The sequence below is a fragment of the Hemitrygon akajei genome, chromosome 23, assembly GCF_048418815.1.
Source record: "Hemitrygon akajei chromosome 23, sHemAka1.3, whole genome shotgun sequence".
NCBI classification, from domain to species: Eukaryota; Metazoa; Chordata; class Chondrichthyes; order Myliobatiformes; family Dasyatidae; genus Hemitrygon; species Hemitrygon akajei.
In genome coordinates this window covers 55,127,479-55,388,008 of record NC_133146.1, presented here as the reverse complement: position 1 = coordinate 55,388,008, position 260,530 = coordinate 55,127,479, and the positions used below count along the sequence as shown (strand labels likewise).

Sequence of the window (260,530 nt, the reverse complement as noted above, 5' to 3'; positions counted from 1 at the left end):
ACCAGCCCCCAGATTTCTTTGACTACCTATGTGCATTCTGTACGCATCCTTGCTCCAGTACACAGTGACTATTTAATGCTTCTTTGCAGATGCCAATCAAGTTTACTCCTGAGTTCTCAAACATTGTGGACTGCAAACTCATACCTTTTGATAGATGACTGTTTGGTTGCCTGTTGTATATGCCGACTGCTAGATTTGTGTAGTTCTTCTGTTGTGCATTCAAAGCTGGCTGTTGAGTCCAAGTTGTAAGCAACATGGACGTACCCAATATGGATGTGGAAACTTCCGGATCTGGTAGTTGAGCCACTGGTATAGCTTTCCATCTTTGGCTATGGCTGTAGATCCACATAGCAAATGCAGGTTGAGTCTGTGGTGAGGAAGGCAAATACAATGTTAACATTCATTTCAAGAGGACTAGAATATAAAAGCAAGGATGTAAAGCTGAAGCTTTGTAAGGCACTGGTGAAGCCTCACTGTCAGTATTGTGAGCAGTTTCGGGCCCCTTATGTAAGAAAAGTTGTGCTGATATTGGAGAGTGTTCAAAGGAGGTTCATGAAAATGATTCTGGGATTGAAAGGGTTATCATATGAGGAACATTTGATAGTTCTGGGCCTCTACTCACTGGAATTCAAATGAATGAGGGGGGATCCCATTGAAACCTATTGAATATTAAAATGCCCAGGTAGGGTAGATGTGGAGAGGATGGGTCCTATGGTGAGAGGGTCTAAGTCCAGAGGATCCAGTCTCAGAATAGAGGGATGTTCATTTAGAACAGAGATGAGGAGGGATTTCTTTAGCCAGAGAGTGGTGAATCTGTGGAATTCATTGCCACATGCAGCTTTGCAGACCAAAACTCTATGTACAACATATTTAATGCAGAGGTTGATAGATTCTTGATTGGCCATGGCATGAAGGAATATGGGGAGAAGGCAGGAGACTGGGGCTGAGAAAGAAATGGATCTGTCTCAATGGGCCAAGTGGTGTAATTCTGCTCCTATATCTTACGCTCTTTTGGTGGTGTTGGGCAGTGACTAATTCTTCTATTGTAGCATACATAACACTGTTAACTCATTATTAGCGGATCTTCTGATGCTGAACAATGTACTGTTGGGACTCATGGTAACACAAGCTGAATTTTTAAATCTTTTTTTGGGAAATGTTGTTGGTGCTTCTGAGAGCAAAATAACATTCCAACATGGGGTCAGAAGATGATGAAATAGTGTGACTGGAGGGGAAAAGAGTCAGGAGATAGATCAGGGGGCCAATCTGGAAAATCAGCATCAGAGAAGAGAGAAGTAAATGAACCCAGAGAATGGTGTGATTCTGGAGCAAGTTCCACAGAAAAAGGAAAAATAGAACAGTGAGTAACACATACAAAATGCTGGAGGAACTCAGCAAGTCAGGCATCATCTATGAAAAGGAATAAACGCCAATGTTTTGGGCCAAGACCCTCCATCAGCACTAGAAAGGAAGAGCGACGAAGCCTAAATAGGAAGGTTGAGGAGGGGAAGGGGTAAAGCTAGAACGTGATAGGTGAAGATGGGGGAGGGGGAGTGATGAAGAGAGGAGCTGGGAGGTGACAGGTAAAAAAGGTAAAGGGTTGAAGAAGAACCTGATAGAAGAGGAGTGTACGCCATGGGAGAAAATGAAAGAGTGGGGGCAGTGGGGGGCTGATAAGCAGCTGAGGAGGAGAGAAGAGGTAAGAGGGGAGCTAAAGTGGGGAAATAAGAGGGAAGGGGAGGGAGAGAAGCCTTTCTCTGCCACTTACATCAATTCGTTTAAGCAACAATATGATTTGGTTGATATTTTTGTTTCATTCCCTCAGTAAGAATAAATATTTAATTCCTGCTTCTGCTCATACAGGTGAGTAGAATTAATAATGCAGAAAATCTGTTTAGTAATTAATTGTGTGTGTTCATCAAAGAATTGGGAATGCTACACAGTCACAAGCTAGCAATCCATGGCTTCAATAAGATTCTATTTTATTGAGTGCAATTTATGAGTTAACCTTTTCACTGTGTTATAGAAAGGTTTACTTATATTGACTCTGTTTATGTTACATTCAAATATCTGAAATGAATTAGGTAATACATTCTATATACACTCATTTTGACATGGCTTTAAAATCCAGTTGGTGTCAGGAACTCTTTTCCCTAATTGGATCCCCTTCTCTTCCTCTCACCCTCACCCTCTCCCCATAGTACCATCTCAACCATACAATGACATTTAGGAATGCAACCCAGGACCTCCTCAATGAAGTTCAGGCAGGCTTGGAATGCAAGTTGGCATTTGTGGATAAACGTGAGCTAGAGATAGTTCAGCAATGACTGTGAAATTCTGGGACTAAGTTGTAGTTAGATTTGACATCTACTAAGCAGAAGGAGCAACAACCACGGACTCTCTTGTGGGGTCTATGCACCCGCGTAGGTGGGCTGTAGAACAGGTTTGGCAGTTGCGTCCTGAGTATGCATGTTCCAGCTCATTAATGTTTCATTATAGTGGCATATCAAAAGCACAGCAACATTTATGCTTTCTGCTTATCCTCTTCCTTGTCCAGGAAAGGAGACTACCATTTCGACCAATTCTGTCAAGGAGCTGTATTCATTCAGTATTTAGTTACTGTTTTCAGCTGCTCTGTTGGCATTTAACTTTCAGTTCAAGTGTTTAGTTAACAACCCTGTTGTCCTAGCATTTATTGCTTTCCTTTTCCTTTAAATTCTGCAACAGTTCTCATTAAAGTCAGTGAACTCTTGACTCACTTCAGTGTCTTTCTCTCTGCACCTGCACCATATCCAAATGTTTTGACAGAAGGTGTGGATTAATCAGCTACTAAAGTTTTCATTTTGTGGTTTTGTGGATAGTTTGATCCAAATCATATGGGTTATGCCTCATTTTCTTTGTTAAGTCATTTGTTATTTAGAAACTCATCAGCTATGCTCATCTTGGTCAGTGATGCTTCTTAGACAAGCAGTGATCACAAGAGAAATTACAATTGCCATTATTTGTCATCTAAATGACTTTGCCCAGCATGTTTAAGCTGTTACAAGTAGATTGGTGCATTTTAATGACTAGATCAGTGGCAAGTGAAAGTGGCTCATCGTTGTCTGCAAAGTCAAAGTTCAAATGTTATTATTAAAGCATCTATATATAACCCTGAGATTCATTTTCTTGTGGGTATACTCAACTAATCTATAGCATAATAACTACAACAGAATCAATGAATGACTGCCCAACTAGGGGGTTCAACCAGAGTGCGGTAAACAACAAACAGCAAATAAAAAAAGAAACAATAACAAATAAAGAAACAATAAATATCAAGAACACGAGATGAAGATTCCTTGAAAGTGAGTTTATTAGTTGTGGGAACATTTAAGTGATGCAGCAAATGAAGTTGAGTGAAGTTATCCCCTTTGGTTCAAGAGCCTGATGGTTGAGGGGTAATAACTGTTCCTGAACCTGGTGGTGAGAGTCCTGAGGCTCTTGTACCTTCTTCCTGATGGTAGCAGTGAGAAGAGAGCATGTCCTGGGTGGTGGGGGGTTTCTGATGATGGATGCTGCTTTCCTGCGATAGCGTCTCAAGTAGATATGCTCAATGTTTGGGAGGGCTTTATCCTGATTATCTGGGACATATCCATTACTTTTTGTAGGATTTTCTGTCCAAGGGCATTGGTGTTTCCATACCACACTGTGATATACTTTTCTACATATTGTCCATTAAGCATCCATTAAACATCTATTGAAGTTTTTGGAACCATCTTGGAAATCTTGGAACAGATCCAAGATTTGCATTTTCCTTCTTGATTGTTGTAGGCATTTTTGCTCCACTGGGAAGTCCACTTTAGCCAGAGAATTATTGTACACCTGCCTTCAATCTGGCTTTGCTCAGATCATTTGGATTCTTAGCACCTAGGTTTCTGATGTGCTTTTGTAGCTCACGCCAAACTTTTGATTGGATTGTTGCTGAAATTTGCAACCTACTTGAAAAAATGATAAAATGGAAATGCAATACACGGGTTTTAAAAATCAATTTTTGAACTCTACAATTTGATGGGGGTTTAATAGCTTATCTGTAAGAAAAGCCATTTATGTGTAACACACTAAATGCTGGAGGAACTCAGGAGGTTAGGCAGCATCTATGGAAAAGAATAAACAATTGATGCTTTGGGCTGTGACCGTTTTCCAGGTCCAAAGCATCAATTGTTTATTCATTTCCTTAGATGCTGCCTGACCTGGTGAATTCCTCCAGCATTTTGTGTGCTTGTTCCTTTGGATTTCCAGCATCTGTAGAATTTCTTGTGTTTATTTATGTATAAGCAGTACAAAAGGAGGTGTTGTCTTTGCAATGATAATATACTGAGGCTCCATTAATTTACCTAACAGTTCAAATGGTTGCTTAAAGATTCCATGAACATGTTTCTGAAAGAAAGAGGTGATTCTTTCAGAGTTTCAGTCTTCCTCATTAACACATAAAGATGATGGTAGAGTTTCATCTCATTACTTTTAGTTGAATCTTGCTATGCCCGGCATAACTTAACTCAATTGGTTTAGGACAGTACCAGGGGAGTTAATCACACAAGGCTGCTTTTCAATTTTTAAAAATATCTTATTCTATTTATTCTTTTTCTAGTTTTTTTTTAGCCCTTGTATTTAAAAGATTAGACTAGAAAACTAAATTGAGTTTGCTGTTGCAGGATAATTTTGCTGTTTTGGGTAATTGCTAACCCATGCCTGCTGAAGTTGCATTTCACCTACAATTAAATTTACTTCCATCTCATCATTTAATTCAAGTGGCTTAGAATCTCTTTTTTCTAATTTAAACTGTTACATAAGTAATGTTGTTGGTATGTAATTTCTTGAATAGGTTCCTTATTCTCAAAGACCATTGGAATGAGAATGCATCTTACCTTCATGCAGTTTAATGTAAATAGTACAGACTTCATTCTTTTCAGTAAACTTTCTCTTCTGAATAATCAGTATTTACTTTGACAAGTCCTTGCTAGATCATACCAGCCAGACTATCTCTAGAGTCAGCAAATCGCCTTTTCCTGTCTAATTTCATGTGGATCAAGTTAAGATGCTTCTCAGGCTCAATCTTCTTAGAGTTGCAACTTAAATATCCATATTGTCATCTGCTTTACCTCAGGGCCTTTGTCTTTGGTAAGCAATCCTTTCTGTCATTTTTCCTGATTTAGCCTATTGTGAGTTTACTCTCAAGCCCATTTATTTATATCTCTAGCTAATGGCATGTGGACCACTTTGACATGTGCTTTTTTCTCTATCAAGGATTCACTTTGCCATGTGCAATACATAAGGGAAATAACACTGAGCTTATTACTTTAAACGTCTAAAAAAAATTGTCTGATTTATTTCACCATCAGCACTCTGCTCTTTATTAAGACATTGCACTGTACCCCCACTTTACCAGCTGAAAGCAATCAATTTCTATTTCTTTGCACCCACTGAATGTATTCCTTGGTCTTCTTGCATTCAGTGCCTGTTAATCACCATTGACACAAAACCAATACTTTCAAGGGTGACGAGGCTGGGCATGCTGAACTATCTTTTCATTCCAGCTTGTTGTTCTGGTGGACCATCGCTTGGTCATGCAAGGGTGAAAAAAAACTTAATAATATTACAAAAACAGGAAATAAAGGGCACTGGACTCATTTCTGCAATGCTGGTTTTGTGGATGCCTCTCGTGCTGTTTCAGCTCCTAAAAGTGCCCAATGCTCACTCTGAATTCATCTATTTATCATTTTATTCAACTCGTGCTGGGTGCACTTTTAACTCACTATGTATTTTTAGTTTGGGTATCTCACTGCTCTTTAACAGGCTGGTTGCCATCTCAGAATCAGGTTTGTCACCTGCATGTGACGTGAAATTTGTTAACTTAGCAGCAGCAGTTCAATGTAATGCATAATCTAGCAGAGAGAGAAAAAATAAATAAAATAAAACATAATAAGTAAACAAGTAAATCAATTATGCATATTGAATAGATTATTAAAAATGTGCAAGAACAGAAATACTATATATTAAAAAAGTGAGGTAGTGTCCAAAGCTTCAAAGTCCATTTAGGAATCAGATGGCAGGGGGGAAGAAGCTGTTCCTGAATCGCGGAGTGTGTGCCTTCAGGCTTCTGTATCTCCTACCTGATGGTAACAGTGAGAAAAGTGCATGCCCTGGTGTAGGCTAGTACCCAAGATGGAGCTGACTAGATTTACAACCTTCTGCAGCTTCTTTTGGTCCTGAGCAGTAGCCCTTCCATATCAGACAGTGATGTGGCCTGTCAGAATGCTTTCCACGGTACAACTATTCAAGTTTTTGAGCCTATTTGTTGACATGCCAAATTGCTTCAAACTCCTAATAAAGTATAGCCTTGCCTTCTTTATAACTGCATCGATATGTTGGGACCAGGTTAGATTTTCACAGATCTCAACATTCAGGAACTTGAAGCTGCTCACTCTCTCCACTTCTGATCCCTCTATGAGGATCTTGGGTTCGTTTTTAAAATTTCCCACTGCCAATGTTATGTTTTGTAACCTAGAAACATTAAACTAATTCAAATGAAGACACGGGAGTCTGGAATGGGGTTAAACTTTGAGTTTACTTTAAGCGAGGTGTGCATGTAGCACGTAGTAGCGTGATGGTGTGTGCAATTCACTGATTTTTACCGATTGATAACCCATAATTAATTATTTAAAAGCTTTAAAAAGGTTCAAAGGTTCATATTCTTACCAAAGTATGTATGCAGAATTTAACTCGGAGATTCATCTTCTCCTGATAGCCATGAATACAGAAAAACTATGGAAGGCGTTGGAGGACATCAACCACCCTGACCACACTAAAAAGAAATAGAAACTAAACTAACAGATTGCCCTCAGGGAAGGACACCAACAAGAACATCAGACCCCAAGTCCCCAACCCCTCCCTCGCTCTAAAACTAACATATCACTCACCCAGTAAATGGGAACAAGAAAGAAAACACAGAAAAATGAAGGAGACCATGTAAACTACAGTCCACACCAATAATCACGTGTCTCTGAATTTCAAAAACATCCTCTGCTAGTGTCGAGGAAAGCGACAGCTCGAACTCAGTCCTTCCATGGGAAGTGACCGCCGACCCACCAACAAAAATGCTTCATCAACCAATATATATTACTCAAATATTACTGAAATATTAAACACACAACAGTTCCTCCCGGGCCAACATAGTGTAAATTCTCCTGCAATAATCTGGAAATAGAGCTGCATTGGGAATGGGTAACTGGCGGATATACGTGATTGAATCACGACCAAAGGATCCCAGTTGAGTTTCAGAAGTGCTACCTGTCAGCCCAAAAATAATTGCAATCATATTCCACACTGGGGAGAGAATATCACATTTTAGACACATCAGCTAAAGACAGTTTATTGCATGCATAGGTAGAATGTAAAATTTTCTTGCTGCAGCATCACATGCAGAAAGGGTATGAGAGACACACACTTATAAGAAAAAAATGAAATAAAAATAAAAATCTTCACTGTGATTGCATGTATGTGCTATGCCCAGGACAGGTCAATCGATAGGTTAGCTCTCAGGTATTTAAAGCTCCAACACACATCCAGGTTTGGAGGCACAAGAGACTACAGAGATTTGAATCTGTGGCAACGATGCCTCCAGTTTTCTAGGGCAGAATATTCTTGGAGTAATTCTCTTACTTGGACCTAGCAAGGAATGATTTATTAGATTTCACAGACTTCTCCAGTTAAATCTTGACTTCCTGGGCTGTCCATGTAGAGTTTGCGTGATCTACCTGGAACTACATGTCATTTTTCTGGGTGGTCCAGTTTCCTTTCACATACAAATATATATGGATTGGTAGGTTAATCGGCCACTGTTCTTCTATGAACTGTTCATAAGAATGTGGAAGAAATAAAATGAGTTGGGTATTAGGGCGTATTCTGGAGATATGGTATATAGCAAATATTAATTCCTACAGCAGCCAGTCTTCAATCCTGAACATGGATTGTAGATTGAATTTAGAATGCAGCATTGAGCAGTCGTCTTCCTGGAGCTGCAGGTTGGGGTTGATAGCAAACCAGGAAACACCCATTCACTTGAGATGTCTACATATACATGAAAGCAGCAAGAGAAATAATGGTGATTAACATTCAATACAGGGTGTTTGGAGTGTTGGTGTGAAGATTTAGGTGTCTGAAAATTTTATGCAAATTAACACAAAGTATTGAAGTAAACAATATCACTGTAACCATTGAAACTGTATTGGGTTACCATTAATGGTACAAAAATGTGATGTACTTTGAATTTAGGGAGCCTCGTCCTCCGAGAGTGTCTCATATATGATGTCTGCTGCTCCTTTTTTTGTGAATAAAGGCTTCTATATCCATTAGCTTCAGTGTCTCTCTGGTGACCTTGTTCAAGGACACGACAGGTAGGACTAGTGTAGGTGTGGTGTGTTTGATCGTTGGTGCGAACTCAGTGGGCAGAAAAACTTCCTTGTTACCTACAGGAAAGATGTAAATAAGATTGAAAGAGTGCAGAGAAAATTTGCTAGGTTGCTGGGACCTGAGGATCTGAGTTATAGGATAAGGTTGCATAGGTTAGAACTTTATTCGCAAGAATGTAGAAGATTGAGGGGAGATTTGATAGAGGTATACAAAATTATAAGCGGTATAGAGAGGGTAAGTACATGCAAGGTTTTTGCACTGAGGTTGGGTGAGACTAGAACTGGGGGTCATGGGTTAAGGGTGAAAGGTAAAATGTTTAAGGGAAACAAGACGGTGGTGAGAGTGTGGAATGAGCTAGCAGTGCAAGTGATGGATGTGGGTTTTATTTCAACATTTAAGAGAAATTTGGATGGGAGGGGTGTGGAGAACTATAGTCTGGGTGCAGGACGATGGGACTAGTCAGATTAATGAATCAGCATTCACTAGATGAGCTGAAGGGCCTGTTTCTATGCTGTAGTGTTCTATGACTCTGTGCTGTATCTCTATGACTTCGATGCATACATCAATAGGGCACTGTTACTGAACCATGCTTCCTACTCTGGCCTTGGTGCAAATCTTCTTTGGAAGGTACACGCTTGCTTTGAAGGACTGACTGGATTTGTGAATCTGGATTTTGTTGGGTGATGTTTGCTCTCAAAAAGTTCTGCACCCCCTGCCGTGACCTGCAGCCATTCAATGGTGCAGTTTGCATTAATTCGAAGGCAGTTTTCTATGAATCACTGCTACAGCTGATAATTGAGTTTTAGTGTAATATTCAATGGTAGAACTAAAATTTCAACAGAAATAAGACAGCAATTAGTTGCCAGGATTATGTACATTTCAGAAGGGTATTCATCATCAATTAGGTATGGAGAACATGTATAGCAAGTGGAGATTATGTATGTAGGATTTACAAAGTGAACTTTTTCACAACTAATTCTAGAATAATGAACAGGCAATTAAGAACTATATTCAATTCCCCTTTAATATCTATTATATGGATACTGGAGCATTATGCCTCTTAATTTTCAGGAAATAAAGTTATTTGTACTATCTGTAAGCTCTGGAACTTTATATGTGTTAATAAGGGAAGTTAAGTTCTACTCCATCATTAAAATTAGTTATTTTTATCTCTTTGGCATTAACTAATTCTACACGTTTTATCTTCAGCTGACATGTTCACCTGCTTCATATTAGCCTCCACACATGATTATTTTTATCTGGATGGTCTCATTTACTTGATAGGCTGTAAATCTATATATCTATATATAAAGAAAATCGTTCTGAATTGGGAATCAGAAGAAAGGAATTCTGGAAAATTACAATCACAAAGAAAAGTTCTGGAGCTGTGGGCTAACATCAGGTCCTGATGGACTATGCCCTATCTTCTTAAAAGAAGCAGTCAATTGGATAAATAATATTTTGGTAGAATAGATTGAAAGAAATGTAAATGGATTGTTATTCCACTGGTCCATCCACAACATCTTCCTCTCACTTGGTGACACCTTAATCCACCCATCCATCTGCAACCATCTTTCCCTATCCTGTGGCACCATCCCAAGCAAACCGAGGAGATACACACCTGTCCATTCACTTCTTCCCTTCCTACCAGCCAGGAACCCAATCAATCATTCAAGATAAAGCAGTGATTCACATGCACTCCATGTAAGCTAGTCGACTGCTTTTGGTGCTCACCAGGTGGCCTCCTTTACAAAGGAGAAGTCAATCATAGATTGGTTGACCACTTTGCAGTCCCCGGGGGTGATTCTGAACTTCTAGTTGCATGGAATTAATTCTCAATTCCTCTTCTTTTCCACCCTGTCTAACTGCAGCCTCCTCCACTGTCATAATGAGGCCTGCCTGAAGAACATCTTAACTTCTACCTAGGTAGTTTACAACCTTCTTGAATGGACACTGAATTTTCCAACTTCTGACAAGATGAGGAAGGGTCCTTCAGAACTGGAACGTTGACCGGTCTCTCTTTCCACAAACGCTGCTTGAGATGGTTGAATTATTCCAGTATTTCTGTTTTTATAACTGGAATCTAAAGTCCAGTTAACTTAGCAACTCTCATAAAGAATATAATTTATAAAAAAGACATTTTTATAGAGCACTTAGAAGTAGACATAGTAATCACATAAAATCAACATAATTTTGGGAACTGGAAATCATATTCAATTAATATATATTTGAAGAAGTAATATGTAACGTTGAGTAGTAGGGTGGAGATACGTCTCTACCAAAGGAGACGGCCCTTCCATCTGCTAGCCTGCAGGTCACCCTCGGGCAAGGTGTAACACCTGCTTAAGCCCCCAATCAGGGTCAAGTGAAGCCATAGGAGCAGGTGGTGGATGGTCGTATGAGCAGCTGGTGCACTTCACAGGTCCTGGTTATGCAACCACTGATGCCAGGTAGACCATCTCCAAAGAGTATTGATCATGGCTGGGATCACCTGTATTGTAAAGACACTGTCTAGAAGAAGGCAATGGCAAGCTACTCTGTAGAAAAATTTTCCAAGAGCAATCATCGTCATGGAAAGACCATGATTGCCCATGTTATATAACTTGGCACAGAAAGAATGAACAAAAGAATATGTAATGCGTTTAATTGTGGAACCATTGGGTGTACGATATTAAAATTTCAAAAATGTAGCTCCTAAGGTGCTGCATCAAAGGTTATTGTAAAAATAAAAGCTCATTGTATAAGAGATAAAATACTGAAGTGCATAAAAGATTGATTAGCTAGTGGGGAAATAGACTGGGAAAAATTGGGTCTATTTCTGATTGGTAAATTACACTGAGTGAACAGTGTTGGAACCTCAAGTTATTATCTTTTATATAAGTAACTGAACAAAGACATCAAAGGAATAATTGCTAAATTTGTTGATACAGAAATTTGGGAGGAAAGTAACTTATGAAAATGACATAAACAGGTATGTAGGTTAAGAAGTGGGAAAAGATCTGGCAAACGGAATGGAATGTGGCAAAATGTGAAATTGCCCATTTTGCCAGACAAAAATGAGGAAAGAGTGGTGAGACTAAGCTTGTAACTACAAAAGTTTAGAAAAGTGAAAGCAATTTGTAACATAAAAGGTCCTGAGGGGTATTGACATGGTGAGTGTGGAGAGGAAATTTCCTCTTGCAGGAGAGTCTAGAATTAGCAGGGCATTTTTCAATGATCAAGGGCTTGTAATTTAGAACATAGAACATAGAAATTTACAGCATGTTACAGGCCCTTCAGTCCACAATGTTGTGCCACGTAACCTACTCTAGAAACTGCCTAGAATTTCCCTAGCGCATAGCCCTCTATTTTGTGAAGCTCCATGTACCTATCTAAGAGGCTCTTCAAAGACCCTATCGTATCCGCTTCCACCACTGCTGCCAGCAGTGCATTCCACGCACCCACCACTCTCTGTGTGTAAAACCTACCTCTGACATCCCCTTGTACCTATTTCCAAGCATCTTTAAACCATGCCCTCTCACGTTAACTATTTCAGCCCTGGGAAAAAGCCTCTGGCTATCCACACGATCAATGCCCCTCATCATCTTATACGCCTCTATCAGGTCACCTCTCATCCTCTGTCGCTCCAAGGAGAAAAGGCCAAGTCCACTCAACCTATTCTCATAAGGCATGCCCTCCAATCCAGGCAACATCCTTGTAAATTTTCTCTGCACTCTCTCTATGCTATCTACATCCTTCTTGCAGTGAGGTGACCAAACTGAACACGATACTCCAAGTGGGGTCTGACCTCACGACTCTTGAACTCAGTCCCACAGTTGATGAATGCTAACTCCCCAACACTGTCAACCTGCGCAGCAGCTTTGATGTCCTATCAACACAGACCCCAAGATCTCTCTGATCCTCCATACTGCCAAATATCTTACCATTTATATTATATGCTGTCTTCAGATTTGATGACCAAAATTAACCACATCACACTTATCTAGGTTGAAGTCCATCTGCCACTTCTCAGCCCAGTTCTGCATCCTACCAATTTCCTGGCATAACCTCTGACAAACCTCCAGTCTATCCACAACACCCCCAACCTTAGTGTCATCAGCAAACTTACTAACCCACCCTTCTACTTCTTCATCCAGGTCATTTATAAAAATCACAGAGAGGAGGGGTCCCAGAACAGATCCCTGCAAAACACCACTGGTCACCGACCTCCATGCAGAATACGAACCATCTACAACCACCCTTTGTCTCCTGTGGGCATGCCAATTCTGGATTCACAAAAGCAAGATCTTCTTGGATCCCATGCCTCCTTACTTTCTGAAGGAGCCTTGCATGGGGAACCTTATCAAATGCCTTACTGAAATCCATATACACTACATCCACTGTTCTATTTTTGTCCATGTCTTTTGTTACATCATCAAAGAAGTCTCGTAAGGCATGACCTGACCTTGACAAAACTGTGCTGACTATCCCAAATCAAATAATGTCTCTCCAAATGCTCATAAATCCTGCTTCTCAGGATCTTCTCCAACAACTTGCCCACCACTGAAGTCAGAGTCACTGGTCTGTAATTTCCTGGGTTATCTTTACTCCCTTTCTTGAACAAGGGAACAACATTTGCAACCCTCCAATCCTCCAGTACTTCTCCCATCCCTGATAATGACACAAATGTTATCACAAGAGGCTTAGTGATCTCTTCCCTCACTTCCCACAGTAGCCTGGGGAATATCGGTCCCAGTGACTTATCTAACTTAATGCTTTTCAAGAGCTCCAGCACATACTTTTTCATAATGTCTATATGCTCAAGCGTTTCAGTCCACTGTGTCATCCCCACAATTGCCAAGGTCTTTTTCCCTTGTGAATACTAAAGCAAAGTGTTCGTTAAATACCTCCGCTACCTCTTCCGACTCCATGCACACGTTTCCACTATCGCACCTGATTGGTCCTATTCTCACACTGCTCATCCTCTTGCTCTTCACATACTTTGCAGAATGCCTTGGGGTTTTCCTTAATCCTGCCCACCAAGGCCTTCTCATGGTCCCTTCTGTCTCTCCTAATTCCATTCTTAAGCTCCTTCCTAGCAACCTTGTAATTTTCTAGAGCTCTAACAGTACCCAGTTTCTTGAACCTTTAGTAAGCTTTTCTTTTCTTCTTAACTAGATTTTCTACATACTTTGTACACCATAGTTTCTTTAAATCTATCATCCTTTCCCTGCCTCAGTGGAACATACCTATGCAGAACTCCATGCAAGTATTCCCTGAACAGTTGCCACATTTCTGCTATGCAATTCCCTGAGAACATCTGCTCCCAATTTATGCTCCCAAGTTCCTGTCTAATAGCATCATATTCCCCCCACCCCAATTAAATGTTTTCCCAAATTGTCTGCTCTTATCGTTCTCTAGTGCTATGGTGAAGGAGATATGCTTCCCATAGAGATCTGACACCTGACCAGGTTCATTTCCCAAATACCAGATCAAGTACAACCTCTCCTCTAGTTTGCTTATCTACATATTGCATCAGAAAACCTTACAGAACACACCTAACAAACTCCATCCCATCTAAACCACTTGCACTAAGGAGATGCCAATCAATATTAGGAAAGTTAAATTCTCCCACCACAACAACACCATTATTATTTCACCATACCAGAATCTGCCTCCTTATATGCTCCTCGAGATCCCTGTTACTATTGGGGGGGGGGTCTATAAAAATCACCCTCTAGAGCTATTGCCCCTTTCCTGTTTCTGACTTCCACCTACACTGACTCAGTAGACAATCCTTCCATGACTTCCTCCTTTTCTGCAGCCATGACACTATCCTTAATTAACAATAACATGCCCCCACCTCTTTTGCCTCCCTCTCTGTCCTTTTTGAAACATCTAAAGCCTGGCACACTCAGCAGCCATTCCTCCCCTGAGACATCCAAGTCTCTGTGAAGGACACCATCACAGTTGCACATATTGATCCACGCCTTGTTTATGACACTCCTTGCATTAACATAGGCACATCTCAATCCAATAGGCTGAATGCATCTTTGCTCTAACACCTGCCTATCCTTCTTCACAAAGTCTCTACAAGCTGTCAGTACTTGCGCTCCAACCTCCCCATCCTCTGCCTCTTCACTTTGGTTCCCACCCCCCTGCAAATCTAGTTAACCCTCCCCAAAAGCATTATCAAACCTCCCTGCCAGGATATTGGTCCCCCTCAGATTCAAGTGCAACCCGTCCTTTTCGTACAGGTCACACCTGCCCCGGAAGAGGTCCCATGATCCAAAAATCTGAATCCCTGCCCCCTGCTCCAATCCTTCAGGCAGAGGTCGTGGTACATATTGGTACCAATGACATAGGTAGAAAAAGGGCGGAGGTACTGAAAGCAGAATAGGAAGGAAGCTGAAACTCAGGACCTCAATGGTAGTAATCTCAAGATGGCTGCCTGTGTCACGAGACAGTGAGTATAGCAATAGAATGAGGTGGAGGATAACTGCGTGGCCGTTCACCTTCCCAATTCAGGATATCATGGGAGGCAAACTACCATTCTTGTTTCTTTTTTGCGTCCACAGAATCGCCTATCTGTCCCCCTAACTACAGAGTCCCCTATTACCGCTGTCCCCCGCTTCCGCTCCCTACCCTTCTCAGCCGGAGGGCCAGACTCAGTGCCAGAGAAATGGCCACTGTTGCCTCCTCTAAATAGGTTGTTTCCACGCACCCCCCCCCCCCCCCGCACAACAGCACTCAGAATAGAGTACTTATTGCTAAGGGGGACAGCCACAGAGGTGCTCTCTACTACCTGACACCCTCCATTCCCTCTCCTTATCACCCACTTATCTGTCTCCTGTGGCCCTGGGGTGACTACCTGCCTGTAGCTTCAGTCTATCGCTTTCTCAATCTCCATAACAAGCCAAAGGTCATTGAGCTGCAGCTCCAGTTTCCTAACTCGGTCTCTAAGGAGCTGCAGCCCGATGCACCCGGTGCAGATGTGGCCATCAGGGAGGCTGGAAGTCTCCCAGACATCCCACATCTGACACCCAGAACACAAAACTGGCCTTGCAGTCATACTCACTATTCGAATGTGCCAAGCCCCGTGAGATGCTCTTTTCTTAAACTTTTCTCCCCTGAACTGTACAAAGCTCTCTCTCTCTTCGAATCAATTGGTCTGCCATTAATTTAAAACAGAAATAAAATGGCATTTCTTTCGCTTGGAGAGTTGTGAGTCTTCAGAACTTTTTTCTCCAAAATCAGTGAAAGCAGACACTTAATAACACACACAAAATGCTGGAGGAACTCAGCAGGCCAGGCAGCATCTATGGAAATGAATAAACAGTCAACATTTTGGGCTGAGACCTTTCATCAGGACTTCTTTGTGAAAGCAGATACTTTGATTTTTTTCATGAAGTAAGGGAAGGACTCAATATGAGCAAGCACTGAAAGATTACTGAAGATAGATAGGAAGTTTTAAGGTTCTAATTGAATTTGTTATGATGGTATTAAATAGTGCAGCAGGTTTGAGGAGGTGAGAGACCTACTCGTTCTAATTTGTATGCTTGTGCATTTGCTCCTTTTCCTTCAGGACACACTAAAGTGCTTTACACTAAATTAATTATTTTTAATGTGTGGCCTCATTGCAATATAAGAAATGAGACTGCCAATTTCCACACAAGTTTTAGTGATGATAAGTGAGGAATATAGATTAGTCAGTATAATGTGAATGTTTTATATCCGTCTCAGAGAGTGGGCACAGGCTTGGCTTAATGTCTCATTCAAAACATGACACCTCCACCCCTTCAACTGCTCTGGAGATTTTGTACACGTGTTCCTGGACAGGGACTTGAATTCATAGCTGACACCCTGATCAAACACCATTCTCCATAGTTGCTGTACCCACTGGCCTACACAGGCTCAAGATTAAACACAGGTTTTGCTTTAGATTTCTCATCTTTGCTTTCTGGTTCATATCGCTTCCCCTTCTCTATTCCTGTGACCACCTCAATTTCCTCGGGTCTCCAAAAATCTCTTTTCTTCACCAATTCTGGCTTCTTCTACATGTTCAGATTTAACTGCTCCACCCTTTGTAGCCCTGGTTGAGGATTCTTTCACTAAACCTGTGTCTCTCTACTTCCCTCTTCTCCTCAGGACCAGCCTTTAAACCAGGCTAAGCTTGTACTCACATTAAATGACTATGTAAGGATTTTCTTCAACAACATGCCTGAGTTGTGCCTTGGGATACTTTACTAAGTGAAAAATCTGACAGAAATAAAAATTGCTGGTGTTTAATGTTTAATCACATAAATCTGAGTTATGGAGAATACAGTACATGTAATATTATAAGTTCTGCATTCATTTTCTCTAAATCTATTTATTCATAAATGCTTTGGAAAATAAATTTCTCTTTGTCTGATGTAAATCTTTAATGCTCCCAAGAAGGTCTGTACATTTTGTGATATGTTAATTTGACATATCATTTGGATGTCAGCGGGTGTATGGGTTGTCCAGGGAGGGGTAGCACCTCTGGTGAGGGGGTTTGCCCCAATCAATTATCCAGGCTATGCACTCTTCTAACTACTACCATTGGGCAACAGGTACGGGTGCCTTAAGTTCCGTACAACCAGGTTCTTCCTTTATGCCAGTTATGCTGCTGACGTTTAGTGCAGCCGTGAAGTTCCTCCATCTCTGCTGGTGGTACTCTGGGCTTCCTTCACTGTGTCAGTAGCTTCCTCTTGGTTTTCACTCCTGGCAGTCATGCGAGACCTGGGTGGAAACTCAGGAATACCATCGCACTCAGATGTAGAAGGATTCTTCATTGCTGTGTCTGTAACAATTTTCATTTTAACCAGTCAGAGTTGTTCTTCTTTTTTGGAAGTCCATTGGGAACGACGATGATGTCAGTGATGCCTCTGAAGAGAGTGAAGCCCGAACTGGGAAGTGCAGATGCGCCAGCGGGTCGGACACGTTACGGCCATTGAAGGGTCAGGTTGTCTCCCCTTGTGGTCCTGGTGCTTGTGATCAGGTTCCTTGAGCTCTTCAAATGTGCTGGTGCCTTTTTAGACTGCTAGGCACTAGCCGTTGCAGTCTTTGGCCAAGGCCTCCCAACCAGTCACAGGGGTACTGCACGCCTTCAAGGACACTTCCACGCAGTCTTTGCAGCACTTTGTGGGGCCTCCCTGCTTTCTGGTTCCGTGTACCGGCTCAGAAAAGAACGCCACCTTTGGAAGGTGGTTGCCTTCCATCCAGACCTCATGTCCAAACTATCAAAGTTGAGCCTTCATGATCAGTGCCTCTGTGCCAGAACTCTCAGCCCTTTGTAGCACGTCTGTGGTGAGGACTCTGTCTTGCCACGAGATGCCCATGATCTTGCGAAGGCTGCGCAGGTGGAACTGGTCAAGTACCTTGATGTGCCTGTGGTATGGGGTCCATGATTCACAGCCATACAGCAGAGAAGTCAGGCCAACTGCTCTGCAGACTGGCATCTTGGTTTTCAGCCAGATGCTACGTTCTCCCCACATAAGTGTCCATAGCTTGCCAAAGGATGCTCCAGCTTTTGCAAGTCTGTTTGAGACCTCTCGATCTAGACTGCAGGAGGAGGTGAGGCAGCTTCCCAAGTAGGGGAAGGCGTCAACATTGTTGAGTTGTGTGCCTTCAGTCTCAATTCACGGCTCCGCAGGTTTGATATGGGGTGTGGGCTGAAGAAGAACTTCTGTCTTCTGCAGGCTGATGTTAGGCCGAATTTTCTTGCAGCCGCAGAGAGGCAGTCAGCCAGCTCCTGCCGGTCCCTTTCACTGTGCCCTGCAAGAGCGCAGTCAGCTGCAAAGCGGAAGTCTTCCAGCACTTTGGTCTTTACATTGAGGCGTCACGGATCAAAGAAGTGTCCATCAGTCCTATAGTGAATTGTTATTCCTGTCTCTGTCTGTGAGAGAGCAGAGAACAGCATCGTGACAATCAGCAGGGTTGTCAGCTCTCAAACCGAGAGGATCAGTCGACCACTCTTAGTCTGGCCTCGACCTTTTGACCTGTTTGCCAGGGGTGACCCTATCAAGGGCCAAAGTGTTAGGCCCTGACTCCAGCCAACATAACTCTCCAGGTCATTGAAACATGCAAGCCTCCAAACCCAATGAGAAGGTTGTGGTCCTGTTGGAGGATAGAACCAGGTTTAGGAACAGTTTACTACCCTTCAGCATCAGGCTCCTGAATCAGCGTGAAAATTTCACAAACCTCGATGCTGAACCGATTCCACAACCTAGATTCATTTTTATGGTCTGTACACCTCATGTTCTCAGTATTAATTATTTACTTTTTAAATTACTATTTGCACGATTTGTCTTCCTTTGTGCATTGGTTACTTGTCAGTCTTTATGTATAGCTTTTCATTAATTTTATTAAATTTCTTTATTTTTCTGTAAATGCCTGCAAGAAAATGGATCTCTATGTAGTAATAAATTTACATTGAATGATGATAAACAGAGGAAATGTGGGAGCTGCTTCATCAATCCCGTAGAAGTGACGCATGCTTCCTGAAGGAGGAGGACATCTCAGATTTCCTGGAATGAAAGTCCTCATCTTGAGAGCAGATGTGGCAGAGACAGAGAAATCGGGAGAAAGGGATAGCATCTTTACAAGAGACTGTAGAGGGAGAGGTATAGTATTTCCACGGGCATGTCTGCAGATGCTGGAAATCCAAAGCAACACACGCAAAGTGCTGGAGGAACCCTGTAGGTCAGGCACATTTATGGAAGTCAATATTCTGAGCAGAGACCCTTCTTCAGGACTGAAACGGAATTGGAAAAGAGGCCAGAATAAAAAGGTGGGTGGAGGGGAAGAAGGGCTAGTTAGAAGGTGATAGATGAAGACTGGCAGCTGGGAAAGGTAAAGGACTATGGGAGAAGAAAGAATCTGATAGGAGAGGAGAGGGGACCATGGGAGAAATGGAAGAAGGAGGGGAACCAGGGTGAGGCGATAGGCAGGTGAAGAGACGAGGTAAGAGGTCAGAGTGGGAATAGAATAAGAGGGGAGAGGGAGGGAATTTTTTACCAGAAGAAGATATCAATATTCATACTATCAATCTGAAGGCTATCCAGATGGAGTATAAGGTGTTGCTCCTTCACCCTGAGGGAGGCCTCAACTTGGCCCAAGAGGACGCCATGGACCAACATGTTGGAAAGGGAATGGGAACTGGAACTAAGAGGCTTGGCCACCGGCAAGTTTCTCTTTTGGCAAATGGAGTGGAGGTGCTCAATGAACACTGCCAAGATAAGGCCCAAAGCAAGCTAGTTGAACAGCATCTCATACTCTACCTGGATGATCTACAACCCAATGATATGAATATTTAACTTGGCAATTAAAGAAAACACTCTCTTGCACCTCCCCCTCTCCTCATACACCTCCCCATTCACTCACTGCTTCCAATCCTCCTTCAGTCCAAGTATTTTGTTCCCTTTCCCACACTCCCACCATCCACCTTATCAAATTCTGACCCCTTTTAGTTCATTTCGCCCTCTTGATTCTGTGTAATCAACAAAGAGACAGGTATAGCCAGTGCCCTTGAGAGCTCATAGCTACACCTTTCATTTGTAGGATGTGAGATGAGTCAAAAGAAAAGTAGTATGGGAAGATATAAGAAATTTTTCAGCTAGGCAGGCAGCTGTGAGTATTGGTGAAAGAGAATTGATTCAATCTTTGTTGCAAAAAGAAATGGAGGGCAAAGGCATTCCTGATGGGAGATGGATTAATTTCACCATCCAAAGGGAAGGTGAGATGGCGGGAGCCAGGAAATCAGAAGTTGTCAGAATGGTGCAGGGCATGCGAGGTGTCCGGGATGTAGGTGGGAAGGGACTGGACACGGGGATCATAAACACAAGGGATTCTGCAGATGCTGGAAATCCAGAGTAACACACACACACAAAGCTGGAGGAACTCTGGAGATTAGGCAGCTTCTATGGAGAGGAATAAAGAGTCAACGTTTCAGGATGAGACCTTTCATCAGGACTAGGAAGGAAGGGGTGGGGATGAAGCTAGAACCAGAAGGTGGTTGAAGATTCCTTTTTCTGCAGCCCTTCACCTTCCTGCTTTTCACTTCGTCCCACCTCCCTCACGCGCCGACCTTCACCCTCGCCTATGACCTGCCAGCTTGTTCTCCCCTCCCCCCACCTTCTTATTCTGGCTTCTTCCCTCTTCTTTCCCAGTCCTAGTGAAGGGTCTCGGCCTGAAACATCAATTCTTTATTCATCTCTAAGATGCTGCCTGGCTTGGTGAGTTCCTCTAGCATTTTCTATGTGTTCCACTGGACAAGGGGAGACAGGGTAGATACGAAACATGGAGAGATAAGTTCAGTGGAGCACGAGCAGGCAGAAATAATGGACCTGCTAGGGCAACGTAGGCAGCCTACAGAGAGAAAGTCATCTCTCTGACACAGTGGTGTCAAGAATACAACTTCTCCCTCAATGCCGCAAAAACAAAGGAGTTGGTTGTGAACTGCAGGAAGAATGGACACAGGCTAGCCCCTATTGACATCAACGGATCTGGGGTTGAGAGTGTGAACAGCTTCAAGTTCCTCAGAATAAACATCACCAAGGATCTCACGTGGTCTGTACCTACTGGCTGTGTGATGAAAAAAGCACAACAGCACCTCTTTCACCTCAGATGGTTGAAGAAGTTTGGTATGGGCCCCCAAATCCTAAGAACTTTCTATAGGGGCACAATTGAGAGCATCCTGACTGGCTGCATCACTGCCTGGTATGGGAACTGTACTTCCCTCAATCACAGGACTCTGCAGAGAGTGGTGCAGACAGCCCAGCACATCAGTAGTTGTGAACTTCCCGTGATTCAGGACATTTACAAAGACAGGTGTGTGCAAAGGGCCCGAAGGATCATTGGGGACCAGAGTCAACCCAACCACAAACTGTTCCAGCTGCCACCATCTGGGAAATGGTACCACAGCATAAAAGCCAGGACCAACAGGCTCCAGGACAGCTTCTTCCAACAGGCCATCAGACTGCTTAATTCATGCTGAAGCAACTGTATTTCTATGTTATATTGACTATCCTGTTGTACATAATATTTATTATAAATTACTATAAGTTGCACATTGCACATTTAGACAGAGACATAATGTAAAGATTTTTACTCCTCGTGTATATAAAGGGAGTAATTAATAAAGTCAATTCAATTCAATTCAAATTCAATTCAATTCAATCTTGTTTGTGGATCTTGGGTAAGAAAGAAGCAGGCAGTATGAGGTTGGAGCACTAGAAGGCTGTGAAGGGGTGATCTCCTAATGTGATGACATCTGTTATGGTGTAGGACATGTGTCTTGATGCTCATTGGTGTGGTCATAGTCTAGGGTTGATGTGAAGAGGCATCTGAGAGCTGTCATCTAGCAGTGAGGTAGTGTTGATCCACAAGACTACAACTGGACCACCCTTGTCTGCGGATTTGAGGAACAGTCTTGAATTGGGGAAGAATGAATGGAGGGCAGTGAGTTCGGAAGAAGTGAGGTTCAAGTGGGTAAGGGGAGTCCAGCAATTGAGGCAGTTGATGTTGCAATGGCAATTGGACATTCAAAGGTTAAGCGCGAACTGGTCAAGAAAGCTATTTCAGAACAATTTCAATGAAATAGGACCTTGAGTACAAATCAAGTTAATGAACCTGTACTAAAGTTTTGAAATTTATCTCTATATTCCTCACATTATAGCTAATCTGTGGCTGATTTGTTTTTACATTTAGAAAGTTTCCTAAATTTATTCAGTTTATGTCTTTGTCATTCAGATTTGCAAGTGGAACATCAATTCCCTGTTTTTGGAGAGGATTAGCTTTTTAGCCTAATTTGAGTTATCACTGGGAAGAAGTGTCAATATAAAATGCTGTTTAATATGGACCCTGCTACTCTTGATGTCCAAACAATATCGATTGCTTCAACTGTCTGAAATATTGAGTATAAAGGTGCGAAGTACATTCCTAAATAGATTTTTTCCTGCTTTTAATAAAATCCAAAATCCAGTTAAAATTTCATTTAACTTGAGAGTAAGAACTGTAACTTTGATGGCTAGTAAGTACTTAATTGGGCAAATCTCTCTGGATGGGGGTAATTGGCCCTGATGTATATAATTAGTTTTCAGCTAGAAATTGTAATGAGACAAGTCAAAGCCATTTTGATTGAATCAAGTTTGACCTTTACAATTGTAGGGCAAAACCAAAACATATGAATTAAAGAGGCATCAGCAGAGTTGCATTTATTACAGTGGAGAAACATTTGGGTAAAAACTGGACAGCTTCTGTTTAGAAATGTAAGCTCTATGAACCACTTTAAATTGTAGAAGAGAATGACGAGCACAGAAAGATGATTTATTAACCCATTTAAGAATTTTATTCCATCTATCATCAGAAATCTGACAATTTAGGTCATCCTCCCAAGCTTTTTTTATCTTATCTAAAAAGTCTTGTCTAGAATCAATCAACAAGTTATAGATACCGGTAATAGAACCATTAACAAAAGGTTTTAAATTTAAAAGATCGTCCAGTAAATATAGGAAAAGTAGCTAATTGGAAACGTAGAAAATCTCTAATTTGAAGGTATCTGTAAAAATGTGATTTTGGGAGTGCAAATTTATTTGACAATTGGTCAAATGAAGCAAGAGATCATGAGATAAACAGGTCCCAAAAACACTTAATACCTAATTCATCCCAATCTTTAAAGACTTTATCAGTCATGGAAGGGATAAAAAAATAATTAAGGAGAATGGGAGATGATAATGAAAGATTCGCTAAACCAAAAAATTTTCTAAATTGAGACCAGATCCTTAAAGTTTGCTTAACAATTATGTTATCTGTTGTTTTATTTGCTGAAAAAGAAGAGTATGATCCAAGAAGAGAGACAATAGAGGAAATTTGGCGGGAAGTATTTCATACCTTCTCTCAACTTTTTAGGGTCCTATTTGACCCAAATCCCCTTACTGCCTTGTTTGGTATTATTGCAAATGAAGATATAACTTTAAATACTCCTAACCTACAGGTTTTAGTTTTTACCTCTCTTTTAGCAAGAAGAGCAATCTTGCTTAAATGGAAGGAGTCTACCCCTCCTACACATCTTCAATGGCTATGTGATATTATGTCTTATTTAAATTTAGAAAAGATCCGCTGCTCAGTCTTAAATTCGAAACAATCTTTTTATGATATTTGGGGACCTTACCTAAATTACTTTTCCAATTTATAAAGTTTAACAGTGCACAGACCTTTATGTATATTTTTATCTTCTCTTCTTAAGTGAATATGTTTTTTTTCTAATTATCCATTGAAATCCATCAGCTTTTTTCTTTGGTAGTTGGTAGGGGGTTGACTTTTTTTATATATAAAAAAATTTCTAAGAAAAAAAAAGATTGACCTTTACAAAATTTGTAAATTTTGAGATCAGATAGAGGTTTGTAAGATTATGAGAAGCATAGATAGAGTAGACAGGCAGCATCACTTACCCAGTGTCGAAAAGACGAATACCAGAATGTTTTTAAGATGAGAGGGGGTAATTTCAAAGGAGATGTGAGGGGCAAGTTTTTTTGACAGAGTGGTGGATGCCCAGAATGCACTGCCAGGGATGATGGCAGAGACAGATGCACCTGTGATTTCTAAGAGATTTTTAGATGGGCACATGAATGTGAGGGAACTGGAAGGATATGGACATTGTGTAGGCAAAAAGGATTAGCTTAGTTGGCCTTTTGATTACTAATTTAATTGGTTCTGGCACAACATTGTGGGCTGAAGGGCCAGTCACTGTTTTAAGTTCTTGTGAATAGGCTATTCAGCAGAATACAATTCATAAAATATATCACACAGCAGCTTGGTTGGAAGTTGGTTTTAATTTCATAATGCCTTTTCAGTAAAGGGTTTTGCATTTATAAAGAAAACAAATATACACAATTATGTAGCACTTATTTTCAGACCAGAGTAAGCAAACAAGAGAATTTCTAAGCTGTACCTATTTAGTTCACATGTTTTTTAGAAAACACTTGGACTGAGATCATCAGGTTATGTTGGAATGTGCAATAGAAAAGCAGGTTATTATTCTTTTTAATAAAAGAATATTCTTTGAAAACCTCATTGTTCACACATGTTGCCATAATTTGCATTCCACGATGTGTTGGCCTTTATATGTTTATGCAAATAGCTTGCATTTGGAACATTGTGGGCCACAAATTGACATAGTCTCACAACATTTAACTAATTTCTCTCCAGAGTGAAAACTGGCAGACATTTGATTGTTTTACCAAAGTGGTTCTGGGTAAACAACAGTCATCTATAAAACGTACAGACAGATGGGGATCAGCTACATTTGCTTCACAAACACTATCTCATGTAAATTCCATCAGTAAATACTCTGCATCTCTGACAGAGTACGCAGACTGTTATATTACCATAAATTGTACATTGCTTGCAGTGGTGAAGGTGACCTGTATATCCAACGTTGTACAATGCTGATACATTTCAGATCCAAAAACTGTGAACATCAATAAGACACAGTTAAGTCGTGTAAAAATAAACTTTCCCTGCAGATTAACTTTGATTAAGCTGTTCAGATGCAGATACGACACTTCCTACAGTGACCATTACCTTCACGTACGCTGAATAATTTTCCAACAAATAGATAATTAGACTTGTAAAGGGGGTTTCTTCTTTTTTCTTTGTTACTGCGTATGCAATCAAAATGGCTTCTTTGTTTTGTTAAAAGCAGGAATGCTTCTTTGTTGAGAGAGAGTGCTGGAAGCTTGTTTGGGTTAAAATTTACTGATAATGAGAATTGTATTCCTTTGTAAAGCAATTGGGATTAATGTTGTTCTTTCTTCTGAGTCTGTAAGCTATTGTTGGCGGGCTTTTGGGGAGATCGGCGCGAGGGGTTGAGAGAGAGAGGACGCGATGCTGTAAGCTGGGCGAGGAATGGACCCCAAGCGGGGGTCCAAGGCCAGGAGGTACTCCGAGGAGAGGAGATAAAGCTAGATGTGCTTGGTTGACCACTTCGGGTGGTCCTAAGCTGCGAGTCGAGGAGTTCGGAGGGGATCGAATGGTGGCCAGAAGACTTCAGTAATTGAGCTCCAATGGTTGTGTGCGAAGTGGTTTGGACTTTGATAAGTTTGGCGCCTTTTCTTTATTGTTTTTCCTTCATATATACTGTATCGTTATTAATCACTTAGTTATAGTAACCTTTATAAATTGTACTCATTTAATCGCATATGGTGTACTGTCTGCTTTTGGGCGAGGCGGGGACATCACACGGCATCCACACCAGCTGATTACCCAGTTTGGCGGGGCCGAAGGCTGCTCCCCCTAGAAGAGAACGAGCTGAGCAAGCCTGAGGCGACCCAGAGGGTTACAAACAATTCATGTAACTACTTCATGTAAGGTTATTAGAGCCAGGGGGCTAATAGTTGAATCCATTGAAGTTAGATACCCTACTGCTCAATATTGTTTCAATGTTTAAATACAGTGTTCGTGATTAACATTTTGAAATCTAACAGAACAACAGTTTAACACAAAATGGAGTTTCTCTTACAATTTGTTGTAGCTAGGTTCAGCTTATTAATAACATTTATAACATTTATCTTTATATCATTTCCTCCGTGCATTAAGTGTAATGAAATTGGAATTTCTTTCACAACTGGGTTTAGGATTTTACCAAACTGAAAATATTGGTCACCATGGTAGCGTCGTGGTTAGCGCAACACTGTTACAGCTCGGGGGACGTTGGAGTCTGTAGTTCAATTCCAACATCATCTGTAGAGCATCTGTACGCCCTCCTCGTGGAATGCTTGGGTTTTCTCTGGGTGCTCCAGTTTCTTCCCACAGTTCAAAGACATACTGGTTAGTAGGTTAATGGGACACTGTAAATTGTCCTGTAATTTAGGCTAGAGTTAAACTGGGGGTCGTTGGTTGGTGCAGCTTGAAGGGCTGTATGTCAGTAAATAAATAAACAAACAAACAAACAAACAAACAAATAAATAAATATGGAGAAAGCCTCTTTATCACAAAAATGATTTAATAGAAACATAAAACCAAGTGCGGACTGTGTGAGTTTAAAACTAGTCCAGCTCTCTGTTTGGGCTAGCTCTGTTACACAGCATGCTGTGAACTGGAAGATCTGCTGGGGTGATATTGTTTTCCCATTTTTCTCCACTGATTCCGCAAAGTCTTCTCACAAACTTATCAAAGTGACATTTCTATATGTGAAATGTAGGAGTTAATAGGGTAGATAAGGAGTTGGCTGGGATGTCCAGAACCAGGGATCATAGTATCAGACTAAAGGGACAGCTAGTCAGATGGAAATGAGATGAAATTTCCTCCCCAAGAAATGGTGGATTTTTGGAATTCTTTACCCACGAGAGCTGTGCAGCATAGGTCATTGAGCAACATTGAGATAGAGCTTAATATATTTTTAGATAAGAAGGAAATTAAAGGGTATGGAGTCAATGCAGGAAAATGGTGCTGAGGAGGTCAGCCATGATCATTTATTGAATGGCAGACTCCTGATAGTTTATTGTGAGCTTGTTTAAAAAAAAGCAATAGGCCCCTCCATTGGTTGGTGCAGACCGTGGATGTTGTGTCCTAGCAGTCTACATCGCTATTGATAGGCAAGCTAGTAATCAAGCCAGGGTGATATGATATGGAGAGTAACGCACCCTCCCCACTCTCCATGAGCTGATGAATCCAAAGGAACTGATACAGCTTGGCACAAGCGACATTGTAGAGGTTTCCAGTCAGCATTGAACTCATCGTAAGACTGCCTTCGGACTCCAGCTTCTGATTTTTCCCTCGGGGTTAACTACCGAAGCCTTCCCCATGAGTGGGTATAGCTGCAAGGCAACAGAGGTTTGAGATCAGAGTTTTCCTTCTCCTAGATAAGCTGCCAACCATGGCTGACGAATCCCATCTGCCTGGAGTGAATAAATGAAAAGCAATAACTGAACGATAAAATGAGTAAAATTATCTCACTGAGATGTTAAACATTGGAGTGAAAAGATTGATAGCTATTTTGTCCATCTGGGGAGTCCAGCAATGGGATCTGAGGAAACAGCCTGATACTGTGATGATTGTAGTAACTTCTGTGGGAAATCTCAATTCCTGAGGGCTGTGAATGCTCAGTTTCAGTGATTGAAATTAACTAATTTTTGTTGGGGTATTAAAGTGGTTGACGGGGTAAAGCTATGTCTCTACCACAAGAGGTGTAAGGTGCTCCTTCCCTTCACTAGCCTGTAGGTCACCCTTGGAAAAAGTATAGCACATACTTAGCCCCTCCCCCCACCGATCAGAGTCACATGAAGCCATGAGAGTAGGTGGTGGATGGTTGTATGAGCTGCTAGTGAAGATCACAAGTCCTGGGTATGCAACCACTGATGACAGGCAGACAGCGTCTGGAGAGTACTGATAACGGCTGGGGTCACCCATTGTGAAGACACCACCCAGAAGAAAATAATGGCAAACCACTTCTGTAGAAAAGTTTGCCAAGAACAATCATGGTGACGAGACCACTGTTGCCCACATCATATGACACAGCTCATGATGATGATGTCATATGACATGGCACATAATGATGATGATGATTCAAGTATACATTGTCTGGGTGAGAAAACGGGCAAGGTGGAAGATTAGCCACAACCTCACTCATAACTGGAATAAGCTGAAGAAATTTTCTGCTCTGCTTCTTGCTTTAATAGAAAAAGCCATAAATTTAAAATATCTTGAAATGAGTGGATGAGAAATGACGACTAAAAACTGAGTCTGATCAGAGGGATCATCTTGACAAGTGCTTCTCCAAAAAGAAATATCTGTAGTGAAAGCTAAATAAATAACTCATTATAGAGTTCCCTAGAGCTGGCTACAGAACCATGATTTAGGAACTAGGAAACATGAGGGGAAATGATGTGCAAAGATAAATTGTGCTGATGACAGGGGAATATGTGTAAAGTCAATGTGAAATAAAGCCTTTGGGATCTAAATTTCATAAAGCAATGTTTCTAGTATTCAGACAGAATGGTTAACGTTATGACAATGGGTAATATTACTGTGAGAGGTTCTGACAACTACCTAAAAAAAATTAATTTTACTGAGATGCCAGCTACTTGGGTACTTGCATCAAAAATTGCAAATGCCAAAGAGAGGATGTCAATTTTTTACCACCAGAGAAAGTTTGAAATCAAATTTGTTTGAAAGAGGTAGAAGAACACACAAACAAAGCAGGATATTAATGAGATGTTTTCTTAGTTAAGGAGGATTTGGTCAGGAAGAATGAAATTATTGGTTTTAATATTGAACCGTAAGCCGGAGAGATATAATTAAATACATCATAGGCTTCACTAGAGTTAGATAATCTGTAAAAGAGCCAGTAACACGACATTTAGGGATAAAGAGAATGGTATACAGCATACTTCCATGTTTTTAACAATATATGGAGGATTAAAGCTTTATGAATTTTTGCTTCAACTACAATGAAGAAGGACAGATGTACAAATAAAAATCAATAAATATGATGCCAGGCATTAAAGTTCAAAGCTCAAAGTAAATTTATTATCGATGTACATATATGTCATCATATTCAATCCCAAGATTCATTTTCTTGTGGACATACACAGTAAGTAGAAGAAACACAATTCAACAATGAAAGACCACACCTCACAGGACGGATAAACAAACAATGTGCAATAGACAACAAACTGTGCAAATACAAAAGAGAGCAAAAAATAATAAATAAAGAAGCAACAAATATCAAGAACATGAGATGAAGAGTCCTTGAAAGTGAATCTATAGGTTGTGGAAACAATTCAGTGATGGGACAAGTGAAGTTATCCCCTCTGGTTCAAGAGCCTGATGGTTGAGGGGTAATACTATGACTGCTCCTGAACTTTGTGGTGTGGGTCCTGAGGCTCCTGTACCTTCTAGATGACCGCAGTGAGAAGAGAACATTGCCTGGTTGGTGAGGGGGAGGGGCCTTGATGATGAAAGTTGCTTTTCTGTGACGGTGTTCTGTATAGATGTGTTCAGTGGTGGGGAGGGCTTTATCCGTGATGGATTGGGCCATATCCACTAATTCTTGTAGGATTTTTCATTTAAGAGCATTGGTATTTCCATACCAGGCCGTGATGCAGCCCCAGTCAATATACTCTCCACCACACCTCACATCTATAGAAGTTTGTTAAAGTTTCAGATGTCAGGCCAAATCTTTGCAAATTTCTAAGGAAGTAGAGGCACTTAACATGCTAAATCCTCTGAAATGATAACACTGAGGAATTTAAAGTTGCTGACTCTCTCCATCTCTGACTCCCTGATGAGGATTAGCTCATGGACCTCCATTTGTTTCATCCTGAAGTCAATAATCAGCTCCTTGGTCTTGCTGACGTTGAGTGACTGGTTCTTTCTGTGCCACCATTCAGCCAGATTTTCAATCCTGCTCCTATATGCTAATTTGTCACCATTTTTGGTTTGACTTATGACAGTAGTGTCATCAGCAAACTTAAATATGGCATTGGAACTGTGCTTAGCATCATCGCCATAAGAATCAAGCGAGGAAATCGAGGATCCAATTGCGCAAGAAGGTATTGAGGCCAAGGTCTTGAAGTTTATTGACTAGGCACATAAACTCTTAACAGCTTCCAGCTGTGTCCAGGTGTCTGCTGTGGACCTGTTGTGCCAGTAGGTAAACTGGAGCAGATCTAAGTAACTTCTCAGCCAGGAGTTGATATGTTTAATCACCAAACTCTCAAAGCAATTCATCACAGTCGATGTAAGTGCTACTGGTCAACAGTCACTGAGGCAACTTACCATGTTCCATGTCAGCTGTGTCACTTGGTTTCACTTTGTAGGAGGTGATAGCATTCAAACCCTGTCACAGTTGTCAAGCATTCTTTAGTAATTAATTAGTGGTTGAGAATGGCCACTACACAAATGAGATGGTTTTCTGAAGATTGTAGCTGGACCTCTTGTATCTTACTTGGTTGCCAGACCTTAATGCCACTGATCTGACCCTCAGCAAATTGCAGATCTCACGCGTCATCCAGGGCTTTCTGGTTGGGGAAGGCTCTGAATGGTTCTGTGGGGATACACTCATCTACAACTGTTTTTATGAAGCCCTTGACAGTTGTGGTGTATTGGTTCAGATCTGCTGATGAGTCCTTGAACAGAGCAAGACACATATTAGATAAAAGGAGAGTTTAAGGAAATACTTAACTATCAATGAAAAAAAATGAGGAATGAAAGTAGTGCTCACATAAGAGCAATTGACAAGTGGTAGAACAAGCATTTCAAATTCATAATACACATTGAAAACCTGCAACAGCACAATTTAAAAATGAATAAACTATGAATGCAATAAATGACTTATGCAGTGAAGCATTCAAAAATGAATTGGACTTAAAAGTGATCACTTTTACCTGAAGCAGCATCATCTGGATTTTTCCTGGACTAAGACATGTCAGTAAACTGATGGAAGACACGGAGAAGTTTTTATCCTATTTCCTTTAAAAATATGCAGTTTGTTTTTTGTTGGCATTGCTACATGCCCTGTGTACTTGATATGACTCTGAAAATAATTCAAAACTATTTAATGCGCGGCTTTGTTAATATCGAGAAGACAATATCTTCAACACTCATAATTGGTTCACATATACAAGTGTTAACTTTGAGATAACAATGGCATGAAATAGAACAGACAGTTGGGTGTCATGGAGAATGTGATTATTGGACCTATATTTAGTATAAGCTGAATGCATTATTTTTGCTTCAGCAAGCATACAAAACATGTGTTCAAGAGACTTCAAGTGTTATTTTTCAGATTTTTTTACCCAGATAATAGAACTTCCTCTGTTGACACCAAGCACCAATAGGGGTCAACATGATACTTCTTTTCAAGTAGCAGAATTCCCCAAGGATAGAACTTCTTTGATGGTTTAAACATGGACTTTTGTTGCATTTATGAATTTCAACAGCAAGATGAGTTTAAAGAGCTTTATGATGGTGTAGAAAAGAAATTGTGAGTTATATTTACAATCTAGGTTGAATAGTTTTAGCAAAGAAAAGTGAGATCTAATAGGGCTTGATATTAGTCCATAAGACCATAAGATATAGGTGCAGAATTAGGCCTTTTGGCACATTGAGTCTGCTCCATCATTTCATCATGGCTGATCCATTTTTTTTCTCTCAACCCTGATCTCCTGCTTTCTCCCCATTTCTATACATGTCCTGACCAATCAAGAATCTATTAATGCCTGCCTTAAAATACGTAAACACTTGGTTTTCATGGCCTCCTGTGGCAATGAATTCCACAGCTTCACCACTGCCTGACTAAAAGTATGGCCAGCCACATAACCGATGGATCAACCAACCAATTGGCCAAATCTGTATGATGTATCTAACAGCCTCCATTTCTTTAATGAATGATTTTCTGATGTGCCTTCCCTGGTTCTTTCCCAACTAGGGACAATATCTTTGCACTCTTCTCCCCTTCCTTTCCAGTCCTGATGAACGGTCTCAGCCTGAAACATTGACTATGTTGCTTTGATTTCCAGCATCTGTACATTTTCTTGTGTTTGTGATCATTACTCTTTTCTAATTGGGGATACAGACCAGAATTATACGCTCTTAATGCTGTGGCTTCACATTATAATTCCTCAGCTACATTGTTACTTCATCCTGAATGCTAAACACTTACACCAACTTATGTCAATTGTTTGCATGGTGTCACTGGATGAAAGTTCTGGTCATAGCAGAACAGAAAACAGGAGTATCCACCATACCCCTTGAGCCTGCCTTGACTTTAATTCCTCAAACTTGCAAATATTTATCTATTTCCACTTTAAGTATATCTAAATGATTTATGTATGATCTATTTCTACTTCTAATTTAATTATCTAAATGTTCTTAAAAAAATTAAAGATTAGCTTTATTTGTCACATATATATTGAACCATTGAAACATGCAGTGAAATTTGTCTTTTGCATCAATAACCAACAATGCCCAGAACATGTTGGGGGCAGCCCGTAGGGTCACCACACTTCCAGTGCCAACATAGCATGCCCACAACTTACCAACCCTAACTGGTACTGATGAAAAGTCACCCAAAACATTGACTATTTATTCCCATCCATAGATACTGTCCGACCTGCTGAGTTCCTCCACCACATTGTGTGTGTTGCTAACCATTACATCTTCGCAATAAACATATAGCATGGGATATATTACAGGAGAGTACAAATGCTTTGACCCACGATGTTATAATGACCTTTTAACCTACTCTAAAATCAACCTAACCCTTTCCTTCCACATGGACCACCAGATTTCTATCATCTATGTGCCTATCTAAGAGTTTCTTAAATGCCCCAAATGTATCTGCCTCTACCATCAGTTCAGCAGTATGTTCCATGCACTCACAACTCTCTATAAAAAAATTTACCTCACATATCTCCTCTACCCTTTCCTCCATCACCTTAAAATGATATTCTTTTCTTAGTCATTTCCACATGTAGTCTATCCAGGGTTTTATACAGCTGCAACATTATCTCGTGGCTTTTGAACTCAATCCACCGATGAATGAACGCCAACGCAACATATTCCTTAAAAACCCTATCATCATTCATTGGCAACTTTGAGAGGTCTATGGATGTGGACTCCAAGATCCCTCTGTTCCTCCATACTTTTAACAATACTGCCATTATCTCTGGACTTCACCTTCAGGTTCGACCTTCCTAAGTGTATCACTCCACACTTTCCTGGATTAAACTGCATCTGCCACTTCTCAGCCCAGATCTGCATCCTGTAAATTGTAACCTATGTCAACTTTCTACGCTATCCACAACAGCACCAACCTTCACTAACCCATCCCTCCACTTCCTCAACCAAGTCATTTATAAAAGTCACAAAGAGCAGGTGGCCTATAGTAGATCCCTGCGGAATACCAGAAGACACTGACATCCAAGCTTTAACTACAACCACCTTCTGCCTTCTATGGGCAAACCAATTCTGAATCCACACAGCCAAGTTTCCCCGGATCCCATGCCTCCTGAAATTGGGAGTAAACTGGAGGACTGGGAGGAAATCCATGTGGTCACCTGGAGAACGTAAAGCTCTTTACAGACAGTGGTGATTAAACCCTGATTGCTGATCATTGGCACTGTAAGATAATTACCTTTTTCTAGCACCCTGTCCCATCCTACTTTCGATGTTCCTGTTGATAATAATGAATATATTTGCCGGGGGAATTTGGTGCTTTTGCAGCACTGTAAATCAGAAGGACAGATGAATTATTGCTTCACCTGGAAGGAGTATTTTCATCCTGGTGGGGAGTTGAGTTAAAAGGGTAGATGCATTGCCCAGGGTGTATGGGCTGTCAGAGGGGGTAGTGCCTCTGAGGGGGTGGGCACATTGTGCTCCTTGGGAGTAGCACTTCCACCATTGGTTGCCACTTGGCACTCAGCACTCACCTGTGACTTCAAGCAACTGTTTGCTGCTGACAGTGGCCATACCCTGATATGCTGCTTCAAACCAGGCGAGGGTAACCAATGGGTTCTAAACCCGCAGTAAGTTTGGGCTTGACTACCCAAGTTAGCGAAGACAGGGCCCTGCAGACTGCGTGGAGGTAACCACTAGTTTGGTTCAACAGGCAGGAAGGCAGACTCAGCGAGGGTGTGACGAGATACCAAGGACATCATGGTCATCCACTGCATCTGACTCCATCTCAGACTGGTCTCAGACAAGTGAGTGAGGTCAACACAGCAGAACTCTTCCTCATTTTAACTAATTCTTTGTGCCAGTTAACTCTTGTCATCCATCCTTCCCTTGCATCACTCATGGTTATATGAATGCCACAAGAATGGGAGTGGATAATAGCGGTGGATCAGCAAATTCCCCGAAGGAATAGTTCCTGTGAAACACTGACAGGGCAGAGGAGGATGTACCAGGTGGTGGCTCCATGCTGAAGATGCACATATTAATGGAGAATACTGGGGAAATGTGGATTGGACAGGCTGCTTTCTGGTAAAGGATTACTTGGTAAGTGGGAGGTCTTCAAAAGTGAAATTTTGAAAGTACAAAGCTTGTATGTGCCTGTCAGAATAAAAAGTGAAGATAACAAGTGTAGGGAACTTTGGTTTTCAAGAGATATTGAGGTCCTGATTAAGGTAAAAAAAAAAGAGGTCCAGGAAGGTAGGAACAAATAAAATGCTTATGGAGTATAAGAAATGCAGGAGAACACTTAAATAAATCAGGAGAGCTAAAAGAAGGTATCAGACAAGGTGAAGGAGAATCCTAAGTGATTCTACAGATAGGTTAAGAGCAAAAGGATTGCAAGGGACAAAGTTGGTCCTCTGGAAGATCAGAATGGTAATTGATAAAGGTATTCAAAATTTTGAGGCGTATAGATAGGGTAAATGCAAGGGGATTTTTTCAACTGAGGTTAGGTGGGACTACAACCAGAGGTCAAAGTGAAAGTTTAAAGATAACATGAGGAGAAACCTCGTCACTCAGAAGGCCCATAAGACAATAACGGATAGGAGCAGGATTAGCAGGATTAGGAAATTCCTCCTCATCTGCATTCTAAAATGACACCCTTCTTCTCTGAGGCAGTCATGAGAGTGTGGAATGAGCTGTCACCGCAAGTGGTGCATGTGAGCTTGGTTTCAACGCTTAAGTGAAGTACGTGGATAGTAGGGGCATGAATGGTTATGGTCCCAGTTTAATGGTTTTGGCATGGACTAGATGGGCTGAAAGGCCTGTTTCTGTGCTGTACTTTTTCTATGACTCTGCATTCTGGAAAATGTAGAAGTTGGTGGAGGCAGAAGATGAGATCAAGGGGGATCTTACCCTCCCTGGTGGGAGAAAAGGAGATGAGACACAACTGTGCAAAATGTTTCAGATCTCCGCGCTTGCGGTGTTTTTTGCCTTTTAATTATGATTTGGAATGAGTATATTTTGGCTGGTACTTTTTAAAAATATTAAACATATGAGCTGAAGTTTGTGCACTGCGGCTCCCCATTACACTTGCTGGAACCCCCGGCCAGCCCAGCCGGGAGAGGCTCGTCCTGTTCCGGGACACTGGCTTCCTGTTTACATGGCAGCCCGGAAGTCAGCACCTCCGTGAGGGAAAGGGGAAAGCGGGCTGTTCCGCAGGCGGACGAGGATGCTGTTCTCGGTTAATATCAAGCTGTCCGCCAGGACCTTAACGGGAACGCTGAGCGGCCAGAACCGAGGGGCAGCGGACTGGTGAGTAGCGGCGTCGGGGCCTGGGCAGGAGCTCCCGGCCCACGCCGGGGTGACATTCAGCTCAAGGGGGGCAGAGCACCAGCTCCTGTTCCTTAAACTGTCAGCCCTGCCGCCGACCTCTGACAGCACTCCGTTTCTATTGTACAGTACATGTTGGTTATATGTGAGCTGTGTAAAGTAACTGTTACATCCCCCACTCGAATAATCAAACTTATTTCAGCGGCCTGCACTAGCGGGTCTTATACAGAAATTAATTGGAATGCAATTGCTAGATATAGTATAACTGAATTATTTTTACCCAAAAGGGAGAACAGTATGTACAAAAAGAGCTGCTTTAAATCCACCATTATGGATTCCCATTCCCATTAAGCCATTGGTACAGCATAAATCCTTAGCTACAATAGAATACTTTGCAGGAATCTATGTGGACCTTAGAATTTTTATTTGGACAAAGGTAGAGGATTGTGACTTGATGTGTGTGTGTTTGTTTGTTTAATGCTACATGTGCCCCCCTCTCCACTAGCTACCGTGAGCATGTGTACCAACAGACTGGGGTACATCTGACTTCATTCTGGACTGGACTTGTTCAGGGCCTCAGGAAACATATAGGATGGGCATGGAGTCAAGATCGCTGGTAGCTATCATCATTGTTAATACGTGCCGTGTTGTATGACATAGGCGATCATGATTGTTCTGGGTGGGAGTTAAGCAGGTGCTACACCTTGCTGAAGGGTGACCTGCAGGCTAGCGGAGGGAAGGAGCATCTTCCACCTCCTTTGCTGGAGACATATCTCTACACCCCTCCCCACCCATACTGGTAGCCATGCAATTTTTAATGTACAGCAGCCACTGGCTGACCATGTTATGTTTTATAACTCTAGAAACGAATAGAAAGAAAAAAAACAAAAAGCTGGGACAATTGTTTACTTAGTTCTTTTTCTGTAGTGCGGTGCTCACACATGACATGGGGGTGTAATGACATATGCCATTCATATACTTACTACGTTTCACCCATTATGAATTATATAAACAAACAAAGAATGCTTAATAAAACAATATATTTAGAATATTAATCAAATATTACTGAAATTTTTAAATATACACCCAACCACACACTGATAGCCATGCAAACTTCTAATTTAGGGATAACTGCAGGACAGACTGAATACTATCAGCACCAATAACTTTCAAAAGGAAATTTAATGGATTTAAAATATATATGTGTGGGAACAGACCAGGGAGTTAGGTTCAAGTGATATAATTAAAAATATTCTGTATATTCCTTCAGCTCAAAAAACAGCTATTAGCCAATGCTCTCTCCTTTCTAGCTCTTAGCTCATTTTGTATACTTACTACATGTTTCCTTTAATGCACAACTTTAATTTTGCCTACTAGATTATTTGTCAAACACCACGTCAAAAATTCATTGACATAACTACATGACCCTCATAAGCCGTTCTCTTTGCTACATGTGGAATCCTGCAGAGTGCAGTCAGCTGTTTTGCTTCTGAATATTATAAACGTGATAATACTTCAAAAAAATTCTGTTCCTTTGATCATCCTTGCTGCACAGTATGTTGGCAACGATAGCTTATATTGCATCTTGGAACAAGGTGTATTCAATTTTTAAAAAATCTGGAATGAAGTGATGTTATTTATAAAACTTACCAATAATATGTTGGAATGATGTATAAATGCATCTGGTTATAATATCCTCTGGGGGAAAAAGGTTCTGTCCATACCCAGTTTATATTCTGAAATAATTTAGAAAGCTATTCTGCGTTTTTGTTTAAATAGGAAATGGGTGTCATTACAAAGCCAACGTTCAATTCCCATTCTTAATGATCAGAATGAGGTTGAATATCACCATTATATGTCGTGGGATTTGTTAACTTTATGTTTTATGACAGCAGTACAATGAAATACATGGAAAAATATAGAGAAAAAACTGAGTTACATTAAGTATATATATTAAATAGTTAAGTTAAAATAAGCAGTGCAAAAAAAAAACAGAAATAAAGTGGTGAGGTAGTGTTCATGGGTTCAATATCCATTTAGAAATCCGATGGCAGAGGGGAAGAAGCTGTTCCTGAATCATTGAGTGTGTGCCTTCAGGCTTCTGTATATCCTTCCTGAGGGTAACAATGAGAAGAATGCTTGTCCCTTAGAATTCAGTGGTGAGCTATATGTTTGAACCTTGTGGTGAAGGTTCACCCCAAATATCGATTTGTAGTATTTTAGCCATATGATAATGGGTAATGATGATTTATTAAGTCAGTATAGAACTTGTGCAAAGACTATCAAGATTGAGTTGCTCATGGAACTCTGTCATTCTGATTATTTCTGTCTGGTCAAGTTTTCCATATTCTTTACATATAAAATTTCCTTACCTTCATTAAACTTCTCTTATTTCCTACTCTGGTCTGTTTTAATTCACTTCTGGCATATGTTCCTATAAATTTAAGGCATCCAAAAGTCAGCAGTTCCTATCCTAACCTTGGATCAATTCCTGATTCCAACCACTTCTCTGCTTGTGACTGCATTTTGAAATGCTCAGCTCTTTTTCTTTCTCTCCATTGTCACATCTTTTCCTTTCTTTGTAAATTCTGAGCTTTAGCTCTCCATGCTCTGTGCACTCCTCTTGATCATTATTGAATATAATAATGCCATTAAAGACAGTCATGTCCTTGGCAACTAAGGCCTTAAACTCTGAATTTTCAGCCTAAATCCTTCCATCTCTTTCCTGCTTTGAAATGCTCTTTATAGTCTCATTCTTTGACTTAAGCTTTGGTCATTGGCTGTTGCATCTGCTATCTTGTTTAAGTGTGAAATTATGATAATGCTCCTCGAAAGCACCTGAGGATGTTTCATTACATTAAGGTTGCTATAGAAATAGAATCTGTGTCTGCTATTTGCTTTCCTTGTGTTTCTGGTAGATGGAGAACTACTTACTTATACCGCTGGCGTTTAGTTCAGCAATGAAGCACCATCTTTGATGGTGTCTAGGGCTTCCTTCATTATTTCAGTAGCTTCCTCTCAGTTTTCACTACGGTCAGTCATGCAATTCCTGGGTGGAGACTCGGGAATACTGTCACACTCAGATGTAGGAAGGTTCTTCACTGCTATTTCCATAACAGTTTTGTTTTACTAGTCAGGGTTGTTAGCCCTGAGCTGAACCCCCGAACCTGGAGGACTGGTGGACTACTCAGTCTGGCTTCTACCCTTTGAACTGTTTGGCATGGGTGGCCCTACCAAGAGCCAAAGCATAAAGTCCTGACTCCACCCAACATGGCTGTTTCGGTCATTGAGGCATGCAAGCCTCCAAACTACGATGAGGTTGTGGCCCTCTTGGAGGAGGCAGAGAGCAAAGTTTGTCGAAGAAGGCTTGGAAAATTATGTAATCCACTTGTTGATGGTGCAGATTAACCAGAGTCAATGTAAGAGTGGCAGATAAAAGCCATTTTCTTCAAGCCTTGTTTGGTGTACTCATTCGCTCATGGTAATAGTACTTTGGAGCAAAAAGCAAGATGCTAGAGGAACTCAGTGGGTCAGGCTGAGCTGCTGTAGAGGGAAATGGATAGTCGACATTCCAAGCCATGACCCTTCATGTGAACTGATACCTTGTCCTGAGTGGTTTGAACTTCTTTACGTTTTACTTATTGATTGAGGTACAACATGGAATCTGCCCCTTTTGGCCCTTCGAGCTGTGCCACCCAGCATTCCCTGAGGTAATCCTAGACTAATTACAGGACAATTTACAATGACCAATTAATCTAACATAATGTTTTTGGACTGTGGGAGAAAACCGGGACACCTATAAGAAACCCATGAGGTCATGGGGAGAATGTACAAACTTACAGGCAGTGAAGAGAATTGAGTCTGGGTCACCTGTCCCGTAAAGTGTTGAGCTACCCACTGTGCTACTCATGTTGTTTGAGAATGGAGAACAGTATTATTAATCCTGTCTTTACCAGACTACCTGCTGCAGATGCACTATCATGATTATTTAATACTGAAAGAGGGTCTATTAATCAACCACTACTTCGTCTGAGGCAAAGTACTGTTATCACAATGGAAACATTGAAAAGGTGTAACTTAAACTGTGCTGATCAACTAATTTGACAGGTAGATTAAGAATCATAAATGTTTATGTCTTCTACAGATTCCACCTGATTGGGTGCAAAAATGCAGTCATTTTTGCTTTCTGTATAAATCTCATGTTAAGTGTTTCCAAAAATGCCTGCAGTTTAAGTTCCGTTGTCTTATATTTGTCCTTGGAAAGTTTTGCTGTTTTGTGTAATTGATCTTCAATAGTATTGTCAGGAATTACTGAAACTTGGGTGAAAGATGTAGCATGACAAATTTGTTGTAGTGATTACTTGAGAACAAACTAAAAGTCACTGAGAGGCCAAGTGAGGGAGTATCACACTGTGTGATGCACTTCCAACTAACTGAATTCCAGGTCAAAAAAGTATGTTTAATCCTTTATTACAAGCCAACAGTAAAATTATTCAGCTCTTCTGTAACTCATGTAAAACAAAAATGAGCGTGACGAGTGTAATGGATCAAATTCAAACAAAGATGAGCGTAATTGAAACAAAGGACGAGTGGTCAACAAGAAATAAGTGCTCTCTGCTCACTCTACGCCACCAAGCAGGTGAACAGGTGACTACATTCATTTACTTTTACCGCCACCCAAACCCACGTGAAAAATTACCTTAACCTAGTGTGAGGATGTGCAACAAAGATTCAGAGTACGTTTATTGTCAAATTATGTATGTAGTAAACAACCCTGAAATTAGTCTTCCCCACAGACAGTCACGAAACAAAGAACAACCATGGAACCAAGCTGTTCAAAGAAAAACATCAAACATCAACCTTCCCCCACACATTTAAAAAAATCGTGCCAATGGCAACAAAAAAATGAGCGAGAAACACAGAATATAGAACACCAATTCAGTACAGTACAGTTCCGTTCATTATCTGCAGGCCACCTTGATTCAAAAATCATGTGAAAGTAGTAACGAGAAAAAGAGTGGCCAGAGCTAGACCTAGAAATAGAACACATCGTAAAAAACGGAACTGGAGTCCAAATCTATAATCCACGTCAATTAAGCTTTGCTCTGGCCCCATCCGTGGACCACATCGAGGGAGAGAGAGATACAATACAGACAAACAAATAAATGCATGACTCCTATATAATTAGGAAGAGAAATGAGTGCTGCACCAAATTTCATAATACCTTTAGAAAGCCAATGAAAATTAAGCTAAGTTTTGGTACAGAAACAGACAGCTGGCTAACCATGTCACTCCTTTGGTACTTGCCTCATGATAGGGATGCACATGGTATTCCCTCTCATCTCTGTGACTCATAAATCTGTTTTTTTTTAAGAGAAAACTTACCTAGGACAAGCCATTTTTCTCTATCACTTCTCTGCCTTTATACTACTGCCTCCAACACCCCCCAAAATATACTCATGTACCTCCTATATATTATATCGTTTGTTCTTGTTAACCCAAGGCTGGATCTGTATTTTGGCCTTCTGATAAGCTGCTCTATCGATACTCTAATGTGCCATATAGCTAGGTCTTCTAATATACAGAAACAACTGACAACAGATTCTGAGTGGATCACCTTTTTGCACATTTATTATTTACTTGCAAAGAGAGACTGCCTCCAAACATTATGCTAGAGAATAGTTTCCGATCTTGTGTCTCAAAGAAAGCACTTTTATACTTTCTACAGAGAACAGTAATTAGGTTACTTTGTTCCATAATAGCATTCCCCTGTTATCTGCACAGTCTTTAGTTCCTATCATTTATTCTTTAGTCCATTTGCCTGTCCTCTTTTCCTCTGTTGTCAAAAAGACCCCCGCCATAAAACACCCATTGCCTGCCATAAAACACCCATCCCTGTCCTAAAACAGCCATCTTAGTAAAACACACACAGTCTTATAAGCTTCCCATGCAAACTAGCAAAGCACCTTGGGATTTTTAGGTTCCATTTTGTCACATTACATTTTACTAAAGTTACAAATTCATAAAGCCTTCATGGTTGCAGATATATCTCTACAATACTTTATAAAACACAAAAGCATTTTTTATTTAATTTGTAGCTTCAGTTTCCTTTAGCAGTCCACAGAAGAAGATGAGGGGACTGTAGAAAACATTTGTATCTTTTCCTCCTTTATGGGATGTGTTTCTTGTCTGTTTTATTAAAATTTTATGTATCCAGATGCTTTGATGTTTCCAACTCAGAATTGATGTTCATTAATGGTAATTAACCAGGCAAGCTACATAATTAAGCTTGACACTATGCTATATAGAGAGAGAGGACATAATGAACCATTGCCAATGGATGAAAATCTTTATTAAACATTGAGAAATATGTTGCTGTTTGATATTAACTCTGAATCTGATCAGGAATATGGAACATGATTATTGAATATTATAATTAACAGTAATTTATGCAATAGAGTCAATCAAAGCAGAATTTTGGCTTAATTGGGTTAAGTGTTTATCTTAAATTCCCAGCAGATTTTAGCCCTTACAACTGCATGTTTAACTAGCTTTCTCTTGTATCTTGACAATTGAAATTGGAAGTTCTCTTGGACTTAAGAATATTGCTCCTTTTGCTAAAATTGATCCACAAAGCCATAAGATATAGGAGCAAAATTAGAGGCCTTTTGGCCCGTTGAGTCTGCTCTGCCATTTCACCATGGCTGATCCATTTCCCTCTCAGCCCCAATCTTCCGCCTTCTCCCCATATCCCTTCATGCCCTGACCAATCAAGAACCTTATCAACTTTAGCCTTAAATGTACTCAATGACTTGACCTCCACAGCCGCCTGTAGCAACAACTCCCACAGATTCACCACTCTTTGGCTGAAGAAATTCCTCCTCATCTCCTTTCTAACTGGAAGTACCTCTATTCCCCTCTGGTCTTATACTCCCCCACCATAGGAAGCATCCTCTCCATATCCACTCTATCTAGGCCTTTCAACATCTGATAAGTTTCAGAGATCCTTTCCCCTCTCCCCCCATTCTTCTAAATTCCAGTCAGTACAGGCCCAGAGCCATCAAACGCTCCTCATATAAGCCTTTCAATCCCGGAATCATTTTTGTGAAGCTTCTTTGTACCCACTCCTTTGTCAGTAAGACCTTGTTGGAGACCATAACATGACCTTAGAACTAATAAAAGACATTTGGATAAGTACACACATGGGGGGGGGGGGGTATTGGCCAAACATGACTAAATGGGACTAGCTTGGTGGACATCATGGCCAATAGGGACAGGTTAGGTTAAAGAGTCTGTTTTCATGCTGTATTGCTCTATGACTCTATTTATAGTTTATCTTAACTCTTAATTATTAAGCAGAATCTAGTTTGAATCTGGTGGGTACATCTGATGGTTTATTATTTAAATGATAAAGATTATTTATTTATTAAAACTAATGTGCTTTAGTTTAATTGATCAGATATAGATCATGTGAATCAAGTAATTATCCACTTGGCAAATTAGCATGAATATGGTTTAAAGGAAAGGGTGCAGTTGATAATGTAGCTTTAAAGGTGAATGTGAATGTTTGGAACTGTTCTTGTCATAAGGTTATTTGAAATGCTCTCCTCAGTATGGCCAATTCAAAACAAAGGTCAATATACCGTGATATGTTAATAATACGTAATCGAGGCATGTGACTTGCATACTCTAGTTTCTGAATAATTTAATTCTCCGGCATTTTGAAAGATAAAACATTTCCAAATAGCCTATTCAATAATTAAACAGCACAAATGGACTTGTATAAAGTTATGGATTACTGGCACAATGTTAGATAACTACTACCTTTATGATTAATTTTAAAAGAAAAGATACGTATGATTAATTGTAAAAGAAAAGATACGTATTTAATGCAAAGCATTGGAATAATTTTCTTGATTGAATTTAGAACTTTCATTACTGTCAAGTTTTTTTTAAAATGTAGGATCCAAGATGTGAGTATGTATTGAATTGACTTTATTTCTTACATTCTTCACATACATGAGTAGTAAAAATCTTTATATTACTTCTCCATCTAAATGTGCGATGTGGAATGATAGTAATTTATAATAATTTATAACAAATAGAACAGTCAATGTAATGTATCAGCATGAGTTCATCAGTCTAATGGCCTGTTGAAGAAGCTGGCCCGGAGCCTGTTGATCCTGGCTTTTATGCTGCGGTACTGCTTCCCAGATGGTAGCAGCTGGAATAGATTGTGGTTGGGATGGCTTGGGACTCCAATGATCCTACGGGCCCTTTGTACACACTTGTCCTTGTAAATGTCCTGAATCATGGGAAGTTCACAATTACAGATGAGCTGGACTGTCCGCACCACCCTCTGCAGAGTCCTGCGAATAAGGGAAGTACAGTTCCCATACCAGGCAGTGATGCAGCCAGTCGGGATGCTCTCAATTGTGCCCCTGTAGAAAGTCTTTAGGATTTGGGAGCCCATGCCAAGTTTCCTCAACCATTCCGAGGTGAAAGAGGCACTGTTGTGCCTTTTTCACCATGCAGCTGGTGTGTACAGATCACGTGAGGTCCACAATGATGTGGATTCAGAGGAACTTGAAGCTGTTTACCCTCTCAACCCCTGATCCATTGATGTCAATAGGGGTTAGCCCGTCTCTATTCCTCCTGTAATCAACAGCCAGCTCCTTTGTTTTTGTGACATTGAGGGAGAGGTTGTTTTCTTGACACCGTGTCAGAGAGATGTAGGTGTACATCTTCCCTGTAGGCCACCTTGTAATTGTTTGAGTTAAGGCCAATCAATGTAGTGTTGTCGGCAAATTTAATTAGCAGATTGGAGCTGTGAGTGGCGATACAGTCATGGGTATACAGGGAGTAAAGGAGGGAACTCAGTACGCAGCCCTGAGGGGCTCCTGTATTGAGAGTCAGAGGGTGGAGGTGAGGGAGCCCACTCTTACCACCTGCTGGCAGTCTGACAGGAAGTCCAGGATCTGGCTGCACAAGGCAGTGTCAAGGCCGAGGTCTCTGAGCTTCTTGTCAAGCCTGGATGGAACTATGGTGTTAAATGCTGAACTGTAGTCCAAGAGCAACATTCTCACATAAACATTCTTTTTCTCCAGATGTGTAAGGATGGTATGTAGAGCAGTGGCTATTGTGTCATCTGTTGATTGGTTGTGTCGGTAGGCTAGGTGTAGTGCGTCCAGTTTGGGTGGTAGCAAGCTGCAGATGTAATCATTGACTAGCCTCTCAAAGCATTTGTTTATTATTGAGGTGAGTGCGATGGGACACCAGTGGATAATTTGAAGCTGGAGGGCACTCTGCACTGGGAGAGGGAGAGATTATAAATGTCTGTAAATGCACCTGCCAGTTGTGCTGCACACATCCTAAGTACTCGCCCTGGGATGCCGTCCGGTCCCGTAGCCTTATGACTGTCTACTCATTGGAAACTTCAGTATGTTTACATATATAGTTAAATAAAATATGTTTGAGTCTGTGTCTGCCTTGTGTTTAATATTGCAAGTTATTTCAATGGGAATTTTTGACCTTAGTTTTTAGTGAAGCATAATTACAGTAAATTTTATATTTTAGTTTCTGTTGTAAATGATGCACAAACATTAATTATAAGACCATAAAATATATGTCTAGGACATAGATTTATTTTATATTATTGAGCTAGGTTATGCATTTGAAGATATTTAATGCATCTATCAGGGTTGGACCACTTTAAAAACCGTTGTTCACAAATATGCTGAAAATATAAACCGTTACCATTGCCTTGAGTAAAGCAGGATACCTGCAACTTCAATGGCAAAACTGGTGAGATTTAAGTAGGACAAAATAAATTGGAAAAGTTTGCTGAATTAAAGGTGGAGAACACAAGCGGAAGCAGAAAGAAAACTGAGAAGGAAATAAAGACTTGTGACACAAAATAACTGGAAAGGCATTTAAAAATGATAAATTGGGCATTTAATCTTAAATTGATGTATGGCCTGAAGGTCAATAAGCTGAACTCTTGGAAAGAGCCATTGAAGTTGTTCCAGTATCTTGAACTGCAAGAAACCCAATGCATTGTGTGTAGTTGGATTGTCCTTTGCTTTGTAATTTCTTTCTATCTTGAGATCACAGAACTCTTTAATTGGGCAGAGGATTGTACATGTAGGGGTTGGTGGTCAAAAACAGAGAATCTTGGTGTGACAGAGTATGGAAAAGTTGGGCTGAGAGACGATTGTGTACAAGATGGGGGTAGGGAGAAGGTTATGCATGAATGGTGGGGGATGTCATGTGGTTGGGAACAATTGCCCATATGATTCTGGGATGGATAACTTAGATAAGTGATTGATCACATGTCAGGCAGGTGACTCGAAAGTGTGGACATTGGTGTCGGAGATGATGGGTGTTTAAGCAGGTGGCTGGGGACTTTGGCAGCAAAGGCTTTGGTGATGATCAACAGTGATGGAAAGTTACAGACGATGCAGAATAATGAAGCAGCCAGTGTAAAACTGCATTGGTGGTAAAGTAGATAAGAAAATGATACTGTTTTAAAATTAGCAACAGAATCCGGGCAACAACTTTGGTGTGTTTTTATTTAGTTGTCTGTCAATCTCAAGTTTGAAAGAGCTGCCATATTTGCCTATAATTAACAGCACATACAGTGATAGCTTCACAATTAGTTTACTAGGAGCATGTGAACCACCCCGTTTTCTGAAGTTAATAGCTAGCATTTTTGTTTTCCTGCTATTGAGGGCTGGTCATTGATTTCATGAAATGGGGAAGTGCACACACTTCTATTTGGATCAATGGTGCTGTGATAGAGGTGGTTGAGAGCTTCAAGTTCCCAGATGTAGACATCACCAATAGCCTGTCATGGTCCACCCATGTAGATGCCATGACCAAGAAAGTGCACCAGTGTCTCTCCTTCCTCAGGAAGCTAAAGAAATTTGGCATGACCCTATTGACCCTCACCAATTTTTTTAGGTGCACTATAGAAGGCATCTTATTCAGATGAGTCATGACTATCTCGGTCCATGACTGTGAGAAACTGAAGAGATTTGTTGACACAGCTCAGTATGCACCAAAACCCAGCATCCCTTCAGTGCACTCGGTCAACACTCCTCAAGCAGCCAGCATGATCAAAATACTTCCCCACCGTAGGCGTTCTCTTTTCTCTCCACTGCCTTCAAGCAGAAGATATAAACACCTTGAAACTCATATCACCAGGCTCAAGGTCTTGCTTTAAATAAGACTAATAACAAATAACAAATATAACAAATCTCTTTATGAAAAGGTGGACTCTTGACTTCACCATCTGCCTCACTATAGTCTTGCATTGTACTGTCAGCCTGCATTATACTTTCTCCATAACTGTAACATTTTATTCTGCACTGCTATTTTTCCTTGCACTACCTTGATGTTATTATTTGATAAATCAGCATCTTTGGAAATTAATCAACAGTCAATTTTTCGGGCTATGATCCTTCTTCAGGACTAGAAAAGAAGGGAGAGGACTCCAGAATAAAAAGGTGTGTGGTAGGGAAGGAGGATAGTTAGAAGGTGATAGTTGAAGCCAGATGGTTGGAAAGATAAAGTGTTGGAGAGGGATATTCTACTAATATTCTGATTGCATTTTATGTTATTAGGTAAAATATGTTTTTGCATAGCTAGTTAATGCTTGGAAACACTAATGCTGCATATAAATGTTTTAAATACCTAAACTAAATTTAGTTTAAGGAAGATTTAAAAAAGAATAATAGGCTGAATTAAGCTGCGAGACAATTCCAGCTGTCAGCTATTAGGGCCTCAGCAAGACTTGGACTTCTGTGCAATCAGGTGTGACTATCTGAGACAAGCTGGAGATAAAAGGCCACCACAACTAATCTCCCACTCCATTTCTGGACTTGTTGCTGACCCCAAAACAGAGCATTGATGGGATAAGAGAGGGGCTTGAGGCACTTTGCATCTGGCCTTAACTTTCTGTGAGAATGACTGCTTTGTGAAGGGCACTGCCTTTATCTGAGGTTGCCAATACTATGAAAAATGTTTAGTTATTTTATTTAATTTTAACACTTTAATTTTAATTTTAATACTCATTAGTATTAAAGTATTGTTCATTTAGTTTTTTAGGTTTAAAATTTTTTAAACTTTTGTTACATTCACTGAAGAGACTGCAGGCTGAGCCAGCATTTCTACAAACACAAGAAAATGTAAAGCAACACAAACAAAATGTTGGAGGAGCTCAGCAGGTCAGGGGTATTTATAGAAATAAACCAACAGTCGACATTTCAGGCCGTGACCCTTCATCGGGACTGTAAAGGAAGAGGAGAAGTCAATAAGAAGGTGGGGGCAAGGGAAGGAGAAGTACCAGGTGGTAGGTGATAGGTGAAGGTAAGAGTGGAGCAGGGATGAAATAAAGAGCTAGGAAGTTGATTGGTGAAAGAGTTAAAGGGCTAGAAAAGCACACGTCTGATTGGAGAGGACAGAAGATCATAGAAGAACGACACAACAGCTGGGGATGTGGATAGTCTGGAGGGTTGTCAGAGGTTACAGTGAAACAAAGATAGGATGCAGAACTGGGCTGAGTTGGAGTTCAACCCAGATAAGTGTGCAGTGGTTAATTTTGGTAGGCCAAATTTGAAGACAGAATATAATATTAATTGTAAGACTTGGCAGTGTGGAGGATCAGAGAAATCTTGGGGTCCGTGTTCATTGGACACTCAAAGCTGCTCCACAGGTTGACGGTGTTGTTAAGAAGGCGTATGGTGTGTTGGCCTTCATCAACCCTGGGATTAAGTTCAAGAGCCATGAGGTAATGTTACTGCTATATAAGACCTTAGTTCGACCTCACTTGGATTACTGTGTTCAGTTCTGGTCACCTCTCTACAGGAAGGATGTGGATACTATAAAGAGAGTCCAGAGGTGATTTACAAGGATGTTGCCTGAATTGGAGAGCATGCCTTATGAGAAAAGGTTGAGTGAACTTGGCTTTTTCTCCCTGGAGCAATGGAGGATGAGAGGTGACCTGATAGAGGTATATAAGATGATGAAAGGTATTGATCGTATGGATAGCCAGAGGCTTTTTCCCAGGGCTGAAATGGCTAACGTGAAGGGGCATAGTTTTAAGGTGCTTGAAAGTAGATATAGGGGGAATGTCAAAGATAAGTTTTTCACACACAGAGTGATGGGTGCGTGGAATGCACTGCCAGTGACGGTGGTAGAGGCTGATACAATTGGGTCTTTTAAGAGAGATAGGTACATGGGGCTTAGAAAAATAGAGGACTATGCGGTAGGGAAATTCTAGGCAGCATCCAGCGTAGGTTACATGAGCGGCACAACATTGTGGACCAAAGGGCTGGAGTATCTCGCAGTTAAGTGCTGACCATTTTACTGACCACAGGAGATTTCCGTGATCATTTTGGTAAGGGTATACATTTCACCTCAGGCCAATGTCAATCTGGCTTTAGATGAACTGAGCAATGGGATCAACATGCACAAAACAGTGCACCCTAATGCCTTCACCATCGCTTTGGGGGGTTTTTAACCAGGCCAGTCTGAAAAAGCAATTACCATCAATAGATCACTTGCAATACCAGAGGAAACAACAAAACGGACCATTGTTATACCATCATCAAGAATGCCTACCATGCTATTCCACACCCTTACTTCGAGAAGTCTGATCACCTGGCTGTACTTCTACCCCCTGAGACTGAAGACTGCAGCACCAGCAGTAAGGACCAAGAAGGTATGGACAAGGGAAGCACAGGAGCGCCTACAGGGCTGCTTTGAATCGATGGTCTGGACCGTATTCAGGAATTCATCTTCGAATCTGAGTAAGTCTGCTGCAATTGTTACCGACTTCATTAAAACCTGTGTGGGTGAGTGTGTTCCTACAAAGGCTTGCTGTTCATTCCCAAACCAAAAGCCACGGATGAGCCAGGAGTTGTGTCATTGCTGAAGGTTCGATCTTGTGGCATTCAAGGTATGTACCAGAAAAACAGGTATGACTTACGGAGGGCTCTTTCAAGAGTGAAGAGACAATTTCGAAGGAGGTTGGAGGTGACATTGAATACACAAGAACTCTGGCGGGGATTGCAAGACATTGCTTCCCACTAAGTGAAACTCAATAGCATGCATGGCAGTGATGCTTCACTACCAGAAGAACTCAACGCCTTCTATGCCCACTTTGAAAGGGAGAATATAACTGCAGCTATGGAGACCCTTCTGTACCTGATGACCCTGTGATCTTTGTCTCGGAGGCCAGTGTTAGGCTTCTTTAAAGAGGGTGAACCCTTGCAAGGCAGAAGGCCCTGACGGAGTACCTGGTAAGGCTCTGAAAACTTGTGCCAACCAACTGGCAGGAGTATTCAAGGACATTTTCAATCTCTCACTGCTATGGGTTCCCATTTGCTTCAAAAAAGCAACAATTGTACCAGTGCCTAAGAAGAACAATGTGAGTTGCCTTAATGACTATTGCCCAGTAGCACTCACATCTACAGTGAAGAAATGCTTTAAGAGGTTGGTCATGACTTGACTGAACTCCAGCCTCAGCAAGGACCTGGACTCACTGCAATTTTGCCAATTGCCACAATAGGTTAATGGCAGACGCAATCTCAATGGCTGTTCACATGGCCATAAACCACTGGATAATACAATCACCTACCTTTGTGAGGATGCTGTTCATCGACCATAGCTCAGCATTTTATCACCATCGTTCCCACAGTCCTGATTGATAAGTTACAGGACCTCGGCCTCTGTACCTCCCCCTGCAATTGGATCCTTGACTTCCTAACCAGAAGACCACAATCTGTGTGGATTTGCGATGATATCTTCTCCTCACTGACAATCAACACTGGTGCACCTCAGGGGTGTGTGCTTAGCCTGCTGCTCTACTCTCTCTATACCCATGACTGTTTGGCTAGGCATAGCTCAAATACCGTCTATAAATTTGCTGATGATACAACCATTGTTGGTAGAATCTCAGATGGAGACCCAGGAACGAGATATACCAACTAGTGGAGTGGTGTTGCAGCAACAACCTTGCACTCAACATCAGTAGACAAAAGAGCTGATTATGGACTTCAGGAAGGGTATGACAAAGGAACACATACCAATCCTCATACAGGGATCAGAAGTGGAGAGAGTGAGCATTTTTAAATTTTTGGGTGTCAAGATCCCTGAGGATCTAACCTAGTCCCAACATATCGATATAGTTGAAAAGAAGGCAAGACAGTGACAATACTTGGAATTAGGAATTTGAAGAGATTTGGTATGTCAACAAAAACACTCAAAAACTTCCATAGATGTACCATGGAGAGCATTCTGACACGCTGCATCACTGTCTGGTATGGGGGGGGGGTTGGGTGGGGGGGGGGGGTAGCTACTGCACAGGACCGAAAGAAGCTGCAGAGGGTCGTAAATTTAGTTGGCTCCATCTTGGGTACTAGCCTACAAAGTACTCAGGATATCTTCAAGGAGCGGTGTCTCAGAAAGGCAGCATCCATTATTAAGGAGCCCCAGCAGCTAGGGCATGCCCTTTTCTGAACTTTACCATCATGTAGGAGATACAGAAGCCTGAAGGCACACACTCAGTGATTCAGGAACAGCTTCTTCCCCTCTGCCATCTGATTCCTAAATGGACATTGAACCCGTGAACTTTTTTTAATATATATTCCTCTTTTTGTACAATTTTAATCTATTCAATATATATATATATATATACATACATACAAAATGGTAATTAATTAATTTATTTTTCTTTTATATTATGTATCGCATTGAACTACTGCTGTTAAGTTAACAAATTTCACGACACATACCAGTGATAATAAACCTGATGTGCTGTAGCTTTCCAAGTTCGATGTTAAGGGTAGTGGAGGAACCCCCGAGGGAGGTGGTGGGCAGGTTAGGAGATAAGGTGAGAGAGGGAAACAAGAATGGGGAATGGTAGCGAGCAGGGGTTCAATTAACGGAAATCAATTACTGGAATTTCGAGAAAGCAGTGTTCATGGGTGGCCATTGAGAGATCCAGCTTTCAGCGCCGGCATTTTTAATTGCCCCTGCTTGGTTGTCCATGAGAGGGTGGTGGTGGTGAGCTGGCTTTCTGAACCACTGCAGCCCTCAACGTGTGGGTACAGCCACGATGCTGATCGGAGAAAGGCCCGGGAATTTGACCGGGTGATGCTGAAGGGGACGAGGATGTATTTCCAAGTCAGGATGATGGTGGCAACTTCTAGTGCTGGTGTTCCCGTGCTTCTGTGGCCAGTGTCCTTTTAGCCGATAGAAGACTGGACTTGGAAGGTGCAGCGTGAGGAATCTTGACGAATGACTGCACTGATACCTGCAGAAGGTGTGCTGGTGATGGAAGGAATGGATGGGCTGCTTTGCCTTATATGGTGCTGAGCTTCTTGAATGCTGTTGGAGCCACACTCATGTAGGCAAGTGGTTGTGTTTCCCTTCACTCTCCTCACTGGATCCTTGTAGAGGATGGAAAGGTTAGAGGTGACTTACTCGTTGCAGGACTCCTAGATTCTGCACAGCACTTGTAGCCACATCATGTATATGGCTACTGTATGTTGTTTTCTGTTTAATGGTAACCCCCCCCCCCCCCCCCCGGATATTAATAGTCAGGGATTCAGTGATGGCAATGCCATCAACATCCTGGGGGATATGTGTTCCTATCCTTGCAGTTTGTAATTTTATGAGTACCAAATTGAGAACCGTCAGGATTAGTATACATAATGTTTAAAATTCATGGCTACTTTATTAGTTGGATTGTCTCTTGTTGGATATTGAATTTTTTTTATTCAGTAGCTTATGTCATTACAGAGACATCTCAGAATAGTTCAGTGTGCTTTCAGAGTGGTGAATTCTCAAAAGCTTCAAGAGAATTCTGGGTGCGACCTCAGCAGTCCACCCCCCCCCCCCCCCAATTTGCCAATTTGTTTTCCTGTTGTTAAGAGCCCATCCTGTCTTCCAGAGCCGTTCCTGGGTACAGGAGTTACTGCTGCCAGCGGTCGTGGTGGGGGGGTGGGGGCAGCGAGTCCAGCACATTCCAAATCACTGCCCTTAATTAGATGCCCTGTTCTAGAGATTTTCCCTGATGAGATCGTCATAGCATTAGAAAAGAGCAGCACAGAAACAGGCCCTTCGGCCCATCTAATCCACACTGAACCTTTACTTCATTGCTTCCGATAAAATAAATCTTTTCATTAGAAGCACTCTGAATAAATTCGTACAACTTGTTATTTTCAGACCTAATCGCCTGAAAGCAGCAGTTTATTATTTTCTGTTTTTGCACTCTATGTTGCTATAAACCTTTTAGCCCATTGAGACTCTAACATATTTCATAATTCCAGCAATTTTTGTATCATTATATAGGTCAGAAATGATTTGCCCTCAACAGAAGCCAAAGAGGAGTTTTAATGTTCTCTTGTATCAGTGTGAAGACAATTTGTTCTGATCAAAATCAGGCACCTGTATCATAGAGGGATTGGCATTCTTATCCTTGCAGTTTGTAATTCTATGAGCAATGAGTTGAGAAACATAAGGATTACTTTAAGTCAGGGGTTCCCAACCTATTTTATGCCATGGACCAATACCGTTAAGCAAAAGGTTCATAGACTCCAGATTGCGATCCCTGGTTTAAGAAAAGTTTAAAATTCTACAGCAGTCTTGTCTGATGGAAATATAAAATATGAATGGAAGAGCAAGTTGGCTCCGGGTTAAGCCAAGATCCCATTCCTGTGAACTGTTCATAACGTGAATAGTTGTCAAATTGGAAATGCTGCCCTGAACCGAGTTCTCAAGCGTCTGAGGGCAAACCCATTCCACCCATCTCCCAAACCCCTCTACAGTACTGTGCAAATGCTTTAGGCTCATGTAAAACCAATTCTGCAAAGCAAAGATGCTTTCAAAAATAATGAAATGAAATATTTCTAAATAGTAAAAGACTTACTATAAAGAGCAGAAGACAGTAAAAAAGTAATCAGATCAATATTTGGTGTGGCCACCCTTTGCCTTTAAAATTCTCTTGGGTACACTGTTGTGTGGTTTTATAAGAAAATCAGCTGGTACAGTAGGTTGGAGAACTTGCCACAGTTCTGCAGAGTTTGGCTGTCTTGCTTGATTTCTCTCTCCGGGTAATCCCAGATAGCAACTTTCGTGAAATATGCTGGTGAAATTAAACCTGATTCTGATGTTGAGATCAGGGTTCTATGGAAGCCATACCATCTGAAATCATATTAAAAAAATCTAAAATGCCTAAGACTTTTGCACGGTTCTGTATGTATGTATAGATTATACATAATCCGGGTATTCGTAAACTGGTGAGAACCTTTAGAACAAACCTATTTGCACAATGCTGTCAATTATCTTAGAGAGTCACTATTTATGTGTGGAACTTGAACTTGGTATTGCCAGTTTAAGATTCAAATATCCTTTGCCTTGAAAAGAGTTTGTGCCCTGGGTTGATGCAGAAAAGATTGTATAACTCTGGTATTGGAGATGTGCTTTGGACAAAGGAGGATGAGAATAGCTATTGGAGGCATTCAGGGGCATTATGATCACTGAGTAACCCTACATCAACATGTAAGTTACTAGTGATTAAAACTTAGCCAAATCAGCTAGTTAAATACCTTGGCTACAAAGGTCAGTCAGGGACTAGATATTCGCTGCAAATTCTTCAGAACTTTTCTACCTACAAGGCAAAACTCCAGAATGTGATTGTATTATCTTCTACTTGTCTGGTGATTGCAACTGCAGCAATTCTGATGGAGTGTAGTGTTACTCAGCACTATGTAAGCAAAACAGCCAGCTTGATTAGAACTCTGCTACCGTAAATGTTCACACTTAGTATTGGCACACAGTGACTGTACACCATCTGTATAAAGTACTGAATAGTTGCCTATCTATGCAACGTCTACACCATGACCTCCAGCTCCAAGAAGAATGAAGGCGCTATGTATATGGGACCAGCACTGATATGCATCCATAGAGTTGCACATCACCCGAATTTGAAATTACATCACTGTTACTTTATCGTTGCTGGATTTCAAGTCTGGAGATCTACAGTACTGTGCACAAGTCTTAGGCACTTGTATGTAGCTAGGGTTTCTAAGACTATTGCACAATACTGTGATAATTTTATGTATTGCACCGTACTGCTGCAAAAAAAATCATGACATATGTGAGTGATGATAAACCAGATATGGGTCTCTATTGTGGATTGAGAGTAGGAAGGGGCAGGGAGAGGGCAAACATGGTTGGGAAAAGGGGAAGGGAGAGGTAGGGAGTGGGAAGCACCAGAGAGACATTCTGTGATGATCAATAAACCAATTGATTGGAATCAACTGACCTTGCCTGGTGTCTCTGGCCTGGGTGTGTCTGCGCCTGCACCACCCCTTCCCCACCCTTCTTCTGCTGCCTGACCCACACCCCAGCCGTAGTACTCCACCTTCACTCTTTCCAACATCCTCTGCTGCTACCAGATTAACTAACTCACTCTCTATTCCAGACCTGCACAGTGCTGTAAATCTTGAGCAGAATCTTTAATTCTTTAAGAAAATGGTTCATCACTACGCCTACAAGGCCAATTAATGTGATAAGGAACATGCACAAGATAAGATCAAATGTCTTATCAAACCTGCTCCACTATTCAGTGTGATTATGCCTGATCTGATCTTAATTTCAGTTTTACCTTCTCTTTGTTACCCATAAGTGTTGATAATACATTTTGGCCTGACGTTTATTCAGTGATAAACAAGAGAAAATCTACGGATACTGGAAATCCAAGCAATACAAACAAAATGCTGGATGCTGCCTGGCCTGCTAAGTTCTTCCAGCATTTTGTGTGTGTTTATTCAGTGATTTAGCTTCTGTCTGCTTCGTTTAGAGAATCCTAAAGATTCATGACTTCTCAGGGAAGGAATTCCTTAAATGGGTAATGTATAATTTTGAAAAGTAGACTCTAGCTCCAGATTCCCCAACAATGGGAAAACTATCCAGTCAAGTCCCTTTGACATCTTTTGTTTCAAATAGGGTAGATGCTGGTATTTCTAGTGATAGCCCTGTGAACATCAACATAGAGTTTCATTTAAATGATAATACTAAATAGATAACTTGTTTTGAAGCTGTAAAATTTTTAAAAAGAAGAAATAAAAGGGTAGACTATTTTCCAAATGGAGGGAAAACTCAAAAATATGAAGTGCAAAGGGACTTGAGAGTCCTTGTGCGAGATTAAAGATTAAATTGCAGGTTGAGTCGGTAGCAAGAAAGGCAAATGTGATGTTGGCATTCCTTTCAAGAGTACTGGAATATAAAAGCAAGGATGTTGTTTTGAAGCTTTATAAAGCATAGGTGTGGCCTCACTTGGAGTATCGGGTCAGTTTTGGGCCCCTGATCTGTGAAAGGATTTGCTGACATTGGAGAGGGTTCAAAGGAGGTTCACATGAGGACCGTTTGATGGCTCTGGGCCTGTACTCATTGGAATTTGGAAAAATGGGGTTGGGAGGGAGGAGGATGACCTCATTGAAACCTGGTGAATGTTGAAGGACTTCGATAGAGTGGATGTAGAGAGGATGTTTCCCATGGTGGGGGAGTCAATGACCAGAAGACACAGCCTCAGAATAGAGGAATGTCCATTTAGAACAAAGGTGAGGAGGAATTTCTGTAGCCTGAGAGTGGTGACTCTGTGGAATTCAATGCCACAGGTGCCTGTGGAGATCAAGTTATTGGGTATATTTAAGGCAGAGGTTGATAAATTCTTGAGTACTGGCATGAAAGGATAAAGGGAGAAAGCAGGAGACTGTGGCTGAGAGGGAAAATGGATCAGCCGTGATGAAATGGTGGAGCAGAATCGATGGGCCAATGGCCTAATTTTGCTTCGGTATCTTATGCCCTTATGGTATTACTGTTTCCTGTTTTAAAGTTGAATTGCTGAATTTTTCTGTGAAGATTTTATTTAACTTTCCGCCTTTAAGTAGTTAACTGCATTGTCTTCTTCCAGGGGTTGGCAAGGACTAATTGCCCATGGCTGTCATTCACTGATTTTGATCATTGATCCGAACACTTCGCAGATCATTCAGGTTCTGGAACAGCATAGAGCAAATGTTGTGAAGGTAATCCTAATTTGTCACTTCTATAGCACAAATTATATTGCTCAATTTATAATCTCCTGTCATTAAGTAAGCCTATGGCTATTTCTATATGTTTATTTGTTTATCGAGATGCAGCACGGAATAAGTCTTTCGGTTCTTTGAGCTGCTCCGCCCATTTTAATACTATCATAATCATGGGACAATTTTCAATGACCAATTAACCTATCTACTGGTGTGCCTTTGGAGTTTGGGAGGAAACCAGAGCACCCAGAGGAAACCCATGTGGTCATGGGGAGAACGTACAAACTCCTTGCAGGCAGCAGTGGGAATTGAACTCAGATCGCTGGCACAGCAAACCATTGTGCTAACCACTACGCTAAGGTGCTGCCCTTTTTTTCACCTTATTGCCACTTTCTTCCAGTAATCCCGCATCCTTTAATTATTTTATGAACTAAAACTCAATTTGTCTCTTACTTGAGTATACTTAGAGATTGTGCCTCTAACAGTTACTTGATTTCCAAAAATTCCCCACTTTCAGGGAAGCTGACTCCTCATTTTGAGTTTGTGACCCCAGGTTGTATACACATCAGCCGGAGAAAACATCAAATCTGCACCTGTGCTATCAAGCCCCCTAAGAATATCATTCTATCATCAACAGAATTGTCTCTTCTCTTTCACAGATAAAACATGATCAATTAGCAAGGGTAATAGCTAAATTGAAATATTTCATTCCATTTATTAAGTGTATTGATGATACTTGAGAGATACTTCAGCAACAAACTGCTGGCTTTGTTCAGATTAATCCTGTAAATTGAAAATAACACATGTAATTTCTTTATCAGGGGAGGCTTCAGTATAAAATTAAAGTACACTTCTTTAACTATAGCTAACGTTTCCACTTAGCTCTTGAGAAATATGTAAGAAACCATTCAGTTCTTCTAGTTAAAAACTAGTTAAAATTGAAATCCATTTATGGTTTATTGGTGTGTCTAATCCAAGTAATACACGTTGAAAACCCTTTGTCCAAAATTTCAGAATCTGGAAACCTCCGAAATATGAATTTTTTTTTAGCATTGGCATGATGACACAAATGGAAAATTCTACAAGGCGCTGGGAAGGTTCCCAGGAGTTGTACAAGTCTCTGCACACCATTGACATCTCTGAGAAATGAACTCACACGTAATGAAAAATAGAAAAGCACTGTGTAAAGTGAAAAATGAAGATCTTGATTGTGTATTGAAAGAGTGGATTCATCAGCGTCAGAATGAAAATATGCCGCTTAACGGTGTGCTGATCATGAAACAAGCCAAATTCTATCACGACAAACAGAAAATTGAAGATAATTTTATCATGCATATTTAAAAATATTGTATAAAACTACATCTTTCCATCGTAGTTGCTGTCAAACAGGCAGCTGTTTGAAATCGATGACAGATATGAAACCAATCGCAGTGCTGGAACCCCATAATAGATGCAGACGGAGTCAGTCATTCAACTCTGAGAGTCGGTAGAGGACTCAGCTCCATCATGTCAGGCTGTGCTCTGACTGTGGACTGTTCATTTTGTGAGCTTCACGCCAGTTGTTCATAAAAGCTGTACATGTAATTTAAATGGATTTTGTGTTTGGACTTGGGTTTCATCCCCAAGGTGTCTCATTATATAGATGTAAATATTTCAAAAAGCCAAAATCCAAAATACTTCCAGCCCCAGGCATTTTGGATAAGGGATGCTCAACCTGTAGTTGATTTTGGAGAGGTATTTTGCCTCATAATGGATAGAAGGATCAGAACATCTGTTGCTTGGAGAAAAGTAGCAAGCATAATAATTAGGTACCTGACCACAAAGCAACGCTTTGAACCAGGATAAAAGGAATAGCTATTCTGAGCGGCAGAAGGAGGGATACTATAAGGATTGATGGTGGGATCATTGTTTGGAATTATTATATTTTAAAAATTGGAATCAAAACATTATTTTTAAATTGATGGACAAGACTGAATTGTCAGTGATGAAGAAGACTACAACAAAATGCAAGAAGATATTAATAAATCTGCAGAAAGGACATTTTATTGGCAAAGGAATTTGAGCAAACATCAATTTTGCAGGTGCATTTTGGAACACAATAACTCTGTCCTATTTATACAGTAACTCAGTGCTACTTGAAAAACAATTAATTGTTATGAAGAAGCAAAGAACAAAGTAATTTATTTACTAATACTACCTACTTACTGCCCTTTACGCTGCTGGCATTTAGTTCAGCAATGAAGGAACTACATCTCTGTCCTTGGTAACTCAGATGTAGATAGATTCTTCATTGCTGTTATCTTAACTATTTTGTTTTACCAGTCAGGGTTGTAAACTCTGAGCTGAACTCTTAAATCTGGAGGACCAGGGGACCACTCTTAGTCTGTCCTCTGCTTTTTGATCCACCTGACATGGGCGACCCTATCAGGAGCCAAAGCATAAAGCCCTGACTCCAGCCGACATAGCTCTCTGGGTCATTGAGACATGCAAGCCTCCAAACCATGAAAAGGTTGTTATGACACGCACCCATCTGCGCCAGCTTCTGAGGTTTAGACACTCTAACTCCCCAGAGTATGGATAGCTGGCATGGCCTCTTTAAAGATTCAGGATAATCCCATAAATTGGCAATCATGTTTTGGGCACCAAGGATTGAGCATTTAAGGAGCACCTGAATTGAAGTTTGATGCTCAGTTGTAAGCCTATTCATGATTTTGTCTAGTATTTCTATTGTGCTCTGAATTTTGATCCAGTTTGATCATGTCTCGATCCTAGCCTCAGATGCTCCTGCATTTGAGACCAAACCATCCTTGTCAAGGCCTCTCGTCAAGGTACGATTAAGCCAATATGGACTCAGTGGGGTATCGGATCCTTTTGTCAGCTGTGGCCAGACACAGCAAGAAAATTTGAAGACACGATACGAGTGGGTTGACATCTTGAGGTCAAGAAGGTCTAGCCTGAGCCCAGACTCAGTACATCGTTATTCCACTCCCCAACCTCCGACCATGACCAGCCTGTCGCCTGCTCAAGATCCAGATGAACCCATGGAGGTCGGTCGCACTGGACTCTCCGCCGATAAGAGGTCCTAGCGCTGGATTCAAGGTTGCTGCTTTTACTGCAGGGAAACAGGTCACCTGCGGGCCAAATGCCCAAAGTTGCAGTCACCTGGGAAACTGTGAAGTCTGTCTAACACCAGGAGGACTGTGATGGTAGCAGCTACTTTGCCCAACCCCACAGATTCTGCTTTCATGCTGAAGACGGAGTTTACCTGGGATAAGAATCTGAGGCAGGTGAAGGCTTTTGTGGACTTGAGGGCAGTGGGTAATTTTCTGTATATGGGGGAACCGCCATCGGTTGGACATAGCGCTGGGAGAGTTGAGTCAGTCCTTGCCCTCAGCTGTCTTGGATGGTCTCCTGCCAGGTTCAGCAACAGATTGGTGTTGCAGATGAGGATGGGGATCATGTGGAAGACATTAATTTCTACATTATTGACTCTGCACTCATACCCCAGATCCTCGGGTACCCTTGGCTGTCTCAGCATAACCCATCTGTGGACTGGATGGAGGAGAGAATCGTTGCTTGGTCCAGCCATTGTTAGGGGGTTTGTTTTCGACTTGGTGCTCCGATCCATAGACTCTTCTGAGACCAGCAGCCAATGAACGGACACGCTTCTGCTCAGGGTAACCAGCAGCCTTCAGGAAACCCTGTCCTACCTTCAAGGGAAGACAAGCCAGCTACAGCTAAAAGCCTGTGCGAGTCCAGCCAAGGGTGTGCTGGAATGAGATTTCCAGTTCAGGAGCAAACCAAGGAGGTACCCAGGTGGTATGGAACTCTAGCAGCTAAACCAAGGGGCTCCATTTGCCAGGTCCCGTCTGAGGGGAAGGATCTAAGATGGAGATTGTTGGAATCTAGTTCCAGAAGCACAAGGATCATTTGTTGCACCTCACTACCATTGTCTGAGGAGACGGACAATGATTTGGACTGTGATTTGGCTTCTGTTTTCACTAAAGACTGTTGTGGACCTATGGGGGAGACTCTGGGGTCTGTGAAGCACCCCTGCTTCCGATGAGGTCTCCAATGTCATCATTAGAGGAAGATGGAAGTTTCAGGGGTAATTGCAACACCCAAGCCAATAGAAATCCCTTCTAATTACAAGGATTTGGAAGCGGCCTATAGTAAGGGAAAGGCCTCCAGTCTTCCACTGCACTGATCCTATGACTGTGCAATAGATCTACTGCCAACTACGTGTCCTCTGTGGGGTCAATTATACGCGCTCTCAGGCCTGGTGGAAAGTGCTGTGAAGGAGTATATTAAGGAGGCTCTTGCCCTGGGATTCATTTGGGCCTCCACCTCTCCAGCCGGTGTTAGCTTCTTCTTCGTACAGAAGAAGGAAAGGAGTCTATGGCCTTGCATTGTTTATAGAGGACTGAATTGCACAACAGTCAAGAATTATTACCCTCTTCCACTCATGAATACTGCTTTTGAGATTCTCCAAGGGGCAAGAGTAGTCTCGAAGATAGACTTGTGGAGGGCATACAACCTGGTTCACTTAAAGGACGGTGACGAGTGGAAGATGGGTTTCAACACACTGACAGGGCACTCTGAGTACCTAGTCATGCCCTTTTGCCTTGTGAATGTACCAGCAGTTTTTCCAGACTGTTATAAGTGATGTGCTCCAGGATGTTTTCCATAAGTATGCCATAAGATGAGATAAGTATCTCATTTATTTGGATGAGATCCTAATTTTCTCAAAGTTCAGGGAGGAGCACTTCACTCATGTCAGAGATATCCAAAAGAGGCTTCTTGATCATAGACTTTAAGCCAAGCTGAAGAAGTCTGCATTTCACGTAACCACTATTTCTTTTTTGGGCTTCATCATCTCTATTGGCAATCTCATGATGGACCCTAGTAAGACACAGGCAGGTGTAGATTGGCCACCACTATCCAGTGTGAAGCGAGTCCTGGGATTTGCCAACTTTTATTGAAAATTTGTCAGGAACTTCAACTCAGTGGTGGCTCCAAAGATGGCACTAACCAAGTGATCCGTGGGTCACTTTTTTTTGGACTACCGAGGCAGAGGCTGTTTTCGCAGAGCTCAAACAGCAGTTCACAACAGCTTCCATTCTGGTGACACCCCACCTGGATCTTCTCTTCATCGTGGAAGTGGGCGCCTCGGATGTCGGAGTGGGTGCAGTGTTGTCTCAGTGGACACCTTCGGACAATAAACTGCACCCGTTGGCATACTTTTCCAGGCGACTTTCCCTGGCAGAGGTGAATTATGACATTGGGAATAGAGAGCTGCTTGCGGTCAAGTTGGCACTGGGAGGAATGGCATCACTGGCTTGAGTGGGCCAAGAACACTTTTATCGTATGGATGGATCACAAGAACCTGGCTTATATTCAGGAGGCCGAGAGACTGAATTCCAGACAGACCAGGTGGTCCCTTCTCTTTAACCGTTTTAATTTCACCCTGACGTATTGACTGGGATCTAAGAACCAGAAATCAGATGCCTTGTCACCTCAGTTCAATGAACCCGAATGAGAGATGGGCACGCTTTATCTGCAACATGTGACATGGATAAGATGCTGGTTATGCACAATATTTGTTCTCATTACATCAAGTGAAGAAAGCAAAGTGTGAAAAATGTAATGGGACTGCAAATATGAAAACAAATGGTTCTGGAAATATTCAGCAGGTCAGCTATGGAAAGTAAACGGATTTAACATTCTAAGTTTAAAACTGAAAAAGCAACTTCAGTCTTAACTCTAATTAACCCTTTCTTGATTAACCTGAAGGGTTTTTGATCTGAAATGCTAACTCTTGTTTCTCATTCCATAGATACCGTGTGACCTGCTGAGTTTTTCAAGCATTTTCTGTTTAAACTACATGTGCAGTTTATTTTGATTTTCATAACCAGAGTCATTGGTTTAGATTTACAAATTAATAGATTCCTCCTATTAGCCTCTTCCATTTCTATAATCAATCCAACAATCTGTACCCTCTGATGTGGTTCATGAGCTGACAGTTTTGTTATTTGCATATTTTTTCTAACTGCAGTTTAAAATCTTACAGGGTAGGTGTGTTTCTCTAAATGCTCGGTAGGATTTCATCAAGTATTTTCTGTGTTAAAGGTTCAAAGCACATGGCTTTACTTTTTCCTTTTGTAAGATACGGGGTTATGTACTTTGAATCATTGCATCACTTGCCTAACTTGCAAATTGGAAGATAAGAACATAGACCAGTACAGCACAGAAACAGGCCCTTCTACCCACAATGTTGTGTTGAACTAATTAAATTAGTAATCAAATGGCCAATAAATAATCCACTTTTAATTTGGGAGTAGTATTTTTATTTGTTTTTTACTACTTGTGAAAACAATGAGTTTTCTATCTCTAACTCAGTCACCTTTTATGAGGGAGCATAAAGCATTACAGTTACTCTCGCTTAAGAATAACCTTGAATAATGTTTTACAAAAGCTGCTCACTTAAATTTAATTTAATTCTTGTAGATACAATGCCCATTATTTCAAGAGTTTTGTAAGCTTTGTTGGAAGATGCAACTGATTTCCATCAGCACAGGTGCACCACAAGGTTGTGTGCTTAGCCCCCTGCTCTACTAACTTTATACTTTTGACCCTGTGGCCCCAATGCTATATTCAAGTTTGCTGAAGACACCACTGTCATAGGCCAAATCAAAAGTGGTGATGTACCATCATAGGAGGGAGATTGAAAATCTGGCTGAGTGGTGCCATAACAGCAACATCTTACTCAATGTCAGCAAGACCAAGGAGCTGATTGTTGACTTCATGATGACAAAACCAGAGGTCCATGAGCCAGTCCTCGTTGGAGGATCAGAGATGGAGAAAATCAGCAACTTTTAATTCCTCCGTGTTACCATTTTGGAGCACCTGTCCTGTGCCCAGCCCAGCACATAAATACAATTACTAAGAAAGTATAGCAGTGCCTCTATTTTCTTAGAAGTATGTGAAGATTCGGCATGTCATCTAAAACTTTGACAAGCTTCTATAGATGCGAGGTGGATGATATATAGACTGGCTGCATCACAGCCTGGTATGGAAACACCAATGCCCTTGAAGAGAAAATCCTACAAAAAGTAGTGAATTTGGCCCAGTACATCACGAGTAAAACCCTCCCAGCCATTCAGCACATCTACATGAAACACTGCCATAAAAACACAGCATCCACCATCAAAGATCCTCATCAGGCCATGCTTTTTTTCTGTGACCATCAGGTAGAAGGTACAGGTACCTCAGGACTTGCACCACCAGGATCAAGAACAGTTGCTAGCCCTCAGCCATCAGGCTCTTTAACAAAAGGGGATGACTGCACTCATTTTAGGACTCTTATTATATTGTTATTTCAAGCTTGTCATTTATTGCTATTTATCTATATCTGTATTTGTACAGTTTGTTTACAATTTACAGTTACTGTTCTATAGATTGCTAAGTATGCCTGCAGAAGAAGTATCTGAGTGGTGGCATGAATGTCCTCTGATAATAAATTTTACTTTGAACTTCTTGCTGCTGCTATCAAGAAGGTGGTGCAGTGGCCTCAGGACTCATACCACCAGGTTCAGGAACAGTTACTACTCCTCAACCATCAGGCTCTTGAACCAAAGGGATAACTTCACTCAATCTCACTTGCCCCATCATTGAAATGTTCCCACAACCAGTGGACTCACTTCCAAAGACTCGTCATCTCATGTTATTGATATTTATTCCTTATTTTTTTTTTCATTTTGTATTTATGCAGTTTGTGGTCTTTTACACTCTGAATGGCCTTGTTGGACAGTCTTTCATTGCTTCTGTTATGGTTATTATTCTATTATGGATTTATTGATTATATCCGCAAGAAAATGAATCTTAGTGTTGCATATGGTAAGATGTGTGTACTTTGATAATAAATTTACTTTGACTTTGACTTTGTAATTAGCCCTTGATGACATGTATTAAACCATACCCAAGGAATCCTCCCCAGGTTTTTCATAGCCTGGATTTGTATGGCATGCTGTTAGTAAGGTTTACATAAGTGCAAGTACTATGAATGCTTCCTGTATGGAGCTATATTGTATATAGTAAGTGCTTTTTTTTTGTGGTGATATTTTCACCAACTGATTTATATAGACAATATTTGTATGGTATATATTGTTTTAATTTGCTGCCTTGGTTACTTAGTTTGGGAATGATTGATAGCTAAGTATCCAAAACACCATAAGTCACTTACATGCATAACTTCAAAGACCGGGATGCGTCATCACCTTGCTCATGTCTTGTTCTCTTTGCTAGGAAAGAGCTACAGAAACCTGAGGGCACACGCTCAGTGATTCAGATACAGCTTTTTCCCCTCTGAATGGATGATGAACCCATCATCACTATCTCACTTTTTTTATTTCTGTTTTTTTGCATTACTTATTTAATTGAACTATTTAATATATATATTTACTGTAATTCATTTTTTCTATTATTATGTATCGAATTATATTGCTGCCGTGAAGACAACAAATTTCACGACAAATGCCCGTGATATTAAATCTAATTCTGATCAAGTTTTTTGTTTCATCTGGTTTCAACATCTTCTTTAATTTTCACAGGTAAAATGGGCTAGAGAAAATTATCACCATAATATTGGCTCTCCCTATTCTCTGCGCTTGGCATCTGCAGATACCGCAGGAAAGATTATTGTTTGGGATGTAGCTACAGGAGCAGCTCGATGCGAGATTCAGGAATACACCAAACCCATTCAAGGTAATGATTAAATATTGACACTTAATTCTAAGGCACATCTGGGGTATTCTACGATTTGGCAGCACTCTCACTTAAGTCTTGAGTTTTACAGTTTAAGTTCCACTCCAAATGACTGAACACAGATATCTAAGTAAGCTCTTCACCACTGAGGGAGCTGCTAACCTGAGAATATAATGCATAAGTGAAGTTTTGCTACCCTGGTAAATGGGTGACACTATTACAAAAATATCGGGAGAGTCCTGTTCAAAATTTGTTGCTTCATCAATGTCACTAAACTGTCACTATATTTGATTAAATGGCCGTGGCTATTTGTGGAAGCATTGCCTGTTATGTTCCATGCATTATGTTAGACCAGAAGGATTAGACAATTTTACCCTTTACTGTTCTGCTAGAAAGTTTGTGAAGCCTTCAGAATTTTCTTTATTTCTGTCTAGATATGGCCTAAAATGTGATCAGTTCTTCACATGGCCTAAAACTAGTTAAAGAGAACCCAATTAAAGAAATAACACAAAAAAAGTTACTTTTTCATTTACTTATTGAGAAAAGTGATCCAATATTACATGTATTTGTTGGAAAAAATATGTGAACCTTTGCTCAGTAACTCATGTGACCCACTTGTACAGCAATAACTTCAACCAGATATTTTCGGTAACTGTTGATCAGTCCTGCAGATCGGCTTGGAGGAATTTTAGCCCATTTCTCCATACAAAACTGTTTCAGTGCGTCAATATTTCTGGGATACCTTGCATGAACAGTCCCTTTTGGATCACGCCACAGCATCTCAATTGAGTTAAGATCTGGATTCTGACTTGGCCATTTGAAAACCTGAATTTTCTTCTTTTAAAACTATTCTGTTGTTGATTTACTCTTGTGTTTCGGATCATTGTCTGGTTGCATCATCTAACTTCTATTAAGCTATGGGTGATGGACTGTTACCCTGACATTCTCCTGTAAAATGTCGATGCAATTTTGCATTCATTGTTCTCTCAGTGATTGCATGCTGTCCAGGCCCTGAGGTGGCAAAGCAGCCCCAAACCATGATGATCCTTCCACCATGCTTCACAGTTAGGATGAGGTTTTGGTGTTGGTGTGCAGTGCCCTCTTTCCTTCAAACATCGCAATGTGTATTTCTGCCAAGAAGTTCAACTTTTGTCTCATCTGTCCGCAGACTGTTGTCCCAGAAGCATTGTGGAACATCCAGGTGATCTTTCCAAACTTGAGACGTGCTGCAATTTTTGGAGAGCTGTGGTTTCCTCCATGGTGACCTTCCATGAACACCATTCTTGTTCAGTGCTTTTCTTATAGTGGACACATGAACAGAAACTTTAGCAAGTTCTAGAGTTTTCTGCAGATCTTTTGCTGTTACCCTCGAGTTCTTCTTCACCTCCTTCAGTATTGTACGTTGTGCCTGGTGTGATATTTGCAGATTGCCCACTCCTAGGGAGAGTAGCAACAGTACTAAGATTCCTCCATTTGTAGACAGTTTCTCTTACTGTGGACTGATGAACACTCAGGTCTTTAAAAATGATTTTGTAGCCTTTTTCAGCTTCACGCATTCTTCTAAGGTCCTCTGAAAGTTTTCATTGAGGCATGGTGCATATAAACAGATCTTTCTTGAGAAGCGCAGGCTCTTGTCAGTAACCAAACTTTGTGTGTCCTTTTTAAAGGGCAGGGCACCTCTGCAACCTACATCTCCAATCTCAGCTCATTGATTGGAACACCTGACTCCAAATAACTTTTGTAGAAGACATTACTCTAGAGGTTCACATAGTCTTTTGAACCCAGACTGTGATTGTTTAAATAGTATACTCATTAATGACAAGAAGAAGTACAATTATTTGTGTGTTATTAGTTTAGGCAGATTGTGTCTATTATTGTGACTTAGATGAAGATCAGACCACATTTTATGAGTAATTAATGCAGAAAACCAGGTAATTGCGAAGAGTTCACAAACTTTTTCTTGCAACTGTATTTAGGTGATAGATGTACAACGATGTCTTAAGTCCTTCTGAGCAGCAACATCTTTCAGTTGTCCACCAGTTTGAAAAATATATTGCTTTAACTTTCCATCTTGTTCCACCGAAGTTGGATGTCTTTCCATTTTTTCCACGTTATATTCAATCCACTATGAACTCATCTATTCACTTCCATCTATCTAGAACCCATTAACTCTCTCACATTCTCCTCACAGCTTACTCTGCCAACTGGTTTTGTATTACCTCTGCTATTAATCATTTTCTTTATTTGTATATAAAGTTTTCTTTTATTATTGCATAATGATCATTGCATACACCTGTGATTTAGCGACTTGTTTTACCTATGCTGGTTGGCTCTTTTCAAGCTGATTCTATACTTTCTATTCTAAGATCCTTCCTGTTCATTGACAGTTTCCCATTCTTACAATCCACTTGGCCATTCTCATCTAAGAATACCCCTGGACTATTTAGTTCCTTACCATAGTTACTTTGCACCCTTGACTGTGTAATGGTTTCTATATTGTGGCTATTTATTTCTGCATGTCTTATTGATTCATCTACCCTGTAACCCATTTGGGTGGTGGGGTGGAGATACATCTCTACCACAGGAGGTGTAAAGTGTTCACCCTCGAGCAAGGTGTAGCTCCCCCCCCCCCCCCCCCCCGATCAGGGTCACGTGAAGCCACGGGAGCAGGTTGTGGATGGCTGTATGAGCAGCTGATGCATATTACAATTCCTGGTTATGCGACCACTGACGGCAGGCAGACAATCTCTGAAGAGTATTGATAATGACTGTGGTCACCCGTCTTGCAAAAACACTGCCCAGAAGAAGGCAATGGCAAAAATTTGTCAAAAACTGTCATGGTCATTGAGACCATGATCACCCATGACGTGCGACACAGCACATAATGATGATGATAGCCCTGTAACAAAGACTTAGCCAAAATGTGTTTTGGCAGTAACATGCAAAGCATTGAAGGAACTTGGAGCAGGGTCCATCTATGGAAGGAAATGAATGTTTTGGGTCAAGACTTTCCATCGGGACTGGAAAAAGAAGAGAGAGAGTCAGTATAAAAATGTGTGTATGGGGGGAGGAAGGGATGGAGGGCAAGAGATAGATGGATCCAGGTAAGGAGGGGTCATAGGCAAATGAGGGAGGGGGTGAGAGTGGTAGTGATGTCCAAAGCTGAGAGGTGATATGTGGAATTGATAAAGGGTTGAAGATGATGGAATTTCAAAGGAGAGGATGGTGGAGCATGGATTAAAGCTGGGGTTCGCAACCTTTTTTATGAACCAATACCTGTAAGCAAGGGGTCTGTGGGCCCCAGGTTGGGAACCCCTGGATAACAAAGGGGGTGGTTGGAAGAGCAGATGGAGTGGGTCATGAGGAGGTTAACAGATCAGGAGCAAGTTTGGTTGGATAAGGAGTAGAGAGAAAAGAAAAATAGGGAAAAAGAGAGGACAAAAGGTTATTGAGGTTTGGGAATTTGACCTTCATGTCACTGGAGACTTCCCAAGTGGAATATGAGGTGCTGCTCCTCTAATTTGAGTTTAGCTTCAACCTGGCAATGAAGGAGGCTGTGGGAATGGGAAATTGAATTATAATGGCTGACCACTGGGAAATTCCAGCTGGCTTGGTGTGTGGAGTGCTGGTGCTTGATGAGACAATCCCCCAGTATATACCTGGTCTCCCCAAAGACAGCACTGGATGCAATAAGTAACACTGTGGGATTCACCTGTACAAAATTGCCTCACCTGGACGGACGAGATATTTAGCACCCTGATGGCAGTGACAGGAGGTGTAGTGTCAGGTGTGGCAGGACAATGGGGTTGAGAGCGAAATGTATCAGCCATGATGAAATGGCAGAGCAGACTCAACAGTTCGAATAGCCTAATTCTGCTCCTGTGGTCTGAGGGTGTGCCCTTTATAGGGTTTTAAATGTGTGTAGTCTCTCTGGCAAACAGTTATTTTAAATTTTTAAAAAGTTTTAAGTCTGAGCTGTCCAATACAGCAGCATATTACTAAAATCTGTCCTTGTTAATGGCAGAATAATGATAACTATTCTTTCACAAACAAGAGAAGATCTGCAGATGCTGGAAATCTGAGCAACACACACAAAATGCTGGAGGAACTCAGCAGGCCGGGCAGCATCTGGGAAAAGAGTACAGTCGATGTTTTGGGCCAAGGCCTTGTACTCTTTTCCCAGATGCTGCCTGGCCTGCTGAGTTCCTCCAACATTCTGTGTGTGTTATTTTATTCTTTATTATTTTAGTAACTTCTGTACAAATTCAGTTCTGAACCCTATTGGTATTGTTGTATTTCTTCAACAGGCAGATTGTTTTTAATTTTTAATTTCCCAGTAATAACTGGTAATTTTCTAACAGAATGTTCTGCTAATATTTTCTGCAGTGGTGTTGAAAAAGAGAATTTGCATTTTGGCTTGTGAGCTCATGTTTGGGTTATGTACTGGTATACAAACAAATATTTAAAACCAAATCACCTTTAAACATTTTACATATGTACATTTTAAACTACTTCCTTAGAAATTCATTTGGATTACAGAGTACTCATTTCAAGCTATTAGAAATGGTAATAAAAATCTGTGATAACGAAACTATTAGGATGGTTGAACCCGCTCAGGTAATCACCTACTTTGTTTAATCATCGTCAGCTGAGGGGAGTGAAACACACACAAGATGCTGGAGGAATGCAGCAGGTCAGGCACCATCCATGGGAATTAATAAACAGTGGAGGTTTCAAGACGAAACCCTTCTTCAGGACTGAGAAGGAAAGGAGAAGACGCCAGAATGAAATGGTGGGGTGAGGGGAAGGAGGATAGCTAGAGGGTGATAGGTAAAGCCAGGTGGGTTGGAAAGAAAAGGGACTAGAGAAAAAAGAATCTGATAGAAGAGGAGAGTGAACCATGGAAAAAGGGAAGGAGGAGGGGACCTAGGGGAAGGTGATGGGCAGGTGAGAAGAGGTAAGAGGCCAGAGTGGGAAATAGAAGAAAACAGGAAGGAGAGGGAAGTTTTTTCACCAGCAGGAAATGTCATCAGGTTGGAGGCTACTCAGACAGAATATCAGGTGTTGTTCCTCCACCCTGAGAATGGCCTCATCATGGCACAGGAGGAGGCCATGGACTGACAAGCCAGAATGGAATGGGAATTGAAATGTTTGGCTACCGAGAAGTTCCAACTAATGTGGAGTTGAACTAAACCTGAATGGTTGCATGGAAAGTCAAAGAATTTTGCAGCCTTGGATCTGAGATGTTTATACATTACGGTAAAGCTTAAAATTTCCGTTCTCAAGCTAGAGGAACATTGTTTCTGACTATTTGCACTTTGCTATTTTATTAATAGATATGGAATGGCTGCAGAATCAGGATGCCTCTCGGGACCTGCTATTAGCAGTTCATCCACCAAACTACATAGTTCTTTGGAATGCAGACACCGGTACAAAATTATGGAAGAAAAGTTATGCAGAAAACATACTCTCTTTTTCCTTCGATCCCTTTGAGATATCTAATCTAGCATGTAAGTTGATTTAATTTAATCCTTAATGTTATCTGTGCAACAAGCACAGCTCATTTGGCAAGGCAAAATTAAAATTTAGCATGAAGTTAGAATAGATTAACCTGAATTACTGGTTGCAGTGATTTCAGTGAAGCAGCTGTCATTCTGTGTTATCTGCTGTAATTTAGGCATTGACAGTAACTTAGATCTGGAGAATTACATTTTAAACTGAGTGATTACAGAGGGAATCTCTTTCCAGGGAACTCTAAGGATGGCGGGTTTGCTCTTCTCCTTTGAACTGACTTCCATGGTTTTTCTCAGTTTTGTCGCTGTCTGGAGAAGGAAGATCTCAGAGTTGTATGCTGCACACATACTTTGATAATAAATGAATTATGCTGCAAATTTGTTTTACCATAAATCTTGAACATACTTTTAATATTGTTTCCAAGATATACTCCAGATTTTGAGCAATTAAGATGTTTAGAGTAGTGACTTACTGACATTCTTTTGAAAACTTTGCCTTGGGACCAACAGTGATGGGAAAACCTATGAACTGCTTGTATAGAATATAAACACCAAAACTGTTCACAACAAAAGGTCCAACTTTTTGCAGAAGGCCCTAATGCTTATTATGCTAGTGAGAGTGTTATCATTTTATTTTGTATTTGCATAGTCAGGTTATTGAGCAGAGTGCTAATGTTGGCAAGGAGGGTGAGGTTATCCAGAGCCCCTCTTTCCCTGCTAAGAATGAAGTTGACAGGAGCAAACATTTTTAAGAGTTTGGGTCTCAACACCCGCTCTGTATCTCTGGATCACAACTACATGCCATTAAGTTCCCAGTTCCCTAATGGACCCCTGCCAGCATTCTCTCATGGTTACTCTCATTCTTGTGACCAATCCTAGAGCGTCTTGTGATGCTGCAATTAGGGACAATTGTTGAACAATGCGAGCTTCAGAATTTGAAAGTTAATAAGTACTGAATATCTTTGGATCTCAGACGGAACAATCAGAAAACTGTGTTTATTTTGTGCTTCCTTGGTTCACATTTAATGATTCATATGTAAATGGAGAGAAAGTTTTATAAATCTGCATTAGGAACTTTCATTCAGTAATTTACATGGATTTTGGTCATTAGTTTCTGGTTCAGAAATAGTTAAAGCACATAGATCATTTCAAAAGCAATCCTATATGTTAAGGAAATGAGGGTGTTCCCAGAATATGGAAAGGTTTAAGCCCTGGTAGTAGAGCTTCACACTCTTGAATAAATGTATGCAAATACAGTATCATCTTGGCAAAGATCAATTACTGACATTCATGTTCAATCTTTAGCTAGTTTTCACAGTGCAGATGGCAGTTTACATCTGTTTGAAGCAGTAGCCTTAAAACCAAATTGAGGAACCATAAAGGAGCAAAAGAGATAATTTCTGTATTTTATAGACAACTAAATAAGTATAGAAATCAAACTATTAAACTAATTTGCTAAGAGGTGCAAGCACTGTAGTGCAGAGACAGTGTGATGTTCCACCATGATAGAGTGAAGGGCAGAGAGGGAGAACATCACACATTATGTTCTGAAGAGTTTTTTGGCTTTATGTTGATTACAAAAAGAAAGAAAGCAATTGTGACTCTTGTTCTGAGGAATATGGAGGGGAATGTCACAGTGGGGGGGGGGTGGGAATAGTGATCATGGTATTAGAAAGTTTGGTCACAGGGAAGGGTTAGAAAATAGCAACTGGTAGTGAGGTAATTGAAGTCAAGAAATGAAGGAAAGCCAGTATGTGTTTGTCAACGGAATTTGTTGTAACTAGATTGTCTTTGCTGCATTTTGAAGATGGCCAAGGGCAACGTAGTTTATTATATAACGAGAAGAAACCCAGCAACCAACTCTGTACGGCACTGTGCCATAAACAGAATGAGATAAATAAACAGGAGAGAGTTTAATAGAATATAGCAATTGATGGTGTATACAGTATTGTGCAAAAGTGCTAGGCACATATTAAATGCCTATAAAAAGTATTCACACCCCTTGGAAGCTTTCATGTTTTATTGTTTTACAACTTTGAATCACAGTGGATTTAATTTGTTTTTTTGTCAAAAGAAGACTTGTGTGAAAGTGAAACTAGATCTCTACAAAGATCTAAATTAATTACAAATATAAAACACAAAATAATTGATTGCTTAATTAGTCACACCAAATCATCACCGGCGCAGCCAATTGGTTTTAGAAGTCACAAAATTAGTTAAATGGAGATCGCCATGTGCAGTCAAGTTGTTTCAATTGATTGTAGTGAAAATACACCTGTATCTGGAAGGTCCAACTGCTGAAGAGTAAGTATCCTGGCAAAAACTACACCACGAAGACAAAAGAATGCTCTAAGTAACTCTGCCAAAAGGTTATTGAAAAGCACGTCAGGAGATGGATACAAGAAAATTTCCAAGTCACTGAATAGCCCTTAGAGTACAGTTAAATCAATCATCAAGAAACAAAGAATATGGCACAGCTGTAAATCTGTATAGAGCAGGCCATCCTCAAAAACTGAGTGACCATGCAAGAAGGGCACTAGTGAGGCAGACCATCAAGAGACCTATGACAACTCTGGAGGAGTTACAAGCTTCAGTGGCTGAGATGGGAGAAACTGTTTCCCAGATGCTTCACCAGTCGCAGCTTTCTAGGAGAATGGCAAAGAGAAAGCCACTATTGAAAAGAATTCACATGAAGTCTCAGCTAGTGTTTGCTGGAAGGCATATGGGAGACTCTGACGTCAGCTGGAAGAAGATTCTACTGTATGGTCTGATCAAACCAAAATTGAGCTTTTTGGCCATCAGGCTAAACACTGCCAAATACCACACATCATCAAAAACACACCATCCCTACCATGAAGCATGGTGGTGGCTGCATCATGCTGTGGGGATGCTTCACCATAGCAGGCCCTGGAAGGCTTGTGAAGGTAGAGGGTAAAATGAATGCAGCAAAATACAGGGAAATCCTGGAAGAAAACCTGATGCAGTCTGCAAGGGAACTGTAACTTGGGAGAAGGTTTGTTTTCCAGCAAGAAGATGACCTCAAGCTTAAAAACAGCAAAGTTAATGTCCTGGATTGGCCAAGTCAAAGTCTGGACCTCAATCCAATTGAAAATTTGAGGCTGGACTTGAAAAGGGCTGTTCACTCACGATTCCCATGCAATCTTACAGAGCTTGAACATATCTTTAAAGAAGAATGGGGGAAAATTACAGTGTCCAGATATGCAAAGCTGGTAGAGATTATTCCCCACAGACTCAAGGCTGTAATTGCTGCCAAAGGTATATCTACTAAATGCTGACTTGAAGGAGGTGAATACTTAAGCAATGAATTATTTTGTGTTTTATATTTGTAATTAATTCAGATCACTTTGTAGAGATCAGTTTTCACTTTGACATGGAAGAGTCTTTTTCTGTTGATCAGTGTCAAAAAAGCCAAATTAAATCCACTGCGATTCAATGTTGTAAAACAATAAAACATGAAAACTTCCAAGGTACTGTATATAGCTAAAGTGCCTAAGACATTTTTGAAGTACTATATTTGCCAATGTGGAGTGGAGAGCAAGTTTATAAATCTGGTAAGAAGAAGAATGTTGAGAATGGCAAGAGTGGAGGGCCGCGGAAAGGGTGTGGAACAAGTGCCAGAGAACAGTGCCGGGGCGGGGAGAGGTATGGTGCAGAGAAACCAGGCAAGGTCTTTTGATTCCAAACAATTACTTATTGATTACTACAGATTGTCCTTTTGGTGCTTCCCTCTCCCTCCCCTCTCCCTTCCCCTTTTCCCAACCATGATTCCCCTCTCCCTACCCCCTTCCCACTCTCAGTCCACAATAGAGACTCGTATCTGATCAGGTTTGTCATCACTCGCGTATATCATGAAGTTTGTTTTTTGCAGCAGCAACAGCAGTACAGTGCAATGCATAAAATTACCACAGTACTGTGCAAAAGTCTGAGGCGTCTAGCTATATACAGTATATCTGTGCCCAAGACTTGTGCACAGTTCTGTAGATCTCCAGAATTTTGGAGATTATTTGATTACAAAGCATGTTAGTGGAATTGGAAAAGAATGAGAGGAAAAAAAAGTGAAACCAGCGTTGATAGAATGTTAACTAACAGATAGAAAACAGACAGTTACAACAAATGGCTCTTTCTCTGAGGAAGGCATGAGCTAACATCCTTGTGGTTCAGGCCAGGGCCTTTGCTTGTGGGATATACTGTGCATTAACAACTTGGTCTTTAAAGGTTCAGGGCATGATTTAATTTTTTAAATGAAATAAAACTTGAAAATGTAGTACTAGACATTAAGAAAAATAGTAGTAGACTTCAGGTGGACGGTTGTCAGGTTGTTGGAATAGTTGAACACGTGGCTTATGAAATCCAACGCAGAAAGGTATGAAGAGACACATTTTGATAGGAATAATGAATTGAGGTGGTGCAAATATGGAAAGACCTGGGACTGTTTGCAATGTTTGTACACGGGAGATAGTCAAACAAGCAGTTATTAGAAAATGGAGGATCCAGGACAAGAGTGGAATAAAAATAGTGTAAGTTGTGATAATCCTGTTTAAAACAGTTCTGTCTGTGACTTGTGCTACATTTTGGAAAGGCCATTAAGACTTTAACTAGAATACATTAATTAGATTGATTTCTGGAATGAGAGATTACAATTACAGGAATTGATCATTTCTGCCTCCATAACTTTGTTTTTCTCCACATTCACAGTACATTTATTTTTGAACAATTACATTAAATCATTATGTATGATGCAGTGAATTCAAGTCAGTTACTTCATAATAAATTCAGTCGTCATCTCTGCTCTTTTTGCCAATCACCTTAAATATACATTCTCATATTTCAACCATTAGGTTGTTGGAAATAATTTTCTTTTATTTACTATTAGCTCTTCATGATTTTGCTACTGTATTATTTTCCAGTTCTTGAAAGTATATTTGGGAGTTGATGTGGTCGTTTTTCTTTTGCAGATCTCTTAGCAGGTTATTTGCCATTATTTTAGAAAAACATCTTGGGTTCATGGGAGAAAGTCATTGTAAAATATCAGTAAAATATTGTAAAATGTCCAACAATAATCTGGCAGCATTGATGGATTCCAGTTGCCATGATACTGTTTCTCCGTGACTGCAATGCTCTGGTGAAACATTTCACCATGTTCGTTACTGACATGCTGAGATTTGCAGGGAAGAAGTCTAAATGGGAATGCAGAAAATGAATCTTTAGTGACATATTGCACTTCATGGTTTGGTATGCTTTAACTGTTTTTTTGGTCATAAAAAGCAGGATTATATTTTCCATTGTTTCCTATTTCAGTACTGACCAGTGAGGGTATAGTGTTTATCTCGGACTTTTCACCATCCAAACCTCCCAGCAGTTCAGGGAAAAAGGTTTATATATCAAGTCCTTATTCAAGTCCTGCTCATACAAAACCAGCAGCTACTGGTGCCAAGAAAGCTTTAAACAGAGTGAAAATCCTCATCACTAACGAGAAACCAAAGTAAGTTGAGTTTTACGGTAAAAATTTTACATTTTGCAAGCTCTGTTTTCATTTGCTCTTTTGAAGTAATATTTCTTTATTAAAAGTTTCCTACTTGAATAACAAGCATTACCAACATTTTATTTGTCTGTTGTATTACAATTAATAACACTAGACCACAATTTTTTTCGGAAGCATTGCTTCTTTAGAAATTTATCCTTGCTTAAGTAGTTCACTTGAATCTGAATGCATGTATAATTCCAGGTTATTTGTATCACGTAGGAATTTGGAGAAACAAAAAAAAATAATTTTATTGAATGTAATGTACTTAATTGCATAGTGGTGCTGATGCTTTGCAAGAGTTCAACTAATCTAAAAATGCTTTGTTGATTATTTTTATTTGTCTCAGGCTTCTTGCTTAAGTGTCCAACAATAATCAGCCAACATTGCTGTATTCCAGTTGCCCTGATACTCTTTATCCATGACTGCAACGTCCTGGTGAAATCTTTCAACATGATCATCACTGACAGCACCAAGATTGGCAGGGGCAAAGTCTAAATGGGAATGCAGAAAAAGAATCTTTAGTGTCATGTTGCTCTTCATGGTCTTGTCTACGTGAAGCATATTGTCAACTAGCTGCACGTAGTTTGGTACTCTGTAGTTGCCAAGAAAATGTTCAACAACATTCCTTAATGCCTTCCATGTGATTTTCTCCAGTCCTACTAGAAGTTCTTCGAATTGCTTGTAATTGATGACCTGTTTGATTTGTGGACCAATAAAAATGCCTTTCTTAAACTTGGCATCAGTTATTCTGATCCGAAATGAAAAATATAGGTGATTTCAAAGAAATGGTGTGTGATAGGGAAATTTTATGGTGATTTTCATGATCAGCAGCTCAAAATCCATAAGATACACCCATATGTATTCAGGAAGCAAAATCTTTGTATCCAGTGTAATCCTACCATTAAGGATTAAAATAACTTTCTCTGAATAATTCCCCAGTTTTCAGGAATATAGAGCAACAAAGACATTTTTACAGTCATTGATTATTTTAAAATGTATATCTTTGTAGTATTCTGCCAATTGGTAGGAAGTAATTGAATTATATTAACAGTATGTCATGGCTATGTACCTGAATGAGCAAGTTACCCTAGGTGAGCTGCTATTTATTTTGCAAAGGGTTCTTAATGGTGGCTAAACTGTTTGGATCAAGGCATGTACTTTTTAGTGATAGTGATTTCAGAAATTCGAATTGTAGTATACATAAGAAATTCATAGCTCTTTTCATAGATGACCATGCTGCTTAGCTTGCCAATTAATATGGGTCCTAAGCAGCTGAAAAAAAAATAGTAATATTTTGAGAAGTATCACTCTTCTCCACTATTCTGTTCTATTTCGTTTTAAAGCAGAATATTGGGAGGGAGTACAAGGAGTGAATCATACTCCAGTGATACAAGATTCTGCAGATGCTGGAGATCTTCAGCAACTCTCACAAAATGCTGGAGAAACTCAGCAGGTCAGGTAGCATCTATGGAGGGAAATGAACAGTCAACTTTTCAGGCCAAGACCTGATGAAGGGAATCAGCCCAATTTATGCTCTTATATGCCAATTATTACTTCCAATTTATACTCCAATAAATAAGCCAATGTCCGCTTGGCCCTGTTGGCCAGTCTTGAAGTTTTACCTTCAGGATTACTTGACATCCGAGTTTTCTGGCTTGACACATAATATATCGCTGCATTACGAGGTACTTGATTTTATGGAGAAAAATATTTCGGGGAAAATTATTGTTCTGTAGGAAAAAGGTTTTTGGAATTACATTTTTTATTGTTCACCTGGTTTTCAGTGCGGAGTCTGTAACTCTGAATGACTGCCTGCAATTATCTTATCTGCCATCAAAGAGGAACCATATGCTGCTGTTGTACCCCAGAGAAATCCTGATTCTGGATTTGGAGGTGAACCAGACTGTCGGCATTGTGGCAATTGAAAGAACAGGAGCTCCTTTCTTACAGGTAAGTATTCTGCAGAGAGACAGTCTTGTTCTATCATTAACGTATTCAGCATAAATAGGGCGTTTTTAACTGGCGTAAGTGGGGTATTAGTTATTTTGGGAACATTATCATTTAAGTTGGAAATGGCAGTGTTTGGAAATCCAAGGAATGTTCCCCTTAATACAGTTGTACAGTTCACTTTTGCCAATAAAAAATCTGGGCTGCATTGTGAATGTGGTAGTAATCTAGATAATGAAAAAGTGATGAATGATTTAATTTCATTATTTCCATGTAAGGTGGGCTGAAATTTATACTTTCTGGAAAAATCTATATTTATTCACTTAATTTTACTCAGATTGTGAATACTTTTTCACATTTTGCCTGACTTGGAGCTTCCACGTATTTACCAGTAACCGAGCTAGAAGTGGGAATGTGGTTCTTCTGTGGAGATAAAGTAATGGCTTATTATCTGAGTTTTGTATAATTTAGTATGAGAGTGAGGTAAATCAGAAAGCTAAATGTACGATTCAGAGAGTATAGTAAGATGATTACTTTGTCAGACACTTATATCATTACGAAGGAAATAATTTATTTGCTGTTCCAGTCGGATGGATTCCATTTTTAATGTATGGTATTTTTTTTAATGCTGCAAGAAAATTTTATAAGATTTGTAAACACTGGTTTGTGTGGTTGTCCATATAAAGAAAATATGAACCAATATTTTTTGAAGTTTAGAAAATGCAAGGCCATTTCAATGAAATATGTAACATTCTGAAAGGGTTTGCTAAGTTGTTTTTTGGGGCATTGCTTCCTTAGGTTGGAGAACCTCGGAATAGCTTGAGATGATATAAATTGGTAGGTCATAGATAAAATGAAGACTTTTTTTCACCACCAACCCATGGGAATTATTTATCTCCAGAAAGTGGATGCTCAGTAATTGTATGTGTTCAAGTCTTAGGTTCACAAATCAAGAGAGATAGAGAGCTGATGATGAAGTAGTTATAATTGAAACAACAGAGCAGACTCTCTGGCCTTAGACTTCTACTTCAATCTCTTATGTGCTTATTCTCATAATCACCTCTCTGTAGTTATAATCTGAGTAGCTATAATAATTCTACCTTCTGTTGACAGAACAGCAATAGAGATAATGAGAAATACAAGACTCAAGTGAGGTCACTATTTTTAATTTGGTTATTTCTCATCCAGCAAGTTTAAAAAGCAATGTTTTGTTTATCTGTAATATTTTCAGTTTATGCCAGTAATATCTGTGGAAATATAGTTCCAACATTTTCTCATGTCTGAATGCATCATTCTTGAACAAAGTTGTATTTCTTAAGCTTTTTAGTTTCATGCCCTAGGTTATTCCTTGTCGCCAACGAGATGCATTGTTCTGTCTTCACGAAAATGGCTGTATAACATTAAGAATACGTCGACCAAATTCCAGTTCACTGGCGGTGCCTGTTGAAGAACAGGGTGAGTTAGTCTGCTAACCATTGTTGCTAGGTGACAAAATGCAAATTATTTATCATTGAATAAAGTTAACAGCATACATCTTGACTGAGAATTTTGAATGATTTCCAGCCGGGTATTTTAATCCTGGTGTTCAGTGGAAAATTATGAAAAATAAATCTTTTATATTTGTCATTTGTGACTCATTTGGGAGCAATTTTCCATTTGAGGTTTCATGTTCAAGTTCCACTCCACAGATTTACTGAGAAAATGCTGCACTATTAGAATGGAATCACTATGTTAAAGTTCTTCCAATTGACTCTGGTTTGGATTACGGTGATATATTTTCCTGAATATTAATAGGTTTATATCTGCTCAGCATCACAATGCAGTTCTATGAGTTTGCTGTGAACAAATTGGTAACCCTATTTCCTGCATTACAACACTAAGTACAATTAGGTATCTCACTGGCTCTAGAGTGTTTTTGAATGTTCTGAAAGAAATCAGAAAAAAAATTTCTGCAAACATTGTGCTCATTTTTTCAACTAATATTTATATAAAGAAAGCATTTCAGAGTTCAAAGTAAATTTATTATCAAGGTGCATATATGTCACCATATATTCTGAGATATATTCTGAGATTCATTTTCTTGTGGGCATACTCAGTAAATCTATAGAATAATAACTATAACTGAATCAATGAAAGACAGCCCAACTATGGCATTCAACCAGAGTGCAAAAGACAGCAAACTGCAAATTAAAAAAATTAAGAAATAATAATAATTTTAAAAACAACAAATATTAAGAACATGAGATATAGAGTACTTGAAAGTGAGTCCACAGCTGTAGGAACAGTTCATTGATGGGGCTGGTGAAGTTGAGTGAAGTTATCCCCTTTGGTTCAAGAGCCTGATGGTTGAGGGGTAATAACTGCTCCTGAACCTGGTTGTGTGAGTCCTGCACCTTCTTCCTGATGACAGCAGAGAGAAAAGAGCATATCCTAGATGGATGTTTTCATCACAGAGATTTGTCAAAAATCAGAAATTAAATATACAATACAGTCTCTTCATTTTCTCTTCCTGCCAACTGATGGTTATAAAGGACATCTGTCATATTCACTTCCATCTTCTAAATCTTATCTCTTCACTAATTTATATAAAATCTCATTATCTTCTGTTTACTCCCAAATTTGTTCATTATGTTTATCAAAGTGAAGCCCCTAATTTAGTTGCAATGCACTAATAATTGGTTATCTTTTACAGTCTTACTGAATAATTTTGCCATGCATTGTAAAAAAAATATATTTCAGCAACTAATAATAATAGTTGCTATTATTACTAAGAATAATAATTAGAAGAGATGTATTCTCTTTTTTAAAAACACATTTCATTTGAAGAATTTTTTAGAAAGAACTTATGCTGCAATTTTAAGTGTACCCTATTATTCAACAACATACTGCACCATGCATGTTATAGTAAATTCAGTAAAGTCAATTAGTTACCTCTTCCTCTGACAGTGTGTGGTACCCACCTGCTTCAAGCAGGCTTCAGTTACACTGGTGCCCAAGAAAAGTGTGGTAACCTGCCTCAATGACTGTCACCTAGAGGTACTTACATCCACAGTGATGATGTGTTTTGAGAGGCTGTTGTTAAAGCATATCAACTCTTGTCAGATTGGTGACTTGGATCTGCTCTAATTTGCCTACAAAAGCAACAGGCCTACAGCTTGCCATCTCCTTGGCTCTTCACACAACACTGGAACATCTGGACAGCAAACATGCAATACATCAGGATGCTCTTTATCTATTACAGCTCAGCATTTACACGATCATTCCCTCAAAACAAATCAGTAAACTTCAAGACCTTGGCCTAAATACCCATTTGTGCAATTGTATCCTAGATTTCTTGACTTGCAGACCCCTGTCAGTTCAGATTGGCAACAACATCTCCTCCACTGTCTCCATCAGCACAGGAGCACCACAGGAATGTGTGCTTGGCCCCCTGCTCTACTTGCTTAACACCTATGACTGTGTGGCTAAGTACAGCTGCAACACTATATACAGGTTTACTGATGGCACCAGTGTTGTGGGCTGTATCAAAGGTGGTGATGAATCAGCATACAGGAGGGAGATTGAAAATCTGACTGAGTGGTGTAATAACAACAACTTCTCACTCAATTTCAGTAAGACCAAGGAACTGATTGTAGACTTCAGGAGGAGAAACCCGCGGTCCGTGAGCCAGTACTCATCGGAAGACCAGAGGTGGAGAGGACCAGTAACTTTAAATTCCTGGGTATCCCTATTTTAGAGGACCTGTCCTGGACCCATCATATAATTATAATTGCAAAGGAAGAATGACAGCACCTCTACTTCCTCAGGAGTCTGCAGAGATTCAGCATGTCATCAAAAACCTTGGCAAACTTCCACAGATGTGTGGTGGAAATTTTATTGACTGGCTGCATTAGCCTGGTATGCAAACACCGAAGCCTTTGAGCAGAAAGTGCTACAAAAGGTAGTGGATTTGGCCTAGTATATCATGGGTGAAATCCTCCCAATCATTGTGCACATCTACATGAAATGTTGCTGTAGAAAAGCAGCATCCATCATTAGAGATCCTCACCACCCAGGCCATGCTCTTTTCTCACTGCTGCCATCAGGTTGAAGGAGTTGAGAATGGACCATGGGAGAAAGAGGAGGAGGAGGGGCACCAGAGGGAGATGATAGGCAGGTAAGGAGAAGAGAAGAGGTAAGAAGGGAGCTAGAATGGGGAATGGAATAAGAGAGAAGGGAAGAAATTTCTCTATCCCCTCCAATGATTGTTGCTGCCATACGTGGAGGTATGAGTATCCAAGAAGCTTCTGATCTTCTGGGATTTTCATGCACAGCAGCCTCTAGAGTTTAGAGAGAATAGTGTGAACAATAAGATATCCAATAAGTGGCAATTCTGTGGGTGAAAACACCTTGTTAATGAGAGAAGAATGGCCAGACTGGTTCCAGCTGATAGGAAAGTAACAGTAACTCAAATAACCACACGTTATAAGAATGATGTGCAGAGGAACATCTCTGAACAGCACGCCAAACCTTGAAGTGAATGGGCCACAGCAGCAGAAAACCACGGGCATACAGAAATGTTCTCAGTGGCCACTTTATTGGGTACCTTCTTTACCTAATAATGTGGCCACTGAGTGTATATAGTACATCCAGGAAGCAGAGAAGGGTTGCAATGAAAAACATTGAGTGAAGGGAAAACCTAAGGGTGTAGCGGTACATCTTTGAAAGCAGTAGTATCTGTGTTTGGGGCACCGTGGTAGTGTAGCGGTTAGCACAATGATATTACTGCTGAGGGATTTGGAGTTCAATTCTGACATCCCCTGTAAGAAAGTTTGTGCATTCTTACCTTGTGTGCATGGCTTTCCTCTCAATGTTCCAGTTTCCTCCCGTAGTCTAAAGACCTACCAAAAAGTAGGTTTCAATTGATCATGGTAAATAGTTCTGTGATTAGGCTAGGGTTAAATCAGTTAGCTGCTGAGGGGCACAGTTTACTGGGCTGGAAGGGCCTGTACTGCTCTCTAGTTCTATAAATTGTGGTCGCCAAAGTCTGAAAAGGTCATTACTAAGGCAAATGGCATTCCAAGTTATCTGTAGGAGCAATGCAAAAGAAAATAACCCTGAATATCCATGAAATATTGGCATTGCATTATTACTGCAATAATGTTTAGCTTTTTAGTTTCCTTTGAGAAAGATACTAACACCGTAAAAGAGCAGCATGAACATTTCTTTTCAAGGAGAGTTTACCACTATAAAGGTTTGAAAAATTAACATAGAAATTGGCTAGGTCTTAAAAAATTGTTTTAAAAAAAAACAGCTTGATGGTTCTGATAAAGAGGAATGCTCTGTTCCTTGCTTTGCCTTCTATCAAGCGCAGGCAAATCTAACTGTAAGATCAGGCCTAGTAATTATAATCACAAAAAAGTCTGCAGATGCTGGAAATTCAGAGCAATAGGCATAAAATGCTGGTGGAACTCAGCAGGTCAGGCAGCATCCATGGAAATGAATAAACAATTGATGTTTTGGGCTGAGGCCCTTCTTCAGGACTGGAAAGGAAGGGGGAAGATGCCAGAATAAAACTGTAGGGGGAGGGGAAAGAGAATGGCAAGAAGGTGATAGGTGAAGCCTGGTGATACAAAAGGTAATTATAATTATAAACTCTTTTGAGAGGCCGAATGATGAACAATTACTGCTGAAAAAATGATCAGGAATATTTTAATTGGAAAAAATATGAGGAAAATTAAATTAACAACCTAAAAATGGAAAGAGTTTGAGACAATTAATTTCCTGTGATTCTAAAACTTGCATTTGTATATAATTTCACTCATGCTACAAAACATCTCATACTTTAGGTTAGTGGTCAATATTGGTAGCTTGGGTTGAAGTGTTAGATTTTGCTGTGATAACTAAGCTTGGTAATTAGCTCGCAGACATTTCATCACCAGTTGAGGTGATATCCCCAGTGTGCAGTTGTTCATGTTTTTCTCTGGGAGTGCTCACATTTATATAGGCTCCTGTTCACTTGCCTCGGTTCTGATTGGCTACCCCTTCAGTTGACCTTTGAATCCTATTGGTTCGCGTTTCTTTGGCTCTTAGGGGTTCGTAGATGGTCTCTATTTTGATATGGTTGTTTACGGAGTTATCAGAAGAGAGTGACGCTGTTAAAAGTTCTCATGCCTGCTTCATGTTTGCCTACACCAGAGCTGCTGCGGTGTCCAGTTAAAGTGGTGCCCTTCTCGGTCTTCGCATATCAAGATTCGCAACAGTGGATCGTGTCTCCGTGCAGGCAGTTTGTGTTCCCGTAAATGAGTTGAGAGTTTACATCCTGCATGGCTGACATGATCCACCGACATTATTTAATAAGACATTAATTAGTCTCTCAGAGGATTCTTTCAGGCAAAATAACATTTTTTTTCAATGTTTTAGATCCAGATCAGCCTGCTCAAGAACTTGCTTATGACTTGCGTTGTCAGTGTGATGCTATCAGAGTCACTAAGACAGTCCGTCCTTTCAGCATGGTGTGCTGTGCTGTCAATGAAAATTCTGCTGCTTTGATTGTTAGTGATGGCAGAGTGATGTTGTGGGAGTTGAAATCCAACCTCTTGGGACCAAAACCTTATTACAGGTATCTCTGTCTACTCTGTCCTTTTAAAACCCAGTTATGATAATTGACCAATTCAGTGAATTATAATGTTTTGTACAAAGCAGTTTGTCCTCGAGTGACTCTGTTAATGTTTCAGTTATATTCTGTTTCCCTGAAATTTGCCCAAAGCTTTACCTAATTTTCTTCTTTGTTTAATTTCTCATCAAACTGATTGACTAGTTCAGTAGCGACTCATGGTAATTAATGTGTTCCATGCTCTAACTTGTACCATATCAGTTATAGCACTTAGCTTGAAACTCATGACTATAGTGACATCAATTCCACAAGTCTGATAATCAGACAACATTTTGACAGTCAGTCAACTGACTGATTGTCAGAATGTTGTCATTGTGATCAGAAATGAAGGGAATAATGAATGTGTTTTGAAAACTGAACTTTTATATTAGGGAAATTTTTAGAACATTCAGAGACATACAGATCTTTACATTTTTTCTCTCATTATTTTTTCATGCATATATGTAACGCAGAATAAATTAACTTTGTGCTGAAGGTTCCTTTTACTATTCATCATCAACAATGCAATTAATTAAAGTACATCATGAGAAAATCATTAATTATTCTTTTTTTTCTTGAGGTTGTTGATGTGTTAGGTTATTTATGGTTTTGTCTTGAATTTTAATGTGGAACTGCTAATATTCTCATTCTGCTGATTTGTTACCAATGTAAAACATGTCAAAAACTTGTAGAGTTATCTTCTGAGGTGCTAGACCAGTTTTAATTTTACTGGCACAGGAATGCCTGCCTAAAGGGAATGCATAAGTTCAAAGTGTTCATTAGCAGTGAACACTGTGCGGGTGTGCCATGGACTTATGTCTCCTAAGAATTAGTCTGTGCATGCCTAAGTTATTTCATATGAATAGTCATTGCCAATGGAAGTGTGGGCCTACCTCATGAATGTGGACTTAATCTGGTCCAGTGTTACTGAGAAAAGATGCAGGTTATTCTGTCCCAACTCCCATGTTCACATGATACATATTTTGGCAATACAATTAACATAGCCATTGTAATATTTTTGTAATTAATTCTTGATTTAGTTGTTTTATTAAGAAGCCTATTTCCATTACTTACCTCAATTTTTACATCAGCAATGTAGATTGATATTTTTGATTTGTTTTCTTGTTGCCTTATTTATTGCTATTTTCCATTTGTATCAGTTACTCAAGTTCCACAGCTTCTCCTTTGTACTGTCCAGCTTCATTTTGTGGAATCCCTTTGAGCACCCAACAAAAAAAGCTTCCAGACCTCTCGTTGGATAACATGATCGGTAATTTACCATTCCGATTTACTTTGCTTTAACAATGCACAGTACTGTAAAGTTCCATGAATCCACTATCTTCACCATTAGATGTTTCAGGTGCTTTCCTTAGCTCACCATTTATTGTACAGTTGTCTGAAGCTTGAATTCAAAATATATTGCATATGGATAGGATAAGCGTGTAATAGTCCATAATATTTGCCAGTCTGGCATCATTAAAATCCTGAATATGCTAGATTATTGGAATAGATGTTGAATCTATGGTCAAAATTCTTTGAGGATGGAAGGTGTTGGTTTATTTAAGTACTACTGGTGCTGAACTCTTCATTCAGTGATTTATTTTTGTGTTGGGAGGGTAAGAGGAGACCTTAAATCTACAAGGAAATTGAGTGTTTTATAAAACAATTTCTTTCCTTAAATTGGCATAGCTGAAATAATAGTTTCTTCTTTCCACTTCATTTACCCATTGCTACTTTAGAGTCTCTATGCAGAAAGGAAAAAAAATTGGCACAACTCTAACATTCTCACCAAAGACTCAATAATTGTGCATGTGGCTGGTGAGAATGTTTCCCGGGTGGATGCTCTTGGTTGGCATTCTGGGTGCAAAAGGAAGCCAGACTTCAAGTTTGCTTGTAGCCATTTGTAGGAGGACAGTTATATGGTTACAGTTGGGTATTTGCTGACTCCTTCAAGAAATATGAAGGAATGCATACTTTTGGTTCTAGCATTGAAACAAGTACTCTGTGTGATAAAGCAGCTCCCTGCTTTTTAGGTGCATTTTAACAAACTGATCAATAATCTTCAGTCATAAATCTGTATTATCATTTAGTTACCCATGTTTCAATAGAATGGGAACAAACAACATCAATTTATCAAATCTGATAATTTTTCTCAATTTGATTGACTAGTTTAAAAAAAAAGAGGTACAGTGTTGCCCTCAAAATATGGGTATTTATTTTTATTTTAGTAAAGCACAAATAATGAATTATTAGGATTTGAAAAATTTGTCTTTTGCGTTTCTCGTGGACCTTTATTATTAAAGAGCAATTAAGCACTTTGAATCTACCTGGAAACTCCAGTCCAACCTATCTCTTTGAAGGGCCTGGCTATCACTGCAGATTCTCTGGGGAGAAGGAAAAGCTAGCAACATCAATACATGTATTACACTTTCAAAGAGAATCTATGAGGATAGCTAGGCCCATCAGAAGTAAGGTTAAACTGAAGTGGAGTAGGGAGAAGTTATTTTGTTCAGGACAAGCAAAACAAGCCAGTGATGTGGGAAAACAAAACATTTATTGCGAATGCACATTGCAGATATGATCATAGCTGCTGCACTGTAACGTTATATTCTACAGAGTAAGATAGCTTAACAAACTCTTCATTTCTGCTCTCAACAAGCCTTTGAACTGAAAATATGGTACTGAGAAAGTATTACCATTTTCATTGTTTAAAAAAATGGAAAACTACACTTTAAAGTCTGTGTAGAATTTTAAATTTATTTTAAGAAAAGGCAAAGTCTTTGTATACCTGTATAGCAGAGATATTTTTCTGCTAGCAACCATTGCTTTACTTTTTCAGTAATGATTAGATTGCATGATCTGTAAACGTAATGTACAAGAAATGGGCAAGCAAAGCATAAAATCTTTCACCTCCAAAAACTATCATTAAATCTTACATGTACCCTTTTGTTGAACTTTCTTAAAGTAAGTTTTGCAGAAATTGGGAAATTAAAAAAAAAAGAAACTGAAGACAGTGTTCAAAGTGAATTTATTATCAAAGTACATACTGTATATGTTACCATCCCCTTTTCATTTTCTTTCAGGAATTCACACTAAATCCAAGAAACATAATAGAATCAGTGACACTGTAGCTAATCTTGTAATGCTCCTTTAAACATGGCAAATTGTTTTCCATAGATTTAATATGTTTTTGATCACTATTGCTTAGTTTACAACTAAAATGCTGCGTTTAGTTGTACCTGTACTTTCTTAAGATGGGATGCCCTGAGACCAATGCCCGTGAGCCAAATCAGTGTCCATGTTTGTATCGCTGGGACAAATGAGTAGAAATTGTGATTATATACTCTGTGAAAGAGAGAGCTCGCAGCCTTAGGAGAGGTCTACTGAAAAGTTGAATGGTATGCAGTCAATTTAATTATCTAAGTCTACATTTGGATGTATAAGATGATGAGAGACATTGATCATGTGGATAGTCAGAGGCTTTTTCCCAGGGCTAAAATCACTAACATGAGAGGACACAGTTTTAAGGTGCTTGGAATTAGGTACCGAGGGGATGTCAGGGATAGGTTTTTCACACAGAGAGTGGTGGTTGCATGGAATGGGCTGTCGCCAACGGTGGTGGAGGCGGATACAATAGGGTCTTTTAAGAGACTCCTGGATAGATACATGGATCTTAGGAAAATAGAGGGCTATGGGTAACCCTAGGTAATTTCTGGAGTAAGTACATGTTAGGCACAACATTGTGGGCCAAAGGGCCTGTATTGTGCTGTAGATTTTCTATGTATCTGTGTTTTTACATTTCTCCCATTAGCCTTCAGTGTAATAAGATGCATGTAAGTATGATAGACCATGACAAAAAGAAAGCTTCACGTGTATAATATTAAATTTCAGATTCAAATTTATTTATCATATATACATTGAAACATAGAGTGAAATGCGTAATTTGTGTTAACAATCAACACACACAAGTATGTGCTTTAGGTAGCCCACAAAATGGTCAAAGGGAACCTTAAAAATATGGTGAATATGTTCAATGTTCAAAGTACATTTACTGTCAAAGTATTTGTACTGCATATAACCTTGAGTTTCACTTTCTCGCAGGCAGTTACAAAACAAACACAATAGAACCCATTAAAAAAGACCTTCAAACAACCAATCTGCAGAAAAAAAAACAAATTGTTTAAAGTAAGCAAATAACATTGAGAAATGAAGTTCACAAAAATGAGTCCACAGCCACGAAGTCAGTCATCACTGCAGCCAATTCAGGAGCCCATTAGTTGCAGGCCACGGCCTCAGTTCAGCAGAGAGTTGAATAAACCATGCTGAGCAGTGAGCTGGACACCAGCTCGTCTCTCCCCTCCGGTCCCTCCAGCCTGGCCTTTACAATCTGGCCTGGTGCTTAAATTAGCCAAGCCTTGGGTAGTTCCTCACTCTCAGACCCAGGCTATGCCTCCTTGATTTGGCCCATGCACGACATTTCCAATTCGGCCCAGCACTTAAAACCATTTAACCTCAGGTCATTCTTCACGCCTGGGCCCAGGCCTGAGCCCTGCCACCTCATCTCTGTCTCACCTCCACTCACCTTGCCTTGGTTCTGCTGCATCAAGTGGCTCCCATACTGTTCCAGTCATTCCCTGCTCCCAACCCCACCCCATTCATCTGGATTTAGCCCATACACACCATGCTGCAACTGTCTAGAGCTTCAAAACTTCAGTTCACACTGCAAAAATACCAGATCGTATAGGCGCTTCAAAACCTCAACTCCAAAAGGGAAGTTACAGGCTATTGATTGCTGTGACCATATCTGAGGAAACAGTTCAGAGGTTCAAAAGTTCATTTAATATCAAAGTATGTATGCCGTATACAACTCTGAGATTCTTCTTCTCCAGATAGCCAAGAAACAAGGAAAGATCAGGAAAGTCAATTCAGAGAGAAACAGCAAACACCGCCCCCCCCCGCATAAAAAGAACGGAAACACAATCATCATCTCCCCCCAAAATCCCCCTACCTCCAACAAAACGCAACAAGAACATTGACCCCCCTCAAATCCCCCTCTCCCACACAAAAAAATTAGCAAAAATGCAACAAGAACATCAACCCCCAAAACCCCTATAACCGTACAAAAAACAATAAGAAAGAACAGGGAACAACACAGAATTTAAAATAACTGTAAGCCTGAAAAAGTCCATAGTCCAAATCCATAAACAAAACTAATACAGTAATTCATGGTTTTGTTTGTTTTGTTTGCTACCAGCAAGTTGTTATTGTGCCTCACCATCTTAAACTGGAAGTAAGACTATTCTTTCTGGTTATTTGGCCAGTAGAACTAAACAATGTAAATATAGAGTATGAAAAGTAAATTTGAAATGGTCAGCTGATTTTCTATAGCATGCCTTACGGACTGTTTGGTGTTCTATGTGCGCAAGGTTAACCAACCTGTTTTGATGTACCACACAACCTATACTCACAATTTAACTTTCTGACAGGGCAAAGTTTAGCTGTAGATGAAGAGCTGCCAAGGGCTTTGAACCAGCAGGAAGTTCAACTGAAGTTCCTACTGACTGGCTTGTTGTCCGGTCTCCCACAGCCACCATTTGTTATACGAATGTGTCCACCACTCACTACCAAGAACATAAAAAGCTATCAGCCATTGTTGGCTGTGGGTGAGTACTTGATACAAGCTATATGTTTTTAGGAAAGGTACATAAAGGTATATGTTTTAAAAAGGTACAAAAATACAAACTACTGTTTAACTGAGTAACAATTGTGAATTATGTATTTAAGTGAAATGCAGAACAAATTAAACCAGTATCAGTACTACACAATTGTATTAGTTCATGATGGTTCTCAATTGAGGAATTAATCCAGTGTATGCTGCTGTGTTCTTTTGATTGACTGTAAATTGACAAATTCAACGCAGTCACCTAGTGCAGACTTTAAACAATGCTAATGCCGATTGCATCCTCCAAATCTTCATATACATCGTAACATTCAATCATTTTGAATGATGTTATCTTCAAATTCTTCGTAGTACCTAACTTGTTGAAGTAGTGAAATTGTTTCATTTCCCAGGGCTGTTTCTGGCATCTCCAGGCCTGAGTGCTTGAAGCTGCAGTACATAAAATAGTTCTGAATTGTCTTACTGCTTAGTACTTGCCAACTACCTGTGACAAAAAAACATTGCTTTTTGAACACAAACACACGCAAGTGATGTTATTTGAAAACTGTTAAATAACTGATGTTATTTAAAAACTGCTCAACAATAGTCTCCTATCCCAATTAAGTGACATAGTGTCCCAAATAAATGAAAGGAATCCCTCTTTCGCTCGATTTGTTTTTGTTCTTTAAGAGTTGTCTCAAATAAGCACCTGTGCCTATTAACCGATGTCCCAATTAAACAGAATCTACAGTGCTTTTTGCCTTAGCTTTAAAAGCAAAAATCTGAAATTATATTTCAGGTATGGTCAATGAAAACTTCATTCAGAAAATGTGAATTATGAAATGTGATGATTAAGAGTGTTCTCAAAAATGGAAGTTAATAAAAATCTAGTTAAAGTAATGTTTCAATTCAAAATTTGGCAGCTTTTTATACATTGGAGCCCCAGAAGTCACTAATTTAGAATTGAAATTCTCTTTTTTCACCTGCAATTTTTATTTACTGTCTGTGCCTTATCTTTTTTTTTGGAAGAGTATTTACTACTTTTGGATTAGGTTCTGCTAACTTGCTCAAGATAATACTTGCATCAGAATGTGCCAGGATTGATGTGATGTTATTTCACTGACTGACAGCTAAATTGCTGAGCTGTCAGGGAGATTCAGTGGCCAAGTACTTCTGATATTGTCAGGTTGATTTAAATCACAGTTTAGATGACTATGTTGACAAGAAATGACTATTGACTTTCAACGATGTATAAAATTATACGAATAGTCCATATGTTATATCTTTTTTGCCCTGTGTTTTAACAACAGAATTGGTGGGTTTATTACTTCACTGATTAATGGGTAAAAACATGTTTATCAGCTGTTAATCAATGCGTATTCCAGGTACCAGCAACGGATCTGTGTTAATTTATCATCTTACTAGTGGATTGTTATACAAGGAATTAAGCATACATTCCTGTGAAGTCAGGTAAGAATTTCAGTATAGAAATTCCACATGCAAGTTTTCAAATGAAAACCAAGAAATATGTTGCTTGTCAGCGTCATTGTTATAAATGAGCTTTGTTAAATGGAGATATAAAAAGATCAGCATAAAGAATGCAAAATTAATTCCCTATTTTGAAAGGTGACCCGTTTCCTCTCGAGCTTCATCTTTGTTCCACATTATGAGCATTTTTCATAAACATCTGCCTTGTGATGTGCTGTAGTGCAAATTTCAGAGCGTATTGAAATGGCATTAGAGGGATTGTTGCAGCAGCTGTTTTTCAAATTCTCAAACCTGCTGTTGCATATGCAATCATTATTAAAGGAGGACTGAAATTGATGACTTCGATATTTCATAATGAAGAAGATTCCTTTGGTAACTAACTACGCCCATGTGAGTTTGCACTGATATAAACAATCCAAAATCCATTACGCTTTATTGACTGGTTGCTAAGTTAGTAGATTTATGCCTTATAACACAAAACAGGAATGGCCATCGAAGTTGACCTCTACTGAACTACCCAGTTTACTTACTTATTTAGTGATACAGCGCAGAGCAGACCCTTCCAGCCCTTCGACCCACGTCACCGCAGCAACCCCACAAACCCAATTAACCCTAACCTAATTGTGAGATAATTTCCAACCTTCCTGGTGCATCTTTGGACTGTGGAGGGGGAGGGGGGTGAAGGGGAGATCCGGGGAAAGTCCACGCATTCCGCAGGGAGAACGTACAGAGACTCCTTTCGGAAGGGCGCCGAAATTGAACACTGTACTGTGCCGTGAGCGTCGCACTAACCACTGCAAAACCGTGGTGCCAATTGTTGTGCAGTTGTATTAGCATGGTGAGGCAGCAGCTAGAGGATAGGATAAAGGGCAAAATGGAAAATATAAAGGATAATTATTTTGAGGAGTATGCATATGTATTTTTAAGCGTTTTTAAGTCACCTGATTTCCTCTTGACCAAATTATTCAAGTTATTGAAAAGTAGTTTCTTCAGCAGAACAAATTCTCTGCCTTTACTTTGAAATTAAAATCATAGGCAAACACAGTTACTTCTGTTGTGTTAGTGGAAGAACCTAATGGCAAATTGTCAGCTGTGATGATTGAATCCATAGCCTATATGTCAGATTTCTTTTGAGAAATTGCTATAGAAAATGCAGCAAGTTCTATACATTCTCTTTAATGCAAATGATGTTTTAACACTGTATCCTTTTCTATCTAGCAACTAGAATTGTCTTGGTGGCCTAGACCTTTTCTCACTACTCTTGATATCCATGTAAATGTGATAAGCAGTGACAATAAGTTAAGGAACCTTGTGATGTACAATCTTAACGTGGCTAAGAGGAATGTCAAAGATTTGCTAAATATAGATTCAAGTTATTTGGCCGGAAGAACTAAAGGTCATAAATTTCAATAATTATAATTCATGAAAAGTAAATTTTCTATTGGTTGGCCATTTCACTGCTCATGAACATTTTGGGCTCTCTAGCTGCCAGCCTGACCTTTACCCTAAGACCACTTCCTTTGAGGAAGCTGTATATATAGGTGCCATGGTCAGTCAGAGGGTAATTATTGGACATTTTTCTGTGTTAGAAGGTGTTTGGCATATCTTGTTATCTCAATAATTGTTAATTACATATCTTTTCATTTTCATCTAACTCAGGGGTTCCCAAACTTTTTACATGCCATGGAGCCATACGATTAATTGAGGGGTCCTTGGACCCAAGTTGGGAACCCCTGTCCTAAGTGAAAGCTGACAGTTTTGCCCTGGTTAAAACTTTCCATTGTGTTACAGGCAGGCATGTTCTGATTTACTGCAAAAATAATTGTTCTCAACATTGTTGAACTAGTTCAGTTTAAACTTCAATTTTACACTGTTGGTAAATCACAAGAAATTTATACCCGACCTTTGCCGTAAGCCGAGAAATGCAATTTTAGGTAGTAATTATTTGTAATGGAGTTTATAGACTTGTAAAATGAGCTCTGTGAGACCGAACACAGTGATACAGATATTACTACTGAGCAAGTTGTAAAATGGGTGAATGAGCAGCCTTTTTTTGTCACAGCATGCAAAGTGAAATTTTCTGATTGTTGTTACTAAACGCAGTGCTTCATTTGATAATATTCCTGCCAGTTGCTTTGGGACATGACATTAAATATGCCATGTAAATTCAAGACGTTGTTACCTCGAAGTCGGAATAGCCATTTAGAAGGTGGAAAATGGCAGCTTTCTGGCTGAACTTATGACAGTATTTCCAAACTAGTTTAATGACAAGGTCTGAGAGCTAGAATCGTGGCTGTTTTTCACAACTGATTTTTTTTTCTGGACTGTTTAGGGGCATTGAGTGGGCAAGTCTGACCAGCTTTCTTTCTTTTGCCACCTCGACACCGAATAATCTGGGACTAGTGCGGAATGAGCTGCAGCTGGTTGATCTACCAACAGGTCAGGAGGCAGAATATCTACTTTTCTGATTTTAGGCAATTCTGAAATTTGATGATGAATGAATGGTTACATTTAATTTTGTTTAGAGGCACAAGAACCTTGTGCTTATGAGAAAAATAAGAATTTTAAGAAAGTTATAAAATTGTAGCATCTTGATTTTGAAATGCAGTTTACGTGAACTCCTCTTAACTACAATCAGAAAGAGGTATTGTTTGGTATGCCACAGGCATTTAGGGCAGCAATGAAGGTCCATCTTTCCATCTTTGGGATCTTCCTTCATTGTGTCAATAGCTTCCTCTTTGTTTTCACTACTGTCAGTTATGAAAAGCCCGTGTGGAGACCCAGGAATACTGATGTAGAAGGACTCTCCATTGCTGTTTCTGTAACAATTTTGTTTTACCTGTCAGTGTTGTTGGCCCTGAGATGAACTCCTGAACCCTGAGGACTGGTGAAGCACTCTTAGTCTGTCCTCTACTCTTTGACCTGTTTGGCATGAGTGACCCTACCAAAAGCCAAAGCATAAAGCCAACATAGCTCTCCAGGTCATTGAAGCACGCAAGCCCACAAACCCTACGACAAGGCTGTGGTCCTCTTGGTGGAATTGCAATCAAAATTTTGGATTTATTTTGATTGCCTTAGTTTTTAAATTCTCCATCTAGTGAACATAGTAAATTTACTTGTTAGTATGAAGTAATTTGAATGCTTTCTTTTTGGGATTAGAGTTTTGTTTCTGATTAATACAAACCTACATGGCCAATGCATCCAGTCTTTGTTATCTGCTAACCTACTATCCATCTATTTGTCAGTGTGTGCATCACTTGGAATACTGGTAAGTTCCTATAGTACCTGCTGCTGTCTTGGCTGGTGAATCCTGTTTACTAAGAGATGGAGTACATTTGATCTCTTGTTAAATAGTGAAATGTAAATAGTTAATGTCTGTCTAGATCCAGGGTCAAGCCCTGAAACACCAGGGTCTGGATTGTGGGTTGGATGTTCAGTCATAGCTGAGGTTAGGTTGGGAATCCTGGGGATTGAGATCATGAGTGGCTTTGTGGCCACAACTGGGTCTGGAATGCCTGCTGAAAGGGTTGACTGCTGCGTGTTAGTGATGACCACATTGTAATTTTAATCACAAGGTCTGTACTCCTTTCCTCATGAATAATGTAGATTTAATGTAAAATTAATGATCATCTTGCTCCTTGTCAGAATTGATGGTTGCTAAAAAAAAAAGCAAATAAATTACCACTGGACTAAATTTAAGTCCAGTCACATCAGATGTAGCTGTATGTACTCTGAGATTAAATACTCTTGATTCCTTTTTTAAGAGCCATTGGAATTTAAAGTTGCTTATTGCATTTCCATCTTATTGCCTCATTAATTGTGATGCCACTCAAGAAGCTTTCTCTGGCACTTACTCCCTTTTTCTCCATAATCTCACTTGTGCTGCCATTGGCCTGGTTTCTTTGCTACCTCTCCTCCACTTTCCTCCAATCCCTCACCTCTTTCTTAATTGCCCCACCTATTCTTTTTCTTTTCCTTTTCCTACTCTTCTCCCCTTTTCCATCCTGCTCCACTGCACTTAATCTTCTCCTGTCCAGTTCTGTTTATCAACCAGACGTTAGCAGTGGTTGACCTGTGCAGTTTTGGTTCTGTTCTTGCTCTGTTAAATTCCTCGTCATTCTTGTATTTTCACTGAATAATATTTCAAATTTGATTTAGAAGAATAGGAGAGGTGTAGACATGGTAAACAGACAATCTTTTTCCTCTGGGTGGAACTATCAAATGCTAGAAGGCTTAGGTGTGAAATGAGAGGGTAGAAATTTAAAGGAGCTGTACATAGTAAGTTGTTGGAGCTAATTCAGAAAATGTGTAGCATGGGTGGTTGGTCTTTTCTCCGATCTTGGCAATTTACTTGCAAATGTTTCGTCACCATGTGAGGAGACATTGTCAGTGCACCATTGATTGTGGTATGTCCTCCAAATACCTGGCCTTTATATACTTTAAAATCAATTTTTCAATAGACTTTTACTAACACATAGACCATAATCCTTTTTATGAACATGCGGGCAAAATTCCAGACCACATGCACGAAGTTCACCACAGCTATTTAGCAACAAGATTTCCTGCCCACATCACAACTGAGTTTTCAAAATGATGTCCAATCAGCTGATTGAAAAGTGTTTAAAGGACAAGCATTTGGCAGATATACCACTATCAACAGGACACTGACTATGTCTCCTCTCATGGTGACAAAACGTCTGTAAGTAAGGTGCCAAGATTGGAGAACAACTCAACCCAACCACAGTAAGTTATCTTTACACAAAGAGAGCTACAGTTACAAGAAAAAGTTTGTGAACCCTTTGCAATTACCTGGTTTTCTGCATTAATTACTCATGAAATGTGGTCTGATCATCTAAGTTACAATAATAGACAAACATGATCTGTCTAAATTAATAACACAAACAATTGTACTTCTTCTCATCAATACTGGGTACTCCATTTAAACTTTCACAGTCTAGGTTCAAAAATGTATGTGAATCTCTGGGGTAATGCTATTTGGAGTCAGGTGTTCCAATCAATGAGATGAGATTGGAGGTGTGGGTTGTAGAAGTGCCCTGCCTATAAAAAAAAAAGAGACACAAAGTCAGGTCACTGACAGAGCCTGCTCTTCTGAGGAAAGATCTGTTTATGTGCACCATGCCTCGATCAGAACAAATTAACGCAGAAAACCAGGTAATTGCAAAGCATTCACAAACTTCTTGCAACTGTTGGTGCTTGGAATGCACTGGAAGCAAGGTGGTGGACACTGATACAATGGTATAGTTTACGAGATGTTAAGACAGGTGCATAAACAGGTAGGGAATAGAGGAATACAGACCATAATGCATCTGATAATTTGGGATTAGTTAGATTTTCATCATGGTTGTAGGCCCTGTTCCCATGCAGTAAATTTATTATCAAAGTACTGTACGTATATGCCACCATATACAACCCTGAGATTCATTTACTTGTGTGTGAACTCAATAAATGTATAGAATAATAACTATAACAAAATCAGTGAAAGAGCGCCTGTCTTGACCATTCAGCCAGAGTGCAGAAGAAAACAAACTATTATATATTCTCTGTTTTTAACATTTTTTTTCTTAAGTTCTATTCAATTCTAACCATTTTTTTAATCTTGCATATTATTAGCAGAATTTCATTGAAGAATTTCTATTGCAGGAAGAAGCAGAGGTGTATAGTTTCTTTCATTGTTAAGGCCATGCAATAATTTCAGAATGTATATTCCTATTCAGAAGTACAATGTTAAGACTATTTAAAATAATGGTTAAAAATATTTCAAAATCAAAGTGTATACACAACAATTTATGGGAATAAATTCAAGTAAGCAAAATTAAGTAGCTGAACTTGCCAACAGGTTTCGTTCTAAACTACAAGAACAGAAATCACCATCCAGATAGATGGGATGACTGTTGGATCAGTTATTCAGCATATCCTCATTTACATGGGTTCACACAAATTCAGATCTTGCTTCTGAGTAACTGAATGCCAATGGTTTCCTACAGAAAAGCTGATTACACCCAACTCAATGCCCTTTTATGGTAATGTGTGGAATTGCATGTATTTGAGCTATAAAATTAAAGTCCTCAGCACAAAAGTGTTTATGTTTGGGATGCTATTCTAATTGTGCTGTATTTTAAGAATAACGTTAATCTTTTACTAAAATCTTTGTGATGCTATTTCATTACATTACTGTTGATCACTAGAGATGAAGAAATATCAGCAGGCAATTGCTGTATTCACTGGTTTTGATCATATTTTCTGCAAATGATTTTGCTACCCAGGGAGAAGTATTGCATTTAGGGGTGAGAGAAGCAATGATGAACCACCAATAGAAATGATGAAAATATCCCATTTGAAGTAAGTAAGGCTGTGTCACTAAATACATTGTTATTCTCTTAACCATAATCTTAAAAGTTTTCTACCTTCATAGCATTAAAAATTGAACACTCGCACCTTTGCCTTTCTGCCTTTGCTGCGATATTGGTAGAAGAACGTTGATACTTAACCCGGGAAATCTTGTTGAGTGATGCCATTGATAGCTTGAATCTTTGAAAGGACATAACCCAATTTACAGTATTTATATGGAGAATGTAGTCTACCTTCACTTTTGTGCATTTAGTCTGGCTATAAGTACAGTTGTTCATACTTTTAAAAGCTAGGCAGAGTCTTTCTGGGCTTTCTGCTGAGCTTGATATTGTTAGGATTCTTAGGCAATTGGTAAAGGCCAAAAAGAAGACGTTAGCGTTAAGCAGAGTGGCCAAAGTGTGAATGGATAGAGTTAGAGTGGGGAACTGATGCTTTGCTGAGAAGAGGCGGATATCCGCCAGCCTGACGTTTCTGTTTCTTTCTTTATTAGTTAGAGCAGGGAGAATGGATTCCAGTGCGGGAATGCAGGAGATCTGGGCGATCTCCAGTGTCTCTGATTGTTTCATCTGCAAGAGGGGCATCTGGGTACAGCTCCTTATGGACCACAATAGGGATCTGGAGCTGGATAACCCATAGCTCACTCAGGAGAATGAAGAGGTGATAGGTAGGAACTACAATGAGGCAATCACACCTAAGTTTCAGTAAGTATGTAGCTAGGTGACTGGAGAGAGAATGGGAATAAGCAGACGGTGGCCCTGTGGCCGACATGGCTCATGATGATGATGTCCCCGGTGGCCGTTCCCCTCAATAACAAGTGTACTGCTTTGGATACTGCTAGGGGAGGATGACCTACCAGGAGACAGTTACAGTGACCAGGTTTCTGGCATTGAGTCTGGCTCTGTAGCTCAGAGGGAGGCAGGAAAAAGAGGAGAGTGGCAGTGATAGGCGATACAGCAATCAGGAGATTTTGTGGCTGTAGAAAAAGTGTGCCAGATGGTATCTTGCCTTCCAGGTGCCTGGATGTATCTCAGGTCATATCCACAGCTTTCTTAAGGAGGAGAGTGAGCAGCCAGAATTCATGGTACATATTGGTACCAACGACATGCAGTAGATAGATAAAGGCATGAGATCCTGAATTTAGTAGGTTGGAAACTAAAAAGCAGGACCTCCAGGGAAGTAATCTCTGGATTGCTGCCTGTGCCACATGCCAGTAAGGGTATAATAATGAGGGCATGATCGTTCATTGTGTGGCTGAAGGACTGGTGCAAGAACTGGTTTCAAATTTGTGGATGATCGGCATTTCTTTGGGGGAAGGTTTGACCTGTAAAAAACGGGACGGGTTACACCTGAGCTTGAGGGAGACCAATATTCCTTGCGAGCAGGTTTGCTGGAGATATAGGGGAGGGTTGAAAGTAGACTGGCAGGGGAATGGGAATGAGACTGATAGGTTAGAGGATGGAGCAGTTGGTGTAAAGGTAGTTGGAACACGTAGAGAGATTGTGAGGAAGGACCACAGTGGGTAGGGCATAAATGCAATCAGTTGGATGGGTTGAAATGTGTCTTTTTTAATGCAGGAAGTATAAGGGTGATTAGAGCATGCATCAGTAGATGGAAATACTGTAGAACATTACGACCATTACAAAGAGTTGTCTGTCACAAAGGCAGGAAAGTTTGCTGGATGTTCTGGTGTTTAGAGGTTTCAGAAGGGAGATGGCAGGAGGTAAAAGAGGTGAGGAAGTGACGTTGCTAATTGGACATCTTATAACATCTGCATAAGGGGAGGATGTCATAGAAGGATTGTCCATTGAGTCATTATGGGTAGAATTGAAAAACAGGAAGGAAGCAATCACTACTTGTAGTATTCTGTATCCGTGCCACCGATCCTCCCCCAAAGCGTTGATGTGATAGTGAAGAGCAGATCGCAAGGCAGATTTTGGAAAGGTTAAAAAATAACAGGGTTTTTGTCATGGGTGACTTCAACTGTCCTAATATTGATTGGCATCTCCCCAGGGCAAATGGTTTAGATGGGTTGGAATTTGTTAAGTGTGTCCAGAAGGATTTCTGGCATGGTATGTGGACAGGCCAACTAGGATGGAGGAAATGAACCTGGTCAGGTGGCAGATCTCTCAGTGAGTGTGTATTTCAGAGGCAGTGACCACAATTCCCTGACCTTTACCATAGCCTTGTGCAGGGATATAAACAAATAGAATGGGAAAGTATTGAACTGGGGAGGATAAATTAAGATGCTATTAGATAGAAACTTTGGAGCTTAAATTGGAGAGTTATTTGGGGAGCACTTACTTGGGTTCTGGATAGGTTTGTCCCACTGGGGTAGGGAAAGGATAGTAGGGTGAAGTTGACAAGGAAGAAGGAAGGATACTTAAGGTTTTGAAAACAAGGATCAGATGAGGCTTTAGAGAGTAATGAGGTTGCCAGGAAGGAGCTTAAGAATGGACTTAAGAAAGCTGGAAGGGGATGTGAGAAGTCCTTGGCATGTAAGATTAGAAAAAACCTCGAGTTCTTCATGCATGTGAAGAACAGGAGGATGACTAGATAGAGGGTTAGACCAATCAGGGATAAAAGAGGAAACGTAGCTGGAGTCCGGGTTGGTGGGGGGGGGGGGGGGGGGGTGGGGGGGGTGTTTCATGAACACTTTGTTTCAGTATTCGGCAGTGAGTGGAATCGTAATGAATATGAGGTGCATTTGGAGCAGGCTAAAATGCTGGAACATATTGATGTGAAGAAAGAGGATGTGCTGGAACATTTAAAAATTTTTAATAGATAAGCCTATGAGCTGGACAAGATATCCCTCAGGTCTCTACAGGAAGCGAGGGAAGAGATTGCAGCAATAATCTTTGTGTATTCACTGGCTACAGGGGTAGTACATGAAAATTAGAGGGTGGTAAATGCTATTCCTTTGTTCAAGAAAAGTAATAGGGATAATCCTGGGAATTACAGATCAGTGGGTTTTACAGCAGTGGTGAGCAAACTATTGAGAAGATTCTAAGAGACAGGATTTATGAGTGTAGTCTGATTAGGGATAATCAGCATGGCTCTGTAAGGAGCAGATCTTAGTAGTGCAGAAGAGCAGAGGGATCCTGGGGTCTATGTTCCCACTGAAGATAGGCTGGTAGTAGATGGAGCACATTCTGCTTCGAGTGCAGTGATCAGTAATGCTCTGCTGAGTTTTCTTCTGGGATCTCTGTCCTTCGTGACTTTCATAAATGACCTGAATGTGGAGGTGGAAGAGTGAGTTAGAAAGTTTGCAGATGACATTGCTGGTGTTTTGGATAGCATAGAAAGTTGTCAGAGTTTACAGTGGGATATTGATCGGATGTGGAGCTGGACTGAGAAGTGGCACGTGGAGTTCAATCTGGAAAAGAGTGAAATGATACACTTTGGAAGGTCAAACTCGAGGGCAAAGTACAGGGTTTGGAGAAACAGAGGAATCCTGGGGTCTGTGTTCCCACGTCGCCATAGAAGTTGATAGGGTGGTTAAGAAGGTGTATGGTGTGTTGGCATTCATTAATCGGGAGCTTGAGTTCAAGAGCCATGGGGTAATGTTGCAGCTGTATAAAGCTCTGGTTCGACCACAGTTGAAGTATTGTATTCAGTTCTGGTTGCCTCATAATAGGAAGAAATGGAAGTATTAGAGAGGGATGCAAAAGAGATTTGCCAGGCTGCAGTAGACAGGATGTCTTATGAGGAAAGGTTGAGTGAACTAGGGCTTTTCTCTTTGGAGTGAAGGAGGATGAGGGGAGACTTGATAAGAGTGTATAAGATTATAAGAGGCATTGATAGTGTAGACTGCCAAGGGCAGAAATTGCTAGTACAAGAAGGCATAAATTTTAACAGATTGGAGGAAAGTAGGGGTGGGATCAGAGATAGGTTTATTCACAGATAGTGGTGGGTACATGGAATGCACTGCTCGGTGTAGTGGTAGAGGCAGATACCTTAAGGACATTTACGGGACTCTTAGATAGGTACATGGATGAAAGAAAAATGGAGGGCCTCATGTGAGGGAAAGGTTCGACTGTAAAGTAGGTTAAGTGATCAATACAACATTATGGGCTGAAGGGCCTGTGCTGTGCTGTGTTCTAGTTATATAATTATTTTGTACTCAGCTTCAGGTGATGAGACCACAGATTCATACATGTGCTCTCATCTTGGTTAGATAAATATTGAGCAAATGTATAGGTACTTACACTGAAAAATAAAATCTTTTTGCAAATGCCTTTGTGTTGGTATTAGTAAATCAGTTTATATCATGAATGTTGCTGGAAAAAAAATAGAACACATCAGCCCAATCTAAAAGATGATATATTTGTTTTATTTAGGCAGTTCTTAGTTGTGGTGTTCAGAGACAAGCCATTGGAGCTATGGGATATTAGAACATGCACTCTGCTTCGTGAAATGATGAAGAACTTTCCTGCAGTTACAGCACTGGTATGTCCACACATTGACCCCTGCGATTTGAAAGTTTATGTGTGATAGGACCTATTTTTATGCCTGAATTTGTGATATATAAAAGTAACATATTCCCTTTCATGCAGAATTGCTAAGTTAGTTATTATTAATGAAATCACGTGCTTTTATTTAATTAGGAAGATTTAAAAACTGCCCTGAGGATTGACATCTAGGTTTTATTTTTGTGCATTTCAAAAAATATGCTCAAGTTGCTAGGCAACAGCTAAGACTTCAAACATCTTGCATCAAGTTTGTGATCAAATCCAAGTTAACTGATCTCATTATGGGTAGCTGTATGATGCAATAATTAAATTTTTAAACCAGAAAAGGTAAATTCACAGTGGAGTCATATGCTGATTTTCATCTAGCTCCTGGTGAACATATTTAATATTGGCACAGGAATTGCCTGTGGTTTCTTCTGACCCTGCCTGGTGTTCTGCCAATATTGGCGTACTGTATTTCATTTTGTTGGGATTTACTTATTTATTAGGCTGCAGCATAGGATAGACCCTTCCTGACCTTCAAACCATGCCACCCAACCATCCCCTAATTTAATCCTAGCCTAATAATGGGACAATGTATAAAGACCAATTAACCTACCAACCACTATATCTTTGGCCTGTGGGAGGAAACCAGAGCACTCAGAAGAAACCCATGTGCTCATGGGGAGAATATACAAACTCCTTAAAGGCAGCAGCAGGAATTAAATCTGGGTCACTGGTACTGTAAAGCATTGTTCTGGAGTGCAAATGACAACCCACAGCACAAACTCAGAAAGAAAGGATACTTTTTTGGGGGAGTAGGAGGGAAATATAATTGACAGAAGTCAACAAGGAATAAGACGTAAAACTCATGCATGTGGCAATGCTTGGAAATTTGATTTGTGATTTAATTGGTTAATATTTCGTGTCTTTTTTTTTGAAATGTGATCATTATTCTCAGCCTCAGGATTCCAGTGAAAATTCTTTACGAAACATTTATTGTAAATGTGGTGAAAACTGCCTTCTTTGTGTGTAGATTTTCTTCTTTGTATTACTTGACATAATTAATATGTCATCTCATAACCGTGCTGATGATGAAGTGTAGGCAGAAGAAATAGAGTCAATTCCAGCAAAAGAACAGGCTGTACAAGAGAGAGATACATCAAAAGATGGTGTATAGGAAATTATGCTGACCATAAATGAGTGGTATAATTACGACAAACACTTCAAATCAATTTTATAAAAGGGCGACTTGAAAAGCTACTTAAGAGTGCATTTCAAGAATGATAAATTGAATTAATTTAATACAATAAATTGTATAAGGGAAACAATATCCTAAGGAGATTTAGAGTGCTGAACAGTGAGGGCAAAAAACAAGCAAATAATTAAGCCCATATTAAAATTGAAAATTGCAGTTTGAAAAGTAATAAACAGTCAAAACAAATAGTTTTTAAAGTGATAACCAACACTCAAAATAATTGGAAAAATGCCAAAAGCAGTATAAAACATTTGAAAGCAAAAAGAATCAATCCAAATGAAGAAAGTATAGGAAACAACAAGTAATTAAAGTTTAAAATGTATGCTGAAACTGTAAGGATTAATTAGGTGGAAAAAAGCAAAAGGATTTCCTGGAAGTGTCTCCTGAGATATATATGTCATAGTAATGTTACATGATGAAGGTGAGAAGCTGGGAAAAAGGACTTCTCTATTTCTTTTTCTTTGAAAGTAGATTCTGATTCAAATGGGTTGCAAATGTAAAATGCAGGAGCATGAACTTAGAGTTTACAGTGTCAACAGGTTAAGGATTTTCATGTGTGTGGTTTACTGTTGAAATCTTAGTTACTTTACCGATTCTGTTTTCCTTTATACTCTAAGCACTTTGCTAATGTTTTCCTTCAAGAATAAGGGAAATTGGTAGAATTGTTGAAATTTTCCTGTATTAATGAAGTAACTTCACTCCAAAATACCCGTATAATCTCAAGTTTTGTTGCGTGCAGTTTAGATGTTTTCACTGGTGCATTCATAATTAGTAATTATCCACAAAAATGTAGATATATGGATTGTGATTCCTTCCCAAAAAAATCAAAATGTGATTGAAATTGTATTATGTTCCGTGATATTTCTATTTTTACCATAATCTTGTAAGTATGTCTAAATCCAAGGCAGGCCTAGACTGTTACCAACATTAGTTATTACTCAGGAATTCCCTGTAGAGTGAACAGAAGTTAAATCTTGTACAATTATAACCAATGTATATGCTAAGCATGGACTCATAGCTGGAGAGCAGATTTAAGGAATACACAGTCACATTTGAAGCCTGGTAAGCAGTTCAAGTGTAAATAAGGATTCTTCAAATTACAAATGTTTGATTTCCCATTTTATGCCAGTACATGTCCTCAGCTTACAAATCTTATTTTGTCTTATGAAGCCTAGATCTCCATTTTCTGTCTGTAGTAATATACTACCACAACATAGTTCTGCAAATCAAAAAACTTGGTGGTGGTGGAAATCTGAAATGAAAGGTTTGGAAATAATCAAAGTAGGGCAGAATTCTCTGCCAGGGTTTGGGACATCTCAGATCTAGTCCTCAACATTCTTAAGTGGGAAGGAGAGCATCCAGAGGTCATGGTCCATATAGGTAGCAATGACATGGGTAGGAAGAGTGACGAGGTTCTGCAAAGTGAGTTCAGGGAGTTAGGTGCAGGCTCTCCAGGGTTGTGATCTCAGGACTGCTACCTGTGCTACGTATTAGTGAGGTCAAAAATGGAAGATTATACAGTTTAGCACATGAGTATGAGTTGGTGTAGGAGGAATGACACACGTTTTTCGAATCATTGGGCTCTCTTTCAGGGAGGGTAGGACCTGTACAGAAGAGACAGTTTGCACCTGAACTGGAGGGGGTCTAATATGCTGGCAGGAGAGTTTGCTAGTGCTGCAGGGGGATGGGAACCAGAGTGCCAGAATAGATAGTGAACATGTTGTGGAGACAGATGTTGTTAAGACCTCAGACAAAGTCAGCAATCAAATAATTGTGCATGGTGCGACTAATGTCCCAAGCTATATATATTTCAATGCAAGAAGTATTGTAGGAAACACAGATGTGCTCAGGGCATGTATCAACATGTGGAATTATGATATTGTGACCATTTGTGTGACTTGGTTGTAGGAGGGGCAGGACTGGCAGCTCAATATTCTGGAGTTCCATTGTTTTAGGCGTGACAGCAGGAGGAATTAAAGGGGGAGTGGTGGTGTTACTAGTCGGGGAACATATCACGGCGGTGCTCAGTTAGGACAGATTGGTGAACTTGTTTAGTGATGTGTTGTGAGTGGAACTGAGGAATATGAAAAGCATGACCACATTAATGGGGCTTTATTACAGACCACTCAACAGTCCACAGGATTTAAAGGAACAAATTTGTAGACAGATTGCAGAATTTTGCGAGAAACATAAGGTTGTTACAGTAGGTGATTTTAACTTTCCACATATTGACTGCGACTCCCTTATTGTAAAAGGACTAGATGGGATAGAGTTTGTCAAATATGTTCAAGAAAGCTTCCTTAACCGGTATGTAGAAGTCACAACGAGAGTGTACGATACTTGATCTGCTATTAGGGAATGGGACAGGGCAGTTACAGAGGTTTGTGTAGGGGATTACCTTGCATCTAGTGATCATAATGCCAATAGTAAATATGGAAAAAGATAGGTCTGGTCCTTGAGTTGAGATTCTAAATTGGAGTCTAGAGAAGAGTCAAAGCAGCATCCCTACACAGATTACAGAAGAGGAGGCGTTTGCTGTCTTGAGGCAAATTAGGGTGGATAAATCCCAGGGTCTGACAAGGTATTCCTTCGGACCCTGTGGGAGGCAAGTACAGAAATTAAGTTAGAAATTAAATTAAGTCATTCTTAGTAATAGGTGAGGTACTGGAGGATTGGAGGATAGTTGTTGTTTTGTTGTTTAAGAAAGATTTTAAAGAATATCTTAAATGAAGAGAAGGGAAAGTGGAAAGGTTTAGGAAGGAGATTTCTGAGCTTCAGGTCAAAGCAAATAATGCAGGAAAGGGGATGAGGAGAAGAATGAAAATTATTTAAAGGTTGCAGCACTGTACATATCTAGAATCGTTGCCTGTGTGAAGTGAAAAATCAGTGGAATTCAGTCCATGAGACCATAAGACATAGGAACAGAATTAGGCTATTCAGCCCGTCGAGTCTGCTGTGTCATTTCATTATGGCTGATCCTGGATCCCATTCAACCCCGTACACCCGCCCTCTCACCATATCCCTTGATGCCCCAACCAATCAGGAAACCATCAACTTCCGCTTTGAATATACCCACGGACTTGGCCTCCACTGTAGTCTGTGGCAGAATCACCACTCTTTGACTAGAAGAAATTCCTCCTAACTTCTGTTCTAAAAAGGTCACACCTCACTTTTGAGGTTGTGCCCATTCATTCTGGATGCCCCCACCAGAGGAAATACCCTCTCCGCATCCATCCTATATAGTCCTTTCAGCATTCGGTAGGTTTCAATGAGACCCCACGCGTTCTTCTAAATTCCAGTGAGTACAGGCCCAAAGCTGCCAAACGCTCCTCATATGTTAACCCTTCATTCCTGGAATCATCTTTGTGAACCTCTTCTGGACTCTCTCAATATATCCTTTCTGAGATACGGGGCCCAAAACTGTTGACAATACTCCATGTATGCTCTGGCTAATGTCTTATAAACGTTCAGTTTTATCTCCATGTTTTTATATTCTATTCCCCTTAAACTAAATGCCAATGTTGCACTTGCCTTCTTTACCACACACTCAACCTGTGAATTAACCTTCTGTGAAACTTGCATGAGGATTCCTAAGACCCTCTGCACCTTGGTGTTTGAATTTCTCCCCATTTAGAAAATAGTCTGTACTATGGTTCCTTTTACCAAAATGCATTATCATACATTTCCCAACCTGTATTCTGTCAGTGTCCTGTCAAAGGGTCTCAGCCCAAAATGTTGACTGCTCGTTTCAACGGATGCTGCCCGACCTGCTGAGTTCATCCAGCTTTTGTACGTGTTAATTTGACCACAGCAGCTGCAGTGTACTTGGTGTTTTCTGTATTTTATCTGCCACTTTTTTGCCCATCCTAATTTGTCTAAGTCCTGCTGCAAACACATCGCTTCCTCAATGTACAGTCATGTATGTTGCATTTTTCTAATGTTGATTATAATAGTTTGCCTTGAAAATTTGAATGTGCTGTTTTTGAGTATAAAATATTGTTGCATGTGTATCTAATCTTGATTGAAAACAATTTGATAGTGATATTTGAAAAAAGCAACTTTATCAGGCTGTCTTAAATAATGTCATGTACATGTTTTAGAAACAGTGGCTCTATTTGAATTTCTCACAGCTATTGGCACTTAGACATACACAGCTGTGGCCTTATCAGCCAGTCCTTAAATGCACACGTGTACAACATCACCAATGCTCTCCCACTTGACAAAACTTGAGATTGCTTTTCAATTCATCATCAGGAGATTGCCAATGTGGCCACTGCTAGGAGCAGTATTCATTGCACTGTTGACTGGTATTGCAAATGATATAATCTCATGATTTCCAAGGTGAGTTCTCGCCATATAAAACTTCTTCGTGTGCAGCTCATTTCTTCACTTCCATTCACATTCTGCTCAAACCTCTCATAAGATTGCATTTCCGTCTCCCTTACCCTCTCCATTGCCCACACAATTTGTTTCTGCCCCCTTTCTCCTCTCTCTTCCTTGCTATATCACTGCTGCTCTGTCATTAACTTTCTTCCTCCCTTGCCATATTACCCTTCTGCCATCACCATGTCATCCTCCCTGCCCCCACCCTTTCACTCTTTTCTACCTCGCTTCTCCCCAGCAGCTCACACACTTACACTGATACTTCAATATATTGCATCCCAACATTCAGCCACTTGCATGCGTGCTCCAGACTATTTCACACGAACATCAAAGCAGGGTGCATGTCGTCACTCAAGAACTATTCAACTTTCCCTTCAATGTCAGCAAAATTAAAGAGTTGGGTTTTGACTTCAGGAAGTGGGGTGGCACATGCTGCTGTTTACGTTTGCAGTGCTGACGACAAGCAGATTGAGAGAGTCAGGCTCCTAGGAGTAAGCAAAGCCAATAGCCTGACCTGGTCGAGCCACGTACGTGTCACGGCTAAGAAATCTCAGCGGTGCCCCTACTTCCTCAAGAGGCTAAAGAAATTCAGCTTGTCACCTTGAACCTTTACTGATTTTTATATAGGTGCACCATAGAAAGCATCCTATCTGGGTGAAGTACAACTTGATATGCAAGTTTCACTGCCTGAAACCCTTGCAGAGTTGTGGACACAACTTGGTACATTATATTAACCAACCTCCCCTCCTGGAGAGGCTGTAAGTGCCCAGGCCCAGCCTGACTGGGACTGAAGAATCACAGGCATTTCCTATTCTGGAATAATGAATATCAAATGCCTCATGTAACATTGAATAGTTTGTGATTTGAGAAATATATTGGTAGGTGAATATATAAGGTTTCAGATGTGAATGAGGACTTATAGGAATATTCATAAGTTGGTAGCTTCCTATTAAATGCAGCTGGATAAAGTATTGGGTGACAATAACTTGCATGCTTTCTCTGAAACGTTCCCCATAGGAGCTCTCTGTTACCTGTACATGTCATCTACTAGGTGTTGACGAACGGTCATTGGAAACCAGTTTTAATAGTAGCAATGCGCTTGGAAGAGTTTTATTTATTTAGAGCTGATGTGCGGAATAGGTCGTTGAGTTGCATTGCCCAGCAACTCCAAATTTAACTCTAGCCTATTCACGAGACAAGTTACCGATTGAATTTGCGTCATTTGACCAATTAACGTAATAAGTGCAGAAGAGTCGGTGTGAGCAGCGTGCAGTTTCAGTAGCCAGTAGAAAGGTCTGGCAGTAAACACAGATTCAATATCATTGGTTCTTCAATGTCATTTTTAGAGCCTTTACTGTTTGTAAGATCCATTTATGTAGGTAAATAGTGACGGGTGTTTGTCACGGCGATGTGTTGGAAAATCTTGCTGGAGAAGAATTTTGGGCCCTTTCTCTTCCATTACTAGGATGAGTCATGATTCTTGTAAAGAAAATTAGGGAGCTTGAAATACTCACCCAGAATGGCTCCAATTGACACTTCCAGAAAGGTGCTTCCAATTTCCTTACTCCGTGTTAGCGTAAGCTAGATTTATTATTACTGACATTAGTGACTTGACATTTGTTGTTTTGTGACAGCATAGAGTGCAAAGATATAAAATTGCAATAAATTACAGAAATAAATTTAAAAATAGTGCGAAACAAAGTGCTAAACGGTAGTATTCATAGACCATTCAGAAATCAGATGTTGAAAGTAGGAATCTGTTTCTGAGTTATTAAATGTGGGTCTTCAGGCTCCTCTACATCCTGCCTGAGAAGAGGACATGCCTCAGATGGTGAGGATCCTTAGTGATGGATGCCACTTTTTTTTTTTGCAAAAACTTTTTGGGCATTATCTAGATGAATTTCTATATCATTATTTTTAGAAGCTTGTTGGGAAATGATCAGGAAGTGACACACTCTTGAAAGAAATTTGGGGAAAATTGCAGATGATTGATATTTTGAGGTTTTAAGAAAAGACTGGGTAAATGGAAGAAGAAATGCACAAGAGGGAAAGGTGAAGTTGTGTTTTTATCTTGCAGTCTTGATTCCCTCTTCACTGGAAGTTATGTCATCCAGTGCTAGATTTATAAAGATCACCAAAGTGTTCTATTGGTTTTAACTTCTAGCTGTGCTGAGATTGATTTCTTAATTTGTGAATTTTTATTTTTGAGGGGACTAGTTTAATAAACTGCATAGAGGAAAGAAACTGAGGAATATTATTTTAGAGGACTTGGAAACACAAAGGAATTCACTATGCTTCTTTGTCTACAGGAGTGGTCTCCTTCCCACAACTTGAAGAGTTTGCGCAGAAAGCAGCTTGCAGCTCGAGAAGCCATGGCCAGACAAACAGTTGTTTCTGATACCGAAACCAATAACATTGAGTCACCTATGATCAGGTAACCGAGAAAGAGTGGCTGGATACTGCTGATGTTAGTAGATTTAATCTTCTAAGATGGTGAATGCAGATGGTATAGAAGGTAGCAGATGAGGTTGCCAAACCTAAGATGCTTGGGTACACTCTACATTTATGTGTATGAAATTACTATGAATAAACTAGCTTGTGTAATAAAGAAGTTTTTAAGATGATATAGAAATAGCTATGTGGTTGATAGTGAAAACTCTAAACTGCAGAACAAGGTAGATGATTTGGTCATTTGGACCAGAAAAGTTGCCAGAAAAATGGCAAATAGAATTGAACCCAGAGCAGTATAAGGTAGTGCATTTGGAGGGGTGAAACAAATGAATGCACATTAAACTTCAGGGTATTGAGTGGTGTGGAGTAACAAAGGGACTTGGGAGCATTTATCCACACATCATTAAAGGCGGGTCAATAAAGTGGCTTTAAGGTGTGTATATGCTTTTTATTATTGGCCTTGGTACAAAATATAAAAGTGTAAGGGTGCATACACTAGAATTTGAGTATTATGTACAATTCTGATCATCATATTACGGAAAAGATTATTTCACTGCAGAGGATGGGGGGGGGGGGGGGCAGATTTATGAGGTCTTGCAGGGGCTGGAAAATTTTAGCCTAGGGGAAAGGTTGGGTGAAAGAAAGTTGTTTTGTTTGGAATAAAGGTTTGAATGACTATATAAAAATATGAAGGATTTTCAAAGATTCAAAGTGCATTTGCTATCAAAGTATGCCTGCAGTATGCAACCCTGATAGTCATCTTCCACAAAGACAACCACAAAACAAAGAAACACCATGGAACCCTTTCTAGAAAAATGCAAAAAAAAACAGATCGTGCAAACAGCGACAAAAAAATGAGTGAAGATCACAGAATATAAAACACAAAAATCAAAAGAGTTCAGGCGTATTCAGTTCAGCTCAGACTTCATTACCTGCAGGCTGCCCTGATTCAAAATCACATCAAAAAGAGGAGCACCAGAAACACATCATAATGTGAACTACAGAGGCCAATCCACAAACCCCACCGTAAATAGGAAAGGTTCATTTTGCTCGTCCAAGAGAACAAAAATTCAAGATCATGAGTTCAAAATAAATGGTAGAAAGGTTAAAGGGAAAATGAGGACTTTTGTTTATCCACAGAAGAATTTGGAACTTGTTGATTGTGGTAGAAGAAGAAACCATGGCCATGCTTAAAGTATACTACAGACCAAGTATAGGAAAATGGGATTAGGCTGGAGTCCTTTTGTCAGTTGGGACGGAGACAACTGATTGTGCCGCAAATCTTCTATGATTTGTGTTGAATGCAAGATAAGCATTGATTACAAAATTAGGGATAACTCCCATAGTCTCAAAAATAGCCATTTCCAAAAGAGAGCACTTCCATTAGTGAAGTGCAGCACTGGAATGTCAGCATAGATATTTGTGTTCCAGTCTGTAGAGTGGAACTGCACTGATGATCCTATTTCAGTACTTTTCTCTGTTCAATGAGTTCCTTTGCCATTAGTTCTCATCCCACAGTGATCTTTTACTCAGTAAAAAATAAATCCAGAGTCCATTAGGTTTAATTCTGTTTCTAGTTCATCATTTTTACTGCATTCTGCAGCATCAGTGGTGGGTTCATGTTGTCGATTTTTTTCTTGAAAAGTGATTTGACTTTTAAGTCTATTAAAATAGCCATGTATGAATTATTACAAGTATATTGACTGTAAATTCAATAAATCTTTTAATTCTCCAGTTTACTGCAGGAGGCAGAGAGTAAAGCCGAACTTAGTCATAACATCTCTGCACGGGAGCACTTTATATTTACTGACAATGATGGACAGACCTTCCATCTCACTGTGGAAGGGAATATAGTGAAGGATGTAGTCAGAATTCCTCCAGATGTAAGTACCATCGGGCCAAATCTTAATGTGAAATAACAGGCTTATTTTGCAGACTGACTGAAATGCCAATAAATTGTATGATCTAGTAAGTGTCCAACAAATCAAAATTATAATTAACTATCTGTGTAATCAGAGCAGATGCACAATTTAGTTTTTCTCGTAATTGAAAATAGATGAAGGTTGAAAACTATTATTCTTGAAAAACATTTGCGTGAAAGACAAGGAGTGGTTTTGGCAGAATGTTTCTCTCGAGATTGTCAAATAAACTGGTCAGTTGATTAAGCTTGGGTTCAATGAACCAAGCTTCCTTACCTCCTGCTCTCCCCTTCATTGTTGTGTAATAGAAACACATTTGATGTACATTAACTTGTCTGGTACATTAGGCAAAGGACTATCACTTCAGCAGCCGGAATTTAAATCCAGCACAGACTTTACAGATAAGAGTTGTCTCTGCTGTCTGTTTCTGTAAAAGATCATAATATTATCCTGTAGTTGTTCAATGGCTCCATTTAATACAGAGAATATATACGGTATACAACCTGAAATTCTTACTCTTCGCAGACATCCACGAAACAGAAGACAAACCCCAAGAACGAATGACAGAAAAATGTTAGAACCCCAAAGCCCCCTCCTCCCCCCACACTTAAGCAGCAGCAAAGCATCAACCCTCCCTCTCTCCCACTTGTTCCAGTAGAAAACATCAAACCCCCCCCCCCCCCCCCCACCACCCACCATGCAAGCAGTAGTTAAGGTCCCAAAGAGACCATAATCTAGAGTCGAGGAACAAGCACAAACCATAGATACTCTCCCTCACTAACAAGGGAGAGAGATGTATCACCTCCTCCACAGCGAGACGAGAAGCCGACGGCTCGGTTACAGTCTGCAGCATACCTGTATTTTGAGCTTGCCCAACTCGAGAGTCAGCAGGAAACTCTCACCGTTGAGATAGAGAGAGAGTGCAATTGCTGGAGTGTCGAGGCCTCTGACAGCTGCACCTGCTGCCTCGATATTCCTGTCTCCCGTAGTGCTTCAGTCAGTGACACCAGCGAGGAACTGATTCATCCACAAGGTCGCACTCAGAAGGTGCACACCTTCCAGGCCGTTCCTGGAGATATCGAAAACACTTGGCTCTGAGATTGGGAACCCACGGCTGCAGTTTGAGTGCAGCTATAAACCCTGACAGGATCCCAGCCACCTTGAAAAGGAATGAAAATATATTAAAGAGAAGAATTTAAACTGTTTCACAGATGAACTTGAAGAAGTCACCCTCTGGCACCATTCATGGGTTCATGGCAAAAAGTTGATCATGATTGATGCTATATTAGAAATCTCAGCCAAAGAATCAATATCATTGTGCAGAATTAGCTCCAGAATGGAGTTTCTGTTTACAAACTGGATCCAGGGTTTTGCTGTGGGTCTGTAAGGACAAAGTGTAGCAAATGCTGAATGTCTGTAATACCAACACAGTCAAGTAAGCTTCCCAAATCACTTAATTCATAGGGTTGTGGTTTTTGGAAATGTGAAGCTGGGTGGGTTGAATCTAATTGCCCTTTCCAACCAGTTCGATGCACCTGGAGTGCTGTTGACTAATTATTGAGAACACGCGTCAGTGGACAACAAGATAATTGGTGTATGATTTGACAATGGTGAGAGGCTATAATTAGTACATTCTGAAGTTTGGATTAAAATATATGCTGGGGCAGATCTTTTTTTTCCAGTCCAGCAGAAGAAGGTTGATGCTTGAACAAACCGTCTTCTGTCCTGTTCAGAGGAGCTGAGTAATGATAGCTGAAGTGTTTGGGGTAGGAATGAGGTGTTTGCTTAGATGAAATTGGTGCTTTCAGTTTCAGTCTGAGTTTAGATTTTTTTTCACATGCAGCTGGGTTCAAACACAGGCTGCTCGGATTTACAACATTGCTTTGATTTTATAATTTGTTCTCCACCAGATAAATAATGATAAAAACTACCTTCTCTAACAGTGAAGTTCAAATAGGTGAATCTAGTGGCAGCAAAATATAATTGGAAATAGAAGTGAAGGGAACTGCATTTGGCTGAGTTACTATAGAGCCTGTGCTCATGGCACAGACTGTATTATGAAGAATGCTTCAGATTTCTGATTCTCTTGATAATTCTGCATGCATGTTCAGTAAATCATTTTTCTTTGTAAAGGAAGGTAATTTTATTGTATTATTCTGACACACTCAAATAAAATTCAGTAATGATCTTGCTGTAAAATGTGAAAAGCTGGTCTACTAGGATATATTGTAAAGCTTTATTATGATGTTGCTGTGGTTACCAATTGATTTTAAGGTTGATTTGCTTCATTTAATATTAAACTATTTGTTTTTCGTAGAGTATAATTACTTGCAAAGTAACAACAACTTGTGCATATGGAATGCTTAATTCTGTTCTCCAATCTCCAAAAGCACTGCAGGACACTTCACAACATTATTAAGCAAAATTTGGCATCAGAAAGGATGATAGGAACAGCGGTTTAAGGAATGAACTTCCAGAGCTTTAGGAATCAAAGAGACAAATTCAATAATGAAGCAATTTAAAAAAATCAGAGTTCTTGAGCAGCCAGGAATAGAGCACAAGATATTTCTCAGCAGGCACAAGGAAATTGTGATGGTGGCTCATGAGGGAATGAAAATAAGGATGAGAATTGTTAACTCAGAGCCATTATATCTGAGAAGATGCAAAGGAAATTGCTAAATACACCGAGGCAGAATGTGGGCAGCTGAGTTTTGGATGATCTCACGTTTATAGAATGTAGGAGAATCAAGACTAGACAGGGACTAGTTAAGTTCAGAGATGCCAAAGACCTGGATGAAAATTTCAGAGACAGTCAGCTGAAGCAGGGAGGGACCATTTTCAATGCTGTTATAGAGATGAGATAAATATTCAAAAGGAGAAAAATACAGTGTTGAGACTTTGTACGGCACTGGTGAGTCCTTACTTGGAGTATAGTGAGCAAGAAAGGATGTGCTGAAACTGGAGAAGGTTCAAAGGAGGTTCACAAAAATGATCCCAGGATTGAATGGCTTGTCATGTGAAGAACGCTTGATGGCTCTGGACCTGTATTCACTGGAATTCAGAAGAATGAGGGGTGACCTCATTGAAACCTATTGAATGTTGAAAGGCCTTGATAGAGTGGATGTTTCCTATGGTGGGGCAGCCTAAGACCAGAGGACACAGTCTCGGAATAGAAGGGCATCCTTTTAGAATGGAGGTGAGGAGGAATTTCTTTAGCCAGAGAATGGTGAATCAGTGGAACTCATTGTCCCAGGCAGCTGTGGAGACCAAGTCATTGAGTATATTTAAGGCAGAGGTTGATAGCTTCTTAGTTGGTCAAGGCATGCAGGGATACAGGGAGAAGGCAGAAGACTGGGGCTGAGAGGAAAATTCGATCAGCCATGATGAAATGGCAGAGCAGACTCTGGGCCAAATGGCCTAATTCTGCTCCTATATCTTATGGTCTTATTTTCCTAGCTATGATGTGATATCAGGACATGAGATCAACTCAGGGTCTCATTGCCACCAGGGTTCAGAGAGGGAGAGGAAATTCGTGATGGAGCCAGAAGGTCTTCCCACAATTAATTTGAGAATTCTCACCTATTTCAGAAAGCTAATCTGACAAGATAGCAACAAACATGGGAAAGACATTTCCATAAAAGCCACCAAGTATTAAATAAGAAGTGGATATCACCACTAGCCACTAAGATTGAGCAGACCCTGAGAATGACATGAAAATGTTTTGAAACCAACATTGAGTTTTTGAAGGACATTAACAAGGACCAGTTTATAGATCACAATCAGAAAGATTAAAATAAGACTCTCCTTATAATCACACAGGAAGGTGACTTACTGATTCGGAATGGCTGAGCAGAGTGTTAGTTGCGGAGTGCAGAACGTGGAGCCAAATGCTAAAGAGTTGGGATTTTGAAAACATAATTGAAACTGAATTGGGAGAGATTTTTCCTCAGTGACAGTTAATGAAGGAAATAAGGATTGGAAGAAGGTGTGATTGGTAAATTATGCAAGGAGTAAGCAAATATGTTATCACAAAGCAGAACAGTGAAGGAATAAGATCATATGAGTTGGAAGTGATGAGCGACAGAATGTATTACCAAGTGCTGAAGCTTCAGCAATAGTTTTTCAGGATGCTTTTAATAAATTGTGAATATTATTTAGGCATCTCCATGTAGAAGCACAGAAATACTCATGCTGTGTTTTGATGTATAGTCCTTGTATTTGTGTTTAGGGAATGTTTCTTATGTGTTGTGTTGACTATTAATTTTCATTAGTTTCTACACTTTCAGAGTAATATATAACATTTTTAATGTTACAAGGACCCATGTGAATTTATGATAATAGTGCCTTCTTCAGTTTCGGTTGCAATTTGATTTGTAAATTCAGCAATTAATAGGTGTAATTTTATTTAAGTGAGAAAAATGCATTCCTTTTGAATGATAACACAGAAGGTGCTAATGACCTTAATTCTGCCACTCTCCAAATAGAGCTATATAATATAACTATACCTTAAATGCAAGAAACTAGGTTTATTATTACCACTGCTTGTGATTATTGTAGTGATGACTTTAATTTTTATGGTTCGATTCTGTTTATTCTGCTGGATGCCAGTGTGTTTGGGGTGGGGAGTAGGGAAGGGAAGAAACATAATTTCTTCTATTTAACAGTATTCCTTTTAAAGACAAAAAATCTTTAAAGATTAGCTTTATCTACTACATGCAAATTGAAACATACTGTGAAGCCTCATTTGCGACTATGTGCCAGAATAGATGTCGCCATGCTTCCAGCACCAACGTACTATGGCCATAATTTACTAAACCTTAATAATCCATACGTCTTTGGAATGTGGGAGGGAAATGGAGAACCCGGAGGAAACCCATGGAGTCATGGTGGAGAACATACAGACTCCTTATAGACAGTGGAGGGAACTGTACCCTGATCACTGGCTTTTTAAAGCACTCTGCCGGTCATTATGCTACCATTTTCCAGTAATGGGAAACTGCTAAGTAAAATGAAAATAAGCACTAAGTGAATCATAAGATTATGCAATTAGCTTAGTCCCAGAGTTCGGGTTTCTGTGAGTATTGCATTTTTTGAATGTCCAAGTGAATTTGTTGAGAAGTACAAGCATCCTCCGTCAAAGGAAATAAATTAACTTTGAAATTGCTTAAGAGTGAAGATGCAGAGCATGGGCAAGAAGGCCCTGAATGGAAATATAATCTTGCAGAGAATAAAAATTGCTCTCAAAGTATTGCAACGTGTTTTATTGATTGATTTTTATTTAGAGATACAGCATGGAACAGGTCATTCTGGCCCAATGAGCCTGCACTACCAGTTACACCCATGTGACTAATTCACCTCGTAACCAGTACTTCTTTGGAACATGGGGGGAAACGGGAGCACAGTCATGGGAAGAATGTACAAACTCCTTACGTACAGCGACGGAATTGAACCGGATGCACTGGTGCTGTAGTAGCGTTACTATGCTGCCCTGCAAGAATATATGTTGTGCTTGTTGGAAAAAAACTAGCCTTTCAATCTCAAAATATTCTTAAAATACGGTACTGTGCAAAAGTCTTAGACATATACATATAGCTAGGCTGCCCAAGACTTTTGCACAGTACTGTAATAATTTTATGTATTGCACTGTACAGCTGCCTCAAGAAAAATCATGACAAGTGAGTGATGATAAACTGAATCCGATATGGGTCTCTATTGCGGACTGAATGCAGAAGGGGGACAGGGAGAGGAGAATCGTGGTTGGGAAAAGGGGAAGGGAGAGAGGAGAGAGCAGGAAGCACCAGAGAGACATTCTTGTATCGATCATTAAATCAGATGACCTTGTCTAGTGTCTCAGGGATGGGTGTGTCTGCATCCTTGCCACCCCACCCTACCCCCGCCCCAGCACTCCTTCTTTGCAGCACTCCACCCTTGCCATTCCCAATATCCTTCGCTCCTGCTAGTTCAATATGTAGATGTTGTAGAAGGATTAAGCCCATAGTCTTTTGCAGTGATATTCGCTAAAATTATTCAGTATTTTGTAAAAAGTTAAAACTGCATCTGGAGTGTATGAGGTGAATGCTGTTCATAGTCATTCACTCTGTTGAAATAACTCTCAACTTTATTACAGGGAGACATGGGCAGCATTACATGCATTGCATGGAAAGGAGAGATGTTGGTGCTAGGGGATGTTGATGGAAATGTGAACTTCTGGGACTTAAAAGCTAGGCTTTCAAGGTAGGTGAATTTAGAACTTCACTGGTGTGACATTAAATGTGTGTCTGCCCTGAGGCGCTATGATAATTGAGCACCTGCTACAGATGTGATTACCATCAGCGACTCAATAATGCAGGATCACTTGACTTCTTTGTGTTGAGGAGGGGGAGTGAGGTCCATACCACTACATTTCACATCTGTCCACTAAAATTTGTTGATCTTCACAAATCGCTCCTGAAAAAATCCCAAGCTAGACACAATCTGTCTTTGAGCAGTGAGCAGACAAATAGTCACTGGATGATCTACCCCTTGCCCAGTCATAGGTCTAGATCAGGGGTTCCCAGCCTTTTTGATGCAGTGGACCCCTACCATTAACTGAGGGGTCTGTGGACCCCAGGCTGGGAACGCCTGATCCCGATTTGCAGCTTTGCCTTATCATTATCATGTCTTGACCAATTAGAGATGGAGACTTCACTCAGAGCAGTTCAGCTGCTATATGCCCATGCTGACACAGATGTGTAAGTCGTATTGCCACCAGTTATGGGTTATTGCAGAAGTGATGTTGTCTACTTGTGGTTCCCTTGAGGATATTCCTGCATGAACTTGGGGCTTTTTCTGGGGCATACAAGTTAGGTACAGAATGTGGCCAATGGCTCATCAGTAATTTCAGCACCTCATTTTTATCTACCTGTAGTAATCTTTCACTTCCTTGCCTAATGAATATCTGCATACCACTGTCTTAAAAATGTCAACTGCCCTTTGAGGAAAAGAGTTCTAAAGAAGCTGTATTTTTAAGCAGTGATCCCCTAGTACAACATTCTCCCAGAAGGGGAGGCATCCTATCGAACTCCACTCTGTCAAGGCTAACTTTGTTGCTTACAGGAACTCCCCAGTTGATGAATGCTTGACGTAAGTACAGCCCATACATACAAACTGTGTTTAAAGGATTGATGGAATGGATTGGCTGGCTGTTGCATGACTGCAGGAATTTTCTACCTTGTGGGAACTCAGCTCACAGCCACATTTTGACTTGTGAACTGTCTGGGTAACGATCGGTCACAGGAACAGGACAATGCCTTAACCTGGGGAGCACCTGAATTATGGCACAACAGGAGACTATTCAACTAATCTAACCTATGCTGTTTCCCAGCAGAGAAATCCCATCAGTCCCATTTCCTTTCTCTTTTTCCTCTGAAGTCCTACAAATTATTCTTTCTGCCATCTCTACAACTTCCCTATTGCTCTTTGCTTCGCTACTTACCTTTACAGTAAATTACAGTAGCCAGTTCATCTTCCAGCACACCTTTAGGATGTAAGATGAAACCAAAATGATGAAAACTCACCTCGTCATGGAGAGAACAGACAAACTCATGTAGACAAGGTCAGGGTCAAATCCAGATACCCAGAGCTGTAAGACAGCACAATAGTGTTAAAATTTATGAGGATCTTGGATGTTTCAGCAAACATTTCAATCAAGTCTCCTTTCACTCTTCTGAACTCTAATGAATTCAATCCTTGTCTGTGAAATCTCCTCTCAAAAAACAGACTGCTCATTCCAGATACAGTATATTTAGTAAACCTCTGAATTGTATCAGTAACGTAATTCCTGAGAAGGGTAAATCAATACTATACACAATATTCCAAATGTGGTGTCTCTAATGCCTTGCATAATAGAAACATAACCTCTCTGCTTTTCTATTCAGTCCCTGGTGTTAAACTAAAATTGTATTTTATTTCCACATTATTAGTTTGTACCTGCACATTAACCTCGGCAAATTGTGCATCAACACACTTGGACAACATGCTATCAAATTTATACCTGTAAAAGAAAGTAGTTTCAAATTTATTTGTGTCACACATTATTTGCTAGCTCTTTGCCCACTCACTTACCCTTTCTCTAAGTCTTTTGGGCCTCTTTATGTCCCCTTTGCAGCTTACTGTACTAATGATATTAGAACATCTGCACATTTAGCAAACATACCTTTGGTGCTTTAATCTAACATAAGGTGTTAAAGAGTATCTGTGGCTACATCCACACTAGACCAGATAATTTTGAAAACGCCAGTTTCACATAAAAACGATAGGCGTCCACACTATGCGTTTTTAAAAATATCTCTATCCACATTGAAACAGAGATTTCGGCGAATCTCCTCCTCCTGCGCATGTGCAGGGCGCATCTACCGAAAACAAGCAATGTTTGGTGTTGAATCTCGTCGTGAAAGACAGTGCGCATTTGTGTAGTTACAGACTAGAAAAACTTAAATGACGGGCAGCTGTTGGCTCTCGCGCAGGAAGATTTAAAAGTAAAACAAAAACAAATTGCTTAAAAAACAAGTACTGAAGCATATGGAGGCAACCGACAGGGAGTTCAGGGACTGTATGACCCAGCTGACAACGAACATTGAAAACCTGACGAATTCTGTTGCATTAATAAAGCACCTTGTTAAATGTGTAAAACATGTCTGCATCAGTATTACTTTGTATTTCCATACAATGTTACATTAGGCTGTTACACATCTATTGTCAGAGAAGTACTTGCATAAATAGGTAAACCACCTTCATACGAGCAAGGACAGAAAACAGGGCAAAGTGAATATACTTATTTATTCAGTAGGTTATGGGTCAAAGTATTTGGTGAGTACATTTCTAACTCTTCTGGCTTCAGTCTCGTTGCCGTCTGTTTTGAAATTTTTCGGTTGCGTTCAAGGAAACAATGAAATAGCGTGCTGCCATCTGATAGAGTTTTCAGATGTCACCGGTTACCCCGTCCACACTGATCTGTCCGAGCAGCGTTTTCAAAAATACTCACCCTGGAAAGCGTTTCTGAAAAGCTCTGGTTTCGGGGGGGCGAAAACGCAGTTTTAGTGTGGACAGAGGGTAAAAATGAAGAAGAAAAAGCTTCGGTTATGGATTTATCCAGCGTGGTGTGGACGTTAACTGTGACCCACCACTCATCACACCTTGTCAAGCAGTAAATGGCACAATATTGCCATTCACAAACAAGAGAAAATCTGCAGATGCTGGAAATCTGAGCACCACACACAAAATGCTGGAGGAACTCAGCAGGCCATCTATGGAAAAGTGTACAGTCAACGTATCAGACCAAGACACTTCAGCAGGACACATTATTTTCTATTCGGTTTCTGGTTAGCCGACAAATTTTTTTTTTCCAGGCTAAACCATGAATTATTCCTTCTAAAGCATGAACTTTTATCCCTTAATAGCATTTAATGTAGCCCTTTTATAAAAAGCCTTCAGGAAATCTAGGTATGTTAAGGATCGGTTTCCCTTTATCTGGAATACACATAACGACAAATGCGTACTATGGGTGCTCTGTTATGGAAAGTCACCTTTAAGGAGTTCTCGGGTCACTACGCAAAGACTTAATATGGAATAAGTTCAAAGTAAAATTGCCCAGTACATCATAGGCGAAGCCCTCCCAACCATTGAGCACATCTACACAAAATGTTGCAATGGAAAGGCAGCATCCATCATCAAAGATCCTCTCCACCCAGGCCATGTTCTTTCCTCAGTGCTGGCCTCAGGTAGAAGGTGCAATAACCTCTGGACCCACATCACCAAATTCAAGAACAGTTACTACCCCTCAACCATCAGGCTCTTGAACAAAAGGGGGTAACTACACTCATTCTATTTCTGGTGTTCTCATGCTCTTGTTATTTATTGCTATTTTACTTATATTTGCACTTGCACAGTTTGTTGTTCATTGATCCTGTTTACACTTACTCTATAGATTTGCTAAACATGCCCGCAGGAAAAATAATCTCAGGGTTGGATGTGGTGGCATGTATGTACTCTCATAATAAATTTTGCATTAAACTTTGAATAAAATTCACTCATGGAATTTGTGTGGAAAAATAAATAAATCAACATAAAACTTTTCCAACTCTCATTTCTTGGCACATATGCAGGTAATGTAGCTTTGTTATGGAAAATGAAGAGAAAGCTATTTTTCCAAGAATGGACACTGCCCCCTTCCCCCACCCATGTTATGTGAGGGTTTCCTGCACTTCCAAGACCTCCAAAAAATAAGTAAAAAGTGATTTCCCTTTCAAAAAAACACATTGACTTTTCCTAAGTACATTTCTATAACTTCTTTAATAGTATCATCAAACATTTTCTCAAATGACAGAGGATGAGCTAAATGATTTGTAGTTTCCTCCATTTGGTCTCCTTTTTTTGACCAAAGGTATTACATTTGTTATTTTGTAATTATTCTTAAATCTAAGAAATTTTTGAAAATGTTTTTAAAAATGCATCAACTACTTGAATGCATCAGCCACTTGTAAGATTAATTCGTCTGGGCCTGGATACTCGTGTGACCATGTAGAGGGGATCTAGTATCATCTATTTGCCATTCCCTTATCAGATTCATATTCAGATTGGTTTATCAAATGTACATCGAAACATACAGTGAAATACATCGTTTGCATTAACACTAAAACCACCTAAGGGTATACTCGGAGCAGCCCATAAATGTTGCCACACAATCCAGTGCCATGTAGCATGCCCACAGTGCTTAGCAAAACAGCATAAAACATGACAAACACCAACAACGGCGACATAGGTATAGCTCTTCAAATCCCTGTTTGTGCTATTCCGGTGAGAATCTACAAACCGTTGACATCTGTTCAACCAGATAAATGGCTTCCTCGATTTGTTTTAATTGAGCTGATGTAGAAGTTCATTTGTGAAAGTTCTTGTTTTGATTGATCTCTGTGCAGAGGAATTCCTACTCACCGTGGTTGGGTAAAGAAGATTCGTTTTGGTCCTGGGAAAGGAAACATGAAACTTTTAATGATGTTTAACGATGGAGCTGAAGTTTGGGATTCTAAGGAGGTAATGTTAATGTCCAGATTTTTCCCTGCTCCACTTTGAAAGTATTTGTAATGTATCATACAAGTTGCATTCTTGTTTATTACATTTAATGCGCTTTTACTAAATGTTAGATAGATTACTTGAATCTTCCGCAAAGTTCATTTCTCACATGTTAAATATATTTGATCAAAATATAGCCATTGAAATAAATTTAATAAAATGGTTTTCATTTCTTAAAAAAATAACTATTTGTAATTTTATGTTTTAAGGTTCAAATGATAAGTAGCATGAGAACTGGTCGCAATGTCAGCTACAAGGTCCTTGACGTAGATTGGTGCAGTTCTGATAAAGTTGTTCTGGCTTCTGATGATGGCTGCATCCGAGTTTTGGAAATAGCAATGAAATCAGCAAGTTACAGAATAGATGAACAGGAGTTAACAGGTGCGATTACAAGTTTAAGTGTAAAAACATGGTCAGATTGTGTATGTGCATTATAAAGCTTCAATAAAAGCTTACATGTTCTCAGGTTATTTTAACTTCAGATAATTGTATTTGATAGTATTAGTGTTTTTTTTCCAAAGGTAGTGTTATTTTTTATTTTATTTACTGAGATGCAGTGTGGAATATACCCTTCCAGCACTTTAATCCGAACCGCCCAGCAATCCTACACTTTTACAGTGACCAATTAACCTACCAGCCAGTATGTCTTTGGACTGTGGGAGGAAACCAGAGCACCCAGAGGAAACCCATGTGGTCACAGAGAGAACTGCTTACAGGCAGCAGTAGGAATTGTTGGTATTGTAAAGCGTTGTGCTACCATGCTACCCTGCTGCCCAATTCCTGGTTATGTGTCCACCTATGCTAGGCAGGTAGACAATCCCTGAAGAGTATTGATAATGGCTGGGGTCAGCCATATTGTAAAGATGCTGCCCAGAAGAAGGAGATGGCAAACCACTTCTATAGAAAAACTTGCCAGGAACAATCATGGTCAAAGACCACAATCGCCCATGTCATACAACATGACACTTGATGATGATGAATATTGTCATTATGTAAATACCAACTCTCTCTACCTTTCTTATGTATCTGTGGTAATTCCTGGACTTAACAGTTTCCTTTTTACAATGAATGCTCTTACTTGTATCCAGCTGAGTTCTATTTTCTTTTCTCTTTCCCTTCCACTGCCATTCTCATGTTTGGTTTCTTTATTGAGCTGAGTTGTGCTGAGCTGAGTTCAGATTCTGTTCAGATATCATCTTCTCTTCTCCAAAGCTAATACAGATTTGCCTCTTAACCATCTGTAGTGTTTTTAATCTAAAAGTTGGTAGTTACTTTCTTAAGTTGCCTGATAATGTGCCACAGAAATAGTCAAAGATCTGTTTTCCCTCGCCTTAGAACTTAGTAGGACTTCGATAGAAATTGGATTTGAAGTCTTGAAGATTTCTTCCAGTAATGGAATGAATACTTTGTACTGGTCATTTCAACACAGCATTAGTGTAAAAGAGTGTCATTTACAACATCACCCTTTCATGTAAGATAACTACTTGAAGTAAGTGCTGAGTTTAAGTATGCTGGATCAGACAAATAGACTCTCTTTATTGGTATATGCTACTGTGAATTTGAAAATATGATGTTTTGTTAAATTTTTAGAACAATGCACAAAGCCATAAATACATTACTACTTGGCATTCTGTCTCTAAAAAATAGTCATAATTTACATTGAGTGCTCCAGTAGTTTAGGGCTTGCGATGTTTTTATAAATAATGCAAAATTGATCATAGTTATTACAGATAAATAGCCATGCATTTATTTATAGACCTGATGGTGAGATGGTTGGGTGTTAATTCTCATGCAGTTTTACCCACGTACAGCCTGTACTCCACCTTCTGGTGGAATCCTTCCACTGCAGCAAGCTTCTTTCATTTTCTTTACTTCTCAGATAAAGTAGGAGGTAATCACTAATGCTCAAAGAAAAATGTAATCTGAGTTGAAATCTTTTGTTCACCTATCAACAAATAATTCTAGTTGTTGCCCTCTGAGGGACATTTATATGAAGTGTTTTGCAAATTATTTTTGAATTAATTCAAGCTTTTGTTTTAAAATTCCTTATGAAGATGTATGATTTTAGTCTTTTATACACTTGGAATACTTTGGAATATTTGGAATAAATAGCAATGTTCAGTGTTTTCCCTATCATTCACAGTATCTTTTACTTTTTCTTCACTGTATTTATTTTTCTTGCATAGTGATGGGTCCATTAATAAAATGTGGCTGTGAGGTGGATTTCAGATTTCTTTCATCAGCTTCTCTTGATTTTCAGTTCCATCATTCACAAGCACCCAACGGCAATAATGTCATCAACAAAACTGATAGCTAGTGACATTTAAAAATTCTGAAAATCAACAATCTAGGAAATAAAAATCTCTGCTTTTAACTAATATTTTAAGTATGATTTTAATTATAAACAAAGTTCAAAGTAAATTTATCATCAAGGTACACGTATGTCACCCTATACAAACCTACGATTCATTTTACCTGCAGGCTTACTCAGTAAATACAAGAAACATAATAGAATCGATGAAAGACCCTACCCAGCAGGATGGACAGACAATCGATGTGCAAAAGACAACAGACTGTGCAAATACAAAAGAATAATAATAAATAAATATGCAATAAATATTGAGAACATGAAATGAGAAGTCCTGACAGTGAGGTTGTGGGAACATGTCAATGATGGGGACAAGTGAAGTTATCCCCAGTGGTTCAAGAATCTGATGGTTGAGGGGTGGTAACTATTCCCAAACCTGTTGGTGTGGGTCCTGAGGCTCCTGTACCTTCTTTCTGATGGTAACAGCGAGAAGAGGACATAGGCTGGGTAGTAGGGGTCCTTGTTGATGGATGCTGCTTTCCTGTGTCTGCACTAGACTCCATGTAGATGTGCTACATATACAAAAACAAAAATGAAACATTAGCATTGAAGCCAAGATATAATCATTTTACTTCTTTCAATCAAGACCAACTCCTGTTGCTTGGCGTGACAGCATAATTAAAGTCTGAGCATTTAAAAGAATTGCAGCGAATTGCAATGATGCTGCTGATTGACAATAAAGAAGCTTGCATCATGACTGGACTATCTGTATTTTTCTTGTGTAGATCCAATTTGGTGCCCTTATCTCCTCCTTCCAAGATCTTGTTTTGTATTGAAAGCTTTCCTATTGCATCAACCATGGAATGGACAGTACTCACTTGATATTATGCAAATGTAAGTACGCTCTAACCTAACAACGACTCCTGTTGCTTTGTAATTAGTTATGGAACTTAGATGTATAAACAGAAATCAATATTTCGTGAGTGCATATTTTTATTATTCTTCTGGATAATTAGGATAGTCATTTGAATGTTTACTAAGAATGTATTAGCATATTGTTAAAATAATTAGTGCTGAAATTCTACTGTACCTTAATTATATATTGACATATTTGTACATAATTACTTGATGTTTTATTTATTCTGAAGAGCAATATTCTTGAACCAGATGAGCATATCTCTATGCTGATAACTTTTTCCTGTTGTTTTCTACAGCTGTTATTCAGAAAACGAAGAAATAAAATGTCTTATGCAAGAACAATTAAACTCTATATCAAAGTGAGTACATAATTTATAGTTGTATTTCATGTCATGAAATTGAAATGATGTCTTTAACTGTATTTTTGATTAAAGCTTTACAATTGCATGTTAGCATATAAAATATTACCAAATTCGCCTACGTGTTTCTCAGTTAATGCTGTTTATTTTCTTTACAGCGACATCCAGCAGCTTCTTGTAGACCCTGAATTCCAACTGCTACAACGATGTTTGTTGGTGGCAAGGTACCTTAGATTCACCTTGGAATAGCTAAGCCATTGCCTCCTTCAGTCCTGCCCTCCATAGTTAAACCATTAGGCCTGTGGGCATCACGCCTATATGCTCAAAGCCCAGAACGTTGGCTCTGTTACATCTTTGCAAAATCTGCACCCTTCTCTCCCAGGCCCCAGAATATTCATTATCCTTCAGATCACAGTACATTTCTCTCCCTTCTATTTCCTTCCCCATTTTCATTCAGCTTATTTTTGGACTTGAATCAGTGCGCTCCACTGCTCATCTCCTGTCATAGCTCCATATTATATTGTTCTCACCTTTTAATGGAACCTTTTTTCTTTCTGTTTTCTAATTCCAAAGCCACAGAAAGTCCAACTCTTTAAAAATCATTTGAGCCATCATCAATCCCTCCTGCTTTTTACACCTGCTTACTTGAAGCTTTAACTTGCATTGTCAAACTTGAAGCACTTCTGAAGTGCACCTGCCTTCCCTGGCTCTATTTGGGTAGATGTTCATATCATGAAGATGTCTCTTACAAATTACACTTTACATTCTGTTAATAATCTGCATGGACCAGTATTTTCCATATTGACTCAACTTTCTGGTACTTATTAATTTCCATACATTTGGTGTTTGGTATATTTATTTACTTTTCTACCATCTATGCATAATTACTACTTTTTATTTTGTTAAATAACTTAAAGCAAGAAGCTTTATTACAAACAAACTTTTCCCAGTTTTTACCTATCATTTCTTTGAATTGCATTTAAACACTTTTGTGAACTAAATTCATATTTCTATATTTGTTTACATTATTTCCCAAACAATGTGATGCTGACTTTATTCATTCAACCACTTATGTATATTGTAATGTGCTGACTGGTATTGATCAGACCATCTTTTCAACAAAGTTAATGTCTAACTAACCAATTTTGACCTCAACAAGTACAAAATGCTGTTTTGTATGACATTATCATGCAAAATGCAGCATTCTCTGTTTGTTACTCTGAATTTCCAGCATCTGCAGGATCTCTTGTGTTATCATTAGCAAAATAATTCAAAAAAGGCATTGTGTAACATATTTAACATCACGTTTGTGCATTTGAAAGTCATCTTTGAAATGAAAGCCAGTGCTCAGTGGTTCTCTTTAGTTTATGGTTTTAATAATTTTGTGCCCAACTGGCAGTATTAAGATGATCGGCCGGTGTTCTGTTTGTATGGTCTTGGTTGACTGGAATTTACCCTGTCGTCTTGGAGCCATGCTGTGCGATCTGCACAAATTGCCACTGCTAGCAAGCAGAATCTTAGCTTAATGCTTTGTACTAATGCAGCACTCCTGCAGTTTTGGCTCGGATTGAATGCTCAAGTTCTGGAATGGGGATTGTACCTGCTGATACTGCAGGCAGCTCCCAAATGGAGTCAGGGAAATCAGGAGATATATCACCCTGATCTGCAGAAGCTTAATTACGATACACTCCCATCACTGAGAGGCAAATAATTGTGCCTCAGACTAACAAAATTGAGATTAACAAATTTTTCCTTCTCTAGTGGGAATCATCAGTATTCTGTAACATGCAACCCGAAAGTTCTTAAGATGGGGTGGCATGGTAGCATAGTGATTATCACAATGCCTTACAGTACCAGTGACCCCGGTTCAATTCCTACCGCTGACTGTAAAGAATTTGTACATTCTCGTCATGACCACATGAGTTTCCTCCCACAATCTAAAGACGTACTGGTTAATTGTTCTGTGATTAGGCTAGGATTAAATAGCAGGTTGCTGGGTGACACGGCTCTAAGGGCTGGCAGGACTATATCTCAATAAGTAAATAAATCAATCTTGTCTCTTTTCTCATATAACGATTATTATTCTCATGTCATATCTGTATACGCTGGCATGCACCCAACCCTTTGACCCCCATGTACGCACAAGGCCATATATAATATGTCACTCTGATAATATAGTAGAGCCAGTCATTCTCCAGTGGAGTGTTGCTGTGGGTTCAATGTCTGGATTTAATACCTTGTATCCCAGTTTTCCTTTTCCCCACTTCCAAATGCATCTCAAGAATCCTGTGTTCCTCTCATCCCATCCCATCCCTTATCATTTCTTTCCTTGTTCATACCCCAAAGTACTTTGCTATCTGCTACAGTTTGTGAAGCAGACTTGATGGGCTGAATGGCCTAATTCTGGTCCTGTGCCTTATGATCTACTCTTGGTGGTATTCTGTGGTGGTTGTCCGTTGTACCTGATAATTACAGGAAACTTGTGCGGGAGAGTTTTAAAGTCGAAAAGCCGATGCACTGGGACAGTTGTCCTTTCTCGATCTCTGATGTCTGGATCCAGTGGTATGAGTAGCTGGCATCTTCCTTGGTGGCAGTGGATGTCCATGACATCTGTGCGTCATTATGCCCTTCGGCCTTCACAGAGCATTGCAGAACCATTAGATCTCACTGTAGATCTCATTTGCCCAGTCTGCTGGAGCTCTCACTATTGTGTCACTATCCCTATTTCACCATGCTGTGAGGCCCGCCACCTTCCCTCATCTGGTTTAGCCCACCTGTCAAAGCAGTGTACCAATGTGTGGCCACTGGCAGCCACAGGTGAGAGCTGAGTGTCTGGTGGGGACCAAAGGTGAGTGAGCTGCCCAGAATAGGCATGACAAGCCCCTTCACTAGAGTTCTACCCTCCCTGAACATCCCATACGTACAGCCTCTGTGAGTATTGAGCTTTGAATAGTGTGATTTTAGTGCCTAACCACAATGAGGGGGGGGGGGGGGGAAGTAGTTTACATTACAATTACCTTAGTGAAAGGGTGATTTTTATCTTAGGAGATTGTTTTTGTTATTAATGCCTAAGGTATATCTAGTAAAAATATTCTTTGTTTTTACGCCTCCTGTACTCCTGACACTCTCTAAGTCACTCTTCCGGTTTTGTTTGCTTTCGTAGGCTTTTTGGTGATGAGTCAGAACTGCTGTTCTGGACCGTTGCTGCTCATTATTTGTACAGATTCTCAAAGAGAAAAGACGTAGTTACAGAGAATGGTGTTCAGGAGAACCAGGCCAGCCCACTGGATATTTGCTACGATGTCCTGTGCGAAAGTTCCTACTTCCAGGTAACACAAGTTGCAACAGACAAGCTTATGATGCTCGTTCTTCTGTGATCCAGTACCCAGCACATTTCCTATCACGTACTTACACAGAATATAAAACAGTACAGGCCCTACAGCCAACGATATTGTACAAACTTTTTAACCTACTCCAAGGTTAATCAAACCCTTCCCTCCCACATGGAGGGAAGAGAGGGAGTCGGTTGAGTGCCCACACGGTGGCTTTTAAGAGCAGCTTGTGCTTGAGCCTACTCGAGGAAAGGGTGTTAGCTTGGGTGTTGTGTAATAACCCAGATCTTATTAGGGAGCTTAATGTAAAGGAACCCTTAGGAGGCAGTGACCATAATATGATTGAATTCATACTGCAGTTTGAGAGGGAGAAGCACAAGTCACATGTATCAGTATTGCAGTGGAATAAATAGAATTCCAGAGGCATGAGGAGGAGCTTGCCCAGGTGCATTGGAGGAGGATGCTTGCGGGATGACGGCAGAGCAGAGGTGGCTGAACTTTCTGGGAATAGTTCACAAGGCGCAGGATAGATATGTCCCACAGAGGAAGAAGTTCTCAAACGGCAGGGGTAGGCAACTGTGGCTGACAAAGGAAGTTAAGGATGGCATGTATAGGTAGCAAAAGTGAGTGGGAAGTTGGATTATTAGGAAGCTCTTGAAATCCAACAAAAGGCAACTAAAAAAAGGCTATAAAGAAGAAAAAGATGAAATATGAGGGCACAATAGTGAATAATATAAAGTTAACATATGAGGAGCGTTTGGCAGCTTTGGACCTGTACTCAAATGGTCTAATTTTTCTCCTGTGGCTTATAGTCTTATAGCCCTCCTCCCTTCTATCATCCAAGTGCCTAAGTGTCTCTTAAATGTCCCTAATGTATCTGCCTCTACCACCACCCCTGGCAGTGCCTTCCACTTACATACCACTTTCTGTGCAAAACAAAAAGAAATACCTCAAACATCTCTCTTATATTTTCTTCCAAACGTCTTAAAATTGTCTCCCCTTATTTTAGCCATTGCCACCCTGGGAGAAAGGTACTGGCTGCTCACACTATCAATGTCTCTGATCATCTTATACACTTCTATCATGTCACCTTTCATCCACCTTCCAAAGGGAAAAGTCCTAGTTTACTCAACCTTTCCTTTCAAGATGTGCTTGCTAATCCAGCCGGGTAAATCTCCACTGCACCCTCTCTAAAGCTTCTATATCCTTAATATAGTGAGTCAACCAGAACGGAAAACAGTACTCCAGTTGTGGTCTAGCCAGGCTGTTATAGAGCTGCACATCACCTCGCGAGTCTTGATCTCCTGGGGCAGTATGGTAGCATATTTGTTAGCTCAACACTTTACAGTATCAGCAACCCAGGTTCAATTCCCACCACTGCCTGTAACAGAAGGCCATGGAAGAAAGAAAAGAGGGGAGGAGTGAGCCGACGGGCAGGCAAGGAGATATGGCGAGAGACTTTCTGTCTCTTTCTCCATTCAAATTCGCAGCTCTTTACGTCATCCTTCCCCCCAGGTTTCACCTGTCACCTTGTGTTTTTCTTTCTCTCCTCCTCCCACCTTTTAACTCTACTCAGCTTTTTCTCTCCAGTCGTACCGAAGGGTTTCGGTCCAAAACTTTGACTGTACTCTTTCCTAGATGCTGTCTGGCCTGCTGAGTGTGTTTTGTGCGTGTTGCTTGGATTTCCAGTATCTGCAGGTTTTCTCTTGTTTGAGACAAGCAATGTTGTAGAATTTCATGATTAAGTTTAATCAGGAATATTTATATAAATGCCACTGGATGCTTATACTGAAATGAAGTCGAATAAAAATGTCAAAAACAACTTCAGTTTGCATGGTGTCTGACCCCTTCCCCTCTTTTTCTGTCCCCCAATCTGTCCTCTTACCTCTTCTCACGTGCCTATCACCTCCCCCTGGGTGACCCTCCTCCTTCACCTTCTTTTCCCTTTCCCTTCCTCTCTCCTCTCCTATCAGATTTTTTCAACCCCAGCCCTTTACCTTTCCCACCCACCTGGCTTCACCTGTCACCTTCCAGCTAGCTTCCTTCCCCACCCCTCACCTTTTTTATTCTGGCGACTTTCCCCTTCCTTTCCAGTTCTGCAGAATGGTCTTGGCGCAAAATGTCAACTGTTTATTCATTTCCATTGATGCTGCCTGACCTGCTGAGTTCCTCCAGCATTTTGTGTGTCTTGCTCTGGATTTCTAGCATCTGCAGAACCTCTTGTGCTAATGTAACATTTTCATTTATCTAAAGAATAAATTCTTGTTTCCCCGTCCATTTTATTCCTAGAAATCCCAGATTGAGCGAGTTAACCTGCAAGAAGTGAAAAGGACAACGTATGATCACACAAGGAAATGTGCAGATCAGTTACTTTTATTAGGCCAGGTAAGAAATGTACATCCATTCCCATTATTAATGGTGTAATATATTTTGGTAGTCATCTGCTAAGTGCCTAATTTGTATAAAAATATTGAAGCATAACTTATGAGAATTAATTTCGTGAAGAGTTTCAGAGTAAAATGTTAGGTAAGTTCTTGAACAGCATTTTATACAGTACTGGGAGAACCATTTGGTGTTGATATCAGTTATTAGGACACAGGCAATTTTATCGGAGTGATGGATTTGCCTGTGTGCTGGGATATGAAAATGACATACAGGGGACGTTGACTATTGACAAAATGTTTATAATGTTGATGGAACTGAATCAAATTACACTGGTTCTCTGATTAGTGATATTTGGTGTAGTGCTCTTGGTCCTCCTGTCAGGGTCCATTGCTACCCATGGTTTCAAAAATGGAAGATTGCATGCTGCTGTGCCGGTAATCTGTATGCAGGGAACCTGCTGTGAACCCCTGCCAACTGTGACCTTCCCACCGTTAGTGAATCAGCATGTGGCTTGGTGTGGAGGAACTGCCTGAGAGGGCTGATGCTGGGCAGGGAGCCACTCGTTGCTACTAAATTATGGGGTCAAGGCTACCCTGATCAACATAGTAAGTGTGGTCACTGCTGGGGGCTGACAGCACCTACTCTCTCTTGACAGACCACCCAGATCCCATAGTATTTGTCAACATGATGTGATGGAAGATGCTGTTTTCCCCCTCCTTCTGTTTCCCAGTACAGTTCTTCCCAACCCAGGGGTTTCTGTGAGGCAATAAGCTTAACAGTAGGTTATTCTGTATAAAATGCTATGGCTGATTGCTGCCAGTACATCTTGTATGCTAAGCAAGCTATCAGTGTGATGCTTAAAATGTTCAAGCCCTTTATTTGTATTTTTGTTAACAATACCCCGAATAAAATATTTTGCTAGTGGGAAGGGAAGACAGGTAAGAAGAGCATTTCTGTCAGAAAATGAGTTGTGGTTTCAAACTGTATCAAATAAATATAAATTCTAAAACTTCACTCAGCTTCATTCATCTTTTATGGTTTGTTGTGCTAAGATCATGGAGTACTGCAGTGTTGTGTCTTTGCAACTACATATCAATTAAGTAAAGCACGCATGTGGGAGATGGCTTTAACAGCACCATGCATAGCCAACAGATCAATATGCATGCGTAGATGCCAGATCATACGTCGTGCTGAGGAGAGTCATTGCTCTAAAATAAATAGATCCATACATAACATAAGCACTGAAACAGGCTCTTCAGCCCATCCAAGTCCATGCTAACCCAGTTTTCAGCCTAGTCCTATCTACCTGCACCTGAACTGTACACCTCCAGACCCTGCTCATCCATCTGATGTGAAGTTAGCTCCTGGACATATAAAGTCAAAGTCAATTATCATATGCACAAGAACATGTATGCACAGGTGCAATGTAAAACATGGCAAGCATCGCATAAACAGCATTGACAGGGAAAATATAAATTGGGCATAAATTTTGCACAAGAAAAATATCACAGAACAAAAAAGGTCAATTTGATCAGAGTTGTCTTGGTGCTGCTAAACTGTAACAGTGATTAGGATTTTGCCTGTTTGTTCAAGAACTGAAGTTGAAGGGAAGGAAAATCTGGTAATGTGGGACTTCAGACTTTTGCACCTCCAGCATATGATAACTGTGAAAAGATGATATGGCTTGGGTAGTGGGGATGTTAGGTGGATGGGCCTCCTTGAGGTGGTGTCTCCTGTAGATACTGCTGATGTTGGGGAGGGTTAAGTCCATCATGTATTGAGCAGAGTACATTCACCTCTGTAGCTTCTTACGTTCCTGCACATTTAAGTTGTCATAGCAGACCAAGATCCAACCGGTGAAAATACTTTCAACTGTAGAAGTTTGTTACTGTGTTTAGCTGAACCTCCTTAACCCCTAAGAAAGAAAAGAAGCTGGCAAGGTTTTCTTGTGATTGCATCTATATGCTGGATGCAGGACAAGTCATCTGATGTGCTAACACCCAGGAATTTAATGCTGTTGACTCTCTCTCCCAATATAGACTGGTGCATGCTCACCTCCTTCCGTTTCCTGAAGTCAACATTCAGGCTCTTGTTGCATCAATACTTAACCAGCTGTCCTGTATCACTCTGGTAGTGTCATCAGCAGTCTTGAAAATGGCATTGGAGCCATGCTTGGCTACACTGTCAAGTGTACATAGAGATTCAGTCAGGGGGAATAAGCATGCAGCTTTGTGATGTACCTATATTGAATATCTGCGAGGAGGAGATGTTGTTGCCAACCTTCACTGATTGACATATGGGAGATAGCAATATTGGTAAATGTATCTGCTCTTCACAAAATGAAATGTGCTGTTTATATTTGACAGACGGACAGGGCAGTGCAGTTGCTGCTGGAAACCAGTGCAGAAAATCCAAGCTATTACTGTGACTCCTTGAAAGCTTGCCTAGTTACCACCATAACCTCGTCAGGTCCTTCCCAGAGCACGATAAAATTGGTGGCTACCAACATGATAGCAAATGGGAAGCTAGCAGGTAACAATCTAATGGTGAGGTAAATTCAAATATGTGTAATGGCTTTTAAGTTCTGTAAAATGTGCTTTCAGATATATATGATTCTCCTGATTAGCTTTAATGTCATTGGAGGCTTTTAAAGTGGGGAGATGTAAATGAATGCCAGACTTGATTAAAATTTCCACTACTCTAGAGATTTGCTTTTCAAAGTGCTGGCCTGGATGAGTTGCAGGATGATTTTTAAAGAAAGTGCTCCTTTAAATAATAGCAAACTACAGAACGTGTTGTTAATATTGGGTCACATGGGAGAGCCACTTAAAAAAAAGTCTGGAAAAAAATCACTTCCTTGGGCAATGAATCTACTCGTAGATAAGTTGTTTAGAAAAGGAAGGAAAAAAATTCAGGTTTGGAGTCTCTTCCCAGACAATATGATGCATTGCAGCAGGTGAAAATGTTAGGGAAGTCAATGAATCTTGAGCAAATTGATCTTCAAAACCATGTGAAGCATTTGAGGAAAATAATTGAAATCTTAGAAGAGCCGTTAGGATACCAAAAGCTGCTTATACCGGATAACCATATGAATATTAGCAGTATTTTCAGAGGCACCCATTGGACCTAAATGTTTGTCATATTTGGTGCTCTATAAAAGAAGTTATGTTCAATTAAATATTAAAAGCTCAATGCATGATGATCATAATATTCTTCATTTATGCCTTCTGATCTAGACCCCAACGTTTTTAAAAACTATGTATTGTAAGCATTGAAATTACAATGTGCATTTGTATTGACTTAGCAAGCTCGCATTTTGTGTTTTTCTCATCTTCAGCCAGGAAGATGTCTTCTGAAAAAGTATTGTTTTGCTCTGTAATTGCATTCCCTCTGGTGCCATTCTCTGTCAAGCATCAGGCAGAGAGTTATCAAATCCAGCAGCAATTCATAAAATCCATTTGCCATCTGCTACAAATTTGAAACTTTAGTGGCTTTTTTGGTCCCAGTCTTAAAAATGTGCTGTTGTATCACTGGATTTCTCCTTTAGTTTCCGACTTAAATGGGATTCATTGTGAAAAAAATGAGTCAAAGGTAGTACACTAAAAATAACAATGAGGTACAAAGATTCTTAGCAACAAATACGGCAGAGAATTAGCAAAAGAACTGACAAACCAGCAATAACATTAGGCTAAATGTCCTAAATATACAACACAAATGTGTCTTAGTGGGGGATTTGAGAGTGAGAAAATTGTGGATAAACAAATTAAATCGAACTGAAAATCAAACTAACGTGTATAATAATGTTAGTGCCAACAGTATAATCGTGTGGAAAACACTAAAGTGTTTTTTTAATGGAAGAAATGAATCTATTTCTATTTGTACTGATTTCATGATTCAACTTGATGCTTAATGTCCATTTTCACTATTTTGATTTTTTTTGGGGGGGTTTACACTTACAGAGGGTGTACAGCTACTTTGTCTAATAGATAAAGCTGCGGATGCTTGTCGATACCTGCAGACTTATGGAGAATGGAATCGAGCCGCATGGCTTGCCAAAGTAAGTGATTCATAAGCTCAAATGCAAGTGGTAATTGCTATCAATTTGTTTTCTTTTGCTCCTAATCCAATCTTTTTCTGCACCTGTAGTATATCTTCAAGATTCTGTTGTCCTTTAGTTTCAATTATACACAGGAATTGAAGAACTTTCATTGGCTTTACCTCCACAATGTATCTGATTTAATAGTGCCAAAATGGTTGTGTATATTATGTTAGCTAACTATACTGTTATCCCTTTCTGGACTTATCTAGAAGCCTGAGGTTTAAGCCTGTTTCTGGCACAATTATCTAAAGTGGTTGCTACACCAGTCAGTTACTTTGCTGATTGGATGAGCCAATAAGTTCTTTAAATTTAAGGACAATTAAAATAAACCCACATATTTTGGTTGCCACAGGTCCTGAAGTAACTGAACCTCACCTTCATTAAACTCCTCAGAAATCAAGCTGGACAACCTAGAGATTTGAGCTTTATGTTTGTTTCCTTGCCCGTGGATCCTTTATTACATCTGATTTATTCAATGTTTCATACTGACTCTTGCCTCCACCCTCCACATCAATACTAATGACTACGTCTCCGTAAGATGTGACCTGGTTATAATTGTTTATCTAGTCATCCTGCCTCCACCCTCCACTGTTGACCTTTAAGTTATGCAATAGCTCCTAACCTGCACACTTTTTTTGCATAATGTCTTGTACTTCAAGCAGCCCAAATTCTTTTTCAATGTCAACTCTGCATTGGTGAGATAAAGCACAAACTAGGCAGACTTGAGTACCTGTGCTGTTTACAGTAGCCATCCCAGGATCCCAGTTCTATGCCATTTCATCTTCCCTTCCGTTCCCATTCCCACGTGAACCGGGCCTTCTCCACTGCCAGGCAGATTAGAACATTTTATATTCCACCTGAGTAATCTCCAATCCAATGATATGAAAACTTTATTTCTCCATTTCAGGTAACCCCACCTCCTATGTTCCCATCTTTTGCTACTCCCAATTCAATCCCCAGTCCTCTGATTTATGTTCCCTTTCTTTAACCCAACCCCCCCCCCCTCCCCACCCACTCAGCTCCCTGTCACCAATTTTTGTTATTCTTCCTTACTGGATCCATCCACCTCATACCCACACACTTCAGCCACCAGATCACTTCCCACAGCCCATTCTTTCATCTTTCCATTAACTGTTCCCATTATCACCTTTCACACAACAGGTTACAGTACTTGTATATGTTCCCACTCATCCCTCCACTACTTCACCATCATCTCCCTTTCCCAACTGGTCCCATCTACTTCTTTCCCTTGTCTGCTTCCATGACTGTCTTCCAAACCATCCTATGTGGCTCCATTGTCCAGTCATTGTTCAGCCTTTCTTGGTCTACCTATCACCTACCAAGCTCCATGCTCGTCACACCTTATCGTCTACCCACTCTGCAAACTCTGTAGATGCTGCACATTCTCCTGTTTTACCTTGTACTGCCTCAAACACTGAGAATGATTAGATCTCTATGAACAATAATGCAAGACAAGATTTTCACTGTGGCTCCGTACGTATAACAATAATAAATCACTGAGAGATAGTGGAACCTTTTCCAGAAAATCCAAATATAAAAGAGGTCATTACTTTAAAAAGCTTGGTTCTTCTAATTAATGTTTGCAACAGAAAATTATGAAAAGCTCCAATCAAATTCCAGAAATTCTAACTATGATAGTTCATAATTTTGCTTTCTTAAGCATTTCCTTGAGTTTTTTTTGCAAAGAAGAATCACTTGTATTGTGGATGAATGGCTTAAAAGCTTGTGCTCATGTGTATCAGAAAAGTCAGTCCACCCAGTTAATATGACAACCTGCTTTTTCATGTTGAATTTGATGTCTACTATCTAATAAAATGGTTAACTCAGTTTCACCACATTTTTTAATCCATTAGTTATCAAAACCTGACAGACCTAGAAGTGTTGAAAAGTATCAACTTGAACATGTCACATGGAAGGCATACTCAAAACATTGCCTATTTAGCACTAATTGCTTAAGATGTTGTCATGTGAACTTGTCACATTCAGTTTGCTTTCTCTGCTGTTTTATTACATTTTAAAATATGTGGGGTAGGTACTTTCAACTTGTTGAAAGATGTTCAAGTGAAATTGTTTCAAATATTAATATACAGTTGTTTAATGTTAAATTTCAAAAATAGACTTACTCAATAAACACATTTTGGAATTTGTGGCTGTTCTTTCCCCAATGTCGACTACTATGTAGTAAGTAAATAAGCCTTCCTTCTGTGTAGGAATAATTTTAATTTAATCTTGTCTGCCAATTGCACAGAGGGTGGTGGGTATATTGAACAAGCTTCCAGAGGAAGTCATGGAGGTGGTGCAATTATGATATCTAAAATACATTTAGACAGGTACATGGATGGGGAAAGGTTTAGAGGGCCAAATTCAGACAAAAGGAGCTATCACAGAGAAGGCACTTTGAGTGGCATGCAGCATTTGGGTCAAAGGGCCTGCTTGTGTTGTGCTATACAATTCTATGACTCTGAGGTTTCTTCTCTGGGTAAATGATGGCACTTTGAAGTTCCAACATGTCATTCCATGGCCGCCTCTTGTGCCAAGATGAAGCCATCCTCAGGGTGGAAGAGCAACAACTTATATTCTGTCTGGGTAACCTCCAAACTGATGGCATGAATATTGATTTCTCCTTCTGGTAAACAAATCCCCTCCCCACCCTATCAATCCCCCACTCTGGCCTTTTACTACTTCTTACCTGCCTATTACTTCCCCTGGGTCCCCTCCTCCTTCCCTTTCTCCCATAGTCCACTCTCCTCTCCTAACAGATTTTTGCTTCTCCAGCCCTTGACCTTTCCCACCCGGCTGGCATCACCTATCACCTTCTAGCCAGCCTCTTTCCCCTCAGCCCAACTTTTTATTCTGCCATCTTCCCCATTCCTTCTTAGAACTGAGGAGCGGTCTGTTTATTCTTTTCTATTGATGCTACCCGACCCACTGAATTCCTCCAGCGTTTTGTGTGTGTTGCTTTGGATTTCCAGTATCTGCAGACTTTCTCATATTCATGCAAATACCTATTTCTTAAGTGAATGTACTGTCACATCTTTTGCTGTTATTCTGGAAAGATTTAGAAAAAATATTTACTGCCTTCTTAATTTCTCTAATGAAGGTGCGTCTAAACACAGAGGAATGTGCGGAAGTGTTGAAGCGGTGGGTGGATCATCTTTGTTCTCCACAGGTGAATCAAAAGTCCAAAGCCATCCTCGTCCTCCTTTCACTGGGCTGTTTTAGCAAAGTTGCTGAAATGCTTCATAGGTAAGTAATGTGGCTTCCACTCGGGCAGTCTACCCGCATCTATATTCAAATGGATTGTTGGACAAAGTGGCAACTATTGCACCTGAACAAGACAAGTTAATAATCACAGAAAACTAAAAGAAAAAGTATTGAATTCATACTGAAATTTACTTATTAGAAGGTACTTTCTGACACATTTGCTTTTTTTTTTGTTTTCAAATTGTGGTGAGATATGTTCTTGAAAAGGAAAAGATTTGATGGTTGTGTTCAGACCCTTGAAGTGCTTTGAAAGAGTAAATAAGGAAAAAGCTATTTCAAGTGACAGAAGGTTTTCTTTTAGCAGAAAATGGAGATGTGAAGCAAAACACTAGAGACATCTAGCAGAAGCTTCTCTTACGATGAACTGTTATGAGCTGCAGTGTACTGTCTGAACGGGTGATGCAAGAGAACTCTGAGATGACTGTCAGTAGGAGAGAGACAAATACTTAAAGGAAAGTCTTTCTGGGCACCTGGGGATAAGGATGAGATGTAGTCCTAGTTGGCAAACACTTTTTCTAAAAGAGAGATGCTATTGAGGCATTAAATTTGTTCTTTGCATTCTGATTCTGTTTTCAAATGAAATATAACCTAATTGTTAAATGTACCAAACAGTAGCACCTAATCAGTAAGTTAATTAAATGTGAATAACTTATTAAATGGTTCTATGATTTGGAGAGCACCTTTCAGAATATTAAATTTCTAGGTGATATATTATGACAGAGCCAAGTAACTGTGTTCTTGTCATAGAGTACTATAGCACAGAACATCCATTCCATGACAACCTGTTTCTGTGCCTAGGCCCAACAGCCCACACTGTTAGATATGTGGGTTATGATCAAACGAAAAATGGCTGGAGTCACTTAGCATTTTAGTGCAAGGGTGCTTATTAGGTGCATCAAAATCAAACTTCCAAAAATAGGTGAAAATAGTAAAAAGAAAACTGCCAATATTTACAAAAGGATATCTGCCAGAAAGTACAATAATAGTTTCATTACTTTGTCCAGTGAGATCTCCTGGCAGTCCCACAGTCCCGATCTGGCTCTCCCTCTCCCCCTCTCCCCTCCCCTTCTCTCTCCTCCACCCTCTCCTCTCTCTCCTCTCTCTCCCCCTACCCCCACCCCTACCACAACCCCTCCCTCTCTCCCCCACCCCCTCACTCCACCCTACTGAGAACCAAGTCCCTGTGTGTTAGGCACAAGGACATAGCTTATTTAGTTACCCACAAAGTTATCTTAAGACTACACATGAATTAGATTTTGTTGCACCCCACAATGAAGTTACAGCCATATTACAAAATAAACAGAAGTATCTACCTTAAATACAGTATACCATAAGACCATAAAACCATAAGAATTGGGCCATTTGGTCCATTGAGTCTGCTTTGCTATTCAATTATGGCTGATCTTTTTTTCCCTCCTCAGCCCCAATATCCTGCCTCCTCTCCATAATCTTTGATACCATGTCCATTCAAGAGCCTATCAAGCTCTATCTTAAACCCAATGACCTGGTCTTCACAGCTGCCTATGATAATAAATTCGACAGATTCACTACCTTGTGCATAAAGAAATTTTTCTGCATCTCTGTTTTAAATGGGCACCCCTCTATCCTGAGGCTGTGCCCTCTTGCCTTAAACTCCCCTCCAAGGGAAACCTCCTTTCCACATCTACTCTGTCTAGTCCTTTCAACATTCGAAATGTTTTAATGATCCTCCATCATCCTTCTAAATTCCAGCGAGTACTGACCCAGAAAGTTCCTCATCTTTCATTCCCAGAACCATCCTTGTGAACCTCCTCTGAACTCTCTCCAATGCCAGCTCATCTTTTCTTTGATAAAGAGCCCGAAACTGTTTATAGTATCCAAGGGGAGGCCTCACCAGTGCCTTATAAAGCCTCATCATCACACCCCTGCTCTTGTATTCTAGACTTCTTGAAATGAATGCTAACATTACATTTATTTTCCTCACCACCTTCTCTACCTGCAAGTTAACCTTTAGGGTGTTCAGCACAAGGACTCCCAAGTCCCTTTGCATCTCAAATGTTTTGATTTTCTCCCTGTTTAAAAGATTGTTTACACATGTATAAGTGCATGGATGTGCATTTTTCAACATTGTATTTCATTTGCCACTCTCTTACCCGTTCTCCTAATCTGTCTAAACTGATCTGCAGCCTACCTGTTTTTTCAACACTACCTGCCCCTCTACCAATCTTCGTATCATCTGTAAACTTGTCTACAAAGCCATCTATTTCATCATCTGAATCACTTATAATACAGCATAAAAAGAAGCAGTCCCAACACTGGCCCCTGAGGACCACCACTAGAAAAGGATCCTTTTTTCCCCACTCGCTGACAAGCCTGTTGGTCTGGCTCCTACCAATCAGCCAATGTCATAGGCCATTAACTTGCTAAGCAGCCTCATGTGTGTCACCTTGTCAAATGTCTTCTGAAATTCCAAATATACAACATGCACTGCATCCCCTTTATCTATCCTATGTTTAATCTCCTCAAAGAATTCCAACAGATTCGTCAGGCAAGATTTTCCCTTTAGGAAACCATGCTGACTTTGTCTTATCTTGTCCTGTGTCACTAAGTACTCCATAACCTGATCCTTAACAATTGACTCTAACATCTTCCCAATCACTGAGGTCAGGCTAAATGGTCTATAATTTCCTTTCTGTTACCTTTCTCCTTTCTTAAAGAGTGGAGTGACATTTTCCAGTCCTCTGGCACCATGTCAGAAATCAATGATTTTTAACCATATAACCATATAACAATCACAGCACGGAAACAGGCCATTCTGGCCCTCCTAGTCCGTGCCGAACTCTTAATCTCACCTAGTCCCACCTACCTGCACTCAGCCCATAACCCTCCACTCCTTTCCTGTCCATATACCTATCCAATTTTACCTTAAATGACACAACTGAACTGGCCCCTACTACTTCTACAGGAAGCTCATTCCACACAGCTATCACTCTCTGAGTAAAGAAATACCCCCTCGTGTTTCCCTTAAACTTTTGCCCCCTAACTCTCAAATCATGTCCTCTCATTTGAATCTCCCCTACTCTCAATGGAAACAGCCTATTCACGTCAACTCTATCTATCCCTCTCAAAATTATAAATACCTCGATCAAATCCCCCCTCAACCTTCTACGCTCCAATGAATAGAGACCTAACTTGTTCAACCTTTCTCTGTAAATTAAGTGCTGAAACCCAGGTAACATCCTAGTAAATCGTCTCTGCACTCTCTCTAATTTATTGATATCTTTCCTATAATTCAGTGACCAGAACTGTACACAATACTCCAAATTCTGCCTTACCAATGCCTTGTACAATTTTAACATTACATCCCAACTTCTGTACTCAATGCTCTGATTTATAAAGGCCAGCATTCCAAAAGTCTTCTTCACCACCCTATCTACATGAGACTCCACCTTCAGGGAACTATGCACTGTTATTCCTAGATCTCTAGATCATTTGAATTCCTAGATTCCTAGATCATTTGAATGATCATTACTAGTGCCTCCACAATCTCTACAGCTACCTCGTTCAGAACCATGGGTGCAGTTATCTGGCCTGTGAGACTTAAGTACCTTCAGGTCTTTCAGCTTTTTGAGCACCTTCTCCCTTGTCATAGCAACTGCACTCACTTATCTTCCCTCACACCCTTCAACATCTGGCACACTGCTATTCTCTTCCACAGTGAAGACGGATGCAAAATACTCATTTAGTTCATCTGTCATCTCCTTGTCCCCCGTTATTATTTTTCCAGTCTTTCTTTCTACTGGTCCTATATCCACTCTCAACTCTCTTTTATTTTTTCCATACTTGAAAAAGCTTTTTCTATTCACTTTGATATTGTTTGCTAGCTTGCTTTCATATTTCATTTTTCCCTCCTAATGATTCTTTTAGTTGCTCTCTGTAGGGTTTTAAAAATTTTCCATTCCTCTGTCTTCCCACAAATGTTTGCTTTGTTGTACGCCTACTCTTTTGCTTTTACATTAGTTGGACTTCCCTTGTCAGCCGCGGTTGTACTATTTTGCTATTTGAGTATTTCTTTGTTTTGGGAATACATTTATCCTGCACCTTCCTCATCTTTCCCAGAAACTCGCACCATTGCTGCTCTGCTGTCATCCCTGCCAGCATATCCTTCGAGTTTACTTTGGCCAACTCCTTTCTCTTAACCATTGTAATTTCCTTTACTCCACTGAAATACTGTTGTGTCACACTTTACATTCTCCCTCTCCAATTTCATGTTGAATTCAATCATATTGTGATCACTGCCTCCTAAGTGTTCTTTTATCTTGAGCTCATTATGTAGCACCTAATCCTGTATAGCTGATCCCCTAGTAGGCTCAACAGCAAACTCCTCTGAAAAGCCATCTCGTAGGTATTCAATAAACTCACTCTCTTTAGATCCATTTCCAAACTGATCTTCCCAATCGACCTGCATGTTGAAATCTCCCATGATTATTTCCTTTTGTAATCTGTGGTCCACATCCCAGCTACTGTTCGAAGGCCTGTATATAACTGCCATCAGAGTCCTTTTACTCTTACAGTTTCTTAACTCAACCCACAAGGATTCAGCACCTTCTGATTCTATGTCACATCTTTCTACTGATTTGATGCCATTCTTTACCAGCAGAGCCAAGCCACCGCCTCTCCCAGCCTTACTATCCCTCAGATACGATGTGTAACCTTGGACATTCAGCTCCCAACTACAACCATCCTTCAGCCACGATTCAGTGATGGCTACAGCATCATACCTGACAATCTATAATAGAGCAACAAGGTCATCCACCCTATCTCTTATTCTCCATGCCTTGAAATATAACACTTTGAGTGCTGCATTTGCTAGCCTTTTTGATTCTGCAACTCTAATGCATAGTTACTCACCCAGCTGGTGTCAATTTTGTCCTATCATCTGCCTGCCCTTCCTGACCGCAAGTTATCTTTGCTTTTTTACCATCCATCCTATCCTGAGTCCCTTCACTCCGGTTCCCACCCCCCTAGCTCTAACAAACCTGCCTGACAGAATATTGGTCCCTCTTGGGTTCAGGTGCAACACGTCACTTTTGAACAGGTCATACCTCCCCAGAAGAGATATCAATGATGCAAGAATCTGAAGCCCTGCCCGCTGCACCAGCTTTTCAGCCACACGTTAATCTGCCAAACCATCCCTCACTGGTGTGTGACACAGGCAGCAATCCAGAAATTACTACCCTGGAAGTCCTGCTTCTCAGCTTTCTACCTAGCTCTCTAAATTCTCTTTTCAGGCCCTTTTTGCTTTTCCTTCCTGGCTGCTCTCCCACCCTCTCCAAAATGTTGTGGTCACATTCCGAGATGTCCCTGACCCTGGCACCTGGGAGGCAACATACCATTCAAGTGTCCCGTTCACGTCCACAGAAACTCCTGCCTGTTCCCCTGGCTATTGAATCCCCTATCACTACCACTCCCCTCTTCTCCCTCTTTCCCTTCTACACCAAGGGAAGTAGAACGTTGCCCTTTGGACATGCCTTTTCTATTTCCTGTTGTAATCTGTGGTCCACATCCCAGCTACTGCTGGGAGGCCTGTATATAACTGCCATCAGAGTCCTTTTACCCTTGCAGTTTCTTAATTCAACCTACAAGGATTCAACATCTTCTGATTCTAGGTCACATCTTTCTAGTGTCAGTAACCTGGTCTCCATGGCATTCCCCTGGGGGGTCAACCCCCCACAACAGTATCCAAAACTGTATACTTATTATTGAGGGGAATGGCCACAGGGGTGCTCTGTGCTAACTACCTATTCATGTTTCCATTCCTCTCAACAGTCACCCAACTACTCGCCTCCTGCAACTTTGGGGTGCCTACTTCCCTGTTACTCTGATCAAATATCTCTTCACTCTCCTGTACAAGCTGAAGGTCATCCAGCTGCTGCTCCATATCCCCAACACGGTCTTCAAGGAGCTGTAGCCAGATGCATTTCATGCAGATGTAGTTCCCTGGGAGATCCTAGGTCTCCCAGGACTCCAACATCGGTCATGAAGAACACACACAACAGCCATTTACTTCATCAGGTACAATAAGAGAAAAAAAAAGGAACCTTAACAGAAACTTCCCCAGAGGCAATGCCGCTTTCGAGCTAAAGCCTCCTTTGGGACAGTGTCTGACTCTCCTTACTTCCAACAATGGCCCCCTGCTTGGCCCTTCTGCACTTTTAAACAAGCATCGTCGACCTGCGAGAAATGTCATTGCTGTGGCCTACTCCTGCTGCTGACTGGGCCGTCGTAAACAACATATACACATTTACACGTACCCATTACTAAAGAAATGGAGTATTCTGCCGTGTATGGCAGGAAAGGCACCAGAAAACCAACCCAAGCATGGTAACTGGGTTTATGACCATTGTGAGATTATGTCGGGGAAGACATTGAAGGCAGCACAACAACAGCAGAGTGACAAGGCAATGTTTATGTGTGTGCATGAAAGCGCGTGTGTAAGGAGTGTGTTTACTGAGCACTCTCTGTCACACACGCCCAGACCATAGCATCCCCATACCTCTCTCATCCTTGTACTGCCCAAGCTTCTCCTAAGTGTTGTAGTTGAGCCCACATTCTGGTCTTCTGCAGGTAGCTCATTTCACACTCACACCATCCCCTCTGGTTCCCCTTAAATACCTCACCTTTCACTCTAAACTTATGACCTCTAGTTGTAGTTTCACCCCAACTTCGAGAAAAAGCCTGCATGTATCTATCCTCAATTTTATATACCTTTAAAAGATCTCACCTCATTTTCTTACACTCCAGAGAATGAAGTCCTAACCTATTCAACTTTTCCCTATGACTTTTCCCTTTCAAAGGTAAGTCAAAGATGATGTGTGTTCAGTGACGATCAGTATTCTTTTGTAAGTAATCTTTGTGGAAGGTGCTCCTGAGGCAACAAGAATATCCCAGCTGTTCTTTCACTTGACTAGCAAAGATTGAGCATAAGATGGAAAGCAATGGCAGGAACGCTTATGGTGAAAATGTTAGAACCAGAATGATGTGTAAATGAGCAGATGTTATAAAAGCTAGAGCTGGGAACAGAAAACTTATGCATGAGGAAAGTAATTGGGAACAGATTGTCCACACGATTACAAAAATGTCCTTAAGCTGTTGAAAGTGAAGGAGTTTTGCAGACTGAGATCCAACAGCTAGATGTTTGGAATTGCTGGCAAACTCTAATTTTCTAAGCTCCTGAAGAATTTGCACACTATTATGACATTTATTTGTTATTTCTTATGGGCTAAAGTATATTTTCTTTTTAAATTTCAGCATGCGTTATTTTGACAGAGCTGCAATATTCTTGGAGGCTTGTCTCAAATATGAAGTTCTTGAAATGAATGAAAATACAGATATCCTTCTCATGAAAGTGATAAAATTGTAAATATCTGAGAAACTGTTTCATGTTTGATCGCTGGAGTTTTCCCTCCAATTCTTTGTAGTTTACTGTAAAATCAGAAGTTGAGGCAGACTGTTTTCTTTCAGTTATACGCCGAGAGAATGTAAGCCCTGTGAAGCACGGGTGTTCACCTGTTCCTTAAATTAGTCCAAGGATTTTGGCCCAGAACATGTTTCCATGTGTTCATTATTCTGTACAAACAAACTTCATGACATGAATTTATCATCAGTTTCCTTGCTTTTAAATTGAAAACAAAAGCCCAGACCTCCTGTTTAAGCATTGGCAGTTCCAGTCGGAATGGCCATTTATTACCTATGTAACTGACCAGTAAGTCAGACTCCAGAATTAAGGAGGAAGACCTGAGCATTTGCATTGTTAATCTTCTGCTTTAAACTCTTAGAATCTGGTGGGAGAACATAACTTTCCACAAATTTTCCAGCAACTACTGTTAGTGGACAGAGCCTCCAGTCTGTTCCAGGTGCTGGTTACTGAATGTTAGGAAGGCCTATTGACCTTGTTTGGATGAAGTGGCTGAAGAAAGAAGCACATGTTAGTTTAATTGTGCTTTTAATTTAAATACGAATGTCAAATCCATTCAAAGGCATTCAATTTGCCTAGCAACTTTGACGGCAATAAGCTTGGTGGAAGGGTTAGGGGGCCCACTTCAGGTAAGAGAGTAGCAACCAGTGAATATTTGTAAGGGTGTAGATAGGATTCTAGGTACAGAAGATATGAAGATTGGGGCACCATGGTAGTGTGGTGGTTAGTGCAATGCTATTACAGCTGAGGATGTTCCAGAGTTCAAGTTCAGTTCTGGCACCATCTGTAAGGAGTTTTTAACATTTTCCCCATGTAACCAGTTACTTGTATTTCTTCCCACAGTCCAAAGATGTATCAGGTAATAGTTTAGTTGGACATTGTAAATTATCCTGTGATTAAACTAGGCTTAAATTGGGGGTTGTTGGTGGTGTGGCTCAAAGGGATGAAAAGGAAAATTCCATACTCTAAATTAAATAAACAAGACAGGAGACTCCTCACCCCTCACCCCTCTAATTTTACAATGGACCAGTAATACGACAGCAAACCAGTATTTCTTACTCTGTAATGAAAGGCCTGTTTGAACTTGAGAGATGATAATAAGCTTATTGCAGCAGCTGATACTGGGATTCCCTTTCTAAATATTTACCCCTTCTAACTATGAGGTAACTCCTGTGTTGTAGTTGCGACTTTTCAAGTTGTGAGTTTGCCAATGATCTTATGAGAAATTACGTTCCATAACTAACCAGTTTACTCCCTGGCTGAATTATTGACTTGTTGACTTCCCTTGGGGAGAGAGAAATCCATTTGGCCTGACTGCAGTGTTTTTGGGAGAGAACAGTCCTGCACTGAAAGCAGACAGAAGTGTCTTACCTTCAAACCCTGTCTGTCCTGACTGTTGGAGCGTTAGCTTAGTTGTCCCACTTTCAAGGTAAAATCCCACTGTGCAGCCAACGGAAACTGCAGTTTCCTTTGAACCCTGCTGCCAAACAACACTTCAGTTCTCTTCCCCTTTCCTGTCTGATAACTGTGTCAGCTGACTGAGGCAATGTTAATAAATATTGATCATTTGAAATGAGGAAATTGAAGCTTTCAAGCTTTCCAGCACCTGCCTTCTCCTTTGAACCAAGCCAAGCCCATACCATATGTAGTAGATAACTTATGATGTCAACAGATCATTCAAAACCTCTGTTTTACCACATTATAGTAAAAGTTAGCTCTTTGAATATTCATGCACCCTAGTGGCCAGATTTAATAACACTGTGTTGTTTCATAGCTGCTTCTCACAGCTTGCATTTGAGACTTGCTAAAGTTTGTTCCCACACACCCCACCCCAATCACCCCAAACATCACAGAAACAGTACCAGATTTTGAGCTAATTCCTGGACTATGTCACGACTTTACAGTCTTCCAGCCCCATTAATTTGGATTCAGTCAGCTGCTCTTTCCATAAGGTGAATGTGGAGTGAGCAGGAATATAGTATAGAGATAGAAAATCAGCCATGATTGTATCAAATGGTGGAGCAGCCCCAAAGGGCGAATGGCTTCCTGCTCCTATTTTTCCATGGTCTGTACATATTTATTCATGAAAAGATTGATATGCCTATATCCAGTACATAGATGAGTTAGAAACGTAGAGCATATTCTTAGTAGACATGTAGATGTGAAGTAAGTGTAAATTCTGAGCTTACAAAATGCTTGATTTATTTCTACTAGTACACCCAAGGATTTTGCCAGTTGATTTGTCTTTATGTGCTAACTAAACTTTAACAGCAAAACTGTCTCCCGCATATTTAGGTTTTAACACATTTGTTTAGTTTATATTAAAATTGAATTTGAGTTGGTGTAATTTTGTTTGAAACCTCTTGTCAAAGTTAAAACTCAGTTAGTGCCAAGTGTAACATAAAGCTCACATTTTAATTGAGTTTGTGCTGATAAAAATTCCCTTTTTATGTTATCATACTGGCAATTATCGAACCAGTCACTCTGACCAGTCTAGAGGTACCATTGTTGAAGTCCTCTACAAATATCAGGAAGAAGATCCAGGAGCCTCAGGGCTCACAACACCAACTTCAACAACAGTTATTACCCCTCAACCATCAGACTCCTGAACCAGTGGGGGTAGTTTCACTCAACTTCACTTGCCCCATCATTGAAATGTTCCCACAACCTATGGAGTCATTTTCAAGGACTCATCTTGTGTACTTGGTATTTAATGCTTATTTATTTATTATTATTATTATTTCTTTTTATATTTGCACAGTTGGTTTTTGCAGGCTGTGTGAACGCCCAAGTTGGTGCCATCTTTCATTGATTCTATTATGGTTATTATTCTATTATGGATTTTTTCAGTTTGCCCACAAAAATACATCTCAGGGTTGCATATGGTGACATATATGTAGTCTGTTTCTGTCCCGGTTGAGGGTGAAAACCAAGGTTCATGAAGTATTCATCAGGGACGTGTTGTTTGCAGACGACATGGCACTGGCAACACACTCTGAAGAGCAACTGCAACGCCTCATGGACAGCTTCTCAAGAGCCTGCCAGGACTTCAGCTTGACCATCAGTCTGAAGACCAACATGTTGGGCCAAGGTGTTGAGCACCTCCCTGCCATTACCATCAACCACTACAAGCTGGAGGTAGTTCACGAGTTTACATACCTTGGCTCCACCATCACAGACAATCTCTCCCTAGACCCTGAGATCAACAGACGCATCAGATGAGCAGCCTCAACCTTCGCCAGGCTGCCAAAGAGAGTCTGGGAGAACACCAAGATTGCAGTCTACAGGGCCTGCGTCCTCAACACACTGCTTTACGGCAGCGAGACCTGGAGCCTCTACTCCAGACAAGAGCGGCATCTCAACGCCTTCCACCTTCACATCCTGGACATCAATTGGACTGACCGAGTCACCAGCAATGAGATCCTGGCCCGCGCCCAGATAGCCAGCCTCTTCATCCTGCTCCAGCAACGCCATCTCTGCTAGCTGGGCCACATACACCACATGTCAGACGGGAGGATCCCGAAAGACCTGCTGTATGGGGAACTGGCCTCAGCAAGAGAGCACAAGGGTGGCCCAATCTTCATTTCAAAGATTTCTGCAAGAGAGACATGAAGTCACTGAACATGAACATCGAGAGGTGGGAGGACATTGCAAGCGATTGCCCTCGCTTGTGGCTGGAACTGTGCAGAGGTCTAAGAAGAGGAGAAGAGAAGCTGAGGCTTGCTGCTGAAGAAAAGCGCACTTGCCGAGAAACAGCACCAAGACAACACCGGAGGACAGCGCCTTCAAGTGCAGTTGCTGAAGCCGAGACTGTCACTCCCGTGTGGGCCTCTACAGCCACACTGCTCTACCAACACAGACTGAAGCAAGACTCTCCAGGTGCAGATCCATGGTCTCGCGAGACTAACGGATGCCTCAATAAAATTACTTGAACTTTGAAATATAATGGGCTCACAGCCACAGGAAGTAGATAATCAATTATCTGGATGAAAGTTACCTTAAAATTATGTCTTCTATCTGAACTAATTCACACTCAAGTTTCAAGCTGATTTGAGCCTCTCACAGTATCCCTTAGTTTATATTCTGACAAGAGAATTTACAAAAAGCAATGATTCCAAGCATTTTTATATATAGTATAAGACATAGAAGTACATTTATTAAAATATCTTTCCAAAAGGAATGGCTATGCAGAAGCTGCCAAGTTTTGGCCTGATGTAATTTGTATTCCTGCCTGGGGGCATTCTTGCTGTTCAACCATTTTCTCACGGCTGCTGGGCTAGTAGAATCTGTGAAGCACTGCTGAGCCTTGGGTTTACAGTTTTCCTTGACACCAGAGCATATGTTATAAATCTGCAGATATTTGATTGTGCGGTGTTGAGGAAGTTGAATATTTTTTCATTAATATTAGTTGGGTATTATGTTGAGGGGGTGTGATAGCAGCATTTTATGTTTTTATTATCAAAGTTTACAAGGATTGATTGATGAGGCCCATGGCTGCGAACTCATTTTGGGGTACATTGAGGTTCATGTTGCATGTAGTTCTGGATTCTGGTTACTCTTTTTTTTCTGTTTTTGCGTGGTTTGATCGGAGTGATCAAAGACTGGCTGTGCGGCTTGCAGTTGGCTAGGGGTGTGGTGCTGAACTGAACTAAACTGAATACTCCTGGACTCCTAGTTTGATGTTTGCTATTCTATGTGTTGTTCACTTGCTACTTGTCATTTGCGCAATTTGTTCTTTTTCTCGTGCGTTGGGTGTTAGATGTCCTCTTTGAACAGGTTGCATGATGTTTCTTTGTTTTGTGGCTGCCCATGGGAGGGCGAATCTCAGAGTTGTATGCTGCACACATACTTTTATTATAAATATACTTTGAATCTTTGAACTGTAATTTTGCTCAATGACATTGCTCATCTGGAGTAATACACATGTAGCATATTCCTTTGCTTTAAATCTGGAAACCCAGTCATTTCAAAAATTACATTGCTGGATAAGTGAATTTTGATCTGTGTAGAGTTTTCTTGTGGAAGTGTTTCACAAGAAATACTTGTGTTTTGTGTTTTACTTGTGCTTTTGTGTTTCTTCTCACAAAAGAGTTGTTATACCAAAGAATCATATTCCAAATAGCAAATAATTGTATTATTAATAGCTGTCTTTAAAGTAAGCTGATTTAAGAACCATATCAATTAAGAAATATATTCAAGCAATAATAACATTTTGAGTGCCTAATGACCCACAATAAATCTTTTAGAATGTCTTCATAATAGCGATATATAGCTATGCTTTGAAAGCATTTTCCTTAATAAAGGTTTACAGAAATTTTGCAATGCAGTTTATGCAGATTATGCAAGGTATTTAAAGATGCTGAATCTGAAGCAAGGTGCGATTCTCTTTGCCACAAAAGCAGGGGATGCAGGAGCTGAACTACTTAAGGAGCTGCACCAGAGCAAAGAGGATAAAACTGCTTCATGACTTGAAGATGCTAACCTTTGAAAATACACTGGCCCTCTTCAGCTTCAAAGGTTACCTTGCCTAGTCCATGATGAGAATATAGTGTTTTGAATGTTAAGTTCCAGTTCTGACCTAAATAAATTACATTCCAATTGTTGCGGTGAAAATCAACCAAATGCATTTAGGAGGTTCTTCATGCAGTGTTCTCTGGCATATCTAGATTTTTGATACGGTGACAATTTTGTTTATGCCTAAATTCTTTCTCTATAATATTCTTAGCTATAATATTTTTATAGGTTCCCATAGAGGATCTCACAGTCAGCATTCCCTGTGCAGTTATCGCTTTGACAAACGTAGACAAGGATTGCAGACCTACAACATAATCAGAAAATGTTTTACGGTATCAGTCATCGCATTTCGAGCTTCCTTTCTGTTTAACTATACACAAGTAACTGTATTGTTGCTTGAAAAATTAGATGTACTGAAATGTGAAATATGGATGAATGATTTGTAAAATGAAATATCTTATACTGTAACTGGACCTTGTTCTTAATTCAGTGTTTAATCTGCTACAAATTAGTAATATCAAGGGAGGTAAAACAACATTGTGGTGTGGTCCAGATGGGTGCATAACCAGGAACTAGTAGTACCATTAAAAAGGAGGTCAGAGCAGATCTAGTGTCAGAAAAGACCAAAGTCATACACAGTAAAATAGATGATTTGACTTCCTCTCAAGCCAAGAGTTTCAGATGTCTGAAGAGAAGCTAGAGAAAGGAGAATGAAGAAAAAGGTGTAAAATACAAAGAACTTAAAAAATATTGGAACCAGGCATTACAGTCATTATGTAGCATTACATATTATGCTTGCATTCTTCTGAGCAAAAGTGCTGGTATGTTTTTTCTGTGAGTTTGATTCCAGTGTTGACCAAATTCTACTAGTACACAATCATTATTATAATAAACATTTGTGATCCATTTGTTAAATTATATTTGCAACATTTCCATAGTGAGACATTCTGGGAGGGTTGTAACCCTACACGTGATCCTCCTTTCATGAATATTAAATGGATTTAATGTTCTTTCCACACTGGTTTATTTCTAAAAATTGGGGATAAACATGAACAAAATAGATGATTCATTTATATGGAACTATGTTTTCTTTTCCTGGCGTAAAAGGTACAATCTCACTACTGATCGATCCAAAAAAACCAATGAACTTTTCTAACAAAATACAGCTTTTCTCATCTTCGTAGATGTTCTACTTATTTTGTAATTGGAGAAGCAAGTCATCCCTACAGAAAGCCCTCTCAGTGGCCACGTGCAGTACCTTAGATGATTCTGATATCATTCATGGCCTTGATTTGGCTACGATGAAATGTTGTCTTTTGGCAGGGATAATTTGATAAAGTTGCATTAATAAGTCCAATGGATACAGGTAGTTCATAGTAGCTAAATCTCATCTACTGTACATCAGAAGTTATAAACTGGTTGGCGTGCAATTTTTAGATGCTGCGCACCACTAAAGAATTTGTATTTCAGTATCTGCTTATCTCTCTGGCAAATTCCAGCACACTTTGTTGTATTGTGTCTATAAAGTATTGATATAAAACACCAGTGTCTTCACAGAGCAATTAGAAATATGTCCTGATTATAATGATAATTTATAAAATCTCTTAAAAATTTCCCTTTTGTTTCCTCGGAGTTTTCTTGTTCTTGTCTGAGTGTGGCTTGACCCATGCTTCTGAGATGAAGGTTGCGAAGCTGCTTCACATTGTTTGAAAAGTATGAGTTTCTTCATGTTACACATCATTGTTAGCATATTTGTAGCATATAGATCTGTAACCCTCTATGTCTGACCCTCTACCACCAATAGTCACTTAACTGAAATGTGCATGTTACCTTTAACCATTTCAAAAAGCATGATTTATTTGTATGGCAGTCAAGCCATCTCAAAAACTTGATTTAACACTATTTTTCTACCTGTTACCCCATTTCTTAAATAGTAACTGCAACATTTCCCTTAATGAGACATTCTGGGAGGGTTGGTAACCCAGCATGTGGTCCTGCTTTCAATAAATTTACAGAAGATCAAGAATGTGGCCGAGTGTATATATAGTATAGAGCACTAAAAGTAAACATCTCCAGCATAATAGGTGCAGGATGCAGTTTTTATTTGTAATAACCTCAGAGAAAGAGTCAGGTGTAACCATGGGTAAGAAGCCCAATTGTTGGCAAGTCAGGTAATCGATGTCAAAGGAACATTCATCATCATCATTATGTGATGCGTCATATGATGTGGACGATCACAGTCTTTATAGAACATAGAAATCTACAGCACATTACAGGCCCTTCGGCCCACAATGCTGTGCTGACCATGTAAACTCCTCTAAAAACTGCCTAGAATTTCCCTACCGCATAGCCCTCTACTTTTCTAAGCTCCATGTACCCATCTAAGAGTCTCTTAAAAGACCCTATTGTATTAACCATGATTGTTCTTGGCAAATTTTTCTACAGAAGAACAAATTGCCTCCTTCAGGACAGTCTTTACAAGACAGGTATCCCCAGCCATTTTCATTACTCTTTCAGAGATTGCCTGGCGTCAGTGGTCGCGTAACCAGGACTTGCGATATGCACCAGCTGGTCATACGACCATCCACCACCTGCTGTTACATCTTCTTGCGACCAAGGGTGATCTGCAGGCTAGCAGAGGGAAGGAGTGCCTTACACCTCCTTTGGTGGAGACACATCTCTACCCCGCCACCAACAAAGGATCAATGTTATTGGCCAGTGGGGAGGTATGCCTTCCCATGATGTAGAATGAGAAAAATAATCATGTCTCCACCAAAGCCTGTGCCACTCTGCTCAGTTATAGGGAGGGCCACCTCACCAAGAATATCAATCCTGACAGGTTGAATTCTGTCCACAAAGTCTTTAACATACAAGAGCTTCATTGTGTCTCAGCTCCAAATGAACTGCAGGCTTCAAACGCAGTGAGGTGGGGGGGGGGGGGGGTGCTAGAGCATACTTCTCAAATGTAACACCCTTAAAATGTCTCCATCTTGCGTCTGCTTCATGATGAGTGTTCATTTTGTGTTGCTTTTTATTCATTCAAGGGATGTGGACTGAGCCAGTACCTAGAGGTTCTTCCAAAATGATGGTGAGCAGCTGCAAGGAGGTGTGAGTTTCCCCGCAGTGCCATGTTTCATGTATAAATCTTAACCGACCCTCTTGGTGTCAGCCCAACACTTTCCTCGATTCCATTCAGTGCTGCATTTCTCCTCCAGTAAATGTCCCACTGGCCTGGAGCTAGTCAATGAAACAAACCAGAAACTCTATCCCTTTGCTCCACTCCAGAGCCAATTATCACTTCAACCTGAGATGTTGACCTGCAGTATTTATTCACTGAAGCATGTAGGAGAAGGTGCCTTCCACTCAGCACCTGCAAAGCAATCACAATCAGGTTTATTAGGACTGACATACAGTACAGTGCAAAAGTCTTAGGCACATACAGTATATATAGATAGGGTGTCTAAGACTTTTGAACAGTACTGTAGTAACTTTATGTATTGCACTATACTGCAAAAAAAAAACAAATTTCATGATATATATGAGTGATGATAAACCTGATCTGAAATGAGTCTTTATTGTGGACTGAGAGTGGGAAGGGGCAGGGGGAGGGGAATCATGGTTGGGAAAAGGGGAAGGGAGAGGGGAGGAAATGGGAAGCACCAGAGAAACATTCTGTAATGATCAATAAATCAATTGAGTTGAATCAAATGACCTTGCCTGGTGCCTCAGGGCTGGGTGTGTCTGCACCCATGACACCCCACCCCTAACCCCCAGCACTCCTTCTCTGCCACTTGTCTTACACCGCTCCCACAGCACTCCACTCTCACCATTCCCAACATCATTTGCTCCTGCCAGATTTACAAACTCACTCTCTGCTCCACCTTGACAAATACAGTACTGTGCAAAAGTCTTAGGCACCTTAGCTATTTATATGTGCCTAAGACTTCTGCACAGTTATGTTTGTCATGAAATTTGTTGCTTTATAACAGCAGTACAGTGCAACAGACAAAATATCAAATTCTAAACACATAAATATGTAAATAGTGTAAAAAGAGCAAAATAGTGAGGTAATATTCATACACCATTTTAAAAATCTGATGGCAGAGGGGAAGAAGCTATTCCTAAAATGGATGTCAGTGTAGCATAGCAGTTAGTGTGATGTTATTACAGCTTGGGGTGTTCTGGATTTTGGAGTTCAATTCCAGTGCCGTTCTGTAAGGAGTTGCTGTACGTCCTCCCCGTGGAATGCATGGGTTTTCCCAGGTTGCTGTGGTTTCTTCCCACAGTCCAAAGACATACTGGGTAGGTTAACTGGTCATTTTAAGTTTTCCTGTGACACTAAATAAAATTATATTAAATAAATAAAATGATGAATGTGTGTCTTCCTCCTTCCTGATGGTAGTAAAGAGAAGAGGGCATGACCATGGTGGTGAGGGTCTATAACTATGGCATCCTAGATGGGTGGGACATGAGTGCCCATGATGGAGTTGGCTGAATTTACAACCCTCTGTGGCTTTTTCCAATCCGGTACATTGGTGCCTCGGTACCAGACAGTGATGCAACCAGTCAGAATGCTCTCGATGGTACATCTGGAGAAATTTGCAAGCCTTTTGTGACATATCAAATCTCTTCAGACTTATAATGAAATATAGGCACTGGCATGCCCTCTTCAGAATAATATTGGATCCAGAATAAATCTTCAGAGATATGTTCATACTGTCTACAGTGGAAACTGCTCCTCAGGCCTGGTATGCCATTTAATATCATGGCTGATCTTCCACTCCATATACTTACCTTCTTTCCATAGCCTTTAACCCCCATGTGTATCTACCATCTATTTACTCAGCCATAAAAATATTAAAAGAGGACCACCTCCTACATCTTGGGAAAAAAATTGATAATGAAACATGTAATCCTGAGTGTAAACATGGAGTGGATGTTTCCTCAGGAGAATCTAAAACTAGCAAGGGCAGTTTGAAAATAAAGGGTCACCTTTTTAGGACAGATAAGAGGATATTTTTTCTCTCTCTGAGGGCTGTGAGTCTTTGCAGCTCTGAATAATAGCTAAATGATAGATACACAAGGGGGTTAAAGGTTATTGCAAGACATTATGATTGCAGTGGGATGACACTTTTGGGATGCACAGTGGTCTGGATCATGGCCTCTGGGGGCTTTGCTATTGTTTGCATGTTGGTTGTGGGAAGGGAGAGCTGATGCTTTCTGCTGGAACAAATGGGGGGAGGGTTGATGCTTTGCTGCTGTTTGTGAATAGGAGGGGAGGGGTTTTGGGGGGTTCTGTCATTCATTTGGGGTTTTTGGTTTCATAGTTGTCTGCAAAGACTAAGAATTTCAGGTTGTATACGCGTATTGATTCTCTGATATTAAATGGAACCATTGAAATGGCACATCAGGCTTGAAGAAATAGTGCCCTATTCCTTTTGTAATTCATGCTCATATGAATTTTGCCACAACCTTCCATGTGCCAGCATATCCTTGAGTATAAGAAAACATCTTGATCTCCGAGCAAATCTCATGGTAGAGCTCATGGTCTTACCTGGTAACAGTGATCACTGCTCACCTTACATTTCTCAAGACCTCAAACTATCAGAGCAGAACCACCAATGTTGATGGCACATAATCCTCCAAGTCCACCAGCAGGGTAAGATAACTGATGTAATCAACCTGCATTGAAAATGTAACTTATCTGCAGCTTGCCTGTTTAATGTGGTTGAGTTGTTCGCTTGCCCAGCATCAGATTCCCAAAGCAAACACCCTATTCAGAGCTCCATTGTGAAAGGTAATACTCCGAGGATAAAGGAAAAACTTCAGGAATGTTCTGCAGCCCCATTGATTTTGGGGAAAACTTTGATCATTCAGGATGGCATTGAAAACCTCAAGTTAATTTGTCAGGAGCACACCATTGTCTAGGATAGATCATGAAAAGAGTTCCATATTAGCTTACCAACCAACCAAACCCAACACCACTTCATTCTCCATATGTGGCAGAGTTAGCAGGTCCCATATTGGTCTCCAGAGCCACCTCAGACCTATAGAGTTGGAGTTAAAGCAAGTCATCCTCAGACCTGAGGAGCTGCCAAAAGTTCTGGCATATGCCAGGCTCTAAGTTCAGACACAAATGTAAAGATAAACAGTAACCCCCATGTTATCGGGTTTGGTCTATGATTTAGTGATACTATAATGCCTATAAAATTTTTACTGTTTGTTTTTTTTTCCCCCATTAGGCTCTTTAATAAAAAGCCAAGTGGTGCATTTGAGACCTCGGTTGAAAGTAACCATCTGTACATTCATATAGAAAGACAAATTAATCAGGGGCAGTCAACCTGGCTTTGTTAAGAGAAAGTTGCATCTGACTAACTTAATTAGAATTGTAGCAGTTGGGGAAGATTAGATATGCTATAGAGTTGTTTTCTTGGGAACAGACGTGGCAAAGGGCAAACTTAATTAAAATGTGTAACACTGAGAAGAGCCTAGATAGAGTGAATAATAAATGCCTATTTCCTTTCGTAAAAGGGTCAAAATCTAAGGGGCAAGGACTCAAAATTATTTGCAGAAGGAAAAGAGTGGAGTTGAAAGATTTATTTTACCAGGAGATGGTAGGAATTCAGCATCACTCAATGGAGGGCGGTGGAGGCACAACTCTTCCTCATGTTTAACTAATACTTGGGATTATGTATTTGAAGGGCTGTGGGCCTGTGGATCAAGTCAAAAATGATGAACTGAATGCCCTCCTGTGTCATACAATTTCTATGATTTAGTGATTCTGTAATTCTGAGCATGTTAAATTCTCACTGGACTGCTTTTGAATGATCATGTATTAACAAATTCTTCTTGAAATTATGAGGTTTCTTCAAAAATGTGCCTGTAAGCCAGAAGTAACATGTCTATGATCAGAGTTTTCTGATCTCCATGGTAACAACTTTCCAGTGTAGCCTGGACATTTGTCAAAATGTCCTCAAGAGAATCTTGCTTTTCAGCACAAATTGCTATTAATCTGTTTCAGGTTCATCTGGAAATCATAGTGCAACTCATGAACTGCTATCTTCTTCACCTGTCTCATCACAGTGTCACCAAGATGCCAATGAACATAATGTGCCTGAACAAAAAGTATTGAGCAATCACCACAAAGACTTTTTTACAATTGACAGCAGTACTGGTATGTTCTGAATAAGAAATAAAGAGCAGGAATCGACAATCTGGCCTGTCAACCCTGCTCTGGCATTCAGTCTGAATGTGGCTGATCTGGCCATGAACTCAGCTCCACTTACCTACCTTTTCCCAAAAACCCTTAATCCTCCTGCTTTGCAAAATAAAAACATTATCTATCCTAAATAAAGTCCTCAGAATCAAGAGGCAATTTCCCCTAGTTTTAGTCTCACCTATTAGTAGAAATAACTTTTCTGCCTCTATCATATCTATCCCTTTCATAATTTTCCAGTCCTGAAGAATGTTCTCAGCCCAAAATGTCAAAGGTTTATTCACTTTCATAGATGTCGCTGGCTTGCTGAGTTCCTGCAGTATGTTGAATGTGCTTTTCATAATTTTATATGTTTCTATTATACCCCCTCTCATTCTTCCAGATTTAATGAATATAGTCCCAGGCAATTCAATCTTTCCTCATAGGCTAATAGCCTCACCTCCAGAATCAACCTGGTGGACCCGTTCTGCACTGCTTCCAAAGTTAGTATCGCTATCCTCAAGTGAGGAGACTAGAAATGCACATAGTACTCCAGATATGGCCTCACCAGTACTCTGTGCATTTGCAACATAATCCCGCTGCTCTTAAATTCAATCCCTCTTGCAATGAAAGCCAGCATTCTATTTGCCTTATTGATAACTTGTTGCACCTGCAAACCAACCTTTTGTGATTTTAAGTAAATTTTAAAATCTACTTGGCCAGTCCAAAATTCAGCTATGACCATTTAACAGTTCAGTTTGTTACTTAAATCAAAAGTTACCATCATGTCACATTATGGCCTAACTCTGTCGTCATGGTCATCCCTTTATCACAGAGGTTCCTAGTCTGGGGTCCGCAGACCCCTTGATTAATGGCAGAGGTCCATGGCATAAAGAAGGTTGGGACCCAACATTTATTTGAATTGATTTTCTATCATTACTAACCTCAATGAGCTCTGTACATTTAATGATATGCTGTTATGACTTATCTTTGTAAATTACAGAAAATTATTCATTATTTGCAACAGGTTCAATATAAAAATTAGAAAAGTAAGATTTTTAAAACTTAGGATTGTAGCATTTTGCAAGGTATTATCATCACCGATAATAAATTAGATTAAATAACTAAATAACTGGACCCAGAACACACACGTTCTTAGGACTCAAGCATTCTTTTTTATTTTACTTGTGCACAAGAACAGCATGGGCCCCAGTCACCCATGTTGTTCTGAAGTCTGAACAGAAAACTGCTATTTTTATACAGAATTAGCTTATCAGTTACGGATATTGATTATTGTACATTGTATCTATTTGAATTCCTTACTTACAAGCTCAAATGTTATTCATAATAAAGGTGTTAAAGACCATTGAAACTTGAGCAGATAGCCGATGATACTTTGAAGTTATTAAGGACAGTAGGGGTATTCAAAGTCAATCAAAGCTTTGAGTGGACAGCCAATGATATTTTGAAGTTAGCAAAGCAAATACCTTAGTTGTTGGGTATGTTTCACATCCTTCTGTTATCTCATCTGTCTCTAGCACCCCCTGTTAGTAAAGGGAAGATGTGCTTTAGAAAGACCTTTCTGGGCAAGTCTCACTACTGAGACCTCACTTGTTTCGCTTGGTTACACACTAGCTCATCTGTAGTAAGCATGGGTATCTCCAGCAGTCTCACTTCAAAGGCCTCCATAGGACCATAGAACATTACAGCACAGTACAGGCCCTTCAGCCCTCCATTTTGTGCCGACCCATATAATCCTTAAAAAAAGTACTAAACCCACACTACCCCATAACCCTCTATTTTTCTTTCATCCATGAGGCTCCAAGAGGCTCTTAAATACTCCTAATGTTTTAGCCTCCACCACCATCCCTGGCAAGTCATTCCAGGTACTCACAACTCTCTGTGTAAAAAAAACTTACCCCGATGTCTCCCCTAAACTTCCCTCCCTTAATTTTGTACATATGCCCTCTGGTGTTTGCCCTGGGAAACAGGTACTGACTATCCACCCTATCTATGCCTCTCATAATCTCGTAGACCTCTGTCAAGACCCCTCTCATTCTTCTACAATCCAAAGAGAAAAGTCCCAGCTCTGCTAACCTTGCTTCATATGACTTGTTCTCCAAACCAGGCAACATCCTGGTAAACCTGTCCACCCTCTCCAGAGCTTCCACATCCTTCCTATAATGAAGTGTCCAGAATTGAACACAATACTCTAAGTGCAGTCTCACCAGAGATTTGTAGAGTTGCAACATGACCTCTCTACTCTTGAACTCAGTCCCCCTGTTAATGAAGCTGAGCATCCCATAGGCCTTCTTAACTACCCTATCAACCTGCGCCCCGATCTTGAGGGATGTATGGATTTGAATCCCAAGGTCCCTTTGTTCATCCACACTCTTAAGTAACTGACCATTAATCCTGTACTCAGTCTTATGGTTTGTCCTTCCAAAATGCATCACCTCGCACTTATCCGGATTGAACTCCATCTGCCATTTTTCTACCCAACACTACAGCCTGTCTATATCCTCTTGTAACCTTCGACAACCTACAGCTCCATCCACAACTCCTCCAATCTTCGTGTCATCCGCAAACTTACTCACCCATCCTTCCGCTTCTACATCCAGGTCATTTATAAAAATCACAAATAGCAGGGGTCCCAGGACAGATCCCTGCGGCACTCCACTAGTCACCAACCTCCAGGCAGAATACTTTCCTTCCACAACTACCCTCTGCTTTCTTCCTTTAAGCCAATTTTTTATCCAAACAGCCAAGGTTCCACTTATCCCATGCCTCATGACTTTCTGGATGAGTCTCTCGTGAGGGACCTTGTCAAATGCCTTGCTAAAGTCCATGTAGACCACATACACTGCCCTACCCTCATCAATTTCTTTTGTTACCTCTTCAAAAAACTCAATCAGGCTCGTGAGGCACCATCTTCCCTTCACAAAGCCATGTTGAATATCTGACTTGACTGCAACTGCCCCAGGTTACCCTTGCATTACTGTGACTTCCAAAGTATGACTGACTGTTTGTGGCTGTTATCAGTAATCCTGTTATGATATATACTGTGGAATTGCTTGACAAAATGGTAAATTAGTTAAAGAGGCAACGATCATTTATTCAACTATTTAATACAGTCATAAAATGTGCCAGTGAAATAATGAACAAGAGAAAATCCACAGCTGCTGGAAACCAAAGCATCACACACAAAATGCTGGAGGAACTCAGCAGGCCAGGCAGCATCTATGGGAAAGAGTGAACAGTCAACGCTTCGGGCCAAGACCTGTCATCAGAACTGGAAAAAAGAGATTAGAAGTCAGAGTAAGAAGGTGGTGGGAGGAGGGGAAGAAGTACAAGGTAGTGGGTGATCGATGAAACTGGGAGAGGGGCAGGAGTGAAATAAAGAGCTGGGAAGTGATTGGTGAAAGAGATAAAGGGCTGGAGAAGGGGAAGTCTTATAGGAGAAAGATGAAAGGGAAGAGGGTGGAGCACCACCAGAGGTAGGTGATGGTCTGGTAAGCTGAGAGAGGGAAATGGGATTGGGGAATGGTGAAGGAGAGGGGAGGGCAATTACTAGGTTTGAGAAATCGATGTTCACACCATCAGGTTGGAGGCTGCCCAGGCAGAATATAAGGTGTTGCTCCTCCAACCTGAGTGTGGCTTCATTGCAGTAGAGGAGGCCAGGGACTGACATGTCAAAAATAATTATCTTAGTTTGTTTTCTTAAGTTTATGAAATCCCCAGTTTTCTCCACACAAGCTATCAATGGTATGTTTTAAATATTTTAATCCATAAGTAAATGCATTGAGAACAAACAGATGTAAGATGAATACAAGTGTTCAATTCAATCCTTAATCCCTATCTATTTTAATACTCCATTAATTTGTTGGAATTTTGCTGTGAAGTTCTGATGTCCACAAATTAATTTGCATTTATTGGTTCATTTTAATTGGTCACATCCATTGACTTGTGTGAAGTAATATATTGCTCTGTCAATTTCATTCTCGTTGGGCTGTCAGTACACTCACAAGGTGCTTGAGGAAAAAAAGTAATTTGGAACAAAATGTTTGGAACAACCTTATAAAGCAAAATACAAAACCTATGGATGTTATTGGGTGTCAACATCGAGGATATATCCTGGGCCCAACACATCAATGCAATTACAAAGCAGGCACGACAGCAGCTATATTTCATTAGGAGCTTGAGGAGACTTGGTATGATATCAAAGGGACTCGCTAATTTCTACAGATGTACCATGGAGAGCATTCTAACTAGCTGTATCACCATCTGGTACGGGGGTGTTTGGGGACACTGCACAGGATCAAAATAAGCTGCAGAAAGTTGCAGATTCAGTCAGCTCCACCATGGACACCAGCCTCCCCAGCATTCTGGACAACTTCATGGAGTGATGCCTCATAAAGACTGCATCCATCATTAAGGATCCCCATCACCCAGGACATACCCACTTCTCATTGCTATCACCATGAAGGAGGTACAGGAGCCTGAAGGCACACACTCAACAATTCAAGAACAGGTTTTTCCTCTGTGCCATCAGATTTCTGAATGGGTGTTGAGACCATGAATACTACCTCACTCCTTTTGTTTCTCTTTTTGTGCTACTTATTTCATTTGGTTTTTTAAAAAATATACAGTAGATATTTCTTACAAAAGCTTTAATGTAACAGGAGCATTTGATGGTTCTGGGCCTGTACTTGCTGGATTTCAGAAGAATGATGGGGAGCTCATCGAAACCAATTGAATATTGAAGGGCTGAGCTAGTGTGGATGTGGAGAGGATGTTTCCTATAGTGGGTGAGTCTAGGACCAAAAGGCACAATGTTGGAATAGAGGCTTGTCCATTTAGAACAGAGATAAGAAGGAATTTCTTTAGCCAGAGGGTGGTGAATCTATAGAATTTATTTGCCACAGTTAGCTGTGGAGGGCCAGGCGATTAAGTATACAGTATTTAAAGCAGAGACTGATAGGTTCTTGGTTAGTCCAGGCATCAAAGGTTATGGGGAGAAGTGGGTTGAGAGGGATAATATATCAGCAGACACGATGGTCCAAGTGGCCTAATTGTGCTCCTATGTCTTGTGAGCTTAACAATTCCATCAGCACCACAATTTTCTCCAGATCTAAATTGTTAGATTGTAAAACTAAAAATTACATTTGAGAACACTCTATAATGGAGAACACAAAGCTTGCAGCATCTTCCCATGCTGACTCAGGGAATTCTGGCTTCAAGATGGAATTGTCACAGGTTGCTATCTCGTGGCTACTGCAGCTTGCAATGTTGTTACTACACTTGCACATTGAAATATACCATGGCACTATAGACAATAAACTAATTTTGAAATACATTGGAGTTGATAGGGAAGCAAATATCTGATTGTGGAATTAAGGGGCAATGGAATGAGATCCTCGTCTTCTCTTAATGATATAATCTCTGCAGCACTATAGAACCGCATGCAGGACAGCTGAGCACTACTTATACTCTCTGTTGCCTACTATCCTCATGTTATTTCATGCTAACTTGCCCCCTTTACCCTCCATTCACTTTTATTCATGTACATATAAAGCTTATCCTTCAAGATGTCTGTATGATTTGCTTAAATCTTTCTGTGACCAAGCCACTTACAAATTCCCAACACTCATTATAGAGGTGAACAGGTTGAGGTAACCAAATATCAATCTATAAACCAGGGGTTCTCAAACTTTGTTTTATTCCCAGGATAACTCCCATTAACTAAAGGGTCTGTGGACCCCAGATTGGGAACCCCTGCAATAAGTAAATGCTCATTCCACTACCAAGAAGACTGAAACTCAGCAGGTCTGCAATCCTTGTTTCAAGAGTGATGTTGACTGAAGCCCAGTGGTGAGCCAGCTCATAAACCAAAGGGTTGCAGATGTTTCTGTTACGGGGTAGCTGCCACCCAGTAGGTTTCTATTACCTTTCAATATATATAGCTTCAAAGTAGTCTTCCACTGTGAAATACAGAGCTATTGATATTGGTAGGAGGCCTGCTCTTCCCAGATCTTAATGGTTTGTCTGCTTTCTTGAAATGTGCTATCATAACATTTCCTTTAACTACCACCAACTTCTATTATATTTCAAGGTGGATCTCCAGCTATCTATAACTATATAACAATTACAGCACGGAAACAGGCCATCTCAGCCCTTCTAGTCCGTGCCAAATGCTTACTCTCACCTAGTCCCACTGGCCCGCACTCAGCCCATAACCCTCCATTCCTTTCCTGTCCATATACCTATCCAATTTTACTTTAAATGACAATACCGAACCTGCCTCTACCACTTCTACTGGAAGCTCGTTCCACACAGCTACCACTATCTGAGTAAAGAAATTCCCCCTCGTGTTACCCTTAAACTTTTGCCCCCTAACTCTCAACTCATGTCCTCTTGTTTGAATCTCCCCTACTCTCAATGGAAAAAGCCTATCCACGTCAACTTGATCTATCCCCCTCATTATTTTAAGTACCTCTATCAAGTCCCCCCTCAACCTTTACGCTCCAAAGAATAAAGACCTAACTTGTTCAACCTTTCCCTGTAACTTAGGTGCTGAAACCCAGGTAACATTCTAGTAAATCTTCTCTGTACTCTCTCTATTTTGTTGATATCTTTCCTATAATTCAGTGACCAGAACTGTACACAATACTCCAAATTCTGCCTTACCAATGCCTTGTACAATTTTAACATTACATCCCAACTCCTATACTCAATGCTCTGAATTATAAAGGCCAGCATACCAAAAGCTTTCTTCACCACCCTATCCACATGAGATTCCACCTTCAGGGAACTATGCACCATTATTCCTGGATCACTCTGTTCTGCATTCTTCAATGCCCTACCATTTACCATGTATGTCCTATTTGGATTATTCCTACCAAAATGTAGCACCTCACAGTTATCAGCATTAAACTCCATCTGCCATCGCTCAGCCCACTCTTCTAACTGGCCTAAATCTCTCTGCAAGCTTTGATCATTATCCACAACGCCACCTACCTTAGTATCTTCTGCATACTTACTAATCCAATTTACCACCCCATCATCCAGATCATTAAAATAAATGACAAACAACATTGGACCCAGTACAGATCCCTGACGCACACCACTAGTCACCGGCCTCCAAACTGACAAACAGTTATCCACCACTACTCTCTGGCATTTCCCATCCAGCCACTGTTGAATCCATTTTACTACTTCAATATTAATACCTAACGATTGAACCTTCCTAACTAACTTTCCATGCGGAACCTTGTCAAAGGCCTTACTGAAGTCCATATAGACAAAATCCACTGCTTTACATCTGCCTTGGTGATGTAAATTAATCATTTGATTTTCACAAATTTGAGACACACTGTAGTGAAGACACAGCAAAACCATTTCTTAAAGAAGGTACCAGCATATTACATTATGAGTTCAATCTCTTCATTGGTGCCTCTTGTTGGGACAGATTGTCTTCTGTAGCTGCCCCTCACTGGCAAATCATACAGGATGATTTAAAGTGTTTTGTGTCAGCTGAGCAAACATTGTAGTAGTCTGATATTTTGGGTAATGGCTTGGTACATTCTGCAAATCTTGGTAGGTGCAAGGAAGACAAGGTCATCAGCATATATGAGGTTGTCGACAGGTGCTGAGGAAGTCTCAGGCCACAGAATGGGATCTTCAAACTTGAAAAGCCCTTTCGTTCATTCTTTATTCCAACAGATGAGAGAGCCATAAAAAGATACAAATGAGGTATTAATATGTGGAAAATGCATTTGTAATAGTTAAGACTGATCAAATTCAGAAACTAGAGTTTTGAAGTAAATAACTGCAATAGAAAAAAAAGTGAATTAAATAAGGTGAATCAGGAAATCAGAGGAAAGGATTTGACAGAAAATTAACAATAACAATCAATTAAATATTTCACAATTCCCGATGCATGTTTAGTCCATTGAAAGATAAAAAGTGAGATCAAAAATCCATCCATGGCTAACCGGGTATGTTCAAGTTGATATATAGTCATAGAGTTATAGAGAAGTACAGCACAGAGGCAGGCCCTTTGGCCCACCTAGTCCATGCCGAACCACTTAAACTACCTGCTGTATCATCGAAATATACAGCATATTAATATAATCAGAAAAAGGTGTAAGCCTGAAAATTGGAAAAGTTTTAGAATGTAGCAAAAGTTAATTATAAATATTGATGGAGTGAAAGGATCAATCATGAGAGTAAATTTAGCAAACTCCAGTATCTGAATTTGATCAGTCTTAATTATTACAAATGCATTTTCCACATATTAATGCCTCATTTCTTTATGGTTCCCTCATCTGTTGGGATATGGAATGAATGGAGGCTTTTCAAGTTTGGAGATCACATTTTGTGGGCTGGGATTTCCTTAGCATCTATCGACAACCTCAGATATGAAAAAGAAAAACTGTGAATGTTGTCAACAGTGAGTTAATAGGATAAATATAAGCCATTATAATATAAGGTATTATAAATGGAAAATGTAATGACTGGTCTATTAAGACCTCACTGAAGAAGATACAATAAATGTAGCATAAATTGTAAATTGGAGAAAAAGAATCATTGATGAAAGTAGGAAAGGAAAACCTTATGTATGCCAGGAATCTGGAATATTGGAATCACTAATGATCTGAAATTCATGATATCAATCCCTTGAACAAAAGACTATAACACACCAAGTTGGGTCCAGTTCCACAAGTTTAGATTCACTAGAACGGTGTAGGGATTCAGAATGAGAGCATTAAAGAACCAGTAAGTGGAAATTCAGGGACCAGTTCATATATGAACTGAAAAGAGATGCTTAGCAACGCAATTTCCAAATCTGTGTCTGTTCTCTCCAACAATCACTACTTCACTTAAAGGTGTTTTGGGGCCTCTTGGTGATCAAGAAAGGGGAAGGAGATAGAGTAAATGTTGCATCTTTGATTGTATGGGACAGTTCAGACTGGGGGTGAACCCTTTGCAAGTTCTAGGAGGAGGATGGAAAAACAGTGGTTGAAGGTGAATGGATCCACATCATTGGAATGGATGTGATGGTGACAGAGAAAGAGTGAAGTTGGAACACATTCTTACAGGAAGAAAGGGAAGAAGAGCCATTAAAAAATCTTTTCATTAGATACTTGATTGCCTTTTTCCTGACCCTTTGTCTACAGCAATCCCTATATTTTTTATTCCCTGTCATGAACTCTCTTTGGAGTGAAAGTAATTTCCAGATGTCTTGCCAGTTTAGTCCCTTTATAGTTTTGGAGATGTGTATCAGGTTTTCCTTTTCCTGTTCTCTTAAGCCACAATTGGTAAGGAGGAGGGCAGAGATCAACGGCATAAGACTAGGAAAGGGTCAAGGAAGAATATCTTCTGTGTGGTGGGATCGGGGGGGAAAGAGGAAGAATGAGGAGATTACATTCTTCATCATTATGAGCTTCTTTCTATGCACACTGAATTTTTTGATGCATGTGGTTTAATCATCATCTTGCAAGGTTCTGAAAGCTAGTCATTTCAATCTGTTGTGGAATAGTTTTCTGTGGCTTGTGGCACTGTAAACATTCCAAGAACAGAAATGAGTACAATGAATTCCCATTTACAAAATCTTTCCCTGACATTTTGAACGTTTCCACATTCCATGCTTACAAATGAAACTGCTGCTTTTTAATAAAGACTACATCTTGTTAAAGGAAAGTATGCCGTTATTAAATTGTAACAATATTTTGTAACATTTAATGTACCACCGGCTCCCTTTTGTAACAACATAGTATTTTGATTAGATATAATGTCAAAAGTTCCCAGCAGTCTTACCTAGCAGTAACTTGAATAAAGATCAAGGTTTGAATTTTGTGACATGAGGCATGCTTGTCAGTTCTGGGCAGAGTTATAATTATCCTTAAAATTCTGGCATTAATTCTACCAGGACATAAGTATATGATTCCCCCTCCATTGCTAAAACGTAGTTCTTCACTTGTTTAATTTAATGTTCAAAGTTCAAAGTAAATTTATTATCAAAGTACATATATGTCACCATATGCAACCCTAAGATTTATTTTCTTGTGAGCATAGTCAAAATCTATAGAATAATAACCCTAACAGTTTCAATGAAAGACTGCCCAACTAGGGCATTCAACCAGAGTGCAGAAGACAGCAAACTGTGCAAATACAAAAGTAAGAAACAGTAATAATAAGTAAATAAGCAACAAATATGAGATGAAGAGTCCTTGAAAGTGAGTCCATTGGTTCTGGAGCATTTCAGTGATGGGGCAAGTGAAGTTATCTCCTTTGGTTTTAGAGCCTGATGGTTGAGGGGCAATAACTGATCCTAAATCTGGTGGTGTGAGTCCTGAGGGTTCCTACTTCATGGCAGCAGCAAGAAGAGAGCATGTCCTAAGTGGTGGGGGTTCCCCGATGAGTCCCGGGGGGAGGGGATGGAGCTCACTGTATGTGGTATTTAATATTTAATTTGGGAGAAAATGTTATTGCTTTATTCCTAATTTTAATGGAGAATAACCAGTTTCTCAAAATGACATAAACATCATTGGAGAGATGCAACAAAAATACTGAAAAGAAGGAACTATTTTATTTCACAATTGAAATCATACGAGAAAACAGAAAAATTAAGAATAAGTCCCTTGAGCAGTAGCCAAATTCTGAATGGGCACTTGGAGTGTATAATCCTCATTTTATTGGATATTGAACGCGGCAATTGGGAAGTGCAGTCTTTCAAAGTTTTCTACTACCTTGGCTTTGGAAAAGTGGAAGTATTCAGAGCATACGGAGCTCTTTGCTCAGTCAAATAAAGAACCTTCCACAAGTCTGAGGCCTTTCATGAAAAGCTGAATGCCTTTGGTGCAGCAGTATTGTTCTGGAAAATGTAGTATTAAACACAGTTAGACTACTGCAAGCCATGGCAAAAAGATTTAAAAACATACTCATCTGAATGTGGTCCAGAGAATGTTTTCCCTGGACTGAGAGGTGGCCTGCTGCTAGGAACTGTTTCCCCTCCCAACCTTTACCACCAACACCTTGATCAAAGTGTTTACCTTTCTTGCACAGACCACTGCTACGCTCCTTGTCAATTCTGATTCCTTTTAAACCCAGTTTCCTTCCATAACATACCAGAGACAGCTGCTGGTGAATTTGAAAGCAGGTTTTCTATGCCCTGAAACTGTACCTGAGGAAGTCCAGAATTTGCTGGTTTTAATGATGACGACAAGGCCCAAAAGAATGTGTACCTTGGACCTTTCCATTCCTGTGCATTGATTGTTCTGTGTTTGGGATTTTGGAAATTCTATACCAAATGGTTACTCAAACATTCAGATTTTGTTGTGAACTAAATGTTAAGAGACAACATTAATGTGAAGAGTAAAGGCCCCTGTTAGCTTCAGACAGGCATTAAAGGCCACTTCATGGTCCGAGAAGAAAACTAAATGGAAATAAGATGAAAAACGGGTTATTTTTTCACTACCAGATGCACAGCAAAGTAATTGAAGAGTAGGATGGATTGTAGTGTGGTTGTTGGAACTTACACGAATATATCAGACTAAAAAGAGATGAAAATTGTTAGTGGATAAACAATATTAATCTGTTAGATTGTAAATTATACCTATTCTGCATGAACAATTCTCATTCATGGTAGCAGCTGCTTCACAGTAATTTTTCCTCCCATTTGGATTGCTTTTCCGGAATAATCTTGAACCCCATCTGTCAGGACTTGTCTGATTTTTGTGACTGCTTCCCTCATATGAAATATTGCTTGATAACTAAAGCTTGGTTTCTGATTGGCTGATGGACCAATAACCTTATTTATCGTGTGGATCAATGAAATCTAAAATTGGTCTACGAAAAGCAGTTTTATCTGAACAAAGCATCATTTTCCAGGCAGTGTTTTGATTTGTGGGTGACTTCAGTGAGAAGGAAGCATTAAAGGAATGTTTTTGACCTTCTGCTCAAACAGTAGTAGGCCCACGAGGATCTGCTGGCTTTATTCACTTCACTAGACAGCAGCTGTTCAGGAATCCCAAGCATAGATTGAAATTCATGCTACCTTCCACCAACAGTACAATCATACTTCCTCAGATTTTCCACTAGCTGTTCACTAAGCCTAAACCAGGGTAGACCTGGTGCAAGTATAATAGGCCCATTAAAATTAACGTGAAGAAGAGACTGTGATGGAAAGATGAGAAGAAGGCAACTTCCTCTCTTTTTCAATTTAGTCCTGGTGAAGGGTCTCGACCCAGTACATTGACCGTTCACTCTTTCCCATAGATGCTGCCCAACCTGCTGAGTTCCTCCAGAAATCTGTGTGTGTTGCCGCATCTGCAGATTTTCTCAAGTGTGGGATTTTCTACTCTCTTTATTGTGTTTTTCTGTTAATTTAAATGTATTTCAATATTTGCAAATAATGCATCAGTATACAAGTTTATTTTTCTTACTTTAGTATTGTTTATTTTGTTTTAATTCTTTTTCATTATTTGTGAATGGTTTCCATGGCCACCAGCATGAGTGAGGTTGAGCATCATGCTGAGGGAGGCTCTCTACTATACTGAGCCGCTCCAGTCATTTAGGAGTAAATTCCCGTTAGACAAATGTGAGCAGACATGTTGCCTATTACACCACCGGCACTTAGGGCAGGAATGAAGGACCTCCATCTCTATCTGTCCTTGGCCACTGAGATCTAGAATGATTCTTCATTGCTGTTACCATTATAACTTTTTTAACCAGTCAGTGTCATTAGCCTTGAGCTGAACCATAGTTCTCAGGGTCATTGAGGCACACAGACCTCCAAACCCTACGATGTTTGTGGTCCTCTTGGAAGAAATGTGAGCAGGACCATGGCAAAGATAATGTAATATTGCCCAAGGTATGGTGAGCACTGAGCCTTAGAGGGTCAGGTATGAGCAGATTGGACAGTCAGCCTTAAAGGCTAGGGTTACATGGTACAGGAAGAAGCTCCATGAGACCACCAAGTCCACATGAATATTTACACTAATCCCATTTAATTCTCCCCACCTTCCCATTAACTCCCACCAGATTCTACCACTCTTCAAGATTGGAGGGGCAAATTACACCCAATGAATTACAGTCCATAAATCTACCAACCACCACATCCTTGAGATATGGGAGGAAACCCACACATTCTCAGAGGGAATGTGTGAACTTCACACAGAAAGCACCCAAGGTCTGGAGTGGACCTAGGAACCTGGAGCTGCGAGTTACCAGCTCCATTAGCCACAGCTCTGTGCCCTCCAAACAGCCAGGTCTAAGCATCTGCTGGAGTCCAGGGGAGGCAAAAACTACAGTTTTATGCATCAATTACAATATACATATATTGAATGGATTAAAGAAAAAGTGAGATATTGTCCAAGGGTTCAATGTCTATTTAGGAATTGGATGGCAGAGGGGAAGAAGCTGTTCCTGAATCACTGAGTGTGTGCCTGCAGGTTTCTGTACCTCCTACCTGATGGTAACAGTGAGAAGAGGGCATGCCCTGGGTGCTGAGGGTCCTTAGCAATGGTGTGGTGAACTAGATATACCTGTCTGACTGCTCCTGTGGCTCCTCCCACAGACCCTGCTGACTGCTCCTGTGGCTCCTCCCACAGACCCCTGTATAAAGGCGACTGTGGGCTGCTGCTCTCCCTCATTTTCCCCAGGATGTAGTGTTGTTTATTCTTCCAGTCAATAAAAGCCGATATCTCGTTTCCTAAGTCTCAGTGTGAGTTATTGATGGTGCATCAAATGGGCACTACCTTCCTGAGACACCGCTCCTTGAAGATGTCCTGGGTACTTTGTAGGCTTGTACCCAAGATGGAGCCGACTAAATTTACGACCCTCTGCAGCTTCTTTAGGTCCTGCACAGTAGCCCCCCCCCCCCCCCATACCAGACAGTGATGCAGTCTGTCAGAATGCTCTCCATGGTACATCTATGGAAGTTCTTGAGTGTTTTTGTTGACATACCAAATCTCTTCAAACTCCTAATGAACTATAGTCACTGTCTTGCCTTCTTTATAGCTGCATCAATATGTTGGGACCAGATTAGATCCTCAGAGATCTTGACACCCAGGTACTTGAAACTGCTCACTCTCTCCACTTCTGATCCCTCTATGAGAATTGTTATGTGTTCCTTTGTCTTACCCTTCCTGCAGTCCAAATCAGCTTTTTCATCTTCCTGACATTGAGTGTAAGATAGTTGCTGCGACAACACTCCACTAGTTGGTATATCTCGCCTCTGTACGCCCTCTCATCTCCATCTGAGATTCTACCAACAATGGTTGCAACGTCAGCAAATTTATAGAATGTATTTGAGCAATGCCTAGCCACACAGTCATGGGTATAGAGAGAGTAGAGCAGTGGGCCAAGCACACACCCCTGAGGTGCACCAGTGTTGATTGTCAGCGAGGAGGAGATATTATCACCAATCTGTACAGATTGTGGTCTTCCGGTTAGGAAGTCAGAATCCAATTGCAGAGGGAGGTACAGAGGCCCAGGTTCTGCAACTTATCAATCAGGATTGTGGGAATGATGATGTTAAATGCTGAGCTATAGTCGATGAACAGCATCCTGACATAGGTGTTTGTGTTGTCCAGGTGGTCTAAGGCCGTGTGAAGAGCCATTGAGATTGCATCTGCCGTTGACCTATTGTGGTGATAAGCTAATTGCAATGGGTCCAGGTCCTTGCTGAGGCAGGAGTTCAGTCTACTCATGACCAACCTCTCAAAGCATTTCATCACTGTAGATGTGAGTGTTATGTGCGGTAGTCGTTCAGGCAGCTCACATTGTTCTCCTTAGGCACTGGTATAATTGTTGCCTTTTTGAAGCAGGTTGGACCGTCCGCCCATAGCAGTGAGAGGTTGAAAATGCATACAGGACTGTGCAAGAGTCTTAGACACCCGGGGGAAGGGATAATATTCATTATCTTAAGGCTGTCCTGAGCAAAGTTTGCCTGAGGTACCAGACAGCTCAGTATTACTCTTCTTCTGCATCGGTATCTGTGGGTTTGAAGACTATAACAAGTAATACTGTGCGAAGGGAGAGTGGTGGAGTTGTTCATAATGTGGCACTTAAAATTATCTTGAGAAAAAGCAGGGATGGTCTTCACAATGTCAGGACTAAACGTTTTCTGCAACCAACATGTCTAGAAAAGCGCTATCTTATCATCATCACTTTGATGCCTGGGGATTTTTCCGTGAGCTAATTGGTTCATGCATTTCCTGCATTAGACCAGTAACTGTGTTGTTTCAGTGTTTAATTGGTTGTAAAAGGTTTTGGATAGAGATGGAGCCACCTAGTTGCCAGCCATTTTAATTTACTACCCCCTTCCCACACAACCTCTCCGTCCTCAGCCTCCTCCACTGCCAGGGTGAGGCTGAACACAAGATAGAGGAACAGCATCAGCTACTCTGCCTGAGTAGTCTATAACCTGACAACATGAACATTGAATTCTCCACTTTCAAGTAACCTTCTTCCTCCTCTGGCCCTTTTTGTTCTCTTCCTGACCTACCCGATTCCTTCTACGCCTTCTAGGCCCACGCCAGCACCTCCCCATCACCCGGTTTCTTTCCCTTCCTCCACCCATTCCAGCTGCCCATTACTCATACCTTCCACCCAGTGGGTCCATTCCTTCTACTGTTCCCATCTACCCACTCCATCTCCCTTATTTAGTTCCATGCTTCACCTTCCTTTCCTAACAGATTCCATCATCTGAAGTCCTTGTTGCCTCCATTTATCATATCTCAACCTCTGTTCCTATTTCTGCTCTTCCTTCCTTCATCTGTCACTCATCCCACCTCACCTGGTTCCACCTACCACCTGCCAGCTCTTGCTCCACTTCATCCCTCTTCATCTGGTTCAACCTATCACCTGCCAGCTCTTTCTCTAGCTCTTCCCCCCTCACCTGGTTCCACCTATCCCCTGCCAACTCTTGCTCCACCTCATCCTTCCTCACTTAGTTCTACCTATCAGCAGCCAGCTCTTGCTCCAGCCCATCCCTTGACCTTTTTATATAGACTCTCTCTCCTCTATCGTGGAATAGGCCCTTCTGACCCTTTAAACCACGCTGCACAGCAACCCTCAATTGTGCCTTCATGTTATAATAATACCAGTCCTTCACATTTCTTTGCTCGACTTCACTTGCTCCGCCGTTGAAATGTTCCCATAACCAATCGACACACTTTCAAGGATTCTTCATCTCATATTCTCAATTTTTATTGTTTGTTTATTTATTTATTTATTTATTATTTATTTTTATATTTGCACAATTTGTTGTCTTCTGGAGTCTGGTTGAGTGGAGTTGGACAGCCTTTTATTGATTCTGTTGTGGTTATTATTCTATAGATTATGCCCACAAGAAAAAGACTCTCAGTGTTGTATATTGTGATATATATGTACTTTGATAATAAATTTATTTTGAACTTTGAACTTTCTTTGGTTGCAATTCAGATAAAATCCAGCTTTAATTGATGTGGATCTTTAAATCAATGAGGCCTCTCTGTGACTGCCTCACGACCTCTCTAACCTGAGCTCTGTCCTCATTTCCAGTGTTATTTGTGTGGAATTTTCACATTTTCCCAGAGGCGATGTGGGTTTCCTCTCATATCCCAACCATGGTTAATTAATTGGCAAGCATGAATTGGCCATAGCATGTAAGTTGAGGAGGTGTTGGTGGGAATATAAGGACATTAAAATGGGCTATTATAGGTTTTAACTAAGTGGGGGGTCTGATAATCAGAGCAGACTAGGTGGGCTGAAGGGTTGCTTTCTGCACTGAGCATCCCTTTAAGGTTTTAGGGGTTCCCAACCTGGGGTCCATGGCATAAAAAAGATTGGGAACCCCTACTTTTTAAATTATTACTGAAAATCCATAACATGGAAAATCTATTCACCTCTTCACCATTGATCGCTAAACATTGCCAATTTTCCGGGTGTAACTGGTCTTGAACGTTGCAGTCTAGGCGGACATGATTCTCAAGTGAAAGAAATCCTATTATGTGCCCTTTTTTGTGTATCCGGAGGACGACTTGAAGGATTTTGCCATCAGATCACCTGACTGAAACAAATGAAGAGGCAGATGGTGACACTTAGAAGGCAAGAATGAACTCTGGCACACATTTAGTTCTAAGAGAACAGATGCTGATGAGTTAAACCATATTAACTGCTGCCTTTGTATGCTTTTCATTCTCTACTAGCAGAACCCAGAGGATAGGAATGTCATTGACAGAGCCAAGAGTGACTTTGTATCATTTAAATGACAAAAAGATGGAATGAAATGAAGATAAAAGTCCAGTGGGAATGCAGAAGATATTCCCTTTCAATGGCACTATGGAGCACAGTGTCGGGAGTGAGGAGGGGGAGGAGTAGAGATGTGAAGGACAGGACATTCCTTCTGGTGACAGAACATCTAAAGGCTGCTTTAAAAACTAGTGTAACAATAGATCTACTTTTCCATGGCTCCATAATGCTTTTTTTTTTGTAAAGCTTATGATGAAATCGGTAGCTTTTTCTTCAGATATCATCTGTATTCCATTACTGGCTCTGTCTGATTTTGACTCTCTGCAATTCCAGTTTATTTTCACAGGATTTGTTTTCCTAAATTCAGACCCACAACAGCTTTTAGAATAACTTTCAGGTGGTGAAATGCACAGTCTCAGCAGTTAATATTTGTGAGTTACTTCTCTTTTGCGCCGGATTGAAAACAGCTGCATAAACATTCACAGTTTTTATTAATTAAAACCTTCTGGTGTATATCAAATACCCACATGCAAAATGCAAGCTATCCCAGTAAGTACACTATACACAGAGTTCACTGTTCAGAAACAGTAAGGAATTTTCTTTGCATACTTACCATCACTTATCAATGAGCAATTGTCTTTTAATAGATAAAGTAAATAAATTAGCATTCTGGATTATTAACAACAAATTACTGTGTCAAAATGTTTAGGTGCAACATTTCTAAGATCATGATCAGTTTTAAGAAGCGTGATTAGTTTTCTCATTTTAGTCATTATAGAGTCATAGAAAACTACAGCACAGAAACAGACCTTCTGGCTCAGTTAGTCCATACCAAACCATCTAAATTGCCTACTCCCATCAACCTGCCCTCGGTCTATAGCCCTCCATACTCCTACCATTCACGTACTTATCCAAACTTCTCTTAAATGTTGAAATTGAGCTTGCAGGCTCCATTTCCTCTGGGAGCTCATTCCACACTCTCACCAGGTTCTGCTCATGTTCCCCTTAAAATGTTCACCTTTCACCCTTAGCCCATGACCTCTGGTTGTATCCCACCTAACCTCAGTGGACAAAGCCTACTTGAATTTTACCCTATGTGCGCCCCTCATAATTTTGTATACCTCAGTCAAATCTCCTCTCAATCTTCTACATTCCAAGGAATAAAGTCCTAACCTATTCAATCTTTCCTTATAACTCAGGTCCTCCGGTCCCAGCAAAATCCGTGTAAATTTTCTATGTACACTTTCAACCTTATTTACATCTTTCCTGTAGGTAGGTGACCAACACTGTGCACAATACTCCAAATTAGGCCTTTTTGACCCAAGTAGTTTAAATGCTTATCTTTTAGAAGGGATTTCATATTTGTTCTTTCTCATTGTATACTTGCAAACAAAAGGATATCAAGAGAAGGAAAGCTTATATGAATTTGGCTCATTATGTATATACACCATAAGTAATTTTATTAAAAGACAAATTAGGTTTTAAACTATATATGAATTTGATTGAGTACCAGCCTCTTCCGTAACTTTCATGAACTGGGCAGAAATTTTTACAGCAGAACAGCTGTGCTGACAAGCTTTTAATTCTGTGTGGTCACACCTCTGAGACATATATCCATTTATGACTGAAATCTTTTAAGTCCCTGTATGAATATTCATTGTAGGAACCTTGGTTTTGCATATGTTATGCATGTGTGATTTTTGTGTGTACGTGAATGAGCGTGCTCACACACACCAGCATGTACACGATGGGTCAATAGGTGAGGTAGTCTTGGAAGGTAGACCATGAATTTGACAGAGTGAAAGGCAGACACTGTCTGACTCTGTCTTCTGAAGATGGTATAGGATAGATATAGAATCAATTGAATGTTTTATTCATGTTAAAAATAGATTTTTTTTCCAAAGATTTACCTTCTTCAATGACCTTGATCGATCTTGGCCAAAACAGACGCAATACTTCGATGTTGCAAAATTGTAATCAGAGCTCTTAAGCAAATATGGCTGGTATTTTAGTGAAAGAACATTTTTTGTATTGTTGGCATGGTGTAAAATTTTCTGGAGATTAGCCTGTTACAAGTCAATGCCAATAATAACATTTGTTAACGGATTTAACAGGAAATATATTAGAAAAAGAGCTTACACAGGAAAAGAGTTTTTGTTTATGATCCTATTTAATTAAATATTGCAAGCTATAATCTCACAGAAGGAGGAGAAAAATATTGCATGCATCTTATGTTTTGGACTCTTTTAGTTCAGTCAACTGAAACTAATTATCAAAGAACAGCTGTTGAATTTATTAGAAGTGTCTGAGATGACAGAGTTGTACTATACTCATTAGAGTGATAGGGTGGATGTCAATAAGATTGTTCCCTTAGGTGGAGAGTCTGGGAGAAGGGTGAGCCATTTAGCACTGACATGAGAAAATCCTGTAAGCAGAGGTCTGCTAATATGATTCTGAAATCAATCAGTTGATACACTGAAGGCTGAGAGGGCAGCATGGTAGTGTAGTGATTAGCACAATGCTTTACAGCAAAGGTGACCTAGGTTCAATTCAATAGGTACGTTTAATGTCAGAGAAATGTATACAATATACATCCTGAAATTCTTTTTCTTCACAAACATCCATGAAAACAGAGGAGTGCCCCAATGAATGAATGACAGTTAAATGTTAGAACCCCAAAGTACCCCCCAGCTACCCCCTCCCATGCATATGCAGCAGCAGAGAGATGACTCCCCTCCCTCCCCCCAGCAAAAAAGCATCTGCACCCCCCACTGACCACTCAAGCGTGCATCAATATAAACACAGACTTGCGGTACCCCAAAGACTACTCGTTCACCTGGTAATTCAACATACCACAGGCTCTCTCTCTCCCTAATAAGGGAAAAAGAGGTGTCCCCGTTTCACAGTGAGAGGGGAGACATAACAAAACAACTCGCTGATTTATGATATTAAAAGTCTGTTCTGTCGCTTTTTCCAAGCTCTGTGCCCAAAGAACTCGGGTCTCTGGGCACACAGCCAGCAGCCAGCACGCTGCTTTCGATCTTCCATCTCCCGTGGCACGTCAGGTGGTGACACTGATCTTGAATCCACCTCCCTCCAGAGCCATGAAAATCTGACACCTTGAAGGCATGCTAGTCTTCCAGGCCACGTTCCTGCCTGTAAGGAGTTGGTATGTTCTCCCCATAATGGCACGTTTCCTCCAGGTGCTCCAGTTTCCTCCCACAGTCCAAAGACATAGCAGTTGGTAGGCTAATTGGTCATTGTAAATTGTCCTGTGATTCGGATAGGGTTCAATCGGGGGATTGCTGAGTGGCTTGGTGCGAAGGGCCAGGAGGGCCTATTCTGTGCAGTATCTCAATACAATAAAATAAAATCAGTTCAACAGATTTTTGTGTACTGAGGAAACCAGTTAATAAGAGGCTCTAGTAGAAAACTGGAGAAAGTACTTTTATCAAAATAAAAACAGAAACTGCTGGAAGCATTCAGTAGTCAGGCATCATCCCTGGAGAGAGAAAGCTAACTTTTCAGATCTAAGGCCCTTCTTTGAATTTGGAAAGAGAGAAAATCAATTTATTTTAGTTACATGTATGGCTAGGAAAGAAGGGTTGAACAAAGGGAATTTGACTGATAGAGTAAGTAAATGGAGTTAGAAGCATATTATGTTTTTCACCTATGTAAATACCTGCTAACTTTTAATTTTTATTTTTGTTGAGTGGTAGATTTGTTTCTGTACTTGTTTCTTATATTATAAACTATAGTTATTCTCAGAAAGTAGGTACGCACACAATAGGAGTGGGACGGTTGCGTAGCAGTTCGCAGCGCCAGTGAACCAGGTTTGACCCTGACCAGTGTGGCGATTACGCGAGTGCATGTGTTTCCCCAGGAGCTCTGCTTTCCTCTCACATCCCAATGGCCTGCCTTGTCGGTTAATTGAGTTACCATAACTTGCTCCTAATGTAGGCAAGGGGCAGAAAGGGTTAAAAGGAGAAGGATGGAGATGTGAAAGAGTAAGATGAAGGAGAATAGTAAATAAGGGAAAGGTCCTGCTGGGATTGTTCCACCAGAAGCTGGTATTGATACGATAGGATGAATGGCCTCCTCCTGTGTGGTGTAAAGTCCTGTGAGACCCTTTGACTGGAATCAGAATCAGACCAGGTTTACTATCGCTGGCACACGTCATGAAACTTGTTGTAATGCAGCAGCAGTACATTGCAATACATAATAATAAAAACTAAATAAGAAGTATATCTATATTTAAAAGGTTAAATAAGTAGTGTTCATGGATTCAAATGTCTATTCAAAAATATAATGGCAGAGGAGCAGAAGCTGTTCCTGAATCACTGAGTGTGTGCCTTCAGGCTCCTATATCTCCGCCTTGATGGTAGCAGTGGGAAGAGGGTATGTCCTGGGTGTTGGGGATCCTTAATGATGGATGCCACCTTTCTGAGGCACCGCTGCTCCTGGAAGATGTTCTGGATGCCATGGAGTAACCATGATGGAGCTGATTGACTTTATAGATTTCTGCAGCTTGTTTCGATCCTGTGTGGTGTGCCCCCTCCCACCCCCACCTCCTTACCAGACAGTGATGCAGCCAGCTTGAATGCTTTCCATGATACATCTGTAGAAAGGAAGCGGGCTGGGTCTGTTTGTAAGGCTATATAAGAGATTTTAAACACCTCTTAATATTAACAATCAACTGCAAATTATATGTATTAAAAACTTCAGAATACTAATAAATAATTAAAATATTAAAATAAATGAAAACGATAACTTGTGATATTTTGGTTCATTCAGAAGATGATTTCTTTCTTTACATTGGCAACTACACTTGAAAAATTGACTGCCGACTAGCATATTGATGGCAAAGCATTAGAACATAGAACAGTACAACCCAGGAACAGGCCATTCGGCCCACAATATTGTGCTGAACTAGCTAAGTAACTCAAAATCTTCGAAAATACTAATCCCTCCTACCTACAAAATGTCCATATCCCTCCATCTTCCTCACATTCATGTGCCCATCCAAAAGTTTCATAAAAGCCCTTAATGTATTTGCTTCTACCAACATTACAGGCATTCACTACTCTCTGAGTTAAAAAACTCACCCCTCACATCCCCTTTGAACCTACCCCTTCTCACCTTCAATGCATGCCCTCTGGTATTACACATTTCTACCCTGGGAAAAAGTTACTGCTTGTCCACTCTCTCTATGCCTCTCATAATCTTATAAACCTCTATCAGATCTCCCCTCAGCTTCCGCTGCTCTAAAGAAAACAGCCCAAGTTTGTCCAGCCTCTCATGATAGCACATGCCCTCTAAACCTGGCAGCGTCCTGGTAAACCTCTTCTGCACCATCTCCAAAGCCTTCCTTGTTGTAGTGGGTCAAACTGCTGTCAGGTTCAGTCGAGACATTGCTGCTGTCTGAGTGGTATTTCAGTGTTTTTCTGCGACAGTGTGGGTTATTTCCTCAATGTTCTCATATCCTCAAGCATCCCTAAGATCTATGGTCTGGGATCTTTATTGTCAATGACCTGTAATGTGTGGGCAAGTGGTAAAATTGAAAGGAGTATTTATGGGGATGTGGGTTACTGGGACATTACAGGACTCACTAACAGGAGATTGGGATTGCATTGTGAGCTAGTATAGATGCAATGGGATGAAATGTCTTCTTTCTCTGTTACGTGGAAATGTGAATACTGAGAATGTCCTGCAAATCAACAGAATACGTCTGGGTGCTCACATAAAACCTTCTTCTAAAGCTGACTCCAGGCAGCCATATTGATTTTTTTCACCAACTTTGGGATGCTCGACGGTCATTCTTGGCCTATTTTATGCCCCTCTTTCCCCTCTCCTTCTGCCTCCTGCCCCCTTCCCCCCAGTACATAGAAAGCAGCAATGAGGCCCCTTGTTCTAGGTTCCACTGCTTCTCATCTTGGCTTTCCTGACCTGGATTCATTTAGATTTGGTGGGCCCATTATCCTGTGTCTTTTAACTTGAAAGTTGAATTTTTAAACGTAATATCTATTCCTGCTTGCGCCTCTTAACCTTGCAAGCTGCTAGCGCCTACTCTGACACACTTTCCATTCCGCAGCATTTTCACTGGTTCACTTTTAATGAGTTCATTTCAAAAGCTGAGCTCTCAAAAAGAACATGAAAAGCATATCATTACAATGCTCTTTAATTTTTCACCTTTTCAACAGACCAGTTTAATAACTAATTGCCTTGGGATTTGAATTAAATGATTTTGGACAGTTTTAATGGTAACTGTGTTTTAACTTCTTTCCAGCTGTGTTGGTCATATCGAATTGACCCCCTTGCTAAGGCTAATCTAACGGTGAACGTAACCAGTTGTTTCCTGACTGTTCACTTGGTTAAGTGATGTTCGGAGTGTCCTGTTTCTGACAATGACCACTGCACCTGACTGGTTCACCAGGGTCTAATGGGAATCAGTTTCAACTTTGGTTAGGGTTTTGGTCGCCATGGTAGCATAGCAGTGAACGTGACGCTATTACAGCTCGGGGCCTCAGGGTTCAGAGTTCTGTAAGGAGTTTGTACGTCCTCCCTGTGGAATGTATGAGTTTTCTCCAGATGCTTCAATTTCCTTCCACAGTCCAAAGCCGTACCATTTAGTAGGTTAATTGGTCATTGGAAATTGTTCTGTGATTGGGGCCATGTTAAATTGGGATTGACAGGGGTTGCTGGGTGACACAGCTCGAAGGACCAATCTCTAAATAAAATAAAACAAAAAAAATTAAAATGTATTAAATTTCCCCAAAGGTTTTCAATGGGGCAATGGCCACTGAGAGAGAGAGAGAATGGAAAGAGGGACCAAGGTAACAAGACAATAGGTCCAAATCTTAGCTTTTAATTATGGCAGAACTCAGTTAAAAATTGAGAGCAACACATGCAAAATGCAGGAAGAACACAGAACCTAAGGAGAGGAATGAACAGTCAATATTTTGGGCCAGGATCCTTCACCAGAACCTGCTGATTTCCTCCAACATTTTGTGTATGTTGCTCTGGATTTCAAGCATCTGCAGAATCCCTTGTAGTTATAACCTGACATGTAAAGATCAGTTAGAATCTTACTGGAATCCTATTGTGTAATAGTATGTAAAACTAATCAATAGAGCTGCTTTCAATTAACCGGCTCACACTAATTGTGGTTAAATGTAGATGCAATATGTATGGGAGATGTCAATAATATGCATTCCAGTGGGGGGCAGCAGATATCAATCCATGGTTCCGACCTGAAACTTCAACAATCTGCAGGAAAGTTCTCTGCCATTTCCTTGATTCACAAATGATCTTGGACTAGCCCATAAAACAGAGTGAGTTTAAGGTGAATAACAGCATTGTGTCTGAATTGGCTAGTTTTTGTTAGTGCCAAAATGGAAGAAGCCAGACTCCAAAACGTGACTTTGCAGCTTTGTGGCATTGGCAGGTAGTCCTGTTTGTGGCTAAAAAATATCCAAAAGGCATTTATTTAAATATTTGGAACTGTCTATGCAGCATATTCCCGATTTTCTGGTGCATGATTCTGGCAGGCATGACCGCATCAGTAGGGTGGTCAGAAATTTAACTGCTAAATTGTCATTTTTTATTCATTAACGTCTATGGGCATCACTGACAATGCCTGCATTAAATGCCATCTTTAATTGTTCTTACAAAGATAATAGTGAGACACCTTACAGTCACAGAGTAATGGAGCACAACACTAAAGGAACAGGCCCTTTGGCCCATTTAGTCTATGCTGACCTGGTCTTCTGCCTAGTCCCACCAATCTGCACCAGAACCATAGCCCTGCATACCTCTCTCGTCCGGGTACCTGTCAAAACCAATCAAAAGGTTGCATCTGCAATTTCCACTGGCAGCTCGTTAAGATACCGTCAATGGTTACTCTCTCGGGATGTTGATGTGGGATTCAGCAGTTATGTCATGGGTGTGGGGGGAATTGATTCCCTCCTGTCAATCGTGTCACTTCAGTGATAGAGATATTGCCACATATCAAAAGCACACAAAATAGCTTTAAAAAAGAAGTAACCAGAAACTAGAAACATTTGTAACATGAACTTCATTCCTCTAAAAACAAGCCTAATCCACAAATCGCGTCAATCAAACCTTGCTCAAGACCCAAGACTCCAGTACCTTCGTCTGGCAGCAGTGAGCAAGAGGGAGAAAGAGACATTGGTCAAACGCAGGCAGGTGGTGTTGAAAACCGCTCAACTTCTGCTTTCGACCTCGTTCATTTTAATCTTTCTTGACCCTTTAATTGGTGAGATCGGTGAGAAATTGAGTCGATCATGGGTTCACGGCCCGCCTCCAAGCCACACACTCTGCTCGAAACCTCACCGAACCCCGTCAGAGCCAGCGAAGCCCCAAATCATTCAATCGGCCCAAAAGCGCACCGTCAAAATGTAAATCAAAGGTTCCCATTGCACACGGCTTAGCAGCAGGATCATAGTTAAAAGAAGAAGAACGTAAAAGAAGGAAAAGATGGATCTGAACGGATCTGTGTTTGCTTCAAGATCACTGACAAGCGCAGAATGCAACTATGCACAGATTGACCGAGAGGCCCTTAGTCTGGTATGGGGAATAAAGAAGTTCAATCACTACCTCTACAGACAGAAGTTTACACTAGTGTCAGATCATCAGCCCCATCGTGTCCATTTTCAATCCCAGGAAGGGAATTCCAGTGATGACTGCTACCCGGTTACAATGTTGGGCACTATTCCTAGGATCCCATTCTTATGACATGGAGCTCAAGGGTACCAAACAACACTGATGGCTTGTCACATCTTCCACTATTGGCAACTGAAGAAGAAAAGTCTGCATACTGTGACCCAGCGGAATTGTTCCACACAGCATTGGTGGACCATTTACCAGTAACAGATTCCGAAATACAAAGGGAAATAAGGAATAAACCGACATTGTCAAAAGTCTATTAAATCACCATGCAAGGATGGCTAGTTCATGGTAGCCCTGTGTTTCCAGAGTTCTCAGTGAGACGAGACCTTGCTGAGAAAGAATACAAATGTGTGGATCTCGTGTTGTGGCTCCCTCTGAACTGCGCACCAGAGTGTTAGAAAATCTGCATGAAGGACACTTGGGTATAGTCAAGATGAAGTGTCTTGCCCAGAGCTACGTGTGGTGGCCGGGAATGGATAAACAGATTGAAGATTTGGCCAAAAGCTGTTTGGGACGCCAAAAGTTCAAAAGTGCACCACCAAGTAACAGGCACCGTTACTTCACCAAGGCAAAAGGTATGTATTGACTTTGCTGCGCCATTCCTGGACTCCGTGTTCCTGATTGCTGTGGATGCTCATTCGAAGTGGCTGGAGGTTAAACCAATGAAGTCAATCACTTTCAGTTTCCATTCTGAGGACAACCTTCGGCAGAAATGGCTTACTAGATTTTGAGTGATAACGGACCACAATACATGTCAGAAGAATTCTGACTGTTCATGAAGAAAAATGGCATCAGACATTTCAATTCAGCTCCTCACCAACCAGCAACAAATGGGTTAGCTGAAAGGTTTATCCAAACCTTTAAGAAGTCCATTAAAATGATAGACAAGGAGGACATTTCTCAACAGCACAGGTGGACAACTCTCTTTTTGTGTATTGGAACTCCGTTCATGCAACAACAAATCAAACACCTGCAATGCTGTTCGTGAGCAGGAATCTGAGATCTTGCATAGACCTCCTGAAACCAGATCTACGGAGAGAAGTACAGAATAAGCAGTTCAGCCAGTCGCAAGGTGCTTCAAGATTAGACAGGAAGTCCTTGCATGTTATTACAGAGAAGACAAGTGGACCCCTGGTAGCATAGCTACAAGAACTGGTCCACTGGTGTACACAGTGGATGTTGGAGATCAGGCATGGAGATGTCATGTGGACCAGATACTGAATGCTCAACCGAAGAACACACCTAACTCGATTGCATCCAACAAGATGGGCATATTGTAGTCACTGGACTTACCTCTCAGTGATGATGTCACTGACAGCAACGTGACACCAGAAACCATGAAAGCATATTCATTTGGAATGTGGGTTATGGAAGGGAAATTGAGCGTTTGTGCATATATGCAGTTTTATGTTGCATTAATCTAAAGGGAGAGGAAGTGTAAAGTATGGATCTATATCATTAAAAGCAATGACCCCCCCCCCCCCCCCAACACTATGTATTGATCTGCTGTCTGCACAGGCACATTGCTCTCTCTCTCTCTCTCTCTCTCTCTCCCAAAGCAATGTGAATAGACTAGTTAAAGCCATCTCCTGCACGTGTGCTCTTATTAAAAACATATGTGGTTGTGCACAGACACAACAATTGTGATGAAGGCTTGTGTTCCAGAACTCATTATGCCTCTTGTTGACACAGTAGCGTAATGGTTAGCAAGATACATTACAACACCAGTGACGAAGGTTCAGTTCCCCCACTCTCTGTATGTTCCCCTTGTGACCATGTGGGTTTCCCCCACGTGCTCCAGTTTCTTCCCACATTCCAAAGATGTAGGGGTGAGCAGGTTAAATGGGTGTATTTGGGTGGGACAAGGTTTTGGGCCAGAAGGGCCTGTTACCAGGGTGTATCTCTAAATATAAAAAAGCACGGATATAAAACTGGCATCTATCCAAGAATGTGAAAAGTTACCCATGTCGTTTCCTGAGCACTAAAGACCGGATAAATCTAATCCAGCTAACGGCTGCCCAATTAGTCAATCCTCGATCATTAGCAGTGTGATTATGATAATGTCAACAGTATTATAATTTGGCACTGGCTCATAAAACTGCTGCTCTCTATTGATCAGCTTGGATTCACCAGGGGAGCTCCAGACCCAAACACAGAGTACACTGCAGAAGCTGGGGTCCAAGCAACACGTACAACACGCTGAAGGAACTCAGCAGGTCAGGCAGCATCCATGGAAATGAGCAGTCAACGTTTCGGGCCGAGACCCTTCATCAGGACTGAAGAGGGAGGGGGCAGAGGCCCTATAAAGAAGGTGGGGGGAGGGTGGGAAGGAGAAGGCTGGTAGTTGCCAGGTGAAAAACCAATCAGAGGAAAGATCAAGGGATGGGGGAGGGGAAGCAGGGAGGGGATAGGCAGGAAAGGTGAAGAAGGAATGTAAGGGGAAAGCACTATGTGTAGTAGAAGAAGGCAGAATCATGAGAGAGGTGATAGGCAGCTGGAGGAGGAGGCAGAGTGAAACTGGGATAGGGGAAGGGAGAGGGAGGGAATTACTGGAAGTTGGAGAATTCGATGTTCATGCCAAGGGGCTGGAGACTATCCAGACGGTATATGAGGTGTTGCTCCTCCAACCTGAGTTTGGCCTCATCATGGCAGTAGTGGAGGCCATGTATGGACATATCCGATTGGGCTCCAGACTCAATTAGGATTATGGGGAGAAAAACATGGATTCCGGAGGTGCCGTGGTGTTCATTGCCTTTCACGTCAGAGTAACATGTGACCAAGTGCTACATTAAGAAGCCTTGGAAAAATTGAAGTCAATAGTGAGGGAGAAATCTCTCCACTGGCTGAAATCATACTTATCCCAAAGGAAAATGGTTCCAGTTGCTATTAACATAACATAGTGCCAGCTCCCCATGGTCTTCTCTTAGGATCAAACCCTGTCAGTACTTCACCAAAGACCTTCTTGTCATTATAAAAGTCAGAATGGCCTTTCTGTCAAGATGTCACTCTTAGAGTTTTGATTGAGTGCCAGTCTAGTTGGACCTTTCTCAACCATTCACATCCAGAAAGTGCTGGCCCTCCACTTTACAATACGTAAAGCTCTAACTGTTGTGTTTGGCTTCCGTACATCACATGCACCTTCAGTTTGCCTTTGGGAGACACTTTTTCCCCTCTGTAGGTCTTTAGCATCACTGAGGTCTTCTCTAATGGCATCTTAGAAAACAGACTATTGTAGCCGGCCTCTGGAATTACGAACAAAGCTGGCCCTGTATCCAGCTCCCATTTTCAGTTTTACACCGGACACATCTATTGTGATCCAGATGATTTTCTGATCTGTTTTAGCTATGCTATGCAGTTCTGGGCATGACAGTTTACCTTTGTCAGACTCTGTGTTGTCTGATTCTGCTTTACGTTCGGTAACTCCATGCATTTGCTTAGTTTTGTGTTTGAGGCTTTCCACTCGGTTGTGTTTTTGTCTGCCTTGCACCCTCCCTCTCTGTGACCTTGTCGTGACACTTGCTTTGAACAGACATTTATATTACAGGAGGATTTGCCACGTCAATAACATCTTTGGCTTTATGCACCATTCAGGGACATTCTGTGCATTTCACATTCTAACCTCTTTTTCTGTAGTTCTGCTGGATCCTTCCTTATAGTCTCTAACGATATTGCAATGGTCAGTGCCCTTTCTAAGGTTAGGTCTCTTTCGGCTAGTAACCTCTTTTACATGCTTTGACTATGCATACCTCACCTGGTACAAGCCTATCTCTTAATGCATCAGAAAGTTCATCTCTAAAACCACTGTAGTAGGCAAGTCTGTGCAGTTCTGCAATGTATTTAGAAAGGCTTTCATTGTTTGACTGGTTCCTTTTGTAAAATCTAAATCTCTCAGCTATTACCAGTGTTTTAGAACTCAGGTGATTTTGTAAAGTTGTAATCATTTCATCGAACATCTTGCTTGCTGGCTTTGCAGAGGTTACTAACTTGCATAAGAAACTGTATGTTCTTGCACCCACTCAGTGCAGGGGTTTACCTTTGCCCCTCCATGTTATTCACTTTACAATACAGTTTAACACTCTCGATATACAACTCCCAGCCTTCACTGGTACTATCAAATTCATCGACTTTCCCGAATGCATTTTCACTTTAAGTTCAATGTGTCTTTTACTGTCACTCTGTACTCACACGTTTGTTAGCACCTGTGACAGCCTTCTTGTGCTGTTTAATTCTCCCAGTTTCGTCCTGTAACTGTCGGTGTAGTTGGTGATACTCTCAGACATTCAGGTTTGTACTCGTCATCGATTTATTGTGTCTGTGCACAACTACGTATATATTAAAAGTACACACGTGGGAGATGGCTTTAACTGGTGTATTCACATTGCAATGAAAGAGAGTGAATAGTGTTTCTATGTTTGTTTCTAATGCACTTGCACAGACAACAGAACAATAGGTAGTGCTGACAGGGGTGGGATCATTGCTGTAACAGAAATGGACTCACACATTACAGTAATAGCTGGGATGCCAGAATCCAAAGCTCTCAGCTGATTCATCTGGAATGGATAAGGTTGGCTGAAGGTTGGTTTCTGTGCTAGTATACATCAAGAGAAAGCTTCAATAAATCATCCACTTGACATTGCTGGCTGAAAGTGGTTCAGCCTTTTCTTTGGCATGTGTATGCTGGACTCTTCCCTAGCCACGGTTGCGGATATTCTTGGATTCCTTCCCTCCCAGAAGCTATTTAATCACCCACCTCCATTCATGACTAAATGTGGCTGAGCTTTGTTCTGATCCACGACTGTGAGCGCTAAGCTCTGTATGCTGTATGTTCCTTTCTCCATTCAATCTGCTTCTAACTCCTTAGCTTCACCTCTGTTATAGGAATGCCTGATCCTTCTACCATTCTCACATTTCACTTAAGACAGAGAAAGAGGCCTTCCAGCCCATCAAGTCTATGCCATCTACTTATTTTCCATGTAACTTATTCTCCCCACTTGCCCATCAATTCCCTCCAGACTCTGCCACTCACCCACACACTACAGACTCTTCCCAGTGGCCAAATAACCACAGTAAAGCCACACCTTTGTGATGCAGAAGGAAACTGGAGCACTAAGGGAGACCCATGCAGTCACAGGAAGAACATGCAACCTCCACATGGAGATGGTCTTCTCCAAGTACTTTCTGCTGTACTCCTTACGAGAACAGTCGTTCTCTTCCTTAATGATTACAGTAGACAGTTACAGTAATTCATTCCAATAGATGCAGGAAAATTCATGAGGATGTTGACAGAACTTGAGAGAAAGGTTATAGAGCGTGGGTTCCCAACCTGGCCTCCACAGCATAAAAAAAGGTTAGGAGCCCCAGTTACTGAGAGAGTTGGGCAGGCTAGTACCTTTATTTCTTGGGGGAGAATGACAGATGATATTACAGCAGTGTATAATGTCACAAGGGACATTGAAAGGTGTAAGCACATAGATATTTCCCTCAGAGTTGAGAAATCAAGAATTAGAGGGCACAGATTTAAAGTGAGAGGGGAAAGATTTAATAGGAACTTGAGGGGTAAATTTTTCATATAGAAGGAGGTATGTACTGTATTTTGAACAAACTGAAATGGGAAGCAGTTAAGGCAGATACAATATCAACATTTCAAAGACATTTAGACAGGTACTTGGCTGAAAAATGTTAAGAGGGACATAGGTCAAACCTAGGCAAATGAGCAATATAACCATATAACAATTACAGCACAGAAACAGGCCATCTCGGCCCTTCTAGTCCATGCCGAACACTTACTCTCACCTAGTCCCACTGACCTGCACTCAGCCCATAACCCTCCATTCCTTTCCTGTCCATATACCTATCCAATTTTAGTTTAAATGACAATACCGAACCTGCCTCTACCACTTCTACTGGAAGCTCATTCCACACAGCTACCACTCTCTGAGTAAAGAAATTCCCCCTCATGTTACCCTTAAACTTTTGCCCCCTAACTCTCAACTCATGTCCTCTTGTTTGAATCTCCCCTACTCTCAATGGAAAAAGCCTATCCACGTCAACTCTATCTATCCCCCTCATAATTTTAAATACCTCTATCAAGTCCCCCCTCAACCTTCTACGCTCCAAAGAATAAAGACCTAACTTGCTCAACCTTTCCCTGTAACTTAGGTGCTGAAACCCAGGTAACATTCTAGTAAATCTTCTCTGTACTCTCTCTATTTTGTTGATATCTTTCCTATAATTCGGTGACCAAAACTGTACACAATACTCCAAATTCGGCCTTACCAATGCCTTGTAAAATTTTGACATTACATCCCAACTCCTATACTCAATGCTCTGATTTATAAAGGCCAACATACCAAAAGCTTTCTTCACCAGCCTATCCACATGAGATTCCACCTTCAGAGAACTATGCACCTTATTCCTAAATCACTCTGTTCTACTGCATTCTTCAATGCCCTACCGTTTACCATGTATGTATACAATACACACAAAATACACACAAAAGACGTCTTGGCCCAAAACTCTTTTCCATTGATGCTGCCTGGCCTGCTGTGTTCCTCCAGCATTTTGTGTGTGTTTCTTTGATTTCCGGCATCTGCAGATTTTCTCTTGTCTGGGCCAAAGAGATTAGCATGGACTGGCATCTGGGTCATCATGGAAGAATTATGCTGAAGGGCCTCTACTTCTCTATGATTCTCTGACTCCCGGCTGAGGGAGATGAGAGCCATGAAATACAGGATACAATGGACCACACTTCACACATCTATTACTGATGATAATTCACACTGCCTCATGGGTGCTCAACTTTAAAGTGATAATTATCTTTTGAATCTATCCCGCTTAGCATGTTGGTAGTTCCACACATCCTAGAGGTTGTCCTTGGGGCTAAAATAGGGCTTTGTTGCTTCAAGTTCTGTATAATGCTCTGCTTTACTCATGCTCTCATGGAAAGTTGTATTGGCTGGAGCCCAAATCAGGTTTATTATCACCAACATGTGTCATGAAATTTGTTGATTTGTGGCAGAAGTACAGTGCAAGACATAAAAATTTCTGTAAGTTACAGCAATAAAGACAAACAAATAAATAAGTAAACAATACAATAGAGGAATATTGAGTTAGTGTTCGTGGAATGCAAGGTGGTGACAAATCAGCACAAAGGAGGGAGTTTGAAAAGCTGACTGAGTGGTGGCACAACAACAACGTCTCACCCAATGTCAGCAAGATCAAGGAGCTGATTATCAACTTCAAGAGGTGGAAACCAAAGGTCCGTGAGCCAGTCCTCAGTGGAGGATTGGAGGTGGAGAGGGTCAGCAACTTTAAATTCCTTGGTGTTATCATTTCGGTGACCTGTCTAGGGCACAGCATGTATGGGCAATTATGAAGAAAGCATTGCAGCACCTTTACTTCATTAGGAATTTGCAAAGATTTGTTATGACATCTAAAACTCTGACAACCCTCTATAGACTTGTAGTGGAGAGTATATTGTATGCTGCATCACAGTCTGGTATAGAAACACCAATGCCCTTGAATGGAAAATGCTACAAAAAGTAGTGGATATGGCCCAGTCCATCACAGGTAAAGCACTCCCCACCATCAAGCACATCTACATGAAGTGTTGTTGCAGGAAAGCACCATCCATCATCGAGCACCCCCCCACCCAGGTCATCCTCCCTTCTCATTGCTGCCGTCAGGACAAAGGTTCAGGAGCCTCAGGACTCATGTTAGGAACAGTTATTACTCCTCAGCCATCAGGCTCTTGAACCAGAGGGGATAACTTCACTCAACTTCACTTGCCCCATCTCTGAGCAGTTCCCTTAACCTATGGACTCACTTTCAAGGACTCTTCATCTCATGTTCTCAATATTTATTGCTTAATTATTTCTTCTTTTTGTATTTGCATAGATTGTTGTCTTTAGACACTGGTTATATGCCCAAGTTCATGAAGTATTTCATTGATTCTATTATGGTTATTATTCTATTATGGATTTATTGAGTATGCCCACAAGAAGTGTATACGGTGACATTTTGATAACAAATTTACTTTGAACGGGTTCATGGACCTTTCAGAAATGTGATGGCAGAGGAGAAACAACTATTCCTAAAATGTGGAGTGTGGGTCTTCCTTCCTGAAGTAGTAATGAGAAGAGGGCATGCCTCAGTGGTGAGGGTCCTTAATCGTGAAGGCACCAGCTTTAGAAGTTGTCTTGGATGGTGGGGAGGATTGTGGACCTGTTGGAACTGGCTGTGCCTACAATCCAATGCAGCCTATTTAAATCCTGCGTATCAGAGCTGCTATGCCAGGCAGTAACACAACCAATCAGAATGCTCCCCACCATACGTCTGTAGAAATTTACTGACATCTTTGGTGACATACCAAATCTCGTCAAGTTCCTAAAATCCAAATAGTCACTGGCAGAACCACACAATCCCTAAATGTAAAACACTATGCCACCACTTCAGATGCTGTCTGTGTGAACACCGAGATCCTTGTGAAGATGATCTGGTTGGTTGAAAAGTAAGATTCTGCAGTGCGACTACATGAGGTTATTGACAAAAAAATAATGGTAACTGCTGGAAATATTCAGCCGGTCAGTCAGCATCTGTGTGAAGGGAAGTGGAGATCTTGTTTCAAAGTTAATGAGTGGGAGGAAAAAACATTAAGCTGCTTCAGGAACTCAGAAGGTCTAGCAGCATCTGTGAGGCAAATGGAAAGCCAATATTTCAGGTCAGGACCGTGTCTCGGGTCTGAGCGTGTAGAAGGGAGATGGTCCGCTCGTTATGTGTTGTGTGGTGTGACCGGAGCGATCATGGTGATTGTTCCTGGTGAAATTTTCTACAGAAGTAGGTTGCCATTGCCTTATTCTGGGCAGTGTCTTTTCAACATGGATGACCCCAGCCATTATCCATACTCTTCAGAGACTGTCTGCCTGACATCAGCAGTGGCACAACCAGGACTTGAGATATGCACCAGCTGCCCATGTGATCATCCACCAGCTGCTCCCATGCCTTCTCATGACCCTGTTTGGGATCCAGGCAGGTACTACACCTTGCCCAAGGGGGACCTGCAGGCTAGCAGAGGGAAGGAGTCCCTTATACCTCCTTTGGTAGAGACCCTGCCACCCAATGAGGGGAGATAGCTACTATAAAACAAACCAAGGGAGGAGTGAGGCAGGAGCTGGTGGGCCTGGGTGAGGAGAGGTTGCTGTGTGGATGGACCATGGTGGGGGAGGGGAGGGTTAAGATAGCAACAGAGGCTGGCAGATGGCAGACGGCTGCAGATTTTGGAATCTGATAAGAAAGAAAGGTGATGAGTGGAACCGGGTAAGGCAATTGCAGTTGGCGGGTGGGAGGAGAGGGGGGGATGAAGAAATAAGTGAGTGAGGTGTGTAGGTAATGGGGGGGGGGGAAAGTAACTGCATAAAAAGGGTTGCGTAGGAGATGGGTTGGAAAGAAGAGGGTGTGCAAGAGGACCCTAGGAATGTCAGAAGGAGAAAGGGAAAGTAACAGGGATCACAGGTTACCTGAAATTGGCAAATTCAATGCTCATGTTACGTGTTGTAGACTACCCAAGAGGAATATGAGATGCCACTGCTCCAGTTTGCATTTGACCTCACCCTGGCAGTGGAGAATTCCAGGAACAGTCAGGTTGATGTGTCAATGGGGAAGGCAATTTTAATAGCCTATAATCCAGAGCCCAAGGTGCCCATTCTGAACAGAGTGCAGGTTTCCAGCAAAGCAGTTATTCACTCAGTGCTGGGTCTCATGATGTAGAAGTGGTCACATCAAGGGAACCAAATGCAATGGACAAAGTTGAGAGCTGTTTCTTCATTTCTATTCAACAGATAATCTAAAATTAGGACTTATGTACCAATAAAGTCTTGAAGTTCAGTCCTAATCATAGTTACCTGAAAAACCCTCATCTAAATACTTCCCCAGTAATATCCCTCTAAAATTAGTATGTGATAATGAAATGAGCAGCAATTCAATTGTAATAATGTTAATAGATTTTTCTCTCTCTGTCTATAGGAACAGTTAGGTTGAATTGCCTTTTAGTTACTTTTTCAAACAACCATGTTTAATAACTGGACAGAAAACCATTGATACGGCCCTTGCTTAATTCATTCAGTGCATTGCTTCAAGAAGCAGACAATTTCAGTATAACTGTATCCATTTTCTGTCTATACTGTATTTTGTCGAATGTTTATTATGGTAATCTGTCACAAGGGTCAGGGTGTGGTTGAAGCGAATGTGTGTAGTTACGTATTCACACTTTGAATTAGATAGTTTAGTTTGGTGTACTAAAGAGGAGGTGAGCCACCGTGAATGATATTTTTTGTTGATGGCTTAAATATGCTAATTGCACTAACTTCATTCAGTTACACTTATTACTTTATTAAATCCCTTAGTATCATTAATATAGCTACAAGACTGCTAACTAAACCATTATATTGCTAATTTACTTTCGTTAGTTTTTCTTCACTACAAGATGACTCGTCTTTGCTGGTTTCATCAGGTCTCAAACTAAAATGTCGAACATTTATTCATTTCCCTTGATGCTGTCTGACCTGCTGAGGTCCTCCAGCAACTTCAATGTGTTGCTTTGGACTTCCAGCATCTGCAGAATTCCTCATGTTCATGAGTAAGCGGAACGCACTGCTTTCATTATTTATCAGAGCATATTATGGAAAATGCAATTAATTGCTTCCTGTTTGTCAGGTTGAGATCTTTAGATGGGTAATATGTTGATCATGTTTAGCATGTTAATATAATCACATAACTTTGATGTAGATGAAAAGAACGTGTAACGATCAAAGTTTGTTACAACCCTGAGCAGAAAGTGACTCATTAGCAAGACCGAAGAATTTGAACAGTGATAATATGGCCAAATTAAAGCAGGTGGCAAGTATGGGAAGCATGCAAGGCTATTTGTTTTGGTATGAAGAACAGATAAAAATTAACAATTAAATAGTGAGGAACTAGTGAACCTTGTTTTACTTGTTTATAAAACCAGGTACAATTCTAAAAGTATTTTGGCCTGTATTGGGAGAGGGTAATTACTGTAAATTGCAAAGTGTTTTGGTGAAAACACAGGTGGACTGCAATTTTTCCTTCATAACAACACAAAGATAAACTTACCTTGTTGAAGAAGTGTAGATTCAGATATACGTAGTAATAGATAATAGATATAGATTCTGCTTTTCACTTTTTCTTGGGAAGAAGGATTGAGAAGTTTTTTAAGTGTAAGAAAGCCAAGTACCAGGAGCTGGTAGGGAGTGCCAGAGAAAGAGGTGGAGGGCACAACGTGAGCCTATAAAGGTGGGGTGTAGAGATTTTGCTGGCTGCTCGCTGTGCAGAACCAACTCTCTCATTGGCATTAAGGGCTACAAAGAAAAGGGCCACCAGGACTGTCACAGAGGCTGCTGAGCGAGCCTCCAGATAGGAATGGATCAGGATGTGTGAACCATGGACCAATGCTGCTGGGATACAAGCCAGGAACTGATCAACCCTAAATATGCAAAATATCACATTCTCTCAATGTGGTAACCATACAAAGGAAGAGTATTGTAACATTCCCACCTTTATATCCATACCTGTTTGCAGAAAAACGTCTGGCACTTCTGGTTTTCATTAGCTTCTCTACGTTTTGCATCAGTCCTTACTTTTGGAATCTGTTCTTTTCTCTTTTGTAAGTGTTTTTGTTAACAAATAAGCAATGGATTTATATGGTTCCTAAGGTTGACATAGCCAGGGAAGATAGTGGGGATAGGTTCCTACTACCTAGTAAAAGCTCCTAAAGGCATATGCCTCAGATAGCCTATGACAATCATGATGAGTTCCGGGCCTTCTTGTGTGTCTTAGCTCCTAAGCCCTGTGGAACCACGTCTACTGACAGGAGAAGGGACAAAGACATGTTACTGGTGCCTTGGCTGAACGGAGGAGCACTTTTAGTAATAGACTAAGACAGCTGCACTGCTCCAAAGAGCACTGTATGAGGTCATTCTTACACTCAGCCATTAGGCTCTATAATGAGTCAACCTGTAGCTGGGGAAGTGATGACCCCCCCCCCCCCCCCCCCCCGTTAGACTGTCTGTGGTAACTTATTTTTTATTCTTTCTACTTCTCTTCTAATATTTATATCTGTGCACTTGTAATGCTACTGTGACACTAATTTCCTTTGGGATCAATAAAGTATCTCTCTATCTATCTTAAAACCAGTCACTTCAGGCAGATGGGGCTCATCAGCCATAGTTCGCAGCTCATCTAAGGAGAAATAAACTCTGGTCTCAAACCTCCACTGCCTTGCGGCTATTCCCACTCAAGGGTAAGGCTCTGTGAGCAGCTGTGAGGAAAGATTCTGAGCTGGAGTCCCTAAGGCAGTCTTACGTTGAGTTCAATGCTGACTGGTAACTCGTGCGACGCCACTGGTGCCAAACGGTATTGGCCTCTGCCGTTCCTTTGGATTCATCAGCTGCACAGAGATGGGGAAGCTGCATGGGCAACAGCTTGGTCCTACATCAGACTGCCCTGGCTCGCGTATCACGTAGAAAGCTAGGACGCAGCATCCATGGTCATCCCTGACCAGTGGAGGGCCCTGTGTATTTATTTGGTAAATGTCTGAAATCGCCTTCTCTCACAATTGTAACTGATACCTGTGAATTCAAGTAAGGTGTTGTTGACAGTAATGGAACCGTATTAGTGACACGAAGAGCAGACTGCACACATATGGCACTAGACAACACAAACACCATCTTTTGATAACCATTATTTATGTAATTTGAATTATTATTCAGTGCATTGTATTCTGTAAACATTATTGATTATGGAAGCAAGCTAAAATCTGGTCACTGGAAAAGGCTCCGTTTTTCTACAAGTGTCCAGAATGATCTAGCTCATATAAATTGAAATTCACAATCTGTTGTCTGCAAAAGCAGAAAAGTTACTTATTAAGTTTTTCATTAACGATTCTTCTCTCTAATGGCACTTCATTGAATTTTGACCACCCTCCACAAACTTTTATTATCTACAGTGAGATAGAAGTACGCGTAATCTAGATGTATGTTGTGAGTTCAAGTTCCTCATCAGAGGTCTGGACAGTAAGGTTTAAACTAATAATCCTGATAAAATAAAGACATGCCTGTGGCAAGAGGCACCAGCAACCAATGGCAACGGCTTGTAGTCAGCCCATGAAACTGTTTCCTCTTCTCCTTCTTCTTTTAAATGTACTTCTACGGCTCATATCTGTGTGCGATTGGAGCCTGTCATTTTCATTTTGATCATGTGTTTTTGGGCCGACGGAGTGTTCCGGCATTCTTGCCGTCTTCAACGGAACTCAGCGTGATTGAGAGCAAAGTTCAAAATGGAGTCTGTGGCCTAGTGGCGAAGTGCGAATCCACGATCGGCTCCAAATCTCGATCAACTTGTCGATGAAAGCATCGAGCAAAATTGAAATCAACGAGGACGAGAGCGGAAGTCTGCCTGCATTTGGCAGTCTTCCTCTTCCTCTCGACTGCTGCTGCTGGAGGAAGGTGCAGGAGTCTGGGGTCTTGAGTAAGGTTTGATTGGTACGGTTTGTGGTTTGGACTCGTTTTTAGAGGTCTCTATTTGTGTATCTGGTTTTAGGTTACTCGTTTTTTTTATTGCTATTTTGTGTGATCAGGTTCTGTAGCCTGCAGTCAACAAATGATGCAACACTAAATTGAACTGAGCCAAACACTCCCAGACTGTTTCAAGGACTCTGCAGTTTGATGTTTTATATTCTGAGTGTTATTCGCTAGTTTTTTTGCTATTTGCGCGATTTGTTCTTCTTTGCACATTGGGTGTTTGATGTTTTCTTTGAACGGATTGTATGGTGCTTGTTTGTTTCGTGGCTGCCTGCGGGAAGATGAATCTCAGGGCTGTTTACTGCATATGTACTTAGGTAATAAACGGCCTTTGAATCTTTCAGATGGACACAAAACAATGTACAGCACTACTTCAGAATCAAGTTTAATATCACTGACATATGGCTTGAAATATGTTGTTTTGCAGAATACACTGCAATACATCATTTTAAAAAACTGTAAATTACTCTAAGTACTATATATATATATATACACACACCCACACACACACACACACACACACACACACACACACACACACACACACACACACACACACACACACACACACACACACACACACACACACACACACACACATATATAAATAAATTAAATAAGTAGTTCAAAAGAGAGGAAAAATACTGAGGAAGTGTTCATGGGTTCATTGTCCATGGAAGGGAAGAAGCTGTTCCTTAAGCATTGAGTGCCTCTCTCCTCCTTGATGGTAGCAACGACAAGAGGACATGTCCTTGGTGATGGCGTTCCTTAATGATGGCTATGGCCTTTTTGAGGCATCACCTTGTGAGGGATGCTGGATGCTGGGGAGACTAGTGCCCATGATGGAGCTGGCTGAGTTTACAGCTTTAGTGAAGCACAGTTAGCGACGGGCTGGTCAATCAGAGTTAATGTTTCTGCAACGTTGCTCTATGCAGAAAATGGCTTTGCACCAATCGACTGGCATACTCCCTGCATTGCTACAGAGGCTGCGTTTTACACATATTTTACTGTAAATGTTTATTGTAAGTATTTTATTGGCTGTGAAGCACTTGGTGAGCCCAGAAGATGAGAGAGCTGCTATGCAAATGTAAATCATCTGGTTTTTTTTGAAATGTTTCATTTTGGACAAAAAAAAGACATGGTGGTTTCTCAAAGTAAAACGTGTCTTTGGAGTTAATTCTCTTTGTGAGGTTTTATTTCCTCCTGGTGACTGATTGCAGAAGTTTGTTGTCTGATTTTTGATAAAATTGTGTGGGAGCAAATGAAAGGGAGCGTCACCTGACTCAGGAAACTCCTATTGTGAGGTTTCCCCACCTTCACTAAGATTACTCGCTGTCTTCCTCATGATTACAACTGAGATCCGTCAGTGTCCCACAAGGTACTCGGGGGTGCTTTGTCAATTTGAAGGTCCTATATAAACCTGCATTCTGCTGAAAGGATTCACTTACATGATTGAGTGTCATATTCTAAAATACCAATGTTCTGATAAGGTTGGAACTAGGAACTCCAAAATAACCAAAGCAATTAAATACCAATAATACCCTTCTTACAACAGCCTACCAAAACCCTATTTTCCTTTCAACTTTCAGTTAACAACTGAACTTAAATCTGTTTAAAATGCCATACCAATGTCAATTCCTTTCCCAATCTTTCCCAGTCATACATTTGCCACCAATTCAAAACAAATCTGGAATTTTACTTAGAGCAGCAGCTGAATAGGATGGGGAATACTCACTGATTCATCAGTAGGGCTACATTGTGGAGCCACAGATGAGGGCCAGTAACATGGAGCCAAAGAGCATGGAAACTAGCCCTTCACCCCTTAAAGCCCTCACCTTCCTTCACATCATGCTAAATTCCATCCCTTAGACTAGGGGTTCCCAACCTTTTTTATGCCATGGACCAATACAGTACCATTAAGCATGGAGTCCCTGGACCCCAGGTTGGTGACCTTGCCTTAGTACAATGTAGGAATGTTCATTTCCTTTACATTTCTCTCTATTTTCATGACATTTCATGTGAAACAATGTTTCTAATTAACAGTGTATCATGGAATTTAGCTCGTAAATCGGACTTTGTCTCTATGGAACAAACAGTACTTCTGCTCGTCTATCCACATTAACAAATCAGAGGCATGTGAAATTAGAAAAAGGTGGATAAAAATCTGTCCAGCAACAGCACAATGCTATGGATACTCCTGTCCTGAAGCATTACTATTGCCTTCAGTTACCTGCCTGAAGGAACTTGTCAGACAATCTCTGAGGAGATGGGGTCACCCATCTGGTAAAGACACCTCCCAGAAGAAGGCAATGGCAAATCATTTCTGAAGAATTTGCCAAGAACAATCATGGTCATAGATCATGATCACCCATGTCATTTGACATGACACATGATGATGGTGACTCCTCTGATTATTAGACTTGTTCTGGCACTTTATGGGTAATTGGTTCCTGGTGACGCACGGCCCTGAAATGGGAGGTCATGAGCAGCAGAATGTGAGTTGGGCAGGAGTGTGGATCCAGATGGAATCATCAGATAGGCCTCAGTCCTTACACTTGGCCTTCAGATACAAGGTTCATGCACCTTGTGTAGAAGAGATTGGGGGACCAGACAGATGGTGATGAAGATGGCTCCACCTACATTCTATATGCAGAAGAGCGAGAAATGGTCTCAATGAAATTTACATCATTTTTACAGGCTGCTACATGGTAAATGTGAGGACCCTACTCCCCTAGGTAACAGAGATCCATTTTATTTTTGATTTTAAGGGAATCATAGAATATGGAGTGCAGGAAAATAACAGTAAATGAAAAATCAGGCATGATCTAATTGAGACATCGGACCAACTAGCCTCCACTGGTTCTAATTCTTCATTATTTAGGAATGGAACACTTCTATTCAGCACTCTCAATATGTCGTTTCAGATTAGCCTTAACTGGCAGCCCATTTTTGATATGTTTTGTTTCCTCAAAACATTAAACAGATTCCAAGGAAGTCAGGGGTGTAACTTTGAGTTTACTTCAAGTGCGGTGCCGCCGTAATACGTGGTAGCATGATGACGTATGCAATTAACATATTTTTACATATAACTCATAATGGATTATTTCAATGAACAAGAATGTTTACTCGAACAACATATATACAAGATTACTGAAGTATCATTGAAATATCAAATACACAACAACATTGTATTTTCATAGACGTCAATGGAAATAAACACCAGAAGGAAAGTAAAACAAGCTGCCAATTTACCTTCAGCCATTTTCTAACTTCAAAGACTCCATTACCCCCAGGGTGTTCTCATGAACAGCTCAGACTGGTGGAACATGGCCAGGTTTCAATAAAACTCATCTAATTGGTGCTACAATCAACCGCAAAGGAACACCACTGAATTTTCCACTTCACACATCAACCAGCTTAATAGTCTCCGAACATGAACGCAATTCATGCAGAATTATGTGGAGCTTTATAGTGATTAGAAACTGGGTTGGCAATACCATCCTGTTACAATTGCTACAACAGTAATTGTCAACAGAATCCATTGTGGTTTTTTTTGCATCAGGAGAAAATAGTTCATCAGCCAAATAAATTGGATAGTGTAATTAGTATAAATGTCAAATTTAAAAATATTACAAACATTTTTTCAGAATCAGGTTTAATATCACTGGGATAGGTCACAAAACTTATTGTTGTTTTGCGGCAGCAGTACAGTGCAATACATAAAGCCCTGTGTGAGTCGGGGTCGACCACAGGCTTTGCATCCTAGTTGTCTGCATGATATGCAAGCTAGGGCACAACGATATTGAGAGCAAGCTGGTGCCCATGTAGCAGCCTTCCTCTTGCCACGCAGCTGCTGAACCTAAACGGACGGCAGAGATCGATGCAGTTTGGTACCGGCGGCGTTGCAGGAGTTGCCCGTCAGCGCTGAACACAACATGGGACTGTTTTAGGGATTCCAGCTGACTCCCGAGGCCCTCGCCATGTCTGGGTGCAGCCACATGGCAGCAGAGGTTTGAGATCAGTTTTCCTTCTCCTAAAAGAGCTGCCAAACACGGCTGACAAGCCCCATCTGCCCAAAAAGACTGGTTTTAAGGTGCCAGTAACCTGCCTTTGCCCCTCCTCCTGTCAGTAGAAATGGTTCCACCAGGCTTAGTAGCTAAGTTACACATGAAGGCCTGGAACTGGATTTGGTTGTCAGAGGCCATTTGAGACACATGACATCGGGAGCATTTAATAGGTAGTGGGAACTTATCTCCACTACAACCCCCAGCTATAATATTCTTAAGGAATGAAATACATAATATATGAAAATATTAAAGCCTATAAATTGCTATAAGCAATGTTTATGTATAATTAAATTAAGTAAGCAGTGTTTCAGTGTTGGTAGAGTGATAGAGTTATACCACATGGAAACAAGGCAATCAACTCAACTAGTCCCAATTTGCCTGTAATTTCCCCATTCCCTCTAAACATTTTCTATCCATGTACCTATCTAAATGTCTTTTAAATGTTGTAGCTCGACCTGCCTCTCCAACAGGGGTTCCCAACCTGGGGTCTACAGACCCCTTGCTTAATGATATTGGTCCATGCTATAAAAAGGTTGGGAATCCCTGCTCTACAACTTCTTCTGGCTGCTTGTTCCATTTGCCCATGCCCTCTGTGTTAAACAAAAAGCTGCCCTTCAGTTCCCCTTTAAATATTTTCCCTTCTCACCTTAATTATACGTACTTCTGTTTTAGACTGCCCTACCCTGGGAAAAACACTGATCATTCACCTTATATAAACCCCTCATGATTTTATATACCTTTGTGGGGTCACTCCTCAGTCTTCTATAAACCAGCGAGCAACGTCCCAGACTATCCAGCCTGCCCTTATAACTCAAGCCCTCCTGTCCTAGTAACACACTTGTGAATCTTTCTGCATCCTTTCCAGCTCAATGGAAATAATTCAACTAATCTATAGCTAGACAGCCTCACTAGCACGTAAACCCTAAGTACGGTCTCGCCAACATCTTGTATATTTGATGGCTTTGAGATCAAATCAACACTATTGATCAGTGAGTGAACCAGGGCAGAATGAAAAGAGGAAGCTATCACATAAACAAAATCGATATCAGACTCCTTAATCTTTCAAAGGCATGTCAAATTGAATAATTAATATTGGATTCTAATATTTTAAAGTTAAGTAAACTGCATATTCCATTGTTTTTCTCATATTCAGAATGTATATGTATTTAATATATTAAACATAATCAAACAGAGTCATAGAAAGCTACAGCACAGAAACAGGCCCTTCAGCCCATTTAGACCATTCAATCTGCCTAGTCCCTTTGACTGACACCTGGAGTAAAGCCCCCCCAAACCCCTCCCAGCCATGTACCTATCCAAACCTGTCTTAACATCGAAATCAAAACAACCCCCTCCACTTGCGCTGGCAGCTCGTTTCACACTCTCACTACCCTCAGAGTGAAGAAGCTCCCCCTCATGTTATATGTAGATCTGGAGTTACTTTCTGTGCATTCCTAATATTTATTGTTGTATCATTTCTGAGTATTTTAGCTCAGTATTTCTGGTCACTGTTAGAAATGGTGTCAGAATTCAAGGAAATCCTTCTCACTGGAATTTCCCCCATTTCCAATTGGAGCCCTAATGTGTATGGAGGTCATGTTATTTTCTGTCTATTTTTGCTGTTATCCTTAGAAAGCTTTGACCACAGGGGTAGCAAATTTTTCTGGAAGTGTGTGCCCATGTTTGTGATAATCTAAAAAACTCTCTCACATGCCATGGTAATTTTGAACAGAGATTAACCAGAATCAGGTTTAATATCACTGGCATATGTTGTGAAATCTGTTGTCTTCGCTGCAGCAGTACAATGCAATACATAATAAAAGAGAAAAAGTATGAATCACAGTAAGTATATATATATATTCAATAGTTAAATTAAATAAGTAGTGCAAAAATGGAAATAAAAAACGTAGTGAGGTAGTGTTCACAGGTTCAATGTCCATTTAGGAATCTCTTGACAGAGGGGAAGAAGCTGTTCCTGAATCACTGAGTGTGTGCCTTCAGGCTTCTGTGCCTCCTTCCTGATGGTAACAGTGAGAACAAGGCATGACCTGGGTGATGGGGTCCTTAAGTATAAATTAGGAACAATAATTATGTTTTATTAAGGGAAAAGGATCAGTCCTGTAGCTTAATAAATAAATATGTAACTAAGACAGATTTAAATAAATGAAGCGTCGGAGAAAACCTGGTAAAATTATTAATATTAATCTTTTGAAAAGACATTTGACAAATAACATAATTTCCAAGTAGTATTGTTATCCAAATACTGATGTGTACACCAGATCTGCCAAAATTTCATGCAACATCATGTGTTCTCACAACTGTCTAGCTGGCACCAAGCCAGTGTGAGACGTTTCCTGTGAAGACATCTCACTGCCCTCAGGTTGTAAAATAAAATCATTTGCTGCTTCATTCGGCAGTGAAGATGATTATGATGTATCTTCTTATTATGGATGGTGTTTAAAGATTCGAGAGACAGCATGACAAAATTTTTGTGCATGCCATCTTGGACACCACTGCCTTCAGATCATCACCCCTGTTAGAAGTTGGCTTATCAGATTTTCAACGACAGGATTGTGCCAGGGTTGCTTGGCAGGATTTGAGCTGAAGTGTTACTTCTTGCAACTTATTCTTTCAGTGTCCATCACCATTCACTGCGTCATTTCAAAAATGTGTGCACCCTTTAGCAGCTTGATAAATAACATGGAATTCTTTGTCTTCAGCTATGAGTGAACCCCTTCGATAAACAACAAAGCATAGGTCAAAGTTTAAATTTCATAAGTTCAAAATAGATTTTATTATCAAAGTACATAGACAGTATGTCACCATATACAACCCTGAGGTTAATTTTCCTGTGGGCATACTCAGCAAATCTATAGAACTGTAACTATAACAGGATGATTGGGAGATCAATCAGAGCGCAGAAGACAACAAACTGTGCAAATGCAAATATAAATAAAAAGCAATAAATAAGGAGAACATGAAATAACAAGATGAAGAGTCCTTAAGTGGGATCATTGGTTCTGGGAACATCTCAATGGATGGGCAAGTTGAGTGTAGTTATCCCCTTTGTTCAGGTGCCTGATGGTTGAGGGGTAGTAACTGTTTTTGAACCTGGTGGTGTGAGTGCTGAGGCTCTTGTACCTTCTACTGGATGGCAGCAGTGAGAAAAGAGCATGACCTGGGTGGTGGGGATCTCCAATAATGGATGCTGCTTTCCTTAGACAGCATTTCATGTAGGTGAATCCACCAAGATTTTATCCAGGAACAGCACGCGGTCTGCCAATGGCTCAACCAGATGATCTGTCATATTCTCTGGAAACAAAATCATAGAAAGAATGATAATAAATGAGATTAATAAATTAAAAATTAAATTTAATTAATTAATAAATGGTCTAAATGAGATCACTGGGTGCAAAGAAAAGGCTGGGAATATCAATAACTGTGGCGCTTCTCTTCCTGACAAACTTAATGTATTCTACGCAAGATTTGAACAGAAGAGGAGCGTTCCACACCCTCTGGATGAACCGGACCTGGTGGCATCAAGATTCATCGTCACCGAGGAAGACGTTAGAAGAGCCTTCCTGAAGATAAATCCAAGGAAGGCGACGGGCCCAGATGGCGTCTCGGGACTGGTTCTCCGGGCCTGTGCAAGCGAGCTAGCTGGAGTGTTTGCTGACATCTTCAACTGCTCCTTGCTTCAGTCTAAGATCCCCTCGTGTTTTAAGAAGGCAACGATAATCCTGGTGCCAAAGAAAAGCAAGGTGGCATGCCTGAATGACTACCGACCTGTGGCTCTGACATCAATTGCTATGAAGTGCTTCGAGCGATTGGTTATGGCACACATCAACCATAACCTACCTCGATGCTTTGAATTTGGCCTACCAGAGCAACAGGTCAACAGCAGATGCCATCTCTCTGGCACTACATTCCTCCTTAGAACACCTGGAGAATAAAGACGCATATGTGAGGCTCCTTCTGAGATGATTGTACACTGTAGTATCAATTGTTTGGTGACAATAAAGTACCGGTATTTGTATTTGTATAATCTGAACTAAAGTCAAATAGTTACAATATCATGGCTGTTTGGATCCTGAGGAAGGGTCTCAGCCCAAAATATTGACTCTTTACTCTTTTTCCACAGATGCTGCCTGACCTGCTGAGTTCCTCCAGCATTTCGTGAAAATGCTTTCCTTGTCCTCTATAGCTTCCTCTCAGATTTAATTGTACAGTTCCCAGTAAACCTACATGGCTTCCCATCTTTCTCATTATTTTATTGTCACCTCTGTAATTAATTGTGGGAGAAATTTGCATTTCCCTGCTGGTTCAAAGTTCAAAGTAAACTTAAGATCGAAGTACATGCCGTATATGTGGGGAGGGCTTTACCCGTGATGGATTGGACCATTAGTACTAGGTTGTATTAACAGTTCCACATTGTAAGTGTCAATATGGAATCAAGCCCTTCAGCCCATTCAGTCAATGCCAACTAAGACTAAGATAGAAAGCAAAGGGTAGCGGTGAATGGGTGTTTCTCGGAATGGCAGGTGGTGACTAGTGGGGTGCCACAGGGCTCGGTATTGGGACCACAGTTGTTTACCATTTACGTTAACGATTTGGATGAAGGCATAGAAAATAACATCAGCAAATTTGCTGATGATACTAAGCTGGGTGGCAGTGTGACATGTGATGAGGATGTTAGGAGAATTCAGGGTGACTTGGATAGGCTGGGTGAGTGGGCAGATACTTGGCAGATGGCGCTTAATGTGAATAAGTGTGAGGTTATCCACTTTGGGAGTAAGAACAGGAAGGCAGATTATTATCTGAACGGTATAGAGTTGGGTAAGGGAGTAATACAAAGAGATCTCGGAGTCCTTGTTCATCAGTCACTGAAGGTGAATGAGCAAGTGCAGCAGGCAGTGAAGAAGGCTAATGGAATGCTGGCCTTTATTACAAAGGGAATTGAGTACAAGAGCAAGGAAATCCTCTTGCATTTGTACAGAGCCCAGGTGAGACCACACCTGGAGTATTGTGTACAGTTTTGGTCTCCAGGGTTAAGGAAGGACATCCTGGCTGTAGAGGAAGTGCAGTGTAGATTCACGAGGTTAATTCCTGGGATGTCTGGACTGTCTTATGCAGAGAGGTTAGAGAGACTGGGCTTGTACACGCTGGAATTAAGGAGATTGAGAGGGGATCTGATTGAAACATATAAGATTATTAAGGGATTGGACAAGATAGAGGCAGGAAATATGTTCCAGATGCTGGGAGAGTCCAGTACCAGAGGGCATGGTTTGAGAATAAGGGGTAGGTCATTTAGGACAGAGTTAAGGAAAAACTTCTTCTCCCAGAGAGTTGTGGGGGTCTGGAATGCACTGCCTTGGAAGGTAGTGGAGGCCAATTCTCTGGATGCTTTCAAGAAGGAGCTAGATAGGTATCTTATGGATAAGGGAATCAAGGGATATGGGGGCAAGGCAGGAACCGGGTATTGATAAGGAATTGATCAGCCATGATCTCAAAATGGCGGTGCAGGCTCGAAGGGCCGAATGGTCTACTTCTGCACCTATTGTCTATTGTCTATTGTAAGACTCCCCATTCAGAGGGAAGGACAAAGCTTGTTCAGTAGTCCTGTACTGTTAAGGATGGATTGATCCCACAAAGTATTTCTGTTTAGTTTCAAGTTTTCTGCATCCTGTCCATGAATTGCTTTTCTCTCCTTTCTGGTCAGAAATTGATTTCTTCATTCCCGATTCTCAGTAGTTTCCACAGTAAATGTTTGATGTTGTGGTGTTCGCCGGACTTGGCAATCAGCTTGCAGATGCTCGTAGATGGCGTCTAATTTCAATATGTTTGTTTATGGAGGTATCAGAAAAGAACCAAGCCTCTAAAGATTCTTGTACCTGCTTCCTGTTTGCCTGTGCTGGAACCACCGTGGCATCCAGTTGAAGTGGTGTCCTTATCGGTCTTCCTGCACTGATGTCGGTCACAGAGGATCATGTCTCTGTACCACCAGTTTGTGCTCCAAACTAAATATATGGACCAATTTTGTAAACAGTCTTCCAGGATCTGTTTGAAGTTGTGAACTTGCTTTATGGCATCATTACTAAAAATACCTCATAGATCTTACAAAGAACAGTTCCATAGCTTGCAATCACCAAGGCCTGTTGGTCAGGGTCGACCATGGATGTTGAGTGTACGCAACTGTCCAGATACGTAAGCCTGGGCAGTACAATAGGAAGAGCGAGCTGTTGCCCATGTAGCAAGCTACCCCTCTCCACACATCTGATGAACGCAGAGACTGATATAAAGTGGCACCAGCAGCACTGCTAGAGTTGGCAGTCAGCGTTGCGCTCAACGTAAGACTGCCTTAGGGATTCCTGTTCCAGAATTTTCCCTCAGGGTTTACTCCTGGAGCCTTTTCCATGAAACAGTATAGCCGCAAGGCAGCGGAGATTTGAGATCAGTTTTCCTTCTCCTAGATGAGCTGCCAACCACAGCAGCCCCATTTGCCCAAAGTGTCTAGTATTAAGGTGCCAGTAACCTGCCTTTGCCCCTTCTCTTATCAGTAGAAACGGTTCTGCCGGGCTTAGCAGCTAAGTTACGCGAGAAGGCCAGGAGCTGGAGTTGGTTGTCAGAGGCTATTTGAGGTGCACGCCTTTGGGAGCATTTAATAGATAGTGGGAGCTTGTCCCCGTTACCACCCCCGGCTATAACAACCTTAAGGAACCAGCAATGCAAGAATCTTCATTTAACACTTTGCAACATCTCCATGACTGTATATTTGAAAGTCATTGCTATGCAAATCTTAGACACCAGTCTGAATGACTCAGTGGATTAAAAGTCTTTTAAGAACAGAAGTTGGGGAAACTCTGCTTCTTTGTGGTGGCATTTGCTTCTCATCTGAAAGTATTTATCTAAATGATGAGAACCCCCACCGAAGATAGGCTCAGTTTCAGGACTGAGGCAGAAATTACTTTTCAACTGAAGAGTGAGGTTATATAGAGCACTCGAGCTCAATGACGGATGTGGGCAAAAAGCCTTTACTAATGGCTTTTGTTCCACTTGGCGTCTCCTTTAACAAATTCCAATTTTTGAAGCCACATATAGATTTGTACTTACACCCACAAGTATAAATCTTTGTCATGCCCACAATGAGTCAGCCTAGAAACAAGAGAGAAAAATACTCAACACTTACAGCAAGTGGATGTAAAAATCACAGCCCAGTTTTGAGTGGAAGTGCCAAATGCAGAAATGACTAAATGGTAGCTAATGAGACTGAACCTGTCCATGTCAGTTTTCAAAGAAACTCCATCCAAATGTCTTTGTTCTCATTAAGCCAAATCTGTGTTAATGATGTAAGCTGAATACTGAGCAAAAAAACTTGTGTGATTCATGGAGCTGGAAATAATGAGAAGACTTCCCCAGGATTTTTGTGCTCTGATTTATAGTCAATTAAACTTCACTTGCTGCACACAACAGAGCCAACCTCTCAAAAGAACAACGAAAACAAAGCTGTGCCATTGTCTGTATGCTAGAACACAGTGCACCCACAATGTAGTGCCCAACCAATTAAATTAGTTATCAAATGGCCAACGAAACTAATCTCTTCTGCCTACAAGATGCCCATATCCTTCCATTTCCTCACATCCATGCAACTATCTAAATGTTTCTTTGAAGTCTCTAATGCATCTGCCTGTACCCACCACCGGCAGCACCTTCCAGACACCCACCACTCTCCGTGTAAAAAACGCCCCTCACCTTACCTTAAATGCATGCCCTCTTGTATTGGACATCACAACGTTGAGATAAAGTTACTGTTTCTCTACTCTATTTATGCCTCTCATACTCATACAAACCTCTATCAGATCTCCCCTCAGCCTCTGCCACTGTAACCTGTGATAGGATAGGTCAACTCTCAGCATCCACATGGCAAAAGACTACCAACCTGCCTCTGCTGCATCAAACAATCCCCTCCAAGTGCCAGCGAGGCCCTGGAAAAAATGAACCCCTTCACACATTTTGTTGGCCGTGTCTCAGTAAAGGCAGAAATTCACCAGTACTTTCACAGTGACAACACAACATTTAGTCAATTAAGGAAAGAATACTTAAAGGACAAGATCTCAATCCAGTCACAAAACTCCTAACTTCAGAATCAGAATCTGGTTTAATTTCTCCGGCATATGTTGTGAAATTTGTTGTTTTGTGGCAGCAGTACAAAACAGTATATAATAATAACATAAATTACAATAAAAAGTATATATAAAAATAAATTAAGTAGTGCAAAAAGGGAGGAAAAAGAAATACTGAGGGTATGTTTATGGACTCATTGTCCGTTCAGGGATCTGCTGGTGAAGGGGAAGAAGCTTGCTCCTACAATGTTGAATGTGTGTCTTCAGACTCCTGTGCCCCTCCTTGAAGGTAGCAAAGAGAAGAAGGTGTGTCCTGGATGATGGCGGTCCTTCATGATAGATGCTGCCTTTTGAAGGTGTCCTGGATGCCTGGGAGGCTGGAGCCCGTAATGGAGCTGGCAGAGGTTGCAACTTTCTGCAGCTTTTTCCAATCCTGTGCAGTGGCCCCCGCATACCAAACGGCAATGCAACCATTTAGAGTGCTCTCCACAGCACACTTGTAGAAACTTGCGAGTGTTTTTGGTGACATAGTAACTCTCTTCAAACTCCTAATGAAATATAACGTTGTTGGGCTCTCTTTGTAATTTGCATCAGTATGTTGAGCCCAAGAGAGATGCTCAGATGTTCCCTCAGTGAGGACAGGTGGGTGTTCCCTCGACTTCCTGAAGTCCACAGTCAATTCCTTGGTCTTACTGACACTGATTGTAAGGTTGTTTCTGCGATTATCACTCAACTAGCAGATCTATCTTCCTCCTGTTTGCACCCTTGTCGCCATCTGAAATTCTGCCAACAATAGTTGTGTCGTTGGCAAATCTATAGATGGCGTTTGAGCCATGCGTAGCTACATAGTCGTGTGTGTGGAGGGTAGAACAGTGGGCTAAGAATGCATCCTTGAGGTGTGCCAGTGTTGATTGTCGATGAGGTGAAAGTGTTATTTCCAATCCACGCAGACTGTTGTCTCCCAGTGAGGAAGTCGAGGTTCAGTAGCAGAGGGAGGTGCAGAGGCCAGGTTTTGGAGCTTTTTAAATATAACTCTTTGATTAGTTTAACAGGTAGTTGTAATTCCTGAGTTCCTATGGTACATTGAGACCTACTGCAGACACTTTAAGGCACCGGGAAAGCACCACCAAAGTTCAAAGTGGAAGTTCATGCCAAACTGTTATTCTGCCTAGTCCACTCAACCAGATTCTGGACCATAGCCCCCCATACTCCTCTCATCTATCTAATTATTCAAACTTGTCTTTAATGTTGCAGTTGAACCTGCATCTGCCTCTTGCGCTGGCAGCTATTTCCACACTCACCCTCTGAGTAAAGAAGATCCCCCTTAGATCTTAACTTTCACTCTTAACCTATGACCTCTAGATCTAGTCTCACTTAACCTAACTGGGGGGAAAAGCATTCTTGTTTTATGTAACAAAGTTCCCTCTCAAGTCTCTATTAGACTGTTCCTCTCTCACACAACAAGTATTTGTAGTAAGCACAAGAGATTGTGCAGATAAAAACACAAAATGCTGGAAAACTCAGCAGGCCAGACAGCATCTATGGGAGGAGGTAGTGACGACGTTTTGGGCTGAAACCCTTCATCAGGAGTGAAGGACTTTGTGCAGATGCTGGAAATCATTGCTCACATATGTCATGAAATTTTCTTTTTTTGCAACAGCAGTACAGTGCAATACATAAAATTACCACAGTACTGTGTAAAAGTCCTAGGCATCCTAGCTATATAGATGTGCCTAAGACTTTTGCACAGTATTGTCTCTGCACTTATTTACACTTACAATGGTGCAAATTCCTTAAATCCATAATTGATACAGAGAGATTATCACACCCCCATTGTCGTAACGTTTGGCTGAAGGAGTCTCAGTCTGTGGGCCCGTTTAACTTCAATTTACTGCATGCAATTTCCATTAAGACTGCTTCTTGCTTGCATTATTATCTGTTATATTCACATAACTCCAGAATACTCCCTAACAGTAATTGACTTTCAGAGTGTTCATTGTGCTGTAGTGCAGCTGTTACATTGGGATCAAACATATCCCAGTAGTTTTCATCTTGCAAATAAAAATTAATAACCACATGTAATGTTGTACTTTAGTAAAAATAATATATCCATGTGATAAATCAGCAATAAAGTTCATCCATTATTACCTGATTGGACAATAAAATGTGTGTTGCTGAAATACTTACTGCATGATCTTTTGTGTTCTGCAACATCACATCCCTATTCTTTTCTGTAGTTATCTTTAGTACACAAACTTAATCAAATGTTAAATGTTACTGTTCACTTTTGGTTTCTTGTTTACAGATACTAGCAATTATTCCAATTACAACAGCAGTTTACTGTCACAAGGCTGTTTTAGTGCTTCAGCCTAATAAATGTTTATCAAGTATCATAAATTCAAACTCATCATGAACTCAGCTGCCAAGGCCTAATATGCACTGTTTCATTTACATCACCTTCATGCTGTTCGGCTCCTGGTGCAGATGACTTTCTTTTTAAAATGTTAATCTTTGCTTTCAAATCTCTTTATCGTTTCACCCTTTCTCATCTTTGTAACCTCTTCCAGCTGTACAATCTACTGTGGTAACTACCTTCCTCCAATACTGACTTATTATGCATTTGAGTGCCTGGTTTTAATCACTCCAGAACTCCATCTATAACATCAGCTGCCAGGACTCTAGGTCCTGGAATTATTTTCCATAAACCCTTTTTAACTCTTCATCTCTTTCAAACTTACTACCTATTACAACGCTGGTGTCTAGGACAGCAATGAATGTCCTCCATTTCTGGTGGGGCCATTCTGGATTTCCTTCATCATGTCAGTAGCTTCTTCTCAGTTTTCACTATGTTCAGTGATGCAGGTCCTGGCTGGTAGCTCAGAAATACCATCTCACTAGTTTGTAGAAAGATTCTTCATTGCTGTTTCCATAACAATTTTGCTTCGCCAGTCAGGGTTGAACCTGGAACCTGGAGGACTGGTGGACCACTCTTAGTCTGGCCTTTGACTTGTTTGGCGTGAGTGACCCAACCAAGAGCCAAAGTATAAAGCCCTGACTCTAGCCAACGTGGCCCTCTGGGTCATTGAGGCATGCAAACCTCCGAACCATGGCAAGGTTGTGGTCCTCTTGCTGATCTCTTTCTAAGATGTTCCCTAAAACCAAGATTGGCTCATAGAACCATCGAATCATATAGTAAGGGAAGAGTCCTCTATCGTCTGTGCTGAAGATCAATAGACAATAGACAATAGGTGCAGAAGTAGACCATTCGGCCCTTCGAGCCTGCACCGCCATTTTGAGATCATGGCTGATCAATTCCTATCAATACCCAGTTCCTGCCTTGTCCCCATATCCCTTGATTCCCCTATCCATAAGATACCTATCTAGCTCCTTCTTGAAAGCATCCAGAGAATTGGCCTCCACTACCTTCTGAGGCAGTGCATTCCAGACCCCCACAACTCTCTGGGAGAAGAAGGTTTTCCTTAACTCTGTCCTAAATGACCTACACCTTATTCTCAAACCATGCCCTCTGGTACTGGACTCTCCCAACATCTGGAACATATTTCCTGCCTCTATCTTGTCCAATCCCTTAATAATCTTATATGTTTCAATCAGATCCCCTCTCAATATCCTTAATTCCAGCGTGTACAAGCCCAGTCTCTCTAACCTCTCTGCGTAAGACAGTCCAGACATCCCAGGAATTAACCTTGTGAATCTACGCTGCACTTCCTCTACAGCCAGGATGTCCTTCCCACATTGAAATAAATCCCACTGTAACCTATTTGATTCTTCCACATTCTCTTCATTCCCTCCTCCCCCCGATTACACAACTTCGCTGCACGCTAGGTCCAATTTACAGTGGCTAATTAAGTTACCACCCTAAATATTTTTGAATGCGCAGGTAACCAGAGCACCCAGAACAAACCCACACAGTCATAGGGAGATCAGGTAAACTCCATGTAAACAAAGTCAAAGTCAAGTCTCTGGTCATGTGCACAAGTACCTGTTTTCATAGGTGCAATGAAAAACTGACTTGAAATAGCATCATATTTTTTGCGAGTATATAAGCAGCATTCACAAGAAAAAATAACATAAGTTATACACAATTTTTTACAAGAAAACAATCAGAATAAAAACAAAATCAATTTTGGTGCAAAATGGTCGAAGTGTTCATAGTTTTGCTTAAATGTAGTGATTAGGGCTTTTCTGGTTGGTTCAAGAACCTTCCTCACCTCAGACTCAACCTCTGCCAATTAACCTCTAGGAAATCCTGCACAAGGACTCCCATGTCCCTTTGCACCTCAGGTTTTTGTAGTTTCTCTCCATTTAGAAAATAGTCAGCCCTTTCATTTTTTTGACCAAAATGTGGACCATACACTTCCTGACCCAGTTTTATTTGCCTATTCTCCTAATCTGAATAAATCCTTCTGTAGCGTCTCTACTTCCTCAAAGCTACCTGCCCCTCCACCTATCTTCATATCATCTACAAACTTTACAACAAAGCATCAATTTCATCATACAAATACGTATAATGTAAAATGAATAGGGTCCCACATAGACCTCTGTGGAACACCACTAGTCACCAGCAGCCAACCAGAAAAGATTCCCTTTATTCCCACTCATTGCCTCTTTTCAATTCGGCACTATTTTATCCATGTTAGAATCCTTCCTGTAACACCATGGGCTCATAGCTTGTTAAAGCAACCTCATATATGGCACCTTGTCAAAGGCCTTCTGAAAATCCAAGTACAAAATTTTTTCTTGAGGAAACCATGCTGACCACTGCCTATTTTATCATGTGCCTCCAAGTATCCTAAGACTTCATTGTTAATAATCAACTTCAACATCTTCCCAACCACTGAGGTCAAACTAACTGACCTATTTTCCTTGCTTCTGCCTCTCTCCCTTCTTGAAGAGTTGGGTGACATTTGGAATATTCCAGACTTCAGGAACCATTCCAGAATCTCATGATTCTTGAAAGATCATTACTACTGCCTCCACAATCTCTTCAGCCACCTCTTTCAGAAACCTGGGGTGTTCACCAAATGATCCCGGTGACTTATTTACTTCATACACTTTATGACCCATGACACCTGAAACTTTTACAGTATTGCTAGTGTCTTCCACAGTGAAGACTGATGCAAAATACTTATTCAGGTCGTCTGCCATTTCCTTGTCCCCCATTACTACCTCTCCAGTATCATTTTCCACTGGTCCAATATCCACTCTCACCTCTCTTTTACACTTTGTGCATCTGAAGAAACTTTTGGTATCCTCTTTTATATTATTGGCTAATTTACTTCTGTATTCCATCATTACATTCTTAATGACTTTTTTAGTTGCTTTCTGTTGGATCAACACACAATAATGCTGCTGTGGCACAAGCCAAGTTGATAAAGTTATTCTATGCCCTTTTATTCTATGCTCCGACTAAAGATGTCTAGCATCCCGTATGCCTCCTTCGTCACCTTATTTATCTGTATTGCCAGTTTTAGGGATCTGTTGACTGGTACACTAAGGTCCCTTTAATCCTGTGTCCAGCCCCTTGTGGTTTCTTTATAAAGCTCCAAAAATGCACCATTTTCCATTTTCAGCACTAACTATGCCTCTCCACCTGATATTGCTCCACCCAAATTAAGCAATCGATCAGTATTGTGACTATTGCTTGGTAGCACTCACATCTACCGTGATGAAATGCTTTGAGAGTTTGGTCATAACTAGACTGAACTCCTGCCTCAGCAAGGACCTGGACCCATTGCAATTTGTCCAACACCACAACAGCTCAATGGCAGATGCAATCTCAATGGCTCTTCACACAGCGTTAGACAACCTGGACAACACAAACACCTATGTCAGGATGCTGTTCATTGCCTTCTTCTCTACTCTCTGTATACCCATGACTGTGTGGCTAGGCATAGTTCAAATACCATCTATAAATTTGCTGACGATACAACCATTGTTGTAGAATCTCAGGTGACGACGAGAGGGTGCACAGGAATGAGATATGCCAACTAGTGGAGTGGTGTCGCAGCAACAACCTGGTACTCAATGTCAGTAAGACAAAAGAGCCGATTGTGGGCTTCCAGAATGATAAGACAAAGGAACACAAACCAATCTTCATATTTGGATCAGGAGTGGGGAGAGTGAGCAGTTTCAAGTTCCTGGGCGTCAAGATCTCTGAGGATCTAACCTGGTCCCAACATATCAATGCAGTTATTAAGAAAGCAAGACAGCAGCTATACTTCATTAGGAGTTTGAGGAGATTTGGTATGTCAACAAATACACTCAAAAACTTCTATAGATGTACCGTGGAGAGCATTCTGACAGGATGCATCACTGTCTGGTGTGGGCGGGCTATTGCTCAGGACTGAAAGAAGTTGCAGAGGATTGTAAATTTAGTTGGCTCCATCTTGGGTATTAGCCTACAAAGTAGACAGGACATCTTCAAGGAAATGCAGCGTCCATGATTAAGGACATTCAACACCCTGGGCATGCCCTTTTCTCACTGTTACCATCACGTAGGAGGTACAGAAGCCTAAAGGCACACACTCAGTGATTCAGGAACAACTTCTTTCCCTCTGCATCTGATTCCTGAATGGACATTGAACCCGTGAGTACTACCTCATTTTTTAAATATACAGTATTTTTGTTTTTGCACAGTTTTTAATCTATTCAATATACATATACTGCAATTTATTTATTTATTTATTATTATTATTTTGGCTTTTTTCTTCTATATTATATTTAATAATTACTTAGCTGCTGCTGAGTTAACAAATTTCATGTCACCTGCCGGTGATAATAAACCTGATTCTGATTCTGTTAGTAGCCTGTAACAACTCTCCTCACTGACTATAAGAACAAATACAGAATTTCAGTATTGACTACATCTTTATCTGTAGGAATGTTATTAGCATGTAGAGTATAATGTTATAATGATTGCAACCATTGAACTATTGCAATTCTAATTGTTACAGACAAACTGCAGAGAGGAATTCATCAACTGAACTTGCAGACGCTTCCTAAATCCAATTCGGTAGCTGAATACCAGACTAAAAGTAGCCTCATTCTGCCTAGAAGGACAAAAAAAATTCCAGAAGTATTTTAACCTCACAAATATAGTACTGTGCAAGAGTCTTGGCCACATATATACAGCTGGGCATCTAAGACGTTTGCACAGGACTGTATTTATCAATGTGAAGCTGAGAGTGAGTTTCCCGTCCCCTTTTCTTTACCATGATTCCCCTTTCCCTGCCCCCTTCCCACTCAGTCCAATATCAGATATATCATCACTCACATATATTATGAAATTAGATTTTCTTTATGACAGCAGTACAGTGCAATACACTAAATTGCTACAGTATTGTGCAAAAGTTTTGGGCACCTTGGCTATGTATAAATGCCTAAGACTTTTACACAGTACTGTGTGTCCTAGTGATTGGTAGATGAATGACATGCATTATCAAAACTTTCATAATTCTGTCCAATTAAATTACAGGATTTGCTGAACAGGAAGGACAACACAATGGCGTTAGCAGTTCCTGTATACAGTATCCAGCGATATTCTGTGAATTACAATTCACCATTTACTGCATTTGCACTTAACTGAAATAAGTGGTTTTATGAGGTTCTTCAATGTTGTGATACCAGCTAATGGATGCAATAAATTAAACAAATATGAATAAAGCAATAATTAGTTCATGAAATAAGTAATTTCATTCTCTCCAGGATCTATTTGAACAGTAAAACACCTGAGCATTGAAAACATTTGATAAATACCCACTGAAAAATTATAACCTTCCCTTATTGTATCCTAGCAAGATGAGAGCATCCACCCATGAACAAACTTCATCAATTATGCAGAAGGCAAGTCGATTGGAAAAAAATACTTAGAAGACAAACAGGAGAAAGTCTGCAGATGCTGGAAATCCAAAGCAACACACAAAACGAGAGAGTATTGACTGAGGAAAGCGTGAATATGCAGAGAATTTTGAACAATTGCATCTCTGAATAGAAATCATTGCTTCAGACTGCTCTACCCAGCAGGGAGCTGATCTGCTTTGAGAAGCTGGCTTGCAGTTGAGAAGAAATTTTCCTGCAAATGAGATTCATGAAAAACCAAGAACACAACTATTATTGGATTAGAATAGTGAATAAATTAACACAGGCAAAGGCCACTCAATGCTTATGTGTACCAGTTAATACTCAGAAATTAATGACTATCCTTAACATGTTTTACCTTTAATTTCCTACAGAAGGCAATACTAACAAATAATATCATCCATTATACGAATATAGGCTATTACATTACTGAACTCCTGTATCATCATTGTCCTTCTGTGTCCATTTCCTTTGTATCAATCCAGCAGAAATGGAAAAACATTTTTTAGGTTATAGGGGAGTATATTAACTGGCTGCATCTCAGCCTGGTATGGAAACACCAAAGCCCTTGAATAGAAAACCCTACAAAAAGTAGTAGATGTGGCCCAGTCCATCATGGGTAAAGCCCTCCCCGCCACTGAGTATGTCTACATGGAACACTGTTGTAAGAAAGCAGCATCCATCATGAGGGACCCCACCACCCAGTTTGTTGTCTTCTGCACTCTGGTCAAACCCTAAATGGGCAGTCTTTCATTGATTCTGTTATAGTTACTATTCTAGGATGGATTTTTGAGTATGGCCACAAAAAAATGAATCTCAGGGTTGCATATGGTGACATATATGTGCTTCAATAATCAAATGTACTTTGAACTTTAGTTTCTTTGCAGAGGAGCATTGTCTTCAATGGCAGTTTCCTCGATCAACATTTGAGCATCAAATAAGAATTGAATTGGCTCTTTTTATTATAAAAGATTCACAATGGTCCATACTGACTCATGGACACTATACTTTCTACAAATGTTTTGATGGTTAGCAATACTCTACATGTAACTAGGTGAAATGTGTAGAAAATTCTGTTGCCCCGGCCACAGTATCGCTATCAGTGACAAACCCAATTATGTAGGAAATATATTTTTGGATATCTGCAGGATAGCTGACAGGGAGCAGGTATGATTTGTGATTCCCAAAGACCAGAATCAGAATCAGGTTTAATATCACTGGCATATGTCATGAAATTTGTCATTGAATTTCTTTTATTTCATGTTTTTCTCTTTTCCGCTCTAAAGCATTGATAGATTAATTATGCACCAAATACCAAAACAGAGATAAAATGTAACCAAGTGCACTGAAGACATTTTATGAAAGACATTCCTCTGGCATTTTGCTGTTTCTTCCAGATTCCAACATCTGCAGTTTCTTGATTATCAAACCTTTTAAAAATTCTTGCTGACCAAGTTCAAGTTTATTGTCGTCTGACCATACATTTATAAAACCAAACAAAACAACATTCCTCTGGAACATGGCCACCTACACATATATCACGCACAACACATTAACCCAAAATATTATTCTTTAAATAAGTTAATAAAATATCATTGAAAATGCATTTAGTGAAGAACAGCACGGGTAAACAGTAAACCAAGGACCTCAACCCAAGATATCAACTATCTCTTTGCCTCCACCGATGCTGTCTCACTGTTCCTCCAGCATTTTGTTTGTTCCAGATTCCAACATCTGCAATTTCTTGATTATCAAACTCTTTCATAATAGAACACTGTACAATGCATTCACACTTTTGAGATTAAACTGATTTTTCTGATTGCCAACAAGAGGAAATCTGCAGATGCTGATTGCCGTCACATTTAGAGACATTTGCAGAAATAATACACTACAGTATCAGTAAAAGGTTTTTACAAAGATGTCAAAATATTATTTTTGATGAAGGCCTGTTTAAAATACTATTTTTCTAAGTAATTTGAATGTTTTAAGTGTTTTTAAGGAGTGACTTAGATATGCGGTCAAAGCCATTTCAGAATTTGAGTGCAAGTCACCACTGTCTCAAGGAAAAGAAAGCTCACAGCAGTGTTTTGCTTATTCTGGACATTTTTTCCTTTGTTTTTAAAAAGAGCGATGCAATTTACAGCACACAAGCTGTCAGTCAAGGCAGCAGGGGCCTGCTGGCAGCAAATGGGACACTTGAGGGCAATTACACCATCCAGAAAATAAGTCTAAAGCCCTTCATTTGAGAAATGTCTTGAAGAAGTTGACAAGAAAACATTTGAACCACTGGTTAGATTTTTTTGGGTAGCGGTAGAAATATTATTTCAGTAATTACGTTGTGACAATGTGTAATGCGATCTGTCTCTAGAATTTTAGTTGCTGCAATTGACTTGAAGCAGGCTGGATCTTTGGAACGCTCCCAAACACTTTACACAGTACAATGAATAACCTTCTCTGTGCATGGCAAACTTTCATTAAGTTGAACTCAACTGCAAATAGTTGTCCTGCAGACCTGGAGTGCAATTCTATCTGTAACCATCAATCAGAACAGCACTGAGACTGAGCAGAACAAGAAGCCATTCACAAAAGTTCAATAACTGAGTTACATAATTACATACCAAATTGAAGGATAATGCAAAAACAAAATATAGATCAAGTGATGGTTAAATCTTGGGAGTCATGCATTTACTCACATGGTGTAAATACGCTCAGAGAACTGGAAGGCACAATGAAGCCCTCTTTAATTTATGTTTCATATTTTCCCTCATAATCCATAATCCTCTGGGTTTTTGGTGTATTATTGTCACGCATAATGGGGTGCAGCCAAAATAAATTGCTTTGCATGCCATCTGTACAGATAATTTCATCATATCAGTGCACCAAGGCAATACAGGGGAAAGCAATAACACAACGCAGGAAAAAGTGTTACATTTACAATAAAAGCGCAGTGCAGGCAGACCATCAGGTGCAAGGGCGTGATGAGATAGATAGTGAGGTCAAGTGTCCGTCTCATTGTAGACGTTGACGATTCAATAGTTTTGTACAGCAGGAAAAAAGGTATCCTTGAGCCTAGTGATGTGTATTTTTAGGGTTTAATATCCTCAAAAGTCAGAAAGGCCTCTTTTCTCTTTTCCTCAACTGCCTATCACCTCCCCCTGGTGCCAGGTTTCCCTCCACCTTCCCTTTCTCCCATGGTCCTCTCTCCTCTCCCATCAGGTTCCTTCTACTCCAGCCCTTTACATACAGTACAGTGCAAAAGTCTTGGAGACGTACATTTCTAGGGCACCTAAGACTTTTGCACAGTACTGTAGTATCTTAATGTACTGCAGTGGAAAAAAAACTAATTTCATGACTTATGCAGGTGATGATAGACTTGATTCTGATATGGGTCTCTATTGAGGACTGAGAGTGAGAAAGGGGCAGGGAGAGAAGAATCATGGTTGGGAAAAGGGGAAGGGAGAGGGAAGGGAGTGGGAAGCACCAGAGAGACATTCTGAAATGATCAATAAACCAATTGTTTGGAATGAAATTACCTTGCCCGGTGTCTCATGCCAGGGTGTGTCTGCACCCACGTCACCCCCTACCCCTGGCACTCTGTCTCTGCCACCTGTCCCACACCCCTCCCACAGTGCTCCACCCTTGCCATTCCCAACATCTTCTGCTCCCGCCAGCTTTACAAACTCCGTCTCCGCTTCATGTTGACTAATACAGTGTTATGGATAAGTCATAGGCACCCTAGTTCAACTTTTTGATTTTGGCATTTTCCCCCTTCCTTTCCAGACATGATGGAGGGTCTCGGCCCAAACTGTCGACTGTTTATTCATTTTCATAGGTTCTGCCTGATCTGTTGAGTTCCTCCAACATTTTGTGTGCGTTGCTCTGGATTTCCAGCATCTGCAGAATCTCTTGTGCTTTGTATCATGGGATGATGGGGGTGGGGGTATCATGGGGAAGAGAGAATGATCAGGTTGACGGGGGTCTTGAGTTCGGTTGTCTGCTTTACCTAGTCAGTTAGTCAGTTATGGAGGAGGATCTAATGAAATCCTTATTTTTTGGCCACCATTTTTATACTCTTTTCAAATTCAAGGCATAATTCTGCCCTTGTTTTTTGACATAATTAATAATGTAATTATTAAAAATGTGATGCCGTTGTGTCTCATTTCCAGGTATCTGCTCTTTGACAGACACTCTATAAGCCAGTGACATAACGCTGACAGCACCTGCTCCCTATTACCATGACACTTCAGTATAAATGACACACATTCCGTAAAATTGGCGACTGCAATGGAAACTGGCTTCCACTCTGTTTTGAAGCAAGAGGAAATATTTTGAGAAAATTAATATGAAGTGTATTATGCATGATGAAATATTGTTCCAATTACAAAATCTGGCTTTATCAATGGCTGCCTTTGAAGTGGGTAAGCAGCAGTAAGAAATATAATGCTTCCATTGTGAATCTCTTGATGCAATCTGCTTTCAATTTAGTGAGAGGCACAAAAAGCATTCTGCTAATTTATCAATACCCACTCTTCTCCAACAAGCAGAAGCTGCTCAGAACCAGTACCAAGGCACAAGGGGGTCCATATGCCCACATGTTAGTTGGCTACTAATCTATCAGTTACTGATGATTGTTCGATCTGTTTTATCTGTGAGTTTGGTTGTCCGACGAGTCCGACATGGACAGGAGACCTGTGTGGGAGGGTTTTTAAAAGTAGAAAAGCCATTGTACTGGGGCAGTTCCACTCTCTCAACCTCAGATGTCTGGTTTCAGTGATATGAACAAGCATCACAAAATTGAGTCGTCCTTAGTTGTAGCAAAAAAAAACAGTCAATATCAGAACTTTAAAGAGCATTATTTCACAGAGAATTAACTGACTTTTGTGCTTTCATCCATGATTAGTAAAGTGTAGAGATGCTGTGCTTGATTCTCCAAACATATAATTTAATGATCAGAGATTAATTATGTGGTGTGCAACCAAATTTTCAGTGAGAGAGGCTTCATAGTGGGAAGGTCAAATGAGGCAATTATTACTGTAGTGTTAATCTATTGTGCTTGTGATGTGATAGAAACATCAGTGCTGTTTTGGTCACATATAAATAATCCTTTTGTTATTTAGTATTCCTGCAGATAAAATAGATAAAATGTTGAAAGGTCTCAATACAGTAGATGTGGAGAGAATATTTCCTGTGATGGGGGGTCTAAGACCAGAGGACACAGCCTCAGAATATAAGGGTGTCCTTTAAGAACTGAGATGAGGAGGAGTCGGATAGCGGTGGATCTGTAGAATTCATTGCACAGGTGGCCTTGCAGGCCAGGTCATTGGGTATATTTAAGGCAGAGGTTGATTAATTCTTCATTCGCCAGGGCAGGAGAGATATGGGGAGATTGGAGCTGAGCAGGAGACTGGATCAGTCATGATGATATTGCAGAGCAGACACAATTAGCCAAATGGCCTAATTCTGCTCCGATATCTTATGGTCTTATGAACAGACTTTCACTTGCACAGAAATGAAAATGAAGAGAAAAACAGACCTCAGATTGAGCTAAAGCAACTTGGTGTTTAGCTGTTACTGTAATGTTGGAAAAGTGGCAGCTAATTTGCCCGCAGCGAGATTCCACACATAATTCTGTGACAATGTCCTGATCATCAGTTTTCATAACGTTGGCTGATGGATAAGTATTAGTCAGTACATGGAGAAAACTTCCTAGTTATTTTGTCAAATGGCAGAGTGGAACCTTTCAGGACCCTGTTTTAACATCTCACCCGAAAGTCAGATCCAAGTGGAACACCCCGTCCCCACTCTTTCAGTTTTATACCTGAGTGCCTCCCTAGATTACTCTAGATTAGTATGTTAAATTGCCTGGAGAGGGACTTCATATCACAGCCTTCAGACTCAGAGGTAAGAACTGAATCTCAACCAATATTTCGTTAGCCTGGGACATGCTGCAGTGAAACACAGGACTCCAATCAACCAGCAGCCTCTTGAACCAAAGGGGATTACTTTATTCAATTTCACTTGTTCCACAACCAAACTGTTCCAACAACCTATGGACTTACTTTCAAGAAACCTTCATCTCATGTTTTCAATATTTATCGTTTATTTATTTTTTATTATTATTTATTTTTCCTTTTGTATTTACACAGCTTGCTGTCTTTAGCACACCAGCTGCTTGTCCACCCTGCTGGGTGCTATCTTTCATTGATTCTGTTATGGTTCTTGGATTTACTGAGTATGCCTGCAAGAAAATGAATCTCAGGGTTGTATTTGGTGACATTCTGTATATGTACATTAATAATAAATTTACGTAGAGCTTTGAAAATATCTACGATCAAATTCTGAATTTGATATCATCTAAAAGTGAGTATTTCTCTTACAGAATGTGGCATTTGATTTTATGTTTTACCTTTCAGGCGCAGGACGTAGCAGTTTACAGATAAAGGTTTGTGAGCATGGAATAGAGTAGCTGCATCTTTGCCAATAGAGAAAAGTATTTGAAGTTTCTTAACTATAGATACAATTGATAGTAGAGAGTGAAATTTATCCTCATCTTCAAAGTGTATAAGCATTGATTTACTCACCAGCAGCTGGGGAATAAACTTTCCTTTTACCTTATGGCATGAACATCGATTTCTCCTTCCAGTATTTTTTTCTCTACTTCTTCTCTTTTCCCCTTCTCCTTCCCTCTTTCTCTATTGCCAACTCTGGCTTCTTCTTTCTTCTCACCTGCCTGTCACCTATCCCTGGTGCTCCACCTCTTCCCTTGGCCTATTTTCCTCTCCTATCAGATTCCTTCTTCTCCAGCTCTTTCCCTTCCCCACCCACCTGGCTTCACCTATCACACTCTAGCTTGTCCTGCTCCCCTCCTCCCAAGTTTTTATTCTGGAGTCTTCCCTATTCCTTTCCAGTCCTGATGAAGGGTCTCAGCCTGAAACGTGGACTGTTTATTCTTTTTGATAGATGCTGCCTGTCTTGCTAAATTCCTCCAGCATTTTGTGTGCGTTGCTATGGATTTCCAGCATCTCTTCTGTTTAAGCCTTCCTTTTACTGTTTTTTTCTTGCTATCCTCTTTTCTGTTGCCCTTTATATCCTTTACCTTCTTCTCGCTCATTTTTTTATTCTGACGTTTTCTTCTATCTCTTGGGTAAGAGGAGGTGGCCAATCTAGAATGATGTATGAGTCAGAGAATGGAAGTGGTTCAAAACTAAAGGCTGGATTTTGGACCATTGGCAATTGAACAGAGGCAATTGAGAAAGAAATTGTACAGGATTAACAGCTTAAGTTCAGACCACAGAACACAGTTTGACACTTGCAGAAAATGCTCTTTTACATTTTAAAATAATGTTTTTCACTAGTTTTCTATATTTCGTTTATTTGAACTTGGGTCCTCTAACCTTGACAGCAATTTTATGCTTTCTAGGCATTGTATTTGATTGAACTCCCTTTCTGAGAAGAAATGGAGTTTTTGTGCCGGGCTCAGAAATTGAGGCATCCTTTCTCGTACCTTCCTGTCAATATGAGGCCCAGTGCCCTGTGATAATGGAAAGGCACACAAATCTGTCTGACTGCAGCAGGGGGTGAATCAAATCAGCTCCCAGTTTGATTGGTGCAGACACTGCACTATTGGGCCACTGTGATTTAATTGTTACCCCTTAACTGTTGTTACTGTGTTAGAAACTGGCAAATCGATGCTCATTTACACTTCCCGAAAATATCTGAATCCAACTGCCAGTTTGAAACTTTCTGGCATATTTCCTAGGATTCTCATAAGAACAGGGGAATACAGCCAGCCCTTTGAATCTTTGAACAGCCATTCCATTTGCTTTATGTACTTTAATTCATTTCCTAAAAAAAAATTTAATCTTATCTGTCATATCCAAAGCAGCTAATATTATGAAAGAAAAATTGTGGAAAGGCTTTATTTTTGGACGATATTTGTTTTTCTCCCATGAACGTGGAAGGGAAGATGCTCTCATCTGGTGACTAAAAGCACATCTCAGTACTTGAGTGCGGGGGCGGGGGGGATGTTGAGTTCATCAGCTTTACAGTTTATCTCAGTCTTATCTGTGGCATCTTAGTAGCCAGCTCACCCGCTGGGTCATGGGGCAGAAACAGTCAGCTTCGGTTCAAGGTTCAAATCAACGTAAAATGTAAAAGTAATTGCGTGTCAGCATTTTATCAAACCATCTTGCCTTTAAATGTTGACAAGGGTTCACTCTTCGGACTTATTTTTGAAAATTGCAACATAGCTTTGAAATGCACGGAACTGAATGCCACCACACCATCCTGTAGGCAAGTCGATGACTAAAGTATTACAACCGGAACCATGTCAATCCCATACTGAAATCAAAAGTGATAATCCAAAGATGGTTTGTTATTTATTAGTAACACAGCAGCAAGAGAGTTGTGTGCCGCTTTATTGTGGGTTCTGACAAATTGTATTCATTTTTGTTATCTTAAATCATTGTTCCAAAGGCTTGAGTCAATGTGCATTTATTTAACATCCAAATGTTAAAAATGGACTTGCATTCTGGCAGTAGGGTGGATGGATTTTCACAGCTTACCAAAAGTGAACATGAGCCTGGGGGCTTTTAATAAATGTAAATGTGCTTATTCCATGCCTTACTTGATACCTAGTTCAATGGTCAAAATATATTTCCAATGTTACTTCAATACCTACTTCTTATAGGATATAGGGATTTGTACAAAATAGCAAGAAAATGATAAATGTTATACATTTTCTAATCTGATGTGTTCCCCTCTAATCCTGCACATCACCTAGAACAGTCAAAAATTTCTACAGATGTACCATGGAGAACATTCTGACTGGCTGCATCACCGTCTGGTGTGAGGGGTAGGGGGCTACTGCATGGGATCAGGGTAAACAGCAGAAAGTTGTAAAATTAGGCAGCTCCATTGTGGGTACTCACCTCCATAGTGTTTAGACATCTTCAAGGAGTGGTGCCTCAGAAAGATGGTGCCTTCTTCTCATTGCTACCCTCAGGAAGGAGGTACAGAAATCTAAAGGCACACACTCAACATTTCAGCAACAGCTTCTTCCCCTCTGCCATTCGATTTCTGAATGGACATTGAACCCATGAACACTACCTCACTACTTTTTTTATTTCTGTTTTTGCACTACTTACTTTAATTTAATTATTTAATATACATATATATATACTTATACATTCAATTCTTTATTTATCATGCATTTCACTGTACTGCTGCTGCTGCAACATTAGCAGCTTTCACAACATATGCTGGTGATATCTAATCTGATTCTGACATCTTTCTGTCATTTCTCACTGAATCTATATGACTATGAACACTAACAAGAGCATCTCTAGCTGGCTGTGTCCATTCCTTGTTCCTTGTCTTTCTCCCTCTTCTCTCTTTGTTTTCTCAGAGGAATCTTTCTTGTCAACACATTTTTCACATTTTCAGCTACTGTCCGTTCAATGGCTTGCATCCCTAACTTCATTCTTGCATGCTCACCTTTAAGTTCTTGTTCCCAGTTAAAATCTGCACTTTGCCAAGTGCTCTCTCAGTACAGATTTCCAGGGCCATTCCTCATGTGCAAGTATCTAGTGTCCAGTTTATTTGGCCATTCATCATGAAATCTGTAGCTGGACCACAATCCAGTCTGTCACATTTCACTATCCTCTGGCAACACCAATCACAGACAATGGCATTTTAATAAGCTAAATATCATTTCTGTTTCCATAACATTGTGTACCCATGCCTCCTCAGAATCAGAATTAGGTTTAATATCACTGGCAAATGTCAAGAAATTTGTTAACTTTATGGCAGCAGCACAATGCAATACATAATAATAGAAAAAAAACTGTGAGTTACATTAATTATTTCTATATTAAATAGTTAAATTTAAGAAGTAGTGCAAAAACAGAAATAAAAAACGTCATAAGGTAGTGTTCATGGGTTCAATGTCCATTCAGAGATCGGATGGCAGAGGGGAAGAAGCTGTTCCTGAATTATTGATTGTGTGCCTTTGGGCCTCTGTACCTCCTTCCTGATAGTAGCAATGAGAACAAGGCATGACCTGGTTGATGGGGGTCCTGAATGATGGGCACTGTCTTTCTGAGGCACCACTCCTTGAAGGTATCCTGGAGACTACGTGGGTTAGTATCCGTGATGGAGCTGACTAAGTTTAAAACTCTCTGCAGCTTACTTTGATCCTGTGCTGTATCCTCCCCGCCCCCCATACCAGACAGCAATGCAACCAGTTAGAATGCTGTCCGTGGTACATTTGTAGAACAGACACAACACACATTCATGCCTATGCTACCTGCAGACTATGAAATGTTCATCAATATTTCCAACTTCCGAAAACTTCAGCATATATATTCTATACTGTGCAAGAAGAAGCAGGTTACTGAAGGAATTCATTGAGTCAGGTATCATTAATGGAGGGAAATAAACAGTGAACGTTTCAGACCAAGACCCTTCCAGATTTCTGAAAGAGGTGGCTGTGGAGATTGTGCAGGCATTAGTAATGTTCTTTCAAGAATCACTAGATTCTGCATGGTTCTGCAAAGACTGGAAGATTGCAAATGTCACTCCACTCTTCAAGAAGAGAGGGAGGCAGAAGAAAGGAAATTATAGACCAGTTAGCTTGCCCTCAGTGGTTGGGACGATGTCAGAATCGATTTTTAAGGATGAGGTTTCCGTGTACTTGGAGGCAATCGATAAAATACGCACAGTTGGCTACCAGTGACTAGTGGTGTTCCGCAGGGGTCAGTGTTGGAAGCACTTCTTGTAATGATTTCCATAACAGAATTGATGGCCTTGTGGCCAGGTTTGTAGACGATACAAAGGTAAATGGAGGGGCAGGTCGTTTTGAGGAAGCAGGGATCTGTAGAAGGACATAGACTGATTAGGAGAATGGGCAAAGAAGTAGCAGATGGGATACAGTGTCAAGAGGTGTATGGTCATGCACTTTGGTAAAATGAATAAAAATGTAGACAGTTTTCTAAATGGACAGCAAATTCAAAAACCCAAGGTGCCACAGGACTTGTAAGTCATCATGTAGGATTCCCTAAAGGTTAACTTGCAGGTTAAGTTGGTGATGAGGAAGGCAAATGCAATGTTAGCATTCATTTCAAGAAGACTAGAATATAAAAGCACAAATGTAATGCTAAGGCTTTATAAAGCACAGCTGAGGCCTCACTTGGAATATTCTGAGCAGTTTAGGACCTCTAATCTAAGAAAGGATGTTCTAACATTGGAGAGGGCTCAGAGGAGGCTCATGAGAATGATTCCAGGAATGAAAAGGTTAATATGAGGAGCATTTGATAGCTCTGGGCCTGTACTCACTGGAATTTAGAAGAATGAGGAGGGGAACTCAATGAAACCTATTGAATGTTGAAAGGCTTGGATAAAGTGGATGCTGAGAGAATGTTTCCTATAGTGGGGGAGTCCAGAACCAGCAGGCACAGCCTCAGAATAGAGGGATATCCATTTAGAATGGAAATGAGGAGAAATTTCTTTCACCATAAGGTGGGGAAATCTATGCAATTCATTGTCAGAGGTGGCTGTACAGGCCAGGTCATTGGGAGCATTTAAGGCAGAAATTGGTAGGTTCTTGATTAGTCAAGGCATGAAAGGTTACAGGGAGAAGAAAGGAGAATGGGGTTGAGAGGAAAAGTAGATGATGAAATGGCAGAGCAGACTTATTGGGCTCAATGGTCTAATTCTGTTCCTATGTCTTTTGGCCTTAAGGTCTTATCTCATGAAAGTGATTGAACCAAGCCAGAGACCCTAGAGAACAGGGGAAACACCATTTATAGCTAAACTTTCCCTTCAAGTCTTGAGTCCAGATGAAGGGTTTTGGCCTGAAGCATCAACTGCTTATTTCCCTCCATAGATGCTGTAGCATTTTGTGTGTGTTGCTCAAGATTTTTAGGAATGGCAGAATCCCTTGTGTATCTGTGGAGTAAAAAGATCAGTTGACATTTGACATTGAAACCCTACTCCTACTCCATTCATTCACTCATTTACTTGGCCTAATTGATTGCATAATTCCTAGTTCACACAACTTGCAAAAACTTTTCATAATGTTTAGCATGTTGTCTAATTTTTCCCCTTCCTTTTTAACTATATTCCCTCAACAGTGTCACAAGTCAAATCTAACTCAGAGTTTTTCTTTTTTACTCCATTTTGTTCCTTTATTGATTATGGGATCCCATTTTGGTCAAATTTTTCACCATGTCACTAAAACTCTCCAATGTAATCTGTAAATAAGCATGGTCTCATTTCAAAACCACTTGGTTAGCTGGAGTGAACTTTGTTTTGTCATGGAGCCTATCAAAGGGTCTATGTAAACACAAGGCCTTCTTACATTTTAAATCCTCATTCTGCAAGCATTGAATTTCTTTGTGCCACCATGAAGAACATTGGAATATTTTGAAAGAGGTATATCAATGGGTTCATGTGATGGGGTGGAAATACACCTCTTCCAAAGGAGGTGTAAAGCGCTCCTTCCCTTCACTAACTTGCAGGTCACCCTTGAGCAAGGTGTAGCACCTGCTTAGCCACTAGATCAGGGCCATATGAAGCCACGGGGACAGGTGGTGAGCAGCTGGTACAACTACTGATTCCAGGCAATCTCTGAAGAGTTTTGATAATGGCCGGGGTCACCCATCTTGTAAAGACGAAGAAGAAGGCAATGACAAACCACTTCTGCAGAAAAATTTGCCAAGAACAATTATGGTCCTGGAAAGACAATCGTTGCCTACATCACACACAAAATGATGATGATGATAATGATATCAATGGGTAATGAACTCTTTATGGTTTTATAATTTAATGATCTCTTTTGTTTTGTTCTGCACAAAGGAGAAAAATTACATAAATTTTCTCATTTGCAATGACAGAATTATTCAAAATCTCTCAAGGTTAATACAGTATATGCCATGGAAGAGGAGTGTTGTCAGATTAAAGCTATCATGAATACAATCTATCTATGAATTTCACAGCAACATTGTCCATTTATATTAAAATTACTACACTAACAAATTATTGAGGAATTCTCAGATGCCCACACTTAACTATTTGAGAAAAAATAGGAAATTAGATTTGGTTGATTCATCATAGTCAATTATGGGTAGATTCCAGCTCAATCATCGATGACAAGGACTTGTGGGGTTGCAGTGCGTTACATAGGTAAGCAGTGCCTGGCCCATCGAATAGCTGAATAAACTATAGTAGTCAGCTAAGCCACGCCCTTTGGCTTTTACAGCTGTCAATCCTGATAAAACTTTGAATTTTTCTAAAACATTCAAAATCATGAATAAACTCTTCTCAGGCTTCCAGCCAGATACAAGTATCAATTATAACAGACGTTTTGATGACAAACTCTGCTGTCTTCATCAGGGATGATGCCTGGGTGTGACTAGTCCAGTGGTATTTAACCCCCATAGTCAATTGGTTAGTGCTAATCCAATCACGTTTCCACTCTCCCAACTTGTTTAAAATCGAATTCCAGTTCTTACTTAGAGTGAGACCTTCATCTTTGTTAAAAATCTTTTCCTCTAGTTTTATTTCAATGGCTTCATTCACCAGGCAATCCAAAAGCCATTGGCGAAGCACAGTATTTTTGTACTGTCAAAGTCAATCCTATGGCCATTGCAAATGCAATGTTCTGCTCCCACCAATTTCTCTGTGTAACCCAAACGGATACACCTCCTGTGCTCCTTGATGTGGGTTTTCACCTGGAATCCCATCTGGTCGATATATACTGGTCTGCATTTACAGGGAATCTTGTAAATGCCAGCTGACCTAAGTCCCAGGTCACCTTTGACTTGAGCTTCTTATGGGTTTGTGGAAGGTATTAAGTTCAAGTAGGATGGCAGGTCGGCTGGTGTTTACAGAACTAGAAACCTGATTGGATGAAGACTAGCCAATCAGGAGGGACTGACTACGGGGATGTAAATACCGCTGAACTTGACATACCCAGCCTCCATCCTTGAAGAAGATGGCAAAGTTTGTCGTTGAAATGTCATTTATAATTGATACCGGTACCCGGCTGAAAGCCTGAGAAGAGCTTATTCGTCATAAACGCTGGGAAAACACTAGATCCATATTCAAAATCATCTTTAAACTTATTAAAACTCAAGCACTATTATTATATAGTTAAAATGAACTAAAGCATTAAAACATTTCTAAGTGTTATTATCAATTAAATTGTTTAAAATGCAGAATTTAATTCATAAAAACATTTTTAAAATATAAATTAAATCATATTTATTATCTTATGGTTTCTGTATAGATCAAACCTGCCACGAATTGTTCAGGCAAATTCCACAGCTTGTCCTGCGGAAATGCCTATCTTTGCACTTCCACTTTTAGCCTGCAAGAACAGATCAGTGAAGACCAGACAGCAAATGTGATGTAATTTAAAAAAGTCATCGTTATCTTTGATATCATCCTTTGGAAATATTACTTCTGGGTTCCGCGACTTGAGTGGAAAAGTTTAGCTTTAAATGGTGTTTCCTCCATTATAAATCTGCCTCTGAGGTCTCATGTTTCAGCTTAATCACTTTCAGGAGATTCTTAGATGTCCTGATACCCACTGTTCTTGATTGTACCAAGTCTGGCCCATCGCCCAGAATTGCCATCTGCTCGCACTTAGCTGGGCCAGATGTAGTGGGCCAATTTTCATCACTCCTCTGGTACTGAGAGTTCGGCTGTAAGGCCTTTGCAGTGAGTCGGACTCAGGCAGTGGACCACTGGGCCCCTGGCCCTGGAATTTGCAGCCTTTCGCAGGAGACTCAATTGAGAAGTGAACCTCACCTTCTATTAAAGCTGGAGGCTTTGATTTTATAGACTTTAAATGCCTTTGATACTCAGAAACATTTAAAAGCTAGTTTGTGGTACTTATAATTAAAATAAAGTTAATTGAAAATCCTGAGAGGATTGTACAGGCAGCTACTCTCACAAAAACTAATTATCATCTCTACAAGTATTTAAATCTTCCAGGCTCAGAGGGTTAGGGCCAAGGGTTGGGATTAGTATAGATATTGTAGGAATTTCATGGCTGGCAGGAACATAGTGGGTGAAAAAAACAGTTTCTGTGCTATTTGACTTAAAAAATTTACAGATCAATAGACATATTATCCCAAGATAAAGTGATTTAAAATATATTTCCCATTGCCAGTCTCTAGATCAAGAATCCCCATTAAGAGAATAGGGCTCTACATTAACCTTTCTAAAACTGGATTGGAGAGGCAGATTCCTCCTATAATCCCAGCATCTTGAGGTTCTGACTCCGTGGACTCCACTTGAACTTAACAACAGATTCAAGATTGTTCCATGTCATTTCCAGTACACACATGTAAAGGAGAATGAAATAATTATCATTTTGCAAGGATTTTTACTCCCTCATGTTCTAATTGTAAGTGCTGGTGATCCATTGCTTAAAAATAAACAAAATGTACGAACTGCCTGTGTACAACGCTCCTTCAGTCGACATCTTCTGGATAGATCATGAAACTATATATTTCATTTCTTTCATGTCTTTTATATTTGCTTTTCATCTTGAATGTGACTCTGGAACTGCTGGAGCCTGGTGATTTGCGGTTTGGAGATCGTTTGGGTGTTTCAGTGCTCTGCAGTCTCCGAGAGGATTCCGGCAGGCAGAGACAGCGTGCGGGAACTTTGTGGTGAGAAAGCTGCAAGCCAGTGTTCGACTCCTCTTCACCAAATAAAGCTTCCATTCTTCGCTGATTAAAGCGACAAGGGAGATTGAAAAGCCAGCTGCCTGTCTTTCTATCGCTGGGGGATTACTCTGCCACGGAGAGGGGAGACTGCCTTTTTTATCGCTGGTGAGATCACTCCACTATGGAGAGGGAGAATGTTGCCTAGGTTTTCTGTGCTGTGGATGTTGACTAGGACTGTGGACTTTTTTCAGTCATACGGTTTTTTTGTAATCTGTGTTTTTCGCCTGATCTTTCTCCGTATTTTTGGTGAGCAGAGGAGGAGGATTTGGTGGGGGGGGGGGGGCGTGTCGATGTGCCTGTTATGTTTTGGTCATTTTTTTATGCAGGGAGGAGGGTTTGAGTGCTAATGATCATGCTGCCATTCGTTTCTCTCTTGGTTTTGTGGCTATCTGGGGAAGAAGAATTTCAGAGTTGTATACTTTGATAATAAAAGAAGCTTTGAAACTTCTATATGGTGAATGTAGCAGTCTGGCTTGCTGAGCGACAGATGGTACTGCACAGGTCATTATACTCCATGGCTGGTCACCGCGTCGACCATTATTTTTAAAAATTTATTTCACATACCCCCTTGTGCAATTAGTTCCTGGATTTCCTCACTTACAGACCCTGGTCAGTTCAGATTGACAAAAACATCTCCTGCATAATCTCCAACAGCACAGGTGCACCACCGGGCCTCGTGCTTAGCCCCATGTTTTAATCGCTTTACACCTATGACTCTGTGGTTAAGTACAGCTCCAACACCATGTACACTCTTGCTGATGACTGTTTTGGGCCATATCAAAGGTGATGATGATCAGCATATAGGTGGGAGATTGAAAACTTGGCAGAGTGGTGTCATAACAACAACCTCTCGCCCAATGTCAGCAAGACCAAGGCACTGATTGTGGACTTCAGGAGAGGGAAACCAGAGGTCCATGAGCCAGTACTCATCAGTGGATCAGAGAGGGAGAGGGTCAGTACCTTTAAATTCCTGGGTGTCACTATCTCAAAAGACCTGTCCTGGACTCATCATATAAATGTAATTGCAAAGAAAGCAAGATAGTACCTCTACACCCTTAGGAGTCTGTGGAGAGTTGGCATTTCATCAAAATCCTTGACAAACTTCTATAGATATGTGGTGGGAAGTGCATCGACTGACTGCATTATGACCTAGTATGGGAACACCAATGCCTTTGAGTGGAAAATCCAACAAAAGGTAGTGGATTTTGCCCAGTTCATCATGAGTAAAACCCTACCAACCATTGAGCACATCTAAATGAAACACAGCTGTAGAAAAGCACCATCCATCATCAAAGATCCTCACCACCCAGGCCATGCTCCTTCCTCACTGCTGTCATCCAGTAGAAGGTACAATTACCTCAGGACTTGCTCCACCAGGTTCTGGAACAGTTACTACCCCTCAACCATCAGGATCTTGAGCAAAAGATGACTACGCTCGTTCTATCTCTGGTGATCCCACAACTGATGGTCTCACTTAAAGGATTCTTTATCTTGTTATTTCATGCTCTTGTGATTTATTTGTTGTTTATTGATCCTGTTTACAGTTACTGTTCTATAGATTTGCTGAGTATGCCCACAGGGAAAAGAATCTCAGGGTTGTATATGGTGACATGTGTGTACTCTGATATTAAATTTTACTTTGAACTTGGAACACATAACTTTCTCTACATCACATTGATCTCATTTTGTGTAAATAATGCGAACAAACTTCACCAAGTCCACCAAAGGCACTAGCCTCCCCAGCATCGAGGACATCTTCAAAAGGCAATTCTTAGAGAGGTGGGATCTATTATTAAGGACCCCCATCACCCAGGACATGGTCTCATTTTATTGCTACCACCAAGGAGAAGATAAAGGAGCCTGAAGACACACACTCCTCGTTTTAGGAACAGCTTCTTCCCCTCTGCCAACAGAATTCAGAATTCTAGGTACAATTATTACTACAAATGGACTGTAGAATGTTGAGGTTCACTGAAAACAAGTCGTATCACTAGTGGTCTAATACAATCAGTTTCAACACCAGTCAACATGAAAGTGGTTCCTTTTAGTTTTAAGATACAGTTGATTCTTGTTAATTGGGCCATTGTTAGACATTACACCGTGCTTAGATAAATAGCATCATTTGCATATGTTTGTGATCAAAAAGCAGTGATTTTTATCTATCACTGAGAGCTAGCAAGAAATAAGCAGCAAGACAATTCAAACTGCTTTGCTCACGTGGTTTCAAGCATTCAGGCTTGGAGATGCCAAAAAAGGCCAAGAGTGAAAATGAAATGACTTCACTTCTTCAACAAGTTAGCAACTCCGAAGAATTTGAAGGTATCGACAACAATCTTGAATGTTACAATGAAGATGAAGATTTAAAAGATGCAGTCATTGAAAGCATTGTATGAAGACAGTACATTATCTACACTAATTTTGCACTATTTTGTTCATTTACAGTTAATAAATAGAACACACTGCGTATACTGGGTGAATTCATCTGTGGATAAAGATGAGGAACTAATAGACAATTTTATAGTTCTGTAGTTGTATCAATAGTGTTCTAATTAGTTCTGTATTTCATTTAAATTCATAATTTGTTACTCAATTAAACAGTAGTCTTTTCTATACCATTTAAATTATTTCCATGATGTGACTTGGCTCTCATTGATCCAATGTACTTCCATGGGCTAAGCTGTTCACAGCTTTCTTCGCCAAAATCAAAGAAAATCTCTTGATCTAATGTGAATTTTAGGTATTCGTGAAATAATCCCTGGGACACTTACACTTTCCAACATGAAGTATGCTTTGCAAATACTTTGCAAACTATATGACCTTAAAAATCTAATGTCATGGGTATAATTGTAACTTTCTTATATAAATATTTTAAAATATAAGAACTTTAGTCACATTTCACTTATAAGAAGAATATTTATGGTATTTCAGAGTCATGAAGTCATACAGCACAGTACCAGATGCTTTGGTCCATCATATACATACTGCCTGTCATACTGATCTACAGTAATCACATTTGCCCAAATTAGATCTATAACCTTCCATGCCTTGGTGATTCATGTACTTCTCTCAATGGTTCTATCAGGAAAGTATGCTTAAGTTCCATTCATAATTTTGCACTTAAATGATGAAGATATCAGAATCAAATCAGGTTTAATACCATCAACGTATATTGTGAAATTTGTTAGCTTTGCTGGCAGCAGTAATATACAATACATAATAGAAAAAAAACCTGAGTTACAGTAAATATGTATATATTTATACAGAAGTTGTGAGATCGTGTTCATGGGTTCAATGTCCATTTAGATTTGAATGGCAGAAGGGAGGAAGCTGTTCAAGAATTGTTGTGTGTGTGTCTTCAGCCTTCTATTCCTCCTTCATAATGGTAGCAATGAGAAAACGACATGCCCTAGGTGATGGGGATCCTTAATGATGGATGCCGCCTTTTTGACGCATTGCTCCTTGAAGATGTCCTAGATACTATGAAGGTTAGTGCCCATGATGGAGCTAAGTTTACAACTCTCTGCAGCTTATCTTGATCCTGTAGCCCCAACACCCCCTTCCAACACAGGCGGTGATGCAGCCAGTTATAATACTCTCCACTGTACATCGGTAGAAATTTGCAAATGTCTTTGGAGACAAACCAAATCACCTCAAATTCCCAATGAAGTATAGCTGCTGTCATGCCTTTTTTGTAGCTGCATCGATACGTTGGGTTCAGGTTAGACCCTCAGAGATATTGACACCCAGGAACTGGAAATTGCTCACTCTTTCCACTTCTGATCCCTCTATGAGGATTGGTGTGTGTTCCTCATCTTACCCTTCTGAAGTCCACAATCAGTTCTTTGGTCTTACTGAAGGTGAGTGCAAGGTTGTTGATATCATCTGAGATTAATTAGGAATTGTCCATTTTGCTTCATTCTTACTCCATCTGACAATTATCTAATGTGATTGGTGGTTCCGCCAGATGATGTTATCATATCTACAAAAGATCCTTCTGTATTCTCAGCTGACTGAAGCAGACATTAGGAAGAAGGAGGCTCTAACCATTGAGACCACTGAGTCTTTGTGGGGAGTTTTCTTCTGGATGTTTTGCTTTAATTTTGCTGACTGTAGGTCTGGGCATTTGGATTGGCTCAGTATTTGTTTGGCATTCGCCTGGGACTTAAGGCAATTCAGCACAGACATCATTTTGGCCTTGTACTATATCTCACTGGATATCTCAATCACATGGAAAGCAATTGGAAGTAAAAAGACCTGAGAATGGTTTGGACGGAGTAACAACAGAAACATCAGCCAAAAAATGGTCTTTACATGAAAATTACAGAGCCATGGAGCAGACAGTGAACAAGTTGTGGGAAATAAGTGAAAAGACTTCAGCCTATATTCAGATACAATGAGAATTCATTCATTATGTGGCTTGTCATATGATGTGGGGGATCATGGTCTTTCTATGACCATGATTGTTCTTGGCAGATTTTTCTACAGAAGTGGTTTACCATTGCTTTCTTCTGGGCAGTGTCTTTACAAGACGGGTGATCCCAGCCATTATCAATACTCTTCAGAGACTGTCTGCCTGGTGTCAGTGGTTGCATAACCAGAACTTGTGATGTGCACCAGCTGCTCATACAACCATCCACCACCTGCTCCCGTGGCTTCATGTGACCCTGATCGGGGGCTAAGCAGGTGTTACACCTTGGCCAAGGGTGACCCGCAGGCTAGCAGAGGGAAAGAGTGTTTTACGCCATCCAAAGATGACAGAAATTCTATTTAAGACCTGTGAATCACCACGATGAGCCCATGCACTTGGAGTGACAAGCCCTGACTTTCTTTATTATTATTGCAATTGGAAGCCTACCAAAAATATTCAAGAATACCAATACATGAAATATACTGTTATTATTTGCTAATGCTAAATTTCAAGTCTGTAAGATAAATTTGTGCAAAAGAACAGGTAATGACAATTTAATCTGCTATGTTAAACCAAATAAGCACAACCACGTAACTATGGTGGAAGGGGAAAACATTCAGGCCTTCCGCAGTTCCGCAGAGATCCTTTCATTGCTTTAGATTTCTTCAGGCAACAAAACTGTTTTGACATCTTTGTTCCTCATTCTTCTTTTCAATTCCAGCGGCCATTGCTTTTGGATCACTAATGTAAATGAAGAATGACTGCAAGAACTGGTCCAGAGTTATCCACTGTTTTAGTCTGCAGAATAACAAGGTTTATTTAACAGAATGAAGGCGTCCAGTTGCTCTCACATTCAGTTATACACCTACACTGAAGTAATTCCTTTAAATCAGGGGTTGCAAACATTTTTTATGCTATGGACTTCTACTATAAACCAAGGGGACCATGGATCCTACGTAGGGAACCCCTTCTTTAAATAGTAGGAAGAAATGTAACATTAAAGGCAAGGAATATCAAAGATTATCAAAGTATGTATGAGGTATACAGCCCTGAGATCATCTTCCCGCAGACAGGCATGAAACAAAAAACACCATGCAACTCATTCAAAGAAAACATTAAACATCCAACATGCAAATTAACACCAACAAATCATGCAAATAGTAAAAAAAATTGGGGGAGAAAACACAGAATATAAAACATCAAACCATTGAAACAGTCTAGGAATGGTCACCAACTTTAGTTTGGTTCAGTTCAATTTAGCGCTGCGTCATTTGTTGCTCCAAGCTGCAGAGCCAGTTTGTCCCGACCGGAATCTGACAAAATGACAATTAAAAAAAGGAGTAACCGGAAATCAGAACACATCATAACTTGAACTACAGAGTCCAATCCACATATTGCATCGATTAACCCAAGACACCAGCACCTTCCTCCACGATCAGCGAGCGAGAGCAAGAGAGAGACTGGTCAAAGGCAGGCAGATGGCGCTAAACACACGCTCGCGTTCCGCTCCTGGTCTCGTTGATTTCAATCCTGCTCTCCACTTTAATCGGTGAGATCAGCAAGAAATGGAGTCAATCATGGGCTCGCACTAAGTATCCAGGCCGCACACTGCACTAGAAGCCTCACTGAACTACCTCAGTGTCACTAAAAAATGGTCATGTTCTAAAGCCATGGAATCCACATTGTTGTACGCCTGTCTTTATTTTACATCTGCTATGTTCAACCACGTCCCATGAAGGTACCAATTGCTCTCCAAAAATAAATTCAGTCCATAAAACTACCTCAGCAATTGTGGAAACAAAGTGAGGCTGCATACAGTTGTGTTGGACAGAGTCTGAATAATAAAATTATTGTTGACTATAAAATATTCACCTTCATTTTCACTGATGCAGACTGCTTCCCTAAAATAATTGTCCAGTTGTGTAGATCTTTCTCCAGCAATCTAACAGCTCCTTCATGTTTTATTACTTTGTTTAAGATTGGGATTAGGGACTATTTACTTTCTAAATGCAGCTATCATTCCCAAGTAGCAACAAAAATACTGTTGCTATACAAATAATGTCATGAACTTTATTTTATATTATTTCTTTTGTAAAAGCTGGAGTATAAACTTGCAACATTCTCTAGTTTCCTGTAGTTTAGCAGTATGTTCATAAATTATCAGCGTACTTTACTTTAAAGTCCGTAAATGTAAAACATCTGCTCCCTCCATGATAAATGATATTGCAATTGGTGGAACTGAACCATAGCAAAACCACATTAAATTTTAGTGCAAGAAGTGCTGCAGAATTAACTTTCTCAGATTGTTTTAACAGAAACTGATGGAAATACTCAGCAGGTTAGGCTGCGACTGTGGGAAGAGAAACAGATTTAATATTTCAGGTGAAAGACCTTCGAGAGAACTGGGAAGGACATGAAAGAACGCAAACACAAGGAAATCTACAGATGCTGGAAATTCAAGCAACACACACAAAATGCTGGTCAGGATGAAGGGTCTCATTCCAAAACGTCGACAGTGCTTCTTCCTATAGTTGCTGCCTGGCCTGCTGCGTTCCACCAGCATTTTGTGCAGGAGATGAAAGAAGATCGCCAAGAGGGTGAGGAGGGGAGGGATGGATGTCTCTGGTAGGAATCAGCTGGGATGTCCATGGGGATTAGCTGTAAACAACATCGTCTAGTCAATGACTGAATGGGAAGAGTTAAAGTCAGAACATGGAGAAAAGAATGTTGATACAAAAATGTAAGAATTGAAAAGTATCGAGCAAGAGGACATATCCTCCATTTCCAGACAGAAAAAAATAGTTTTTTTTAACACTAATTACATCTTGATGTGCTTTATTACTGAGGAAGATAACACATTTGTGTTTAAATTGAACTTTATTTTCGCAATATATCTCATTTCTCCTCTCAAAACAACCCCCTCATGCAAATTTCTTTGTAGTTATTGAAGGTGTGTATTGGTATTATTTCTTTGAAAAGACTTTCTAACTTTTGAAAGTGAAGTTAAATACCACAATTCTTCTGAGGAAAGCAAGAGAATTTTTTTTTAAATGTGGGGAAAGCATTCTGTGAGGGAAGAGATTCCAAATTCATCCCAAAGCAGAGGAACTTTTGAAGTTGCATCTGTGAGCATCTTCTCCTGGCTAAGGCAAAAATGTGATATTTGAAACAACAGGAGGGAGTCTAAATAAGGATACTATTGAGAATTTACAATTGTTCCATCTCAATCATTATATCATATGCTCACTGGTCAAAGATTTAGGTATAGCATTTCCACTTTGTGTGTTAATAGTGAACTGAGGTGAAATATATGCCCAAAGTTGCACCTTTATAAGAAGTATTAATCACCACCAGAAGAACACACCAGCTCTGCAGTGAAAAGGCACAACAGTGCCTCTTTTACTTCAGACGGTTGAGGAAGTTTGGTATGGACCCCCAAATCCTAAGAACTTCCTACAGCGGCAACGTTGAGAGCATCCTGACTGGCTGCATCACTGCCTGTTGTGGAAACTGTACCTCCCTTAATCGCAGGACTCTGCAGAGAGTGGCATGGGCAGCCCAGTACATTTGTAGTTGTGAACTTCCCATGATTCAGGATATTTACAAGGACAGGTTGTAAAAAGGGCCCGAAGGATCACTGGGGACCCAAGCCATCCCAGCCACAATCTATTCTAGCTGCTACCATCCGGGAAGCGGTACCACAGCATTAAAGCCAGGACCAACAGGCTCCGGGACAGCTTCTTCCACCAGGCCATCAAACTGATGAACTCACACTGATTTGAGTGTACTCTATACTACATAGGCTGTTCAATTATTTATAAATTATTATAAATTACTATGATTGCACATGGCACATTTAGATAGAGATGTAACGTAAAGATTTTTACTCCTCATGTCTGTGAAGGATGTAAGAAATAAAGTGAACTCAATTCAATTTATTTTCTTAACCTTCTACTCAAACTTACCTGCATTTTCAACATAGCATCTGTCCCAAACTAGATAGATAGATAGATAGATAGATAGATACTTTATTCATCCCCATGGGGAAATTCAACATTTTTTTTCCAATGTCCCATACACTTGTTGTAGCAAAAACTCATTACATACAATACTTAACTCAGTAAAAAAAATATGATATGCATCTAAATCACTAACTCAAAAAGCATTAATAATAGCTTTAAAAAAAGTTCTTAAGTCCTGGCAGTTGAATTGTAAAGCCTAATGGCATTGGGGAGTATTGACCTCTTCATCCTGTCTGAGGAGCATTGCATCGACAGTAACCTGTCGCTGAAACTGCTTCTCTGTCTCTGGACTAGCACAAATAAACACCATAAAATGCTATAATGTCAACACAGAATTTCCTTGTTCTCTCCTCACACCTCCCACCGAGCCTCCTCTTAGTTTGAGTGGAGCCTTGACATCCCCAAATATTCAAAATCTGTCAAAAACTTAATTTCACAGTTTTTTCTAAATTAAAATTACCTCTAGGCTATCATTTTATAAGTTAATTAATTTGTTTTTTTTAAATGTGCGTATCCATGAGGTGTCACTTTGAGTGCTGGGAGCAGTTTTGGGGTCCTTTTCTAAGAAATGAGAGAGGGTTTGAAGGAGGTTCACAAAAATGATTCTGGGATTGAAAGGCTTGTCATATGAGGAGCACTTGATGGCTCTGGGCCTGTACTCACTGGAATTCAGAAGAATGAAGGGAGATCTCTTTGAAACCTATCGAATGTTGAAAGGCCTCAATAGAGTGAATATGGAAAGGAAGTCCTATGGTGGGGGAGTCTAGAACCAGAGGACACAGCCTCAGATGGAGTGAAGTCCATTTAGAATGGAGATGAGGTGGAATTTCTTTAGCCAGAGAGTGGTGAATCTATGTAACTTGTTGCCATAGGTGGCTGTTGAGGCCAAGTTTGGGTAGATTTAAGGTAGAGGTTGACAGATTCTTGATTAGTCAGGGCATGGAGGGATACGGGGAGAAGGTCGGAGATTGGGGCTGAGAGGGAAATGATGAAATAGCAGATCAGACATAATGGGCCTAATTCTGCTCCTGTATCTTATGGTCTTTAAATTAACTAATTATATTTAAAGAAAACAAACAGAAGTTAATTCTTCTTTTCACACCTGTTGTCCTCAGTTGAAATGAATACAAGCAGTGAACTGTTTAAGGCCTAAATTGGCACAAGTTCAGTGGGCAGGTTTCCCAGCAGTCAGGAAACTACAGGAAGTTTGTGCTCGTCTGCTGGACTCCATGAAGAGTCCCACATCAGAGTACAGTCAGTACTAACAGGGCAATCGGCTGTGACAGCCAGGAAATGCCAACTTTTTGCCAGGTTTGTAGCAGGAATAAAAGCATTTTCAATCTGTGTCAATTCACATGCTTCAAGCAAACATCTTAAGTTACTGTAAGTAACTTTTAAATATTGAGCCACTTGCTGGTTAAATTGGAGATTGTGCCCCCTAGCAAATCTAAAATAAAACTGAAAACATTTCCTTTCACCTGAAAAGACCAATGTACTGTAAGTTGAACAGAACAGTTGAGGGACTGCAAAGAAGCATAATTATTGGAAACTTCCGGGCACTATGAATTAATCCTGAATTTGTAGCTGGCTTTGTGGGAGGGTGGGATTCTCACGGGATGACCTTTAGAGGGTTGCAGAAAGTTGTTTCCTCCAAATATAACTTGCTTAGAGTCTTGCCATTTCTCGTACCAGGACACTGCTGCTGGAAACCCTATCTCTTTTTTGCGCATTAAAACCAGGAACATATTCTGTTGTTAAGGGAATGTGTGAATAATCTGATACTTCCTTTTTAAGACCTCCTGATCTAATTACTCTGAACAGGCAGGCCTTAAAATTAGTTACTGGCTAAATGCCAGTAAATTTCTTTTGTAGATTTATTAATCATGGGATTCTCCTCAAGGAACACAATAGGAAATGGCTAGATTTCTTACCTAAAGAATCATGAAAGCATAGAAAAATCGAACATAAGAAAAAACAGAAAATTAACTTAAAATTTCATGTTATGAATAAGTTTTATAGTAAGACATTATTCTGAAAGAACTTTCCTACATGTAATGTGCATCATATTCTTCAACAAGCCATGCAATGGCTCCCTAATTTTTAAGCAAAAGCCCATTCAAGTGATTCAGGTAGCTTAACCTAATTTGTTCAAAATGATTGTAAGTTTTTGTTGATAAGGTAGTGCTTACATATGATATTTTTCGTTTTCATCATAGTCTAATGGAGTATTATGAAGTGTTGCTCTTAATGGACTGTAACTTGGATAGAAACACTGATGGTTCTGTACACTTCAGATACACACGCAAGCATGGAAGTGTCAGTCCCACAGGCACTTTCCTAATTGTGTTCATATGACGGACTCCCCAGTGGTTGAATGACAGCAAAACGTTAGAACCCCAAAGCCCCCTCTCCCCCTCCCATGCACAAGCAGTGGCAAAGCACCAACCCTCCCTCCTCCACTTATTTCAGCAGGGAGTATCAGCACCCAGCACTCACTGAGCAAGCAATAGCAAATCTCCCAAAGAGAGACCAGGATCTGCAATCCAACAAAACTAATTGTTCACCCGGCAAGAACATCATGTTACATCTTCAACATCCAAAATGTGAGGTGCCCATCAAACCTGAAAGAAAAGCAACCTTAGTTAAACACTCTGTATTCAAATTGACCGGATACAGAGTTATACGGTGCATGTAGAAATTGTTGTTACTACTTGTTCAAGCCAATCGACATATTGATGGTTCAAATTTAAGATCATTGCTTTTCAAAGAGAGACAGAGCTTCTATAGAAAAAAATACTGGAGATATTTCTAATTCACAAAGCTACTTGCCGGTTGATAATTTTATTATCAATTTTGTAATTTTCATGCCCTTTATTATATGAGAGTTTATGAAAAAATCTTTAATTTAATTTTTTTTGTATGTGGGTGAACCAATAATTCAGATTTTTGGAAATCCCACAAAGCATTTTAGTGTGGGGTTGCCACGTTTTTGATCAGATTGTGCCGCTGCTGTTATGAATTCCTCCTGGCAACCAGATTAATAGAGCTCTAATATAGGGGCCCCAGCCTTTCTTATGCCATGATCCTTTATCATTAATCGAGGGGCCATGGACTGCAAGTGGAGAACCCCTGTTTTAAAATGATCCTATCTCTTGAACCAGGAGAGATACGTGCCTACAAACTTTCACAGCTATCTTGTCTATATTTCCTCCCAATCTGCTTCCTGTACAGACTACTCCTTATTCCTCCAGTTCACCTGTCTTTGCTGTATTTGCTCCAAAGATGAGATTTTTGCGTTTCAACCTTTGCTTTAAATATACACATAGACAGCCTCCACGGTGCCTGTGGCAACGAATTCCATAGATTCACAACTTTCTGGCTGAAGAGATTTCTCCTCATCTCCATTCTAAAAGGACACCCTTCTATTCTGAGGCTATATCCTCTGGTCTAAGACATTCCCACTATAGGAAACATCCTCTCCACATCCACTCTATCAAGGCCTTTCACCTTTCTATAGGTTTCAATGAGGCCACTCCTCATTCTTCTAAATTCTAGTGATTACAGGCTCAGGGCCATGAAACTGCTCTTCATTTGACGAGCCATTCAATCCTGGAATGATTTTTGTGAACCTCCTTTGAAGCCTGTCTAGCTTCAGCACATTCTTTCTAAGATGAGGGATACAAAACTGCTCACAGTACTCCAAGTGAGGTCTCGCCAGTGCTTTATAAAGTCTCAACATTACATCCTTATTTTCATTGATTAAAACAGCAGTACTGAATGCACTCAGCAGGTCAGGCAGCATCTGTGGAGAAACTAGAGGCGGGGGCGTGGCACTGTTGATCAGAGTTAGTGTCATGGCTGCAGAAAAAGTGGACGCCATGGAGGGATTGTCTATGGAGTCTCTGTGTGTGGAGGTTAGGAACAGGATGGGGTCAATAACTCTACTGGGGGTTTTTTATAGGCTGCCCAATAGTAACAGGGATATCGAGGAGCAGATAGGGAAACAGATCCTGGAAAGGTGTAATATTAACAGAGTTGTCATGGTGGGAGATTTCAATTTCCCAAATATCGATTGGCATCTCCCTACAGTAAGGGGTTTAGATGGGGTGGAGTTTGTTAGGTGTGTTCAGGAAGGTTTCTTGACACAATATGTAGATATGCCTACAAGAAAAGAGACTGTACTTGATTTGGTATTGGGAAATGAACCTGGTCAGCTGTCAGATCTCTCAGTGGGAGAGCATTTGGGAGATAGTGATCATAACTCTATCTCCTTTACTATAGCATTGGAGAGAGATAGGAACAGACAAGTTAGAAAAGGGTTTAATTGGAGTAAGGGGAATTATGAGGCTATCAGGCAGGAACTTGGAAGCTTAAATTGGGGACAGAAGTTCTCAGGGAAAAGTATGGAAGAAATGTGGCAGATGTTCAGGGGATATTTGTGTGGAGTTCTGCATAGGTACGTTCCAATGAGACAGGGAAGTTATGGTAGGGTACAGGAACCGTGGTGTACAAAGGCTGTAGTGGATAGTGTGGAGGGCTGTCAGAGGTTACAACGGGACATTGATAGGATGCAAAACTGGGCTGAGAAGTGGCAGATGGAGTTCAAACCCAGATAAGTGTGAGGTGGTTCATTTTGGTAGGTCAAATATGAAGGCAGAATATAGTATTAATGATAAGACTCTTAGCAGTGTGGAAGATCAGAGGGAACTTGGGTTCCGAGTCCATAGGACGTTTAAAGCTGTTGCACAGGTTGACTCTGTGGAAAAGGAGGCATACGGTGTATTGGCCTTCATCAATCATGGAATTGAATTTAGGAGCCGAGAGATAATGTTGCAGCTATATAGGACCCTGGTCAGACCCCACTTGGAGTACTGTGCTCAATTCTGGTCGCCTCACTACAGGAAGGATGTGGAAGCCATAGAAAGGGTGCAGAGGAGACTTGCAAGGATGTTGCCTGGATTGGAGAGCGTGCCTTATGAAGACAGGTTGAGCGAACTTGGCCTTTTCTCCTTGGAGCAACGGAGGATGAGCGGTGACCTGATAGAGGTGTATAAGATGATGAGGGGCATTGGATCGTGTGGATAGTCAGAGGCTTTTTCCCAGGGCTGAAATGGCTGCCACAAGAGGGCACAGGCTTAAGATGTTTGGGAGTAAGTACAGAGGAGATGTCAGGGGTAAGTTTTTTATGCAGAGAGTGGTGAGTGCATGGAATGGGCTGCCGGCAACGGTGGTGGAAGTAAATACGATAATGTCTTTTAAGAGATTTTTGGATAGGTACATGGAGCTTGGAAAAATAGAGGGCTATGGGTAACCCTAGGTAATTTCTAAGGTAGGGACATGTTCGGCGCAACTTTGTGGGCTGAAGGGCCTGTATTGTGTTGTAGGTTTTCTATGTTTCTAAACTAAGAAAGGATTTCCAGCATCTGCAGTATTTTTGGTTTTCAATTGCTGAGAATAGTTTTGGCACTAGATCTGTTCTTGACTGTTTGAATTCCATTTATTCAATTTCACTATCAGCACTAGTTTGTTTATTGATCAAATTTTTAGTTGTATGTTTTATATTTTTTATTCCTTTCTGCTCTTGTTTGCTACGTGTATCAAAATTTACTTCTCTTTAGCATAATGAGCTGATATGATAGTCATTTCCTACAGAAAGTCTTTGTTTTCAATTTATCTGGTTTAGACTGATTTTTCTGATTACCTCAACCAAAACCACTTAGCATTTCAGACCCTCAGTTTCCTTAAAGATGTCGCATTGGCAATTGTTATTGTCCTCGATTCATTAACTTTTAGTCACCAGCATGTTTGATTACCTCAGACTACTAACTGCCGTTTGCAAGATCTTTTGCCTGAAGGATTGCAATTTTGAACTGAAACATGCCAAATATAATGGCAGCTGTGACAGCTTTGAAAGATGTAACTTGAAAATAATATATTAGATGTCAGATTTCTAATGAAATAGATATATGGATAGCGCCAAATGATTGACTGAGCCCACCCACTTCCCAAATTTTCCATTAGCTTTCTGCTACCAGGGATTGTTTTCCAGAGACAATCCTCAGCTCATAGCTTAAAAGATATCTTCAATTTCTATCTAAGGACAAAAGGTTACAGGGAAATCAGATTAACATTGACTTTATACTCAGTATCATTTTGTGTAGTTTAAGGGGTCTACGCAGCAAGTTTGAATTTAGTTTGACATTATTCAACATTAAATTTGTTGAGGCAGACTTATTGAATTAACTGAAAATCCAGCCATCTTATGAAAATTGAATGTAACCATCAGCTCTGTTGTCTTCCATCAGAAAGTGAATGGTGTGCAACATTTGCATAAAACATACGAGCAGAGTTAGGCTATTTGACCCATCAAATCTGCTCCGCCATTTCATCATGGCTGATCCATTTTCCCTCTCGTCTCCAGTCTCCTGCCTTCTCCCTATATCCCTTCATGCCCTGACTAATCAGGAATCTATCAACATCTGCTTAAAAGAAGAGAGATATAGATAGGTTGAGTGAGTGGACAAGGGTCTGGCAGATGGACTACCATGTTGGTAAACGTGAGGTCATTCACTTCGGAAGGAAAAATTAAAGAGCAGATTATTATCTAAATGGTAAAAAAATTGTAGCATACTGCTATGCAGGGAGACTTGGGAGTGTTTGTGCAAAAAGGTTGGTTTGCAGGTGCAGCAGGCTATCAAGAAGGCAAATGGAATGTTGGCCTTCATTGCTAGAGGGATTGAATTTAAGAGCAGGGAGGTTGTGCTGCAACTGTACAGGGTACTGGTGAGGCCACACCTGGAGTACTGTGTGCAGTTCTGGTCTCCCTCCGGTGCAGAGGAGGTTCACCAGGTTGATTCCAGAGATGAGGGAGTTAGACTATGAGGAGAGATTGAGTTGCCTGGGACTGTACTCGCTGGAATTCAGAAGAATGAGAGGAGATCTTATAGAAACATATAAAATTATGAAAAGGACAGATAAGATAGAGGCAGGAAAGTTGTTTCCTCTGGTAGGTGAGACTAGAACTAGGGGACATAGCCTCAAGATTCAGGGGAGTAGATTTAGGACAGAGATGAGGAGGATCTGCTTTTCCCAGAGGATGGTGAATCTGTGGAATTCTCTGCCCGATGAAGCAGTGGAGGCTACCTCAGTAAATATATTTAAGACAAGGTTGGATAGATTTTTGCATTAGTGTGTTAGTATATAGTGCATTAGTATATACATTACTGTGTGGCTAGGCATAGCTCAAATATCATCTTTAAATTTGCTGACGATACAACCATCGTTGGTAAAATCTCAGGTGGTGACAAGAGGGCGTAGAGGAGTGAGATATGCTAACTAGTGGAGAGGTGCCGCAGCAACAACCTGGCACTCACCGTCAGTAAGATGAAAGAGCTGATTGTGGACTTCAGGAAGGGTAAGACGAAGGAACATGTACCAATCCTCATAGAGGGATCAGAAGTGGAGAGAGTGAGCAGCTTCAAGTTCCTGGGTGACAAAATCTCTGAGGACCTAACTTGGTCCCAACATATCAAAGTAGTCATAAAGAAGGCAAGACAGCAGCTATACTTTATTAGGAGGTTGAAGAGATTTGGCATTTCAACAAATACACTCAAAAACTTCTATAGTTGTACCGTGGAGAGCATTCCGACAGGCTGCATCACTGTCAGGTATGGAGGGGCTACTGCACAGGACCAAAAGAAGCTGCAGAAGGCTGTAAATCTAGTCAGCTCCATCTTGGGTACTAGCCTACAAAGTACCCAGGACATCTTCAGGGAGCGGTGTCTCAGAAAGGCAGCGTCCATTATTAAGGACCTCCAGCACCCAGGGCATGCCTTTTTCTCACTGTTACCATCATGTAGGAGATACAGAAGCCTGAAGGCACACACTCAGCGATTCAGGAACAGCTTCTTCCCCTCTGCCATCTGACTCCTAAATGGACATTGAATCATTGGACACTACCTCACTTTTTTTAAATATACGGTATTTCTGTTTTTGCACTTTTTTAAATTTATGCAATAAATGTAATTGATTTACTTGATAATTATTATTTTTTAATTTTATTTATTATTATTATTATTTCTCTGTGTTAGATTACGTACTGCATTGAACTGCTGCTGCTGTGTTAACAAATTTCACATCACATGCCGGTGATAACCCTGATTCTGATTCTGATATTTGCCTCCATCACCACCACTGACAGCACATTCCAGGCATCCACAACACTCTGTGTAAAAAAAACTTGCTGCACACATCTTCTTTGAATTTACTCCCTCTCACCCTAAATACGTGCCTACTAGTATTAGCCATTTTGACCCTGGGATTAAGATACCAGTTGTCTACCCTAAATAATCTTATAAACTTCTTTCAGATCTCCTCTCAGCTTCTGCTGCCAATGTTAATCCATCTTATTAACTCTCCCTGGACTCCATGGGATCTAGCCTCCCAGACCAGCCTGCTCTGTGGGACCTTGTTGAAGGCCTTGATAAATTCCATAGAGCCAATAGGCACTGCCCTATCTTCATCTACCCTTGAAAGAACTCTTGACATTGCATAGGAAATGGTTAGAGTTAGGGTTAGGAAAGGTTTAGATTTGTAAGGTTCAGATAAGAAAGGGTTAGAAGCAAATGAGAGCAAATGCATCTTGACAAGTTGGGTGGAAGGGCCTGTTTCTACACTGTGTGAATCTCAACTTTGCCCACTGTGTCCAAACTGACTTCTGTACTAATAAAAATGTTATAAGTTGACCATGAGTTCATAATACACATAAATTCCATCAATTCATCAATGGCTTTAAAGAGCTTTAGGGTGACCAGTCAGAAATGTGAAAGTTCCCTTAAGGTTGTTACAGCCAAGTTGATAGTGGGGATAAGCTCCCACTAACTATTAAATGCTCCCAAAGGCAGGCATCTCAAATAGCGCTGATAACCAAGTCCAGCTCCTGGCCTTCATGTGTGACTTTGCTACCAAGCCTGGTGGAAGAGAGTAGGGGCAAAGGTGGATTACTGGCACAAAGAAGAACAGTCGCTTCAGGCAGATGGGCTTGTCAGCGGTCACTGGCTGTTCATCTTGGAGAAGAGAAACTTTGATCTCACACCTCTGCTGCCTTATCCACTACGGAGAAAGCTTCTGGAATAAACCCCGAGGGAAACTCCAGAACTGAAGTCCCGAAGGCAGACCATGTTGATTTCAACGCTGACTGGCAACTCCTGCACCGCCACGTTCATCCACTATGTTGAGAGGGGGAGACTGCTACATAGGGACATTGGCTGCATTCCACATCATACAAGATTACAAAATTCAGAAGTAAATCCTACATGCCCTCTCTTCAATTTTCCCATGTTTTCTCCAAGAATTACATTCTACTGCAAAAGAGCAGTTAAAATGCTTATCAGACGTCTTTTAATGTTTTAGCAGCAGCATAAAAGTAATGGTAATCATTAGGTTGGCAACATATTCAGACAGTGCTTAAGAACATGGGGACAGTGGTCTACTGAGACTCCACAGCAAATTCTTCCTCGCTGAGTGTAGAACCACTGTGGTCAGTTAATGTGAGGGTTCTTTCAGATGCCTAACTACTAAGCTAAAATAAAAGCTAATCATTTTGTAGAGGCTGCTGTAGTTTCTTGTAACATAGAACAACATACAAGAGGTTTCAAATTGCTTTGAAAAAAATGCACAGTTCATGAAAATGCCATAATCTGAGACTTCATACATTGGCTCACACAAAAGTTATACTCAATAGTCTGGATTGTCATCATTAAAAGGTAATTTTATACACCATAGCTGTAAACATTTCTGATTTAATTACAGTGATTGAGATTAACATTGACATTAGCACAAGGATGCACTAACATATTTCTAAATATTGTGTTTCACAAACCTAGGATGAAAGCAGAGATTTCAAGTAATTGTACTAATGAATTAAGTGGTAGCTTTGTTCTGGAGATCTTTAAAATTTCATATCTTAAGAACAGTACTAATTATTCTTTAGAAGCCTGTTGTCAACATTGGTAAATAGTTATGTTTTAAATTGGAGTGTTTTTGCTTTCCTTGAAACCAGAGAAGATATCATGTGATCTCATATAAATGCAATATTTTGCATTACATCTTACATAAATGGATCATGTCACTGTGCAGTGAGTATAGGAAAGGCTGAAGAACTGGACCTCCGAGGTAGTAATCTCTGGATTACTCCCAGTGCCATGTGTTAGTTAGGGTGGGAATAGGAATATAGTACAAAAGAATGACTGGCTGAAGAATTGGTGCAGGGGGCAGCTATTCAGATTTCTGGATGGTTTGGATCTTTTCTGGGGATGGTATGACGGGTACAAAACAGACAGGTTACACCTGAACCAAGAGGGAAATCAGTATCATTGTGGGCAGGTTTGCTAGAGCTGTTGGGGAGGGTTTAAACTGATCTGGCAGGGGGATGGGAACCAGAGTGATATGGCTGAGGAAGAGGCAGTTAGTATACAAGTTGATTCAGTGAGTAATGAGAATGTGAGGATGGACAGGCAAAATTGCAGTCAGTGGGATGAGTTGAAGTGTAACACGGGGGTGAAATCGAAAAGGGTGATGAATACAGAACTGAAGGTATTATAGTTGAATGCGCACAGTATATGAAATAAGGTAGATGATCCTGTAGTATAGTTAGAGATTGGCAGGTATGACATTGTGGGCATCACTGAGTAATGGCTGAAAAAAAGATCATAGTTAGGAGCGTAACACCCAAGAATACACTTTCTATTGAAAGGGCAGGCAGGTAGGTGGAGGGAGTGGTGAGGCTCTGTTGGTAAAAAAATGAAATCAAATCCTTAGAAAGAAATGACATGGGATCGGAAGATGTAGAATCCTTGTGGATAGGTTTAAGAAACTGCAAAGGTAAAAAGACCCTGATGGGAGTTATATTACAGTCCCCTGAACCATAGCCAGGATGTGGGATATAAATTTCAACGGGAAATAGAAAAGGCAGGTAATCAGGGTAATGTTACAATAGTCACGTGGAGTTTCAATATGCATACAGATTGGGTAAATCAGGTTGGTGCTGGATCTCAAGGGAGAGAATCTGAAGAATGCCTGTGAGGTGGCTTTATAGAATAGCCCGTGGTTTAGTCCACCAGGGGAAAGGCAATCCTGGACTGGGTGTTATATAATGAACCAAATTTGATTAGGGAACTTAAAGGAAAGGAGCCCTTTGGAGATAGTGATCATAATATGATACAATTCACCCTCCAATTTGAGAGGGAGAAGATAAAGTCAGATGTATCAGTTTTATAATGGAGTAAAGGGAATTACAGAGACATGAGAGAGGAGCTAGCCAAAAATGATAGGGACAAAACACTAACAGGGATGTTGGCCAAATAGCAATGGTTGGAGTTTCTATGGCAATTCAGAAGGACAGTATAAATACATCCCAAAGATGCAGTATTCCAAGGAGATGATAAGGCAACTGTGGCTGACAAAGGAAGTCAAAGACAGCATAAAAGAGAGAGAGAGTACAGAGGAGATTTACTAAAATGTTACCTGAGTTTCAGCACCTAAGTTACAGAGAAAGGTTGAGCAAGTTAGGTCTTTATTCTTTGGAGTGTAGAAGGTTGAGGGGGGACTTGATAGAGGTATTTAAAATTATGAGAGGGATAGATAGAGTTGACGTGGATAGGCTTTTTCCATTGAGAGTAGGGGAAATTCAGACAAGAGGACATGAGTTGAGAGTTAAGGGGCAAAAGTTTAGGGGTAACACGAGGGGGAATTTCTTTACTCAGAGAGCTATAGCTGCGTGGAACAAGCTTCCAGTAGAAGTGGTAGAGGCAGGTTCGATATTGTCATTTAAAAAAATATATTGGATAGGTATATGGACAGGAAAGGAATGGAAGGTTATGGGCTGAGTGCAGGTAGGTGGGACTAGGTGAGAGTAAGCATTCGGCACGGACTAGAAGGGTTGAGATGGCCTGTTTCCATGCTGTAATCGTTATATGGTTATATGTTATAAAAGCAAAAGAGAGAGCATGTAACAGAGCAAAAATTAGTGGGAAGTTAGAGGATTTGGGAATTTTAAAAAAAAATGAACAGAAGGCAAAACAGAAAAAAAAACTTAAGGAGAGAAAAATGCAAGAAGCTAGCCAACAACATCAAAGACGATACCAAAAGATTTTTTAGATATAAAGAGTAAAAGAAAGGCAAGAGTGGATATTGGACTGCTGGAAAATGATGCTGGAGAGGTAGTAATGGGGGAACAAAGAAATGGCAGACGTGAGCATAATTGCTATTACTAAGGAGAAGGTGCTTGGGAGGCTGAAAGTCTGAAGGTTGTCCAAATGGACTACACCCTAGTGTTCTGAAATAGCTGGCTGAGGAGACTGTGAGGCATTAGTACTGATCTTTCAAAAATCACTAGATTCTGGAATGGTTCTGGAGGACTGGAAAATTGCAAATGACTCTCCATTCCCCAAGAAGGGAAGGAGGCAGAAGGAATGAAATTATGGTCCAGTTATCCTGACTTCAATGGTTGGAAAGACATTGGAGTTCATTATAAAGGATGAGATTTCAGGGTACTTGCAAACACATGATAAAGTAGGCCAGCATGATTTCAGCATGGAAATCTTGCCTGACAGATCTTCTGGAATTCTTTGAGGAAATAACAGGCAAGATAGACAAAGGAGAGTCAGTCAATGTTTACTTGGAATTTGACAAGAAGCCACACATGAGGCTGCTTAACAAGATAAGAGTCATGCTATTACAGGGAAGTTAGTAGTACAGATAGAAGATTGGCTGATTGGCAGGAGGTGAAGTGTCAGAATAAAGGGGACCTGTTCTGGTTGGATGCTGGTGAAAAGCGGGGCTTTGCAGTCGCCTGTATGGGGACCACTTCTTTTCAAGCTATACTATATATTGGAATTGATGGCTTAGTGACCAGGTTTGCAGATGTTACAAAGATAGGTGGAGGAGCAGGTAGTGTTGAGGAAGCAGGGATTCTGCAGAAGGACTTGGACAGATTGGAAGAATGGGAAAAATGTGCAAAGAAGTGTCAGATGGAATACAGATTAGGGAAGTGTATGGTCGTGCAATTTGGTAGAAAGAATAAAGGTGTAGGCTATTTTCTAAATGGGATAAGTTTCAGAAATCAGAGGTGCTAGGAGACCTGAGAGTCCTTCTACAGGATTTCCTACAAAATAACTTGCTTATTGAGCCTGATTGAGTAAGGAAGGCAAATGCAGTTATCATTCATTTTGAGAGGACTGGAATATAAAAGCACGGATGTGATGTTGAGGCTATAAAAGGCATTGATTAGACTGCACTTGGAGTATTGTGAGCAGTTTTGGGCCCATTATCTAAGAAAAGTTGGGCTGTCATTGGAGAGGGTCCAGAGGAAGTTCACAAGTATAACTCCATGAATCAATGGATTAACACATGAAGAGCATTTGATAGCTCTGGCCTGTACTCACTGGAGTTTAGAAGAATGAGGGGGGATGACATTAAAACCTATAAACTATTGAAAGGCCTAAACAAAGTGGATGTGGAGAAGATGTTTCCTACAGTGGGGGAATTTGTGACCAGAGAACACAGATTCAGAATAGAGGGACGTTCATTTAGAACAGAGGTGAGGAGAAATTTCTTTAGCCAGAGATTGGTGAATCTGTGGAATTTATTGCCACGGACAGCTGTGGAGGCCAAGTCATTGAATATATTTAAAACAGAGATTAATAGGTTTTTGGTTAGTCAGGGAGAAGGCAGGAGAATGGGGTTGAGAGGGATAAGATGTGATGGAATGGTGGATCAGGTAGATGGGCTGAATGGCCTAATTCTGCTCCTGGGTCTTATAAAATATATTTAAACCAGAACATAGAACAGTGCTGGGGCTTTCTTATTTCTGACTAATATAATGAAGAGCTTTTGTATGAAATAATAATCAGGAAAGCAAGTGAAGATCTATTCATTGGCTTGATTTATGATCCAGAATTCACTCCCTGTCCCTTAGCTTCAGTCCCAGATGAGCAATCCTGGACTATACAACATGAGCTATAATTGCAAAGAAGTATGAATTAGAGAATGTGTGTATGAAAAAAGGCAAACTCTGCTCTAGTTAAACTTACTGTAAAATCTATTAAAATTCAATCCACAGATATGTAGAAGCAAACCAGACTATTCAGTTATGCAGAGGTAAAACTAGAATCACAGTGAAAGTTCAAATTTCAAAGTAAATTCATTTTCTTGTGGACATACTCAATAAATCCATAGAATAATAACCATAACACAATCAATGAAAGACTGCTCAACTTGGGTGTTTAACCAATGTGCAAAAGACAAAGACTGTGCAAATACGAAAAGAAACGCCCATACACTCAAAGGACCAGATGGGACAGAGTCTTCAAATCTGTTCAGGAACGTTTCCTTAATCAGTATGTAGAAGTCGGAAAGAGAGAGTGTGCGATACTTGATCTGCTTTTAGGGAATGAGACTATCTTTTAGTCCAGTGATCCTGGCATGGATACTCTGCATTGCCTCTTCCCTGATGGGCGTGGAACAAACAGTCCATTAGCAGGGTGGGTGGGATCCGTTGACCTATCTCCGGCACCTTTCTGCATGTGTCCTTGATGTTAGGTAGGCTGATTCCTGTGATGTGTTGAGCGGTTTTAACTAACCATAGAATTGCCCTTCACTGAACATGGGTACAGCTGGCATTTGATGCTCATCCTTAATTCCCATGAACTGGGTGTCTTTTGGGTCACATCATAGGCTTCAAAAGTCAATTAAACTGATGGAATTGCATGGACCAACCTGAATAAGGTTAGCAGATGCCCTTTCCTAAGGCACATTGGCACCATTAGTGATATCAGATTACTTATTTATTGAATGTAAACTCCCCAGCTGTCAGATGAAATTCCATTTCTTATCTCTAGGTTATTATTGCAGGATTTGGGATTACTATTCCAGTAGCCATGCTCCTAACTCTCAATTTTGGTGCGCGCCAAGTATCCACAACAGCAATGTGATAAAAGGCAGATAATCTGTTTTAGTGATGTTGATTGAAAAATAAATCTTACCCAGGACACAACAGATAACTCTTTTGCCCTTCTTTCAAATAATTACACAATATCAATTGCATTCACTGAAGTGTGCAGATGGGACCTCTATATGGCATCTTATCTAAGAAGAGATACCGCAATTTATAGACAATTATACTGTATATTCCTTCAATGATTTAAAAGATATTTTGTGATCAAATCTCTGGAGTGGAACAAAAGCTAAACAGTTGAAAAAATCGTAAAGCAAACCCAGCTGGAAAGAGAACTGTCAGCCAAAACGTTTGAAAACTGTCATTCTCGATCATATGCTCACAACCACTTACAGCCTTTTATTTTTGACTTGAACTCCTCATCTACATCCAATCTGACTGCCACAGTCAGCCAAGTACAGTATGTAGATCTCTTTCCAGTCCAAACGTCCACTTTCATCAAGAAGGAACAGTTTGAAGAACCATTGGAAGAAGTCCACACATGGAAGCCAAATCAGTCAGATACATAAATTACTGAGCAGCCATCACTGTACACAAAGTTAAAATCACTCTCAAAATTGTGTGCTTCTATAATTAATATCATGTAATCTCATGGCCGCAAACACCTAAACAGTGGTATTCAATCATTTTATGGGAACAATACCAATTATTTCATT

General features: G+C 40.4%; 1 protein-coding gene across 1 annotated transcript; it reads left to right on the top strand.

The window, feature by feature from the left end:
* The first annotated feature begins 35,471 nt into the window (after positions 1-35,471).
* Positions 35,472-155,528, top strand: wdr11 (WD repeat domain 11). The gene is made up of 29 exons (XM_073027696.1): positions 35,472-35,658; positions 56,660-56,771; positions 65,381-65,534; positions 70,871-71,044; positions 76,367-76,550; positions 78,377-78,542; positions 79,880-79,994; positions 84,942-85,140; positions 86,334-86,443; positions 90,660-90,836; positions 92,218-92,302; positions 94,653-94,759; positions 98,605-98,680; positions 103,027-103,135; positions 111,088-111,212; positions 112,965-113,112; positions 119,276-119,382; positions 124,104-124,218; positions 124,467-124,638; positions 127,351-127,459; positions 127,780-127,842; positions 128,001-128,066; positions 131,006-131,171; positions 133,464-133,559; positions 135,926-136,091; positions 137,519-137,616; positions 140,780-140,925; positions 148,234-148,314; positions 153,710-155,528. The coding sequence occupies exons 1-29, from the start codon at positions 35,576-35,578 to the stop codon at positions 153,864-153,866; spliced, it is 3,666 nt and encodes a 1,221-aa protein (XP_072883797.1). The 5' UTR covers positions 35,472-35,575; the 3' UTR covers positions 153,867-155,528.
* The last annotated feature ends 105,002 nt before the right edge of the window (positions 155,529-260,530 follow it).

Excerpts from the sequence above, each read along its gene's own strand:
- wdr11 (XM_073027696.1), top strand. The coding sequence starts at position 35,576 with ATGCTGTTCTCGGTTAATATCAAGCTGTCCGCCAGGACCTTAACGGGA. Across the intron at positions 79,995-84,941 it reads GGTGCCTGTTGAAGAACAGG|ATCCAGATCAGCCTGCTCAA; the intron begins GTGAGTTAGTCT and ends TCAATGTTTTAG. Across the intron at positions 127,843-128,000 it reads CAATTAAACTCTATATCAAA|CGACATCCAGCAGCTTCTTG; the intron begins GTGAGTACATAA and ends TTTTCTTTACAG.